General features: G+C 45.9%; 5 protein-coding genes, 1 long non-coding RNA gene and 1 other non-coding gene across 13 annotated transcripts; 5 read left to right on the forward strand and 2 right to left on the reverse strand.

Moving 5' to 3' along the window:
* Nucleotides 1-5359: 5359 nt before the first annotated feature.
* LOC104670435 (proton-coupled amino acid transporter 2) lies at nucleotides 5360-38984 on the forward strand. The gene is made up of 10 exons (XM_010373686.2): nucleotides 5360-5644; nucleotides 8679-8769; nucleotides 9348-9436; nucleotides 9962-10057; nucleotides 14791-14875; nucleotides 18483-18701; nucleotides 20741-20839; nucleotides 28648-28814; nucleotides 31885-32054; nucleotides 36864-38984. The coding sequence occupies exons 1-10, from the start codon at nucleotides 5490-5492 to the stop codon at nucleotides 37133-37135; spliced, it is 1443 nt and encodes a 480-aa protein (XP_010371988.1). The 5' UTR covers nucleotides 5360-5489; the 3' UTR covers nucleotides 37136-38984.
* A 10266-nt stretch (nucleotides 38985-49250) lies between these two features.
* Nucleotides 49251-75356, forward strand: SLC36A3 (solute carrier family 36 member 3). Of its 2 annotated transcripts, XM_010373684.2 has the most exons (11): nucleotides 49251-49520; nucleotides 53949-54039; nucleotides 56196-56284; nucleotides 58980-59075; nucleotides 62836-62958; nucleotides 63749-63833; nucleotides 64728-64946; nucleotides 67484-67582; nucleotides 67989-68155; nucleotides 71148-71317; nucleotides 75046-75356. In XM_010373684.2, the coding sequence occupies exons 1-11, from the start codon at nucleotides 49393-49395 to the stop codon at nucleotides 75312-75314; spliced, it is 1536 nt and encodes a 511-aa protein (XP_010371986.1). In that variant the 5' UTR covers nucleotides 49251-49392; the 3' UTR covers nucleotides 75315-75356. The 2 variants fall into 2 exon arrangements, with proteins under 2 accessions (XP_010371986.1, XP_010371987.1); XM_010373685.2 differs by lacking the exon at nucleotides 62836-62958.
* Nucleotides 75357-84887: 9531 nt separating this feature from the next.
* On the reverse strand, nucleotides 84888-101385 carry GM2A (GM2 ganglioside activator). The gene is made up of 4 exons (XM_010373683.2): nucleotides 101203-101385; nucleotides 94254-94406; nucleotides 86724-86906; nucleotides 84888-86341 (listed from the first exon to the last, which is right to left on the reverse strand). Exons 1-4 carry the CDS (start codon nucleotides 101281-101283, stop codon nucleotides 86186-86188), a joined length of 573 nt encoding a protein of 190 aa, XP_010371985.1. The 5' UTR covers nucleotides 101284-101385; the 3' UTR covers nucleotides 84888-86185.
* A 1290-nt stretch (nucleotides 101386-102675) lies between these two features.
* Nucleotides 102676-102790, forward strand: LOC115896702. Its single transcript, XR_004056604.1, has one exon. It is a non-coding gene; the product is annotated as a small nucleolar RNA SNORA76 (small nucleolar RNA).
* A 28201-nt stretch (nucleotides 102791-130991) lies between these two features.
* CCDC69 (coiled-coil domain containing 69) lies at nucleotides 130992-172776 on the forward strand. Of its 2 annotated transcripts, none has more exons than XM_010373680.2 (9): nucleotides 130992-131209; nucleotides 149367-149442; nucleotides 153535-153641; nucleotides 156450-156537; nucleotides 166632-166705; nucleotides 168010-168111; nucleotides 168589-168708; nucleotides 169698-169795; nucleotides 170525-172776. In XM_010373680.2, the coding sequence occupies exons 1-9, from the start codon at nucleotides 131162-131164 to the stop codon at nucleotides 170700-170702; spliced, it is 891 nt and encodes a 296-aa protein (XP_010371982.1). In that variant the 5' UTR covers nucleotides 130992-131161; the 3' UTR covers nucleotides 170703-172776. The 2 variants fall into 2 exon arrangements, with proteins under 2 accessions (XP_010371982.1, XP_030782720.1); XM_030926860.1 differs by having other exon boundaries at nucleotides 131013-131209; nucleotides 149370-149442.
* Nucleotides 131206-142937, reverse strand: LOC115896408. Of its 4 annotated transcripts, XR_004056278.1 has the most exons (5): nucleotides 142619-142937; nucleotides 141989-142119; nucleotides 134367-134629; nucleotides 132809-132944; nucleotides 131206-131654 (listed from the first exon to the last, which is right to left on the reverse strand). It is a non-coding gene; the product is annotated as an uncharacterized LOC115896408 (long non-coding RNA). The 4 variants fall into 4 exon arrangements; XR_004056279.1 differs by having other exon boundaries at nucleotides 131206-132944; nucleotides 134405-134629; XR_004056277.1 differs by having other exon boundaries at nucleotides 131206-132944.
* Nucleotides 172777-196988: 24212 nt separating the features above from the next.
* Nucleotides 196989-255235, forward strand: ANXA6 (annexin A6). Of its 2 annotated transcripts, XM_010373678.2 has the most exons (26): nucleotides 196989-197185; nucleotides 207239-207282; nucleotides 215350-215440; nucleotides 216148-216242; nucleotides 216808-216921; nucleotides 218346-218436; nucleotides 219344-219423; nucleotides 221187-221243; nucleotides 222474-222567; nucleotides 223102-223197; nucleotides 224384-224442; nucleotides 226148-226270; nucleotides 227438-227496; nucleotides 229169-229247; nucleotides 231264-231345; nucleotides 232601-232695; nucleotides 233342-233455; nucleotides 236181-236271; nucleotides 238018-238097; nucleotides 238674-238727; nucleotides 245670-245687; nucleotides 246478-246571; nucleotides 247754-247849; nucleotides 250973-251031; nucleotides 252662-252784; nucleotides 254828-255235. In XM_010373678.2, the coding sequence occupies exons 2-26, from the start codon at nucleotides 207265-207267 to the stop codon at nucleotides 254885-254887; spliced, it is 2022 nt and encodes a 673-aa protein (XP_010371980.1). In that variant the 5' UTR covers nucleotides 196989-197185; nucleotides 207239-207264; the 3' UTR covers nucleotides 254888-255235. The 2 variants fall into 2 exon arrangements, with proteins under 2 accessions (XP_010371980.1, XP_010371981.1); XM_010373679.2 differs by lacking the exon at nucleotides 245670-245687 and having other exon boundaries at nucleotides 254828-255232.
* The last annotated feature ends 3423 nt before the right edge of the window (nucleotides 255236-258658 follow it).

The raw sequence follows: 258658 nt of genomic DNA on the forward strand, positions 1-258658 counted from the left end.
GGGGGTCAGAGAGAAGACTATGAAAGATGAACATGATTCCCAAAGACATCCATATCTTAATCCCCAGAAACTGCAAATATTACCTTATATGGAACTTTGCAGATGTGATTGAGTTAGGGATCCTGAGACAGGAGCTTTATCCTGGATTATCCTTATGTTTAATCTCAAGTAGCCTTATAGGAGGAAAACAAAGGGAGATTTAACTATAGACAAGAGATAAGAAGACCATGGGATAGAAGCAGAGTCAGAGAGAGAAGACACTATGGGGATATCAGGGAAGGAGCCATGAGCCAAGGGAATGTACAGAATGCTCTAGAACCTAGGAAGAACAACAACAACAACAAAGAAAACAGATTCTCCTTCATAGCCTTTGAAGGAAGCATAACCCTGCTGGCATCTTTACTTTGGCTCATTGAAACTGATTTAGGGCTTCTGGTCTTCAGAACTATGAGAACAAACTTGTGTGTTGTTTTATGGCACTAAGTTTGTGGCAATTTGTTAGAGCAGCCATAGGAAACCAATACAGACAAAGGAAAGGACCTCTGAGGCTTACTCCACATCTGTCAAATGGAAGCAATAACACATTCATTCACTGAATATTTTTTGAGAGCCTACCATGAGCCAAGCCTAAGAACTGGGAAAGTGACCAAGTACTTCCCATTTTCATGGAGCTTAAATTCTAATGGGAGGAGATAAACAACAATGGGGATACACACACGTAATCAAGATAATTACAAATTGTGAGAAGCAACATGAAAAAAAAGCAGGGGTATGACTGAGAGTAACTAGTCAAGCAGAGGGGCCTCCTTTAGATAGGGTTGTCAAGGGAGGTTGTTGGAGCAGAAAAGTCTTGACCTAAGACCAGCGTAACCAAAAGCAGAGGATAAAAAGTGCAGGCACAGAGAGCAGCAAATGCAGTATCCAAGGAGGGAAAGGACAAAGTCTATTGCCGGAAAAAAGGTCCATGTGACCGGAGCATACTGTTTTAGGGAGAGACATGAACAAGGTGAGTTGAAAGACGGATAGCTGCTGGATCCTGCAGAACCTTGTGGGTTGTGGTGAAGAACATATCCTGATATGTTCTCAGGTCAATTTGGAGTGGGAGGAGGTTTCAGAAAGGGGAGTTGCATCATCATTTGCTATTGTGAGGAAATAGGTTTTAAACAGGGAAGTGGAGAGGCCAGGAAACTAGTTAGGAAGCCAGGTTTCCAAGCGAGGAATGATGCTGGATTGGATGAGAATGGAGGTGGTGAGGATGAAAGATTGCTGTGAATATTGTTTAACATAAAATGCTTAATAAATGGCAGCTCTCATTATGGTATGATGATGATGATGATGACTGTGATTATCATTATTAGCTTTTGCTGAAAAAAAAAAAACAGATAAATGAAACTCAGTTGGGTCATAAGAGCAGAGTTGACACCTGCAACAAGTGAGAGACCCCATTCCTGTTCACCAGAAGAAGCCACTTGCTGATGCCATTGACCGCTCCTCATCCCCAATTCACTCTCTGCAACAAGTTCAGAAACTTAGAAATGTGTCAGAGCCTATACCTACACACATGAATATGTGATTAGGCCACTGAGGGTTTCTGAGGAATAGCTTTTCTTTTTTTTTTTAAGACAGAGTTTCACTCTTTTTGCCCAGGCTGGAGTGCAGTGGCATGATCTCGGCTCACTGTAACAGAGCTTGGAAATCAAAAGACCTGGGCTGGGTTAAAGTCCCTATCTCACCACTGAATCCCTATTCACTCACTGTGTTCCTTCTCCTATCTGGGCCTCAGTTCCCCAATCGGTGAGACAGTATGAGTCAACAAAATGACCTTTCAAGTTCCCTCCAGCAATAAAATGATATAATAAAAATGGCTCTCCTGTCTCGGCACTGACTGTGACTCAGGCACTGTACTTGTTTATTTTCTCATGTAATCCTCACACCTACCTAAAGACACCCTCATTAGTATTTTACAGTTGAGAAACACCAAAGCACAGTGTGGTGGCCATCAGAAAGGGAGCAACATTGTTAGCATTAAAAACACTGTCCTTTAATCCCAGCACTTTGGGAGGCCGAGGCAGGCTCAGGAATTCAAGACCAGCCTACAAAACCCCATCACTATAAACACACAAAAATTAGGCATGGTGTCATGCACCTGTAGTCCCGGCTACTTGGGAGGCTGAGGTGGGAGGATCACTTGAGCATGGGAGGTGGAAGTTTCAGTGAGCCAAGATCACAACATTGCACTCCAGCCTGGGCAATGGAGTGAGACTCTGTTTCAAAAAAACCACACACACAAGAAAAACCCATTATCCTTTATCCTGATGTTATGTTCTTCCAGCTTTAGGTGGTTGAAATATTCTCTTTTTTAATGGTGATTTTTAAAGGTTTTTAATACAGAGAAATGAGAATTTGTCCATCTATATCAATCCCTAACATTTATTTAGAGATTTGATTCCTGCGTGAAGTTCCAGTCTTGAATGACATAAAGTATGCACAGGAACGGGTTTTCAACTATTTCAGAGTTCCTACTACACCCTAGTCATAGCAGAGGAACACAGAGATAACTCAACTGCAGCTTCAGAGGCACATGCCAAGAGGCCTGGAATCAAAGTTCTGCCTCTAGTACTAACTGGGTCACCTTAGGCAAATGAGGTAACCCCTCTGAGCCTCAGTTCCCTCATCTGTAAAATGGGAGTAATCATAGTGGCTACCTCATGTAACACACTGCATCTAGAGGTTGGCACATAGAATAGACTCAATACATGTGAGTCTCTATTATCATTATTATTTAGATGGGGGTAAGAGGAGTCACAGTCATCAGCCATGAGGAGGTACTATGAGGAGGTACGCAGTGGGGCGAGAATAGGGTGATGACTTTTCATCTGGGTAGGGGTTTCATTTTGTCTCTGAAGTCTCCAACTTCTAGTACTAGTGATCATTTCTACTAGATTATACGACCTCAGGCAAATCATTTCCCAGCTCTCTGCCTTGGTTCTCTAATCTATTAAAAAGGAAGCAATTATTCCCACTCCACAGAACAGTGGAGTCAAACTTTAGCCAGTATCAGAATCACCTGATGAACTTGGGAAAAATATCACGGCACAGATTCTATCCTACTTCAACAAATCTGAATCTCTGTTCTTTATTATCTCTTCAGATGCTTTGATGCACACCATGTTTCAAAACTGTCATAAGCCATGAAAGGAACAAGGCTCTGTGTTTACTCTAAAGGATCATAAGAGATTATTATCATTATTTACATCCCATTTGCTCCACCCTTTTTGAAGATGTCTAGTGGGCAGGCTGTCTTTTCACCAGTTGCCTGCCCCACCCAAGAAAAGCTGGCCTGCATCTCAGCATTACCGAACACCCCATCCAAGCCCTTGGGGTTCTCATGCCTTTGGAAGTCATCTACAATCTAGTATCCATCTTCCAAAGCTTCCAAACTCCAGCTTCTGGAGTTTGAAGGGGAATAATATCTTTCCAAGGGTTGCCACAGCTTCGTGATTAGAGCCATAGTGGAACCCAGGGGTTCAAATGCCTGGGCCACCCGTGTTAGAAGGGCTTATTTTGGACATCCCCACCCTGGGAGAAGACCTCCTGCCTGCTAACAGGTGGTGCAATGAGCTGGGATCTAGACCCCCACCTTTTTTTCCACTAATGATGCCTGGGAAGAGCTCTGGCCAAACGCTGATATTCCAGCCACCCCTTTCCAAGAGGCCTGAAGATAACTCAGAGTTATTCTCACCACCTGGAGAGGAAGGCTAGCTCTAAACATAGCAAGCTCCTCAACAATCTTATTTACTGACCTTGTTCGAGCAGGAACACAGAGCTGCACCTGCGACCTTAAATCTGAGATTACAAATTTAAATAGTGGAATCTCAGGCTGTAAACGAGCGGGTCACAGGATGCAGCCTGCTACTTTAAAGACCAGCCATACTGCCATGTAATGGTGCCAGACAAGGGAATAGCGCTTCTCAAATCACAGCAAGTGTTTCAGTTGATTCAGGACAAGAAACTTGCAGGGTGGGGCCAGTATTAAAACAAAGGAGATAGTGCTGTGGTCAAAGCTGCAGGCTTCAGACAAAAAACAAAAACAAAACAAACAACAACAACAACGAAAAAAAAATCTGGCTAGCGGGGAGTTCAGATTTACCAAATTCCAGCTGTGATCTCCAGCAAGTTATTCTTTACCTCTCTGAGCCTCAATTTCCACATCTGTAAGAACAAACTAACAAAGCTACCCAGAGAAGTAGCCAGGCTTTGTGGAGCTTGAAGCTTATCCCATGGAGAAGGGGAAAGTAGTGTTAAGGAAGACCTCTTTAAGAAAAAAGCAATACAAAATTGTGCTTTCAAAATTGCATATAGGACCTTGGAAAGAGCCCCATGTAAGGGAGGGGCCTGACAAATCTGTCTTGGATGCTACCAGTTAGCAGTGACATTAGCTAAGCAAAGCTCATGGCATGTAATAAGCCCTTAAGAAATGTTAGTTTTGGTTATGAGATGATGGAGGAGAGAGGGGTATGGCTTGAGTCAAAAGCTGTAATTTTGAGGGAGGAGGAAATTTTGGCCTGTTCATCTGCACTGAAGCAGAGATAATGACAGAGAGTGGGATACTAGAGAAACGCCCAAGACCGTCTTTAGCTGCAGAGTTCTATCCTGGATGTCATGTGTGACCTTAGACAAATCTCACCACCTCCTGGCGCCAGTGTCTTTCCCAGCGAAATGTGGCCGGGAGTCATACAATCTCAGCCTCTTCCTCGTTTCCAAAAGAACACCCTTTACTCACTCCATGGAGCCTCACAAAAGCTAAGAATTAATTAGAGGTAAGTGAGTGACTGTCCCTTTTTTGTTTTAATTTAAGAATGGGGTGCTCCCAGAAGGCATGTCTTACAGCAGATTGTGGAGCCAGTGAGATATGGAAACCTCTACCTTGAGATGAATAAAAGGAGAGGGATTTGTAGGTATTTTCTTGGAGGCAGAAATAGGTTACTGGTTGAAAACCTTGACAAATTGGGCTAGGTTCTAACTCTGTCACTTTCTAGCTGTCTGACCTCGGGCAGTTTCCTTTACTTCAAGAAACCTCAGTTTTCTCCTTATTTAATTGATAGGGTTAAATGAGAAAATGTAGATAAAACACTTAGAAGATTGCTTATTCCTTAGTAAAGGTCTTAATAGATATTCGTTATTAAAATTATCAGTATAATAGTTATCATTAGGATTATTATTAAGTAATACCAATAAGAATGGGTGATGCCTTTTCCAAATCCCTCCTTCCTCTCCTCCTCCTCCCAGGAGTCCTCTTCCACTGGCTTCTCCAGGCAGGAAGAGGTGCCCTCCAGGGAGGTAGGCGGGGCCTTGTTCCAGCTTGGCCGGAGCCAGGCCGGGCACACATCACTGTGCTGGGGTGTACATCTATACTAGACACCTTCCTGCTTCTCTCCTTCCAGAGCAGACCTCTTAGTCACCCTGAGCTCCTCATTTCTTAAGCAGTCATGTCTGTGACAAAAAGTACCGAGGGAGCCGTTGCTGTCAAACTGGACCTTATGTCGCCTCCTGAAAGTGCCAAGAAGTTGGAGAACAAGGACTCTACATTCTTGGATGAAAGTCCTTCAGAGTCACCAGGCTTGAAGAAGACCAAGGGCATAACGTGAGTGCTGTTTTCTGCCATCCCTATTTCCGCTTTCTAACCTGAAGCTTGCACTGGCAAAAACCCTGACGTGGGTGTGTATGACCCTCAACCCACTGTGCAGATGAAAGACCAAGGTTGCAAAAGGTGCAGTCATGGGCTGAGTCAAGCTGAGAGATTAAAGGCGCAGAAGTAAAGGCTGTCAGAAAAGCCCTTAGGGATATAGTGATCCAGCCCCCAACAGGTACACGTGGGAAAACTGAGGCTCAGTTACCCTGGACCATACACTGAGTCATTGTTAGGATAGGGGCTAGAATTCAGTGCTGGCCCTAAAGCCACATTTTTGTTCCTGGCCAGCGATGTTAATGTTGGGGATAGAGGTAGAATCCCTAACTTCTTGGAGGAGAAGGTAAGTCCTGAGCTTAAAACCACAGTGGCCTCACTGACCACTAAGTATTGCCTCCTCCCTGCCTCCTTCCTGCAGTAAGCCTGGCCTCTACTTCAACTGAGAAGCACAGATGACACTAAAAAACACACTTTGTGGAAGGTTCTAGTTTTTTCCACTTTCCAGGGGGTGGGGAGTGGGGGGTTTTCACTAGGCTTTCAAAACACAAAAAAAGAGGGAAGCCGAGTTACAGGGCTGCAGCTCGCTTCCCCACACCTGACCCCACCACCCAAGCAGACTTGCTAATTTACTTAGGAAAAAAAGGTGTGGGGTGTGGTAGTGAAGAGGTTCTGCTGCTTTAAGAAGAAAGTTTTTGTGCCACTAGCATAGTAGAAAGAGCACTGGACAGAGAATCAGAAGGCCTGAGTTCAAGTGGTGGCTCTGCTCCTTCTCTAAGTCCCAGTTTTCTGATATGCGAAACAGGTGGCAGTGTGAACTAAAGGAGGGTGCATGAAAACAAAATCGAAGGATGTGTTTTTTGGGGGTGCACTGCAGGGAGGGACTGTAAGGGGCAAGCAAAGCCCCTCCCCATAGCCATCCGGCAGGACAATTTAGGGATGGACACAATGACTGGCCTGCTGCCAGTGCTGTTGCCCCAGGGCTAGTCCTGGGAGTTGCTAAGTATTAGTGACCCTTAGAGTGAGCTGTCTATAAGTTGGGGCCAGCCACTGCTAAATAGAGGCATTTCTCAGTCAGAGGCCTTGAGGGAACCACCTATCTCTTGTGTCCTGAACTGATACAAGGTTTGGTGGCAATTTCAGCAACTTAAGGATCAAAGGAGTAAAGCAAGTGAGAGCTAAAGGGAGACTTGTGGCTTGGGGAGAAGCCAAATACGGGCTGGGTAAGCGTGGCAATGATGGGGTTGGCTCACCCAGGCTCGAATTCCCACTTAGCTACTTACTAGCTAGAGCAAATGCTAGAACTTCTCTGTGCCCAGTTTCTCCTCTGTCAATGATAGCTCTCTCCTCCTGGGAGATTTGAGAATAAATCCCCCAGACACAGTGTCTGTAAGCGCTGGCTGCTGTGAATAAGATGACAGTCCAAGGTGACCAAAGAAAGGAGTTAGAGTTGGAACCCACGTCTCCCAACTCCCAGTTTGGTGCTTTGCATGACTTACCGCGCTATATTTTCAAGTTGGTTGAGTGGCCCATAGTTAAATTCTGATTTCCTAAGTCCTTTAGTTAGAAATTTCCAAAGTAACCCGCTGACCCTTTCCTAGTTGCAAAACAAGCCCATTGCCGGCCTGGCGAGTAGGGTGTAGTGCTCAGTCAGCGATGTGGACACCCACAGGGAGAAAGGCATGCGGGGACTCTCCACCCCCTTTCTCCCTTGATTGTTCTCTTTAACCCTTGATTAATCTATGTACAGAGACTCAGGAAGCTAGAGGGTTTAGAGCTTCAATACGAAGCTTCCTGAGCCTCTGCCCATAGATTCTTTTAAAATAGCATCTTTTAAAAATAGCATCACTCCTGACATTTACAGAGGGTCAACAAAGTTGAACACGTTGCCCAAGATGACACAGCTAGTTAAGTCGTGGCCTGGAGGTTCAATCTCTGGTTTGTCAAATCCCAGAGACTGGGCTCCTTCCAAAGTACCTCTGTTGTTTTACAAAGAATAAGTCTCCTAACCAGAAGGCTCTCATGGGAAATTTCCAAAGTTTCTAAAGTTGCACGTGTAAGTCCCATGGTCACCTTGACTTAACCTGGTCCAGGTACAAAAACGTGTAGAAATAGGTTGTTTTGTAATTCCACTAATAGAGAGGGTACCTCCCTGAAACATTTTTTTCTCCTCATGGTTTAGACCTTGTCCTCTGGGCAAACCTTCACATCTGTCTTAAAGGAAGGGTCTGAGTTTTTGTTTGGGGGAGGGGAGGCGTGCATTCTCCAGCCCTGATACCCTGGGCTGAGAAAAGAAACCCCTCTGGAGCTCAATGATTATGTCCCGTCAGATCCCATCTGGGGACCCAGTCATTTGACCTGTTTATTCAGAAGTCATAATGATTTCTTCTTTCTGCCCTGCCCTTTTCACTTTTCTCTGAGTTCAAGCCTGTCTCTACTACTAGTTTTACGACATTGAGCTAGTTTCTGCCCCGCTCTGAGACTACATTTCCTCAGTTATGAAATGGGGTTTTTTCTTTACTTACGCTGTCTGAGTTTATCCCTGGGAGGCAGCTCAGCAGAAGTAGGAGTGAAGAACAGGGACTCTGAAGCAGGCCTACATTAAATCTTGGCTCCCCAATATATCGTGGATAAGTCATTAACAAATCCCTATGCCTCCGTTTCTTCACCTGCAAGATGATAATCGTATCTTTGTCAGAGCCTGGGCAAGAAGATTAAATGAGATAATACTCATTCAAAGCACCTAGCACAGTGTCTCATATAGCAAGTGTTGCAGCATATATTGAGTGTTAGCTGCTAAAACTAGGACAGTTCTGGGCAAACTGGGATGGTTGGTAACCTTACAGGAGACCCAGATGTGCCAGGCAAGGACACATGGACTGAGAGATGGCTAGGAGCCCGCCTATCAGATGCTGGCATGCTGCGAGGGAATGACTGCTGGATCTTCTCACCTCCACACACCCATACTTCACATCTCCTTCCTCTCCTTTAGAGTGATCCAGGCCTTGATTCACCTGGTGAAAGGCAACATGGGCACAGGGATCCTGGGACTATCCCTCGCTGTGAAGAACGCGGGCATCCTGGTAAGAGAGGCGCCACATGTGGGGGCTTTATGGTCAGTTGCAGAAGGGAAGTAAGAGGAGAGGCTCTAGCGGTTTAGCAACCTGTGGTGAGCAGTCTTTCTGGGAGGCAGCTTGGTGCGGGGTTAGGGTCTAGACATCTAGCCTGGGTTTGAGTTCTGGCTCTGCCACAGACTTTATACCCTTGGTAAGTCATTTGCCTGCTCTGCGGGCCTTAGTTTCCTCCCCTGCAGAATGCAAGGATTGGACTATGCCCAGTTTTCCAAGTATGCTCTATAGAGGACCAGGTCTCCTTGGGGATGTTTCAGGGGCCACAAAGTGCACACATGGTCAGGATTCTGTGTTCCCCTACTCCCATCAGTATACCCCATTGTAATTGCTTTATGTGCTTTATTGGAATATTACTTGAGGTCATATTTGAAAGAATAGCTGTTACTGCTACAAAAAGGGCTTTAAACCCAGTTTGCTAGAGAGTTATTTGAGTCCTGCATGATATCTGCGCTACCAATCCCAGCTTGCAGTATTCTTCATAAATGCACTCTCTTCTCTCCTCCCTCACCCCTTGCCTTCCCTTCCTCCAGATGGGCCCACTCAGTCTGCTGGTGATGGGCTTAATCGCCTGCCACTGTATGCACATCCTGGTCAGGTGTGCCCAGCGCTTCTGTAAGAGGTGAGGAAAACAGCCTCCTTGTGTCAATTCCTTCGGTACATGGTTCTCAGGGACAGCCCAGAAACATCCTATGCATGATAGAAGTTTACTTCTTAGTTTTCTCCAATAAGGCCAAGAAAGAGAGAAGAGCATTCAGGAGTAGGGAGCTCAGGTGAGGCTCTTCTGCATGGCTCCTTAGGAGATCTCAGTCAGGCCATTGTGCTTATCTGGTTGGCTCCTCTGGAAACTGGGCACAAACTGTGCAGAGAATGGTCATGAGGATCCAATGGGATCATGGATATGAAAACTACCATCCCCATGCAAGGTGTGCATTAGATTCTTGCTGTGTAGTCTCCACCTCATTTAACAGGTAAGGAAAACAAGCCACTGAGGAATTACTGCTGAGTGTCAAAGCCTGAGGTCTCTGCCCTGTGTTCTTTCTGCTCTTTAACTGTGTCCTTCCTTGTTCTGTGTCTCCTGACTTTTGACCATGTGATTTTAGGCTAAACTATCTCTTGGAAATTGTCTATGCACTCTCTTCTGCAGGCTTAACAAGCCCTTTATGGACTATGGAGACACGGTGATGCATGGACTAGAAGCCAGCCCCAGCGCCTGGCTCCAGAACCACGCTCACTGGGGAAGGTAACCTGTTCTTGCTGTGCCTGCGGTGGGGTAGGACACAGGAGGAGAAAATGCTGCTATCAGGGATGACTTCTTCCCTGGAAAAGTGGTTTGTTTGGCACTTCTGTGTTAGATGTTGTCCATGGAAAGGATTCATTGGCAACATCCCTGATCCACCCCCACTTATATATCTCCAGTGACAGGGTGATCATTCCTTTGCTATGCAGCTTTAATATTATTTACTCTTTTATTAAACCACATTTATCCAGTTACTCCTAAGGCCCTGGAAATGCCATGGGGAACAAGAAAACCAAGACTTCGCCCTCATCGAACCCATAGTCCAGTGAGAAAGGCAGATATTAAACAGCCTAGAATAGAGTTATTTAATAACCGCCTGGATATGTACGATGAAGGAAAGAAGGACTGGTTGCCACCAGGCAGGTTAAGAGAGGTGTGTTGGCTTGGGGGAGAGGAGGGCTTTCTAGGGTGGGACAGGTGAGATGAGTTCTGCAGGAAGGAGTCCTGAAGAATGAGGAATCACCTCAGGGAAGGCGGACAGGGGCCTGGAGGATGGGGCTGGAAGAAGGAAGAAAGGGTGTGAAGTCCCCTGAAGCAAGAAGGTATAGGTGACAGATTCAAGGTACAACAAGACCAGGTAGCTTGAGGGCAGAGAGTCAGGGAGGTGAAACTGAAGAAGGAGCCAGGCACCCAATCAAGTGGTACATTTTAGACCCTCTGAAACAGACTCTATTTGTTCTTTTCTTAAAAGCAACCACGAAGCCATTGGAGGGTTTTAATCAGGGGAGTCATCATATTTTTATTGTTTAAAGATCTGTCTGGCTTCTGTGAGGAGAATAGATTGTAAGGAAGTAAGAGCAGATTTAGGCAGATTCATGGGTGGCCATTGACAAGTGTCCAGCCAGGTCACAGTGGTGGCCTGGACCAAGCTGGTGGCAGTGGGATGAAGAAAAGTTGACTTGATCATGAACTGGATCCTGGGATTGGGAGACAAGGAAGAGTCGAGGTTGACTCACGTTTCTGATGACTTCTATTTTGGACAAGTTGAGTTTGGGGTGCCTGAGAAACATTCAAGTGGAGATGTCTAGTAGGAATGTATGGGTTTAAGCCTATCTTCATGCACCAATCCAGAATTGAAGTCATCAGCCATGAAGCCAGGGACAGAGAGGTCTCTTAAGGAGAGGTTATATAGTGAGAAGAAAAGAGAAGAAAAGACCAAGACTTTAAGAACCATTTGTTGGCCGGGCGCGGTGGCTCAAGCCTGTAATCCCAGCACTTTGGGAGGCCGAGACGGGCGGATCACGAGGTCAGGAGATCGAGACCATCCTGGCTAACACGGTGAAACCCCGTCTCTACTAAAAATACAAAAACTAGCCGGGCGAGGTGGCGGGCGCCTGTAGTCCCAGCTACTCGGGAGGCTGAGGCAGGAGAATGGCGTAAACCCGGGAGGCGGAGCTTGCAGTGAGCTGAGATCAGGCCACTGCACTCCAGCCTGGGCGACAGAGCGAGACTCCCCCTCAAAAAAAAAAAAAAAAAAAAAAAAAAAAAAAAAAAAAAGAACCATTTGTTGAGCTGAACAACGTCTTCCTCCCTGAAAAATCCCACCTTTTGGCTCTCAGGGGTGACAGAGAACAGGTCAACACCCTTTGTCCTTTGGTACTTGGGACTAAATCTACTCCTTTGTCCTTGTTTCAGACCTGTCCCCACCTGCTTGTCTCCTCTTGTTGAGCACCATCTAGACTGTCAAAGTCTCTTTTGAACTGTGCTTCCACAAACTGCTGCAGTACTTATGGTGTGCCCCTGCCTGTGGCAGGTAGTCTGTATGGTATCATGGGCCTGGCACCACCCTTTGCTCAAAGCCCATACTCACAAGAGTAATCCACAAATTCAGTCTGTGGGACAGACAAGGAAGACTACTGGATAATGACCAGAATTTTCTCAATTGTGTGACCCAGGAGGAGACTTGCCTGTCACAGACCCTCAAATCCTTCTACTTGTTGTTGGGCATATAAAGATTTCCCTGCTCCATTTAGGGATCTTCTTTCATGAATTACTGCCTCTCCTATAACTGGAATTCCTTTAGCATGGGCTCTTCCTCTCAGCATTTAATGTGTTCGTGTGTCTCCAGCAAACCACCATGGCACATGTATACCTATGTAACAAAAGTGCACGTTCTGCACATGTACCCCAGAATTTAAGATATCATAATAATAATAATAATAATAAACCAAGTAAATAAAACTTCCTGGACCTTACCATCGTAGCCACCATCCTATCTTACATTCAATATATGTTATTCAACAAATGTCTACTGTGTGTCAGTACCTACAATGTGTCATAAAGTGCTTCAGACAATGGGTCTACAGTAATGAGCAAATGGGCGCCATCAACACTGGACCACCCTCTGACTTTACTGCCTTACATCCCATCCACACCTCTTTCACAGGCCACCTGGCTTTGCTGTCCTTATAATTCTGCTGAAGGTCTTTCAAGCAATGTCCTAAAAGACCTTCTTGTTGCTTCTTCCTTGCCCTAGAGAACCTTTCAGCAGTAATGGGTATAATTGACCGTTCTCTTCTTTCAACATTCTCTCCCCACTTGGCTACTATTAAACCTCTTTCCCCCTAGTTTTCCTCCTACCTTTCTAGCCACCCCTTTGCATTTGTTGTAGGCTTTTTTGTTTCTATTAAATGTTGATGTTCTCCAAGGTTGAACACTGCCTTCTACTCTCCTCATTCTGCACACTTTCTAACACTGCTCTGCCTTTGCAAGGCTTTATCCACTACTGCAACTCAACAGTTCCAGACCCTAACATCTAGTTGTCCTGAATGTCTCCTATAGGAACCTCAAGCTCAAAGATTCAGATTCTGAATGTGTCATTTCTTTCCCCTTCTCCTAAAATTGTTCTTATCCTCCTCCTCCCCCTTCTTGTCTTCTTCTTCTTCTCCTTCTCTTTCTCTTTCTCCTTCTCCTTCTCCTCCTCTTCCTCCTCCTCCTCCTCCTCCTCGTCCTCCTCCTCCTCCTCCTCCTCCTCCTCCTCCTCCTCCTTCTTCTTCTTCTTCTTCTTCTTCTTCTTCTTCTTCTTCTTCTTCTTCTTCTTCTTCTTCTCTTCTTCTTCTTCCTCTTCTTCTTCTTCTTCTTCTTCCTCTTGTTCTTCCTCTTCCTCTTCTTTCTTAGTTCTTCTTCCTCCCCCTCCTCCTCTCCTCCTCCTCTCCTCCTCTCCTCCTCCCCTTCTCCCCTCCTCCTCCCCTCCTCTTCTTCTCCTCCTCCTCTCTTCGTCCTCTCTTCCTCCTCTCCTCCTCCCCTCCTCCTTCTCCTCTCCTTCTCTCCTCCTCCACTCCTCCTCCCCTTTTCCTCTCCTCCTCCTCTTCCTCTCCTCCTCCTCCTCTCCTCCCCTCCTCCTCCCCTCCTCCTCCTCTCTTTCTCCCCTCCTCCTCCCCTCCTCCTTCTCCTCTCCTTCTCTCCTCCTCCTCCCCTCCTCCTCCTCTCTTCCTCTCCTCCTCCTCTTCCTCTCCTCCTCTCCTCCTCCTCCCCTCCTCCTCCTCCCCTCCTCCTCTCTTCCTCTCCTCCTCCTGTCCTCTTCTCTTCCTCTCCTCCTCCTCCTCCTATCCTCCTCTCCTCCTCCTCTATTTATCCTCTCCTCATCCTTTCCTCTGCCTCCTCTCCTCCTTTCCACTTCCCCCTTATCCTCCTCCCCCTTCTCCTCCTCCTCCTCCTTCTTCTTCTTCTTCCTCTTCCTCTTCCTCCTCCTCTTCTTCCTCCTCTGTCTCCTCCTCTTCTTTCTCTCCTTCTCCTTCTTTTCTCTCCCTCTCTCTTCCTCCCCCCAACTCTCTTTCTTCCCTTTCCCAAGGGGCTGTCTCTTAGGTATTGGGTTTTCTAACAAGGCTAACAAGGCTTTCTGTCTGCCCATAATTTGATAAAATGCCCTTTTCACCATGGCCCTTAACGATATGTCATAAGAATTTTTGTCCACCTAACCCATTAGTCTATAAACCACAAGAGGAAGGGACTGTATGTTATTTGTCTATATATTCTCAGTGCCCAACATAGTTCTGGCACATGGCAGAACAAATTTCAAATGTGAATGGTAGCTAATAAAAACATTGTGCCTGCTGCCCTACATTAATTAGTATCAATGATGAGGAATGCCACCAAGCCAGGTATCGGGGGAGGCTCATGACCGGAAGAATTTTACCACTTGCTGAGCTGAGAGTGTGAGGGTGGTTAAAAATCATCTTTTAAAAAGAACTATTGTTGGCCAGGCATGGTGGCTCATGCTTGTAATCCCAGCACTTTGGGAGGCCAAGGCGGGCAGATCACCTGAGGTCGGGAGTTCGAGACCAGCCTGACCAACATGGAGAAACCCCGTCTCTATTAAAAATACAAAATTAGCCAGGCGTGGTGGCACATGCCTGTAATCCCAGCTACTAGGGAGGCTGAGGCAGGAGAATTGCTTGAACCTGGAAGGTGGAGGTTGCAGTGAGCTGAGATCCTGCCATTGCACTCCAACCTGGGCAACAAGAGCAAAACTCCATCTCAAAAAAAAAAAAAAAAAAAAAAAAAGAACTATTGTTACCTCACTTCTTTGTCCCATTGTTGATTGTGGTGGAAGGACCAAGTGTGCTGGTGCAGGGCCACCAACCCCTGGGGACAGAGGGCAGAATGGCAAGAAATGGAACTGACAAGTTGACTTATTTTATAACGAGTTTTCTTTTTCCCTCTCTTCTCCCTTCTAGGCATATCGTGAGCTTCTTCCTTATTGTCACCCAACTTGGCTTCTGCTGTGTGTACATTGTGTTTTTGGCTGATAATTTAAAACAGGTAGAGGCTTCTAGAGAAAACGGGAGGGGAAAAGATGGACAAGGACACACCACTGTTAGTTGTTTAACAAACTGCTTCTTTGGGTCCTCATCAAAACAACAAAGGAAGTTAAACTAGGTGTTGTCAGACTTGCCTCCCCTACTTCACATATCTGCAGATTTCTGTGTGGTTACTTTTGCCACAATACCCTTTGTCCTGTATCTTAGACCTGTCCTCAAAGTTGATCTTTACTGAACTGGAAAGACCCTTGGATTTTGTCAATCTTCCTGCCTTGAAGCTTAATTATACTTAATGCTTCTAAAATCGATATGGGTCTTCTTTTGATGATTCCTAATCTTCTTTGGGTCATGTTTCTTTCTTTCTTTCCTCTTCTTTTTTTTTTTTTTTTTTTTTTTGAGACAGGATATTGCTCTGTCACCCAGGCTGGAGTGCAGTGGTGAGATCACAGCTCACTACAGCCTCAAACTCCCAGGCTCAAGTGATTCTCCTGCCTCAGCCACCCAAGTAGATGGGACCACGAGTGTGTGCTACCATGTCTGGCTAATTTTTTTATTATTGTTTGTAGAGCCGAGGCCTTGCAATGTTGCCCAGGCTGGCCTCAAACCCCAGGGCTCAAGTGACCCTCCCACCATCTCCCAAAGTGCTGGGATTATAGGTGTGAGCCACCACATCCAGCCTTGGTACTTAATCTATGGCTTAATAGTTGTTTTCCCTAGGAATTGTTTCTGATCTAACCTACAAGTTATCTTACAGCAATTTGAGCAAAATAATATGGGTAATAGCAGAGGCCATCCTTAATCAGTAAGTTTAAAAAGAAAACTATTCTTTAGGGCTCTTTATCTGCTTATAGTAGTAATACCAGAAATTCAAAAATGTAAACTAGCTAGAAGAAAAATATAGTAAGCTTTCAGAGTTAGCTTCTATTGTGTCAGGTACAGTGCTGAGCATTTTACATGCTTTCCTTCATTTAATTATCTCCATGACCTTATTAGAGCAGGTACTGTGGTTATTCCCATTTTGCAGATGAGAAGACTGAGATTATAAACTCTATAATGTAAGGTCACAGAGCCAGAGTTAAAAACCCAGGCCTTCTGACACCAGTGCTCAAGTTCTTAAACCTATGCTGTGTTTCTTCTGCAAAGAAAACAAAATAAAATAAAATTACTCTTAATCCAATTATTCATGGTTATAATTTAATGTAACCTTAACTGGTCAGCATTTTGCAATATCCTTACATTTTGTCATGTAATTTTTAATAGTTTCATAATATTCCATCACACAGATTGATCATAACCTAATCAATCTTGTGTTGCTGGACATTTCCCTTATTTCCCTTTGTTTCTCTACTATAATCCGTTGGCTGGCACAAAGGTCTTTGTGCACTTCTTTATTTCCTTAATGTTTCTTAAAGTAAAATTACTGAGTCAAAGAGTTTGATTGTTTTGAAGGCTCTTAAAACATTGCCAGATTGCTCTTTAGAAAGCAATCTGACATGTACAGACCTATACTCACCATCTGCAATTATTATTATCTGCATTTATTTATCATCTGCATTTATTATCAAGGCAAACACTGTATCAAGGAGTTTACAGGCCAAGTTGAGTGTGTTCTAAAACCTAATAAGTTAAATATCAATATGATATTTTGGTGCCAGGCCAGGATGCCACTAACAACAACAACATGAGGTCAGGGTGCAAACTACATTGCAGAGATCACTGGAGCAGGGAAAGCCTCCTCCAGGGGGGTGGTGCATCTGAGCTGCGTATTGACAGGTTGGAGAAAAAAAGTGGTGGCAGCCAAGGTGGGAGAAGGAATCAGAGAAAATCAGGAGGCAGGAACTTATGGGATTGCCCAGGAGAAGCAATACAATTGGTTACAGGAGGAAGAGTAGGTCATGGGAGAGGAAGAAACTTTGAAGGTTTGATAGGGACCATTTATGGAGAGCCTTGAGTACCTAGCTAATGTTCCAGTTATTTTTCTGATTGTAGTGAGGAATCAGAAAAAATCAATACTTAAATGATTCATTTATGTATCCACAGTGTATTGTTAAGTACAAGGGACATTTCAAAAAAAAGAGTGAATGCTATGATTGAAGTCTTGTAAAATAAAAAGAATGGGTATAATATATGTAATTTGTGATATTGTGTAGAAAATATATAGATGAGTATCTTCCAAGATGTTAGCATCTTGGTACTGAGATTATCAATGCATTTACATTTTCCTCCTGCTAAACTCTAGTTCCTAATTGTTCTGCAGTGATTTGTATTGCTTATCCAATAAGACTGTATCAGTTAGGTCATGCTGACTTTAAATGGAGGGTGATAGCATCCACCTACCCCTGACTTTACATAGGGGTGTTTATATTGTGTGGGGGAGTGGGGGATGGTTTCTTGTTTATCACAATAATTGGGGATGCTCATGGCTTTCATTGGGTGGGGTCCAGGGCTACTAAATGTTCTGCAACGAGTGGTCCAATCCACACAAGAAAGAGTTTTTTATTTAAAATGCCAGTATTGTACCAATTAGGAATCAGTAAGTGTATGTGTTAATTAGGAAACAGTAAATGATGGAGCTTTTGGGTTATATGCAAAAAAAAAATAAATAAATAAATAAAAGATTCTGAGGGAATTTAAGCAGAAAATAAGTTCCATGGAAGGATATTACTTTCCACTAAATTAAAAAGCAGATCTGAGGGAAGAACAGGAGCCAGGGTAGCGAGGAGGATGTAGATGGTAGCACTAATGAGCAGCCTCCTCAGGAATCCACTATCGGAATTCATTTTACCCTTTTCTAGTCCGTCCTTAGGTCCCTATGCTTTAGGTTTACATTCAGACACCTGGAAGAAGGTCTGAATGCCCCAGCTTGAGCCAAAGACTAATCCCCTAGCTCTGCCACATGACTGTGATTTACAGTCACTGCATTCAGTGACAAGAGAAAACTCACCAAAATCAAATTGGTATGAGGAGAAATGGACACTAGTTGCTAAAAGCTAACAAATAGCCACTGTGAATCCAGTTATTTATTTGCTATTACACTTATTTTTTAACTATTTGTACAACCTCTTTTTTTGTTTTCTTGTTTTTGTTTTTTTTTGTTTTTTGTTTTTTGTTTTTTTTTTTTTTTTTTTGATACAGGGCCTTACTCTGTTGCCTAGGCTGAAGTGTGGTGGCGTGATCTTGGCTCACTGCAACCTCTGCCTCCCAGGTTCAAGCGATTCTTGTGCCTCAGCCTCCCAAGTAGCTGAGATTACAGGCGTGTGCCACCACACATGACTAATTTTTGAATTTTAGTAGAGATGGGGTTTTACCATATTGGCCAGGCTGGTCTCGAACTTCTGACCTCAAGTGATCCACCTGCCTCGGCCTCCCAAAGTACTGGGATTATAAGCGTGAGCCACTGTGACCAACCTGTTCAGCCTCTTCTGAGGTAGTATGGTGCAGAGGGTTCAGAATAAGTTCTAAATTCACCCTAACTCACTGTGAGATTTGGCACTGTGGGACACTCCCATTCGTTGTGAGGGAACTTGATTAGGGGCAAGGCACTGAGTCAACCATGAGGTTAGAAGAGTCATCATCTTCCCTTTTTGCTTCTCCCATTCCTTCCTCAGGTAGTGGAAGCTGTTAATAGCACAACCAACAACTGCCATTCCAATGAGACGGTGATTCTGACCCCCACCATGGACTCACGACTCTATATGCTCTCCTTCCTGCCCTTACTGGTGCTGCTGGTCTTCATCCGGAACCTCAGGATCTTGACCATCTTCTCCATGCTGGCCAACATCAGCATGCTGGTCAGCTTGGTCATCATCACCCAGTACATTACCCAGGTGAGTGCACACCACGCACCTACCCACTCCACTGGGCAGGGTTTTTGTATCTAGGATAGACTGAGCTTTAGACACCTGGAGGCAACCCTGTAGGTGGGTAAGAGTGTTCTGAGAGACATGCACCTCACTGTAGCATTTCTTCTACAAGGATGTCTCCATGCAATCCCATTCTTCTGTTTGTCTCCTTGTTCATGTTCTTTCTCCAAATACCTATTTTTATGTCAAATTCTGGCTTTTTTTAAAAAAATGTGCTTGCAAGGAAAATATCTTGGTTGGTGAACTGTAGACCATTCCTATAATGGTTGGCTGACAGCAAAAGGCAGGTGAAAACAGGTTCTTATACTACAGCTAAAAGTTATTGAGTTACCCATAGGGTACAATTTCAGGTAACCAATATTACCCCTAAGGAAGGCAAGAGAAAAAAAATCTAATATTTAGTCACAGAGGTATACATTGAGAGTCTCAGAAACCATAAGCTTTCAAAAAGTGTCCTGTTACTAATTTTGAAAAAAACCTATAAGCAAATCTATTATAATGTTAGTTATGATGTCTTTGATGTTGAATTATGGACATTGATTTTCTCTCAGTTTCCTAATTTGCTATCCTTTCTAGTTTTTCTTTTATTCATTTACTTATTTATTTTATTTATTTGAGACAGAGTCTCGATCTTTCACCCAGGCTGGAGTGCGGTGGTACAATCTCAGCTCATTGCAGCCTCTGCCTCCCAGGTTCAAGCGATTCTCCTGCCTCAGCCTCCCGAATAGCTGGGACTACAGTCACCAGCCACCACTCCCGGCTAATTTTTGTATTTTTAGTACAGATGGGGTTTCACGATGTTGGCCAGGCTGGTCTCGAACTCCTGACCTCAAGTGATCTCCCCGCCTTGGCCCCCCAAAGTGCTGGGATTACAGGCATGAGCCACCAAGCCCAGCCTAATTCTTCTTTTGTAATGGACAACACTACATAGAAAGTTAAGTCTCAGAAGCCCCTTGGCATATTTAATAAATTCCAGTTGTTCTTCCCTTTTAAGAAACCACAAGAGAAAAAAAGCTATATTGTCCATGAAATTCAGTAAAAATAAGTCAACCTTTTTAGAATAACTGCAGATCAGTCTTATATTCCTTAGAAGATACTGATGAATTCTATAAAATTGAATTTCCTAAAGAGATAGCTACCTTTAATACATTTTTGGACAATTCCAAAGGTTGCCCAGTTAGAAAAATGGCTCTGTCATCATTTTCACATTCTGGGTCACACAATACATAGAATATTTATTTTACACAGTCTTCTCCTCTTCAATTTACAGCTCAATAAAGAAGAAAATGGATCTTTCATATTTCATACTTTGGGCTCCTCAGATTATTGCTATGACTGCAGTCACAGGAATTTCCAGCACCCATGACCACTGTCCATTCAAAGGTGTTCGTGGGCGCGTTCAGTGCTAATCTTTGGTGTATAAGGTTTTCTTTTGGAGGATTTTTTTGTTTTGTTTTGTTTTTGAGATGGAGTTTCGCTCTTTCGCCCAGGCTAGAGTGCAATGGTGCAATCTCAGCTCACTGCAAGCTCTGCCTCCCGGGTTCATGTCATTCTCCTGCCTCAACCTGCCGAATAGCTGGGACTACAGGCACCCGCCACCACGTCCAGCTAATTTTTGTATTTTTAGTAGAGACGGGGTTTCACCATGTTGGCCAGGCTGGTCTTGAACTCCTGATCTAGTGATCTGCCTGCCTCAGCCTCCCAAAGTGCTGGGATTACAGGTGTGAGCCACCACACCCAGCCTTTTTAGAGGTTTTTGATAAACCAAACTTCCCTCTATGAGATACTATTCCTTCAGTACTTTGACAATACTGTCCTCTGGCTCTTTGGTATTGTGCAGTGTTGAAATCAACTTTGATCGTGGCCTACATCCGTTTGAAGTTCTCTGAACTTCTTGATATTCAATTTAAAAAAATCAGGTCTCATTTCAGATTACCCTTCTCTTAAAGGAACTCAAATGTGCTTTAAGAGTGACTATCTCATAGCATTTCTCTCTCCTTTAGGAAATCCCAGACCCCAGCCGGTTGCCACTGGTAGCAAGCTGGAAGACCTACCCTCTCTTCTTCGGAACAGCCATTTTTTCTTTTGAAAGCATTGGTGTGGTAAGGTTTGAATTGAGGTGGCCTTATCCCTAGTGCTTGTGAGTGACCTTCTGGAAAGGAGCTGGGAGCTCTGGATTTCTGTGTCCCACTGGCCATTGTTTTGGGCCTACTAGAAAATGCCCATGGGAGAAAGTAACCTCTGACCTCACTTGGGACAGCTGTCACCAGCAAGAGAAAAGTTGATTACAACAGAGAGGCAGTCAAGAGACAGTTTTATTTTTGTCCCCACATGCCTATTAAACACCTGTCCTCCTATCGATATGAGTTTCCTAATCTTTTAAAATCAAGACGAACCATGGTGTCCAATTTAAAGGATTTGATTAAACATAATGGAGTTTTAACCTGGAAAGTTCTGTGTATTTACAGTCTATAGTCTCTACTTCCACACTTGCGGAAGGTTAGTGTTGTTTATATATTTTTAAAAGTTACTTTTAGTGTACATACAGTAACATTCACTTTTTTGGTGTACATTCCTGTAAGTTTAGAGAAGCACGTAGAGGAATAAATGCACCAAAATCAGGATACAGAACAATTATCCTTCTGTTCTCTGCCTGTACTGTCTTCTCTTTTCCAAAGTGTCACATATATGAGATCATACAGTATGTATGAGATTGAGACTGGCTTCTTTCACTTAGCCTAATGCATTTTAAATTCATTCATGCTGTTGCACACATCAATAACACCTTGCTTTCTATTGCAGAGCATCCACTGTCTGGGCAGTACCACAGCTTATCAACGCACCTGTCAAAGAACATTTGGGTTGTTTCTAGTTTTTGACAATCATGAATGATACTGCTGTAAGCATTTGTGTACAAGTTTTTGACATTGAACATCTTTTCATTTGCTTGTTGGCAATTTGTACATCTTCTTTGGAGAAACGTCAAGTCCTTTGCTTATTTTTAATTAGGGTGTTTGTCTTTTTGTTGTTGAATTTTAAGAGTTCTTTGTTTATTCTAGATACTAAATCCTTATCAGAAAAATGATTTGCAAATATTTTTTCTTATTCTTGTCTTCTCCCTTCTTTTTTCCTTTAAAATTTTTTCCTCTTAAAAATGAGATGGGGCCGGGTGCAGTGGTTTACGTCTATAATCCCAGCACTTTGGGAGGCCAAGGCGGGCGGATCACTTGAGGTCAGGAGGTCTAGACCAGTCTGGCTAACATAGTGAAATCCCATCTCTACTGAAACTACAAAAATTAGCTGGGCATGGAAGCATGCACCTGTAATCCCAGCTACTCAGGAGGCTAAGGCAGGAGAATCGCTTGAACCCAGCAGGTGGAAGTTGCAGTGAGCTAGGATCGGGCCACTGCACTCCAGCCTGGGCAACAGAGCAAGACTCTGTCCCATAAAAGAGAGAGAGAGAGAGAGAGAGAGAGAGAGAGAGAGAGATGGGATCTTGCTATGTTGCCCAAGCTGGTTTTTAATCCCTGGGCTCAAGTGATCCACCTGCCTCAGCCTCCCAGGTAGTGGGGATTATAGTTGCATGACCATAGTCCATCACACCTGGCTTCTCACTTTCTTGATAGTGAACTGTGATGCACAAAAGTTTTTAATTTTTATAAAGTCCAATTCATCCTCTTTCTTTCTGGTGTTATGTCTAAGAATCTATTGCAAAATCTAGGTTCATGGCTAGATGTAGTGGCTCACACCTTTAATCCAGTACTTTAGGAGGCCAAGGCAGAAGGATCACTTGAGGGCAGGAGTTTGAGATCAGCCTGGGCAACATGGGTGTCTCTGTAAAAACAATTTAAGAATTAGCTGGGTGTAGTGGCACACACCTGTAGTCCCAGCTACTTAGGAAACTGAGTGGGAGAATCACTTGAGCCCAGGAGTTCAAGGCTGCCGTGAGCTATGATTGTACCACTGCACTCTAGCCAGGGTGACAGAGCAAGATCCTGTCTTTAAAAAAGGAAGAAAGAAAGAAAGAACGAAATCATAGGTCATGGAGATTTACCTCAGAGTTTTCTTCTAAGAGTTTTATGGTTTTAGCTCTTACATGTAGGTCTTTGATTCATTTTGAGTTAATTTTGGTATGTGGTATGAGGTAAGGGTCAAACTTCATGTTTTCACATGTGGTTATCCAGTTGTCCCAGCACAACTTGTTGAAAAGACTATTCTTTCCGTGTTGTATAGTTTTGACACCCTTGTCGAAAATCAATTGACTGTTGATATATAGGTTTATTTCTGTACTCTCAATTCTATTCCATTGGTCTATAAGATCATAAGTCTACCATTATGCCAGAACCACACAGTTTTGATTACTATAGTTCTATAGTATTCCACTTTAATTGGCCTATTGACTTTTTGACTATATCTTTTTCTATAGTACTTTTAGTAGTTTATCTAGGTACTATAATATATGTTTTCACAGTTTACTTTGAGATAATTAATATTTTATCACTGCTGGTAAACTGTCAACATTTTACAATCGTATAGGGCACTTCCCCCTTTATGTTGTATTGCCATATGTATCTAAACACACTGAAACACCAATAATGTTATCATTTTTGCTTTCAATAGTCATACATAGTCCTTGTAATAAACTTACTAGGAAAAAATAGGCTATTATATCTACTCAGATATTTACCGTTTCTATTGCTCTTTCTTTATTCTTGAAATCGCATTTCCTTCTGGCATCATTTGCCTTCAGCATGAAGAACCTTCATTAACATTTCTTTTAAAGCAGGTCTGCTAGTAACAAATTATCTTCATTTTCTTGATCTGAGATTGTCTTTATTTTGCCTTTATTCCTAGAGGATATTTTTTCACAATATGGAATTCTAGGTGGACAATTTTTTTCCATCATTTTGAAAATATGATTTCCTTTCTTTTTGCCCTCAGTGGTTTCTGATGAGAAATCTGCAATTGTTTGAATCGTTGTTCTCCTATGTGTTTTTCTCTGGTTGCTTTCATAATTTTTAAAAATCTTTTCTAATCAGCCGTTATACTGTATTATATTTAATATAGTTTCTTTGAGTTTGCCCTGTACAGGATTTCTTGAATCTGTAAAAGTTTGTCTTTTACCTAATTTACCTAATTTCAGCCATTATTTTTTTCAGATTTTTTTTTTTTCTTCACCAATCTCTTTTTCTTCTCCATCGGAGATCCCAATAACCTGAATGTTAGACTTTTTGATATATAATCATCCCTTAGTATATACAGGAGATTGGTTACAGGACCCCGCTCCCCCCTCCCCTAAACACACATACCCAGTGTATAACCAATCTGCACCTACTCAAGTCCTGCAGGTGGCCCTGCAGAACCTGAGTATATGAAAAGTCAGCACTCCCTACATACAGGTTTTGCAGTCCATGAATACTGTAGTTTTGATGTGCATTTGGTTGAAAATATCCACTTATTTGAGGACCTGCACAGTTCAAACCCATGTTGTTCAAGAGTCAGCTGTATATCCCACAGGTTTCTGAGGCTCTGTTCATTTTTTAAAAAAATCTTTCTGCTCTTTGTTGTTCAGATTCTGTCATTCCTGTTTATCCTCAAATTTACCGACTCTGTTTTCTGTTATCTACATTCTGCTCTCAGGCCCCTACAGTGAGGTATTTAAATTTTTCTTATTTTATTTTCCAGTTATAATATCTCCATTTGTTTCTTTTACATTGCTTCTACTTTGCTAAGAACTTGTATCTGTCCATTTATTTTAATAGCATTCTCCCTTACTTTTTGAAGTATGGTTATATTACCTGCTTTAAAGTCTTTGCCTAATATTCCCAACATTTGAGTCATCTTAAGGTTGGCATCTGTTGTCTTTTCTAAGTTGGTGAGATTTTTCTTGTTCTTTGTAGGTTGAATAATTTTAGACTGTATCCTATGCATTGTGAATATTATTTTAGGAGACTCAGGATCCTGTTAAAATCCTCCTCAGAATGTTGATTTTTGGTTTTAGCAAACCATCTACCTAGTTAGATTCAGATCATAAGTCCTTGCTCACCTTCTATGGGCCATGGTTCCAATATCCAATTAGTTTTCAAAGCCGGTAAAGTGATATTTGGCTCTACCCTGCTCATGTGCCACCTAGTGCCAATCGGCAGACAGGACTCTACACAGTAGTTCAGTTCTCAAAGCCTTTGCTTTGATGCCACCATCAGTTCCACACATGTACAGCTCAGGGCTGGGCCCAGGATATTATTCACAGATTTTAGGAGATTCCTTTTTCCAGTTTTCTCTCCTCTGTGTTTTCCTGGACACTCGCCAGCTCGCAGTGGCTTCTTTTTCCCATCCTCTGGCTAGAAAGCCAGGATTTTAGCCTCCTACACTGTCATGTACTTCCTGTGACCAGGTCTGCCTCTGGGGATGAGCAATGAGTGAAAAGAGAAAGAAAAAGCATAATAGTGATTCTTTCCAGAGTCAGTTTCATGAGCAGGCGAATCATGCAGCCACATAAGGTCTAGCCTTCAGAAGGATCTCGCACTTAGTTTAACGCTCTGCTGGAACCATCTTTCACCAAGGAACCCTGCATTTTCATTTTGTACTGGGGCCCATAAATTATGTAGCCAGTCCTGATTTCCCACACTCTTCAGACTCTTAAAGCCCATTTTCCTAGTACTACTGTGTAGAGAGGATTTTTATCTCAGATTTTTGGGTGCCTGTGTGACCACTACAGCCACTGATATACCAGAATGCTGCTTAGTGACTGGGACTTGCCTTGAGGTCTCGGCCTGGAGATAAAACAAAGAAACAGAAAAATAGAGATTCCCTCCATGCTTTTCATCCCACAGGGGACCCTATTCTAAGTCATCTGGCCAAAAAGAAGTTTCTCTTTGCGTTATTTTCTGTCTGTATGCACCACATAGTTCTAAGATTTGGGTGTCCCTTGAGGTTAAACTGGGACATATGGGAAGAAACAAAATCAGGAAACTCACCACCACGACAGTCGTTTTTTCTTTTTGATTTCCCTCCCCATTTTACCTGCTACTATTTACTCTTCAGAACCTGTGCACAATTGCTTTATGTATTTCGTCCAGGATTTTTAGTCGTAATTAGTGAAAGAGATATTGTGAAGTGTGCTTACTTCATCTAGATGGAACTGGAAGCACTTTGTTTTTAGAATTTGGAGTAGTCATGGACAGAAGCAGAGTGCAGTGGTTCAGCAAGTGACTTTGGAGGCAGAATGTGCTGGAATCTTGCTTTGGCCGGGGCTACTCTCTGAACTCTAACACTCCAACTATAAAATGATGACAATGTTTGTTCAGTAAGTATTTCTTGAATGCCTACTATGTGCTGGTGATTCTTAGTATTAGTTGAAATTATCTTAAGAAGAACTCTTCTAGCCCAGTCTCCAATTTTACAGAAGAGGGACAGCCCCAGAGAGAGAAAGGGACTTCAGTTAGGTCACCAGCTAGGAACTGTGCAGATGTGATTAAAGCCTAGTACATCTGACTCTCAGTCCAGGGACCCTCCCACTCGATGTCAACAGCCATTTATCTCTTTGATTGATTGACTGTGGAGAGAGAGAGAGAGACAGTGAGAGAGAGAGAGAAAGGAAGCCAGCTACCCAGTCTGAGCAGGCCTTGTGGAAAGATCATTTTTGGCCTTGAGAATATATGCAACAAAATTGTGTTGCAGGGTACAAGAGTTCAGGTTGGATTGTCTGCTCTCCATGCAATCATTGTATAATCGTCAAACATCCTCCTGAGCACCTGCTGCAACTAGACCTAATCCAGAAGAAAGTGGAAAGGCACAGGGATGACCCAGCCTGACACTGCCCTCAAGCATCTTCCAAATGCCTGGAATAGAGGGAGGGTTAGGGAGTTTCAGGGCTGGAAGTCTGCATGTACGACAGAAAAGAATTCAACCGTATAAGGGAAAAGATACTAAATTCCTTAGTAACAAATACACCCATTGCTATAGGAGTAGAAGCAGGTACTTGGACTTTGAATAACAGTGCTGGTCTACAACCTGAATCTGACACTTTCTGGTTCTGCAACTTGGGATAAGTTATCTCACTTTCAGAGCCTTGTTTTCCTCATCTGTAAAACAAGAATTATAGAGGTACCACCTTCATAGAGTTATGGTCTTCACAGTATTAAAAAATAACAACCGCCAATATTTACTAAGCCTTCGATGTGCCATTATGGTGCTTGTGTAATTCTCCACAAAATTTGCAAAATTTGGCCAGGTGTGATGTCTCTCGCCTGTAATCCCAGCACTTTGGGAGGCCAATGTGGGAGGATCGCTTGAGCCCAAGAGTTCAAGACCAGTGTGGGCAACATGGCAAAACCCCGTCTCTACAAAAAAATACAAAAATTAGCCGGGCATGGCAGCACGTGCCTGTAGTTCCAGCTACTCAGGAGGCTGAGATGAGAGGGATCTCTGGAGCTCGGGATGCAGAGGTTGCAGTGAACTGTGATTGTACTACTGCTCTCCAGCCTGGGCAACAGAGTGAGACTCTCCAAACAAGAAAAACAAAACAAAACAAAATTCATTTGAGCCCATTTTCACATAAGAAAACAGATTAGCTAAATAGTGCATGTAGAGAGTGCTTAGCACACAGCCTGAACAAGGAGTAGGAGAAGGTAGGGGTGGTCTCTTGGACAGTAAGAGTCTGAGGAGGAAATTATGGGATGAGAGACAGGAAGATTGGTTTCAAAGACAGAAGAGATCTTCAAATGCCCAACCGGCAAGAGGCAGACTGGCCTCAACTTGGATTCTCTTAGAACCAGGTATGCATTTAGGGGAAGCAGGATTCTGAGAACAGAAAAGTGAGAACCTGGGGTGTGGGGAAATGCATTGCTGGCAGAACCAGGAAGCACTGTCTGGTCCCAGCTGCCACCAGCGCCCTTTGTTCCTGGAGTCTCAGACTCCCCACTGTACAGTGATGGGGTTGGGTGGGGGGAGTCTGCACTGGAATTAGGAGTTTCCAACACAAACGCCTTTGGAAGGCAGGTATTATTCATTGGTGGCTGAGGGTGAGGGGAGGAGGGCCTGGTGAATGGAAAAAGAATGTTGTGCCTAAAGGCATTCATATTCAATTATCAAAGACTGTGCTGTCAAAACAAAATGCATCTGTTGGCCAGATCTAGCTGACCCAGTGTTGAGATCTTTGGTCTGGATAAAATCTCAGGGCCCTTCAGCTCTTAAGGGTCCGGGGCTCATCAGGTGACTCCAGGCCTTTCTTTTTATCTCCTTCCTCCTCCTTACCCTCATCTTCCTACCTTTTTTCCTCCTCTTTTATTTCCTTTTTTTCTTTAACTGTGGTCAAACACACCTAACATAAAATTTACTCATCTTAACCATTTTCGAGTATACATATATGTTAAGTAAATTCAGATTATTGCACAACCATCGCTGCCTTTCATCTGCAGAACTCTTCAGCTTGCAAAACTGAAACTCTGTACCCCTTAAACAATAACTCCCCATACCCTCCTCATGCCAGTCCTTCCCAACTAGCATTCTGCCTCTTTGGACCTACCTACTCCAGGTACCTCATATAAGTGGAATCAGGCAGTCCTTGTCTTTTTGTGACTGGCTTATTTCACTCAGCATAATGTCCTCAAGATCCATCCGTGGGGTAGCATGAGACAAAACTTCCTTCTTTTTAAGGGCTAAATAACATTCCATTGCATTGATACACCACATTTTGTGTATCCATTTTCTGTTGCTAGACCCTTGGGCTTGCTTCCACCTTTTGGCTATTGTGAATAATGCTACTATGAACATAAGTATACAAATATCTCTTTGAGGCCCTGCTTTCAGTTTTTTGGGGTAGACATCCAGAAGTAGGATGCCATTTTTCTTTATGTTCATATTTCTCTTTTTCCTTCTTTCTCCTTCTTACATTGTGATGTTTCTGTAGGTTCTGCCTCTGGAAAACAAGATGAAGAATGCCCGCCACTTCCCAGCCATCCTGTCTTTGGGAATGTCCATCGTCACTTCCCTGTACATCAGCATCGCGACCCTGGGCTACTTGCGGTTTGGAGATGACATCAAGGCCAGCATAAGCCTTAACCTGCCTAACTGCTGGTATCTTCATGGGCTGTCAGGTGGCGGGGACTCAGGGATGGGTGGAAACTTGTAGGTCACTTCCTCCTCTCTTCCACAGCTGGGAAACCGAGGTCTAGAGAGCCTCTCACAGAAGAAGCAGAGTTGTCATTAGAACCATGGTCTCCAGATTCTCTGTCCTGGGAGTTCCTCCTTCAACAACAGCCTTCCAAATTGAGTTAAGCGTTGACATCTTAGTTTGAAGGAGGACGTGACTTAAAAAGAGAGGACAAAGTGAGAGCCCTTGGTCTCCTAAGGAGAGAAGGGAGGGGCACTGGGAGATGGCAAGAGACGGAGAGAGGAGTCGGGGGTGGTCACACTTCCCATAGTCTTGTTTGCCACAGCCAATGGTTCACATTCCCCAAGTCAGAGTAACCAGATAAAAAAATGGAAAACAAAAACCAATTGGGCCAGCCTGGGCAACATGGTAAGACCCCACTTCTACAAAAAAATTACCATAACTTAGCTGAGCATGATATCTCATACATGTAGTCCCAGCTATTTGGGATGCTGAGGTAGGAAGATCACTTGAGCCCAGGAGTTTGAGGTTACAGAAGGCTGTCATCGCACCACTGCACTCCACTCCAGCCTGAGTGACACAGTGAGACCCTATCTCTTAAAAACAAACAGGCCAGGCATGGTGGCTCACACCTGTAATCCCAGCATTTTGGGAGGCAGGGTGGGTGGATCACCTGAGGTCAGGAGTTCAACACCTGAGGTCAGGAGTTCAAGACCAGCCTGGTCAACATGACAAAACCTCGTCTCTACTAAAAATACAAAAGTAGCCAGGCATGGTGGTGGGCACCTGTAATCCCATCTACTCAGGAGGCTGAGGCAGGAGAATCGCTTAAACCTGGGAGGCAGAGGCTGCAGTGAGCCGAGATGGTGCCATTGAATTCCAGCCTGGGCAACGAGAGCGAAACTCCATCTCAAAAAAATAAATAAATAAATAAATTAGCTAGGCATGGTGGCACACACCTACAGTCCCAGCTACTCAGGAGGCGGAGGCAGGAGAATCGCTTGAACCTGGGAGGTGGAGGTTGCAGTGAACCAAGATGGCACCACAGCACTCCAGCCTGGGTGGCAGAGACTCTGTCTCAGAAAAAAACAAGCAAAACGATTTGGGAAGACCACTGGAATCTGCAAAAGTTTTGTGTTCTAACATACCCAATTCATGCAATAGTTAGCCCCACAGACTTCAACAGTGCCATATTGAACAGACACATGAACCCACATCCCACTGTGCAAGATTTTCTCCCACACCAGGTAATGTCATTAATTAAAGGACATTTGGGTCTTCTCAAGCAGAGAGTCACAGTCACTTGGAGCCCTAATTTGCCTAAATGGGGCTCCTTTCCTAAGATGATATAGTCACTCATCAAGCATTTATTGCATGCCAATTATAAGCAGATGCCAAGCAACACTGATATGAGTAGACTATGACCTTGGAGCTTCACTGTCTTCATTGGCTCCTGATTCAGTGGTAATGGAGGGACAGATAATAGTGTATGGACACAAACTATAACATAGAAAAAGAAGCTCTCCAGAGTAGCAAACAGGCCTTGGGGATTTCCAAGGAAAGAAAGCACATCGGAAGGAGACAACAGGGAAACTCGTTGTCCAGCAGGTCAACTCTCTCCAAACATGGACCATTCTGGTACACCTGAGTCCAAGTTCCAGTTGCACCACCTACTAGCTTGTGGTAGTGGATGATTTACTTCACCTCTCTGAACCTCAGTTGCCTCATTTATAAAACAGAGTTGTCATGAGGATTAAGTTGGGCTGTGTCTAAAAGCATCTGGCTGTGGTACCTGCTCAGAAGAGGGGAATTTCAAAAACTTGGAGGGGTTTGAACAGATGGAAATGAAGTGAAGAGGGTGCCCAGGCAGCAGGACTAGTGTGAGCAAGAAATACAGGTAATGTGGAAGTTAGCCTTTTTAAGGAATGGGCTAAACACACACACACACTTATATATTTATTTATTTATTTATTTATTATTTATTATTATTTTTTATTTTTTTATTTTTGAGACAGAGTCTCACTCTGTCACCCAGGCTGGAGTGCAGTGCCGCAATCTCAGCTCACTGCAACCTCTACCTCCCAGGTTCAAGAGATTCTCCTGCCTCAGCCTCCCGAGTAGCTGGGATCACAGGTGTGCACCACCACACCTGGGTAATGTTTGTATTTTTGGTAGTGGCAGGGGTTTGACATGTTGGTCAGACTGGTCTCGAACTCCTGACCTCAGGTGATCCACCCCCCTCGGCCTCCCAAAGTGCTGGGATTAAAGGCGTGATCCACTGTGCCCAGTGTCACACACACATTTATTAAACATGGAAATGCATCTTCATTAGTGGACTGAAGGAAAATAGTCACATCTCAATAGATCAAAAAGAAAAAAGCTTAGATAGAACTCAGTATCCCCTGAAGCCTCACACACTCTCTGCCCCTAGCTTGAGGCCAGCAAGTAACCCTGTTTCTCCTTGTATTCCACCCTGACTGCCCCTAACTTCCACATAGCCCTAATTATAAACTGTCTCTTCCTCCAAGGATTTGGGATTCTGCAGTTCTCTCAACCAACTAGAGACAACTGTTATGTGCCAAGAGCTTTGGGGAATCCAGAGAATTCCTAAGGACTGACAAATCACAAAAGACTAGAGTCTTTTAGATCCAGGCTTTTGGTCTTAGCCACTTATCATCTGTGTCTCCCTGGGCAAAGTATCTGGCCTGAGCCTCTCTTTTCTAAAACGTAAGATTGAGCATCAGATGGTAGTGATTTGCGAAGATGCAATATATACTCAAGCTCAAGATGGTTTTTATTTCATTTAGAAATGACTCTTTCAATTGTTTCCACAGAATCAGGAAAGCTTCCCTCTATTTTCACTGCATGCTCTGCTGTGACTCCCTCCTGACTCTTAGAAAGTCCCTCTCAGTCACTTTCAGAAAGGAAAACAAAAGCCCAAGTCATTGTCCCCAGGTCAGAGGTTAATGTTCCGAGGAGGCCAGTGTCAGAACACAGTGGCCGTGGAGAGCAGCGCTGTGGTTTGTCTTGCAGGCTGTACCAGTCTGTCAAGCTTCTCTACATTGCCGGCATCCTGTGCACCTATGCCCTGCAGTTCTACGTCCCTGCAGAAATCATCATCCCCTTTGCCATCTCCCAGGTGTCAACACGCTGGGCACTTCCTCTGGATCTGTCCATTCGCCTCGCCATGGTCTGCCTGACTTGTGAGTAGAAAGGAGAGTGCAGTGTTCCTGCTGATCTTTTCTGAGGGCTATCAAGAATCAGCCAGAATAGGCCGGATGCACTGGCTCACACCTGTAATCCTGGCACTTTGGGAGGCCGAGGTGGGTGGATCACCTGAGGTCAGGAGTTCCAGACCAGCCTGGCCAAAATGGGGAAACCCTGTCTCTACTAAAAATACAACAATTAGCCACACGTGGTGGCATGTGCCTGTAATCCCAGCTACTCGGGAGACCAAGACAGGAGAATCACTTGAACATGGGGGGCAGAGGTTGCAGTGAGCCAAGATCGTGCCACTCCAGCCTGGGCGATGAGCAAGATTCATCTTAAAAAAAAAAAAAAAAAGAATTAGCCAGATGGTAGAGGGCAGTCATGACAATCAGCATTTGCTGAGCACTTACTATATTCCAGGGACCATTCTAAAGCTTTACAAGTGTTCACTCATCTAAGCCTCAAGGACAACCCCATTCTTACATGTACCTAATTAGACAGATTTGCTGGTGTTCAGCCAAAGGGATTGACACAGCTTATCAAACAATAATTGTAAGAACTTGCTGCGCACTCTGGCACATGCCTGTGATCCCAGCACTTTGAGAGGCCAAGGCAGGCAGATTGCTTGAGTTCAGGAGTTTTGAGACCAGCCTGGGCAACATGGAGAAACCCCATCTCTACAAAAAAAAAAAAAAGGAAAAAAAGGAAAAAAGAAGCCAGGCTTGGTGGCCCATGTCTATAGTCCCAGCTACTTGGGAGGCTGGGGTGGGAGGATTGCTTGAGCCCAGGAGGTCGAGACTGCAGTGAGCTGAGATTGAACTACTGCACTCCAGCCTGGACAACAGAGTCAGAGCCTGTCTCAAATAAACACATTAGTAAATAGATAAATCATAAGAACTGACAAGTATTGAACACTTACTGTGTGCCAGGCACTGTGTTCAGCTCTTTCTAGTCTAGATTTCATAATATTTTATTCAGTCCTCACAACAATTCTCATGAGGTAGAACTATGATAAACCCTACTTCATGAAAGAGAAAACTGAGGCAGTGAGTGATTAATAAGTGGCCAGAAAGTGTCAGAGGTAGGATTTGAATTCAAGTCATATAAGTCTAGAGCCAGTGCCCTTCACCTCCAGGGCAGACATTGAAAATGGGACTCTAATTTGGCAACAGGTGTTGTTTGAACCTCATGATGTTGTATAAATGTGGGCCAACATTTAAAATGTGGGCAATCTTCCATACAAATGCAGAGTTTAAAAATTTTTTGGTGGGGCTACTATAAAATGACTGGGCAAGCCTGGGATCACATTCCCCATCGGCAACAATCAGCTGGGGCTCCTTGGCCCCTGGACGGCCCTGTGCTTGCCTGTTGGCTGAAGTCATTCCCACTCCCCGGCTCACAGCAGCCCCCATGACCCGGAGCACCCCAATCTGCAAGTATTCCACCAGAGGCCAAAGGAGATGGCTAGAGATTCCTGTATAGAGTGGAGGTGGCCCAGCTGTCCCTAAGATGCCTTTTGATTGTAATTGCAAAAGTGTCTTCTTTTTTAAGGCCGAATTGTATTCCACTGTATGTACAAACCACATTTTCTGTATCCATTCATCTGCCCATGGACATTTAGGAAATTCTTTTTTTTTTTTTTTTTTTTTGCATGACAAAGTGTTACTTTTAGATGATTATCGGTACACCGAGTAATAACATGTAACAAGTTCGTGAATTCTACCATCTAGTAATTTTAATTAAGAGAAACTAAAAGCAGCCCAAACAGTTATACTAGTATTCATTATTCTAACCATTAGCAGGAATGGACTAATTTAAGGGTGGCTGCTGCTTCACACAGATTACAAATAACTATTTACTACTTTTTCATAGTTAGAATCCTGGTGTTCAGCCTAAGGGATTGACACAGCTCAAGAAAATGCTACAGGGAAAAAAATGATTAATCTCTTTCTTTCTTCAAATGACTTTTTTTTACTAGATAAAAGAAAGAAAAAGTCAACACTGATACATTGATATATTTGTTACTCGAGCTAAAAGGCATGGGAAAACAGATGACATATACCCATTAAATTTCTAGGAAATACGATGTAAAAAGAAAATCTATAGATAAGTTCTAAGTCTGTACAAAGAAGCTAGATTTTATATTCTCTGAGAAGTGAAGGGACCTGCTACATAATATACAGAAATCATGTAATGCCTTTTCATAAGAATATAACTTGAGTTTCATATTCTTCAAGGGCATCTAAAATGCCAATCCATGGTACAGGCACGTCTTTCTCCCACTCTTCTTCATTTATGCAGTAGTTTTCATGGATTTCTGTCCAGGTGTCACAGACAAAAGCCAAGAGGCTAGCCAAGCCTTCACCCCCGTTCTGCTGGAAGTAGTTCTGGAGGCTGGTCTTCTTCTGAGCCTCTTGTGCCACTTGAGTGCCACGGCCACTGTGAGATTCCAGGGCTGCAGCTTCCTTGGTCTTGAACTCTTTCTCCCTCTTCAGGCGGTGCTGTTCAGTTTCAGCCTCAGCTGCCCCCTTGGCCTGCTTCAGCCTCTATGTCTTTTGCTCAGACTTGGACACCTTCTCAGTGGCTGTGTCTTGGCCTGCAGCAGCTGCTGGATCCCCTGAGACTGACCGGCTGAGGTGGCTCTTGATTCTTGCTTTTCTAGGCCAGCCCACAGCATTTATTCGACACTGATTTTCTTCTTTTGAAGTGATTCATTCTCAGTTTGACCTTGAAGGCAGGAACCATCCAGTATCTTAGAGATTCCAGATAGATGAAGGAATTTGCCCCACAGTATAAAGATAACAATCCCTTAATCCTACACTACACTTTATACATTATCAATTAGCATGTATGAGTAAATAACTTGAAGTAATAGCAAAGATAACTCTTCTGAAAGCTTTACATGAAAAATCTCGTTGAAGACTTTTACGTCCTATGCAGAATGAATTACAATACCTAAAAGGATAGTAGCCTTCATCTCCATTTTGCAGCTGAGGAAACAAGCTGAGGAAGGGGTGGGACTTGGGCAAGGCCATACAAGAAAGAATCAGACTCCTGCCTTCCAGACCTGTTCTGTTCTACCACACTCCTCCTCCAAAGGAGGCCTGCGCATGGCTCCTGGGACTTCTTGATGACCAGGAACATTTTTCATCAAATATAATAAAAAATGTAAAAGCCCAGGTCTGTAAAACATCCTGCTAAAAAAACACAATTTCAAAATGTTTAGCTTTTCATGTTTCTTTGTTAGGTGTTTTCTGACATGTATGTAAAACCTGGAGAAGACACTTCTTTAAAGACACCTTGTGGATTTTCTTCCAACTGAAGATCTCTTTGTATATAAATGATTTCATATTCTAATTGTTTGCAAGTAAGAGGTTTTCATACTCATGTTAATTATTTATTAAAATGCTTGGCATTTTTTAAAGTTATTTATTTATTTAATTTATTTATATTATTTTTATTTATTAAAATGCTAGGCATTTAAAAAAAGACAAGACTTCTAAAAAAATTTGTACATTGATACAAATTTTCATAGTACAAACCTTGATAGTTTGTACATTGATATATTCCAAACAGCTTGAATGGTTCCCAGCACTGTTATTTAGTGTTATTTATTAAGTAAGAGCTTAAGTTTTATTGGATATGTAAGGATCCAAAATGCACCTTGGTAGCATAAAGATTATTTTAAGCTAAAAACATCTGAACAAAAAGAAGCTGCAGAAAGAAACTTTATCTAATCGTCTTTTGCTGACGTAAGCAGGACCTCCTGAAAAATACAGCTGCCATAAATCCCTTCTTTGGGAAGTTTAGAGCCAGAAAAGAAACTTAGCATTATCATTGGAATTACTAACTGTTTAACACATTTTATCTGAAATTGTCATATCTTCCATTTGTTCTTCCATAAAAGCCCTTCTTTCTCCCTCCTTTTCACCGTATTAAGGGGGTATCTTTGGCTGTTCTGGAAGCCAATTCATCTCAAGGCTCTGGAGCTTATAAACACACTTTGTCTTCTCTCTCGTTAATCTTACCTACTGTCAGTTACATTCACAGGCCCCCAACCACTGACTCTAAGTTGGTAGGGGAAAAGTTTTTGAATGAGTACATTTCCTCCCAACAATATGAATGAACAATATGAATGAATACAATTAGAGACACTCCAAATTTTGTTGTGGTTGTTGTTGTTGTTGTTTTGAGATGGGGTCTCACTATGTTACCCAAGCTGTCCTTGAACTTCCGGATCCTCTTGCCGCAGCCTCTCAAATAGCTGGGGCTATAGGAATGTGCCACTATGCCTGGCTGAATTTCTAATGTGTAACTTCTAGGGAATATGATTAGGGATATTGGAGGACTTTCAACTTTTCTTTCTGTAATTGAATTTCTGCGAAACAACTGGTTTATTTTTTAAGAAGAGGATTTTTTTTTTCTTTCCTTTTTTTAATGAGACAGGACCTCACTTTGTCACCCAGGTTGGAGTGCAGTGGTGCAATCTTGGCTCACTGCAACCTCTACCTCCCAGGTTCAAGCGATTCTCCTGCCTCAGCCTCCTGAGTAGCTAAGATTATAGGCTCCTACTACCACACCCGGCTAATTTTTATATTTTTAGTAGAGACAGGATTTCACTATGTGCGACAGACTGGTCTTAAACTCCCAACCTTCAATGATTGACCCATCTCGGCCTCCCAAAGTGCTGGGATTATAGGTGTGAGCCACTGTGCCCGGCCAAGAAGAGGACTTTAAGAACAAACTTTCAAAGCTTGGCTAAGCCTGGAATTCTCTATCTGTCCCCTATCCCCTCCCTGCAGGCCTCCTGGCCGTCCTCATCCCCCGCCTGGACCTGGTCATCTCCCTGGTGGGCTCCGTGAGCAGCAGCGCCCTGGCCCTCATCATCCCACCGCTCCTGGAGGTCACCACCTTCTACTCAGAGGGCATGAGCCCCCTCACCATCTTCAAGGACGCCCTGATCAGCATCCTGGGCTTCGTGGGCTTTGTGGTGGGGACCTACCAGGCCCTGGACGAGCTGCTCAAGTCAGGAGACTCTCCCCCGTTTTCCAACTCCACCACTTTTCTTCGGTGAGCCTGGCACTGTTCCTTGCCCACCAGCACCCGATTTTTAATGATATGGATCTCTGTTTTTTTGTTTTGTTTTGTTTTTTTGAGACGGAGTTTCACTCTTGTTGCCCAGGCTGGAGTGCAATGGCACAATCTCGGCTCACTGCAACTTCCACCTCCTGGGTTCAAGCAATTCTCCTGCCTCAGCCTCCCGAGTAGCTGGGATTACAGGCATGGGCCAGCACGCCTGGCTAATTTTGTATTTTTAGTAGAGATGGGGTTTCTCCATATTGGTCAGGCTGGTCTCGAACTCCCGACCTCAGGTGATCCACCTGCCTTGGCCTCCAAAAATGCTGGAATTACAGGCGTGAGCCTCCTCGCCCAGCCAGATCTCTTTTATGTGCATTATCTTTATGTCACTGCTTTGCCTTTTCTCTGGGCAAAGTCATGGTGAAACAAGAAAGCTACAAGCTCTAAACGGTATTTTTTTTTTTTAATTTTGTTTTATTACTTCTTCTTTTCATACCTCTGCCATTCCACCACATTGTGAGCTTTCCCTTGGAAGGCTCTGGACTCTATCCAAGCTTATGACAATTCGCACGGTGAATTTCATACCTAACCTGGAGCTATGCAAGAAGAAGCCACCAGAGGGCCCCAAGTGGCAGCAACTGGCCGAAGGAGGTGCAGCCAGCTGAGACTGTCCACGCTTTGGCAGACAACCAGTTTTCCCTTTTCTGGGTCTGTTCAAAACGCAAACACTAAGGGTGGGTACATAATCCACAAGTCAGAAAGTTGTGCACGGCTCCAGTGTTGAGATGGGTAGGGCCAAGATGACCAGTGTGAACTCTCAGATAGAAAGGAGCCATACGTATTAAATCAGGGGCAACAAACATTTCAAACCATTAGATAACATTTCCTCCCAACTCAAAGATCCCAACAATGAATAGGAGGCATGGAAGTAGATGTGCCAATGGGGAGGGATGAGGGGTGAACATGAAAATTATTTGAATAGACTTTACCTCTTAATTCTTGCAACATGCATTCTTGATTACCTACTGTGTGCCAAACAAGATTTTGTAGAATATTGCAAAAATGACCATAAATTCCTCTTGATAATGTGACTTTGCAGCTGCTCCTATGAAAAGATGAAGTCTATATCTGTATCCCTTAAATTTTTTTGTTTGTTTGTGGGTTTTGTTTTGTTTTTGTTTGTTTGTTTTTCTGAGATGGAGTCTCGCTGTTGCCCAGGCTGCAGTGCAGTGGCACAATCTCAGCTCATGGCAATCTCCACCTCCTGGATTCAAGCAATTCTTCTGCCTCAGCCTTCCGAGTAGCTGGGATTACAGGCACCTGCCACTACACCCGGCTAATTTTTGTAGTTTTCACAGAGGTGGGGTTTTACCATGTTGGCCAGGCTGATCTCAAACTCCTGACCTCAGGTGATCCGCCCGCCTCAGCCTCCCAAAGTGCTGAGATAACAAGTGTGAGCCACCACGCCCGGCCTCTCCCTTTTAAATTTGATCTTGGCCTTGTAACTTGCTTTGACCAATGGAACATTAATAAATGTGATGCAGTCAGAGGTTTGGTAATAACCTATGCATCAGGACTTACATTGCTTGCTGCTCTGTGGAATTGAGACCACCAAGTAAAGCATCCTGGGCTAGCCTACCGGAGGATCAGAGACCACGTGGAACATAAATGAATCGTCCCAGTTGAGCCCTGTCCGCAGATCAACCAGCCTGCCAACTTCCAGACACATGAGTAAAGCCATCCTAGACTATATCTAACCCCAGTCAGGCTGACACAGACCATAAGAATTGTACAGATAATCCACAGAACTGTGATAAATAATAAAGATGTTTGTAATTTTAATACATAAAGAGTGGGAAGTTTTATGCAGCAAAAGATACCTGATACATCATTCTCAAAAGGATACACTGATTAATGAGAAAAGAATCCCCGCTGTCAAGCAGCCAGTCTACTGTCCATTGGGGAAGAGTAACAGGTAATCAACTGAGTAAATACCATCATACATCCATCTAAGGGCAAAGGACACTACCTGCTCTGGAGCACCAAGGAAGACTTTCCACAGGTGGTACCATTTGAGTTGGGCTTTGAGTAGAACTTGAAAGACTGAGTCTGAACCTCCTTCCATTCTTTCCTGCTGCCTGGACATGACAGCACTTATGCTTGTGTCTGACCTTGGCCGGCAGCCAGGGCCAAGCCAACCTGAGACATCGCCTCGATCTTTCTGGTGGTGACTGCTCTCTCCCCTCCCCGCAGAATTACTAACATTGAGGAAATGCACCTAGATAACTAAATAGATGTTGAAGATCTATAGTCCCAAAAGGTGGGGAGAGGAGAGTTTCTCATGAAACTCTCTGTGGTTTATGGGAATGATCTATGCCTGTTTCAGCCTCGGTGTTAAGAGAACATTTGAAAAAGCCCTGTCCTGCTTATTTTCATCCTTCATCTTCCCTGTGCCCCCCAGTTCTCAAGTCCTGGTCTGCTCTTTCTGTATGTTACTTTCTATCTGCTGGACTTCCAGAAGATACTTCATGAACACAAGTCCACCCAGATGGAGGAAAGGCTGCTGGTCCACACCCAGATCCCATAGCCTACAGAGTCCCTGTTGGGCAATAGGACACTCATAGCCTGTGCAGGGGTCCACAGTCTACTTTGCCAGAGGATGGGTTGTCATTTCCACCCTGAGCTCTCTGTTTCATCAGCAAGCCAAAGGACTTCCACTGATCCATGGATCAGTGTTGGCAATGTGATCATCCTCTCTGGAAACATTTCTCTCCCACCCTGCTCCGCTATCAATCACCCCACCCATCCTTGAAGTTTAAGGTTATCTTCTCTGTTATTAAGAAAAGTTTACACTCATTCTCTAAAGATAAGCCCCTACTGTGTAAGATGATAGGGTTAATTTTATTACTTAGACCAATCTGGCTAAAGTTAAATCTTGGAAAGAAAAACTAAATTTAGCAACATTGATGTAACCAACAAAACCAAGCTAGGGAGACTCATTAGTAATTATTGGCAACACTAAAGACTACTACATGTTAGTTTTAAGTCTGAGTGGTGGTGATATTAAAAATTTTTTAAGTGGTTTGGAACTGATTATTTAATACACACATATGCACACACACACAACTTTCTTCCCCCCATTTAACTGACTTTATTTAACTTCTGGGGCTTGCTAATGAGTCAAGGAACACAGAAAATCCTTCCTCCTTTCCTTCATTGAGTGCTTACTAAGGATTTTACATGAGATTATCTCATTTAATCCTTACAATGACCCTGTGATGTTTACACTTTCATTGTCTCCATTTTCAGATAAGGAAACAGGCCCAGAGACATTAAATAACTTGTTAAAGATCAAACGCATAGTGAAGGATCGATCCAGGATGCAAACATTTGCGGATCAAAGCTCCTCACTGCATTGTAGGGCCCAAGAGAGGCTACTGAATGGTAGTTATCAAAATGTAAAATAGGGAGGAGGTAGAGCAAGATGGTAGAAAGCTCCACTGATCTGTCCTGTCCCCCAACCCCCACTCCAAGGACACCAAATTAACAATTATGTACAGAAAAAAAGCACCTTCCTAAGAACCAAAAAACGTGGGCACTCACAGTACCTGATTTTAACTTCGTATGGCTGAAAGAGACACTAAAGAGGTAAAAGAAAAAACAGTCTTGAATCACCCACGCCACCCCTCCCTCACCCCCAGCAGGGGCCCCTGGTGCCCAGAGTATCTCTGGGCTCTGGGGAAGGGAGAACCCAGTAATTGTGAGGCATTGACTAAGTGCTGCCTTCGTTATAGCAGAAAGGAAAACCAGATCAAACTCAGTTGCCACCTGACCACAGAGGGAGGATTTAAGCCAGCCCTAGCCAGAGGGGAATCACTGATCCCAGAGGTCAGAACTCTCATTCCCACAAGCCTTGCCACCATGGGCGAAAGTGCTCTGGGGCTTTAAATAAACTTGAGAGGCAGTCTAGGCCACAAGGACTACAACTCCTAGGAGACTCCTAGTACTGAATTGGACCCAGAGACAGTGGACTGGGGGAGCAGGAGACATACTGAGACACCAGGTGGGGTGGCTAAGGGAGTACTTGGCATCACCCCTCTCCTAACCCCAAGATGCACAGCTTGTGACTCCAGAAGAGATCCCTTCCTTTTGCTTGAGGTGAGGAGAGGGAATAGTGGGGAGGACTTTGTCTTACATCTTAGATACCAACCCAGCCACAGAAGAACAGGGCATGGTCAGAGTTATGATGCTGCCTTTCTAGGCCCTAGCTCCTGGGCATTTCTAGACATACCCTGGGCAAGAAGGGAAACCACTGCCTTGAAGGAAAGGACCCAGTCCTGGCAGCATTCATCACCTGCTCACTGAAGAACCCTTGGGCCCTGAATAAACACCAGTGATACCCAGATACTACATCAAGGGCCTTGGGTGAGACTCTGAGACCTGCTGACTTTAGTTACCAGCTCAGCCACAAGGGTAGAGCACCAAGTAGGCTCTTGGGGTCCCTGATTCCAGGACTTGGCTCTTGGATGGCATTTCTGAACCTGTCCTGGGCCAGAGGGTAGCCCACTGCCCTGAAGGGTGAGTCCCAAGCCAGGCAGCATGCACCACAAGCTGACTGAAGAGCCCTCAGGACTTAAGGGAACATCAGCAGTAATCTGGCATTATTCAGTGTGGGCCTAAGGTGGCAGTGGCCATAGGGTGGGGCTCCTCTGCCTTTGGAAAGGGGAAGGAAGAGTGAAAAGGACTATGTCTTGGGGTTCAAGTGCCAGCTCAGCTACAGTACAATAGAACACCAGGTAGACTTCTTAGGTTTTTTACTCTAGTCCCTGGCTCTCAGACAGATGGCACCTCTGGACCCGCACAGGGCCTGGGGGATCTCTCCACATTAAAGGGAAAAATACAGACCTGAATGGCTTTGCCACCTGCTGATTACAGAGCCCCAGGGCCTTGAGCGAACACAGGCAGTAGCCAGGGAGTGGTTACAGGAGGCCTCGAGCAAGACCCAGTGCTATGCTGGCTTCAGGTCTGACCCAGTGCAGTCACAGTGATGGTGGCCACAAGGGTACTTGTATCACTCCGCCCCCAGTTTCATGTGGCTCAGAACAGACAAAGAGAGAGACTCTGTTTGGGAGAAAGTAAGGGAAGAGAACAAGAGTCTCTATCTGGTAATCCAGAGAGAATTCTCCCAGATCAATTGTCTCCAAGACAATCAAGGTGGTACCTCTGTCAGTCTGCACCAACCACAGTATTGCTGGGCTTGGGTTGTGCCCTAAAGCAGATACAGCTTAGATCACAACACCCAAGCCCTTTCAAATATCTGGAAAGCCTTCCCAAGAAGGATGGGTACAAACAAGCCCAGACAGGCCGGGCGCGGTGGCTCAAGCCTGTAATCCCAGCACTTTGGGAGGCCGAGACGGGCGGATCACGAGGTCAGGAGATCGAGACCATCCTGGCTAACATGGTGAAACCCCATCTCTACTAAAAAATACAAAAAACTAGCTGGGCGAGGTGGCGGGCGCCTGTAGTCCCAGCTACTCGGGAGGCTGAGGCAGGAGAATGGCATAAACCCGGGAGGCGGAGCTTGCAGTGAGCTGAGATCCGGCCACTGCACTCCAGCCTGGGCGACAGAGCGAGACTCCGTCTCAAAAAAAAAAAAAAAACAAGCCCAGACAGTGAAGACTACAATAAATACCTAACTCTTCAATGCCCAGAAACTGAAGAGCATTTACTAGCATCAACACCATCTGTGAAAACATGACCTCACCAAATGAACTAAATAAGGCACCGGGGTCTAATCCTGGAGATACAGAGATATGTGATCTTTCAGTCAGAGAATTGAAAATAGTTGTTTTGAGGAAACTCATAGAAATTCAAGATAACATAGAAAAGGAATTCATCAGATCAATTTAACAAAGATATTGAAATCAAGAAAAAGAATCAGTCAGAAATTCTAGAGCTGAAAAATGCAATTGCCATACTGAAGAATGCATCAGAGTCTTTTAATAATAGAATTGATCAACCAGAAGAAAGAATTAGTGAGCTTAAAGACAGGCTGTTTGAAAATATACAGTCAGAGGAGACCAAAAAAAAAAAGGAATAAACATAATGAAGCACACCTACAGGATCTAGAAAACAGCCTCAAAAAGGCAAATCGAAGTTATTGACCTTAAAGAGGAAGTAGAGAAAGAGATGGTGTAGAAAGTTTATTCAAAAGGATAATAGAGAACTTCCTAAACCTAGAGAAAGTTATCAATATCCAAGTACAAGAAGTTTGTAGAACACCAAGCAGATTTAACCTAAACAAGACTACCTTAAGGCATTTAATAATCAAACTCCCAAAGATCTAGGATAAAGAATCCTAAAAGCAATGAGAGAGAGGAAAAAAAAAAAAAAAGCATGATGGAGCTCCAACATATCAGGCAGCAGACTTTTCAGTGGAAACCTTATAGGCAAGGAGAGAGTGGCATGACATATTTAAAGTGCTGAAGGAAAAAAAAACAAAAAACGTTTACCCTAGAATAGTATATCTGGTGAAAATATACTTCAAACATGAACGAGCAGTAAAGACTTTCCCAGACAAACAAAAGGTGAAGGATTTTATCAACACCAGCATTTCTTCCTACCAGAAATGCTAAAGGGAGTACTTCAATCAGAAAGAAAAGAACATTAATGAGCAACACATAATCACCAGAAGGTACAAAACTGACTGGTAATAGTAAATACACAGAAAAACACAGACAATTATAACGCTGTAACTGTGGTGTGTGACCTACTTTTATCATAAGTAGAAAGACTGAACAATGAACCAATCAAAAATAATAACAACAACTTTTCAAGACTTAGTACAATAAAATATAAATAGAAACAATAAAAAATTAAAAAGCAGGGGGATGAAGTTAAGGCATACAGTTTTTATTAGTTTTCTTTCTTTCTTTTTGTTTGTTTGTTTGTTTATACAGTGTTAATGTGTTATCAGGTTAAAATAATGGGTTATAAGATAGTATTTGCAAGCCTTATGGTAACCTCAAACCAAAAGCCATATAATGGATACAAACACACACAAAAGCAAGAAACTAAAGCATATCAAAAGATAAAAATCACTTTCACTAAAGGAAGACAAGAAAAAACAGAAGGAAGAGAAAACCACAACAACCAGAAAACAAGTAACAAAATGGCAAGAGTAAATCCTTACTTATCAATAATAACATTGAATGTAAATGGTCTAAACTCTTCAATCAAAAGACATAAACTGGCTGAATGAATTTTAAAAAGATCCATTGATCTGTTGCCTACAAGAAACCCACTTCACCTATAAAGGTATACATAGGCTGAAAATAAAGGCGTGAAAAAATATATTCCATGCCAACGGAAACCAAAAAAGAGCAGGAGTGGCTATACTTATATCAGACAAAATGGATTTTAAGACAAAAACTATAAGGAGAGACAAAGAAGGTCACTATATAATGATCAAAAGATCAATTCAGGATATAAGAGGATATAACAATTGTAATTATATATGCAGCAAACACTGGAGCACCCAGATAAATAAAGCCAATATTATTAGAGCTAAAGAGAGAGATAGACACCAATAGTTAGAGACTTCAATACCCAACTTTCTGCATTGGACAGATCTTCCAGAGAGAAAATTAACAAAGAAACATAGGACATAATCTGCACTATAGACCAAGTAGATCTAACAGATATTTATGGAATATTTCATCCAATGGCTCAAGAATACACATCATCTTTCTCAGCACATGGATCATTTTCAAGGATAGACCATATGTTAGGTCACAAAACAAGTCTTAAAACTTCCAAAAAACTGAAATAATACCAAGCATCTTCTCTGACCACAATGGAATAAAACTTGAAATCAGCAAGAAGAGGAAGTTTGGAAACTATACAAACACATGGAAATTAAACAGTATGCTCCTTAATGACTAGTGGGTTGGTGAAGAAATTAAGAAGAAAATTTGAAAATCCTTAAGACAAATGATAATGGAAACACAACATACCACAACCTATGGGATACAGCAAAAACCGTACTAAAAGGGAAGTTTATAGCTATAAGTGCCTACATCAAAAATAGGGAAACTTCAAATAAACAATCTAATGATGCATCCAGTCATGAATGGTGGCTCATGCCTGTAATTCTAGAACTTTGGGAGGCCAAAGTAGGCGGATCACTTGAGGTCAGGAGTTCAAAATCAGCCTGGCCAACATGGCGAAACCCTGTCTCTAGTAAAAGTACAAAAAGAAATTAGCCGAGTGTGGTGGTGGGTGCCTATAATCCCAGCTACTCGGGAGGCTGAGGCACGAGATCACTTGAACTCAGGAGGCAAAGTTGCAGTGAGCCAAGATCATGCCACTGCACTCCGGCTGGGGCAATGGAGCGAGGCTCCATTTCAAAAAACAAACAAACAAAATGTATATTAAAGAACTAGAAAAGCAAGAGCAAATCAAACCCAAAATTAGTAGAAGAAAAGAAATAATAAAGATCAGAGCAGAAATAAATGAAATTGAAATGAAGAAAACAATATAAAAGATGAATAATAAAATGTTGGTTTTTTTGAAAAGTTAAACAAAATTGACAAACCATTAGCCAGACTAAGAAAAAAAGAGAGAAGATCCAAGTAAATAAAATAAGAAATGAAAAAAGAGACATTACAACTGATACTGCAGAAATACAAAAGATCATTAATGACTAATATGCCACCATGCCCAGCTAATTTTTGTAATTTTTGTAGAGATGGGGTTTTGTGGCCAGGCGCAGTGACTCATACCTGTAATCCCAGCACTTTGGGAGGCCAAGGCAGGAGGATCATCTGAGGTCAGGAGTTAGAGACCAGCCTGGTCAACATGGTGAAACTCCATCTCTACTAAAAATACAAAACGTTAGCCGGGCTTGGTGGCATGTACCTCTAATCCCAGCTACTCAGGAGACTGAGGCAGGAGAATTGCTTGAACCCAGGAGGCCAAGGTTGCAGTGAGCCGAGGTCACGCCATTGCACTCCAGCCTGGGCGACAGCGCAAGACTCCGTCTGGAGAAAAAAATAAAAATAAAAAGAGATAAGGTTTTGCCATGTCATTTATTCATTGTTTTAATACTTACCTAAAGCATGCCTATTCTGTATAAGGTGCTGCAGATTTAACAATGAATAGGATGGAACGTGGTTCCATTTTCAAGGAGTCTGCACTTTAGTAGGAAGACAGACAGTAAACAAGTAAACAAGACAGTGATCAATTATAATAAATGCTATGCCTGTTTTAAAACAAGGCAAAGCAAAACTCACAACTACAAGACAGAGACTGTGGAAATCACCACCATCCAGAGCAAGCATACAAAAGGATGTTGGCCTGTAGTTTCCTTTTCTTTTCTTTTTTTTTTTTTTTTAACGTATCTTTGTCTTGTTTTGGTATCGGAGTAATACTGAACTTCTATAATATTCAATGAGTTTGGAAGTATTCCCTCTTCTTCTATTTTTTGAAATAGTTTGAGTAGGATTGATATTAGTTCTTCTTTAAATGTTTAGTAGAAGTCAGCAGTTAAGCCAGAGGGTCCAAGGCTTTCCTTTACCTGGAGACTTTTTATTATGGGTTTGATCTCATTACTTGTTATTGGTCTCTTCAGGTTTTGGATTTCTTCCTGGTTCTCTCTTGGTAGATTGTATATGTCTAGGAATTTGTCCATTTCTTGTAGATTTTCCAATTTATTGGCATATAGTTGCTTACTCGGGAGGCTGAGGTGGGAGGATGGCTTGAGCCTGGGAGGAGGAGGTTGCAGTGAGCTGTGATTGTGCCACTGCACTTCAGCCTGGGTGACAGTGAGACCCTGTCTCAAAAAATAAAAGTGAAATAAAATAATAAATGAATAAGTGCAACAGGGGAGGGGAAGTTATTTTCAACTTGAGAAAAAGTATTTGGACATCAGAGGAGAGAGGTATTTCATTTGATATTCAGAGGAAGAGAGAAGCTCCCAGTGCTGATTTTGCAGCAGCACTAAAAGGTTGTGTGGGGAGTACCTTGGCCCCCATGAGCTTCATAAGCAACCTGTGCAGTCATCCCAAACAAACACGCAATCAAAGTTCAGTGCTGGTGCGTGCTCTGCAAAAGCAGCTTCTGGACACGATTTTGTTAATGCCAGTCCCATTCTGTTACTCACGTCAAAAATATTGGAGTCTTCCTTGATTGCTCTCTCTTTTACACCCCACCTCAAGTTCATCAGCACATCCTCTTGGCTTTATCTTTAAAAGTATCCAGAATTCAGTCACTTCTCACCATCTCTTTCACTACCTCCCTGGTTTAAGCCATTACAGACTGACACCTGGGTCATTGCGACACTCTCCTGGATTATTGTAATAGCCTCCTGATTGATATCCCCTTGCACCCCTTCAATCTGCTCACAAAAAAAAAAAAAAAAGGCCAGAGACATTCTGTCAAAACGTTAAGTCATGTCACTTCTCTGCTCAGAACCCTCCATGATTTCTCATCTCTCTTAAAGTAAAATTCAAAGTTGTTACAATAGCCTGCAAATCCTACCCACCCACTTCATCCCGCTTTCATTACCTCTTTAGCTACATCTCTGGTGTGACTATGTAATTTATCATCCAAACCAGGTTATCTCTTTTTATTTTATTCTTTTTTTTTTTTTTTTTTTTTTTTGAGATGGAATTTTATTCTTGTCACCGAGGCTGGAGTGCAATGGTACTATCTCCACTCACTGCAACCTCCGCCTCCCGGGTTCAAGTGATTCTCCTGCCTCAGCCTCCCAAGTAGCTGGGACTATAGGTATATGCCACCAAGCTCGGCTAATTTTTGTATTTTTACTAGAGATAGGATTTCACCATGTTGGCCAGGTTGGTCTCTAACTCCCAACCTCAGGTGATCTGCCCACCTCAGCCTCCCAAAGTGCTAGGATTACAGGTGTGAGCCACTGTGCCTGGCCTATTTTATTTTATTTGTAGGGTCATTTCTCAGGCTGGCCTCAATCGATTTTCCCATTTCAGCCTCTTGAGTAGTTGGGTCTACAAGTGTGCACCACCCTGCTCAGCTGCAGGATACTTTTAATAATGAAGGGAGGCACCATTAGTAATTATGCCAGGGCAATAGGCACAAACCAGGAGAATCCCTGCGCCTCTGTGCACTCCTAGACAGCCGTAAGACCTCATTGCCATTCCTAAAACACCCCAGACACTCTCCTACCTCAGGACCTTTGCACTTCTTGCCCCTCTGCTTAGAGTTTCTTACCCAAGAGCTACATGAGTTGTGCTCCCTCACCTTGTTCAGCCCTGTGCTCAAATGTCACTTTCTAGGTGAGGCCCTCTCTGATCACCCAATCTAAAATTGCGGCCCTCCCGCTAGGTGACACTCTCCATTACCCTTGCCTGGACTTTCTCTATACCACTTTCTACTAACAGATACTTGATATATTTGTTTTGTTTATTGTCTGTCTCCCCCAGCCCCTCCAGATTATAAATTCCATGAGAAGAAAGATTGTAGTAAGTTTTCTACCCTAATATATTCCCAGCATGGAGAACAGTTTCTAACATATATTAGGTGCTCAATAAATATTTTCTGAACAAATGATTTTTTTAAACAAGACCTGCACTCCCTTCCAAATCACTGGCAGGCCATACATGCCTCCTGTATAGGAATTCTGAGCAGGTGGCATTTGAACTGGGCCTTACAAGCCACTCTTCACGCCACCCAGGGAACATGGTAGCTGGATTGTGCTCTGTTGGGCCTCACCTGCATCCCAGGATTCTGCAGCAGCTCATTGGCTGGGCAGCCTCCATTGTGAGGTAGCTCTGGTTTCTTCCTTGCCAAAGACAGACAAGCACTGAGCCTGGCCCCACGTCCAGGCACCAGGACCTCCAATCCAATGGTGCCTTCTTCCTCCCAGTCACACTTTTCACTTTGCCCTACAGCAGCAAGGGCTAAACTAGGAGAGGCCAAAAGCCCAGGCAAGTCCTGGTTGGACAAGCAATTGCGAGGGGAACTGAGGACCACCCTGACTGAGATGGGTCTTTCATAAGTCCCCCAAGAGCCAGGTGAGGCATCATCAACATTACCTCTCCTGCCACCACCGCCTCCCTGATTCATGCACGTCAGGCTTCAGCCAGCAGCACGCATCCTTGGGGTTAGGAGCCAGCATCTCAGGTCGGCAGCCATGGTTTCTCTGGAGACAGACCCATCAGAGGCTCATTCAGAGCCTTAACCCTGAGCCTCCGCCACCTACCCACCGTGTTGAAGATGTCATTGCTTGGAAGGGACTACAACAGTGAGCTGAACTCCTTGGACAATAGATCTCAGTCCCCCTTGGAGAGCAGCAATAGCATTACTTCAGAGAATGTCCATCCTGCTGGGGAAGCTGGACTATCGTAAGTGGCTGCACCGCCCTTCCAGGCCTGAGGTCAAACACTGCTGTTTTTGCAGCTCTGGACTTTGTCTTCCTTCGTCTGTCTCCTTAACACGCTTATTCCATTAACAAGAGATGCATGGATAAAAGATGAATCAGAATCTAAGGAGGTCAATCACTGTGGCTCTGGCTACTAGCCCTGTTTCCCAGTTTTTACGAAGAACCCAGCTAGAGCAGCCACGTTCAACATGAACAGCTAGTCTCCAGGAATAGTTTCCTATCTCAGGCTGCCTGCCTTCTCCTTCCTCTCTTTCTTCCACAGTCTCTGGCTTGGCTGCCTTCTTCTCCTCACACATCTGCCATTAATCTCTCTCCCTCTTCTCCCCAACCCCCCATGTCATTCATCCAGAAAACAAAAGGTGCTAACTCCAGGTCTCCACCTTTACTGCCCCAAACTCAGACACATGGAACTCTTCTCTCTGTTTTTTAAAATTTAATTTAATTTAATTTAATTTTAAGCTTCAGGATACATGTACAGGACGTGCAGGTTTGTTACATAGGTAAATGTGTGCCATGGTGGTTTGCTGCACCTATTAATCCATCACCTAGGTATTAAGCCCCACATGCATTAGCTATTTATCCTGATGCTCTCCCTTCCCCCGGCCCCCATCCCCCGCCAGCCCCAGTGTGTGTTGTTCCCCTCCCTGTGTCCATGTGTTCTCATTGTTCAGCTCGCACTTACAAGTGAGAACATGGCAGTGTTTGGTTTTCTGTTCCTTTGTTAGTTTGCGGAGTATACTGGCTTCCAGCTCCATCCGTGTCCCTGCAAAGGACATGATCTCGACAGAACTCTTCTTCTAGGACTTACTGTCAATCAGACTGCTATCTGGTAATCATCAGATCGGTAATAACTGTGGACACAAAGAGATTATCAATGTCAAGCCCCAGTGTTGATAAGGATATCAGGAAATGCCCTCTCTCATCTTTTTGGGAAGAATTAAATTGGTATCTTTCTAGATGGCAATGTTGCATGTCAAATCCTAAAATATCATTTGTATAAAACATACTAATATTTATTTGGCAAATGCTGTCTGAAAGTACACAACTCGTGCACACACAGAAAACTGAGAGCAGTGGTTGCCTCTGGGGAAGAGAATTTGGAGGCTGAGAGAAAAGAGATTTATATTCATTTCATAAGGATTTGGATTATTGTGTTTTACCTTTCGAATTTTGTACTGTATCACAATCTAGTTTTTTAAAGTAAAATGAAATATAAATAAATATACACTTTGATTAATAATACCCCTTCTAGGAAATTTTTCTAATGAAATAATAGCATAAGTGACTGGGTGCAGTGGCTCATGCCTGTAATCTCAAAACTTTGGGAAGCTGAGGCGGGCAGATCACGAGATCAGGAAATCGAGACCATCCTGGCTAACACGGTGAAACTCCATCTCTACTAAAAGTGTGCATAATTTTTATCAAAGTACTTGTTATAATGTAACCATCCAATGGGTTCACCTCCCCCACTGCCTAGACAGAGATGATTTATCAAGACAGGAATTGCAGTTGAGAAAGAGTAATTCATGCAGAGCCTGCTGTGCAGGAGACAGGAGTTTTATTATCACTCAAATCGGTCTCCCAGAGCATTCGGGGATTAGAGTTTTTAAAGATAATTTGGTGGGTAGGAGCTTGGAAAGTGGGGAGTGCTGATTAATCAGGTTGGAGATGGAATCATAGGGGCTCGAAGTGAGTTTCTCTTGTTTTCTGTTCTTGGGTAGAATGGCAGAACTGATTGAGCCAGATTACGGGTCTGGGTGGTTTCAGATGATCCATCAGAGTTCAAGGTCTGCAAAATAACTCACGAACTGATGTTAGGTTTTACAATAGTGATGTTATCCCCAGGAGCAATTTGGGGAGGTTCAGACTCTTGGAGCCAGAGGCTGTATGACCCCTAAACTGTACTTTCCAGTCTTATAGCTAATTTGTTAGTCCTGCAAAGGCAGAATGGCCCCCAGGCAAGAAGGGGGTCTTTTTGGGAAAGGGTTGTTATCAAGAATCAAATCATGAAGTGAATTCCTTCCCAAAGTTAGTTCAACCTACGTCCAGGAATAAACAAGGACTTCTTAAAGGTTAGAAGCAAGATGGAGTTGGTTAAGTCTGATCTCTTTCGCTGTCATAATTTCCTCAGCTATAATTTTGCAAAGACAGTTTCAATAATACTGAAAACTTGGAAACGTTAAGAGAAAAGTTAACACGTGGAACAAACATAGAGTAGAATATGATACAGTCATTACAAGTGATGGAGGAAATCTACTGGACATGAAAATATGTAGCACATTTATTCATACAGAAAATTAGTTGAGGATCCAGCATGTGTAGTGGTTCTCCTCATGTAAAATTCTGTGCATTTAGCGCAAATAAAGATGCCCAGAGGAATGCTAATTATAGTGTGCGGTCATTTTCAATTGGTGGGATTTTGGAATTGCCTTTTATAATAGCAATTGTGTAGTTTTCAAGAAAAAATATAAACCCAATTTTTTAAGTCCCAGGGGAGCTCACAACAGCTATTTATGCTTCAAGGTCCAGATGAGTAATGCTGTCAGCTAAGGCGCATTGGTTCCTCCAAAACCTTGTCTCACCTTTCCCACAAGATCTGATTCAAGTAGGGGCAAGACATTGGTGCTACCATAAGAAACAAGTGAGAGGCAAAGGGAAAAAGAGCATAGGGTGGAAAATTGGACCACATCTTTTGGAGAAATTACTACTAAAGAATTGACAAATTACAGTTATCAAGAAATAAAAATTATCTCTCGAAAGTAAAGGGACAATGGGTGCCCCCCCAATCCTTAGGTGAATAGACTGCCCTAACAGAAGTTAGGTCAATAGACTTCACTCAATAGATTGAAGTCACAGAAGTCCCCAACAGTCCACCTGTCCTCTCAATCCAACCCTCTCTCAGGTCAGCATTGAAGTGCAAAGACCTGGTACAGCTTCTTTCAAGCCCCTTGCCATGACTCCCTAATGGATAAGGCAAAGAGACATGAGCACTGTCTGTGCTGGACTCACTTGGGCAGTTGGTTTTGGCTGTCCTGGCCACCTGCAGACAATTTAAGTGTGGCACAAAGGCATCTCTGTCTTAGCCTGAGACTTCGTCTGTATCTCCCAATGGCATCTTCAAGGTACCCTTTTGTTCCGGATGGAGGGGGCACTTCTACTTGCTTAAGCCAGCCCATGCTTGCCTTTTTCCTATCATCTCAATTCTTCTTCTTCTTGAAGGAGGCCCTTTCTAACAAGTGAGCACCATGAAGGCCAAACCAAAGGTGGCAGTGATGATGAGGATGATGATCATGATGATGATGAGACAATGATATGATGATGATGCTCATATCTGTGAAGCACTTCAAGATTCCAGGATTCATCATGTTGTCACCTCTTTTGAGTCTTACAGCTTCCCTGGGACATAGGAAAGACCAGAATTGTTCTTCCTTTTTTGGCAGTGAAACAGGATCTAAGTAGCTAAGGGCTTCCCAAAGTAGTAACCAAACACAGTAGGTTAGCGGCAGAGCTAGACCTCAGAACTAAGTGCTCCTACCTCTGGGTTCAATGCTTGTGCATGTGCTTTTTATTTAAGTTCCTTTTTGATTCTGTTCTCATGATCCTGCTCCCACTCTTCCTACCCAATCCACATGAGGATTGGAGCTGCCTGGGCAGGAGCTGCCAGCACAGGTGTGAAGAATATTTAGAACCCTAGGCCCTAGCACCCTGCTGGGACCATCATAAGTACTCTATATGCACAGTAACAATTGTTATTAAATTATTAAATTGTGCATAATGTGAATATATTATATAGCAATTCATAGATATATATACACACACTATATATATATAGAGAGAGAGAGAGAGACAGAGAGAGAGTGCACAAGCAGTTCATATTCACAATGAATATTGGTTGAACAAATAGATGAAGGAATAAACTAAAATCAGTAAATATTCCATATATGGTAGATATTTGTTTCTAGTGAGTTAATAAATAACCTGATGCCTCACTGTAGATTGAAGCAACTATTACTAATTTTTTCCATTGTCTATCTAACTGATAGATACGTATTAGGTTGCGATAAATGTTATTTGAGAGAATAACTCATGAAAGAAATCACTGGATGAATTAATGAACCAACCAGTACTAGAGTGTTATCCAGAATAGTAGCAATTTTTATTTCCTTTAGAGCCTAGTGTGTATTAAATATTCGTTGAGTCACTTGAACTAGCACCATCCACAGATCAGATGTTCCAGGACAGTTGTCTTCAAGTCCACCTCTTGGTTTTGGAAGAGGTTTTGTCCCTCTTCCTATCAGGTGCTCTGGAGATGCCAGAAGGAGGCTGAGCTTCTGGCCATGCTTCCCTTCCACTAACAGTACCCTCTGTCTCCCTACTCTCCCCACCACAGGACGATGCAGACTTTGATCCACTTGTTGAAATGCAGCATTGGCACAGGGCTCCTGGGGCTTCCCCTGGCCATGAAGAATGCCGGCTTATTGGTAAGAGGCATCTGTGGGATGGGAACTAGGTTTGCTCATTTGCAGAAGGGGGTGATAGGTACTGAAGGCCTTCAAACTGTTATCAATGGGCAATTTGGGGGTATCCTCTGCAATAGAAAATGTGCCTGTTGGCATCAATCCCCTGGAGCCAACCTGGGTCCAACCTGAGCATCCCTGGAGGGGGCACACCATTACTCTTAAAGACTCACCATGCTCATCTGACTCTACTTTGCCACAATTCTCCCAACAGTCCTCCCCACTCCCTAGGATCACATGCAGCTCACTTCATCATTTACATTAACAGCCCAATCCCTGCAGGCATTTGAGTGTGTGACTCTTGTTCCAAACTACATGATGGCGCATGAGAAAGTATCTTGGACACAAGGATAGATGCCTCCAACAATCCCACCAATCCACTTTCCCCATGCCAGCCTACCTCTGTCTCTTTTCCTGTACTGTTCCTGTCCCCTCGTTTCTGTCTTTTTAAATTGCCTGCTCTCTAAAACTACTCTTTCCTACAATCATTAATGCCATCCTCACTTTGTGTTTTTCTACCATTTATATCTACCTTACCTGGGATTCTTAAAGCACGTATGAAGATAAGACATTTATTTATTTGTTTGTTTGTTGGTTTATTTAGACAGAGTCTTGCTCTGTCGCCCAGGCTGGAGTGCAATGGCGCAATCTTGGCTCACTGCAACCTCCGTCTCCCAGGTTCAAGTGATTCTTCTGCCTCAGCCTCCCGAGTAGCTGGGATTACAGGTGTGGGCCACCACGCCCAGCTAATTTTTATATTATTTGTAGAGACAGGTTTTCATCATGTTGGCCAGGCAGGTCTCAAACTCCTGACCTCAGGTGACCTATCCATCTCGGCCTCGCAAGGTGCTGGGATGACAGGTGAGAGCCACCTCGTCCAGCCGACATGTTTATTTTTAATAGGCCCACCTTCCTCATTTAACTGAAAGCTCTGTGGGCAAAAACTGTCTAATTTCCCTTTGCACCTCCCCACAGTAGCCTCTGTAGGGACTGGCACACAGCAAGTTTCCATTAACATCTATTGAATGGAATTGATACCAAATACATAATTTCCATTTCGTTGCAGTGAATCTTTTCTTATCTCCAGGCCTGGTAAGTGGCTCCCATGTCTAAAGAAGGCGAGACCCTTGCTTCCTCTGTCATGACTTCTGATCTTCAGTGGTTCCAACCCAGAGATGGGACTCTCCTCTTTGGAATCCTCTGGGTTCTAAAGCTTCTGCAAAAACACATGGTCTTCAGCCAAACTATCTTTGCCAGGGTGGTATTTGCTTTTTAAGACAATGCTTTCATTCTTTGATGTTTGCTTCCTCAGAGTCATTAGATGATTTCTTTACCTTTCATCTCCCACTAGAACCTCTGGCCATGATTCATCCGAGAAATATTTATTGAGTACCTACCTACCCTGTGCATTTGTAGCCCCTGGGAATATAGAAGCAAACAAGATATGAGAGTCTCTGCTGCATGAAGCCTGCATTCCAGTGGAGTCGAGTGGTGCTCTTGATCCCTCATTTGTGTCTTTGTGATAGGTCCCATCTATAAAGACACAAGTGTTCAGAACAAAGGTTGTGAGAGGGTCCCTCTTTATGCCCTTCTGATAACATCTGGAAGATATGATTAGTAATCAGCTCCACTTTTTAAAAGGAATTTGACAGATTAGACACACTACAGATAATAAATAATTATCTGCCCTGAAATGTCAATAGGGCACCTGCTGATAAACTCTGTCCTAGCGGAAGAGAACTGAGTCATAAGACACCTTGGTCCTCAATTATCTTGGAGGAAGGGAGGGCCAGGGTGTATCATATGAAATAAATTTACCACGAGGGACTCTAAACTGGTAGAACTCAAGGAAAATGAGAAAATGCATGGGCTATGTGGGAAGGTAATGAGCTCTCTGTCACTGGAAGTATCCTAGCAGAAGCTGGGCAGCCACTCTACAGGGATGCTAAGAAGAGCATTCAAACTCTAGCACCTGGGAGCATGAGGACAGTCAGGCTGGGTCTGTCACCCCAAAGACAGTTTTATTATGCAAGACACCCCAGCAGCCCAGACTGTGAGAGGGCCAGGGAATGGGAGTGATCATTTCTGGCTCACTTCCCCCTCTCTCCTCTCCCCTGCAGGTCGGTCCTGTCAGCCTTCTGGCCATCGGGGTCCTCACCGTGCACTGCATGGTCATCCTGTTGAACTGTGCTCAACACCTCAGTCAGAGGTCAGAGGCCTGCTTCTCTCCCATCCCAGCACTGGGGCCCCTCTGAGGGTGTGTTACACTTCTTTTGACCACTGACCCAATTAATTCGGCCACCGCTCCAGGTCACCTTGCTACCACTCTGGATTCTATGAAGGCAAGGAGAGCGTGACAAAGAGTCCCAATTACAGACTCTAGGCACAGATCCAATGCTGCTGCTAACAAGCTGGATGACTATCAAATTCCTGCATCCCTCTGAGCCCAAATCTCCTTACCTGAAAGCATTGAAAGTGATAAAAGATGCAAAAGCACTATATAAATTGCTCTATTTATTTGAGACGGGGACTTTCTTCTCTTCCTTTTAGCCTTCCCACCCCCACCCTTCTCCCACTCCAATACCCACACCTTGTCAGGATAATTTGTTTCACGCAATCTCCTTTCAGAACAAGTTAGTAAAAGTAAAAAGCATACTTACTAAAAAGAAGCATTCACAACGATTTCAGTCATTATCAAAGCATACATATAATAATCAATGTTTACGTATTTGAAACTTTAATGCAAAAACAATTTCAGACAGAAAAGACAAATGCAGTAAAAACAAAGAATGCAGGAGATCCACAGCGCTCAGCTACTCCCAAGGCATGCAAAACCAAATAGGTCCTCGTAATGTGAAGAAAGGCCTCAAAAGTCAAAGTAGGGACAGCAAATAAAACTCTCCATAAAGCCTAATTATCATAACCCACGGAGGTGTACCTGGAGTACATACCAGCCACACCTAACTCTCAGAGCCCTTTCCTGCTCACAAAACGCTTTTGAGAGCATTTACTCATTCTGCAGTTAAATGTACTGTGCAATTACACTGTGGTTACCATGCCAAGAGCCTTGCAAGCCTTGTTTACTCCTCACAGTAAGCCTCTATGGTAGGCACTATTTTTATTCCCATTTTACAGATGAGTAAACTGAGGTTTAAACGCCTTGCCCAGGGTCATATGGCTGGGAAGTGGCAGAGCCGGTATTCAAAGACCTACTCTGACTCCACTGTTAATCATTTTGCAAATCTTCTCTTCCCTCAAGCCTTCTGGGATCATTAGGTCACCAGATAAGCTTCTGACATCAGGCCATTTCTGAAAGCCTTTCTCTGATTTTTTTTTTCTCTGATGACTTGTCTTTTATTTTTTCTAATATAGAGGTTGCAGAGTGATGGCCTAAGAGTTGGCTATGGCCTTCAGTTTTGTTTTGGGGGATCTCCACAGTTTTATTCTTTAGTCAACCTTTAAACCCTGGAGATTTCGGCCAGGCACGGTGGCTCACACCTGTAATCCCAGCACTTTGGGAGGCCGAGGCAGGCAGACCACCTGAGGGTGGGAGTTTGAGACCAGCCTGACCAACATGGAGAAACCCCATCTCTACTAAAAATACAAAATTAGCCAGGCGTGGTGGCACATGCCTGTAATCCCAGCCACTTGGAAGGCTGAAGCAGTAGAATCACTTGAACCTGGGAGGCGGAGGTTTTGGTGAGCTGAGATTGCGCCATTGCACTCCAGCCTGGACAACAAGAGTGAAACTCCATTTCAAAAAAAAACCTGGAGATTTCACATTCACAAAACAAAAAAAAAAAACTCTGCCTTCTTAATCAGTTAGACAGCCGACTACCTCTGAGCCTTCATTTTTTAGATGTGCTTCTAGAGGCAAGTCCTGAGCAATCCCTTTTACAATGGGACATGTATTCTGGTTTGCCAGTCTCCACTGCTCCCTACTGTCTCATACTCAGCCCTGTCACCCACCAAATCACCAATACCTGTCTGATCCCATAGCTTTTGAATTTACAACCCTCAGATTCATATCCTTGCCAGTTCTATGCAAGGTGACCTCATTTGTATTGAAAATGCCTATCACAGTGAGCAGTAATAAAAATGCCATGTTCCAGCACATCTTCATATCCATCTCTCACTGTCTCCTCCCCCAAAATCCAGACTGCATGTGAAGAAAACTGAGGCCCAGAGATCTCAAGAGACTGGCTCTACATGTCTGGCTACCTGAGGGTCATGTTGGGATTTAAACTCTGGCTTCTGAAGAAGGCTGGAGCCCTTCCTCTCTTCCACCTGTTCCCCTCAGTCCTGCAGTTTATGTCGTGCTTCCAGGATCTGGGCAACCTGCTGTTTCCAATTGCTCCAGCCAAAGCTGTTTCTGCAGCAGGGCTTTCTCCACCCCTAAAAGGGTTGAGGAAGAGGGACATGGGAAGAGGAATAGGCTGCAACTTAGGCATCACATTCTACAAGGGTGCTGGGCAGGATCCCGAGTATCACCTTTGTGAGGGGTCTGGCCCAGGCCAGGATCTCAAATGTTCTGACACCCTCAGCAATGGGAAGGAGGGAATCACTGGCCTGGACACACCCACACCACCTCTTCCCTCCCTTCTCCTCTCCCCCTCCATATCCCCTTTCCTGCTTTGCAGACCCATGTCAGTGCACAGCTACCGTTTATTCAAGAAGACTAAATCCAATGACAGTCAGTTAAACATTTGTATTTAAAGGGATAACTGCAAAAAAAAAGAAAAAAAAGGTGAACTCCTGAAAGTTGTTAAAGTACATCACTGTGAAAAAATCGATAGAGCGCTTCATGCTCACACACAAATACAGAAAAATCACTCACTTTGGGAGAAAACTGTACCTTTAACAAAAATGTTTTAAATTATGCATTGTTTGTTCTTTCCCCCTAGACTGCAAAAGACTTTTGTGAACTATGAAGAGGCCACGATGTACAGCCTTGAAACCTGCCCAAACACCTGGCTGAGGACCCATGCAGTGTGGGGAAGGTAGGAGTCACAGATGTCCTAGTAGTAATAGCAATCATCATCATCACCACTTTTCTTTATTTCTACTTATACAGGTTTTAAATGAATATGCTGTTATTGTAAACAATCAAACAATATAGAGAATCACCCCGATAACCCCATTCCCCATCTCACTCTGTACCCATAAGGTAATCGTTGAAATCTAGTTAGTAAATATTCCTTTAGACTTTTTTTCTCTACATGAACATCATTATATGTGTGTGAATGGAAGTACATAATTTACTTTCTATTTTCTTATACATTACTTAGGATAATTTTTGAAAATTTGATTTTTCATCTAACAATATGTCCCTATTTTTTCACGTTGGAACACATAAATGGACCTTATTTTTTGGTGGGGGGGTTGGGGACAGAGTTTTGCTCTTGTTGCCCAGGCTGGAGTGCAGTAGTGCGACCTCGGCTCACGGCAACCTCCGTCTCCTGGGTTCAAGCAATTCTCCTTCCTCAGCCTCCTGCGTAGCTGGGATTACAGGCGCCTGCCACCACATCCGGCTAATTTTTGTATTTTTAGTAGAGACAGGGTTTTCACCATTTTGGCCATGCTGGTCTCAAACTCCTGACCTCAGATGATCCGCCTGTCTCAGCCTCCCAAAGTGCTGGGATTACAGGTGTGAACCACTGCACCCAGCCAACCTCATTATTTTTTAAGGCTCACAATGTTCCCTAGTGTGGACGTATAGCTGTTTCATTTGCTTATTCCCCTAAGGTGAACATTCAGGTTGTTCCCTGCCTTGATAAAAGTTAACAGTGTACAAAATGGTTTTCTATGTCTTAGCTACTCTGTTCATCTCAACAGCCTTGCGAGGTAGGCAGCGTGGGTTTTTATTGTCCTGTAAATATGAGACTTATAAAGATAAAATAACACATCCAAAGACATGGACACTGATATGGGTGGAGCAGAGATTTGACCAAGAACCTAACATTGGAACCTTCCCCAGCAAAGTCCCTCAGGAGGTAGTGAGTCATGTTGTGGCTGCTAAGATTCCTTTGCAGCTCCTCTCTTGAGATTCTCAGTAGGTCATTGATCTCCTGGATCAGGAGCCACTCTAATGATTAGATGACGTCATGATTAGGTGAGGTCATGAGAAAGAGTTGGAAACATTTTTAAAATATTTGAAGTAATAATTTCTCATCTTTAATTTACTAAGAGATACGTGAGAAGCTTGATTAAAAAGTGCCCATTCTTTGGCCGGGTGCAGTGGCTCACACCTCCAATCCCAGCACTTTGGGAGGCCGAGGCGGGCGGATCACCTGAAGTCAGGAATTTGAGACCAGCCTGACCAACATGGCGAAACCCCATCTCTACTAAAAATAGGAAAATTAGCCAGGCATGGTGGTGGGTGCCTGTAATCCTAGCTACTCAGGAGGCTGAGGGAGCAGAATCGCTTGAACTCAGGAGGCAGAGTTTGCAGTGAGCTGAGACCGCACCATTGCACTCCAGCCTGGGTAACAGAGCGAGACTACATCTCAAAACAAACAAACAAACAAAAAACTGCCCATTCCATGGAGGTAATGGTCATAAATGGATGCTCAAGCTGTTAGGGGAATGGTCACTGGGAAACTTTATAAAGGGAGAATGCACTGATGCCACCTGACCCCATGTACTCATCTTAGCATCTCATATTTATATACGTGACAGCTAGATGTGGTGTGTCTCATAATAGCACACAGTAGGGAGTACAGAGTAGTATCACCTCTGAGATATTTCAAAAATAAATTTGAAACCTCCATTTAATCAAAGTCATTAGATCTAATATCCATTTATAGGAAGCACAGGGGATAGAGGAACAAAATAAATAACATCATGAGGAAGTCACCAACCAAACAGAAAAAATAGGATATACTACAGGACAAATGATCTGGTATCTTCAGCAGCAAACAAAAAATTAAAAGTTGCGAGGAAAAAATAAGCAGGGCAAGGGGAATATAGCAATTTTAAAAACTTAAGAGACTTAACAAAATACAATGTGTAGACTTGTTTGGAAACTAACTGTAAGATAGATACTTTTGAGACAACTGGAGAAATCTGAATATGGACTGATTATTAGATGATATAAAGAAATTATTGGCTGAGCACAATGGCTCACGCCTGTAATCCCAACACTTTGAGAGGTCAAGGTGGGAGGATCTCTTGAGACTAGGAGTCAAGACAGCCCAGGAGGTTGAGGCTGCAGTGAGCCATGATTGTACCACTACACTCTAGCCTGGGAAACAGAGTGAGATTCTGTCTCAAGAAAAAAAAAAAAAAAAAGAAATTATTGTTAATTTTGTAAGAGATGATGATGGTATAATGATTATACTTTTTAAAGTTATTATCTATTAGAGCTGCATACTGAATTATTTACAGGTGAAATAATTTGGGGTCTCTGGTTTGCTACAAATACCCCGACGAATTAAGTAGGTGTGTGATGGGGCTGAAGAGATAGAGAACAAGTGGCAAAAAGTTCACTGTTGAAGCTGGGATGAGCACATGCGAATTCATTAAATTACTCTTGTTAAATTCTTGTTATATGCATTAAATTATTCATTGCTTCTGTATATGTTTGAAAATCTTCATAAGATAGACAGAAAAAGATATTATTCTGAAGTCACATGTGACACTGCCAAGATTCTGACACAATCGGCTGGTATGAGAACCAGGAGTCCGTATTTTTAACATATGCCTCAACCAATAAATTGGTTGATACTACAAACCAATTTTGAAAAGCCCTTATCTAAACATTATAATCTAAGTAAAGGAAAATATTTTTGTTCTTTTAAAAAAACGCATCTCCAAATTTGGAATACTTTAAGAACCCAAAAGAATAATGACGATAACAGAGTATAGGATATTAAATTTAGAAATAATTAATGTGAATCTGTTGTGATGCCAAAAAAAGAGAAAAGAATATATCTCTCTGAAAAAAACAGTTAATAAATGTAGAAGAAATGATAAATAGAATCAGAAAACCACCACCTTGCAACTACCAAAGACATAATTGATTCAAGCAAGGAACATCAGTGAATGATAAAACCATTGATTTGAGGAACAGGATAATCACACCATCTCAAAGTTTTACCCCACAGATTACAAAGGGGAAATGTACATTTCCAATGGAAGATCTGGCAGTCACCAACAAAGCAGAACAACAGGATACCATGTGCCTCCCAATATGATGAAATAGAGATACAAAACTATCACCTCTGTAGTATTCTTGCTAAAAGTGCTCACCTGAATTTAATCATGAGGAAGCAACCATACAAGCCCGCACTGTGGGGCATTCTATAAGACAACTGGCCTATACTCTCCAAACAAAGCCAATGTGATGAAAACACAAAAAGGTGAATGTCTATGGGACTGTTCTACGTGGAAAAAAAAAGGACTAGAGACATAGCCAAATGTAATATGCAAACCTTCATTAGATCCTGAATTAAAAAATAAAATAGCTACAAAAGATACTTTAGAGAGAATTGGGGTAATACTAAGTCATTTTTATATAAGAGACTTGAGCATCTGCAGATTTTGAATTTGTTGGGGCTGCTGGATACCAGTGAATGACTGTATGACTATATTTAAAATAGAAACTGCACATATGAAGACATTGAAGTTGATTTTCTGACTATTACAGTCTTAAGAGAGATACGTTGAAGTATTTAGGGTTTAAGTGTTAGAATACCTGCAATTGACATTTTTCTTTTTCTTTTCTTTTCTCTTTTTTTTTTTTTTTTTTTTTTTTTTGAGATGGAGTTTGGCTCTGTCGCCCAGGCTGGAGTGCAGTGGCAAGATCTCAGCTCACTGCAACCTCCACCTTCAGGGTTCAAGCAATTCTCCTGCCCAAGCCTCCCGAGTAGCTGAGATTTACAGGTGCCTGCCACCACACCCAGCTAATTTTTGTATTTTTGGTAGAGACGGGGTTTCACCATGTTGGTCAGGTTGGTCTCGAACTCCTGGCCTCAATGATCTACCTGCCTTGGCCTCCCAAAGTGACCTGCAATTGACTTTCAAATGATTCTGAAAAAAATTGCGTGTGTGTGTGTGTGTGTGTGCGCAGCGCGCGCGCGAGGTGGGGTGTGTGTATGTGTGTGTGTAGAGATGAATGTACATATATACATATATATATGTAATGCAATTTGGGGCTAAAAATTAACAACTGCTATAATTTAGTTAAAGGGTACATAGATGTTAATTATACTTTTTTTTTTTTTTTTGAGACGGAGTCTGGCTCTGTTGCCCAGGCTGGAGAGCAGTGGCCGGATCTCAGCCCACTGCAAGCTCTGCCTCCTGGGTTTATGCCATTCTCCTGCCTCAGCCTCCCGAGTAGGTGGGACTACAGGCACCCGCCACCTCACCCGGCTAGTTTTTTGTATTTTTTAGTAGAGACGGGGTTTCACCGGGTTAGCCAGGATGGTCTCGATCTCCTGACCTCGTGATCCGCCCGCATCGGCCTCCCGAAGTGCTGGGATTACAGGCTTGAGCCACCACGCCCGGCCAATTATACTATTCTTTCAACGTTTTGGCTTAAAAATTTTTCAAAATAAAAAAAGTAGGGAAAATTTAAAAAATAATAAAAATAATTGTTTCAAATAATAAACTATTAAGAAATAATTGTAGTGTTTGTTTCCTCCCTCTATCGGCCTCTTCCTTTCCTTCCCAGGTACACTGTCAGCTTCTTATTAATCATCACCCAGCTGGGCTTCTGCAGTGTTTATTTTATGTTTATGGCAGACAATTTACAACAGGTAAAGAGGCCTCTTCTGGGTGGAGTCGGAGAAAAGCAGACCTCCTGCTGCTGAGGCTACATTAGCAAACGTATTGTGTTAGGGTCATGGGAGGAGACAGCTTCATTTTTACTCCTAGATCAGACCACACTTGGGAGCTCTCTCAGTCCTGGGAATCACGTTTTGAAAGGATAGAAGAGCGAAAGAGAGAAACATGCAATCATGTCCAATCAGAAATCAATGATAATTGTTAGCCTGAAAAACACTGGTGACCATTTACTTTGAGTATCTCAAGGTTGTCATGTAGAAGATGTCTAAATATACAAGGCCAACAAGCTGCCACCTTCCCCTCATTGCATTCCTATCAGACATTACAAATCAACCACAGCCTTCTTTCTTGCCTTTGCGGATTAGAGGGAACATCCTTGTTTTTGTGCACCCAAACAGCCAGAAAGAACTGTGACAAGTATTGTAGATGGAATATTCAAGTAGATAGATACTGACCAATATTTAGAGCTTCCCAGCTTTTAGGGCTATCTAAATTTGAAGATGATATTCTTGTGTAATGAATTCCCTTTCTCTGGATATATGAAAGAAGCCCATTTTGTAGAGAAGAAAAGGTTTGGGTGGATAACAACCTCAAAGCCTTGAGATTTTATGATTCTAAGAGTTTCTGGTTGTCAAAATCATGCGCACAACAGTTAGGGTTGCCCAATTTGGCAAATAATAATATATGACACCCAGTTACAATGGAATTTCAGATAAGTAGTGATTTTTTTTACTATGAGCATGTCTTATGCAATATTTGGGACATATTTATACTAAGTTATGTTAATTACCTGAAATCGACTTGTAATTGGTGTCCCATGTTTTATGTAGCAACCACACTGCCTGTCATTGTGTGCTTTATGTCAGATGGTGGAAGAAGCCCACGTGACCTCTAACATCTGCCAGCCCAGGGAGACTCTGGCGCTGACCCCCATCTTGGACATTCGTGTCTACATGCTGACTATCCTGCCCTTCCTGATCCTGTTGGTGTTTATCCAGAACCTCAAAGTGCTGTCCGTCTTCTCGACATTGGCCAGCATCACCACCGTGGGCAGCATGGCTCTGATCTTTGAGTATATCATGCAGGTCTGTGCCACAGGGAAGAAGGGATCAGGGTCCAGGCTCTCTGAAACACCTGGGGAGGAGGGTTTGTTATCATGAAGCTGAGGAAGCTGATCCTCTGCTCTGAGCAGCCCCTGCCAACATGACATCTAGGAACACTTCTGTCCCACAAGTTGTAAAAGCTAATTATTATCATCATCATTGTCATCAACATCCTCATCATCATCATCGTCGTCACATTGGATAACAATGAGTCATGCAACAAATAATTACTGAATACCTTCTGCAATCCAGGCATTGTGCAAGGGGCCAGGGACTCAGTGGTAAGTAAAAGTAAATAGGGTGCCTGCTCTCATGGAGGCTGCATTTACTTGGAGAGATAAACATCAATCAAATAACCAAAAAAAATTGTAAAAGTGGTAGGTGGACAAAGGAAATACAGATGATAAAGGAATTTGATTTACTTGGTGCCAAATTATTTACATACATTAACTTATTGAACCTTCACAATACTATTTTGGAAGTAAAGCCGGCGCTCTGTATCCATGATTTCCACATTCATGGATCTGAACAATCACAAATGGAAACTATTGGGAGAAAAAAACACTAAAAATATACAACAATAAAACATCATACAAATTAAGAAACAATTAGGTCTAACAACTATTGGCCAGGCACAGTGGCTCACACCTGTAATCCCAGCATTTTAGGAGGCTGAGGTGGGAGGATCACTTGAGTCCAGGAGCTCAAGACCAACTGGACAACATGGCAAAATCCCTTCTCTACAAAAAATTAAAAAATGAGTGAGGCAAGATGGCTTGCACTTGTAGTCCTAGCTACTTGGGAAGCTGAGGTGGATGGATCACCTGAGCCCATGAGGTCAAGGCTACAGTAAGCTATGATCACACCACTGCATTTCAGCCTGGGTGACAGAGCAAGACCGTTTCAAAAAAAAAAAAAAAAAAAAAAAAAAAAAAAAAAAACATAGGTTATATGCAAATACTACACCATACACCATTTTATATCAGGGACTTGAGCAACTGCAGATTTTGGTATCCACGGGACGTCCTGGAACTAATGCCCCATGGAGACCAAGGAGCAACTATACTATCTTTAACCGCAGTTTACAGACAAGGAAGTTGATAAAGTAAATTTTTCATGAATTTCAGACTGCCTGCCATGTCCATGCTCCATTATCACAGACCATAAGATCCCACCATTATACTTTCATTTTCTTGAGTGAAAGTCTCTGGTGTTGTATTCACTTCCTATTGCTGCTGTGACAAATTACCACAAATCTAGTGGCTTGAAACAACACACATTTATTTTCCAGTGCGTGAGTCTCACTGGATTGAAATGAAGGTGCAGCAGAGCAGTATTCCTTTCTGGAGGATCCAGGGAAGAATCTGTTCTCTTGTCTTCTCCAGCTTTGTAGAGGCTGCCTGTGTGCCTTGGTTTGGGTCCCCTTCCATCTTCAAAGCTAGCAGCCTCAAGCCAAGTCTTTCTCATGCTGCCTTCCCTCTGGTCTTCCCCTTCTGACTCCCTCTTTCACTTTTAAGGATGCTTGTCCCACCCAAATAATCCAGGATCATCTCGTTTTAGGGTCAGTTGATTTGAAACCTTAATCCAATCTAAAAACTTAATTCTCCCTTGTTGTGTAACAAAACATACTCACAGGTTTTGGGGATTAGGATGTGTACATCTTTGGGGAACCATTATTCTACTCACCATAGAAATCTAACATGATTCCCTCTAGATTCATGAGAGCTGCTATACTAACTAGTGGGCTGCACAGCCCTGAAAGAAGTGTGAGAGAGACACGTTAGAGGACTGGGAAACAGGAGACCTCAATTCTTATCTGGGCTGTGCCACTAACTTGCAGAGTGGCCTTGGGCAATTCCCCTCTCCTCCATGTTCAGCTTTCTCCACATGTAGAGATGAGCGGGCTACCAGTAGTCAAAGGGTGGGACAACCCAAGTGTCCAAGTAAGTGACGAAAGGATGAACACAATTTGGTGTCTATACATACAGTGGAATATTATTCAGCCTTACAAAGTGAGGAGACACTGACACATACTACAATGTGGATGAACCTTGAGGACACTAAAGTTAAGTAAAATAAGCCAGGCACAGAAACAATAACTATTATAGGATTCCAGTTACATGAGGTACGTAGAATAGCCCAATTCATAGAGACAGAGAGTAGAGTAGGGGTTGCCAGGAGGCTGGGTAGTGGGGCATTATTATTTGATAGATAAAGAGTTTCAGTTTGGGGTGATGAAAATGTTCTGGAGATGTATGGGGTGACAGATACACAACAATGTGAATGTTCTTCATGTTACTGAACTGTGCATTTAAAATAGTTAAAACGGTAAATGTTCTGTGTATTTTAGCACAATATAAATAAATAATCATATTTAAAAGATTAGAAGGCTGACTGAGGTCTAGGTATCTTCTAATTTTCTCTGTTGAGGTCAGGTGTGACCCAACTTTCCACCAGGCAGATTCAGGATGACTCTGGCACCGTAACAACACCAATGTGCTTCTCCCACTTTCTTTCAGGGGATTCCATATCCCAGCAACCTACCCTTGATGGCAAACTGGAAGACCTTCTTGCTGTTCTTTGGTACAGCCATCTTCACATTTGAAGGCGTCGGTATGGTAAGATTGATGGGGTTCACATGAATGGTCCCTAGTGCTCTTTACAGTGGCCAACTGTAGTTCCAGAAGTCTAAATAAATAGTAGTTATGGAAAGGGCAGACTCTGATCTTCTCCCGGTGAAAGGAAAGTCTGTACCCACATACAGGGTCCCTACTGCTCTAACACACCATGCTAAGCCTTGAAGACTGAGAATTTACTACTCAACCAAGACTAAGTAGGACATTCCTGCCAATAGAAAGCGTGAGAGAAAACGAAAGGAGTGTGGCCATGTGGAGAGGCCCCTTTCTGATTCTGGGCCCACCTGGGGAAGGACATCTGTGCTTGCATGGAAACCGTCTCCTTCACAATGGGCCACATCTCTTTCTACTTTTTCTTTCCCAACTTTTTTTTTTTTTTTTCCTCCAGGTTCTGCCTCTCAAAAACCAGATGAAGCATCCACAGCAGTTTTCTTTTGTTCTGTACTTGGGTATGTCCATTGTCATCATCCTCTATATCTTCCTGGGGACACTGGGCTACATGAAGTTTGGGTCAGACACCCAGGCTAGCATCACCCTCAACTTGCCCAATTGCTGGTATGTACTGCCCACCTCAGGTGAGATAGGGAGAGACATGGGATCTGTTCTGGTTGTCATAGCAGAGAGCACAGCGAATTATGCCCTGAGCCATGAAGCTGGTAACGCATCGCTGGAAGTGACATATTTCTCTTCTGCTCACACTGCATCAGTCAAAGCAAGCCACATGGCCACACCTCACTCCAAAGGGGCAGGGAAGTGCAATTCTGCCATGTGCCTGGCAGTATTTGGTGGACAGCACATATAACTGCTGTGCCACCTGATGCAGTGACAGTGGGGATTAATTGGATGAATACACAGATAATGCTTAGAAAAGTGCTTAGCACATGGTAAGCATTCATGAGTGTTAGCTATTATCATTGTTATGCATCCCCACAGCCTTCATTTTTCCAAGGTGAGTAGGATTATGGTGCATTTATTTCCCACAAACCTGGAGCTGTAGAACGAGAAAAATGTAACCATCCCCACCCACCTTGCTGTGTTATGGTGATGACTAGATGAGACAATAAATGTGGAATTTCTTTGAAGTTGTGCCTTATTTTACACAAGCCATCATCCTAATATGCTGTTCTTGTTCTAGGCAATTTGGGCTGCCACTAGCTACCTTGGACAGGGCACTTTCCTTCCTGGGACCTCAGCTAGAAAATGTGGGCATTGAACTCCATCAGGACTTCACACCTGCTGGTGTGAACCTCACTAGTCATCAGGTTCTCCAGGAAAGCCTTAAACAAATATACCTTCCCAATAAGAAAAAGACCAACAACCCAATGAGAAATGGGCAAAGGGCAGAACAGGTATTTCACAGGCAAACAAACAAAAAAAAAAAAGGCCAGATGGCCAGATAAAGAGATGCTCAGAAAGATAACAGAAGGCCAGGTGCAGTGGCTCACACCTGTAACCCCAGCACTTTGGGAAGCTGAGGCGGGTGAATCACCTGAGGTCAGGAGTTCGAGACCAGCCTGGCCAACATGGTGAAACCCCATCTCTACTAAAAACATCAAAATTAGCTGGGCATGGTGGCATGAGCCTGTAATCCCAGCTACTCAGGAGGCTGAGGCAGAAGAATTGCTTGAGCCTGTGAGGCGGAGGTTACAGTGAGCTGAGATCGTGCCATTGCACTCCAGCCAGGGTGACAAAAGCGAGAATCCATCTAAAAAAAAAAAAAGGAAAGAAGGAAGGAAGGAAGGAAGGAGGAAAGAAAGAAGGAAGGAAAGAAAGAAGGAAGGAAGGAAGGAAGGAAGGAAGGAAGGAAGGAAGGAAGGGAGGGAGGGAGGGAGGGAGGGAGGGAGGGAGGGAGGGAGGAAGGGAGGGAGGAAGGAAAGAAAGAAAATAGAAATGCAAGTTAAAAAAATAAATACAAGGGCAAAGATGCATGCATCAACACAGTTTAGACAAGGACGTGGGAAAGCAGGTCTTTTAATACACTAGGACAGCAAATGGGCAATATGTCAACAGCTATCAAAATTTAAAATCACGTAGGCTTTTACCCAGCATTTTGACTTCTAAGCTTGTATATTATATATGCATTAATATATGTACAAGGATAGTCTGTGTAGCATAGTTTACTTGGGAAAAGTCTAAGCACAATCTAAATATCAATTAAATGGTGACTGATTTTTAAAATTATTGCATATCCATGCAATTGGCATACCAGCCAGCTATTAAATAGAAGAGCCAGATCTATGTGTACTGGCAGGGAACAATCTTCAAGACATACTAGATGAGACAGCCAGGAGTGGTGGCTCACACCTATAATCCTGGCACTTTGGGAGGCTGAGGAGGGTGGATCACCTGAGGTTGGGAGTTCGCAATCAGCCAGACCAACATGGAGAAACCCTGTCTCTACTAAAAATATAAAATTAGCTGGGCGTGGTGGTACGCACCTGTAATCCCAGCTTCTCAGGAGGCTGAGGCAGGAGGATTGCTTGAATCCAGGAGGCGGAGATTGTGGTGAGCTGAGATCACACCATTGCATTGCTTCTCGGCCTTTTGGCAAAGATCAAGTGAGATCGTTCCATTGCATTCCAGCCTGGGCAATAACAATGAAACTCTGTCTCAAAAAAAAAAAAGAAAAAGAAAAGAAATATTGGGTGAATAAAAGAAGAGTCTACATGTGTATATGCATATGTGTGTGCATGTCTGTGTGCATGGGTGTGCATGTATGTTCCTACATTCTGTATGAGTATGTGTAACCACCAATTATTTCTAGAAGGGCCACAAGAAAACTCTGAGTGGTTGCCTATGGAAAGGGAAACTAGAAGATAGGAATCAAGGGTGGGAGGAATGCTTTTCACTGTGTGACTCTTGTACCATGAATTTTACGCTATGCATATATTGTCTTTTTTGTTTGTTTGTTTGAAACAAACTCTGTCGCCCAGGCTGGAGCGAGTGCAGTGGTGCAATTTCAGCTCACTGCAACCTCTGCCTCCTGGGTTCAAGCAATTCTCCTGTCTCAGTCTCCTGAGTAGCTGGGACTACAGGTGCATGCCACCATGCCCAGCTAATTTTTGTATTTTTAGTAGAGAGGAGATTTCATCATATTGATCAGCCTGATCTTGAACTCCTGACCTCAGGTGATCCACCTGCCTCGGCCTCTCAAAGTGCTGGGATTACAGGCGTGAGCCCCCACGCCCAGCTATTGTCTTTTAAAAAATTAAAAAAGAAGAGGCATAGATTCCTGAGCTGCAAGCCCACTGACTCAGAATCTTCAGCAATATGCACTTTTAATAAGCTTCCCGGATGGCCCTGGTGTCCAATCTGGCCTGAGTCATCCAAAATTAGTCAGTTCTATAACTCAGTGACAAATACAGATTGAGTAACCCTTATCCAAAATGTTTGGGACCAGAAGTGTTTTGGATATTGAAGCATTTCAGATTTTGGATTTTTGGATTAGGGATACTCAACCCATACCACCTTCTGAGCAGTAAGTGAGTCCTCAATGGCCCTTCCGGGGAGCCGCATCACATTTCACATCCTATTCATGTGTCTGCAGGTTGTACCAGTCGGTCAAGCTGATGTACTCTATCGGCATCTTCTTCACCTATGCCCTCCAGTTCCACGTCCCAGCTGAGATCATCATCCCGTTTGCCATCTCCCAAGTGTCAGAGAGCTGGGCATTGTTTGTAGACCTGTCTGTCCGCTCAGCCTTGGTCTGTCTAACCTGTGAGTAGCATAAAAGGGCACTCTTTACCCAAAGCTATGACAGAGAGCCACACTGGCGCCCACCCCACCATCATTGGATCTACCACTTGCCTTCTTTGTGACCTAGGGCAAGATATTTCACCTCCCTGGACCTCAATTTTTCCACCTGAAAAAATAAATGGGCTTAACACAATTACCACACAGTAAATGTTACAGTCATCTCTACTGCCTGCACATAGAAAATAGATGCTGGCTGGTTTGCAGAAGAAGTATCATTCATTCAATCCCATATGTCAGGCACTGTACTGACATTATCTAATACTGATGATAGTGTAACAATATATTACCATTAGGGGGAACTATGGCCCAGATAAATTAAGTAACATGCCCAAGTCATTCACACTAAGTGACAAAGCTGGGATTTGAACACAGATTGTGCAGCACCAACGCATCTGTTTTTCATGGTACCATATTTCTTCTTATCATAAATTATGAACAAGTCCCATATCATAAAGTGAGGTTTAACTGAAGGGAAAAATCCCAATGGGACTGATTTTTCAGAGCCTTGGAGATTATTTGTTTATTTATTTGAGACAGAGTCTTGCTCTGTTGCCCAGGCTGGAGCGCAGTGGTGCTATCTCGGCTCACTGCAACCTCTGCCTCCAGGGTTCAAGCAATTCTCCTGCCTCAGCCTCCTGAGTAGCTGGGATTACAGGCACCTGCCAACATGCACGGCTAATTTTTGTATTTTTAGTAGAGATGGGGTTTCATCATGTTTGCCAGGCTGGTCTCGAAATCCTAACCTTGAGTGATCTGCCTACCTCAGCCTCCCAAAGTGCTAGGATTACAGATGTGAACCACCGCACCCGGCCAGAGATCATTTTTGGGGTGTACTCTTCTCTCCTCCCTCCCTTCCTTTCTTCATGTTCCTTTCCATTCATTCATTCACTCATTCACGAGCACTGTTGTAGCGTTTGGGAACCTCATGAAAAGGGCTGGGGAATTCTTTCTTTGGAACATGTCTGGACAGAGGATCACAAACGATGACCCATGAGGAATGAGCAAAACAACAAGGGATGTTTTGCCTGGAGAAGCAGAGGCTCAGGAAATTTCCATATTTCTCCTTAAACACCTGTGGGATTATTGTAAAAGTGAAGGAAGAAATTTAGTCTTCGAGGCTTCAGGAGTCTGAATTTAAAGTTGTTGAAGGAATCAAGTCTCAGTACGGGGTCAGGAGAAACTATGCAATGCTTGGAGCTGTCTAGTAGAACATACTATCAGATAACAAGCTTTAAATGACTGGCGTTTTATGCGCAGAAACAGCAAAAACCTACTTGGTTTGAGGTGTTAGAGTTCACAGTCTGTGCCAAGGCATCAAGAAGCTGTAAATAATATTGTTTGCAATCATTCCTACTGGGAAGGCTGTACGTTCACAAGAAAGTCTGAGGAACCTCTGAGTATCAGGGAATGCATGACTAGAGACAACTGACCTTATAATGACATGCCCTGCTTTTGATATATGCTGAATGTCCCATTCTTCCTCCATTATTCATCCATCAATTCTATTATCCTTTATTCATTCAACAATCATTTGTTGAGCACCTACTACATGCCTGGCATTGTGCTAGATACAAGGGATACAATGATGAATAATGAAGAAGATGTAGCTTCTGCCTTCACAGGACTTACAGTTGAGTGGCAAATATATGCAAGGAAATAATTACAGCGCATTGCAATGATTGTTAAGATGGGACATCATGATGCACCATATGATGGCTAAGATCGTAAGTAGAAGACACTCTCTACATGTAAGAGGGTCCTATAACTAAGCCTGGTTGGGTCAGGGAGTCCTCTCCAGTGGAGTGACACTTCAGTGAAGACCTAAATGATAAGTAGGAAATAGATGGAGGAGTGAAGAATGTACCACCGGAAGGCAACAGACTGTGCACAGACCTGAGGCAAGTATTACCTATGGCCACTTTGGAGAAGTGGAGAGTGCTGAGAGATGAGTTCAGAGCTTTGTCAGGGCCAAGTCCTAAGGGTCATTGTGCTGAGGAGTTTGGGCCATGGGGAACCATGGAAAGGCACTGAGCAGAGGATTGACATGACCAGAATGGAGTGTAAGACCTTCCTCCAGTCCACCTTGCATTATAGCTTTTCTTGCATATATCTTCTCTACCACCTGGTAGTGAGGTTTCCTGGAAGACTGATGCTGAGTTTTCTCTGTAAGCAGCTAATTAAACATCGGATGAAGGAAAGCTGTGGAAAGGGACTTTCCATCGGAAGGGTAATGCACTCCTAGCCGTGAAAGTCTATGAGTCTCTCTCATCCTCAGATTGGATGTGTCAGAGCAATTTCAGAAAGACGTGATTTTTTTAAAGATCCAGCAAGCTTGTATGGATGCTTTCCAGAACAGGCTTTCTCTATTTTGTTCACAGGAAAATCATATGATTGGAATATTTAATGTAATGGATATCCCAAGTACACTGATTTGATCTTTACTAATTATATATATACATTGAATTATCACACATACCCCAAAACTATGTACATATGTTATACATCAATGTAATAATTGTTTTAAAATCATAAATTTGCATAAAATTAAACCATATAAATTATATATTTACTCATTCAAACATTATTGAAATTGGACTCCCCTGGAAAATCTGTGATACTATATGTTCACCATGTGTATAAGAGATGGAAATTTAGGAGTGTGAAGAGAAGAGAAGGATGGGGGTTGGATAGGTTAATGCTGTCTTCACGTTTTATGGCCTGCTTCATTACTAAGATCCTATGAAGAACAGAAAAATAAGTGGTTGAGATTGGGCGTGGTGGCTGACGCCTGTAATCTCAGCACTTTGGGAGGCCGAGGTGGGCGGATCACGAGGTCAGGAGATGGAGACCATCCTGGCTATCACGGTGAAACCCTGTCTCTACTAAAAATACAAAAAAATTAACTGGGCGCCGTGGAGGGCGCTGGTAGTCCCAGCTACTCCAGAGGCTGAGGCAGGAGAATGGCGTAAACCCGGGAGGCGGAGCTTGCAGTGAGCTGAGATCCGGCCACTGCACTCCAGCCTGGGCGTCAGAGTGAGACTCCGTCTCAAAAAAAAAAAAAAAGAGAGAGAAAGAAAAATAAGTGGTTGATATTCGGACAGCAGCAGAAGCATCTCTCATTTTTTTTATCCATCCTTGCTTCTAGACAAAAGCTGTATTACATAGATACTACAAACGTTGGTTCTGAGCCTGGGCAAGAGTCAAGCACTTATTGAGCACCTACTGTGTACCAAGTTATTTCTTATACATGAGAGACAGCAAAGTAGAGTGAAAAGGACCTTAGATCGGGCATCCCAGTGGATTCTCATCTCAGCTCTGTGACCTTGAACAAGTCCTGTTCCTTCTAGAGCTCCAGATTTCCCCATCTCTACATTGAGGAGGTTATAACAGATAAGTGGTAGAGGAGCCCTTCCAATAAAGATTATAGGTAAAAAAAAAAAAAAAATCCAATAGATAAAATAGAAAAGGAGAGCATCTGTATTAGTAGTTAAGACAGGGGTGGGAGTTGCCTGATCTTCCAAAACCCGCAGTTTTGCCTGACCTTCCAAAACCTTCCAAACCTCCCTTCACCTCTCCAAAGTGGTCTCTTAGGTATCTGTGAAATTCTAGGACTCCAAAGCAATGGCTTGTTTCTGAGCTCCCTTTTTGCAGGCACATTCAGTGATTCTAAATTTCTCCTTTCATTGCAGGTGTCTCAGCCATCCTCATCCCCCGCCTCGACCTGGTCATCTCCTTGCTGGGCTCCGTGAGCAGCAGCGCCCTGGCCCTCATCATCCCAGCCCTCCTGGAGATCGTCATCTTTTACTCTAAGGACATGAGCTGTGTCACCCTTGCCAAGGACATCATGATTAGCATCCTGGGCCTTTTAGGGTGTATATTTGGGACATACCAAGCCCTCTATGAGTTGACCCAACCCATCAACCATTCCATGGCCAACTCCACAGGTGTCTATGCATAATTATCTGTTTTTATTCTAATAGTTCTCCCTTCCTCCCATCCCCAATTTGACTTCCATGTGGATGTTATATACCTTCATCAAATCCCAACATCTCTATATTAATTAGTGGCTTATTTATCTTTCCAAGAGAAATGCAGATGAGAAAAGTTAGCACTGATGTCTCTCAGGTTACACCTTTTTTGTTTTATATTTTTTGGATGGCCTTTTGTACCTCTGAACCAAAATTAGATTCAACTACTCATATTATCAGCCTCATTTTATGGAAAAGGGATGCCAGTTACCCCCAAGAGCCCTTGAAACAGAGACCAAGCATAAATACAAAAGTAATTGTTTTCTCCACACTGCGGTAGCTGCCCTTAAAGCATCAGATTTAGAAAAGTGTGACCAGGTGCGGTGGCTCACGCCTGTAATCCCAACACTTTGGGAGGCTGACGTGGGTGGATCACAAGGTCAGGAGATCGAGACCATCCTGGCCAACATGGTGAAACCCCGTCTCTACTAAAAATACAAAAATTGGTTGGGCGTGGTGGCAGGCGCCTGTAATCCCAACTACTCAGGAGGCTGTGGGAGGAGAATCGTTTGAACCAGGAAGTCAGAGGTTTCCATGAGCCGAGATCGCACCACTGTACTCCAGTCTGGTGACAGAGCGAGACTCTGTCTCAAAAAAAAAAAGAAAAGTGCATGTTGGGCGAGGGGAATTTTCTATTTAGATATTCTAAGTAGAAGAGTCACAGAGAGAACAAAAACAGAACTCAGCAGTAATTTTGTCCAACCACTGTCTCCACTATGGATTTCCTACTGGCCCTCAGGCAAGTTCCTCCCCATCTCTCAGTCTATGAAGTGAAGGGCTGGACTAATGGATTATTAAGGACTCTGTCAACTCTGATATTCTGAAAGTGAATAAAAGAAATTAACTTATCCACCAACCACAAAAACTGGCCATGCTTGTGTTGGTGAGCAGGTGGAGTAACTGAAATTCCACACCCTATTATGTGGATAGAAAGTACTACAATCAGTTTGATAAACATCTTGTAGTCTCTTTAAAATGTAAACATATACCTACCACATGATCCAACTATTCCACTCCAGAAAAAAGAAATATATATCCATAAAAAGACTGGTACAAAAATATTCATGGTAACTTTACTTGAAAAAGCAAAGAAGTTGGAAATACTCTAAATGTCTATAAACAGGAGAATGGATAAACAAATTGTGATGTATCCATACAATGGAATATTCCTCAGCAAGGAAGAGAAACAAACTGTTGAAATACACAATAAAATGTATGAATCTTTAAGTATGCTGAATGACAAAAGCCAGACCAAAAAAAAGAATACGAACTGGATGATTCTATTCATATAAAAGCCTGGAAAATGAAAACTAATCTGTAGCAACAGAGAGCAGCTCAGTGGTCGGTGGAAGATGAGATAGGTGAGAGGGAGGTATTACAAAGGGGCATGAGGAAATTTTTGGAAGGGACAGATAACATGTTCACTATCTCGATTGTGAAGATGGTTTCACAGGAGGGTACATGTGTCAAAACTTATCAGTTGGATACTTCAAATATGTGGCGTTTATTATACGTCAATTATACCTCAATAAAGCTGTTAAAAATAGAATATGAAACATGATTCCATTTTTTTAAATCAGTTACATGCATACAGTCAAATAATTTTGAATACTCAGCACATTGTCATAGGAATTTTCACCAAGTGGGTTGAATTATGAGTAAAATTTTACACTTTTTCTTTTATGTATTTATATATTTTTAAAAAATAGAGACAGGGTCTCACTATGCTGCCCAGGCTGATCTCAAGCCCCTGGGCTCAAGCGATCCACCTGCCTCAGCCTCCCAAAGTGCTGGGATTACAGGTGTGAGCCACCCTGCCCAGTCAAATTTTTATATTTTTCTTTTGCTTGCCTGTGTTGTTGCATTTTTAAAAAAAATAATGTATTGATTTCAGAACTAAAGAAAATTTATTTGAAGTGGGAAAGTATTAATGACGATTTGTTTCACTCTAGTAGAAATGCCACCTTCTAAAAGCTTTTTATTGTAAACTGTAACACCAATGAAAGCATAACTCTACAGCATAATGAATATCTGTAGAGTATCAATTTTCAACTTCACCTTCTATTAGATGATTGATATTATGACCTGCATAACAGGCATTTCAGCTGGAGTTAGCAGCATTCCCCCTTTGTAATATATTGTCCACTTACCAATGGTCAGATGCCAAACAACAACCTCTCAGAGGAGATATGAGGTAGCTGTGTTATCATAAAGGAGAGGTAGGGAAGAATATCCTACCACTAGATAGAAAGCTATCAGCCAATATAAAGTCTGTGCTCTTTTGGGATCGAGACAATGAACTGGGAGAAAGAAAGGCTTTGAGGAACATATGGAAACCTTACTATAGAATATGGAGCAATTAAATGGAGGTAAGGCAGTGGTTTATGACTTTTGGGGACTCGTGCAGCCCACCAACATTCCAATAAAAGCTGTGGCTCCTCCTTCTATAAAATTCACATATATGCATAAGTTTTGCATGCAGTTTCCAAAACAATCACAAACCTCATGAAGTGTATAGACCCTGGGTTGCAAAAGAACCTCTGGAAAAAAGAGGAATGCAAGGATTTCTGCTTCTCATACATGATATGATCTACAGATGATAGATAGCCAAGCCTGGAACAAAGGTCTGGATGCAGAATAGAGCAATATACAAAAATCAGATAAGGGAGGTAAGCTATCAGATAAGAGGTCACCATGTAACTGATATAGAAAACACTTTTTTTTTTTTTTTTTTTTTTGAGACGGAGTCTCGCTCTGTTGCCGGGGCTGGAGTGCAGTGGCCGGATCTCAGCTCACTGCAAGCTCCGCCTCCCGGGTTTACACCATTCTCCTGCCTCAGCCTCCCGAATAGCTGGGACTACAGGCGCCCGCCACCTCTCCCGGCTAGATTTTTGTATTTTTTAGTAGAGACGGGGTTTCACCGTGTTAGCCAGGATGGTCTCGATCTCCTGACCTCGTGATCCGCCCGTCTCGGCCTCCCAAAGTGCTGGGATTACAGGCTTGAGCCACCGCGCTCGGCCTAGAAAACACTTTCTGATGGCAGTCAGCACTGATAGGATCCAAATTGGTCATTCCAGTTCTGCAACATAGGCGGAATTCTCTGCTGCCACATGCTTCTTTGGCAAAAACTGGGACCTAAGAGTTGGAACAGAGAGATCTAGAAGGATACAAAGAATGTGGGAAGGTCCCCCATGACCTTCAGAATCAATTCCCACTGTACTTCTCTACTGGACAAAGGTGATTTATCTCAACATGACTGAGCTGGACAATGGTTGGGGCATAAAGGGGAACGATATGTAAAATCAATCAGTTTAAGAAGAAGCTGAATTCAGATCTTCAACAAGGCCATTGGAGGCCAGGCACAGCGGCTCACGCCTGTAATCCCAGCACTTTGGGAGGCTGAGGTGGGTGGATCACCTGAGGTCAGGAGTTTGAGACCAGCCTAGCCAACATGGTGAAACACCGTCTCTACTAAAAATACAAAAATTAGCCAGGCGTGGTGGGGGGCACCTATAATCCCAGCTACTTGGGAGGCTTAGGCAGGAGAATCGCTTGAACCCGGGAGGCAGAGGTTGAAGTGAGCCAAGATCATGCCATTGCACTCCAACCTAGTCAACAAGAGTGAGATTCTGTCTCAAAAAAAAACGAAAAACAAGGCCATTGGGAAAAAAAGAAATGGGAGAGTGGAGATTGCTAAGGAACACAAACTGAGATTGCTAAGCACATAAGCCCTGCATGTGCTGGGCTGGGGAAGTCAACCATGTGAAGGTGAAGCGTTAAGAGTTAAGAGTTGGCTACCAGGTGATATAAGTCAGTGCATAAGTGCAGTGGTTTATAAGCCACAGTGCCCTGGGAATGGAACTGACAGGCAGCTCTCTAAGGATCTACAAGTCTTGTTATCCGCCATGCCCACGCTGTGCCTGACTCAAACCCACAAAGGAGCTCCTTCAGCAATTCCCAGATCTGAGTTCAAAAGGGAAGAAAAAGGGGCTGGGGAGCAGAACATCTCCCTGGCATGCCAACCCGAATTGGAAGTGAAATTTATTTGGCAAGATAAACTCTCTCAAAGGAAAATTCTCAGGTGGACTTAAACTTAGTGTTTGGGTGAGGGAGAAGGGACAAAATGGAGGAAGGTGAACAAGATGGAGCAGTACCTGTTGTTTCCGGGTTCTTCATCACCAACTTACTGGCGCTCGGGAAAATGCAGCCCGCACCCGGGAAAATGCGCCAGGTGACGTCAATCCGAAGAGATGGAAACTTACCCGGCCACGCCTATGGAGACGCCCCTATCACGCCCTTATCCCGCCCACTGCCCGCCCCCTTCCAGTACCAATGCATAAAAGTCCGCCGCCGTCAGGAGCCGGCATGACTTCTTCGGCCAGGCATTCGCTGACCAGAGAATCTAACCTGACAGCGCCTGCGTGACTTCCCTGGCCCCATACCTGAGGACCGGAGAACCTAGCCCGAGAGTGTGTGCATATTTGCAATAAAAGGCTGCCGCTTTCTTATGTACTTTGGCCTCATGTTTAATTACTTAGCTCTCCTAAATTAAGTTACATTAAATTAAATTAAGACACTTAGGAAGTTGGTTTCCTGGTCAGGGAGACATAGGTGAACCAAAAGGCTTTTCCCCACCTCTCCGGCTTCTTGCCCCAGTTACACCCTTTCCTTCCAGCCACACCAGCCAGCCTTTGTCCAGTTCCCAAATCCCCTTTATATATATTTTTGTTAGTTCCACTAGTTCTGTCCCTGTACAGAACCCTGACTCATATAAGGTTCGTATCTTTTTTTTCTCAAAATGAAAACTTCAGCAATATATCTGTAAAACTTTTTATTTTGAAAAATGTTAGACTTTCAAAGGGTGGCAAAAATAATAGTTTCCATGTATCCTTCACCCAGCTCTTACTAATGTTAACATCTTACATAACCACAGTACAATTATCAAAACCAAATAACTGACATTGATGAAATCCTATTTCTGGTCCTTTTTCTAATCCAGCATCCAAATCGGGAATCTCACAATGCATTTAGTTATCATATTTCTTTATTCTCTTCCAGTTCATGACTGTTCCTCAGTCTTTCCTTTTCACGGCCTTGGCACTTTCAAAACGTACTGGTCAATTATTTTGTAGAGTGTCTCTCAGTTTGGGCTTGTCTGATCTTTTCTCATAATTGCACTGAGACTGCACATTTCTGACAATTCCTCAGAAGTGACATTGTGCCCTTCTCAGTTCACCATACTGGAAGGTATGTGGTATCAGTATGCCTTATTAGTGGTGATGTTAACTTGATCACTTGGTTAAGGTGGTTTCTGTCAGGTTTCTTCACTATAGTGACTGTTTTCCCTTTGTAATTAGTATCTTGTGAAGAGATCTTAAAATCATGCAAAATCCTGTTTCCCATCATACTTCTATTCACTAATTCGGCATTCATAGGTGTTTGTCTGCAACAACTACTCCTAGGGTGTTTGCCTAATGGTGTTTTTTTGTTTGTTTTTGAGATGGAGTCTCACTCTGTCGCCCAGGCTAGAGGTCAGCAGCACGGTCTCAGCTCACTGCAACCTCCACCTTCCGAGTTCAAGTGATTCTCCTTCCTCCGGAGTAGCTGGGATTACAGGCACGCACCATCACACCTGGCTAATTTTGTGTATTTTTAGTAGAGACAGGGGTTTCATCATGTTGGCCAGGCTGGTCTTGAACTCCTGACCCCAGATGATCCACATGGCTTGGCCTCCCAAAGTGCTGAGATTACAGGTGTGAGCCACCATACCCAATCATTACTTCTATTTCTATCGTTCCTTCTACATTTGTGATTCCATTGTGTATGGGATTCTATAGTGTATTTTGAGTCAGTGGACTATAACCCATTATTGTCATTATTTTATTGCTCAAATTGCCCAAGATTTGGCCACTGAGGGATGTTCAATTTGGTTCCTGAGTCCTTTCAATATGTCCCCCATGTTGTTGTTACCTACCATATATTTATTTTCCCAATTCTAATATACACCTAAAGGACTTCCTGAATTGCTAATTTTTGCTTCTGTGAAAAATTTGCTAACTAGACTCTGGTATTTGTGTACTGTTCCTTTTCTCTTTCAAGTATCCCATCAAAATTCTATAACTTCTTATTTTTCTTGCCCACCTCCTTCAACGTGGTTGTACTATGCATTTGAAATACAGTTGAGTTCATCTGTTACTGTTTGTATTTCATTTTGAACTCTCCTCATATCCTGGTTGACTTTAATTACTTTTGGGGGCATAAGAAACATTACTATGGCTCTAAGAGTCACAGTTAAACAAAACATACTCAGATACACTCGGCAGTGTTCCATCCCTATCTCATTTATACCATTATGATTTCTCCTTTCTTTCTACTCTACACCCACCTACCATCCATAGAGTAATGGCTCATTACTTTCTGGCCAATCTTTCCTTATTTACTTTGCATAAACAAGGAGATACATGTTCTTACATCTCCTTCTTTCTTACATAAAAAGTACCACATTCTACTTTTTGTACTTCGCTTTTTGCATTTAATATATCTTGAAAATAACTCAATACCGATTCATAAAGATCTTCATTTTTTTTTTTTTTTACAGCTCAGTAATATTTCATGTGAGTATGCCATGGTGCCATGGTTTACTCAGTCTTTCTCGTGTATATGAACATGACTTTGTTTCCAATATTTGCAGTCACAGTGCTGCAATGAGTAATCTTGTGCATCCGTATATTTGTACTGTTGGAGGTGCATCTTCAAGGGAAATTCCCACAGTGGAAATGGTTGTGTCAAAGGGTAAATGCTTCTGCCATTTGTTAAGTACTGACAAATTTCCCTCCAGAAAAGTCATACTAGTTTGCATTCCCACCAACAGTGACGACAGTGTGTTTCCCTATAGCCTTGCCTAACAGAATGTGTCGTTCTTTCTTTCACCAGTCTGAGAGATGATAAATGGTATCTCAGTATTATCTCAATTTACATTTCTCTAAGGAGTTAGCTCAAATATTTCATTTTAAAGAGCCATTTTATATCTTTACATGAGTGTGTATGTTCTTTTCCCAGTTTTTCTATCAAGTTTTTGGTCCTTTGTCCCTTAATTTTTAATTCCTTATATAGTAAGAATACTATTTGTCTATGATATAGGCTGGATAAATTTTTCTCCCAGTCATTTGATTTTATTGTGTTTTTACCAAGCATTTTTTTTCTCTTTATGTAGTCAAATGTGTCAATATTTTGTTGCCACTGGATATTTCCACCACGTTTCCTTCTGTATTTATATGGCTTCATTTTCTTTCATTTGGATCCTGGATCCACTTGGAGTTCATTCTTACATATGGTGTGAAGTATAGGTCTAACCTCAGCTTTCTCCAAGTGGCTTTCCAGTTGGCTCAGCACCATTTATTAAAAAGTCTGCTTTGACCTGTGATTGAAGATGCCACCTTTAACTTCTCATCCCCCACCCCTAAGAAACCTTAAGGAACATATGACTCAAGAGCAGAGCAGACATAAAAAGATTAACTGAGCTACTGAGATTCAGTCAAGAATGTGAACTAAAAAGCAACTGTTGAGAATAAGGCTGGAAGATCCAACAGAGGGAAACGGCTGTGGAGGTCATCGCCAGGCAAGGTGTCAGAGCCCCAGCATTGAGAATTGGTCAACTCGTGAGTGGGTAAAAATAATTCACCAACAACAGTATAGGTTTGAAAAAGCAAAGGTATTAGAAAGGAAGAATGCTGCAGAAGACTGCAGTGGGGCGCCCTGGCGAGAGGACTGAGCATACCACTGTGGATTTTTCCTTAGGGATATTTATGGACCTTAAAGCAGGACCTTAGGGTTGCACAGTCAGTTTCAGCATGGCATTCTAGAGATGTACAGAAATTTTAGTTACTTTTTTTTTTTTTTTTTTTTGAGACAGAGTCTCTGTCACCCAGGCTGGAATGCAGTGGCGCGATCTCAGCTCACTGCAAGCTCCACCTCCCGGGTTCACGCCATTCTCCTGCCTCAGCCTCCCGAGTAGCTGGGACTACAGGCACCCGCCACCATGCCCAGCTAATTTTTTTTTTTGTATTTTTAGTAGAGATGGGGTTTCACCGTGTTAGCCAGGATGGTCTCAATCTCCTGACCTCATGATCCACCTGCCTCGGCCTCCCAAAGTGTTGGGATTACAGGCATGAGCCATGGCACCCGGCCAGAAATTTTAGTTACTTGTAAGATTTTTTTGGGGAAAAGAAATCTGGAACCAGATGCCTGCTTTAGGTAATAGGAAAGTCTAATTACTTCTTATTTTCCCCAGATAAGGAGTTTTGCCTCTGCATGGCCTGTTTGATAGTCACCAGGTGGTCTTTGCTCCCTTTTAAATTCCTCAGATAAAAAGATTTTGTCTCCGGTGCCTGTTCAATGGTCACCAGGTGATTTTCACCCTCCGCAGTCATGATGTGATGGAAAGCAAAATAGCAAACAAGGGAACTGGATGGCGATGAAGCAGAGACAACAAGCAAGCTCCTGCGACATAAGCAGAAGGGTCCGTCCCTGGAATCGCCTCGGCTCACCTGTACCATTCCAACAAACCCTTCCAACCAAAAGAGCCCCACCCCAAAAACACCTTTGAAATGTGATCAGTGAAATCTGGAGCCAAAGCAAGGGAGAAACTGTCAGCAAGTTAACAAGATTTATTGCTATTCCAGGCTTCAGATGAGCCCAGAACTCAGGGCTGGTGTGTGGTTCAGAAGTTGTTATGGTGTAACAGGGTGGTAGAAAAATCCAGGCAGTTTGATGTCAAGGCCACCCCCTCTTCCTTGGACCCCTGCTCCAAAAGCAGCTGCTGGTGAAGCTAACTCTTTCCCATCTGCCTCATTCACCCGACAGGACTCCAAGACTGAGGCAGGCAGCCACAGCTCACGGGTGAGAGGCTGCCCATACTTCTAGCACTGGAAGAGCCTTCTCCTTGGGACCGGACTCTATGGCTTTGGTCCTGTGGAGGGAGAAATGGTGCCACAGGAGTTGTCTTAAGAGGACAAGGCATGCATGGTCTGAGATCAGAGGTTGCGAAGTGGCCACCCATGAGCCAGTCCGTTTGGGATACATCACACTGCACAGCTTTTTAAAAAAATCATTAGCTGCCAATCTTTTAAAATGGTAAGACTTCATAAAAATCTGAATTTTTGGCCGGGCACGGTGGCTCAAGCCTGTAATCCCAGCACTTTGGGAGGCCGAGGCGGGCGGATCACAAGGTCAGGAGATCGAGACCATCCTGGCTAACACGGTGAAACCCAGTCTCTACTAAAAAGTACAAAAAACTAGCCGGGCGAGGTGGCGGGCGCCTGTAGTCCCAGCTACTCGGGAGGCTGAGGCAGGAGAATGGCGTGAACCCGGGAGGCGGAGCTTGCAGTGAGCTGAGATCCGGCCACTGCACTCCAGCCTGGGCGACAGAGCGAGACTCCGTCTCAAAAAAAAAAAAAAAAAAAAAAATCTGAATTTTTGGCTTCTCTAGGAGTAAACATTGAAACTTTTTTTTTGAGACAAGAGTCTCACTCTGTCACCAGGCTGAAGTATTGCCAGTATCTGATAATACTGGGCCCACACCATTCTTGTGTGGCACTGACTGGTCATAGCTAGGTAGCAGTTGTCTTCACAGACTGGCTATGCACTCTCCAACTTACTCCAGTCCTTGTCACCCTTAATTATATTTCCAAGTGGAGACCAGGCCTCAGCGGCCTTGTATCAATGGGCACATGTGCTGTGACTTTCTGTATAAGAAATATTTACATTGTAATAGTATCTTTAATCAAAAAGGAAAAATCAGCTGGGCGTAGTGGCTCACAACTGTAATTCAGCACTTTCCAAGGCCAAGTGGGCAGATCATGAGGTCAAGAGATCGAGACCATCCTGACCAACACGGTGAAACCCCATCTGTACTAAAAATACAAAAATTAGCCAGGCGTGATGGTGGGCGCCTGTAGTCCAAGCTACTTGGGAGGCTGAGGCAGGAGAATCGCTTGAACCCAGGAGGCAGAGGTTGCAGTGAGCTGAGATTGCGCCACTGCACTCCAGCCTGGTGACAAAGTGAGACTCTGTCTCCAAAAAAAAAGGGAAAAGTCGAAATCAAGCCTGGAAGCAACTTGTTTCTCAAGGTTCTTGTCACTCATTTAAGTCTCTTGCTAAGCCCTGCGGGTACCTGAGTTTGTAAACAACGGAGCACCCCTAATATCTCCCCCAAGGGATTCCTCCCCCCGACACCCTACCTCTCCAGGATACACTGCACCCTAGTATTAATTGGGAAAATCTAGAAAGGAAATTAAAATTAGTCACAGAAGTTAAGGGAGGAATAGACTAAGAGCAAATACTTTCGCCCCTTCATTTAACAGGGGGTTGGAGGAGAACAAAAATGTTAATACTCTCACTTTGCTTTTAACTTAGTGACAAAAAAAAAAAAGAGTGAGAGAGAGAAAGTTATAAAGATTCTTCAGGTCCTAAAACACTCTGGTTCCCATTCCTTAAGTGCTTTGGAAATGAACGAGGCTCTTTAGAGAGAAAGAGCGAATGTTAACCGGGATGAGTAACGTGGTCAGCCCAGCAGATGCCCTGGGCTATCAAGAACTGCCCAACTCATCCTCCCTTAGGTCAGGGCTGCTTGCCCCAGCCTAAAATATAAGTGGCACAAAATGATTTTCAGTGAGGGTAGCAGACTCATTGTAGAAAGAGGATTAAAGCGGGGCAGAGAGGGGGAGTTTGGCCTTGGCAAACACAAAACAGAGGAAAAGGGACCTTCCTCACACTGCTCCATTCTGCTGTGGCAGATGCCACGTTATATGCCCTTTAGAGAGGCAGCAATCTTGATGCAGCCCAGACGCTTCCCACTGTTGCTTAGGACGCTCTCTATGCGGTAGTTCCCGGTGGTGAGCCAACTGGGCAGCTCCAGGTGAGGCAAAACAAATTCGCTCTTGGGCAGTGAGTAGGTTCCCTGTGGGAAAGCCAGTGGACAGCCAGTCAGTGGGAGCCTACTGATGGGGTCTTTCTCCTAGAGCCACTGCTAGGATTGTAGCCATGAACTACCACCCCTCTTCCCATTCTTGAAACCACCACACAAGATTAGAGACTGCCATAGTACTGTACAGCATGGATTATTATGGAAAAAGGGCCCTGAAGATCACATATAAGTACAAGTCTCCTATTTCATAGATGGATAACTGAGGCTCCTGAAAGATAAGTGATTCCTGATAGGTCACACTGGCTTACAAATCCAGAGACATCCAGATCTGCAGGAGGAGAATGCAAAGACCCTTCTCTCCAAACCCCATCTCTTTAGCCACAGTGGTAACGCTCTCTCCTCCCTAAGTACTTACTTCTTTGAAGGGACAGTGGCAAGGAAGCCCATAGGTATGCAGGGGCTCTGGGCAGGGCTCCCCAGTAGGAATTAACATGTCAAGCACATCACAGAAGTTTTCAAAGGTACAGCTGCCAATGTAGTCTGTGCATGGGATCTTGATCCAGAGGCTAGCCACTTCCTTCTCCAGAACTAATTCCAACTGGTAAAAAAAAAAAAAAAGGTTTGAAAAAGGTTACAAGTATAAATTCCAGGGCAAACATACCAACTCTTCTGTCTCTTCAAAAAAGCAGCAATATAGTTTAATCATAGAATTTTTAACTGGATGAGATCTTAGAGACAGTCTGTTCCAGGAGTGGCAACACTGTGGCCCATGTGTGAGTATAGTGTATTACTGTGCCCATGGCAGACATTAATAATCAAATGTGAATTTTCCCCCTACACTGAACTATACATAGACTTAGGATTCTTTTTTTCTTGTATCATGGCTCACTGCACTCACTGCAGCCTCAACCTCCTGAGCTCAGATGATCCTCCTGCCTCAGCCTCCCATGTAGTTGGGAAACACAGGCAGGCACATGCCACCACACACAGCTCATTCTGTATTTTTTGTAGAGATGGGGTCTCACTTTGTTGCCCAGGCTGGTCTGGAACTCCTGGTCTCAAGCAATCCTTCCACCTTGCCTCCCAAAGTGCTGGGATTACAGGCATGAGCCATCATGCCCAGTCCATAGTCTTAGAATTCTTTAGGTAGTCACTACCCATTGATTGACTCTAACACTTGCATTGAAATGCACTTGTCATCTAACTGCTAATTGGTTAACTGTGGCATTGTTTCCTGGGCTTTCCTTCTGAGCCCAGTCTTGGCCCCAGAATCCTTTTCTGCATAGGACTTCAGGTAGTTACTACCAACTGATGAGCTGGTTACCAAAATGAACCCAACTGGCTGTTCCTGGGTCACATTTTCTCTCTATAGCCACAGAAGACAGAATTAAGAACAACAGGAATGTATAGAAAGATCACCTTGGGGCTGGTATAAAATCATAGCTAGGTTACAACAGATGGAGCTACCTCAAGGAGTAGTGGGCTCCCTGACTCAGCTGGGAAAGCTACAAAAGACTCTTGTGCCTGGAGGCGAGCTGGGTGAGAAGCTCTAGAACACACCTCACACCTCCATGCTGTCGTGACTTTGCTCCCGTTTTGGAGGTTGAAGCTGACCAGGAGGAAGTGGCCAGAATTTCATGGCGGATGTCCCAGTTGTGCCGGGCACGTGCTGAACAGTCACCATGTATTAGTTGCCTCTAGTGCCAAATGAGTTGTCCTTCAGAACCATGTCCATCACCCACCAAAGGTATCAAGGTAAAATTCTAAGGAAAGAGTACTAGGAAATTAGCTTTCTCAAATATCTGATTCCTTATCGGCATTATGGCAGGAAATCACATTTTTAGGATCCCTTTCAGTTCTGACATTCTAGCATTCTAGGAATCCCAGCCTCTAGGCTCACTTTATTTGGGGCTCTGTTTCTAAGAGATAAATCCTGGATAGGCACTTATATCCTCAGAGGCTGCTGGGCTCAGGCTGGTTCCCAGGCCACAGACTCAAGTCTTCCAGATGCCCCAGATGTCAAGATACTAGCTGCCTTCCTGCCTTCCTCCAGGCCCAGAAAGAACAAAGAAGTCAGCACATCCTGTGTTCTGAGTGGACAAATTCAAATTGCTCCTCTCACTGGCCTCATCTGCTGCTAAGACATACCCATTATCTCCACCACTGGCCACACAGCACCCTCTGAGCCCTCCTCTCTCTCATCAAACCTGCTTCTACCCCGCTGCCTAGGAAAAGTCAGAGGGCCTAGGTTGGAATTCTAGTTCTGCCACTTCCTAGTTTTATTGTCCCCTTGGGTGAGTTGCTTAATCTCTCTCAGTGGCCATCCCCTTACCTTTTTTTTTTTTTTTTTTTTTGAGACAGAGTCTCACTCTGTCACCCAGGCTGGAGTATAGTAGTGCGATTTTGGCTCACTCCAAACTCTGCTTCCTGGGTTCAAGTGATTCTCCTGTCTTAGCTCCTGAGTAGCTGAGATTACAGGCATGAGCTACCACGCCTAGCTAATGTTTTTGTATTTTTAGTAGAGATGGGGTTTTAATATGTTGGTCCGGCTGGTCGCAAACTCCTGACTTCAAATGATCCACCCACCTCGGCCTCCCAAGGTGCTGGAATTACAGGCGTGAACCACTGTACTCAGCCTCACCTCATCTTCAAAAATGGGATATTTTAGAGTGCCCACCTCTCTCACAGGTCCCATTGAGAGGGAAATACCAGCACTTCGCACAGTGCCTGAAATCAAAAGCTTCCTCCTCCGTGACTTCTGTCCTGCCTTTTTCCTTAGCCAGTACTCTCTCCTTGTGTCGCCAATACCTTAATGAGAATGTTTGAACCAGTTATGCCCTGAGCGAGAGCACGCAGCAGAGGAGGCCAGTAGGGGGACAAGTCCTGCCAGAGCTCCTCCCACCAGGCTGGAACCTGTAGGGCTGCATCTACCAGAAGGGGTAGTGCCTCCCTCATCTCTACTTCTACCCCTAGCACAGGACCAGCACGACACAAGAAGTGTACTGAACTGAAGTCAACAGAGGGTTCTAAGGCAGCAGCCACGCCTACCATTCGGAAATTACAAATGATGGCTCATTTCTTATTCTCAATCTATTTGCTACAATGACTCAGAAAAGGAGGCGGGGCGGAGTAACGAGCCCAGGCATGTATATGACTTTGGGTGCTGGGGGAGCCAAGTTATCAGGCCTGAAAGGTTGGAATAAGACAAATACAGTGACAATTTGCAATTCTCAAGGATGGGAAAACCAGGGTCCCACAGGCTGGAACTTGAGGGAGGGCTGGGCAGTGGTTATGCCAGATCCCATGGAGCAAGTGAAAAGGGAAAAGGGAGCTCCTGAGCAGGCTCCAGTCTTACCCATGGCCATGGAATCTGGGATATCTAACTTTTAAACATTGCAGCTGGGGTCAAATCCACTCAGGTCGCAGATTTGACTTTTGATTAAAGAAATTTCACTACAGCAAGATCAGAGGAAGAGAGGATGGCAGTTGCTTTCTTGGGTTTGGGCAGTCACTCTCCTCTGGGCCTCAGTGTAACAAGGGGTCGAAGCCCCATGGACCCCAAGAGTGCTCCAGGCTCATCCAGAGCTTAGTTCTGGGCAGCTCTCATAAGCGGGTCTGCTGGGCAAGGGGAGAGTTCTGGAACTGAATCTGCAGCACTCCTCTCCCCTCCCCTGCAAATACACCAAGCACTAAGTCTACCTCCCTGCCAATAAAAGCTCAGGAACCAAACCCCAAGATAAACACACCAGCCTTGTCCATGCTAACAACTAGCTTTGTGACCTGGAGCAAGTTGCAACCTTTCCTGAGACCCTTTGTCCCTCATTGTCTCTTCTCCCTAGCAAGTGGTCAGAAGAGCTTTCATCTAATAGTTGATATGCACATGTCCTGAAGAAAGAACTGAACCAAATATATATATATATATATAGAAGAGAAATATTGGGGGCCGGGCATGGTGGTTCACTCCTGTAATCCCAGCACTTTGGGGGGCCAAGGTGGGCAGATCACCTGAGGTCAGGAGTTCGAGACCAGCCTGGCCAATGTGACGAAACCCCATCTCTACTAAAAATACAAAAATTAGCCAGGCGTGGTAGTGCACGCCTATAATCCCAGTTACTCTGGAGGCTGACGCAGGAGAGTCCCTTGAACCAGGAGGTGGAGGTTGCAATGAGCCAAGATTGCGCCACTGCACTCCAGTCTAGGCAACAGAGTGAAACTCCATCTCAATAAATAAATAAATAAATAAATAAATAAATAAATAAATAAATAAATAAATAAATTGGGGAAAGAGAAGGAGCAGAGGGGATCTGAGGCCAATTTTTTTTTTTTTTTTTTTTGAGATGGAGGCTCGCTCTGTCGCCCAGGCTGGAGTGCAGTGGCCGGATCTCAGCTCACTGCAAGCTCCGCCTCCCGGGTTTACGCCATTCTCCTGCCTCAGCCTCCGGAGTAGCTGGGACTACAGACGTCCGCCACCTCGCCCGGCTAGTTTTTTGTATTTTTTAGTAGAGACGGGGTTTCACCGTGTTAGCCAGGATGGTCTCGATCTCCTGACCTCGTGATCCGCCCGTCTCGGCCTCCCAAAGTGCTGGGATTACAGGCTTGAGCCACCGCGCCCGGCCCTGAGGCCAATTTTTACTACGCACAAGTGACAGTAAAGACAGAGGAGATTATGTAGGCCCAAATTTATGACAGGTAATGAAGCAATGGAAAAGAAGAGTAGGGAGTAAAACCCATCTTAATGGTTTGTGAAGAAGCCAGGAAAAGCAGGCTGAGGGCAGAAGAGGGGGTCTGCCAGCTGCTTGTTTCCAAGTCAGCTGCATAGCCCCATCCCTGGAAACGCCATTAGTGGTTGCATGGTGATGGCAGCAGAGGGAGCATGGCGGATGGCCTACCAGGAGAGCCCACACTCCAGATTCAGCAGAGGGAGCACACAAATAAATGTGTGTGACCCTGGCAGAGAAACAGTCCAGTGTCCATACATAGGGAATGATTCTATCCTTTGGCCCAGATCCAAGGGTACAGGGCTTGACCCCCTATCACTTGAGGAACAGTAATGGAAACACAATGACTCTGCTAGGAAAAGACTTGGTAGGAGGTGCAGGGGAGCTGAAAGCTGCCACATATCCAGGACTTGTGTCTGGGTCAAGAAGCTGCAGGATAAGACAGATACTAATTGAAATGTTCACAAGATCTAACATGTACTGAGCATGTCCTGGGTGCCAGGCCCTGTGCAAAGCACTCTCTACATTCTTTTCTAACTCAGGTATTGCTCAAGGAAAGCCCATAAGGTAGGAGCTGTGATTAAGACAGGTCTAAGGGTAATGATAGAAACACAGATTCCAAATCAGGAATCCTCTAAATAATTAAGACAAAACTGGTACCAGAATAGATCTGGATCAAGAACAGACTGAAGGGCATAGAGGAACATCATATAAAGGTAGCAATTTTAGCTAGAGAGGAAAGGACCATAAGAAATGGTGTTGTAATGGATATATGAAAAGTCTTCATTGTTTTCTAAGAAAATATAAAAACATACACCCCTAAAATAGTCAATGGAGGCCGGGCGCGGTGGCTCAAGCCTGTAATCCCAGCACTTTGGGAGGCCGAGACGGGCGGATCACGAGGTCAGGAGATCGAGACCATCCTGGTCTACACGGTGAAACCCCGTCTCTACTAAAAAATACAAAAAAACTAGCCGGGCGGCGTGGCGGCGCCTGTAGTCCCAGCTACCCGGGAGGCTGAGGCAGGAGAATGGCGTAAACCCGGGAGGCGGAGCTTGCAGTGAGCTGAGATCCGGCCACTGCACTCCAGCCTGGGCGACAGAGCGAGACTCCGTCTCAAAAAAAAAAAAAAAAAAAAAAAAAAAAAAAAAAAATAGTCAATGGATGGAAACAAACAGGTTATTCCCAAAGTAAATACAAAAGGCAAATAAACCTATGAATAGACATCTGCGCTCACTAGGAATGATGCAAGTTGGTTCAAACATTGGGAGGCACTTTGGCAATATGTATCAAAAGACCTAAAAAGTGTGTATCTAGATAATCAGAAAATTATAAAAAGATGTACTATAAGAATAATTTCTACAATGGTGGTTATTATAGCAAAACAAAAAGCAAACAAACAAATAAAAAACACTCTGGCCGGGTACAGTGGATCAAGCCTGTAATCCTAGCACTTTGGGAGGCCGAGGCACGCAGATTGCCTGAGATCAGGAGTTCAAGACCAGCCTAGCCAAAATGGTGAAACCCCATCTCTACTAAAAATACAAAAATTAGTGGGGTGAAATGGCAGGTGCCTGTAATCCTAGCACTTTGGGAGGCTGAGGCAGGAGAATCGCTTGAACCCGGGAAGCAGAGATTGCAGGGAGCTGAGATTGCACTACTACACTCCAGCCTAGCCGACAGAGTACGACCCTGTCTCAAAACAAACAAACAAACAAACAAAAACTATCCTGGAAACAAACTAAATGTTCAACAATAGACTTGTTATACAAATTATGAAAGATCCACATCAGAATATTTCTGCCATTAAAAATGATTGGGTAGACTGAGCAAAGTGGCTCAAGCCTATAATCCCAACATTTTGAGAGTCTGAGGCAGAATGATTGCTTGAGCCCAGGAGTTTGAGACCAGCCTGGGCAACACAGGGAGGCTCTGTCTCCATAAAAAATTAAAAAATTAGGTAAGCATGGTGACATGCGCCTGTGGTCCCAGCTACTCAGGAGGCTGAGGTGGGAGGATCCTTAAGCCCAAGGCTGCGGTAAGCCATGATCACACTACTGCACTCCAGCCTGAGCAACAGAGTGAGACACTGTTCTAAAATTATAATAAATTAAAATAATTAAATAATGATTGGGTTAAAAAAATTGATTAAGTAGAGTCACCTAATCCTTGGAAACAGATATGGAACATATAGTATGATGCAAAAAAAAAAAAAAAAAAAAGCAAGTATAATAGCATATCTCATATAATCCCATGAGTATAAGTGTATATGTATTTACAAACACATAAAAATTCGGACTGGATATATAAAGAGCAAACACTGACTATCTCTAGGATTTAGATTACTGGAGGACATTTACAATGAGCACTGCCTATTACCATACATATCCATTAAAAATAAATATGTATGTTATATATGTAATTGTGTGGGGGAAAGTTGCAAAGAATACCCTATAAGATGTTAAAAGTGCTTACCCCTTATCACTAGGTAGTGAGATTTCAAGTGATATTTATTTATTTATTTAGAGACAGAATTTCACTCTTGTCACCCAAGTTGGAGTGCAGTGGTATGATCTTGGCTTACTGCAACCTCTGCCTCTTGGGTTCAAGCAATTCTCCTACCTCACCTTCCTGAGTAGTTGGGATTACAGGCACATGCCACCACGCCCAGCTAATTTTTATATTTTTAGTAGAGATGGGGTTTCACCATGTTGGCCAGGCTGATCTCAAACTCCTGACCTCAAAAGATCTGCCCAACTCAGCCTCCCAAAGTGTTGGGATTACAGGCGTGAGCCACCACACCTGGCCTATTTTATTTTATTTTTTGATGACTTCTGTTTTCTAAAGTGACTATATATTACTGGCTAATTGGTATATCGATTTTATAATTAACAACAAAACCAAATTGGCCAACCAGAGCTGTCAGACAATAACGAGCCACTGGCTATCAGGCCCAGAGAAGGCCAGGACGCTCCTGCCAGGCGCAAGGTATCCATCACTCCTGCCCTCACCAGGAAATTGCTGGCGCTGACATCAGAGATTCCTTTCAATCCCATGATCCTGAGATTCCATGAACCTGTGAAAGAGTGTCTGAATCTACATGTCCTGTACTATTCTCTGGGAATCCAGGATTCTGAAATTCCTCACAGTTCCCCAAGCATACACGCCCCAGTGCCCCTGCTGGCCAGACCTGGCACCTCCCCTTCCCTACCCACCCCCAGGCTCACCTTCAGAGGAGAAGTCAGAGGAACACTGGTGCTGCCCACGACACTGAGGGTCACATTCCCAGGAATGATGATGGGGTCAGGCTCCAGAGTCAGGCTTCTGATCACCGCAGGGTCCTTTCCTTCATCACAGTTATCCCAGGAGAAGCTACCGAGCTGGGATGGCCGGGGACAATCAGGCAGCAAGGAAGGAGGAGAAGAAAAAGGTTGACAAAAGAAACTATCACAGATCACAGGAAAAACGAGCTCCTGGCAGCGTAACCTTGGGTGAGGCACCCCCGTCCCTAAGCCTCCTCTATGAGGTTCCATACCTATGAACCTGGGATAACACTTGTCCTACTCATTTCATAGGCAGGACTAAACTAAAAGACTCAAAAGACATAATCTCTCAAAAGCATACTGTAAATTATAAGGCAGGATATGACAGACCTGGTACTTCAAAACCGGAGACTGACCTAATCTTCCTTTGGTGGGCACCTTCTCTGACTTCCCTCCTCCCTGCTGCCCGCTCCTCTCCAGCCAGCCTTGGGATCCCAGCAGAGGGCAAGCTCCTGGAGGATTCAGCTCTGCAGCCCACACCCAGGACCTTGTTCATGTCACACCCCACGCCAAACCCAGAGCCAGGAACAACGGGAAACACAAAACACAATGGGAAATCTAACGGCATCTGAAATCCCACTGTCAAGGGGCAGGTGATTAACTCAGGAAGGAATAGGACACTCATGAAAAGATCCCCAGTGGATCACTTGCTGATGAATAATCCCCAGTGAATGGACTTCCCCAGTCCTAACCAGTGTCTTCTTCCCATCCCACTTCTCAGGTCATGTGCCCACTAGGGTCACCTACCACCCCTCTGCTGAGCTGCTCCTCCTGTTCCTCCTCCACATCCCCCAGGTCTCCTGATTCCACCATCACTACATCTGCATGTGACTGCATGTGACCACCACTCTGCACTCCAACAGGACCCTGTCTGATTATTTTTTGTTTTTTTGAGACGGAGTCTCACTCTGTCACCCAGGCTGGAGTGCGGTGGCGCGATCTCAGCTCACTGCAAGCTCCGCCTCCCGGGTTCACGCCATTCTCCTGCCTCAGCCTCCCAGTAGCTGGGACTACAGGCACCCACCACCATGCCCGACTAATTTTTTGTATTTTGTTTAGTAGAGACTGGGTTTCACCATGTTAGCCAGGCCTGTCTCGAACTCCTGGACCTCATGATCCACCCGTCTCAGCCTCCCAAAGTGCTGGGATTACAGGCGTGAGCCACCGCTCCCGGCCTGTCTGATGACCTTGAACACCTCCCACACCGTGAAGACTCTCTGCCCACCCACTCACACCTCTCCCAGCCCCCTGGAGGCCACCTATGAGAGACTGTTGGCATTCCCTCCACCCACACCCTGTCTCAGAGAGAAAACCTACCAGTCCCACACCCCCAAGCTGATGCCCACCTTCAATACTCCCATCACTGACTGGATCAAGATGGATCACTTAACCCCAGCTAGGATGACAGATTCTCTCTGCCCAGTTTTGGAATTAAGGCATAAAAGGCTGGGGATACGGGGTTTTTGTGCTGTCACTGGATCCTAAGTTTTGAGTTGAGGCCAGACCATCTAGATCTGTGATCCATGACCAAGCAGAAGTTAATGAAGGGATAAGAGCTAAGGGCTCTGTTAGTCTGTGGAAAAGAGAACAAATGAAGTCCCACTTCCCTATCTATAAAAGCAGTATGGAGTAGTAGTGAAGGGCACGGCTTTGGAGAGACATGGGTGAATGACAGCTTTAGCCAAACAGCCCTGGGTGGAAATCATATCTCTGCCACACTTACCATGTGATTTCATAGGCCAGTTTCACCTTTGAAGTCTAAATTTCCACATCTTTTAACTGGAGGCATTTCTACCTTCCTCTCCAGGATGTTGCAAGGGCTAGAGCATGTATGTAAAGCTCATAACCCAATGCCAGGCACAAGGCACGTGAGCCGGCTCACTAAATGGGAGCCATTAGCATCCTAGCCTCCGCTTCCTGCCGGCAGCTCAATGAGATGTCTTGTAGCTCTGTAATAAACTTCCCCTTTAGCTGAGCTTTTAGGAATAGGTTCCTACCCCTTGGAATGAAAGGTCATGTCATGGCTAAGAAAGGCAGGACAGGATAGTTGCCAATAAATGTTTCCTTCAACAATCATTTCACAAATATTTATGGAGCAATGATGATAGGCCCTGGGCTAAGTACTGTGGCAAGAGTGGTAAACAATCACACCTGGCTCCTGCCCTGCCTTGAGGAGCTTACCATCTAATGTAAATAATTATCACCCACTATGATTTGTGAGTGCCACAAAGGAAAAGAGCAGAAGGTAATGGTGACAGCAACAAAGGACTCACTTACATAGGGTGGTGGGGAAGTGATACTTAAGCTGGACGCTTGGGAGATGAGGAGTCAGACATGGAAGTGCAGGCCAGGCCGAGGGAACTCAGGCAAAGGCCCTGAGGCACAAAGAAGCTTGACTGCTCTAGGCACTGGGAGAAGGCCGTGGGCTAAATGTAGTGGACGAGGGACCCAGATGAGGTTGGAGGGGTGGCAGGGTCATTTAATGCAGGACCCCACAAGCCATAATCGGGAGGTTGCTTTTACCATAGGTGCAGTGGAACCCCACTGAAGGACAGTGCTACACTGTGATTTGTGGTTGTGAACAGACTGAAAGTGGTCAAGGGAAAGAATGCCTGGAATTAAGAGTCAGGCTGGAGGGCAATATGGGAGCAGGACTAGTTTTGTGGGTGGGGCTGCTTTCATAGATTCTAAGGCAGCCTGATCCACACAGAGGACTGATTCCGGGCTGGGGGTGGGGGTAGGGTATCCAGAGTCCAGAGTACCTATTGGAGAAGAATCCCTTCCCCTCTCCTAAGCTCTCCTTTCCCCAGGTCCTGGGGGAGACGTCGTAACAAGATGGCTTCCTAAGGGTAGTGCCCGGCTAGCTGTCTCTGTAGTGACAAATTCTGCTGCTGAGTCCAGGCTCATAGGGGAAGGGAGGTGTCATGGATTAGCAATGCCCACCAAGGCCAGGCTGGTCACCAGATATCTGTCACCCCAGCCTAGGCCAACAAGTGGGAAGGGGTGGCACAAGACGGAGGGGAAGGGCACAGCTCTGGAGGCAGAGATATGGGTACTACAGGTATGAGTTAAAACCCAGCTCAGCCAGTCTCACTAGCTGAGATCATTGGTAAGTTAACCCCTTAGAGGTTCAAAATCTCCTCATTTATTACGTGGGTATAATGATATCTTCTCACGGGACTACTGTGAGGGCAGATGTTTGTATACAGAAAACACAGGGCACAACTCCTCAAGACTGTCAGGCTCCTGAATAAAACAAGGAAAGACTAAGAAACTGTCATAGGCTAGAGGAGAGTGGGGACTACAATGATATGTGTCATGACAATGGCAGTGCAGTACCCTGGATTGGATCCTGACTCAGAAAGAGGGCATTAATGGGAAAACTGGTGAAATCCAAATAAAGTTTAGAATTCAATTAATAGTAATGTACTAATGTTAGTTTCTTAGTTTTGGAGATATGTACATGTAAGATGCTAACAGAGGAAACTGAGTCAGGATTATATAGAAATTCTATATTATCTCTGTAACTTTTCCTTCCTTCCTTCCTCCCTCCTTCCTTCCTTCCTTCCTTCCTTCCTTCCTTCCTTTCTTTCTTTCTTTCTTCCTTTCTTCCTTTCTTTCTTTCTTGAGACAGGGTCTCATTCTGTTACCCAGGCTGGAGTGCAGCAGCCACGATCTCAGCTCACTGCAACCTCTGCCTCCTAGGTTCAAGTGATTCTCTTGCATCAGCCTCCCAAGTAGCTGGGACTACAGGTGTACGCCACCATGCCTGGCTAATTTTTTGTATTTTTAGTAGAGACAGGGTTTCACCATGTTGGCCAGGTTGAGGGTGGTCTCCATCTCCTGGCCTCAAGTGATTTGCCTGCCTCGGTCTCCCACAGTGCTGGATTATAGAGGTGAACCACTACGCCCCGCTGCAACTTTTCCATAAACCTAAAATTATTCCAAATTTTTTTTTTTTTAGGAAAAAAGCACATAGCTCAGTACATAGCGCATAGTATGTGTACAACAAATGACAGCCACTATATAGCACTATAGTCTATTAAGCATCTACTGTATGACTAGCATGGGGCTAGATATCCTCCCCTGTTATCTAACACTCATCACAGCCTGTAGTCACAAGATCAGTTATGCTAGAAGAGGAACTGAAATTCAAGTTTCCTGATGTTCACTCACTGTCACCCCCCCTCCCCCAGTCTTTATCTAGTCCAGGGACTCAAGGTCAGGCCTCTGAATCACATGAGCCCTGAGATGTAGGTGCTGTGTGATTTTGAGTGACCTTTATAATGTCTCAGAGCCTCTTCAAAACTGCCAATCTAAGACCTAGTCTGAGATGGCATCCATACCCACAGCATAAATGAGAACAAGTTTGTAGGGTAAGCTAGCAGCCTCTAGCCAGACTCCACCTCATAGCGGCCAGCCCTGGAGCCAAGAGAAACATTCTCAGCCAATATTCAGGAACAAGGTATAAATTCTCCAGGCAAATGAAGTCAAAAGTTCCACATTCCTTCATTCAACAAGCAAAACAGACTTTCTGCCTCGGGGGCACAGTGAGGCCAAGCCCACAGATTTATATGGCTTTATTTGTTTCTGATTTTAGAACTTTTCCATCAATGAATGCATTTCCCTTCACTGACGAGATTCAGGTTGGCACCATCACACCCATCGTACAGATGAGGAGACCAAGACTCAGGTAATCCATGGATTGAGACAGGGGAAGGATCAGAAGCCAAGCCTCCCTGCTTTCAGTACTATACACTTTCCCCTACACAGCACTGTTCCTCACTCTCAAACACTTCCAAGATGGTAGGAGGGAGGAGATCGGGGTGGACCTATCCCTTTGCTACCAGAAATGTTTGATGTCTTGCCCACAGCTAGCAGCCAAGAGGCAATGGAATCAGGTTTTTGTTTTTGAGGTTTTTTTGTGAGATAGGGTCTCACTCTGTCACCCAGGCTGGAATGCAGTGGTGCAATCTCAGCTGCAGCCACGACCTCCCAGGCTCAGGCAATCCTCTTACCTTAGCCTCCCGAGTAGCTGGGACTACTGGTGCACACCACCATGCCTAGCTAATTTTTGTATTTTTTGCAGAGATGGGGCTTCGCCATGTTGCCCAGGCTGGTCTTGAACTCCTGAGCTCAAGCAATCTGCCCACCTCAGCCTCCCAAAGTGCTGGGATTACAGGTGTGCACCACTGCACCTGGTCTTGGGGTTTTTTTTTAATTTGACAAACCACAGTTGTATACATTTACGGGGTACAATGTGAAATGTATTCTCTTGGTTTTGAAATGCACACAGTTCCTGACTTACTATGGTTTGACATACCATTTTTCCACTTTACAATCGTGCCTAAGTGATAAATATTCAGTAGAAACTGTACTTTAAGTATCCATACTGTTTTTCGCTTTCAGTACAGTCTTCAATAAATCACATGAGACATTCAACACTTTATTATGAAACGGGCTTTGTGTTAGATGATGTTGCCCAACTTTAGGCTAATGTAAATGTTCCGAGCATGTTTAAGGTAGGCTAGGCTAAGCTATGATGCTCAGGTTAGTTGTATTAAATGCATTTTCAACTTAATGGTATTTTCAGCTTATGATGGGTTTATCAGAACGTAACCCCATGGAAAGTTAAGGAGCTTCTGCATATAATACATTACTAACTATAGTCACCCTGGTGTGCAATAAATCTCAAAGCCTACTCCTTAGCAGAACTCAGTGGCCCACACCTGTAGTCCCAGCTACTCAGGAGGCTGAGGTGGGAGGACTGTTTGAGCCCAGGAGTTCAAGGCTGCAGTGAGCTACAATCACCCCACTGCACTCCAGCCTGGGTGACAGAGTGAGACTCCATCTCTACTCTCAACTTCTGTAAGTTCAGCTTGGTTAGAATCCGCATATAAGTGACATAATAAAACAAAACTACCATATGAACCATTATCCCACTTCTGGGTACATATCCAAAGGAACTGAAATTTCTGGTTATATATCCAAAGGAATTGAAATTTCGAAGGGCTATCTGCACTCCCATATTCACTGCAGCATTACTCACAATAGCTAAGATATGGAAATAACCTAAGTGTCCATCAACAGACACTTGATGGATAAAGAAATTATCCATCAAATTGAATGCATAAAGAAAATGTGGCATATATGCACAACAGAATACTATTCAGCCTTTAAAAGGGGGAACGTCTTGTCATTTGCAACAACATAGACAGAATCTATGAAGCTAGTTGCAATAAGCCAGAACTAGGCTTTTTCAGGTCAAGGGATTACAGAACTTCCCTTTCCCAGGGATCTGCAGCACGGTGTGAATGAGAAGTGAAGGAGGAAGCTTGGAGGATAGGGGGACTGTTGTCTCAGTGGCTCACAACCAAGGGCAGCGGGGTCACAGGCCTGGTTATTTGTCACCAGATGGGCAAATCTGGATCCTCTGGCCTGGAGAAGCTCTCAAGTCCTCCAACGTATCAGGAAGAGCTCAGGGCATTCGAGCAGGGGAAGAGATGAGGCAACAGGCCTTATCATGGGGACATAAGGAGTAGGAGTCAGGAGTAAGGTGCAGGGTAACAGGACTGAATCTCTGGGGGCAATGCCTTAGTTTTAAGGCTCTCTGCATTTTCACTCCGGCGCTTGGAGAGAGGGCAGCAGAGTGCAGACGTGAGATGAATCTCTCCAAAAAGGGCCTGGAGCAGAACAAGTCTTTAGAGGCCACCCTCATTGTACAGACCAGAATCCCATAATGAGTTACTTTGGAAGGCTCTAGTGCAGAGAGCCAACTCTAGATAACGCAGTGGCCACCCCATATCTCAGCCAGACCTGCACACCCGTAGCTGGATCAGGAGGCTGCACTCACCTTTTTCAGGTAGGCTTGCGCAGGGGCCGCGAAAAGCAAGCCCAGGGCGATCAGGAAGGGAGCCTGCATCAGGAACTGCATTAAGAAGCGTAGGTCAGGGCGGAGTTAACTGCAAGGTCTGTGGCGGCAGAGGCGCCTTTAAATGCCTTCCTGTATTGGTTACGCAAAGCTGTGTATTGCTATGCAAAGCTGAGTCCAGTCACTGGCAGGTTCGCCCCGCCCCGCCCCGGCCAGAGATTTCCCGGCCGAGAGTTGGACCGATTCCTCCCGGCTCCGCCCCCTCGCTCTTTTCATTGGAGTCTATCTCTCCAGCGTAGGTGTTAAGGCCTTCCCTCTGCGGGACGTAGGCGGAGTTGGAGGAGAAAGGGGCGGAGCTGAGTGCGAAGGAATGAATGCGTCTAAAACTAAAGGGAGCTTAGCACGAGGTTGGGACCGGATCCCGAGGGCCGGGCGAAGCTGCGCGCACTGGAGGGACGGGGCCCTGGCGTGAGAAGGGGCCGAGCGGAGTCGGGGGCGGGGCGGAGCCGAGCTTCTGGGAAGAGCGGCGCCGGGCGAGGGAGATGGAGCGGACCTGTGGTTTGTGAACTCGTGCCGGGACCATCACCTCCTTCCCAAAGGAAGGACCTTTGGGAAACCGCGGATTCAGTGTTTTCATCCCCAAGTCTTTCTTGACAAAAATGTCAGGCTCTCTGCCATGTTACGCTTCCCCATTTCCGTGTCTTTTTTTTTTTTTTCTTGCTTTGACACGGAGTCTCGCTCTGTCGCCCGAGCTGGAGTACAGTAGTGCGATCTCGGCTCACTGCACCCTCCGCCTCCCGGGTTCAAACGATTCTTCCCCCTCAGCCTCCCGAGTAGCTGGGACTGCAGGCACGCGCCACCACGCCCAGCTAATTTTTGTATTTTTAGTAGAGACAGGGTTTCACCATGTTGTCCAGGATGGTCTTGATCTCTTGACTTCACGAATCCGTGTTTTTTTAAATAATTATAGCCGTTATACAAACTAACATTTAGTAACTGCTTGAAAGCATGCTAAGGACTCACGAGGGAATGCTTTTTTTCTTCTTCTTCCCCAATTTTAGCACTGAGGAAACTGATACACAGTGAGGTTAGCTCGCCAAGGTCACACAGCTAGGAAGGGATGGAGCAAGACTTCTTTTTAGACACCCCAACAGCCAAGATTTTGTCAGGTTAATACACGAGTTGGAGATTTGCTTTTAGAAAAAACAGGGTTACTGGTACCGCCAACTTACCACAAGATTGTAAACTCCACAAGGGGCGGGATCATGACTGAGGCACCCATTTATACCCAGTGCCTGATGCATAATAGACAATCTGTTGAGTACATGAATGCATGTGTAGAATTTAAAACTCACCTGATCATCTTTTTTAAAGTAAACTTTTTATTTTGGAATTAATTTTAGCTTTACAGAAAAGTTGCAAAAATAGTACAAAGTTCTCTTCGTTCCCTCTATTGTTGAGTATGACTCCTGTGGCCTGGCCCGGGGTTCAGGCTGCAGACCCAGAGCTTGTGCTTGTGCATAACTGGGACCCCCAGGCGTGGGGGTCCTTTCAACTGCCAGCGACAAGGAGGTGGCGAAAGAATAAAAAATTAATTAAAAAAAAAAAATCTGAGAGCATGACATTGGTACACTATTATTAACTAAGCTCCACACTTTACCTAATGATCCTCCCATTGTGATCAACTCTTCCCTTTCATCTAGCCCAACTGAGGTAGGAGAATAGAGTCTGGAAACAGGGAACCTAAGACCATTTCACGCTGACTTCCTAGAACTAAATTGAAAGGAAAACCCTAATTTTCCACAGCTAAGTAACAAGAGGACCAGAGGCTACTCTCTTTGCAAACACCCACCTTTTCTGTGCAGCGGATGGGAAATTGAAAGCACACTTCAATTGCTATGCTACATTTCAATTTCTGTGTTAAAATTGCATAGAAGTGCAACTTTGTAACTTCACTTCATCCTGATTGGTTGCTTTCCACAACCAATCAGATGTTTGCACAGGAGTGTGACCTTTGTAACTTCACTTTGTCCTCTGATAAACCAATCAGACTGATTGTGGGCCACCATGTCATTTACATGAGGTGAACACCAAGTGGCCAATGGGAAACCTCTAGGGCGTATTTGGACCCAAGAAGATTCTGTATCTGGGCCCTTGAGCAGCTGCTTGGCCTGCCCCCACACTGTGGAGTGTACTTTCATTTTTAATAAACCCTTGCTTTTGTTCTTTCATTGCTCCATTTTCTCCTTGCTTTTCTGTGTGTTTTCTCCAATTCTTTGTTCAAAAACCGCAAGAACCTAGACAACCTTCAGTCAAAACCCTCTACAGGTAACATATTTTGGCAAGCCAGCCAGGAGAGAAGGTAGGCCCAAAGCTTGGAATTTATTTTTCTCCTTTTCCCTTTTAATGCAGGGGAATCTTTCTCTCCCTCTCTCTTTTCCTTTCCAACTCGGAACCCTCAGTAGATAGCGTCTAAGCACAGAGGAAACTGCAAGTTTCTGGCCAGGACCACTGTCTGGTAAAACTGAAAGGCTTCCATGTCAAAGCACTTGACCACCACTGCCTGTTTAGGGTGAGGAGTCTTTTTCCTTGTTTTCATTTGTCTGAGTCCTATTCCTTTTCTTTCTTTCTTTCTTTTTCTGAGTTCTTTTCCTTTTTTGCTTTTTCAGTCTTTCACTAGTTGTTTCCTAGTAACTCCTTGGTAATTGAGGGGAACTGGCCAGGGCCACTCTCTAGTGTTCTCTGAAGGCCAACGAGTGAACAGGGATGGCTGCCCTGCCCAGAAGGGTGAAAGACTCTTTTCTGTCCTTTCTGATTATAGTCCCTGATCCCTACCTGTGTCTCGGTTGGCAGCAGCAGCTCATTCAGGGCAAACTCACACATGTTTCAGGTGACTTAAACTTTCTTGTGCTAAATTCTTCCCTTCCCTTCCCTTCCCCTACTCGACTGGCTAAGGACAGAAAATCCACCCAGCTATGCAAAAAGGTTATATGAGTCAGAGGGTCCAGGCGTGTCATAGGTGGTCTGTGTGGTGCATGGGGAGTGGGGGTAATTCATGAAAGGGAATCTATTGTTGCCTAAATTGAAAGAGTTAAAGAGTTGGTTTAAGTGGCATGGGAAAACCTTAAGGAAAGTTCATAGTAGGAATGCCCCAGGTAAAATTTGGGTCACCTGGTGAGCCCTCCACTTTTCAAAGTCCTCTTCTCTTTTCCAGACCACTATGGGCAATTCTCCACCTATTCCACCTGATTGCCCACTTGGCTACATCCTCCACCATTGGAATCAATTTGACCCTGACAATCTAAAGAGAAAACATGTAATTTTTTTCTGCAGTACTGTTTGGCTCCATTATGAGCTGCCCAGCCTGGAAAAAATGGGTAGTCAATGGTAGCCTTAATTATGACATCATCTTGCAATTAGACCTATTTTGCAAGAGGCAGGGCAAATGGCCAGAAATCTTGTATGTACAGACTTTCATGACCCTATACCAAAACCTAAGAATCTGTGAAACTCCCAGAACCCACCCTACAAAGGAAAGTTCTAAGGGAGAACTACACATTATAGATGGCCCTCTCTTACAAGGGCCACCTATCTCTCAGAGTGAACAGTGACTACTCCCATATAGCCCCTTGCAAGTGCTCCTGAGGCTAAAGCCCAGGAGCAACACCAGAGACCCTACTAAGTCCCCCTCACATTCAGAGGGGAACCCCGTATTCAACTCTCCTTCCAACCCTGCTACACCTTAGGGAAGTAGCAGGAGTTGAGGGGCCAGTCCTAGTGCAGGCCCCCTTCTCTATAACTAATGTACAACAATGTAAGGAAAGGCTAGGAAGTTGTTCTGAGAATCCTAGGAAATTTGCAGATGGGTTCCAGACTTTGACCTTAGCCTTTCATCTCTCTCGTGGAGAGAGGGTCAATTCATTCTAGCAAGCTGTTGACACTCCCTCAGAAAAGGAACACACCTTTGAGGCTGCCAGCAGGGAAGTGGATGAATTATCCTCCTGAAACTCTCAGGGCAATTACTGAGGCCCAGACACAGTTCCCACTACTGATCCTAATTGAGACTATAACGCCCCCATGGGAATGAACCACTGGGCTAAATTTCTTGAGGCTGTCCTTGGAAGAATGAGAAAGGGATTAACTAACGGAGTAAATTGTGATAAAGTAAGGGAGGTTACACAAGGCAAGGAGGAAAATCCAGCCATGTTTTACGGTAGGCTGGAGGAAGCCTTTAAATATATACTAATCTGGACCCTTCCTCTCCCAAAGGCAAAATATTAATGGCACAGCATTTCATTAGCCAGTCTGCCCCAGACATTAGATGTAAACTCCAAAAGCTACAGATGGGGCCACAAACTAATCAAAATCAGCTTCTTGATACTGCCTTTATGGTGTATAACAATCATGACCTGGAGGAAGGAAAAAGAGAACAGAGTAAAGAAAGATGCAAGCCAAAATTATGGCAGCCATCGTTGGTGATGCCCTGAATGCCCAAAGAGTGTCTAAGAGAAACCCGAAGGACTGTAAAGATAATGCCAGCAAAGGCAAGTTTTCCTGCAAATGCAAGAAAAGCAGGCATTGGGCAAAGGAATATACCAAATACCGCCCCCCCTCCCCGCCCAAGGCCCCTGCTGTCAGTGCAAAGGCACCAGTCATGAACCTTAGCACTGGAGAATTGACTGCCCTTGCTCCCACGGAGGGGCTGGGTTAGGCAAAACTCTAGCAGTGCGAAAGGAGGAATCAGATGAAGACTGAAGGGGCCCGGGATCTTCCTCACTGCCCCTGTCCAGGAACATCATAATTACCACTGGGGAGCCCCGAGTAACTCTGGATGTCATGGGCACCCAAATTCAGTTTCGTTTTGATGCAGGGGCAAATTACTCTGTCCTTACTGCTTATGCAGGGAAACTTTCCTCCTGGTCAGAATGGAAGGGAAGCCACAAACCAGATTTTTTACTCCTCCTTTGATTTGTCAATTTAAGAAACAAATCTTCCAACAGGAATGCCTAGTAGTATCAAGCTACCCAACCCCCTGCTGGGAAGAAAGATTATGGTTAAAATAAGGGCACGGCTACAATTTAAACATCATCCAGTGAAATTGCTAATAGCCAAAAATACAGACAATGTCCAAGACCACATTAATAAACAGGTTAACCTGCTGGCATTGTATACTAGAAAACCAGGGAAGGCGAAAACAGCAGTGCCAGTCAAAATACAGCTTGAAGACCCCAGCTATTTTCCCAATCAAAAATAATACCCAATTAAGCAGGAAGTGAGAAATGACCTAGCACCCATAGTTGAGGTATTACTTACCCATGGGCTCTTAAAACCCTGTAATTCTCCCTGCAATACCCCCATCTTACCTGTTCTTCAGGGGAATACTGGTTAGTAAGAACAGTTAATAAAGAAACAACGGGAACAAAAAGAAGGATCCTGGTGGTATATGGGGTCAAAAATATATCTCCCTCAGACAGCCCAGTAGAAAGTTATAAAAGCCCTGCATGACTCTTTCCATATTGGGAGGGATGCAACTCTGATTATGGTAAACAAGCTCTTTACTGGGTCTAACTTCAGTGGCTATGCAGGTCTGCGAAGCCTGCTTACTCTGTGCACTTAACAACCCAGGAAACAAAATGCCCCCTCTAATAGAACCAGTCCAGAGGAGAGGAAAGTTTCCAGGGGGAGACTGGCAATTAGACTTCACCTATATGCCAACTTGCAGAGGATACAAGTTTTTGTTAGTACTAGTAGATACCTTTACTGGTTGGGTTGAAGTTTATCTTACCAGAACACAGAAGGCTAATGAGATTATAAAGATTCTCTTAAAAGAAATAATCCCCTAGTTTGGGTTACCTCAGAGCCTCCAAAGTGATAATGTCCTGTCCTTTATCTCCAAATAACTTGAGCGGTTGCTAAGGTTCTTGGAATCAAATACCATTTATATTCAGCATGGAGGCCTCAATCCTCCAGGAAAGTAGAAACGGGTAACCAAACTCTAAAACAGGTGTTAGCTAAGCTATGTCAGGAAACATCAGAAACTCGGGTCAGCTTACTGTCCATCGCCCTCTTAAGGATCCGTAATACCTCTAGAGCAAAAATTAATATAAGCGAATATAATGAAATGTTATACAGAAGGCCATTCTTAACCAATAATTACTGATCCAGAAATGGCCAGTTTAGTAAAATACCTAGTCAACCTAGGACAATTTCAGCAGGCTTTACAAAAGTGTGGAATTCAAAGGCTCCCCATACTGGCAACTAACCAGCAACCCCAAATCAGGCCAGGAGATAAGGTACTTGTTAAAACACAGAAGGAGGGATCAACTGTTCAACAATTACAACCCAAATGGAAGGGACCATGTTCAGTAATACTGGCTATGCCTTCTGCCATCAAAGTACAAGGATTAGATAGTTGGGTACATCTTTCAAGGATCAAACCAGCAATACCAGAAGCTCCGGACCAGGAACCTGAAGTTTCCATCAGCCACTACACTTGTGAACTTGTAGAAGCCCTGAAGTACCTGTTTAGAAGACAGCCAAAAGATGAGTAAATGCCTACCAATTTTCCTTGGTGTCTTTGTTGCATAATTACTGTAGGCTGGATAATAGTAGTCATTTATTTTTGCAGTTTAATTGCCTTCTTCCAAATGGGTGGAATCATTTCCTTTGTAGTAATTAAGCTGAATGTTTTATTCATTTTTATAACAAACATTCCTGACAGCATAGGTATCCACACCCAAAGTTCCCATTAAGTCTTTTAACTGAATTCATTTTCTCTCGCATAGAGACTATCAAGCTTCAGATGATCATGTAACAAGGTTTCCAGCCAGTTTCAAGTGAAGACACCACCCCTGGCCATCAAGAAGCCACCCTGTCTCCACCAGACAGAGTAGGGAGAGAGTTCCGTGATCTCCAACAGATAGGTACTACGCCCAAGTCAGCATGAAGCAGTTACAGAAGAAAGTCCGTCAGTCCCTCTGCCTTCCATAAAGATTTGTGGGTATCACGTCTCTCAGGGATGAGATGAGGCAACAGAACAGGGTCTGGAGGCAGGGAACCTAAGATTGTTTCACACTGACTTCCTAGAACTAAATTGAAATGAAAACTCTAACTTTCCACACTTAAGTAACAAAAGGACCAGAGGCTACTCCCTTTGCAAACCCTCACCTTGTCTGTATAGCAGATGGGAAATCAAAAGTACCTCTGATTGGTTGCCCTTTTTTTTTTTTTTTTTTTTTTGAGATGGAGTCTTGCTCTGTTACCTAGGCTAGAGTGCAATGGCACGATCTCAGTTCACTGCAGCCTCTGCCTCCTGGTTTTAAGCAATTCTCCTGCCTCAGCCTCCCAAGTAGCTGGAATCACAGGTGCCTGCCACCACACCTGGCTAATTTTTAAAATATTTTCAGTAGAGAAATGACCAGGCTGGTCTCGAACTCTTGGCCTCTGGTGATCCGCCTGTCTCCAGCCTCCCAAGTGCTTGAGTCACTGTGCCCTGCCAACTGGTTGCTTTATGCAACCAATCAGATGTTTGCACAGGAGGGCGACCTTTGACGTTTCAGCCTCCTATTGGTTGCTTCAGCAACCAATCAGACTGATTGTGGGCCAACACTTCATTTACATGAAGGGAGCACCAAGTAGCCAATGGGAGACCTCTAGAGGGTGTCTGGACCCCAGAAGATTCTGTATTGGGGGCCCTTGAGCTGCTGCTAAGGCTGCTCCCATACTGTGGAGTGTACTTTCATTTTCAATAAATCCCCACTTTCATTCTTTTTTTTTTTTTTTTTTGAGATGGAGTCTCTCTCTGTTGCCCAGGCTGGAGTGCAGTGGAGCCATCTCCACTCACTGCAACCTCCACTTCCTGGGTTCAAGTGATTCTCTTGCCTCAGCTTCCCAAGTCGCTGAGATTACAGGCACTCACCACCACGCCCCACTAATTTTTTGTAAATTTTTTGTAGAGACGGGGTTTCGCCAAGTTGGCCAGGCTGATCTTGAGTCTTGAACTCATGACCTCAGGTGATCCACCCGCCTCAGCCTCCCAAAGTACTGGGATTTCAGACTTGAGCCACTGCACCCAGCTGCATTCTTTCATTGCTTCTTTCTTTCCTTGCTTTGCTGTGCGTTTTGTTCATTTCTTTGTTCAAAATGCCAAGAATCTGGACAAGTTGCAGTCAAGACCCTCTACCAGTAACACAACCTCTTCATGAGATCCATGAGGAAGAGGACTTGCCCAGTGGTACATAGAAGAAGTGAAACTAGACATCACTTCTCCTAAGGCTGAACCTACAGATTATATGAGAGATGGCCACGTGGCTCTGCTCCGGGTGGATATGGGTGACAGATGCTGCTGTGGCTCTGCTCCTTGGTGGATGTGGGTGAGAGATGCTCATGTAGCTCTGCTCCTTGGTACATGTGTAGATGAGAGAATCCCCCGTGGCTCTGGTCCTTGGTGGGCGTGTAGGTGATGGATGCCCCTGTGGCTCCGCTCCTTGGTACATGTGGGTGAGAGACACCCCTGTGGCTCTGCTTCTTGGTGGATGTGGGTAAGAGACACCCCTGTGGCTCTGCTTCTTGGTGGAGGTTTGGGTGGTTGCTCAGGGTAACCACAATGCCAGCATGGTGTGCCCTGCAGAGTCACTGGGAAATAGGAAGGGGCTGCACAGACCCTTCCAGCATCATTCCTTGTCTATCTTTCTAGCAGCCACCCACTTGCTTTCAACTCCTAAATACAGACACACTCCACCATCATACAAGAGGTCAACACCCTCAGGCAGTGGAAGGTTAACTCTCCCAGCCACCTCGGTGGCATATTCCTTTCAGATAAGAGTACCTGGTATCTCCACATAAAGGAATTTGGATGAAATTTTGGAAGGTCACAGACACAGTGACTGGAAACCAAGCCATAAACAAGATGGAAGAAGGGAAGGGACATGTTCCCAGTCAGGTAGACCCCAGGTGCACCCTGGTCCTGCCACCTCCTGCTGAGAGAACTTGGGCAGGGCCTTAACCTCTCCGACCTCAGTTTTCTCATTTGCAAAATGAAGATTCAAGATGATAATAATGAAACTACCTCTCAGTGACAAACTACTCACTCACTGACTCATTGATTTAACTACTGAACAAGATAAAGGCCCTGCCTCTACCCCCACAGGCACACCCCATCCCCCTACGATTAGAATCTTAGTAAAGGGCAATCAGCAAAGAAAGAAAGAAACAAGATGATAGCATCAAGTAATAATACTAGATAACAAAAAAATCAGATTAAAGTAGCACAAATTGGGGTGAGTTGCCTTTTGGGGTCTGATAAGAACTCTCCGAGAAGGTGGGCTTTGACTGTCCCTGGGAGAAATGAGAAACACTTGGGGAAAGAGCCAATGGAAAAATTAAACATGGTCAAGACCATCAGGCCATGCTTCCCAGCCAGGGCCTCACATTGCAGTCCTCTGGGAGCTTTTAAAAATTCCAACCCCCAGGCCACAGTCTAGACATCTAAATCTCTCCAGATGGGACCTAATCATTGATACTTAAAAAAAAAAAACAGGTGACTACAGTATGCAGCCAAGGTTGACATACAGTGATGTAAAGTATCTGACATACATATAATAAGTGCACACATACATAGAAGTGGCAAGTATTAAAAGCAAGGCCTCTGTTCTTGAAGAACTCACTGTTTGGGTGAGGGACAAAGGACAAGATGGAAGAAGGTGAACAAGAAAGCACAATCCATGTTGCTTCCGGGTTCTTCCTCACCAACTTTCCCGCGCGCGGGAAAATGCAGCCCGCGCGTGGGAAGATGCAGATCAACCGAGCATGCGCCAGGTGACGTCAATCCAAAGAGATCGAAACTTACCTGGCCACGACTATGGAGACGCCCCTATCACGCCCTTATCACGCCCTTATCCCGCCCACTGCCCTCCCCCTTCCAGTACCAATGCATAAAAGTCCGCTGCTGGCAGGAACCGGTGTGACTTCTTCGGCCCCGCATTTGTGGACGGAAGAACCTCACCCGAGAGCACCAGCGCAACTTCCCTGGCCCCATACCTGAGGACTGGGGAACCTCGCCCGAGAGTGTGCACATATTTGAAATAAAAGACTGCCACTTTCTTATGTACTTTGGCCTCATGTTTAATTATTTAGCTCTCCTAAATTAAATTAAATTAAACAAAACACTCACCTTCTAAGAGTGATTGATTAGAAAACTGGAAATTAGGCTGGGTGCAGTGGCTCATGCCTGTGATCCCAGCACTTTAGGAGGCAGAGGTGGGTGCTCGCTTACTTGAGCCCAGGAGTTTGAGACCAGCCTGGGCAACACGGTGAGACCCTGTCTCTACAAAAAATACAAAAAAGTATCTGCGCACATCTGTAGTTCAAGTTACTCAGGAGGCTGAGATGAGAGGATTGCCATAGCCCAGGAGGTGGACGTTGCAGTGAGCTGCGATTGTGCCACTGCACTTCAGCCTGGGCAACAGAGCAAGACCCTGTCTCAAAAAAAAAAACGTAAAATAAAAACTGGAAATTATTGCCAGCTTACTATTCACAGCAAGGATCTGGGCCTTGAAATAATATGGCCCAGTGTACAACCTACCAGCCATGCTTGTGTGTGGTGGGTATGGGTGTTGTTGGGGACCAGCCACATACCTAAAGGCTGGGGTGTGTGTGTGTGTGTGTGTGTGCTCTGAGTATTAAAAGTGCATAGGAGGCAGGAGAAAAGGGCCCCGAGGCAGTGAACCTAAAGACTTCCTAGAACTCAATCAAACTGAAACACTTTAGCTATGACAAGAAATATCCTCTTTATTTACATGGTAAATGACTTTGTAACTTTACTTCATCCTCTTCATTTACATAGGGTGTACACCAAGTAAATAACTTGGTAACTTCAGTTTAGCCTCTTCATTCTAGCCATACACCACATAACCAATGGAAACCTCTAGAAGGCATTTAAACCCCAGAAAATTCTGTAACCAGGCCCTTGAACCACTTGCTTGGGCCCCCTCCCACCCTGTGGAGTGTGCTTTCATTTTCAATAAATCTCTGCTTTTGTTGCTTCATTCTTTCCGTGCTTTGTTTGTGCATTTTGTCCAATTCTTTGTTCAAAACGCCAAAAACCTGGACACCCTTAATCAGTAACACTTACACCTCAACTATGTGTGTGGCAGTCATGTGAGTCAGATGTAGAGGTCACAGATAGGTGATGCCAGCCTCAAACATGATTTGTTGGTCTCCATGGTGTTTCTTAGAAAATATCACTTAATGGCCGGGCGCGGTGGCTCAAGCCTGTAATCCCAGCACTTTGGGAGGCCGAGACGGGTGGATCACGAGATCAGGAGATCAAGACCATCCTGGCTAACATGGTGAAACCCCGTCTCTACTAAAAATACAAAAAAAACTAGCCGGGCGACCTGGCAGGCGCCTGTAGTCCCAGCTACTCGGGAGGCTGAGGCAGGAGAATGACGTGAACCCGGGAGGCGGAGCTTGCAGTGAGCTGAGATCTGGCCACTGCACTCCAGCCTGGGTGACAGAGCGAGACTCCGTCTCAAAAAAAAAAAAAAAAAAAAAAAAGAAAATATCACTTAATTGCTAATGGCTAATGTACAATTTTAAAAGATTATTTCGGCTGGCATGGTGGTTCACGCCTGTAATCCCAGCACTTTGGGAGGCCGAGGCGGGTGAATCAGGAGGTCAGGAGTTCGAGACCAGCCTGGCTAATATGGTGAAATCCCATCTCTACTAAAACACAAAAATTAGTTGGGCATGGTGGCAGGAACCTGTAATCTTAGCTACTCGGGAGGCTGAAACAGGAGAATCGTTTGAATCAGGGAGGTGGAGGTTGTGGTGAGCCAAGATTGCACCATTGTATTCCAGTCTGGGAGACAGAGTGAGACTCCATCTCAAAAAACAAAAAAAAAAAAGTGATTTCTCATTAAACCGTAGATTTCCAGCTTTTTCTGAAAAATCAGACAATTTGGAAACACCAGCTTTTTTCCCCCAGGGCAACGGTTCATTGAAGCTGTGCTGCCACCACCCTCTAGGTGGGGCCAGGCCCTGCAGCCTCCACAGCCCCTATAGCATATGCAGCTCCCATTTTTGGTATCACCTGGTCTCTGTGAGGGTTCGACCCCACATGTAGTCAGGACACCTTGTTTTAAATCTTGCCTATTCTTGTTATTAAAAGATAATTTTCAAAAAGAAGATATCCTAACTGTCACACACATATAAAATGAACAGGTGTTAAAGATTGTATTTAACTCACTGAGGGAGGGAACCTGTAAGACATTATAACCAGTTCAAGGAAAATCCAAACAACATTCGTTTATAGATCAGGAATAGTGGAATAAATGTGCAAATTGGAGGGAAAATTGGCCTCTTCCATAGTGGGAGAAGGAAGTCCATTTAAACTCCAAGGGACAAAAATTTACATGTATATAGGCAAAGATAATTTTTCATTGTTATGAGCTAACTATAACTTCGGGGCAATAAAAGGCACAGTGCCCCGATACAATCAGAAACAGGTTGTATAGGTATGTGAAAGGAAAATAAATCTTGGGGCCCGCAAATCACTAAGCTCAAGGGAAAAGTCAAACTGGGAACTGCTTAGGGCCAACCTGCCTCCCATTCTATTCAAAGTCACCCTCCACTCACTGAGATAAATGCATATCTGACTGCCTCCTTTGGAAACTCAGAAGAATGCAACCATTTGTCTGTCACCTGCCTGTGACCTGGAAGTTCCCTCCCCACTTCAGATTGTCCCCACCTTTCTGGATGGAACTAATGTACTTCTTAAATACTTTGATTGATGTCTCATGTCTCCCTAAAATGTATAAAACCAAGCTATGCCCTGACCACCTTGGACAAATGTTGTCAGGACTTCCTGAGGCACTTGTCCACAACCTTGGCAAAATAAACTTTCTAAATTAACTGAGACCTCAGATTTTCAGGGTTCACAGGAATGTAGAAGTGTATGTTCTAGACAATGAATAATTTTTCATTGGTCAAAATTTCTCTCTAAATGGTGATGATGTTTCTGACTATAGGCAGTCTTTAATCTTATTGTGCCTCAGTTTCCCCATTTGTAAGAGGGTAAGTTCAAACTAGAAAATCCCATTCAACTTTGAAAGTCTCTGTACATATATGTGTATACAAATGAAAGGAACACTAGATGTTATTTTAGTGGAAAAGAAACTGAAACTTAGTGAGAGACAGAAATTACCTTGCCCAAGACCACACAGCAGAGCTAGGGTAAGTATTCAGGTTTCCAGTCTCCCAGCTCAGGGCCACACCTTTGGGCAAGATTGCAGAGCTGATAAGAGAACCATCCCCTTCTCACCTCACCAGTCTGAATCTGGAGAGCACTTAGAGGCTGGACAATGGGGAGCAGGGATGTCAAGCAGGCTGGGGAGGGCTATGGAAGGCAGGCTTGGGAGCAGCGTCCTCACCAGCCTCAGTCTGAGGCCCCAAGATGGGTGGCTTCTGTGTAGGCAGGCATCGCTTTGATTCCCAAAGATTTTCATCTCATTAGAGCTTTTTTCTAGAGCTGTGATGATCAATGCTGGCTACACATTGGAGTCATCAGGGTGCTTGAGACCCTCCCCAGGCCTAGGTTGCACACCAGGTTGGGACCTACGTACTAACATTTTTTTAAAGTCCCCCAGAGGATTCCAATATGCTGCTGATATTGAGAACCACTGTTCTAAAGGCCTCCCTAACAGTAACATGCATGCAAAATATTTGAGATCTCACTAAAATGCAGATTATGATTCAGCAAGTCTGGAGTGGAGTCTGAGAATTTGCATTTCTAACTAGCTCCCCATGATACCAAAGCAGCTGGTCTGAGCCCCAGGGTTTGAATAGTTAGGGTCTAGATTAGACTGGCTTTCTCCACCATTGGGTGGTAGGAGTAGGATACAGATGGAGCCAACTATTTCCTCCTAAGGAAGGTGCCTGGGGAACTTTCCCCACCCCTTCTCCTTACTGAAACAGGACAGGAAGGACAGAGCCTCAGTTCTTCCTAGATTCTCTTCCTTATGCCCTATCACTCAACACTGTATGTTGAAATAGGTTCATTCTGTGATGTCTGAGGACCAGTCCAAATTCAGTGCTCTTTTTTTTTATTGTTGGTTTGAGACAGAGTTTTGCTCTTTCGCCCAGGCTGGAGTGAAGTGGCGTGATCTCAGCTCACTGCAACCTCTGCCCTCACCCCCCCTCCCCACATTCAAGCAATTCTCCTGCCTCAGCCTCCCTGGTAGCTGGGATTACAGGTGCCCACCACCACGCCCAGCTAATTTTTGTATTTTTAGTAGAGAAGGGGATAACAAGCACGAGCCACAGTACCCCGCCCAAATTCAGTACTCTTTAATTCAGTGAAGTGTTTATCTCAGATGAGTTGCCCAAGAGAAGGTGTGTGAATCCAAGCAGGCTGACCAGAAATCTGTTCTCTAAACAGTTCTGCTCTACTATTCCTACCTCTCCTCCTACCCTCTTCCTTTTGTCCCTCCAAAGTGGCTGTCAAGAATTATTTGAGTTTAGCAGACCCTGGCTGTTTGTGCCAGCAGTTTTCCAATGAAGGATAATCCCACCGATGTCTTGGAAGGCCCAGGCAGTACCCAAAAGAGTCTTAATTGTCTAATGCCTCCCAAGGAGGGATGGGGTTGGGTTTGGGGTGAGGGTATGAGGACCTTGTCCCTTAGGGCTTGGAGCCTGGATTCCAGTACAGGGAATAGCAGTGCTCTGGCACCAAATTTCAGGCAGGGGGCACCATCATCATGGGTCCTTTACAGTTTCCAAAGCATTCCATTAGCTGGCTAATTCAGCAAACATTTGCCAGGCAGAGCAATACCAGTGTCCCGGGCTCTGGGATGCAAACAGAATCTGCCTGAACTCAGAATACTCACTGCAATCGCTCCCAGCGCCTCACACACCATTGACTGCAGGGCTGGAAGAAACGTTAAGAATGCCTCCAACCACCTGTAGCACACCCATGTCGCCAAGAGGGGGCGGCCGCTACCCAACTCAGGCTCATTGTTGCTCATGTATCAGGCTCACACGCTGGCCAAATGTGGCCAGATTTTTCAAGAGAAGCTGGAAATCCACTTCCATGTGAACTCTCCAGATATTTAATGGAGGCCAGATAATTCCGATATTTATGAAAACAAAAACAAACAAAAAACTCTACGTGGAGGTGGGTGTGGTCGCTTACACCTGTAATCTAGCACTTCGGGAGGCCGAGTCCGGTGGATCACTTGAGGTCAGGAGTCTGAGACCAGCCTGGCCAAATGGCGAAACCCCATCTCTACCAAAAAGCATAAAAAATTAGCTGGGGGTGGTGGCGGGCACCTGTAATCCCAGATACTCAGGAGGCTGAGGCAGGAGAATTGCTTGAACCTGGGAGGCGGGGGTTGCAGTGCGCCGAGATCGTGCCACTGCACTCCAGCCTGGGTGACAGAGAGAGAGACTCCGTCTAAAGCAAAAACAAAAACAAAAACAATCTGCATGGATCTGCCGAATCTACAAAACTCCTGTGGGCAAACTCTGGTGAAATGTGACCCCAGAGTGTGGGATCTTGGCTTCATTCAAAAATGCTAGAGCTTTAAGTCACTATTCTAATGCCTTCATTTTACATGTGGGGAGACTGAGGTCCAGAGAAGAAAAGAGATTTGCCCAGGTTTGTCAATGCAGAGCCAAGTGTGAAACCCACGCCCCCTGCCTTCTGGTCCAGATGTTCTTGCAGTCGGGGTTCCCGGGAGATGATTCTATAGCTCGGGCGAGGGCTTGCCTCGGGGCCAAGGGGGAGCCGGTCGGGCCAAGGGAGAGCCCCGATGGGGCTGGGGAGGTCGCCAGAGCCCAAGGGCAGGAGGGGGAGCGGAAGTTTATTTTTAGCTGCTGGGAGTGTGTCTCTGCGCCTTATTTAGACATCAGGCGACAGGGTGAGCTGGAGGCAGCAGGGCCCCTGGGAGGAGACTGCACCCTCCCGCTCCCTGGCTCTTCTTACAAAGGCTCTTCCCAGTCCGCCCCCTTATCATCCTCTCTGGGGGCTCTGGGGCTACTGTAAATAGCAGCCCTTACTGGCTCGGCCTCTGCCCTCCTGTGCTCCTGCTTACTTGCTTTCTCCTCCATTCCCGCCCCAGCAACCACCCGACCCGTTCCCCCAAAGTCTGTCGGATGATTAGAATCTAGTGCAGTAGGGCATTTTCTCTTCACCCTTCTGGGGTCACAGATCTCTTTGAGAAGCTGAAGTAATTTACCATTGGGCTTTAGAGCTCCGGTGTGGAGTCTGGTAGACCTAGGTTCAAATCCCAGAGTAGGACCCTAAGCAAGAGACTTGCCCTCCCCAAACCTGAGCTTCCTCATTAATACAGTGGAAGTGGTAGCCCGTCTGGTCTCCCTTCCGGGTTCTGATGATTAAATGTGATAAGTATATGAAGCCCTTAGCATATCATAGTAATTTCTCAATAAATAATGGTGATGGCAATTCAAGATATAGACCTTTACCCCCCCGCAAAAAAAACGAAATTACTCATACATGCACAATTGTGAATGTCAACTTCATACTCAGTCCAACTAATTCACTCATTCACCCATTTGTTCAACAAATCTTTGCAGGGCTTACTGGAAGCCAGGAATTGAGCAAAGAGTGGGGTGGGGAATATGAATGGGTGTGAATTATCCAGAGTCACAGTGCAAGTCAATAGCAAACCAAGCATCAGAATGGAAGTCTCTATTTTTTAAAAAACAGCTTTATTGAGATATAATCAAAACACAAAAACACTGCACATAGTTAATATGAACAATTTGATGAGTTTGGACATATGCATACACCCATGAAATCGTCACCACAATGAAGGTAATAGACATATCCATCACTTCCAAAAGTTTCCTGTGCCCCTTTGTTTTTTTGTTTGTTTTCATTTTTTTTTTTTTTTATGGCAAGAACACTTAACATGAGATCTACCATCTTAAATTCTTAAGTGTGTAATAAAGTATTATTAACCACAGGCACTCTCTTGTACAGCAGATGTCTAGCACTTATTCATCTTGCATAACAGAAACTTTATACCCACTGAGCAACAACTCCCCGGTACCCTCCCCAATCAGCTCCTGACAACCACCACCACCATCCAATTCTCTGCTTCTATGAGTTTGATGATTTTAGATATTTCTTATAAACGGCATCATGACTAGCTCATTTCACTTAGCATAATGTCCTCCAGGTTCATCCGTGTTGTCACAAAAGGCAGGATTTCCTTCTTTTTAAGGCTGAATACTCTTTCTTTTTATTTGAATCTTTTCTTTTCTCTCTCTCTTTCTTTTTTTTTTTTTTTTTTTTTTTTGAGACAGAGTCTCGCTCTGTCTCCCAGGCTCAAGTGCAGTGGTGTAATCTCAGCTCACTGCAGCCTCCACCTCCCAGTTTCCAGCAATTCTCCTGCCTCAGCCTCCTGGGTAGCTGGGATTACAGGCCCATGCCACCACACCCGGTTAATTTTTGCATTTTTAGTAGAGACGAGGTTTCACCATGTTGACCAGGCTGGTCTCAAACTGTTGACCTCAGGTAATCCACCTGCCTCGGCCTCCCAAAATGCTGGAATTACAGGTGTGAGCCACTGCACCTGGCTTGAGGGTGTTATATGTGTACACCATATTCTCTTTACTCATTCTTCTGTTGACGGGCATTGTTTCTATATTTTGGCTTTAGTGAATAATGCTGTAATTAACACAGGAGAGTAGACCTCTTTTCATGGGATAACTGGATCATACGGTAATTCTGTTTTTTATTTTTTCAGAAATCTCCATACTGTTTTCCACAGTGGCTGTACCATTTACATTCTCACCAACACTGCACAAGAGTGAAAGTCTCTTGAATCCCTACCTAATCTTGACTCCTTTAAAGAATAACTTTTGGTCAGACACAGTGGCTCATGCCTGTAATCCTAGCACTTTGGGAGGCTGAGGCGGGAGGATCATGAGGTCAGGACATTGAGACCATCCTGGCCAACATGGTGAAACCTGTTTCTACTAAAAATACAAAAATTAGCCTGGTGTGGTGGTGCCCACCTGTAGTTCCAGCTACTCGGGAGGCTGAGGCAGGAGAATCGCTTGAACCCAGGGGGCAGAGGCTACAGTAAGCCGAGATCACACCACTGCACTCCAGCCTGGCGACAGAGCAAGACTCCATCTCAAAAAAAAAAAAAAAAAGAAAAAGAAAAAGAAAGAAAAGAATAACTTTTGCTTCTGAAAAGGGACTACAAAGAAGATCTCTTCCAGTCTCAATCAAATCTGAGTCTATTCCCTCCAGACCCCTCCTCCAGCAGACCTTTGTATGCTTTCTCCAACACACTTGACCAATGTTAGCTTCTGCTTGAATACCTCCCTCAGTGGGGCACTCACTCCCTGTCAAGCCAGACTCCTGAATCTTTGACCAGTTGGAAGGCCTTCCCTCCCTTCCTTCCCTCCTTCCTTCTTCCTTCTTTCCTTCCTTCCTTCCTTCCTTCCTTCCTTCCTTCCTTCCTTCCTTCCTTCCTTCCTTCCTTCCTTCTTTCTTTTTCAGACAGAGTCTTGCTCTGTCGCGCAGACTAGATTACAGTGGCATGATCTCAGCTCACTGCAACCTCTGCCACCCAGGTTCAAGCAATTCTCCTGCCTCAACCTCCTGAGTAGCCGGGATTACAGGCGCCTGCCACCGCACCCAGCTAATTTTTGTAGTTTTAGTAGAGACGGGGTTTCACCATCTTGGCTAGGCTGGTCCTGAACTCCTGATGTCGTGATCCACCTCCCTCGGCCTCCCAAAGTGCTGGGATTACAGGTGTGAGCCACCACGCCCCGCCTGGTCTTCCTTTCTTTTGAGGAGCTGGACTCTACATTCCTGGAAAGCTACCACTGGTAGCTTTCCAAGACAGCTTGGAAGACTGTTCATCTTCTCCAAGTGCTCCTGACCCAAAAGCGACTTGAGGAAGAAAGAGGAGGCGTGGGGTGAACTGGAGGCTGCATCCAGCCTTGTCCAGCTTCCAAGCCCTGCCTGAACTTGGGCTCCCCCAGAAATCCAGGTTCCCAAGGTTCCCTCCCTCTCTCTGCAGCTGCTTCTTTAAGAAGCACCGTGGGGGCTGGTCCTTGCTACTGTCCTTGGATCCTGTCCAGGGCTCTGATTTAAAAGGTATCACAACGTTTTTAAAAAACAAACATGTGTTGTAACCCAAGGCCCTGGTAACCACAACACTGCCGGCCGGCCGCTAGCTGCTGCCTCCCCGGCTAAGAGTAAAGGAAACTGCTCTCCGCCTACCCAAAGGCGCCCCACACTGCTGCGCACCGTAGTTACCTTATTATATCAGTCCGGGAGCTCTGTGAGAACAGGGCCCAAGCTGGACCTCAAGGCTGCAATCATTTTGCACCAAAGTGCCTTTGGGATCCTCACCCACACTCTCATGAACCATTCCAGTAGATGCTCGACTGCTCCAGGACAGCGTTTCCTCTCCGATTTTCCACGTGAGCCCCAGAGTGACCTTGGATACCACCAATCTGACCACACCACTCCCACTCCTACAGGATAAAGGAAAAATGTCTTGGCCAGGCCTTCAAGGCCTCTGCCTATCTGTATCTTCCTCACTCCCTGCATTCCCCCAGCATTCCAGCTGCACTGAGCCTCTGAGGCCCCCCCTGAGAGTGCCATACTGGGCATAAAATGTTCTTCCCACTTTGTGGACAAGCAGAACCCCTGCTTAATCTACACAGCTCAGCTCAGATATCACATCCTTGGAGAAGCCTGCCCCAACCTTCACTCTCCCAGGCAGAGTTAATCACTGCTTTTGCTTCCATGGTATTTTTCCATAACCCTTGTTGCATTGTTTGTCTACCTGGAATACAGGCGATGTAACCTCCTGCAAATATTTTGTTTAGCTTACATGGTGATTTGTGTGCTTGTGTTTGTGTAAAAGAGAAAGATTTTACATTAAAAAGGAGTGGGGGTTGCTGGACACAGTGGCTCACACGTGTAATTCCAGCACTTTAGAAGGCTGAGACAGGAGGATCGTTTGAGCCCAGGAGTTCGAGACCAGCCTGGCCAACATGACGAAACCATATCTCTACAAAAAATACAAAAATTATCTGGGCGTGGTAGCATGCACCTGTAGTTCCAGCTACTCAGGAAGCTGAGATGAGAGGATCGCTTGAGCCTAGCAGGTTGAGATTGCAGTGAGCCATTATTGTGCCACTGCACTCCAGCTTGGGCAACAAAGCGAGACCTTGCCAAAAATAAAAATAATGGGCATGGTGGTATGTACCTAGAGTCCCAGCTACTTGGGAGGCTGAGGCAGAAGATCACTTGAGCCCTGGAGTTTGAGGCTGCAGTACACCAAGATCTTGCCTGTGAATAACCACTGCACTCTAGCCTGGGCAACACATCAAAACCCTATCTCTTAAAAAGAAAGAAAAGATTTTCAGTTTCACTTAGAAAATTAGAAGGTCAGGCCAATCAGGGCCTCCATTTCCTTCTAACACCAATCTACTGCAGTGCAGCCACCTGTGCTCCTTTTGGATGGGTATATGGCCCCCAGTTTGCACCCGTCCCCAACTTATACTAGCCTTTTTCTAATTTAGGTACCTACCTAGCCCTATAGACATTTGGGTTTTAACCTGCAGACCTAGGTATATCTCCCATATGTTCTGGGCCACTCCTGTTTACAAATATTATTCTATCTCCTTATCCCTCTACATGTCCCAGAAATTCCAATATTTTGGCAAACAGTAATGCATGAATAGAATCAGATCAATAAAAATATACATAAGTCACAAAATTTCTTTGCTAACTCATGTGGTCCAGTTTTCAGTCTGGAAAGCCCAGTTGCTGACCTCACCATCCTCCAACTGTCATTCCCATTGTTTTATGTGGGTAAGACCCTCCCACTAGGGTAGGACAAGGAAGATGCATCAGGACCCAGGACCAGTAAATGCCAGGTTTTCCAGAAGGAGGGGTCAAGGCATAGTTGTCTGTTGGAAAAGGGTTGCTTAAGTTATGATTAAATAGCAAGTTATATAGGTTGAAAAATATTCACTTTTCAAATCAAAGAATGAAGTGGGCTGCTGGAAATGAGGATCCACTGAACAAGCCTATACAGTTAATGTGTTTGCAATTGGATACAATTGAGAGCATGACATCAGTGGGAATATGCAGAAGGTGCAGACAGTCCCCTAATGAGATGTATATCAGGGGAGGCAAGGTAGAGGGGTAGGGAGTTTACTGACTGTGTGCAGCCAGATAAGTGAATACCCAACTCTGCTATGAGCCTGGAAAGACCCAAGCTAATGTTGGAGTCCTGCTCACTCAATTACATGTAAATCAACACGCTGCTCATCAGAAGACTGTATCCAAAAGGGAGCCTCAGAATCTCCAAAGCAAGGAAGGATTCTCCTATGGTCTCTAGATGTGGGGTGGCTCAGGGCCTGGCTCATGGAACAGTCCACCATGTTTCATATGAAGGATGCAGGTAGGGGTGGTCTAGACACTAGACACCCAGTGCTGCCAAGGATGTCTCAAACCTAGAAAATAGTGCTTACCCCTCAACTCACTGAGCCCTGGACCCTACTTTGTCCCTCATCTCTGTGTGCATTTTCTTTAAGTCTACCAGACATCTATCAGACATGAGGAGGACATGAAGGTCTAAAGCAGTGGTTCTCAAACATAAGCCCACATCACAATTATGGGGAGAAGATGTTAAAACACAGATTGCTGAGGCCCACACTCAGGGTGTCTGATGCTTTTGTAATAATTTCCCAAGAGATGCTGATGCTGTTAAACCCTGGTCCACATTTTGAGAGTCACTGATGTAATGAAATCTTCACTCCTGTTCATTCCTAGTGGCCTCCAGACCCTACAGCTCACTTAAGGAGGGCATGTGCAGTTTCCCCTAGAGAATATTCCCAAGCAGCTGGACATGGTGGCTCACACCTGTAATCCCAGCACTTTGGGAGGCCAAGACGAGAACATCACTTGAGCTCAGGAATTTGAGATAATCCTGGACAATATGGCAAAACCCTGTCTCTACAAAAATATACAAAAATTAGCCAAGCATGGTGGCACATGCCCATAGTCCCAGCTACTCAGGAGGCTGAGGTGGGAGGATCACCTGAGCCCCAGAGGTCCAGGCTGTAGTGAGCCATGATTGCACTACTGAACTCCAGCCTGGGCAACAGGGCGAGACTTTGTCTCAAAAAAAAAAGAGAGAGAGAGTATTTCTAGGTGATGTTCTGTGCTCCTCCTACTCTTACCATCCAAGCTCCTTAAGGATCTTTATCTGAACCTCACTGAACAGAGAAAACACTGGGCGTCCATGATTTACATGAATTGACTCTTGGTAAAGAAAGTGGTAAAGTGAATCTTTTGATGCCTCTCCCAAGGCAGCCCAAATCCCAAACCACAGCTCTCCTGGGAAAATAGGCAGGGATGGCTTCTTGCTAAGTAGTGTTACTCAGATTCAATTCTCCTTTCCAAGGACTTACCCTTTTATTTAATTCAACACAATCCAATCCAATCAATGTAGTAATTCAGTTCCCTGGCAAGGAGACCCACACAAGCTTTGGGGCAGTAAAGCTCAACCTTGAGTGTGAAGATTCCTCTGACTCAGTCCTCTCAGTCCTGATTCAGTGGATGGGGAAAAGAGAGAGAATTCCGAGAAACTGCATTTTAACCAATCCCTGATGCTTCTGAAGCAAATGAGCCTACCCATACCTTGAGAAATACTCCAATAGAACTCTAAGGACTCAACAATTTTAGGTGTTCTCATTCTTCAAGTATATTCCAAGAGGAGCCTGTCAAAACCAACCTTTCTTTTTAGGCTGGGGTGCAGAGGTACAATCTTAGTCCCTGCAACCTCCGCCTCCTGTGTTCAAAAGATTCTCATGCCTCAGCCTCCCGAGTAGCTGGGATTACAGGTGCATGCCACCATGCCTGGCTAATTTTTGTATTTTTGGTAGAGACAGGGTTTTGCCATGTTGGCCAGGCTGGTCTTGAACTCCTGACCTCTAGTGATCCACTTGCCTCAGCCTCCCAAAGGGCTGGGATTACAAGCATGAGCCACCGTGCCTGGCCAAAACCAACCTTTCTATCCAGAATCCAGAAAACCCAGGAAACCTTAATCAACACAGCCTCATTTCCCATCTCCAGAACTGAAGCTGGAGCTTTACAGAGTGTCCCTAAGAGTAAATTATTCTCATTAAATTTAATATAACCAATCTTAATTAGTGACATATGTATTGGCTAGAAATTGCACTCTGCTGCAAGTAATAAAATCTCAACAGCACTGGCTAAAACAAATTTCAAAAAATTTTTGTAAGTTGATATATAATGGTTGTACATATCCGGGGTATACATGTGATACATGTGCTATTTCATACATGTACACAATGTGCAATGATCAAATCAGGGTAATTGGGATATTCATCCCCTCAAACATCTATCTTTTCTTTGTGTTGGGAACATTACAATTCTCTTCCAGCTATTGTGAAAAATATAATTAATTATTATTAACTATAATTTCCCTACTGGCTTAAACTAATTTGTTGTTCATTATGTGAAAACGTTTGGAAGTAGTTGATCAAGGCTGGTATTGGGACACCATAAGTTAATCAGAGATCAAGACTCCTTCCTTATTTTGGCACTGGGTAATAAGATGGCTGCCAGGATTCAGCCATCCGGTCTGTATTCCAGGCAGGAAAAGGGGGAGCACAAAATAGGGGAGTCCTGCTTCCAGCTGAGTCATCCTCTCATTAAAAGTTTTCCTGGAAGCCTCAACCCATAATTTCCCCTTCTATGTCCCTGGCCACCCCTAGGTGCAAGGAAAGCTGCGTAAGTAGCCTGTTAGCCCAGTACTTTGCCGGCCCAAAGAATGATCAGGATTCTGTAATTACAGAAGAGAGAAGAATGGAAGTTGAGTAAGGCAACTAGCAGTCTCTCAGTGGGATGGGATGGGGTGAGGAGGGAGGAGACAGAGCTGTATAGCCCTTCATCCATTAGGGAGGAAACCCAGAGCACACAAACAACTACAACTCAGAGGAAAACTGCCACGTGTGCTCATAGAGCCACAGAACAAGTGCTGCCAGGCTCTTGGAAGGAGAGAGCATTGGAACCGCTCCTCGATGTATGGATAGAACTATAACCCACAGAGGTGGATTGTGAAGAAAGTCACTCTGGGCAGAGGACATGTACTTGGGGAATATTTGGGCCCAATTAGAAGAACCTACACAGAAAAAGCTTTAGGGCTAGAAAGACCTTTAATAATTGTGCATATTTTGGGCATACATGTGATATATCATACATGTACACAATGTGTAATGATCAAATCAGGGTAATTGGGACCACCGAGCTGACCACTCAGTGACCACTGAGCCGAGAGGTTCTTCACCTGGGATCCAAGCACAGCCCCACTGCATGGGCTACGTGGGGTCCCTGAACTGCCTGAAATTCTATGCAAATTTTTTTACATATGGTATATTATATTTTTCTCATGAAAGATGCTGAGAATAATCCTCGTATTATTTCCAATATGCCCCCCGCCAAGAGCCCACACCACCAACTTTTGTTCTTTTACACACAACATGAATCCCTCCTTGCCTAACTCACCAGCCTCCGTGCCCTAATCTGACTTGACTCATGCTGTTCTTCCCTCTTATAATCACTCCTCCTTGCTTCTCCCCTCCCCCAAGATATGAAAAGATGGGTAGTGATTTCCTCATCACTGAAAGTATAAACATAGGCTGCATAAGCGCCTAGAAAGGAAATTATAACAAGAGATTTATATTAGTCAGTGTTCTTAATTGCAAGCAGTAGAAGCCAAGCATCAAATTCCAATCCAACCTGATATTCTAGAATTCCTTTTGGTATGAATATCCTTTGGCTGTAGTATTCCCCCATGAAGTCCTCCTTGACTATCCCCATCCACCTTGGTATCTTGTCTCCCTTTAATACCAATACCTCCTGCACACAACTTGGTATTAGCTTTATAAAACCTATTTCGTATTGTTTCCCATTTTTTCTTATGTATAGATCAAATGTCAAACGAAAGCACCCCAGATTATAACTCATTCAAGAACAAGAACTGAGTCTTCTCTTTCACCTTGACTATGCCTTGGCCATAGGGTGACCAACCATCCCAACATGCCTGGGACTGAAGAGTCTCTGGAGACATGGGACTTCCGGGGCTAAGAGTGGGAAAATCCTAGGCAAATCAGGATGAGTCACCCAACTTGCCCAAGAAGTAGTAGCTGCTTGTTAATTGCTAACTATGGTAGACATTATGCTATTTGCCAATATTTCTGATTCTCCTCTCCTTCTGCACACACATTGCACTTTCCTGTCCTCTTAAAGTTGGGCATGATTGTGTGACTTGCTTTGGCCAATGAAATATGAGTGGACCTAATGTGTGTCCCCTCCAAGTGGAAGCAGTTAAGGCCCTATACACTATTCTCTGTACACTCCCTTTTCTTTGCGCAGCATATCCTAAAGCCATCATGTTGAGAAGGCTGTGTTGTATGATGATGTGGAACTTCTCTGTGACGCAGAGCCCTCTGCCTGCCCATTCTGGGCATGTAGTGTGAGCAAAAACTTAGCTTCTCTTGTGTTAAGTCACTGAGATTTTTATGCTTTTTATTATCTCAGCAAAACCTAACCTGACTGGTATGCCAACCACCAAAAATCTCATTGGCAACTTTGTCAAACTCATGCTACTCAAGTTTCTCAGGCATGAACTTCAAACACATAACCAAAAATCCAGCAGTGGGAAAATGTGAAATCTGAACCTGCTCTCCCAGGAGGCTTAAAGAGGCTGGAGGCAAGACGTCTTGAGAGCAGAGGCTCCAGGGAAAGGACTTGCCTCCTAGTTCCCACCCACCACTCCAAGCTCTTCATTTTATTTTCTTCTACTTTATTTATTTTTAGAGACAGTGTCTTGCTCTGTCACCCAGGCTGGAGTGCAGTGGCATGATCATAGCTCACTGTAATGACAAACTCCTGGGCTCAAACAATCCTTCTGCCTCTGCCTCCTGAGTAGCTGGAACAACAGGCTCGTGCTACCATGCCCAGCTAATTTTTAAAAAATTTCTTTTTTACAAGGTCTCATTATGTTGTCCAGGCTGGTCTCAAACTCCTTGCCTCAAGTGTTCTGCCTGCCGAGGCCTCCCAAAATGCTGGGATTACAAGCGTGAGCCACCACGCCTGGCCCCAAGTTATTAATTTCAATTGTAAGCATTAAAATTTGGGGTCAATTTTGGAGAGTTCGACTCTTCAACATATAGACGAGAAACTCTCAGAAAGGAGAAATGACTGGTTCAGGATCACTTTATGGGTTTGGATCTCATGCTCACAGTTCAGCCATCTTTGCCCTTTATGTTGCTTTTCTACCTAATTAATCACAGTCATTGTCCATTTCTTTAGGATTTCACGGAACTGCCCATGGCTTGATGATGAAAAACTAATGATAGTTTCATGCATGTGTTTAAAAACATATTAAAAGTGAAGTTTTTCATATTAAAATAGTATTTTTTATTATAACAGTAACAAGTGCATACTTTTTTTTTTTTTTTTTTTTGAGATGCTCTGTTGCCCAGGCTGGAATGCAGTGGCGCTATCTTGGCACTGCAAGCTCCGCTTCCCAGGTTCATGCCATTTTCCTGCCTCAGCCTCCCGAGTAGCTGGGACTGCAAGCACCCACCACCACGCCCAGGCAAATTTTCTGTATTTTTAGTAGGAAAGGGGTTTCACCATGTTAACCAGGATGGTCTCAATCTCCTGACCTCGTGATCCACCTGCCTTGACCTCCCAAAGTGCTGGGATTACAGGCGTCTTGAGCCACTGCGCTCGGCCCTCATTTTTTAATACAAGAAAATGAAGCCAGGCTCAATGGTTCATGCATGTAATCCCAGAACTTTGGGAGGCTAAGGTGGGAGAATTGCTTGAGGCTAGGAGTTCGAGAACAGCCTGGGCAATATAGTGATACCCTCTATAAATTTTGTTTGTTTGTTTGTTTGTTTGAGACGGAATCTCACTCTATTGCCCAGGCTGGAGTACAGTGGCACGATCTCAGCTCACTGCAACCTCTGCCTCCCAGGTTCAAGGGATTCTCTTGCCTCAGCCTCCCAAGTAGCTGGGATCCCAGGCATGTACCACCAGGCTTGGCTAATTTTTGTATTTTTAGTAGAGACAGCGTTTCACTATGTTGGCCAGGCTAGTCTTGAACTTCTGACCTCAGGTGATCCACCTGCCTCGGCCTCCCAAGGTGCTGGGATTACAGGCATGAGCCACTGAGCCTGGCCTACAAAAACGTTTTTGTTTTGTTTTGTTTTGTTTTTTTGAGAGGGAGTCTCGTTCTGTTGCCCAAGCTAGAGTGCAATGACATAATCTAGGCTCACTACAACCTCCGCCTCCCAGGTTCAAGCAATTATCCTGTCTCAGCCTCCCAAGTAGCTGAAACTACAGGTGCATGCCACCACACCCGACTAATTTTTGTATTTTTAGTAGAGACAGGGTTTCACCATATTGGTCAAGCTGGTCTCGAACTCCTGACCTCAGGTGATCCATCCACCTCGGCCTCCCAAGGTGCTGGAATTACAGGCAAGAGCCACTGTGTCTGGCCTACACATTTTTTTTTTTTTTTTTTTTTTTTTAATTAGCTGGGCTTGGTAGCATGCCCTTGTGGTCCCAGCTACTTGGGAGGCTGAGGTGGGAGGATCACTTAAGCCTGAAAGATTGAGGCTGCAGTGAGCCATGATCACTCCACTGTGCTCCAGCCTGGGTGATATTGCAAGATTCTATCTCAAAAAACAAACAAACAAACAAAAAACAGTTTTAAAATTTCAAAATCTCACCAATACAGTGCTAGTCACTCAATACTTTTTTTTTAATGAAAATGAATTTGTTACGTTTTGTAACACAAAAAAATTCATCTTCGGTATTTTTGCTGGTTATGTGGCGTCCTATTTTTATGGATATAGCATAAGGTATTTAACCAAGCTTCTTTTCTTGGCTGTTTAGGTTGTTTTGTGTTCCTTGTTTTTAATCACGAGCACTGCTCCAATAAACATTGTTAATTTAAGTATAATTTAAGCATACTCTGTTTCTTCAGGACCTGTGGAGCACGTCTTATGGCAGGGGTTCTCAAATGTTGCCCAGGCCAGACATGCCTGGAGTGCTCATGAAGCTGTAGATTCCTAAGCCCCATCCCCAGAGTTTAGGCCAGGGGTGGGGCCTGAGAATTTGCATTTCCAACAAAGGCGGCTGGTAGTGCTGACACTGCTGATTTGGGAATCACACTTTGTGAGCCACCATTCTCTATTATACCTGCTTTTGAGAACCTAATTTCACATTTCCTTAGTTTCCTTTCTTACACACTTTTGCAATTGGTTTTGTACTCTATGGAGGGAGAAATTTTTTTGAGGTCTCATATTCTTTCCCCATTCATGAGTCTAAGCACTTTTCACAGCACACCTTTCCAAGAGTTTTGGCCCCGAATCTAGTATTCCAATATACACGCAAATAGGCATACACGCTGATTTTCAAAATTAGTTATCTTTTTCCTGCATTGCCATTCCAGAAACCTCAGCTAATAACAAAGGGAAGATAAACAAAAGCTCCTTTTCCTAGACACTGACATTTTATGTCCCATAGTCCTACCATACCTGGCCTGCCTCAAGAGGTTATTGTGATGAATAACATCCATCCAAGATGCATAGTCAAATATTACAGATGCTTGTGAGGTGGAAAAAACTATCAGCCCCGAAGTAAGGAGGTATTAAAATTAAACTTAGTATTATTGGCCGGGCATGGGATCCTAGGACTTTGGGAGGCCAAAGCGGGCAGATTACCTGAGGTCAGGAGTTTGAGATCAGCCTGGTCAAAATGGTGAGACCCTGTCTCTACTAAAAATACAAAAATTAGTTGGGTGTTGTGGTGCTTGTCTGTAATTCCAGCTACTTGGGAGGCTGAGGCAGGAGAATCACTTGAACCTGGGAGGCAGAGGTTGCAGTGAGCCAAGATTGTGTCACCGCACTCTAGCCTGGGCAACAGAGCGAGACTCTGTCTCAAAAATAAATAAATTAATTAATTAAATAAACTTAGTATTATTATTTATTTGTAGGCCATTGAGTCAAAGCTTAGGTTCTGGAGTTAGAACTGTATTCTGTGCAGTGGCTCAAGCCTGTAATCCTGACGCTTTGGGAGGCCAGGGTGGGAGGATTGCTTGAGGGCATTCGTTCGAAATCAGACTGGAAAAAAGAAAAGAAATTAGTTGGGTATGGTGGTGTGCCTCTGCAGTCCCAGCTACTCAGGAGGCTTAGCTGGGAGGCTCGCTTGAGCCCAGGAGTTTGAGGCTGCGGTGAGCTATGATAGCGCCAAAAAAAAAAAAAAAAAAAAAAAAAAGGAACTGGATTATATCTGGGCTGTGGTAACTTACTAGCCATGTGACCTTAGGCAAATCATTTTGCATCTCTGAACACCATTTTCCTCACCTGTAAAATGGAGGAAGTAATACCTTTGTTGCACGGATATGGCAAGAAATATAAATAAAATGTATAAAACAACCCTCAATAAATGATAGCTGTTAGTTTATCAAATAATTGTTTTAATTATTTTTTCCCATGGCCCTTGCTTAGCTGAGGGTTTGGAAAAGCATCTGTTGCTCCTCAAGGTTTTTGTTTCTGCCCTGACCAGAGCTTCCTATTATTTAGAAAGATTCTGGTCACCTGCCTCTGGCGGCCGCGCCGCTGGCCCTGCAGGCTACGCGGAGGCCCCGCTCTTCGGGTATTTACGGCGCGCGGCAGCCCCAGCTCAGGCTCAATACAGCGCTTCCAGGTTCAGTTTCAGGGTCTCGCCGGCAGCCGCAGCCGGCGGGCGCGGAGCGGGCAGCGGGGCCCGGACCGCAGGCTCCTCTGGGGGCCCCGGAGTTGGGAAGCGGCGTCCGGGAGCCCCCGGAGGAGGATGGGCTGCAGACATAGCAGGCTGAGCAGCTGCAAACCCCCGAAAAAGGTAAAGGGCGCCGGCGGAGAAGTTTGCTTTCCGAGGAGAGGGGAGTGCGGAATCGCTCTGCCTAGGGGACTCGGCGCCCCAGGTTCTCTCTGGTCTGCCCAGGGTACCGGACTGAGAACCTGGAGAGGCCGGCTCAGAGACGAGGGAGGCTCTGCTGGGAGGCGCCCTTTACCCCGACCGGAGCCGCACCAAGCAGCCGAGTTTACAAACACGGCACCCGGGCCAGGCAACTGCAGCTGATTCCCGCTGCCTCGGGTGGGGAGATGTCGTGTGTCTGTGGCAGGTGCCCTCTGCTTTCGGTCTGGGGCTGTTCGCTGTGTGGCCATGGACAAGTGACTTGACCTCTCTGGGCCCTCGGCTTCCTCCCCGCGGCGTTAGAGGCTGATAATCTCAGGGCTGCTCGAAGAGTGTGCCACAGACTCGCAGTATCGGCATCACTCGGGACCTGTTAGAAATGCAGAATCTCAGGCTCTGGCCCAGTCTTGCCAAGAGAGAAGCTGCGTTTTAACAATATGCCCAGGTGATGACGCTTTAAAGTTTGAGGCGCTAGTCTTAGGGCTCTTGCAGGCCCCAGAGCTGGTGAGTGTGGGCTGCCCTTGGGGTAACTGGGAGGGGCCAAAGAGGGAGGAGATCTACTGCCTTCTGTGGCCCTCTCCTCCCTTCCTGTCCTTCCCCCAAGGGGCCTTGGAGCTGGGTTAGGGCCCAGGGGACAATTCTCAGGTTTCTTGTAGTGAGACCAGCTGCCCCTTGGGGTCTGCCGAGCCCAGAAGGTCGGAACCTGGAGCTAGAAGGATAGTCTTCTCGGGGGACACTGTGAAGCAGAGGGGAAGGAGGACCCTCAAATTCTGGCCCCCTTTCCTACCACTGCCTGCCCCCTAGCCAGGTGGGATTAGATGATCCCATAAACATTATTATCATTCCCCCTTGAGACCCAGAGAGGTCCCAAACTGTGACAATATTTAATAGTTTTGTAATGAACTTTAGTCCTCCCTCTGCTCCTGCTTTGCTTGTGCCCTGAGTACAGGTTTTTCTGCCTAACAGTACTGTCCTAGCCTGGAGGATTCTACTCCCTGCTCTGTCTGATACCTCCTGGCTTTCCTTGCTCTCCCTTTATTACCAGATCAAAAATCCTCACCAACCCCTGACCTAGAAACCCTCATGTCTTTCCTCACTCCAACAGGGAAACTGAGGCTTGGCTCTATCAGTAGAAGGAAGGGGCTGGCTGACGGATAACAAGGTGGAGAGACCTGAGCCTCGGCTGAGACTTGTAACTGAGCAAGTGGTAGGCAGACATTAGTCCTGGGTGTAAGTCCTAGTGGTGCCACAAACATACTGGGTGACCCCAAGCAAGCCCTTGTGGCTCCCTGGGTCTCAGTTTCTCCCTATATGGGAAGTGATGAGCAGGATGATCCCTAAGCATCTGAGAGTCTGTGTTCTCTACACCTGTGTCAACCTTGTAGCTTGCAAAGTGGACCAAGGGTGAATTCCGTCTACCCAGAGGTAGAGGAAGCAGGGAAGAGCTTGACCCTTCCACAGGCTGGAAGAGGAGGTCACAGTAAGCACAGCTTCTTTGGCTCTTGCTTCTTCTGAGAGACTTACCAGCTGTTCCTGCCTGTCCCTGGCACAGCCAAAGCTCTGAAGGGCAAGTAAAGCTGGCACAGCCTGTCTGAGTTTGAAAGGCCCTTTAGGTACCACCTGGGCTGATGCATCCGCTATACAGATAGGAGGTTAAGGCCTAGAAAAGGGAAGGGGCATGACTGAGGTCACAGAGCAACGCAGAGCAGAACGCAGGTATCTAGTCCCCTGGCCCCGTGTTCTTTGTCTCCACCTCATCCTGCTGTGCTTCCAGTGGCTTCTTGATGACTTTAGCATAAAATCTTTTACTTTTGTTGCCTCAGAACAGCCTGGCATGCCTTCTTGGCCCCAGCCATGCCAGGCCCCTGCCCCTATATGGCAAGATTTATGGGCTGGTTTTGTTTAAAGTTGCCACCCCTGTAGGCTGTGCTCCTGCCCAGTTTCTCACCCAGGTGCCAACCCCTTGGAAGGCATAAGCTCCCAAGTTCATCCCCAACAGGCTATCAGCCCCCTGGGAGAGAGGGGGACTCCAGGGATGGGATGGACAAAAATGAGCTCAGGCTACAGAGGGGTTAGTTTCTGATAATCATGACTCACCCTGCATGTTTGCAGAATGCTTTCACATCCTGCCCAGTCTCACAGAAGCCCTGAAAGCTAGGCTGAGCTGCAGAATCTTTCCCACTTTACCGAGGAAACTGAGGCTCAGTGAGGAATGATGGGTCCAAAGTCACACAGCCAGTTGGTGGCAAAGCTGTGCAGATGAGCCTGGCTTTCTGCACTCTCCATCTGGTGCTCATTGCCTTATGCAGACCGCGGAACAGGTGCTAAGTAGATGTTTGAGTGAATGAGGGACAAATAAGAGCCATGCTAGGGGTTGGCCCAGGGAGCAGCAGGAGCATCACATTCAGCCTTGAGAGATGCAGGAAGGGTTTTTGAAGGGAGGGTGGTTTGGAAAGTATGGCAGGAATTACCCATTCATGGCCAAGGCCTAAGCAAAGGCTGAGCCACTGAAAGCACGGCGTGAGGGGGTTCTTTGTGGAGAATAGAGGTGGCAGACAGCAAGGAATGAGGCTGGTGCTTTTAGCAAGGATTACCCTGGCTAGGGACTGGAGCTTGACTGTGACACCTTCTCATGTCCCTCCAGGTTCAAGGATCTAGGGGTCTGCTGAGTTCTATGGTTTATGGTGCCTATTGGGCTTGGCTGACGAGATGTTCTAGACCACCCTGAGAGGCCTGGCCTGGGACTAGGTCACTGCCTTATTGGGACAAGTTGAAATGCTGGGAATGAATAAATGGGGTTCCCGGCAGACTGGGAGTGGGTACTGAGGAACCATCTGGATCATGTGGTCCTGCCTAAACCCTTCTTCTTGGCAAAGACCATGGCTAATGTGGTCACATGCCCCAGGAGGACTCAGGAGAAGGCCAGGCAGAATGGGTAGGGGTCAAGGAAACAAGCGTTCTGGGGGCTTGCTGGTCATGGTGGTAAGGAGAGGCCTTCCTATCCCCAAGAGGTTACCAGCCTCCCTTGGGCAATAGGGTAGAACGGGGCGGGGTGGGGGCAGGGGAGCGGTTCAGGAGGCACCTCGCGGCTGACTCCCTTTGTGTGACTCTGCAGAGTACCAGGAATGATGTTTGAACTCTCCAGTCCCAAAGGCTGTGGCTATGGCTCCATAGTTCCAAGCAGGGCCTCTGAGAAGGGGCTCAGCACCACTGCCAAAGCTGGGCCTCAGGTGACAGGTACTCGGTGGGTCAGTCATTCAGCAGCCCTTCATGAGCACGTCCATGTAGCAAGCCAGGTGACAGGCGTGAATGATATGGAAGAGGCTGGTGCAGGCATGGGTAATTCTGAAATCAACCAGTAGACACCAAGGGCATGGCCTTTAACACGGAGTTCACCTATTCGTTTACTAACTTGGCAAACATGTGTGGGTCGACCACACTGGGCTGTGGGTTGGATGCTGGTTCAGTCCTGACTACATGCATGGAAGATCCATTAAGTGAATTAAGAGTGGCCTGGCTTCTCCATGCCTCAGTTTCCTCATCTGCAAGACAGGTGTGGTATTAGCTCCTATGTCATAGGGTTGTTCTAAAGATTAGATGAAAGACTATATGTGACAGAGTCCCTAATACCCTGACTGGCAGGAAGGATGCCTTTGAAAGAGATAAGGAGGCCTAGGCTTAATGTTATGTTTTAAGGACATCACTGCCTAGACTGTACCCAAGGAAAGTACCTTGGGACGTGGGAGGTAAAGGATATTAGTGTCCTTGGAAGGCTGATGTGGGCAGGGTGGGAGGATGCAGCCTAGCGTCTGGCCTCTGCCTTCAAATCTCTGAAGTCTTATCAAGGGGCATGGAAAGCAGCTTTGTTCGCTGTTGTTCCAGAAGGCAGCACTGTGGCCAGTGGGGGAGGCTAAAGCCAGCAGATTTCTACTCATGAGGAAGAAGTGGCCAAAAAAAGGCCTCAAAGGGTAGTGAGTTCCCGTCACTGGAGGGTTCAAGCAGGGGTCAGGTGGCATTTTGGCAAGGATATTAGAGGGGATGCAAGCTTACGACTAGCAAATATTTACGATTCCATTAAAAAATGGAATTGTTCTGATTATTAGGTTTTGAGTCAAAATTTCAAAATTTGGGAAAGTATAAGAAATTTAAAAATCTGTTAATCTCACCATTAAGAGATAGCCACTGGGTACATTTCAGTGTCATTCTTTGTACTATTTTTTCTATGTATATTATAGATGTGAGTATGACTATCTGTATAAAGCTAAGAATATGTTTTATATGGTTATATTCTAGTTACTTAATATTCTTCCGGGGGCATTTTCCCATGTTAAGTAGTCCATGGAAACATGGACTTTTTAATGGCTACCTAATGTCCTGTGGCTGTTCCGTGGTTTGTTTAACCAGTTTGGACACGTGGTCTGCTCTCCTACCCTGGTAATCGATGAACATCCCTTGTGTTTTCCTCCTGCCTGGGGCCAGTGTGGCTTTGGACACAGAGGGGGTCAAGGAAGGCCCCTTAGAGAGACGGCATCTTGGTTGAGTTTTGAAGATTGGCGGGGATTAGGCAGTTGTGGGGCAGGTAGGTTATACAGGAGGGCATCCTAGGCAGAAGGAATTTGGGAGCAGCCCTTGACCTCCGGTCAGGAAGAGTGGGCAAATCTGATCTTCTAGCTCGGGTGGTAAGGGTGGGACAGTCGAGGAATGTGCAGGAAAGCTGCCTCTGCAGTGCTCAGTGCCCTGCCCCAATCATCATGGAGACATTGGCATGTACATGGCCCCCAAGCCGGTGATTTTGCCCAACCTAGAAACTAATGCCCACCAATCTTCCTAGCTAAAGCCAGTACAGGCTTCCATGCACGAGGCACCCTGGAAGACCTGTGAGATTAAATACCAGATTTTTGTGTTTGGCAACCTAAAACACATTAGAATAATTCCCAGTACCCTCTGCGTTTTGAGATACGACCTTTGGTGATATATTTTCTGCACATGTACATGTTTTCAATTCTTTTCCTCTATTGAATTCACGGGTGGCTAATATAGGTCCCCTGAGAGCCTGACGAGTTCCTAGACACCTAAGGACTCCCATTTTTGCTTCAGTTGGCTGTTAGGCTTGGGACCTATGCTTCACGTCAGCACTGTGTTTCTTTTTGTCATAAAAAGGGCATAAAAGATGAAATTTTAAATTAATTGCACAGAAGCAGGCTGCTCTATAAATCAAGACAGGGAAACTCTGGGTAGGAGGGGCTGCCCCCTGACATCTCAGGGTGCATAGATCAGCCAGTGAACAAGAGTCTGAGACCTGCCTAGAAAAGCAGCTCTAAGAGGTCTCAGTATGAAATTCATGAATGTTCATATTCAAAAAATAAACTTGAAGAGTGTAAGGACCCTCCCAGTGAAAGGAAGAGCCTCTCAGATGACCCTAGTTCTGGCTCTGCCACCTCAGGGTGTGCTTGGGCTTCCATCTGCACGGCTGGCACTCTGTCCCCTGCATCCTCCACCCTCAGCACTGTGAGCTGTCCCCAGTGACCAGGGGAGAGGGCCTGCCTGGGAGCCCCACTGCAGCAGGACTGGCAGCGGGGAGGGAGCTCCTGCTGCCCCACCTTGGCAGAGAGAAGGAGCAAGAGAAGATCCATCCATCTTTAGCAGATCTAAACCCATCCATTACCTGAAGACAAGCCATCCTATTTGTCTTGCCAGGTGAATCTTAATCCCTAAAAATAGTTTATCTTGTGTCACCTTATTTTCAAATCTGAACCTTCCAGAACATCTAGGCCAAACACTGTACTATACCTAAAACAGCCATCCACGTCCATGCATCCCCCTCAAGACAAGTGACATGCAGTCTGACCTACTTCCAGATTTCCTCCTCTCTCTGCAATGGAGTTTTTTTTCACTGAGTGTACAATGACCTTTGTGGCCTTCCTCACCATTTTCTACTGCTCCATGTGACCCTGCCCCTGTCCCTTCCTAGTGGCCTGGACATCAGAAAAGCTGTTACCTTTACTGGATTCAGCAGTGTCCCCTCCTACATTTATGTTCACCCAGAACCTGTAAATGTGACATTATTTGAAATAAGGTCTTTGCAGAGGCAATCAAGTTAAAATGAAATCACACTGGATGGGCCCTAATCCAGTGACTAGTGTCCCAACACGAAGAGGGAAATTTGGACACAGACACACAGGGAGAAGAGCAGGGAGTGGAGTGACGCATCTTCCAAGCCAGAGAACTGAGGATTGCCAGCACCCACCAGGAAACAGATCCTCCCTCAGAGCCTCCAGAAGAGCCAGCTCGGCTGACACCTTGAATTTTGACTTCTAACTTCCAGAACTGTGAGAGAATACATTTCTGTTGTTTTCAGCCACCAAGTGTGTGGTAATTTGTTACAGCAGCTTTAAGAAACTTTCATATCACAAGGTTAACTGCTCCTTACCCACCCTCTCACCCCCATCCCCATCTTGCCAGCAATCAAAAACGACAAGAACCCAGTGCCTCCCCTTTGGAAGGCAGCTTGGCAGCAGAAGAGGCAGCACTGTAAATAAGGAGGTGCTTGGACAGGGCCCATTGCTTTTGGACACCAGCAGCTGCTTCTGTAGAGGAAAGAGCACTGGACTGGGAGTCAAGAATGGGGCCTGCTTCTTTATATTTTTTATGGATATATAATATTTTACATACTTACCAGATACAAATGATATTTTGTTAGGTGTATAGATTGTGTAAGGATTAAGTCAAGGTGTTTGGAGTTTCGTCACCTCGAGTATTTATCATTTCTATGTTTTGGGAACGTTTCAAGTCCTCTCTTCTAGCTATTTTGAAGTATACAGTTCACGGTTGCTATGGAACATTAGAATGTAGTCCTTCCTTCTGGCTGTATGTTTGTACCCTTTGACCAGCCTTTCTTCATTCCCCGTACCCCATACACACGTCCTTCCCAACCTCTGGTATTCATCATTCTAAGAATGGGTCCACTTCTGCCTCTTTTGCTAACTGTTCTCTTCCCCAGCCTTGATTTCTCTGGCTGTACCATGACTCTGTTGGAGGCTTTCAGGTTCCAAGAGAGGTATCATTTTCTTGTTGTTGTTCATTGCTTTGTATAAAAGTAATTCTTGAATGTATTATTGCTTTAAAAATCCTAAGAATTGGCCAGGCGTGGTGGCTCACGCCTATAATCCCTGCACTTGGGGAGGCTGAGGCAGGCAGATCACCTGAGGTCAGGAGTTTGAGACCAGCCTGGCCAACATGGTGAAACCCCATCTCTACTAAAAATACAAAAATTAACCGGGCATGTGGCACATGCCTGTAATCTCAGCTACCCAGGAGGCTGAGGCAGGAAAATCGCTGGAACCTGGGAGGCAGAGGCTGCAGTGAGCCAAGATTGCACCACTGCACTCCAGCCTGGGCAACAGAGTAAGACTCCGACTCAAAAAAAAAAAAATTCCTAAGAAGTTAGGTAAGATGGAAGCTACCCTTCCTTGACCACAATAATTTTACTCCATTCTCTGGAGATGACAACCGTTATCAGTTTGTGCTTTTCCAGGTACTTTTTCCTGTGCATTTTTTAATCATTAGTAATAGTTGGCCAGGCACAGTGGCTCATGCCTATAATCCCAGAACTTTGGGAGGCTGAGGCGGGCAGATCACCTGAGATCAGGAGTTCAAGACCAGCCTGGTCAACATGGTAATACCCTGTCTCTACTGAAAATATAAAAATTAGCTGGGCATGGTGGCACATGCCTACAGTCCCAGTTACTGGGGAGGCTGAGGCAGGAGAATTGCTTGAACCTGGGAGGTGGAGGTTGCAGTGAGCGAAGAATACGCCACTGCACTCCAGCCTGGGTGACAGAAAAGAAATAGTTTAATTTGGATATTGGTATTCTACCAAATGCCTTTCCGTGTTTGTACGTAAAGGTCTACTTCACTCTCTTAAACATATGAATGAAATGACATAGTATTATGTCCCTGAGTGTATCCAGCCAGTCCCTAGTTTACAGCGTTTCCCTACTGCAAACGGTCCTGCCCTGAGCATCCTGTGCATCCTCTTCGTCCTCACTAATGGGTACTTATTTCTGCTGACAGTGCCACTGTAGAATTGGGAGCATGCTGCATGCAACTTGGGAGGTGGCTGAGCTCTGTCATTCTCTGCTTTCAGGCAATCCTGCCCTCTCTTTTACAACCACCCTTACACTGGCTGCTGAAGAACAGGTGATGGTGTGGAGGGCTGAGGGCTCCAGGTTCTCACCCAGGCCTCCTGAGCAAGGGCCCCTCCTTTCCTGCTCTCCAGAGAAGCCCCCTCCATGACCAGAGCTAACAGCTGAGTGTGTCAAACTGCCCCTGCCCTGCCCAGAGCAAACAAGCAGAACAGGATCAACAGAAGATGAGATAGCAAGATGACCTCACTGTGCCTCTTCTTCCCCATCCACAGCATGTCAAAACCAGAAGGGCTCTTACATATCCCATTGCACAATTCCATGCCATGCAGGGGAGGGAACAGAAGCACAGAAAAGGAAGGGTGCCCACCTGAGGTCACACAGCAAGCAGATGGCAAGCTAGGACCTTGGCTCTGGACTCCCAATTTGCCATTGGACTGTGAGACAGGTATCTGGGCGCTCAGTCTCAGATGGCAAGCTAGGACCTTGGCTCTGGACTCTCAATTTGCCATTGGACTGTGAGACAGGTATCTGGGCACTCAGCCTCAGATGGCAAGCTAGGACCTTGGCTCTGGACTCCCAATTTGCCATTGGACTGAGAGACAGGTATCTGGGCCCTTAGCCTGTCTCTTCCCCCACCCCCATCCAGCTACTGACACCATTTTCTGTCCAGCTCCTTCAGGGTCCTGCCTGCCAGGCTGACCCAAATGCTAGAAATAATGTCTAGTGCTTTTGCCAGCTCCAGGCCCTCTGAGGCAACCAGAACTAGCAGACACCCTGGGAAGCTGATATGGGACAAGAAAATGGGAGCTCTAGGGAGGAAGAAAATAAATAAGGTGTATTAGAAAGGCTTTCTCTAGGCCTCAGTGTCACCGTCTGCGAAGTGAGGCCTTGCACTCAAGGCCTTTCTGATGCTTGTCTGCTGTGGTCTGGCTCAGCAGGTGCAGGGGTGTTTAAGAAGGAAGTGGTCCTTTCCTCCCCTGAGACACCGCATCAGTGGGTCAGATAGCAGCAGTGGAGACCACATCCGCCCCTGACTTGTGTGCTCTGGGGGTCCTGCAGGTGTTCAGAGCGTAGACTGTGTCCTCGGTGCAGCTGAGTGGTGCAGCCTGGCACTTCTAACCTTAAGTTGGTTGTACAGTCACATTGGACTGTCCTCCAGCCAGTGAGGAAATGTTGACCACACACTGTATGATATGAAGGGGATGAATTAAATCTTTAATGTCCCTGGCAGTGTTTGATTTTCAATGAAATCAACTTCAGGCATTACTTTGGCAGAATATCTCTGCCCATCTTAGAGATGGGGAGGCTGAGGCCTGTATTTATGGTGTTCTTCCTTCTGAGCTTCTGTAATTCGCATGTGAACACTAACGTTTCTCAACAGCCCTGAACATTTAGGCCCCGCCCTTCCTCCCTGAAGGCCCTGGAGTGGGGCCCCTTGGGCCTCCACCCCCACCTCCTTCCTGCCTCTACCCTTGGCCAATGGGCTCTGACTGTGGTTACTTAGATCCCAAAACTAGTGGTACTGGGCCAGACACCGGAAAGGCAGCTCTGATATTGAGGAGGGTGTGACCGGAGCCCCTTGAGACTCAAAATCACCTCTCCCCTTCAGGCTTAGCTACTCAAATAAAGCTGGCCCTGGCATCAGGGGGATGGAAAGGACTCCAGCCTCAGCTGTGAGTCTGGATTCTCCCCAGGGCTCTGCTTCTCTGCTTTGCAGCTCCTGACAAGGCATCTGCCCACCCTCCTCTGGGCCTCAGCTTTTCCATCTGGTAAAAGGAGGTGGGGATTGGAGTCAGCTGTCCCCTGGGGCCCTTCCAATCCTGCTCTGAGTCCCCGTAAGCCTTCCTCAGCCAGGATAGATGTGATAGAACTACATACCAGAGGAAGCCAGGCCTGTGATGTATGGGACAAGGAGAAGCTGGGTGAACGGGTCTTCTTTAATTACTAAATTCTCTAAGTTAAGCAGGAACAATGAGGATACAAAGCACTTAATCTGAAATACACAAGCCTTGAAGGCTGACAAACAGAATGGAGTGATGGTTCCCAAAGAGGGCTAACTCAAGTGTCTGTAGGACAGGCCGAACCTCCCTTGGGGCTACGCTTGTCTTCCATCCTACTAGGATTCCCAAGGTAGGGAGTAGCTGGGCGGCTTCTATCCAAGTTGCTTCTGCCTAATTCACTCTTGCCTAGTGAGGCTCAGAATTTGAAGGAAGTTTAGGAGTCTATTCCAAAGGCTTGAGTATGTGACTACAGCCATTCACCCCAAAATACTGCTCCCTGAATAGCATTCAACAGAGCTCCCTGAGGTGCCATTAATGCCGGTGGTCTTTACATACCACCTGTAGTAGATAAATTTTTTATGCTTACCAGAGGCCTTCACTTGCCGAACATCAGTGATGCTTTTTAGAATTACAGACTGTTAGAGTTCAGGGTTCTCAAAGATCACTTAGTCCAATCTCCAGCATGAAGTGGGACTCTCCAACCTCTTCTTGCATGCTTCTAGTGATGGAGTGCTCACTTCCACCACCATGCCCCATCCTCCAATAAGGCAGCCTACCTGTTTGTGATGGTTCTGAAATTTTTCTTCATACTGAACTGAAACTTCTGGAACCTCCTCGTGTTTAGCCACAATCCTGTCCTCCAAGGCTGTAGATGACACACCAGCAGCTTCTACCCATGACAGTCCTGCTGAGATTTGAAGACAGTAGTCAGGTCTTCCTGCCTGTTCTCAAGGTTGACCAACCCTTGTTCTGTTAACAGCCCCTCCGATAATTTGGTTTTGAGTCATCTCTTACATCCTGTCAGTTTCTTTGGGACATCTTCCAATGTATCAGTTTACCCTCTAAAAGGAGAGCATACTCCAGAGCATCTCACCAGCCCCAGTCTGAGCTCGTGTGGCTCTCCACGGCCCTGGACCCGTCTTCTCATTCTACCCTGACTGTGTCTGCTTTTGACAGCTGTGTCCTACTATCTCAGGTTTGCTTCATTTTGAACCTACTGCAGGGCTCTGGTCTGCTTGACAGCAAGGATCTGGGCCCCAGAGTTGTGAGTGTCACCTGGGCATAGGGGCTTTATTTCCAGTCTTCTTAGGAGTAGGGCTGCCCTGGAGCTCAGGAGGACTGAAGAGAGCATCTCTTCCAGCCCTGACCCTTCACAGACAGGGAAACTGAGAAGGAACATGACTTACCTAAACTCACACAGTAAAGTTGGAATTGAGTCTCCTGGCCTTAACCCCAGGCCTGGGTTCTCCCTGCATCCTGTACTGCCGGCAGCCTCCTCTGCAGCTTTCTTGCTCCCAAGTTTCCGTTGACTCAGGAAGCTGTCATCCCTCTTGCAGAGTATAGTCCGGATACCCCACCCCAGCCCTATGTTCCCCACCCCTCTTTTGGAAGGGAAAATTCTTATGTCCCCCTCCCAACTCCCCCAACAGCCACCACCCACACACACACTCTGCAGGTGCCCTCTGCTCCATGACCTCTGAGGAGGAAGTGGTCAGGGCCACAACCTGGGGATTTTCCACTCAGTAATTGCTTGTTGAGACCTACCCAGCTCAGGGTCACGTATCCTCAGGCTTCTGTGGGCACTAGGATCACCTGGCTAGACTGCTAAAGATGGAGATTCTGGCCAGGTGCAGTGGCTCATGCCTGTAATCTCAGCACTTTGGAAGGCTGAAGTGGGTGGATCACTTGAAGTCGGGAGTTTGAGACCTGCCTGGCCAACATGGTGAAACCCCGTCTCTACTAAAAATACAAAAATTAGCCTGATGTGGTGGCATGCGCCTGTAATCCCAGCTACTCTGGAGGCTGAGGCAAAAGAATTGCTTGAGCCTGGGAGGCAGAGGTTGCAACTGAGCTAAGATCGTGCCACTGCACTCCAGCCTGGGCAACAGAGCCAGACTCCATCTCAAACAAACAAACAAACAAAAAGATGTAAATTCCCAGCACACATACTGTAGGTCTAGAATGCAGCCTGGACATTCGTGTTAAGCAGGCTTTCCAGGTGGCTCTAGTACAGGAGGTCCATAGACCACATTCCTAAGAAATACTGTTCTGGGCATCATAACATACTGGGGCAAGTCCAATGTAGATTTCAAAATCCTGACCTCAAGGAGCCCCTTGGGCTAACAGGAGAGATAGATAGCCAACCAGATGTGGATACTGTCAGGGGTGCCTGGAACATGGAGGAGACAGGAACTAACTCCGCCCTGGGGCAGGCCAGGAGAGAAGCAGAGAAATGGTGAGTGCACTGAGCCTGGGGGCCTGAGGTAGACCTGACCATGTGTCACAGTGGGATGGTCTTGAGCAGTGCAGGATGTCTCGAACACACAGATGTCTGTGTTGGGGGCAGGCATGTAATAGGTAGCACTAGGTTATTTTGGTTTGGTTTTGACCTAGCAAATTTGCCAACGTTTTCTTAAAAAGTGATAATATTCCACATTGGCAAGGTTGCAGTGAAACTGGTCTTTCTTCTTCTTCTTCTTCTTCTTGAGACAGAGTCTTGCTCTGTTGCCCAGGCTGGAGTGCAGTGGTTCAATCTCAGTTCACTATAATCTCTGCCTCCCAGGTTCAAACAATTCTCGTGCCTCAGCCTCTCAAGTAGCTGGGATTACAGGCATGTGCCACCACACCTGGCTAATTTTTGTATTTTTAGTAGAGATGGGGTTTTGTCACACTGGCCAGGCTGGTCTCGAACTCCTGGCTTCAAGTGATCCTCCTGCCTCGGCCTCCTGAAGTGCTGGGATTACAGGTGTGAGCTACCACACCCAGCTGAAACTGGTCTTGTGTGCCATTTGAAGGTGAGTAAATTGGTCGAAACTTCCAATATTAGACATGTAATATTAGATGTGTATAAAATTTTATAAATCAATGTTTATTTTTTAATTTTAATTTTAATTTTAATTTTTTATTTTTTTAGACAGGGTCTCACTCTGTCGCCCAGACTGGAGTACAGTAGTGCAATCTTGGCTCACTGCAACCTCCGCCTCCTGGGTTCAGGTGATTCTCCTGCCTCAGCTTCCCAAGTAGCTGGGATTACCTGTGCATGCCATTACCGCCTGGTTAATTTTTGTATTTTTAGTAGAGACGGAGTTTCAGCAGGTTGGCCAGGCTAGTCTCGAACTCCTGATCTCAAATGATCCACCCACCTCTGCCTCGCAAAGTGCTAGGATTATAGGCGTGAGTCACCGCACCTGGCCTAAATTAATATGTTTATTAAAGCATAATCTGCAAATTAAAAAGTGGAAACAATTTAAACACTCAACAGTGAATGACTAAATTCATCCATAGGGATGTTCTGCTCATCATTACAATTAACACATTTGCAGAATAGTTAATGCTGTGTAGTAAATGCTCATAATGTATTTGAAAAAGTAAGATATGAGGCAGTATATGTAATATCATTGAATATGTGTATGTAGATGAACAATATATGCCACCAGGTTATGGGGTTCTCTCTGGGTCGTGAGATTTTCTTTCTGTATATTCATGTATTTTCTGTATTTTCTACAACAAATGCCTACTACTGGTGTAACTGGAAGAAGATGTTTGTAAATATTTAAGTATTAAGAAATTGGGGCTGGGTGCCATGGCTCATGCCTGTAATCCCAGTACTTTGGAAGGCTGAGGCAGACAAATCACTTGAGCCTTGGAGTTCGAGACCATCCTGAGTAGCATGGCAAAATTCCATCTCTGCCAAAAATACAAAAATTAGCCAGGTGGGATAGCACATGCCCGTAGTCCCAGCTACTTGGGAGGCTGAGGCAGGAGAATTGCTTGAGCTTGGGAGGCGGGGGTTGCAGTGAGCCCTGATGACACCACTACACTGCAGCCTGGGCAACAGAGCAAGACTCCATCTCAAAAAAAAAAAAAAAAGCCAGAAAAAAAAAAAGAAATTGGCGTGGGGGTAGACTGGGGACAGATGGTGATAGCCTTGACTGCCATTCTGAAGGAGTTATCTTGTTTTGTCAAGAGCTGGGGACTCAAGTACAAGGCCACGTGCTGCCTGTGGTCTGAAAGCTGTTTGTGGAGAAGAGTTCTCCACCATTCTCTGGTGGTGGTTATCTGAAAGAAGGCAGCATTTCATGAGCTTATGACCTTATTTCAGATGACAAAACCTGAGACCCAGGGGCAGCCCAAGAGGTCTGCCAAAGCAGATCACGTGGGATCTTTGTTCTTGCCATGTTTCTGAAACATGGGTATCGTCTCATGCAATATTTGAGTTCTTAATATGTACCAGACACTGCAATTGCGTTATTTCATCTCATCCTAAAAGAGCCTCATGAGAAATCCGAGGCATAGAGAGGTCATACAGTCACACGGTGTTGGATTTAGTATTTGAACCCAGACCTATGTGATTCTAGAATTCTAGAGTTCTTAACCACTTTGCTCTGCAGTCTCTAATATTCTGACGCCTGGTTCTAATGCTGATTTGAACATTAAGGCACAGTGTGACAGTGTCTTAAACCTCCTTGAGCCTCAGTTTCCTCGCCTGTAGTGACCTTTGCCTCACAGTGCTGTTGAGAGGAGCTGAGATGAGAGCTTAGAGTTTGAACACCATGGGATCCTCATCCCCACCTCACAGAGGAGGAAGCAGAAGACAGAGTGTGAAGGGATTTGCCCAAGTTTGTAACAGAGCTGGAACTAGAATCTAGGCCTTCTGGCTCCCATAAAAACATTGTCTGAGTTCAGCTAATCAGTGGTGGCAACAAGGAAGAGACAACCATTTGTGTTTATCTCCCTCCTTCCCCCAGCCCAGGGTGGGGAGGCTGGCTGCTGTCACTTCCCCAGATTCTGGCGTTGACAGCTTCTCTGAGTCGTGCCTGGACCAGGCTTCCTCCTCTCCCCTGGAAAGGGAAGATTGAGTCTTCACCAGGGTGGTGGGGGAGCTAAATTGTCAGGTCTGCCCAGTCACTCACAGATTTGGGGCACGAGGACCTGGGGGAGGCCCCATGCCTCACTCAGTCCTCCACGGGCTTACACATGCCAGGCTCTGTGCCCAGCACCATGGGGGAGAAGCAGACTATTCTAGAAGACTTCCCTTGATACATCTTCCCACCCCAGTGAGAAGCATGCTTTGTAGAAGTATTTCAGTGGTTCTTCAGTTTAGGACATTTTAAATAATTTTTGTTGAACATTTTCTTAGCCTCTTCATAGTTTGACTTGTGTTTTTGTTTGTTTGTTTTTTGAGACAGAGTCTCACTCTGTTGCCCAGGCTGGAGTGTGAGATCTCGGCTCACTGCAACCTCCACCTCCTGGGTTCAAGCAATTCTCATGCCTCAGACTCCCAAGTAGTTCGGATTACAAGTGTGCGCCACCACACCTGCCTGATTTTTGTGTTTTTATTAGAGAGGAGTTTTTGCCATGTTTGTCAGGTTGATCTCGAACTACTGACTGCAAATGATCTGCCCACCTCGGCCTCCCAGAGTGCCAAGATTACAGTCATGAGCCACTGCGCCCAGGCATGAGCCACAGCGCCCAGGCATGAGCCACAGCGCCCAGGCTTGACTTGTTTTTCAAAAGTGTTTCTTAAAATTGAGTCTAGAACATCTTCCTTCCTTCCTTTTTTCCTTCCTTTCTGTCCTTTCCCTTCCTTTGTCCCTCTTTCTTCCTTTCTCTTCTTTGTGAGAGCATCTTGAAAAGCATACAAAAGGGCTTACATTTTTTTTACCCAAATCCTGGTCCAGTGATCACCACCAGACTTCAACCAACTTTTTACCTCTCCAGCATGAAATGAGAAAATGATGGTGTGAGCGAGTGTGTAATGTTCAGTAAGCATGTCAGTTCTCCTTTCCTGGAAGACTGTTCTTAAGCTTTTCCTTACTATATTTTGGAAGATTAAAATGTCCTTTATTTTATAAAATGATGGTAATAATTACAAATAGTTAGGCCTGGTGCAGTGGCTCACACCTGTAATCCCAGCACTTTGGGAGGCCGAGGCAGGCGGATCACGAGGTCAGGAGATCGAGACCATCCTGGCAAACATGGTGAAACCCCATCTCTACTAAAAATACAAAAAGTCAGCTGGGCATGGTGGCAGGTGCCTGTAGTCCCAGCTACTCAGGAGGCTGAGACCGGAGAATGGTGTAAACCCAGGGAGGTGGAGCTTGCAGTGAGCTGAGATCAAGCCACAGCACTCCAGCCTGGGCGACAGAGTGAGACTCCGTCTAAAAATAATAATAATCTACAAATAGGTTTTTTCAGCATCCTTGTTTATGAGCCCATATCAACTCTCCCATTAAAAAATATTACTCATTTGGCCAGGCACAGTGGCTTATGCCTGTAATTCCAGCACTTTGGGATGCTTAGGTGGGGAGACCAGTTGAGGCCAGGATTTCAAGACCAGCCTGGCCAACATGGCGAAACCCCGTCTCTACTAAAAATACAAAACTTAGCCAGGTGTGGTGGCACATGCCTGTAGTCTCAGTCACTCTGGAGGCTGAGGATCACTTGAACCCAGGAGGCGGAGGTTCCAGTGAGCCGGAATCATGCAATTGCACTCCAACCTGGGCAACAGAGCAAAACTCTGTCTCAAAAACAAAACAAAAAAAGGTCGGGCGCGGTGGTTCACACCTGTAATCCCAGCACTTTGGGAGGCTGAGGTGGGCAGATCAAAAGGTCAGGAGATCAAAACCATCCTGGCTAACACAGTAAAACCCCATCTCTACTAAAAATACAAGAAATTAGCCGGGCATGGTGGCACACACCTATAGTCCCAGCTACTCAGGAGGCTGAGGCAGGAGAATCACTTGAACCCAGGAGATGGAGGTTGCAGTGAGCCGAGACTTCACATCTGCACTCCAGCCTGGGCAACAGAGCAAGACTCAGTCTCAAAATTAATTAATTAATTAATTAATTAAATTTTTAAAAAATTACTCATTTATGAAATCTGGGAGCCACTGACACTGCTTTGTGATGCAGAAAGCCCTTTTGTATTAGTTATTCCTCTTAGAGGTTTGGGACTTTTCAGCCCCACCCGACAACCTCTTGGGAGGGGAGAGGGGCTAGAATGTCAAGTTGATCACCAATGGCCAATAGTTTAATCAATCATGCCTACGTAATGAAGCCTCCATGAAAAACCCAAGAGGATTGGGTTCGGAGAGCTTCCGCGTAGCTGAACACGTGGAGGTTCCTGGATGGTGGCCCCCAAGGAGGGCATGGAAGCTCCCGCCCTTTCTCCCATACCTTGTCCTATGCATCTCATCATCTGCATCCTTTGTACTATCCTTTATAATAAACCAGTCATTGTAAGTGTTTTCCCAAGTTCTGTGTGCCACTCCAGCAAATTAATCAAACCCAAAGAGGAGGTCAAGGAAACCTCAACTTGAAGCCCATCTGTCAAAAGTTCTGGAGACCCAGACTTGGGACACTATTTCCAGGTAGGTAGGGTTGGAACTGATGTCCGCCGCAGAACTGATTGTTTAACGGTGGGGAGAGCCCCTCCCACACACATGGAAGTCTTCTTCCATGTGGATGCTTATTCTGGTGTGAGAGCAGAAGAAAAATGGTTTGAGTTTTCTCCAAACAAAACTCATCTCTGAATTGTGGGTCGGGAGGTTTTTAGGGCACCTCAAGTACATAGCTGGAGTGAGGATAATAGCAGGTCTGGCCAGATCCTGGGAGAAGAAAGAGGTGGTCTGGAAGGCCCCCAGGGATGGCAACAGGAGCCAGACTGCAAGGATCTAGGGACAGGTCAAGCAGTGTCAAACTCCCCCTTGGGTTTCCCTGAAAGGGATGAGAAGTCCTGTTCTAGGGCCCCTCCCCTGGTAGAAGGTCTGCTGCCTGGGGCTGCAAGGCAGCCCTAATGCGCAGGGCATGGGGCAGGGTCTAGTGTAACTGAAGGTCCTGCCTTGCCTTTGGAAGAATCCCACTGTAGCAGCCCATCCTCGCTTTGACCTCCCACCCTCTACCCACACCTCACTGTTATCTCATTTCTTCCAGAAGCGCCAAGAACCAGAACCAGAACAGCCACCCAGACCAGAGCCCCAGGAATTAGGTCCCCTCAATGGGGACACAGGTGAGTAGCCAGCCCTACAAAGGCCCCAGCTGCCATCTATGAGGTTTCCTACCTTATAATCAACACAGATGATATAGCTACTGAAATATCTCATGAGATCTTAGATAGGTTGCCTTAATAGGAGTATTGTGTCTAAAATCAGGGAGGTAATAGTCCTAACCTGTGCTTCCCTATTCTGGGCTGTTGATACCACACCTAGAGTGCTATATATGTTTCTAGAAAGTACATTTTTAGAGGGATCCAGAAAAATATTGGAGGGAGTACAATGGAGCAAGATCAGACTGGTGAAGAATCTGGAAAACATGTCCTATAAGGAACAGTTAAAGGAACAGAGAATGTTCATCTGGAAAGAAGATGTGGCCATAGGGAGGGAGGGATGGGAGCAAGGGTTGAAAAACTGTTGGGTACTATGCTTAGTACCTGGGTGACAGGATCATTTGTATCCCAAAACTCAGCATCACCCAATATACCCAGGTAATAAATCTGCATGTGTACCCCTAAATCTAAACCAAAGTTGAAAAAGAAAATATATATATATGAAATAAATTAAAATCAATTTTAATTTGTAATGGATTGTCTGGGAACCTTCTAACTTAAATACGTAATTTTCTTTTTCAAATGAGTAGAGCTAAATACAATGAAATAATATTTATTTTATTTTGTTTTCTTTTCTTTGAAATTTGCATGGTATGAAAATAAAAATTACTACATCCAGAAAAACATATATGTTGCCATAAAACAACAGTTTTCTCCACGTGTCTGAAGTGCCCTAATGGAGAAGAAAGATGAGCCTTGTTTAGTGTGATACAGAGGTCGGTATTAAGGCTTCAGGGTAGCAGCAACATGCAGGCAGAATTCAGCTCATTCTCAAAGAATGTTTTGTGTGGTTGTTGATTTAAAACCGTCAGAGCTACCTGGTAATAGGAGGAGTTCCCTATCTCTGAAGGTGTTTAGTTACAGCCTAGAGGCTGTTGGGAATATCGTAGGTGAAGTTCAAGTACCGCATAAGTAATTGGACCACAAAATCCAATCTGATTGTATATAAGAATTATCCAGGCCAGGAGCAGTGGCTCTTGCCTAAAATCCCAGCACTTTGAGAGGCCAAGGTGGATGGAATGCTTGAGCCCAAGAGTTCAAGACCAGCCTGGGTAACATGGTGAAACCCCGTGTCTACCAAAAATACACACACAAAAAATTAGCCGGGCATGGTGGCGTGCCTGTAGTCCCAGCTACTTGGGAAACTGAGGTGGGAGGATCACCTGAGCCAGGGAGGTTGAGACTGCAGTGAGCTGTGATTGTACCACTGCACTCCAACCTGGGCAACAGAGCAAGAACCTGTCTCAAAAAAAGAAAAATTACCTGGAGAACTTCAAAGATGCAGATTCTAGGGACCTACCACAGACCAAATAAATAAAAATCTCAGTGGGGCTGAAGAAGCTGCATTTTAGTAATATATATATATATATATATATATATATATATATATAGAATACATATATTCATTTTTTATCTTTATTTTTACTTTTTTGAGACAGAGTTTCGCTCTTGTTACTAGGCTAGAGTGCAGTGGCAGGATCTCAACTCACTGCAACCTCCAACTCCCAGGTTCAAGCGATTCTCCTTCCTCAGCCTCCCAAGTAGCTGGGATTACAGGCACCTGCCACTGCGCCCAGCTAAATTTTTTGTATTTTTGGTAGAGACAGGGCTTCACCATGGCCAGGCTGGTCTCGAACTCCTGACCTCAAGTGATTCACTCACCTCGGCCTCCCAAAGTGCTGGGATTATAGGTGTGAGCCACCGTGCCAGGCAAAGAAAGAAAGAAAGATTAGATAGATAGATAGATAGATAGATAGATAGATAGATAGATAGATAGATAGATAGATAGATTTCTAATAAGCTTCTCTTCAGTTGGGGTCAATCTGGTACTAATCTTGTGGACCAAAATTTGAGCCAAATGAATTGTGAGAACTCAGGGCTCTCTGATCTTAACTGTTGCCATCACCTGACCTCTGTCTATCTGCTCATGGCCTCTGGGACTGAGTGGCACCAGCTCACTCCTCCTGTCCTGACAGGACTGACCAGCATTGGAGTCATCCTCATCCTCACATTTCTTCCATATCTGTTGCCAGACCTTGCTTATGGAATTTTCTGATAATAATGCTAACATTAATAATAATGCCAATAACACTAGTATTAGGTTCTAATGCTTGTCATGAGCACTGATAAACATTTAGAGAACATTTCCTGAATAATAGGGAACATTTATTGAGTACTTCCAAAGTGCCTGGGCAACCACCATGTTGCCCAGGCTGGTCTCAAACTCCTAGGCTCAAGCAATCCAGGCTCGTTGGCTTCCCAAAGTGCTAGGATTACAGGCATGAGCCACTGCAACTGGCCTGCACCAAGTTTTTTTGTTTTTTGAGATGGAGTCTCTGTGGCCCAGGCTGGAGTGCAGTGGTGCCATCTTGGCTCACTGCAACCTCTGCCTCCCGGGTTCAAGCGATTCTCCTGCCTCGGCCTCCCGAGTAGCTGGGATTTTTTTGTATTTTTAGTAGAGACAGGGTTTCACCATGCTGTCCAGGCTGGTCTTGAACTCCTGGGCTCAAGTGATCCACTCACCTCGGCCTTCCAAAGTGCTGGGATTACAGGTGTGAGCCACCGTGCCTGGCCTACATTTCCTTTTGTGCACAAGCAAGCAGGATAAGGTGGTAGTTAGAAGTATTTGCCGTGGAAACAGATTGTGTAGGTTCATATCCTTGCTTCCTTAATTTTGAACTGGGTGACCTTGAACAAGTTGCATGACTCCTCTGAGCCTCAGCTTCCTCGTCTGTAGGTTGGGGGTAATAACATTACTCACGACTATTGGGTAGCTGTGAGGAGCAGGTGAGTCAGTCATCCCTCTGAGGTACTTGGAACAGTGCTGGACATGTTGCAGGCATGGTAAGTTCTCAGTCCTCCTACCCTGCTTTTGTTATTTTTATTGCCATTGTTTCCTGATTTAATCATCTCAGCCTCACTCATGTGGTAGGTGCCATAATTATCCTGATCCCATGTATTAGGTAACTGAGGCACAGAGAGGATGACCACCAATTTAGGTCATACCTAGCATCTGATAGACTTGGTGGTGTGGCATTGGCGGAGCCTGTTTTGGAGTTTCCTTAAGCAGAGGCTAGACTTCCTGGTTGTGTTTGCTTCCTGCTCTCAAGTAGCACCCTCTACTACCAGCTGAGGAGATGATAAAGGTGAGGGGCCACACGCTCAGATGCTCATGGGCCCCAGCAGGTAAAGCAAATGACATGTGGCCCTTTGTATACATTTTTAATAATAGCAGGAGGTAAAGACTGTAGCTAGCTGCAGAGCCACATCTTGGCCAGCCAAAGAGGAGGCAGCTGCTTCTGACTCCAGCCCATGGTTGACATGAAGGCATACATTGCCAGTTCTTCTTTGGATTCTTCAAGAAAAATTGGAAATCAGAATTATTAAGTAAAAACTCCCCAGTTGTTAAGCATCAACAACTAATTTTTAAATTATTATTATTATTGTTTTAGAGACAGGGTCTTGCTCTCTTGCCCAGACTGGAGTGCAGTGGTACAGTCATAGCTTACTGCAGCCTCGAACTCCTGTGCTCAAGCCATCCTCCTGCTTTGGTCTCCCTAGCAGCGGGGACTGCAGGTGCATGACATCATGCCCAGCCTTTTTTTTTTTTTTTTTTAAAGAGACAGGGTCTCACTATATTGCCCAGTCTAGTCTCCAACTCTTGGTCTCAAGTGATCCTCCCACCTCAGCCTCCCAAAGTGCTGGGACTACAGGTGTGAGCCATCATATCTGGCCAGCAACTGATTTTTTTAAAAATGGGATAGAACATGGAGACCGGGGACAAAATGAGACCATTGGCTTATTTCTTGAAAGAGGATCTCCAAATCCAAAGAGACTTGAGGTGCTGTTTCTGGAGACTGGTCCCACCTGAGATCATTCTTGAGGCAGAGACCAGAGTTCTCATTCCTTAGCCCCATTTCCCACACTCTCTCTGCCAGCTCTGACTGTACTTCCACTCTGTGAGATTTTTTTTTTTTTTTGCTTTTTCATCTCTAGCTATAACTGTCCAGCTCTGTGCATCAGAGGAGGCTGAGCGGCACCAGAAGGATATAACCAGAATTCTCCAGCAACATGAGGAGGAAAAGAAGAAATGGGCACAACAGGTAAGTCCAGGTGCCCCCATCCCCTGTCTTTCTCCTGCTCAGCTAACCTTGGTGAATCCCAGAGTGAGTGCCTACCTTAGGTTTTTGTTGCTGTTCTAAGAGTCCCTTACTCATTTTGCCAAGAATGGAGTCCTTTATCTGTTGAACACATATTTTTATCAGGGCACTATGTGCTGGGCACATTGGTTAAAACAAGCAGAGCTGGCAGCTGCTTTCATGAAGCCAAGAGTTTATTTGGGAAGAGTAAAAGCTGTTGATGGTGCTAGATTAATTGCCTTTCTGGGCCCACCTCATGGTTGGGTGGGACCACGGAACTCTTTCTGGCTGATGTGTTGTACAAAGAAGAACCAGTGTCACTTCTAGGGCAAGTATTTAGTTGCCAGTTCAAGACCCTCAAGGTCTTTCTGTCTAGCTAAGTGACAGGACTGTTGGAATGGCTGCTCCATCAGCCTCATCTCTGGATGATTATCCCTGGATAATCCCTGGGCAGCAGAGCTCCCTGCCACACAAAATGGGTAGGTAGTGAGGGCAAAATAAACCTTTTGTCTTAAGCCACTGGGACTTTGCCATTGTTTGTTATGGCTGCATGATTTAGCCTATGGTGACTGAGACAGGACATCAGACGCTAAACACAATTACACAGAACTACTTATTGCAATTATAAGTGCTATGAAAAGTTTACAGTGCCATGAAAGGACACAATAGAATCCTTAACCAAGGCTGTGGGATCAGAGAAGGCTTCTCTAAAAGGATGATACTGAGGCTTTAAAATTACCCAGAAATGAAAATTGAGGGACATTCTACAGAATTTCCCGCCTATATTAGTCAAATGTCAAGGCCATGAGACATGAGGTAAGGCGGGGGAACAATTCTAGATTGAAGGACACTAAGCCATGGGATGACTAAATGTAACCTGCAGTCCAGGATTTCCTTTTCCTCATTCTAACTTAGTCACTCATCCTTCGCCTCTCTTTGCCTCCATTTCTTCCTTTACCGGAGGGAGTGGGTAGAGCAGCAGGAGAGATTTGGTGGTGTACACAAGTTTTCTCTAAATTTTCTTTAGTTTAAATTATAAATATGAAATATATTCAGGTAAATATTCAAAATCCTGACATTTAAAGTCACTTCTTCAAAATAGATCTGGGCCAGGCATGCCTATAATCCCAGCACTTTGGGAGGCCGAGGCAGGCAGATCACCTGAGGTCAGGAGTTCGAGACCAGCCTGGGCAACATGGCGAGACCACCGTCTCCACAAAAATACAAACATTAGCCAGGCGTGGTGGCGCATGCCTGTAATCCCAGCTACTTGGGAGCCTGAGGCAGGAGAATCACTTGAACCCGGGAGGCAGAGGTTGCAGTGAGCTGAGATCACACCACTGCACCCTAGCCTGGGTGGCAGAGCAAGAATCCATTTCAAAAAAAAAAAAAAAAAAAAAAAAGGCTCTGTAGTTATAAACTAACCACTCTATTAAATTGCATAGTTATTTATTACTAAAGATTTTCTGCTAGATTTTATCCACTCAGTCGACTTGCTGGGGGAGATTACTGTGTGCAGGGAGGGTGCGGCCTCGGCACTGCCAGGGGTACAGGGAGAAATCGGGTCCAGACCCTGCCCTCAGGTGTTCGCTGGGTGGAAGACTGCAGGGAGTGCCCCCACACACATTAAAATGGTCTTAGCTTAGACGCATTTTTCAGAAACACACCTTTTAAGAAAGGTAGGTTAACTGTATGCATCTGCCAGTCTTTAGTATTTTGGTAGAGTTACCATGGTGATGTCATTTGGCCCTGACCATTACCTGTTGAATCCTTAACCTTGAGACTTGTAAGGGCCCTAGGAATTGTCAAGTTGAGTCCCTTCATTATACAGGGGAGGGAGCTCATTACACAGGAACTCAGTGGTATGCCGGGGCTAGAACCCCTTTAAGTCATGCCTTGCCTCTGGACATGCCCCATCAGCTGGACCTTCCAGGTGGCAAAGGGACTGGAAAACGTCTCAAGTGCAGGACAGTGAGAATGGCTGGCAGGGTTCAGCCTGGAGAAGAGAAATGTTGGGAACACGGGCCACTGTGCTCAGATCTCTGAGGGGCTGCCTGGGTTGAGGGAACAGCCTGGCTCTGTGTGACCCCAGAGGGAAAATCTGGGACCTGATGGTAGAAGTTGGAGGTCACTTGCAACAGTAAGCCTTATGTGAGCAGAGAAACACCATAGGAGGCTTCCTGCCTTGAGTAAGCATCAGGATTAGAATACTCCTAAATCCGGCTGGGCGCAGTGGCTCACACCTGTAATCCCAGCACTTTGGGAGGCCGAGGCGGGTGGATCAGGAGGTCAGGAGATTGAGACCATCGTGGTTAACACGGTGAAACCCCGTCTCTACTAAAAATATAAAAAATTAGCTGGGCGTGATAGCGGGTGCCTGTAGTCCCAGCTACTCGGGAGGCTGAAGCGGGAGAATGGCGTGAACCCGGGAGGCAGAGCTTGCAGTGAGCCGAGATCATGCCACTGCACTCCAGTCTGGGCAACAGAGTGAGACTCCGTCTCAAAAAAAAAAAAAGAAAAAAAAAACTCCTAAATCCTTTTTCATGTACATCATTCTATGGGAACCCCCTGCTAAACCCTAAAGAAGGCAAATTCTGCCATGCCTGCTGTGTCTTGGAAGTCTCGTGTCCTCTCTGGGCATGGCATCCCCGTCCCTCAGAGGAAGGGTTAGGACTCCGGTCACCAAGTTCCACACAGGCCCAGGTGAGTAGATAAGAGATGCTGTGCTGATCCTGCTCAACTTCAGTCCTGCCCGGGACTCTCTGCCCCCAGGTGGAGAAGGAAAGGGAGCTAGAACTTCGAGACAGACTGGATGAGCAGCAAAGGGTCCTGGAAGGAAAGAATGAAGAGTCCCTGCAAGGTAAGGGTAGAGATGTTTCACTGGCCAAGGTGTGGGAGGCGCTTCCTTCTGGCCCCACCTGACGAGTTCACCTGGGCACTCCCACTGGTCCCTCCCTCTCTGTCTGGTCCACAAGCAATTGACTCAAATCAACAGGATCCTTGGCCCTAGAGGGATGATAGACTTTTCCTTTGGGGCGTGGCTTTAAGAGGCTGGCATCAAGCTTTCTTTTTCCTTATTTGAGAAATGTTTTTTCTTTCCACTTAAAAAGCAATGCATATTTATTAAGGGAAATTTAGAAAACTCAGACAAATAGAAGAATTTTTAAATACACATATTTCATCCTCACAGTGATGGTAGCTCTTATTTATTGTTAGATTGATTATTTTGAAAAATAACTTTCTTTCCTCTTATATCACCAAATGTGATCATCATAGAAAATTTGGAAACTATAGATTAGACAAAAAGATCTTAGAGCACAGTGGTTAAGATCTCATTCTTGGCTGGACATGGTGGCTCACACCTGTGTTCCCAGCACTTTCAGAGTCCAAGGTGGATAGATTGCTTGAGCCCAGGAGTTCAAGGCCAACCTGGGCAACATAGCTACATAGCAACATGCTGTCACTATGAAAAATAAATAGATGATTGATTGATTGATTGATTGATAGGTAGGTAGGTAGGTAGGTAGGTAGATAGATAGATAGATAGATAGATAGATAGATAGATAGATAGATCTTATTTTCTAGAGCTCCAGTCCCTGGGTCTAACCTTCAGCTCCACTGCTTACCAGCTCTGTAACCTTGAAGAAGTTACTTTACCTCCCCAATAGGTTCTTTGTAAGAATTAAACAATTTAATGATAGATAGACAGAGATAGAATTTAGAACAGTGCGAGATACTTAGCAATAACTTTTAGCACTGATTTTATTATTGAGAAAATTTAAATCATAATTCCACCCAGAGTTAACCACTGTTACCCCTTTGATATAGATTCTTTCCATTTCTTTTTCTGTGTATATACATAGAATATACATCTATACACACACACTTTGGCGAGGGGAGGTAAATTATTTTTTTCACTTTGTGTTGCATTAGCGTCCTCTCATTAAGCTCTTCTATACTAAGAGTTTTAGTAACTACATAGCATTCCAGTGTGTACCCCTTGTTCATTTAACTGAGTCCCTTTGTTAGGCATTTAGGTAATTTCAAGATTTTTGTCATTGTTTATAACAGCAATGATACTTACATAATGAACCCCATTTTGTAAAATCAGAGTTCCAATGGTGGCACATCCTTGTCAACACTTGTTATTTTCTGCAACACTTGTTGCTATCCTAGTGCAAGTAAAGTGGTATGGCATTGTGGTTGTGATGTGCGTTTCCCTAATGCCTAATTCTGTTGAACATCTTTTCATGTGCTTCTTGGTGACTTGTGTATCTTCTTTGGAGAAGGTCATGTATGTTACTGATGTTATTGAAATTGACCTTGAAAATGCTCTACTGATTTTTCCTTTCATCATCAGTATTCGCATGACCTTTCCTCAGAATTATTTATCTACTTAAAACATGGCTATGGCTGGGTGTGGTGGCTCATGCCTGTAGTGTCAGCACTTTGGGAGACTGAGGCGGGCGGATCACAAGGTCATGAGTTTGAGATCAGCCTGGCCAACATGATGAAACCCTGTCTCTACTAAAAAAAAAAAAAAAAAAAAAATTAGCCTGCTGTGGTGGTGTGCACCTGCAATCCCAGCTACTCTGGATACTGAGGACACTGAGGCAGAATTGCTTGAACCTGGGAGGCAGAGGTTGCAGTGAGCCAAGATCTCACCACTGTACTCCAGCCTGGGAGACAGAGCAAGACTCCATCTAAAAAACAAAACAAAACAAAACCAAAAAAAAAGGTTGTGATTATTTTATACATAAAAGTTTATATCCTATTCTTTTCATTTAACATTGTATCAAATATGTTTCCAAGCAATTATGCTACTACAATTTTTATAAAGGCAAGACCATAAAGTACATGGCTTTCCTTATTTCTTGTGAGTCTAGACCTCTAGATCTCAAAACAGCTTTTGCATAATGTTGCCCATATTTCACATTGTGTGCTTTGATTTACCCAAATGGAATAACTAGAACAGAGGTCTGAATGATTTTAAGAATCTTGAAACATATTGCAACATTAGCACACATTATTGCAAACATTGCAAAATGGAATTAAAGTCCTTGCCTGGAAATTGAAGCGTTGTTTGTGTGTGTGTGTGTGTGTGTGTGTGTGTGTGTGTGTGTGTTTGTTTTTGTTGTTGTTTTTGTTTTTATTTTGAGATGGAGTCTCGCTCTGTCGCCCAGGCTGGAGTGCAGTGGCGTGATCTCGGTTCACAGCAATCTCCGCCTCCCAGGTTCAAGTGATTCTTCTGCCTCAGCCTCCCGAGTAGCTGGGATTACAGGCGCCCGCAACCACGCCTGGCTAATTTTTGTATTTTTAGTTAAGACAGGGTTTCACCATGTTGGCCAGGCTGGTCCCGAACTCCTGACCTCATAATCCGCCTGCCTCGGCCTCCTAAGGTGCTAGGATTACAGGGTGAGCCACCTCGCCCAGCCAAAGAATTGCGTTTTAATAATACCATACCCTGTTGAACTGGGGCTATCACCCTTGAATCTCGGTGCAGTTTCTCTCTCTCTAAAATCTACCTTCCGTACCTCACAAGACTTTGTGGGAAAACAACTTTATTCTCCAAGCATTGCTTTGATATTATTTTTAGTGTTATAAGAAGAATTTCCTACTGTAAAACCCAGGGGAGAAGAGACTGCCTGTCTTGAATTCTTCCCATCAGTCATAATTCTTCTATAGTTATTTTTAAATTGTTTGGCACATATTACGTGCTACATAAGTCTATAATGAATGAATGAAAACATAGCATGGTGGAAATATATGAGATTTTTATACGTATGGGGAGAGGTACACAGGTAAGAGACTAGTGGTAGTCTTCCACATTCGAGGACCCTTTGTTGTCTTTTTTTAATTATCACATAGTAAAATTGACTGTTTTTGAGGGGGTGTGCATTTTTATAAGTTCTAATGCATGTATCGATTCCTTTTTTTTTTTTGAGACAGAGGCTCGCTCTGTCGCCCAGGCTGGAGTGCAGTAGTGCGATCTCGGCTTGCTGCAACCTCCGCTTCCTGGGTTCAAGCAATTCTTTGCCTCAGCCTCCCAAGTAGCTGGGATTACAGGCACGTGCCACTATGCCCAGCTAATTTTTGTATTTTTAGTAGAGACAGTGTTTCACCATCTTGGCCAGGCTGGTCTTCAACTCCTGACCTCGTGATCCACCCGCCTCGGCCTCCCAAAGTGCTAGGATTACAGGCGTGAGCCATTGCGCCCAGCCACATGTGTAGATTCTTGTAACCATCGCCACAATCAGGATACAAAACAGTTTTATCACCACCAGAAAGCTGTCTCAAACTACCTTTGCATTCACATCCTCCTCCCACCCGAACCCCTGGTAATTATTGATCTGTTCTCCATCTCTGTAGCGTTGTCTTTTCTAGGCTATTACATAAATGAAATAATCCGATATGATTTTTTTATATTGGCTTCCTTCACTCATCACAATGCCTTTGACTTTCATTCCAATTGTTGCATATCTCAGTAATTCATACTTTTTCGTTGTGGAGTTATATTCCATTGTTTACTCATTCACTGTTGCAGGACATTTGAGGCAATTATGAATATAGCTGTTCTAACATTCTTGTGCAGGCTTTGTGTGGACATAGGTTTTCATTTATCTTGGGTGAATACGCAGGAGTGGGATAGGTCATATGATAAATGTATGTTTAGCTTTATGAGAAACAGCCAAACTGTCTTCCAGAGTGACCACTATTTTGTATTACCATCTGTGATATATGAGTTATACTGTTCCTACTGCATGCCAATACTTGTTGTCACTGGTTTTTTATTTTAGCTGTTCTAATAAATGTGCAGTAATCTTCATGATAGGTTTAATTTACATTTCAGTAATGACTCATGTGTTTATTTGCTGTCTACATATCCTTTTTGATCAAATGTGTGTCCAGGTGTTTTTCCCATTTAAATTAACTTGCTTGTCTTTACTGTAGAATTTTGAGAGATCTTTATATATTTTGGACAAGAGTTCTTTGTATTTGCAAATACTTTCTCCTAGCCAGTGGGGTTATTTTTTCACTCTCTTAATAATGTCTTTCACAAAGTCAAGCTTTTAATTTTGATAAAGTCCAATTTATTTTTTTTATTTGATTATACTCCTTATGTCATGTCTATGAACTCTTTGCTAAACCCCAAGTAACAAAGATTTTCTTCAATGTTTTCTTCCAAAGACTTATGGTTTTATATTTAGATCTAAGATCCATATAATCATGTGGTCTTTCTTTCTTTCTCTCTCTCTTTCTTCTTTCTTCCTCTTTCTTTCCCTCTCCTCTCCTGTCTTCTTTTTTTTTTTTTTTTTCTTTTCTTTTCTTTCCAACAGGATGTCACTCTGATGCCCAGGCTAGAGTGCAGTGGTGCTATCTTGGTTCACTGCAGCCTTGACCTCCAGGGCTCAGGTGATCCTCCCACCACAGCCTCCCAAGTAGTTGGGACTATAGTGCACATCACCATGCCTAGCTAATTTTTTTTTTTTTTTTTTTTTTGATAGAAGTGGATTTTTGCCATGTTGCCCAGCCTGGTCTCTAACTCCTGGGCGCAAATGAACCACTGGCCTTACCCTCCCAAAGTGCTGGGATTGCAGGTGTGAGCCACCACACCTGGCCTGGTTTTTCTTTAGATGATTAATATAGTGGATCACATTGGTTTGAGTTTTCAAATATAGTTATCCCTAGGTATCCATGGAGAATTGATTCTAGGACCCACTTTGGATACCAAAATCTGCAAATGCTCCAGCCCCTTATATAAAATGGTGTATTATTTGCATATAACCTGTGTACATCCTTCCATACATTTTAAAGCATCTCTAGATTCCTTATAATACCTAATACAATGTAAAAGTAAGGTGAATAGTTGTTAGACTGTATTTTTATTTGTATTATCTTTTATTGTTATTTGGCATTTTTTACTTTTATTTTTTCAAATTTTTTTTATCTACACTTGGTTGAATCTGAGGATGAGAAACCTGCAAATACAGAAGGCTGCCTGCATTGAACTAGCCTTGCATTCCTGGCATAAGCTCCACTTGGTTGTGTTATATTACTCTTTTTATGTATTGATGAATTTGATTTGCTAATGTTTTACTGAGGATGTTTGTGTCTATGTTCATGAGGAATGTTGGCCTGTAGTTTTCTTACACTATCTGGTTTTAGTATCACGATAAAGCTTGCGCCATGTAGTAATGCCCTCTCATCTTCTCTTTCTGGGAGAGATTATATGGAATGGGTGTTCTATGATTTTTAAATGTTTAATAGAATTTCTCAATGAAATAATCTGTGCTTGGACATTTCTTTCAAAGTGTTTAACCACAAATTCAATTTCTTTTTAATAGTTATAGGAATTTCAGGTTATGTACTTCACCTTGGGTGAGTTTTGGTCATTTTTTTTTTTTTTTAAGAATTGGTACATTCATCTAAGCTGTTGAATCTAGGTGCATAGGATTGTTCAGCATATTTCTTTAATATCATTTCATATATCTGCTGTGTCTGTAGTGATATTTCATTCCTGATATTGGTCATAAGTGTGTTCTCTTTTTTCTTTGTCAGTCTTGCTTGAGGTTATCCATTTTATTAATTATTTCAAGAACGAGCTTTTGGTTTCATTGATTTCCCTGCCCCACCCCCCTTATTTTATCATTTTCCATCTCACTGGTTTCTGTCATTTTTATTTCCTTCCTTCTGTGTGCTTGCTTTATGTTTGGTTAGCTCTTCTTTTTTTCTTTCTTTCTTTTCATTCTTTTTTTTTTTTTTTCCTGAGACAGGGTTTTGCTCTGTCTCCCAGGCTGGAGTAGAGTGTCATGATCATTGCTCAGTGCAGCCTCAAACTCCTGGACTCAAGCAGTCTTCCCGCCTCAGCCTCCTGAGTGGTGGAGAATATAGATACCCCACCACACCTAGCCAGCTAATTTTTAAATTTTTAACAGAGGCGGGTCTCTCTGTGTTAACCAGGCTGGTCTCAAATTCCCAGCCTTAGCAGTCCTCCTGACTCAGCCTCTCAAAGTGATGGGATTACAGGTGTGAGTCACTGGGCCGGATCCCTTTTCCTGATTTCTTCAGCTTAGAATATTGATTTGAGACCTTTCTCCTTTTCTAATATAAACAGTTAAAACTATAAATTTTTGCCTAAACTCTGCTTTACCTGAATCCCACAAATCGATGTTTTTATTTTCATTTTGTTGAGTTCAAAATATTTTCAATCTTATTTTCCTTGAGACTTCCTCTCTGGCATTGAATATGTGAATTGTATTCCCAAGTGTTGGGAGATTTTCTGGTTCTCTTTCTATTATTTGATTTCCAGTTTGATTGCATTATAGTCAAAGAACATAGTTTGTATTTTGCTGCTTTTATAGTTTGTTAAGGTTTGTTTTATGACTCAGGGTATGGTCTATCTTGTTTCATGTATACTTGAAAGGAATGTGTTTTCTGCTATTGTTGGGTTGAGTATTTTAGAAATAAATCAATTAGATAAAGTTTGGTTGATGGTAGTATTGACTTCTGTATTCTTGCTAATTTTCTCACTGTTTTATGTGGAATGCTGAGGAGTGTTGAAGTCTCCAATTATAATGCATATTTGTCTATTTCTTCTTTCAGTTCTTTATCTGAAAATAATATAGCTACTATGACTTTCTTTTGATTAGTATTTCTTTTTCCACCCTTGAACTTATTACCTACCTATAACATATATTTAAACTGAGTTTCTTGTAAATAGTACATAGTTGGTGGGTGGTTTTTTTTTTTTTTTTTTTTTTTTTCTGACTTTAATTTTAGATTCAGGGCACACATGCAGGTTTGTTACATGGGTATAGTACGTGATACTGAGGTTTGGGGTGTGAATGATACCATGAGGTGGGTTTTTAAAAACCCATTCTGACATCCTCTGTCTTTTATTTGGTATGTTTAAGCCATTTAATTTACTGTTGTTATTGATAATGCTGATGTTCATAATGTTGGGTTGAGGTCTACCATTTTAGGATGTGTTTTCTGTTTGTTCTCACTGATCTTTATCTGTTTTCCCTTTCCTGCTTTCTTTCAGAGTATTTCAACATTTTTTAGTATTCCATTTTAACTTATTTATTGTCTTACTGTATCTCTGTATTGTTTTTTTAGTGGTTGCTCTAAGAATTACGATATACTTAACAATCTACTTCGAGTTGTTTTTTTTTTTTTTTTTTTTTTTTTTTGAGACAGAGTCTCGCTCAGTCACCCAGGCTGGAGTGCAGTGGCATGAGCTGGGCTCACTGCAAACTCCACCTCCTCGGTTCAAGCGATTCTCCTGCCTCAGCCGCCCAAGTAACTAGGATTGCAGGCACCCACCACCAGGCCCAGCTAATTTTTGTATTTTTAGTAGAGACCAGGTTTCACCATGTTAGCCAGTCTGGTCTAGAACTCCTGACCTCAGATGATCCACCCATCTTGGCCTCCCAGAGTGCTGGGATTACAGGTGTAGGCCACCACGCCCGGCCTAGAATTGGGCTTACTTTGGAGTTCAGTGATCTTTAATCTGTAGGTTTATGTTTTGGAAAATTTGTGGAATATTCATTCTTTCTTCAATTTTTTTTTTTTGGACTGCACCCTTTTTCCTCCGATTCTTTGACTGTGATGATAGAAATGTTAGATATTTGGGCATTATCTTACAGGTCTCTGAAGCTCTGTTCATTTTTTTTTTTTTTCTAATCTTTTTTTCCTCTCTGCTGTCCAGATCGGATAATTTCTATTGATCTATTGTGAAGTTCACTGGCTCTTTCTTATCTCATCTCCATTCTGCCATTGATTCCACCTAGCGAGTTTTTATTTCACTTATTGTACTTTTTAGTTCTAAAATTTCCTTTTGGTTCTTTCTTAATAACTCTATTGGCCGGGCGCGGTGGCTCAAGCCTGTAATCCCAGCACTTTGGGAGGCCGAGACGGGCGGATCACGAGGTCAGGAGATCGAGACCATCCTGGCTAACACGGTGAAACCCCGTCTCTACTAAAAAATACAAAAAACTAGCCGGGCAAGGTGGCGGGCGCCTGTAGTCCCAGCTACCCGGGAGGCTGAGGCAGGAGAATGGCATGAACCCGGGAGGCGGAGCTTGCAGTGAGCTGAGATCTGGCCACAGCACTCCAGCCTGGGTGACAGAGCGAGACTCCGTCTCAAAAAAAAAAAAAAAAACTCTATTTATTTCCTAAGACTTTCTATTTTTCTATAATTGCTAAAAGTATGTTCACTCTTACTTTCCTTTTCTCTTTTTCCTTCTTGCCATCAGTGGCAGAACACCCATACTTCTTGGAGTCTTTTTCTACTGGTTACCATAAAAATTCTGTTAATAATTCCTACATCTATAGGATCTCAGTGTAGGCATCTGTTTAATATCTTTTCTCAAGGGAGTTTTTTTTTCTGCTTCTTTTTAGGCTGAGTAATTTTGTATTGTATGCTGAGAAATTTGGGGTTGTATCCTAGACATTTTAAATCTTTAAATACATGAGATTCTGGGTTTGTTTAAATCTGTCGGGTCAGTAGTATTTCAAATTCTGGTCTTCTTGCTCAGTCTGTTGCTACCATTTACTTTTCAGTCTGCAAATAACTGCAGAATTCATTCTGTCCAGGTTTTGTAGCTAATTCAGTAGGAAAACCAGGATGAAGTGTGCTTCCTTCATCTTACCTGAAACCAGAACCTGTCTTGATAGGCAAATTAACAAATTAGGCCAATATTTTTTAAAAGTTAAGGCTATAATTTTTATATAACTATTCTTATCAATTTTTTACTACTCTACCACCATTATACTACTGAACATTATTTTTTTCTTTCTTTTTTTTTTTGGAGACAGAGTCTCTGTTGCCCAGGCTGGAGTGCAGTGGTATGATCTCAGCGTACTGCAACTTTTGCCTCCCAAGTTTAAGCCATTCTCCTGCCTCAGCCTCCTGAGTAGCTGGAACTACAGATTTGTGCCACCACACCCGGCTAATTTTTGTGTTTTCAGTAGAGACAGAGTTTTGCCATGTTGGCCAGGCTGGTCTCAAACTCCTGACCTCAAGTAATCCTTCCACCTCAGTCTCCCAAAGTGCTGGGATAACAGGCATGAGCCACCGCGCCCGGCCTTGAACATTATTTTTTTCATCACTGCCGTATACCTGGCTCTTTGGCTGTATTAAACTTTCCTGTCTCCTCTGTTCTGTTTCCCATTCTGCCCGTTGATTGTCATCTGCCTATTGTCTTTTTTCAGCTGAGACAAGGTTGGAATTTTCCAAAAGGAACTTTATGAAGGAGGTGGGATGATACATACAACTGTATTGATTTGGGGAATGACGATAATTTCAGCTGTGTACAGCACTGCCCTGTCTGTAACGCCCTTGCACGTCCTTCTCATGTTATCCTCAAATGACCCCTTTGAGACAGTCCAACCCAGTTTATTGATCCCATTTCACAGCTGAGGTAACAGGACTTTTAGATGTCTGATGTGATCTTCTCAAGGTCTCTCAGTTTTGGAAAGGCAGAGCCAGGACCAAGTGGATTTCCTAGCCACAAATCTAATGTACCTACCGCAGTTTTGTGCTTTAGTTTGACAACTAAGGATTTAATGATTTTGTGATTTGGCTAGTCCAGTTTACAAAGCATTGTCCTCTGCATTTTCCATGGCCTGAGGTGGTCTTAGATGAACATGCTTGCTGCAAGATCTTTGGATCTTAGCCTTAGTGAGATGTGGATGGCACCCGCAATCTGGTGGGCTTCCTCCCAAGCTATAGTTTATTTCATTTTCCATGAGGTTTTATTGAATACCTAGTACATTTCTGGCACAGCCCCCAAGCAAGCCTAGGAGATAGAAGGATGAATAAGACCATTCCCAGACTCCTGGCCTCTATGGGCCCCAGGTAATCATCTGGACCTTTCTGACCATCAAGGGGCCTGCCAGAAGGCTTTGGGGAGAGGTGTCTGAGTTTATGGAGTTCTCCTTTCCCTACAGTCCTCCGGGCCTCATATGAACAGGAGAAAGAAGCACTTACCCACTCTTTCCAGGAGGCCAGTGCTGCCCAGCAGGTGAGAGGGGCTGGGTCATGTCAATCTCGGGTGAGGGTAGGGAAGAACCAGTGGGAAAGCAGCATGGAGCCCCAAGGCAGCCAAAACTGATTACGTGTGCCTAGGAGTGAGGGGCTGAGGTGATTGTCTTCTATGTATCCAGGCCCCTACATGTGGTAACCAGGCTTTTAGCTCAAGAAGGCTGGGTTTGAAATTGAGTTGGGCCTATTTTTCCAGGGACTATTAGGAAGATCTTGGAGAGGCATGGGCCAGGTGCCACAGTGTGATAGATTCATGGGTGGATGCACATAGACCTGTGGAAGGATGCAGGGAAGCATCTGACTCAATGTGGCTGTACAGAAAGATTTCCTAGAGGGAGTGAGATCTAAGCTGGAGTCTGAAGGATGGGTTGCAATTCTTTGGTAAAGAAGGATAGGAACGGTGCCCCAGGCAGAAAAAAAGCAATGTGTTCAAAGACATGGAGAAAAAAGGGAAAATTTGGGATACCTGAGGAACTGAAAGATGTCCAGGATGCATGGGGCATGAGTTTCAGTGGGAGAGGGGACTAAGGCTAAGGAAGTGAGCAAGGGTCAGAGTGGGAGCTGGCGAGCCATCTTAAGGAGTTGTGCTCTATCCTAACGGTAATGATCACAGTTGGTTCAAGTAGAGGAAGTTCTTGGCAGTGAAACAGTTTGGAGATAAGAATGTACCCTGAAGCTGGGGGAGTATTGTGATGTTTGGCTGCAGTAGAGGATGTATAGAAGGAGCAGTGAGGGGTGAGCTTGAAAAAATTCATTGAGCCTCATTTGAATGGGTTTTGAATGCCAGGCTAACAATGATCTTTTATACCAGGACATTGTCCCCTACAGTATGGGGAGCCATTAAAGGCATTAAAGCAAGAGGTGGGGTTGGTGTGTTCCTTTTGTCTCCTTTCCTTCTCCCTCTCCCTCCCCCTCCCTTTCCAAGTCCCCCATCCCCTTCCCCTCCCCTCTCCCTCCCTCTCCTTCTCCTCTTCCCACCTTCTCCCCTTCCCTCTCCCTCTCCCCCTCCCCTCCCTTCCACTCTTCTTTTCTTTCCTCTTTTCTTTTCTCTTCTTTCCTCTTTTCTTTTCTCTTCTTCTTTCTCTTTCCAGCATGCAATTCTCACTGTAAGGGCTGGTAGATCTCAAGCAGTGGTCGAAGTATGTTGATCTTGCATTGTCTTGTAGGGTAGACCAAAGACAGATAGAAGAACCCAAAACTGTTCTCCCTCTGGGATGTGGCGAAGTTCACCTGTAGCCTTTATGAGGCAGGCTTTGATTGTCTCCATCCCACTCCCTGCTCCAGGAGACCATAGACAGACTGACCTCACAGCTGGAGGCTTTCCAGGCCAAAATGAAGAGGGTGGAGGAATCCATTATGAGCCGAAACTATAAGAAGCATATCCAGGTAAGTGGCAGCACCCTGGGGGCTTTTCCTCCTTGAATCTCCCGGGAGGTCAGGGCCGGGCAACAGGAAACACCAGCCCCTCTTCAAGGACAAGACTCAGACCTGACACTCTTACCTACACAAGGGCCTGGAAATAAAAGAGTTCCCATTTCACTGATGGGAAAATTAAGGCCCAAAGAGCAGCATCTGGAATAGTAAAGTGCTCACGTTCTGCATTCAGAGAGAACTAGGTGCACATAGCAAACCTTCCACTTAGCACAAGTGACTCAACCTATCCAAACCACAGTCTCCTCATCTGTGGTGCTAGTACATGTCTCAAAAGGTGTTATTCGGATACAGAGATAAAGCATATTAAGCACTTAACATAGGCTGAGAGAGGAAGGTGGGTAACTTGTGAAAGTCCAACTGAGTTTCTGGCGGAATGGGGAGGAGGGAGGTAGCCTCCTGGCCTAATGAGGTCACTCTCTCCCTGTCTAGGATTATGGGAGCCCCAGCCAGTTCTGGGAGCAGGAGCTGGAGAGCTTACACTTTGTCATTGAGATGAAGAATGAGCGTATTCATGAGCTGGACAAGCGGCTGATCCTCATGGAAACAGTGGTCTGTGGCTGGGAGTGGCTGGGGGATGCAGCCTCAGGCTCCCGCTTTCTGGGTGTTTCCTTTGTAAAGCGCGCAGAGGGGAGGTGGTTTAAGGAGGTCCCAGCCTGGTTCACTCCAGCTTTGACCTGCCACCTGTGCTGACCACTGAGCATGGTCTGTGGCCAGGCTGGGTCAAGCAGTGGCTCCTTATCATCTGAGTCCTGTGCCTTTTGAGGCTACTGATGTTGCTGTAGCTTGGGTGACACTAGGGCAGGTAGCATTGAGAACACAGGAGGACAGAAGCCTCAGAAACCCTAGGGTGGAATCTAAGCCGAGATTATGTTGCTCTGGAAGAAGTCTCCCTGGCCTCCTGTGTGCCGTACAACTTATAATTTAAAAAATAAAACTAAGGAATTAACAAAAAGCTGCTGACTTTTAATTTTGCCACAGGAGAATTAAAAAAAAAAAAAAAAAATCTTACAGGCACTACCATCTCATATCACCATCAGTTCTTTTCTCAGGAAGGAAACAGGGTGGGAGTGAGATGGGGAGCCAGGGTGTGTGCCCAGTGAGCCCTGGGGGCTTGAGTCACATGACATGGAATCACCCACAGAGCTTTATTTTAATCAGATCATCTCAAACATTCCCTGTAGATTTTGTTCACCCATTTTTGTGGAAACACATAACAGACAAACTTAATTTTATTTATATAGATCATATCCTTCTGACTTTTGGAGAACAAAAAATATTCTTTCTTCCATGAACTCATGGTGATACGAGATGGTAGGGCCTGTAATTTTTTTTAACATTCTCCTGTGGCAAAAAGTCAGCAGCCCTTTGTTAATTTTTTAGTTTTATTTTTTTCTAAGTTACCTTATTGCTCCATGAAATGTAACATATAGTCTAGAATGAATCAGTGCTTTCAGTGACCACAGATAAGAGGGAGGTGACAGCACACATCGTGCAGTGTGAGTTTGGCAGCTTTCTGAGCTCATTCTGATGTGTTACAGAAAGAGAAAAATCTGATATTGGAGGAAAAAATCACGACCCTGCAACAGGAGAATGAGGACCTCCACGTCCGAAGCCGCAACCAGGCGGTCCTGTCAAGGTAGCTGTCTTCCTGCCTCCTTTCCTCCCATCCCTACCCTTTGTGCCAAAATTTCCAGTTGGGAGAGTCTTAGACGGACCTGAGGAATGGACTGACAGGTGGGCCTGGGGCCTATTTAGGGAATGTGGCTCCTCTTTCCCTGGGAGTCAGGAAACCCAAGGGGGCAGCTCTGCCCAGAAACCAAAGTCCCAATGCCTTGGTGAGTATCTGTTTGTCTCGGTCCTGGCTGAGTGTACTCCATGGGAAAGCCCAATATAGGGAAGAGGAAACAGGAAACTGATCGTGCACCAGGCCTAAGTGGAATGAATCAGTTCTTAGAACTTAGTAAATAAGAGCTAGTATCATGTGTCAGACATAATTTATTGAATACTGTACATATTTTCTCATCTAATCCTCATAATTACTCTAAAAGCTGGGTCCTATTCTTCTTCTTCTTCCCGTTTTACAAATGAGGAGCCTGAAATTTAAGAATGAATAACTTGTTCAAGATTATATAGCTAAGTGGTGGAGCAGAGATTTGGAGCAGCTCAGAACTACCTGCCTGTCTGTGAGGCCCACGCTCCTTGGTCAAGAGATTGAATTGCCTCTTGTATACAGGCCAACAAGGAGGGCGGTGGAGACCCTGCAGCAGGCTGCTGGTCCATCTAAGGAAGGCTCCCTGGGGGAATGGGTCGGTCTCTGTGGTACCTGCTCCCAGTAGGCAACCCTGGGCTCTATGTACATCCACAGGCAGCTCTCAGAAGACCTGCTTCTCACGCGTGAGGCCCTGGAGAAGGAGATGCAGCTGCGGCGACAGCTCCAGCAGGAGAAGGAGGAGCTATTGTACCGGGTCCTCGGTGCCAATGCCTCGCCCGCCTTCCCCCTGGCCCCTGTCACTCCCACTGAGGTCTCCTTCCTCGCCACATAGGGTGCAAGGCCTGGGCCTACCACGAAGCCTGAAGTCACAGCTCCTTCCAAGGTTTTTCTGGAGAAGACAGCAGGAGCCTCTCAGTTCTTTTCCAGGAAGGAACGAGGGTGGGAGCGAGATGGGGAGCCAGGGTGTGTGCCCAGTGAGCCCTGGGTTCTTGGGTTACATGGAATCACCCACAGGGCTTTGGAGGCCCCGAGAAGCATCTTCCCTTGAGTTGGCCTAGGGAATAAGCAAGAGGAGACATTTCCTCCCTCCCCCGGCACTCTGTCCCAATCCGAGAAGTTCCGAGGCTTTCCCAGGGGCAGTCTGTGTCATGTTGGCCATCTAACATAAAGGAGACAGCCCCGGGTCCCAGCTTGTCAGCTCTGCTGCCAACTCGCTGACTTGTCAACTTCCTCTAGGTGTTCCCACTCCACCCTGGCCTGCTCACAGCCTCAGTTTATCCCCTGCACTAAAATGGTGGGGGGACTACTCAAATGACTCTTCTGTCACTGCAGTGTCCCATTCTAGGATTGTCTGAAGGCCAGAGGAGGGGTTGGGGAGGAGTGTGGACAAACACGGCAAATCAGAGTGGGAAAGGTGAGTGGCAGGGTGGGGGTCTCTGAAGGCCCTTGGGGCTGACAGGGCCAGGCAGCCTCCCCAGCTGAGGCTCCGTTCCTGGGCCAGAGTTGGGTCTACTAAGGGGCAGTAGCCAGAGCTCCTCTTCCTTTACCAGGCAAGGCACATCCCTTCAGTGCTCCTGGCCCTTGGTGCCACCTGGGCACAGCGGCCAGCTTGGTGGTTCTGAGTCCATTCATCTGTCAGAGCTGGAACCTCATCCCTGCACAGATGAGGAAACCAAGGCATGGAGCAGTTCCCAGAGTCAAATCTAGATCTCATCTGTCATCCAGGTCTTATCCTTTGCTCTGTTTTTCTCTTCAGGCTCTGGAAGATCAGATCTGTAACTTAATCTTCCTGACTTAATCTTCCTCTCCCTGGCCCTCACCCACTTAGTTTCTTTTTCACTCCTGCTCTCTGCCTTAACTCTTCCTCCCACTGCCCCTGATCCCAGGCCCAGGCTTTTACAACCTGGCACTCAGCTTCCCCATCAGTGACAAGGGGTAGCTAGAGTAACCTCAGCAGGCCGACCAGTCCTGATAGTCTGTGGATTTCAGATCCTTCTCAGGAAGCTTCAGGTCTACTGGAGACTAATTATAACTCCTGTTCTGCATAGAGCATTTGCATCAAAGACTTTCCATGCCCCTCCCCCCCCGCCGGTCCTCATAAGATCCTTGAAGCAGGTTCCTATTTCTCATTGGCAACAGGGCAAACAGATCACAGGAGTCAAAGGGCCTTGCTCAAGGTCCCCAGCTTCAGCCCCAGGCCCTAAGCCAGCATCAGAACAGTCAATCTGCATCTTTCATCAGTCATTCTGTAGTGACATTATCCCAGACTGCCTTCTGTATTCCCCTGTGTACAGTCTCCTTCTGTTTCTAGGTTTAGAAGTTCAGAGGTGACTGTGTTTCTCCATTTCCCCAGCCAAATGGGGGAAGAGGTGAGGCTAGGGGAGCGCTGTGCCAATTTTCCAGCCTTGGTCAGACAGGTCACCCGGGAGCCTCGAGGAAAGCTCTGGAGGGAATCACGTGTACTTTTTCATGAAGCTTTTTGCAAAGTACATCTAAGATACACTAGTTTATTGGACTAATGTCCAGGAGTAGACACGATTGGTGGCCAAGTTATCTGGGGACACCTAAACAGGTCAGCGACCTGCATGACTTCTCGGAACCTTTAATATGCCAATGTGTGTGACAAACTTACAAGAAGGGAGCTGAGTATCCAGCCTCTCCCAAACCTCTTTGAGCATAGCTTCTGTCCCTCCCACACCTCTCACCTCACAGGCACATCAGGCTGCAGAATGCGCTTTAGAAAGCATTGTTGTAATTGAGAGGGGTGGGGCTGGAGAAGGAGCAAGTTGTGGGGAGCCAGGCTTCCCTCATGCAGCCTGTAGTGGATGTGGGAAGGAGATCAACTTCTCCTCACTCTGGGACAGACAATGTATGGAAACTAAAAAGAACATGCAGCACCTTATTTACAAGGCTTCTGTGTTTTTCTGGGAGGGGGGGAGGGGGGTCTTCGCTGAGGACTTCTGCCAGTGGCAGGGATCTCTGAAGAATAAATCCTGGGGCCTGGGTAGCCTACTCATGGTTCTGGGCACCCTCCTCAAGTACCAAAGCCCCACTGGCCCTCGCTTTGCCCTAACTGTGGATGTGGGGCCTGGGGCTAGGGTGAAGCCTGGATTAAAGGATGACCTTCAAAATAGACCAAGGCTTGGAGTGAGGCTGAGGTTGAAGTAAGCAGTGAAAACAGAGTGATGGGGTGGGGGAGTGTGAGGAATGAATGAGAAGCCACCTTCTGCACTGCGGGGCCGCTCTTTGGCATCAGAAACACTGAGGTTCCCACAGGTACCTACCCCTGATTCTGCCTATTGCTCCACATCCAGATGCCTGTGGCCAGGGAGGGAGCTAGGAAGGGGTAGAGGAGACACCAGGACCTCGAGTCATGTGGATATGGGTGGTGGCCAAACCAGTGCCCTGAAGGTTGGTGGCCCAGCAGGTTTAGACGTCAGCATCCCTGGCCCAGGCCTCCTCCACATACAGGGTACCCTCTGCCTCCTGCTGTACCTGGCCCTCCCGGTGTACCACGTGAGCCCGTTCATTGATGTAGAGCGGTCAGCCTGATGGTAGGGGATAAAAATGGACTGCACATTAGCTGTCCCAGGTGCATCTCTGACTCACGCACCAGGGTCAGGTAAGAGGCACTATCCCTTTGGGGAAAGGAGAAGTGACTTGCCCAAGGTCACACTTGGGCTTGGTGTCAGAACACCTTAAAGGCCAGGTTCTTTGTGAAAAATGTTAAGCTTCTCAAGTCTGCAGAGAGAAGCTGGGGTTCCCTCCCCTACTCAAAGAGTGTCCAGAGGTAACTCAGTCCAGGGAAGCACTTCCCAATGTGGGTTTTGTGGCCCTCTGCTTCTGTAGGGATGCTACCTCCTCAAAGGGGAGGAAGGGGAAGAATTCTGTTAACAAAGGTGTTTGAGAAACATTAAGAAAAGCAAAGTGAAATTGGGTAGACTCCAACCACTGAGTCTGTTACATGTGCACATGTATTTTGAATCTCCAAGACAGATAATCGTTATAAAAGGAAGTGGGGTAGGGTGGGAGGGAACTTTCTGGTATTCCACCCTTCTAAAGAACGTGTTGGGGAAATCCTGGTGGAGCCAAGCCAGTGTCTCCCGACCATCTGTGTGCTCCTTTCCCCTTCTTGGGTCTCAGTTTCCTCTTCTGACAAGTGGGAGAATGATCCCTTACCCTTTCCAACTCCTAAGGCCTCTGTGGAGTTCACCTTTATCACATCTTTGCAGCCACTGCAGGGAATGGAGAGATGAACTTGAGAAGTAGCTGTGTGCTAGCTCAGGCTACACAAATGACTGGAGCGAGGTGGAGCCAGAGCATTTTAAGTTCAGGGGGAACAGGGCACCCTCACTGGGTTCCACTGGCCTCCTTTTCAGGACTGCTGAAAGTGGTGATCCTATCAAGTCACAGCTTGCAGAGCACCTTGTTTCTCTATCCTATACTTTTCTTAAATGGCCTCCAGCTGGGTGATAGCCCCTCACGGGTCTTTCTGACCACTCTTTCCCTGGGACCCATACAAGATCAGCTCACTGCTCAGACGTCATTGATGGCTCCCGGGAGTCTCAAGAGTGATGCTTGAGTTCCTGGGCCCACATGCTCCCTGCATTCTCCACAGGTGGCAGTGGTGGGACAGATGAGTCTCTGGGTCTCATGTGGGTGTGACATGTTTGCCCTTATTCTTTCTCCTAGTATCACAGGTCTGGATCCTCCCCCTCCATCTCCCTAAGGCTCCTATCAAATTCCAGCTCTTCCAGGAAGTCCTTTTACAAATTCCTCAGGTCCTAGATGTTGGTAACATACCTTTTAGCACAGCTGTTCTCTAGATGTTTGAATTTCATGGGAGTAAGTTCTTTGAGAAGAAAGAACCACTACCTCTCCAAAACCACTTGGGAAGGTCTGATCTCACAGCAGATGCCAAGGAAACAGTTGCTAACGTTCATCTCCTGTTACACATACACACCCAGCCACAGAACCTGAGCATTTGCTCCAGCCCCATATTGGTGTGACTGAGGCCAGTCTGGTCTCAGCTTGAATGTCACCTTGGAGATGACTCCCTAACCACCATATCTTAGGTAGACCCTATCACATTGCCCTGTTTTATGCTCATTGTAGCATTTGGCATTGTCTACATGGTCACTTTTGTCCATATTTCACTTCCTCCTTCCTGCTTAGATGATAAGCTTGCAGATAGCAGAAGCCATCTCTTTTAGACTCATCCTCGTAACCTTGGTACCTAATCCAGTGTCTGGCATGTGGCAAGTGCTCGTTTTTGGTTAAATTAAGAAAGGAACAAATTAAGCATTCTTACACAGTAAACTGAGAAGTTACTATTTGACAGATGAGGAAACTGGGGCCCAGAGAAGGGAAGTGATTTGCCCCAGGTCACTCAGAGAAGCAGCATCAGAGTTGGGACCAGAATCCAGGTTCATCAGGTTCCCAGTCAAGCAGTAGCTCCATCCCACCATGATTGCTCTTGGTCCTAACTAATCCTTCACTCACACCTCACTGCCCCAATACTCTGCCACCATGTACACACATACACACAGCCTCCATGACCCGCTGCTTACCTTCTGCCCTGGATATCACCAGCTAAAGTTCACAGCAATCTCTGGCTCGCTTAGAACCATGCAGGTCACGCTGAAGTTTTCTCCTAATTATACTGATGTTGCTGAAGTTTGGATGGTGGGTTTGAGGGAGGAGGATGAGTCTGCCACGGTTAAGAGGGTAGACAAGTTAGAGACAAACATGTTGACTTGATTGTTAAAATTGTTGAACTGATGGTAGATAGAGGGATGGAGAGATGGATGAATAGAATGAATGGGCAGAATGGCTAAATGGGTAGAGGGTGAATGATGGAGGTGGTCGAATTGATGGAGGGTGTGTAGATGTATGAATGGGTAAAATGAATTAAGGGAGTATGGGCAGGTGATGGAATGATTGACTGACGGAGGATTCATGCATGGAACAGTTAGACTTGATTGTGAATAGGTCAATGGATAGAAAGGCTGAGCTGATACCAGCTGGTTCCATGGCTGACCAGCTGGCTGGACAAAATGACTGACTACATGGAGCATTATTGAAAGTTGATGTTGTTTAGAGCTCCATGATCCACAGAGCCGACACCAGAGGTTCCTGAAGAAGGTATATCTCTCCATATCCTCCCCTTGCCTGCCCACCCAGAGCCCCAGACCCATGTGCAATTGATACAGACCAGCATGTACTTGGTAGAGATTTGTCTCATGCCGCCTAGGCTGGCCAACCAGAAGAGGGAGCCAGCCAAGGAAGCCTGGGCCTGGTGGATAGTGAAGCCCTTCTTCACATCAAAGGAGATGCCTGTCCCCCACTGGGACCTCCTCGGTGGGGAACTCCCTGTATAGTGTCATCTGGGCCAGGGGATTTTTAACTTGGAAGGGAAGCAGGGCTGGATGATGAGTGCGCAGCTGTACCACCTCATAGTAGTTATCTGTAGGGACAAAGAGCTCCTCAGGGTCTGGGAATGTGGGGGAAAGATGTGTTGCTTCCCAGTGGCTCTACCACCACCCAGGAACATGAGGTCTTTCTTGGGGACCTGAAACCTCACTTTCTCTTCCCATCCCCATTCTCTGTGCTCTTTTCTGTCTCATAAGGAAGGGGTCCTGGACTGAGGATGCTGAAGACAAGCCTCCTAGTTCTAGCTCTGTCATTAGTTTGCTGTGTGTATTAAAGAAATCTTTCCCTCTCTGCACATGCAATCATACACAATTCAAGGATTCAGACTGCTTGATCTTTAAGGGCCCTGCAATGTAAAAAAATGCAAAATGATAATAGGACGGCCAGGCACAGTGGCTCACGCCTGTAATCCTAGCACTTTCGGAGGCCGAAGCAGGCAGATCACAGGGTCAGGAGTTCAAGACTAGCCTGGACAAATAGTGAAACCCTGTTCCTACTAAAATTACAAAAATTTGCCAGGCATGGTGGCATGCGCCTGTAGTCCCAGCTACTTGGGAGGCTGAAGCAGGAGAATTGCTTGAACCCAGGAGGCAGAAGTTGTGGTGAACTGAGATCATGCCACTGCACTACAGTCTGGGCAACAGAGTGAGACTCCGTCTAAAAAAAAAAAAAAAAAAAAACGATTACAGGAAATACTGAACTTCTTGAAGTCAAGGTTTGATCCCCAATCCTACCACTTGCTAGCTGTAGGACCTTAGTTCTCAAATGTCAGCTGGGAGCAATAATCCCATCCCAGCCTACTTTGTAGAACTGATAAGAAGCAAATGAGATATTGGCTATGAGCATGAGGCCCATGGGACAAAGACATTCATTAAACTCTATCAAGGGACTTTTTATTTTATTTTTTTGAGAAAGAGTCTTGCTCTGTCACCCAGGCTGGAGTGCAGTGGTGTCATCTCAGCTCACTGCAACCTCTGCCTCCCAGGTTCAAGTGATTCTTGTGCTTCAGCCACCCGAGCAGCTGGGATTACAGGCGAACGCCACCACACCTAGCTACTTTTGTATTTTTAGTAGAGATGGGGCTTCACCATGTTGGACAGCCTGGTCTCGAACTCTTGACCTCAGGTGGTCCACCCACCTTGGCCTCCCAGAGTGCTGGGATTACAGGCATAAGCCACCACACCCGGCCTTCAAGTTACTTTTTAACAACACAATCTCAGGTCAGATTCTTGGGTACACTATGATACAATGAGCAGGACTGGTCTGGGGACCAGCTTTTTAGAGTGGTGCTATCCAGTGGAACTTTTTGTGTTGATGAAAATGTTCTGTATTTATGTTGCCCAATATGTAACCACTCAGCATATGTGGCTCCTGGGCACTTGACATACAGTTAGTGCAGCTGGTGAACTGAACGATTAATTTTCTTTAATTCTAATTAACTTAAATAGCCACATCTGTTTAGTGGCTGCTGTATTGTGTGAAGCTGGAATCACCTGAGGTACTTTTTAAATGACCAATTCCTGACCCCCAGACCAAGTGAATTAGAACTTGCCTTGGGGGAAAGGGGATTGGTGTCTGTGCTTTTAAAGTTCTACAGATGACCCTAATGTGCAGCCAGAGTTGAGAAGCACTGACCACGGGTTCCCACAGCTGTCTGATGCTTTCCATGCACCTCCACCCACAAAGGAGGCAGAGTTCCAGGAGATCCCATCTTAAGAGGCTGGAGTGAGAGAAGATAGGCGAATATTTGGAACCCAGTTTTCTACCCCAGCCTCTGCCTGGTTTGCTTCTGGATTGGCAGAGGGAAATGCTGGTGGGGTCAACTTTGCTTTCATTTTTGGCCCCCCTGTTATGGTGTCCTTGGCTGAAGACTGGAATCACCTGTAGGGTTTTTTGACATGACAGGTGCCCAGACTCCACACAGTCTTAATGGGAGTGAGGTCCAGGAATCTGTGTTTTCAACAGGCTCCCAGGTGATGCTTGGTCGTAGGGGATCATGAACCTCTAGATAGGGCCAGGCACAGTGGCTCATGCCTATAATCCTAGCACTTTGGGAGGCTAAGGCAGGAAGATAGCTTGAGCCCAGGAGTTCAAGACCAACCTGGGCAACATAGTGAAACCCCATCTCTGCAAACAATACAAAAATTAACTAGGTATAGTGGTATATACCTGTAGTCCCAGTTACTTGGGAGGCTGAGGTGGGAGAATTACCTGTTCTCAGGAGGCCAAGCCTGCAGTGAGCTGTGATCATGCCCCTGCACTCCAGCCTGGGCAGCAGAGTAAGACCCAGTCTCAAAAAAAACCAAAAGCAACAGCATCTAGATTGGATAATTATTACCGTTTTGGTTGCATCAAATGTCTCTTACTCAAAGTAAGAGACATTGCTGACTGTGAAAAGTGCTGTGTTTTCTCTGTTGGACAAAGCTGGACTCTATGACTATCAGTTCTCCATGGAACTAGCCATAGAATCTTAGACTGTCCACGAAGGATCTTGGAGGACTACTACACTCCCCTCATTTTACAGGTGAGTCTAAAGAGAAAGCCTGAAGAAGGTTATGTTTGGAGGACTTTCCTGGATGCAGGTTCTTGGAGACCCTGACTCCAGGGCACCTATGAAGAAGATGAAGGTCTTTCCCTGGTGGGCCTGGCACTCGGCACATGCGCCATCCTGGCAGTGCGGAGTCCAACAGCTGTATTCCCCAGTGTCCAAGCCAGTGGAGTTCACCAGCAGCAGCTGGCTGCACTGGCTGAAGTGCTTGATTCTGAAGAGAGATGGTAGGGGCGGGCCGGGCAGGCGATGGGGATGGCCCGAGACTCCTAGTGGGCAGCATTTGGTCTACTGATAGTCCTCCCTCCCATCACTGACTCTCGTCACCCACCCCCTCAATCTTTCCCCCTTTCTCAATGGATCTGTTAGGATTTGCATTGGCCCCACCCCTAGTTTCTGATTGGCTCACCTAACCTGCCGGCCTCCTGCACAACTTTTAATTGGTCCACCTACTCCTTCCCTTTGACTTTGCACTTCCCAAATGGAATGCCACAAGCGCCTTTGTGCTCCTCGGCACCTTCCTTATGTCTCTTAGTGCAAGCCAGCAAATGCTTTCCATGCACCTCCACCCACAAAGGAGGCAGAGTTCCAGGAGATCCCATCTTAAGAGGCTGGAATGAGAGAAGATAGGCGAATATTTGGAACCCAGTTTTCTACCCCAGCCTCTGCCTGGTTTGCTTCTGGATTGGCAGAGGGAAATGCTGGTGGGGTCAACTTTGCTTTCATTTTTGGCCCCCCTGTTATGGTGTCCTTGGCAGAAGAGTGGTATCCAACCTGCCATCCACCACAGATACGTCAGACAGACAGGCAACCTCTTGCCTTTCCATTGGCACCTCTCTGCCTAGAGGCACTATTTGTGGCCCACCCCCTACCCCAATTTAAGTAGCCCAGGATTGTGGGAAGGTTGCTTGTCTCCTACTCTGTTCAAACGCTATGCATCTGATGGGGCTCGCGGGCCCATCTTACTGTTTCTTTTAGGTGCCTATGGTTGTACATAACAGGATGCCCAGTATGGGTCCTGAGCCATCTTAATCCCTGTAAACTGTTGTCACTGTGCTTGTGAACTGCTGCCCAGCATCCTCTGACACACTCCTGGACCCATTAAAATTTTGCCAGAGTTCTTCCACCCCATACCTCAGGCGTCCCTAGCCCTCCTCCTCCAGATACACAGGCACCCTCCAGCAGACCACCTTCCCGCTGCAGTGCAGTTCCAGGGGCTCGCAGGCCCGCAGGCTCACAGAGTCCCCCACCTTTGGGAATCGGCCCTTCCCTAACACCTGGGTCAGGATGGAGGGGCGTTGCGGGCTTGGGGTTGCAGAGGCCATAGCCTCCATGGGGGTCTTCATCTGCATGGACTTCTGGCTCCTGTTTGCTTTGTGTTTTCTCTGGCGGGTGGCTCCTGAAAGCTTCACCTCACTGGGGCCAGTTGCTTTGGAGCCCCTCATTTTCTGAGCCTTTGGAGTTCTGCCATGCTCCGGGATTTCACCTGCAGAGAAGACAGGGTGGGTCTGGGATCACCAGCCTTCACTTACCTCAGTGGAACCTCAGAGTTCTGTCATCTTTTACATTTATTACTACCACAAATAATTCTTACTCAGAGAAAAAATTATACAGTCGACCTGGCGCGGTGGCTCATGCCTATATCCCAGCACTTTGGGAGGCCAAGGCGGGTGGATCATGAGGTGAGGAGTTTGAGACCAGCCTGGCCAACATGGTGAAACACCGTTTCTACTAAAAATACAAAAATTAACCGGGTGTGTTGGCTCGTGCCTGTAATCCCAGCTACTCGGGAGGCTGAGGCAGAAGAATCACTTGAACCCAGGAGGCGGAGGTTGCAGTGAGCTGAGATCATGCCACTGCATGATCTAGCCTGAGTGACAGAGAAAGACTCCATCTCAGAAAAAATAATAAATAAATAAATAATAAATTATACAGCCAAACCAAGACAAAGGATTAAATTTCCTTGGAAGCTTACCATCTAGAGATAACCACTGTTAATATTTTGAAGCATATTTTTCCAAGGCTTTCAAATGCAAATATTTTAAATATTTGCCCCACCCCTAGTTTCTGATTGGCTCACCTAACCTGCTGGCCTCATGCACAACTTTTAATTGGTCCACCTACTCCTTTGACTTTGCACTTCCTGAGTGGAATGCCACAAGCACCTTTTGACCTAAACAAAAAATATAAGACATATTGTTAATCTGCATTTTCACTTAGGAATATGTTATGATTGTCATTCTATGTCAGGAAATACACATGCACCAAATTTTTATTTTATTTTATTTTATTTTATTTTTTGAGACAGAGTCTCACTCTGTTGCCTAGGCTGGAGTGCAGTGGCACTATCTCGGCTCACTGCAACCTCTGCCTCATGGGTTCAAGTGAGTTCATGCCTCAGCCTCCTAAGTAGATGGAATTACAGGCTCATGCCACCACACCCTGCTACTTTTTGTATTTTTTATAGAGATGGGATTTCACTAGGCTGGTCTCGAACTCCTGACCTTAAGTGATCCACCCACCTCAGCCTTTGAAAGTGTTGGGATTACAGGTGTAAGCCACCACACCCTGCCTACACCAACTTTTTTTTTTTTTTTTTTTTTTTAGACAGAGTTTCACTCTGTCACCCAGGCTGGAGTGCACTGGTACGATCTTGGCTCACTGCAACCCCCGCCCTTCAGGTTCAAACAATTCTTATGCCTCAACCTCCCAAGTAACTGGGACTACGGGTGTGCACCACCGCGCCCAGCTAATTTTTGTGTTTTTAGTAGAAACGGGGTTTTGCCATGTTGGTCAGGCTGGTCTCAAACTCCTGACCTCAGGTGATTCGCCCACCTCAGCCTCCCAAAGTGCTGGGATTACAGGCATGAGCCACCACACCTGGCTCTGCACCAACATTTTAAATGACCTGCATGGTATTTTATGGTAGGGATGTATCATGTTTTATTTCTTCATTGTTGAGTATTTAGGTTATTTCATATTCTTAACCGAAATAAACAATTCTGGAATAAACATCTTGTGTATGCATCTTTGAACAGATCAATTCCTTAGAATGAATTCCTTAGAAGGAGAACTACTGGTGGGTCCTGGAACAGATTTTACACATCGTTTTTTCCAAGCTTCTACCAAGATTTCAAAACCTTCTAGTACATGCTACAAAAGAGGTCATTCAACGTGAGGTTAAATATGTCTAATGATATGGAACTCAGCACTTAACAATATCAAGAGCTATCACTGGCAAAGCCTACGGTATTTCTGGGACAGTACTAGCCCCTTAAAATACATTTTCTTATTCCACTCTCTTAATGACTGCAAATAAGGTATTATTCTGATTTTACAGGTAAGGCAACCTGAGGCTTGTAGAGACTAACTTTTCCAGAGTCTCTTGTACTGTGCCAAGAAGGAGGCCCAGAACTCAAACCCAGGCCAGCCTAACTCCAGAGTCCATGGCAGTCCCATCTGTGGCCTTAGTGCAGAATGGGTCCAACTGCTAGGAAGCCCTTTTAGATATTGACTTAGTGATCTCATTTTTCTTCCTTGTGGAAGAGGAAGAAAAATTGTCCTTAACTTTTACCCACTGATCTCATTTTTCTTCCTCATGGAGGAGGAAGCAATACTGTTCCATATGCCTCTCTGCCACCCCAGCCCCAAATCATCTCTGCATACAGAGAAGGTTGCACAATTTGTGCCAAGTCCTGAGGCTCTTTCTTGTCCTTCCTAATAGTTCACAGAGGCATCCTTTTCTCTCCATCATTACTGCTAACACCATCTGTGCAAGCCCTGGTCAGATCGCATCTGGACTATTACATTAGCCCCCTGTCTGTCACCTGGCCTCTAATCTGCCTTACACACAATATCACATACATCTTTTTTTTTTTTTTTTTTTTTTTGAGATGGAGTTTCACTCTTGTCGCCCAGGCTAGAGTGCAATGGTACGATCTCAGCTCACTGCAACCTCCCCATCCCTGGTTCAAGCGTTTCTCCTGCCTCAGCCTCCTGAGTACCTGGGGTTACAGGCACCCGCCATCTTGCCTGGCTAATTCTTGTAGTTTAGTAGAGACAGGGTTTCACCACATTGGCCAGGCTGGTCTCAAACTCCTGACCTCAGACGATCTTGGCCTCCCGAAGTGTGTTGGGATTACAGGTGTGAGCTACTGCGCCTGGCCTTTTTTTTTAAATAGAGACAGGGCCTTGCTTTTTTGTCTAGGCTGGTCTCAACCTCCTGGCCTCAAATGATCCTCCCGCCTTGGCCTCCCAAAGCACTAGGGTTACAGGCATGAGCCACCATGCCCAGCCCTCATCTTTGAAATAAAGAGATGAGACTAAACCTGAGGTTTTCAAGTTTAAAAATAAACCAGTCAATAGGTTGATTATAGATAGACGCACAATTCCTTGAAATATTGAAAGGTCAATGTTAAGAAAGAAACAATAGGGTTATTCCGATTGGAGAGGGTGGGAGCTGGCGAGCTACCCATCAGCTTCTCTGTCACCACCCACCCTTACTCTAAGGCAGGCAGTAGGGCAGCCGAATTCCTCAGAACATAGTTTTAAATCCTCGCACTACATGAGCTCTCAGGGCTCCTTCTCACTGCTCACGACCTATCTGTCTGAGATCACCTCACTCCCAGCACCCCCATTCTCCAGTTCCTTCTCCTTCCAACAAACCCACCAACCCCAACCATCAGCCCTTTGCTAAACTGCTTTCTTACCATGAAGGTGCCTGCCCCTTTCCTTCCATAGAGGCTCCCTGAGGAGCATCTGACAGCCAGGCAATATCTGGAAGAGGAAATCTGGGATGACAACATCTCTCTAACTCCTGTTCTGAGCACAGCCACGCTTTTGCAGAGATTGGTGTGGCCCCAACCTCTTCCTAGAATGTCTGGAAACTGAGAGACAGAGGTGATAGCTCTCTGGGGCCTCAACCTCTCCTGGGGATCTATCTGCTATCAAGTTCTGGGCTATAAATTCTTCAGGCCCTGCCCCGATAAAGCCCTAAAACTGTTGATTTTTGTGAACAAAATTATAGATGCTTAGATTCAAAGAAGCTAGGAGTAAACACTTAGGATCGTAAGATTATATAATCTCAGTATGATGAACTCAGGGTGTTTTTTGTTTCACTTGTTTGCTTGTTTTGTTTTGTTTTGTTTTTTTAGCGACAGGGTCTCTCTCTGTCACCCAAGCTGGAGTGCAGTAGCGCAACCATAGCTCACTGCAGCCTCGAACCTCTGGGCTCAAGTGATCTTCCTGCCTCAACCTCCTGAGTAGCTAGGACCACAGGTGCACAGCACTATGCCTGGCTAGACTCAGGGTATTTAAAATTAAAATAATATTGCTATTATTTATTGAGTGTTTATGTACTAGGCTGTAGGCTAAGCATTTCTATACACCATTTAACTTTAAAACCACCCTATAATTTTGAGGTTATTGTTATTCCCATTATATTCCTAAGTAAACTGAGTCTTAAGACTCGGTCTCATTAACCCTTGCCAGTTAGTGGAGGAGCCAGAATTAGTTCCATCAGATTCCAGAGTTCCATGCTCTCCAAACCATGACATGAGTCCCAGATTGCTAGACTAAAAATGATCTTTCAGATCAGAGGGGACAATTAGGTCTGGAAAAGACCTGGAAGAGCACCCAGTCCAACCTTGTCATTGCACAGATGAAGAAGTTGAGCTCAGAGAGGTGATTTGGCCAAAGCAGCACAGTGAGCAAAGGAGCTGACCTGGGAACTCAGCTTCCAGTGCTCATTGCCCTTCCTTCTGCTCCTGCAGGGAAACGTGATCACACCACTGCACTCCAGCCTGGAGTGCTCCTGGGAAATGAAGAGATGGGGGTCTCGGGACACTGCAGCGGAGTAAAAAGATTTGCTGAGATGGAAGATGTCCACACCTGAAATGACACAGATGAGCAGGCAAGAGGCCAAGAAGCAAAGAACTCTGGGATCCTTGGCAGAGCAACCAGGAGCCAAGACACAGATGTTGGTAGCAGGGAATGCAGGAGAGAGACTATTGGGGCGTGGGCAGGGAAGTGGCCAGGGACCCTTGCGCATGGGAGGGGAGGAGACCTGATTTCAAAAGCAAATCAAAGTCCTGAGTCCTGGTTTCTCCAGGACTCCAGACAAAATTCCTTTCTCTGGATTCCCCCTGCCAAGGCAAATGGAGCTATTCAGAGTCCTGCTTAGGAAAAAACAGTCCTGCAGCCAGGAGAAGAGGGTCCCCAAGGGCAGACAGACAGGGCTGGGCAGCAGCTGGAGGGGCCACTGAAGGTCACAGGAAGGTCATGGGGGTGCTGTAGGACAGGAAGATGAGAGGACAAAATAGATGAGTGGGGCTAGGAAGGTGGTGAGGTAAACTGACCTTGAAGCTGCGGGCCAAATCTGGCTGGTTGTCTGCTTTTGCATAGCCTGTGAGCTCAGAATGGTTTTAACATTTTTAAATGGTTGAAAAAAAAATTTAGTAACAAGTGAAAATTGTATGAAATTCAGATTTCAATGTGTATAAATAAAGTTTTATTGGAACACAGCCACACTCATTCCTGCACATCCTGTCTATGGCTGCTTTTGCACTACAACAGCAGAATGGAAGAGTTGGGACAGAGACTGTGTGGCCCACCAAGTCTAATTTATTGTCTACATTTTTACAGAAAATGTTGACACTTGTGCTGAAGTATGGTATTTCTAGAAAACAATTTCATTTAAATAACATAGAAATAAAATTCACTCTAAAAAAAAAAATAAAATACAGATAAAGCTTAAGTTCCAATTGACCAACCCATCGGCCCCCTCCCAACGCACATGGCCATCTCCACCTTTCCTCAGAGGTTGGCACCTTGGTGTGTTTCCTTTCAGACCTTTTTTCTGCATTTATATACGGATGCGTGTATCTACAGAAAAATACAACATTTTCATGAGTTCTTTTTTCTGTAAATGGTTTTACACTGTATATGTTTTCTTTTAAGTTTGCATTTTTTTACTCAACAATGTGCTTTAGTGCCCTATATAGACCTACCTTTGTTCTCCCCCATCCCCTGCCTTTTTTTTTTTTGGAACAGGGTACCACCATGCTACCCAGGCTGGAGTGCAGTGGTGCAATCACAGCTCACTGCAGCCTCAATCTCCTGAGCTCAAGCAATCCTCCCACTTCAGCCTCCTGACTATTGGGACCATAAGTGCACACCACCAGGCCTGGCCTTTTTTTTTTTTTTTTTTTTTTATTTTGTAGCAACTGAGTCTCACTATGTTGCCCAGGCTGTTGCCCAGGCTGGTTTCAAACTCCTGGTCTCAACTTTCATTATTTTTTAAATGCTGCGTTGTACTCTGAGGCTAGGCTTTACCACAGTTTATCCATTCCTTTGCAAAAGGAAATTGAGATTGTTTCAGTTTTTTGCTACTGGAAACAACACTGCAAAATGCAAGAACTAGCATTTCAAGGCTCAAATAGCTACATTTTCCTTGAAGAAAATGTTTATTAAATGAAAGAATGCTATTCAACCCAAATATGTCACCTGATGTATTTTCCCTCATGTGTGTTTGTGTCCTAAGTAACCACCAGAGGGCAAACCCCTCCAAATGTAGCTGTAAGATTCTTGCCCTCCTGCAGAACGTTGTCTATGTCCTAACTATTGCTTGTAGCCAGCGGAAAACCTCCCAGGTTCTGGTCGAAACAGTATTCCCTCTATAAAATCAATGACCATTCTTGGAACAAGGGAGGTAGGGTAGAAAGCAGCAGATAATGGGGCGCTGGAGAGCTTGGGTTCTCGTTATCGCTTTGCCCCTTGCTGTGTGACCTTGCACAGCCTCTTCTCATTAGGCCCCAGTTTCCTGGCCTGTTCAAGGAGAGTGTCGGGCACCTAGAGTTCCGGCCTTCCAGGGCTTTACCATTCTCTTTTCAGTGACCAAGTCCACTGAAAAGGAGGGGAAGGGCTTTGAGAGGTGATTGCTTAGCTTCCAGCCTCACAGGATTACGAATCTCAAGGACAGTGCTGGGAGCGTGGCAGGCCACCACCTTGAACCCAAGTTCTAGCTGATGGTTTCCCAGGGCAGAGATTCCACAAGAAGAGTATCCACGTGTCTCAGATAATGCTCATGTAGAACCCGCCCAAGGCCCCGTTGTGCCCTTGAGCCCAAGGTCCTGGATCTAGACTGTGAACTGTTGTATGCTCTCAAAGCACCCTGTTCCTTTCCGTCCCACAGCACTTACCATGGTTTGTAATTTTACGAGAATTTGTGAGATTGAGTCATGAATGTCTGCCTCTGGGCTTCTAGGCTCTGAGCTCTCCAGAAGCTGGGACTGGGTCTGCTTTGCTCATGCTTTGTCCCCAGTACCTTAGCACAGCGCCTGGCACTTTGTGGGCACTAGACAAATATATACTGTGAATGAATAGCTGCTGCAGGCTGGTTTCAATAGCAGAGATGTGGCTCAGCCTTCTCTTGTAATCCAAGGCATCCCAAAGAGGCCAATAACGGAGGGGTGGGAAACCAAGCGGGCAGGGCACACATGATCCAGGCAACATTATGAAACTGGAAAGGTCACTCCCTTCCCAGGGTCAACCTTGAGGTGGGGCAGGTGGTGTGGAGTGTTTGAAATAGAAGACCTTGGGAATAAACACTCATGGAATCTTTGAATTGAAGAATTCATTCATTCATTTATTTTTATTTTTTTATTTTTATTTTATTTTTTTTGAGACGGAGTCTCGCTCTGTCACCCAGGCTGGAGTGCTGTGGCCGGATCTCAGCTCACTGCAAGCTCCGCCTCCCGGGTTCACGCCATTCTCCTGTCTCAGCCTCCCAGGTAGCTGGGACTACAGGCGCCGCCACGTCGCCCGGCTAGTTTTTTGTAGTTTTTAGTAGAGACGGGGTTTCACCGTGTTAGCCAGGATGGTCTCGATCTCCTGACCTCGTGATCCGCCCGTCTCGGCCTCCCAAAGTGCTGGGATTACAGGCTTGAGCCACCGCGCCTGGCTCATTCATTTATTTTCATTCAGCTGATAGTTATTATCTACTTTACCAAGCAATGGAAACATAAAGAAGACAGGCATTAACCAAAATCACATAAATAAAAATATAATTACCAATTAAGATCTGTACAATCATGGAAAAAAACAGAATTTTAGGAGAGACGATGGGAAAGGATGCGTAAAGGACCACTGAGAGGCTGAGCGCAGTGGCTCATGCCTGTAATCCTAACACTTTGGGAGGATGAGGCAGGCGGGTCGCTTGAGCTCAGGAGTTCAAGACCAGCCTGGGCAACATGGCAAAGCCCCATCTCTACCAATAAATAAATAAACAAAAATTAAATAAATAAAAAAGGACAGTGGAGGGCTGGGCACAGTGGCTCATACCTATAATCGCAGCACTTTGAGAGGCCGAGGCGGGCAGATTATTTGAGCCCCTGAGGTCAAGACCATCCTGGGCAACATGGCAAAACTTCATCTCTACAAAAAATACAAAAATTAGTTGGGTGTGGTGGCACATGCCTATAGTCCCAGCTCCTCAGGAGGCTGAGGTAGAAGGATCGTTTGAGCCCAGGAGATGGAGGTTGATCATGCCACTGCTCTCCAGATTGGGCAACAGAATGAGACTCTATCTCATAAAAAATGAAACAGAATAAAATAAAAATAAAAGACATAGGAGGATGAATTAGGAAGGAATTTCTGAGAAGGGCTGTTTAAGGCGAAATGTGCAGTAAGAGCTAGTGAGGCAAGCACTTCCAGGCTTGGAAGAACTTTCATTCTATGCAGAGGGAATAACTTGTGCAAATGGAACCTTTCGGTAGAATTTTGAGTGAGTTATAGAACCCTGGAATTCCAGAAAGAGGATCTCAGAGTCATAGAATCTTGAAACAGGCTCTTCAACCAGGAAATGGACCCTTAGATGGTTAGAGACTCAGAATCATCATGTCTGAACATAAAAAGAATCTTAAGACATAATTCATTCTCATTCCCCTCTCTGTACATATAGAAACAAAACTCAACAGCAAGGTAATAGAACACAGTTAGAACTAGCTCTCACCTCTTATGATGAATAGGCCAGGACTTCATCCATTAAATTCATAGTAATAGTAACACTTACATTTATTCTCATTATTATGTGCTAGTTGCTGCTACATGATTTGTTGTCATATCAGTGCATTCCATAACAATCTTACAAGGTGGATACTTTTATAGTACTCATTATTATAACTGAGCTAACAGAAACTCGGACAAAAAAAATAAATGGTTCACAGTCACTGAGCTAGGACGTCGTGGAATCAGAAGCCCAGGGCTTTTTCGTTCATTTTCTTTTAAATGTAAAGGCTGTACTGTAAAGCATTGTACTACCCTGCTTTTTCTAACTACAGCTGTTTTCAGGCCTATCCTTCTCCCAGGGGCTCCTGCCATCCTACAACTTGGCCTCCCGTTGCTGAGACCTCATAGTAGAAAATAATCTGTTTCATGCCAAGTGGTAGGAATCTCCTTATTTTCTCTTATAAAAACAAACAATCCTTAACCCTTATGGAGGAATTCCAGACACCGAGAGAGGTCTTAAGGGGACTTTTTGTGGAGGAAGTGGGTGTTCCAGGTCGTCATTGGAGCAGTATCCCCTGGGGCCCCTTCCTCTAGTGAGCTTAAAGTGAGACCCATCTCTGGGAACATACACCCTCTTCTGAAGCCAGGCCGAGCTGGAACTTGCCAGCAGGTGGCAATATTTGACCACTTCCAGCTTCCTCAGTGGGCAACTGGGAGATCTTGAACTTTCTTCTCCTATAATCAGAGAAACTATAGCCCTGACAAGGGAAGTGAGAAAATCTGGAATCTCAGTCCATTGTTCCAGCCCAAATCACAGCATCATGCCATCTCCCTTACAGACACCTGTAGATGGGCCACTCTACAGACGAAGGGGCCTGGGAAGTGCCAAAAAGATGATGTCATCTTTACGTGTTTCCAATCCACATATGCTTCCTTCCAGGGTTTGTTTCCACCTGGAAGCAAGGCTGCGTGACCCCGGCTTTCTTGCAATTCCACAGCTCCTGGATGTGTAGGCTGTTTCCCTTTTGCACTTCAAAAATATAGTGTTGCTGCCAGTGGGGGAAGGTAAACTAGTACAACCACTATGGAAAACAGTATGGAGATTCCTTAAAGAACTGAAAATAGAACTACCATTTGATCCAGCAATCCCACTACGGGTATCTACTTAGAGGAAAACAAGTCATTATATGTAAAAGACACTTGCACATACATTTATAGTAGCACAATTTACGATTGCAAAAATATGGAACCAGCCTAAATGTTCATCGACCAATGAGTAAATAAAGAAAATATGGGCTGGGAACAGTGGCTCACGCCTGTAATCCCAGCACTTTGGGAGGCCGAGGTGGGTGGAACACCTGAGGTCAGGAGTTCGAGAACAGACTGGCCAACAAGGTGAAACCCCGCCTCTACTAAAAAAAAAATACAAAAATTAGCTGGGAGTGGTGGCAGGTGCCTGTAATTCCAGCTACTCAGGAGGCTGAGGCAGGAGAATCGCTTGAACCTGGGAGGCAGAGGTTGCTGTGAGCCAAGATTGCACCACTGCACTCCAGCCTGGGTGACAGAGCAAGACTCCATCTCAAAAAACAATCAAAAAAAGAACATGTAGTATATATACACCATGGAATACTACTCAGCCATAAAAAAGGAACAAAATAATGGCATTCATAACAACCTGCATTGGAGTTGGAGGCAATTATTCTAAGTGAAGCAACTCAGGAATGGAAAACCAAATATCATGTGTTCTCACTTATAAGTGGGAGATAAGCTATAAGGACACAAATACATAAGAATGATATATATAATGGACTTTGGGGACTCTGGGGTGATGGGGGAGATGTAAAAGACTACACATGGCCGGGCGCAGTGGCTCAAGCCTGTAATCTCAGCACTTTGGGAGGCCGAGATGGGCGGATCACGAGGTCAGGAAATCGAGACCATCCTGGTAACACAGTGAAACGCCGTCTCTACTAAAAAAATACAAAAAACTAGCCGGGCGAGGTGGCAGGCGCCTGTAGTCCCAGCTACTTGGGAGGCTGAGGCAGGAGAATGGCGTAAACCCGGCAGGCGGAGCTTGCAGTGAGCTGAGATCTGGCCACTGCACTCCAGCCTGGGCGACAGAGCGAGACTCCGTCTCAACCACAACAAAGAAAAGACTACACATTAGGTACAGTGTACACTGCTTGGGTGACAGGTGCACTAAAGTCTCAGAAATTACCACTAAAGAACTTATCCATGTAACAAAAAACTACCTGTTCCCCAAAAACTATTGAAATAAAAAACCATTTTAAAAATACAGTGTTGGATAGTGAAACCTCATCTCTACAAAAATAATGAAAAAAACTAGCTGAGTGTGGTGGTGCGCACCTGTAGTTCCAGCTACTCCGTAGGCTGAAGCAGCAGGATAGCTTGAGCCCAGCATGTTGAGGCTGAAGTGAGCCGAGATCATGCTACTGCTCCAGTCTGGGGGACACAACAAGACCCTGTTTCAGAAAAAAAAAAAAAGTTAGGCATGGTGGCTCACATTATACCAATGCTGGTGTAATCCCAGTATTTTGGGAGGCTGAGACAGGAGGACGGCTTGAGCACAGGAGACCAGCCTAGGCAAGACAGTGACACACCATCTCTACAAAAAATATAAAAATTAGCCTGGCATGGTGGCACACACCTGTAGTCTCAGCTACTTGGGAGGCTGAGGTGAGGGGATCACCTGAGCCTGGGGAGGTAGGTCAAGGCTGCAGTTGAGCCATGATCACACCACTGCAGTCCAGCCTGAGTGACAGAGTGAGACCCCGTCTCCAAAAACAACAATAAAACAGTGTTGGGCCTACAGCTTCCTCTGTATTTTAGGTTATTCTCTTAGGATTGATTCTGGTAAGTGATGATTAGCTCAAAGAGAATGAGCATTATATTAGTATTTAGTCCTAATTGCTGCTGCAGCTCAGGAATTAAGGCCCTGGGCTCTGCAGTCAAGGGAATCTGGCTTTCAATCCTGCCTCAGTCACGTGGGCTGAATTTGGGCAAAGTCCAAAAATTTCAGTTACTTTTATTGCAAATTAAGAATAGCCCTAACTTTGCACACTACAGCCCATTCTGTCTCCAAACATTGCTGCAGGAATTCTCCCTTCTCTCTCCTCCATCGATTTTTTTTTAAATTTCTATCGGATAATTCCCACTAGCATAGTAATATGCTGTTATGTCTTCAGTCTTTAAAAAAATCAAACAAAAGCCCTTCTCTTGACACCAATTCCCTTGCCAGACACTGCCTCATTCCCTTGCTGGCCTTCGCAGCAAAACTCCTGGAATAAGTAGTTTACACTTATTATCTTACACCAGTTCCTATCAGGCCTTTTCCCCCAACATTCTGTAATTCACAGCAAGAGATATGTTGGCTTTCACATTGCTAAACCCAATGATAGATTTGTGGACCTTGTCCTACTTTACCTAAAAGCAGCATTTGACACAATTGATCACTCCTTTATTTTTCACTTTGCTACCACATTCTCCTGGGGTAGTTTCCTTCCATCTTACTATAGTCACCTTCCCAGTCACCTTTGCTGAATTCTTTTCTTCTCCCCAACTCTTTTTTTTAACACTTATTTTATTTTATTTTTTTTGAGAGTCTCACTCTGTCCCTCAGGCTGGAGTGCAATGGTGCCATCTCGGCTCACTGCAATCTTCACCTCCTGGGAGTGATTCTCCTGCCTCAGCCTCCCAAATAGCTGGGATTACAGCATGCACCACCACACCCAGCTAATTTTTTGTATTTTTAGTAGAGATGGGGTTTAGCTATGTTGGTCAGGCTGGTCTTGAACTCCTGGCCTCAAGTGATCCACCCACCTCAGCCTCCCAAAGCGCTGGAATTTCAGGCATGAGTCACCAGGCCCAGCCTCTCCCCAACTGGTAACATAAGAGTGTCTCAGACTTGGTCTTTGGTGTCATAGGTGATCAGCAACCATTTGGGGCTGGTGGTACAGGCAGGTACCAAGGCAGTTGTAGGTAAAGAAAGGCAGATTTATTAGAAAAAGTATGAAAATACGTTGCTGCCAGGCATGGTGGCTTACGCCTATAATCCCACCACTTTGGGAGGCCGAGGCGGATCACGAGGTCAGGAGTTTGAGACCAGCCTGACCAACATGGTGAAACCCCATCTCTACTAAAAATACAAAAATTAGCTAGGTATGGTGGCACGCACCTGTAATCTCATCTACTCAGGAGGCTAAGGCAGAAGAATCGCTTGAATCCGGGAGGCGGAGGTTGTGGTGAGCTGAGATGGCGCCACTGCACTACAGCCTGGGTAACAGAGTGAGACTTCATCTTAAAATAAATAAAGAAAGAAAGAAAAGAAAATACGTTGCAAGTGTGCAATGGGCAAGTTAGCAAAACAGAAGCTAACCGCAAGAAAACAAAGTCTGGCTAACGATTTTATAGGATGGTGCTTGTGTTGTGTGCTGGAGGGCTTTGTGCAGTACCGATAACATCAAGGGTGCAGGGAACTTGCGTGCATTTTTCTATCAGCCGAGGGTCTGGTGATAGCTGGGCGCAGATAAGATTGTGAGTTATTCGCACAGGACGGCTATGCATCCTGGTCCACGAAGAAAGGCAGACTTACAGTGTATCTGCTTTCTCTTTTTGCTTTCCCTTGGTCCCACCAGCCTGATTGCTTTTCCCAAATTAGGACTCCATATTTAGTTCTCTTCTCCCTTAAGGATCTTATCTCTTGAACTCCAGACTTGACTAGCCAGCTGCCTACTTGACATCTCCTGTCAGGTGTCTAATAGAAATGTTCAACAAACTGGTCAAAAACCGAACTCCTGATCTTTTCCCCACTCCTAACTCCCAAAATTGCTTTCCCTGCAGCCTTGCTCATTTCAGTTGATGTCAACTCCATCCTTCCAGTGGCTCAGGCCAGGATCCCTGAAGCCATTCTTGACTCTTTCTCCCCTCCCAACTGATCCTTCAGAAATCATGTTCAACCTTCAAATACATCCCATCTCCAACCACTTCCCCCACCTGCATTTATACCAGGCTGGCTGAGCCACCCATCATCTCTTGCCTGGATTACTGCAAAATCTCCTAACAGATCCCTTCTTCTACTCTTCCCCCTAACAGTATTCGGTATTCTCAACACAGGAGACTTCAGTGACGCTTTAAAAAATACGTCTTGGCCAGCGCAGGTGGCTCACACCTGTAATCCCAGCACTTTGGGAGACCAAGGTGGGTGGATCACCTGAGGTCAGGAGTTCAAGACCAACTTGGCCAATATGGTGAAACTCTGTCTCTACTAAAAAAAAAAATACAAAAATTAACCGGGCATGGTGGCTGGTGCCTGTAATCCCAGCTATTTGGGAGGCTGAGACAGAAAGAATTGCTTGAACCCATGAGGCGAAGGTTGCAGTGAGCCGACGTGGCACCATTGCACTCCAGCCTGGGCAACAGAACGAGACTCTGTCTCAAACAAACAAAAAAACACCAAAGTCTTATCCAGAATATATAAAGAACTCATATAACTTAACAACAAAAAAGACAAACAATCCCATTTAAAAATGAGCAAAAGGCATGAATAGATATTTTTCCAAAGAAGATGTATAAATAGCGACCAATAAGCACACAAAAAAGATGATGCACATCATTAGTCAGAAGGGAAATGAAAATCAAAAACACAATTATAGGTGCCATTTCATAATGACTAGAGCACAAGTTTTTTGTATTTTAGTTTTTTTGAGACACAGTCTCACTCTGTCACCCAGGCTGGAGTGTAGTGGTGTGATCATCGCTCACTGCAACCTCTATCTCCCAGCTTCAAGGGATCCTCCCACCTCAGCCTCTCCAGTAGCTGGGATTGCAGGCATGCGCCACTACACCTGGCTAATTTTTTGTAGAGATGAGGTTTCGCTATTTTGTCCAAGCTGGTCTCAAACTCCTGGGCTCAAGCAATTCACCCACCTCGGCCCTCCCAAAGTACTGGCATTACAGGCATGAGCCACGGTGCCTGGCTGGATACAAATTTTTAAAAAATAAAATACAAGTGTTGGCAAGGACATGGAGAAATTAAAAGCCTCATACATGACACAGCTGATGGGAATATAAAATGTTGCAGCCACTCTGAAAAAAATGTTTGGCAGTTCCTCAAAAAGTTAAATGTAGAATTACTCTATGACCCGGCAATTTCATTCCTAGGTAAATACACAAAGACAACTGAAAACAGGTACTCAAATAAGTATTTGTATACAAATGTTCATTAGCAGCACTATTCACAATCAGCAAAAGGGGGAAACAATGCACTATCCATCAACGGATGGATAAACAAACTACTGTGTACTTATACAATGGAAAAATATTCAGCCATTAAAAGGAATGGAGTGCTGGGCCGGGCGCCTGTAATCCCAACACTTTGGGAGGCAAAGGCGGGTGGATCACCTGAGGTCAGGAGTTGAGACCAGCCTAACTAACATGGTGAAACCCCATCTTTATTAAATACAAAAATAAACTAGCTACGCGTGGTGGCGCATGCCTGTAATCGCAGCTACTCCGGAGGCTGAGGCAGGAGAATTCCTTGAATCCGATAGGCGCAGGCTGTAGTGAGCCGAGATCACGCCATTGCACCCCAGCCTTGGCAACGAGAGCGAAACTCCAACTGAAAAAAAAAAAAGTAAAGGAGTGCTGATACATGCTACAGCCTGGATGAACTTCAAAAACATGCCACATGAGGCCAGACGCGCCTGTAATCCAGCACTTTGGGAGGCTGAGGCAGGTGGATCACCTGAGGTCGGGAGTTCAAGACTAGCCTGACCAATATGGAGAAATCCTGTCTCTACTAAAAATATAAAATTAGCCGGGTGCGGTGGCGCATGCCTGTAATCCCACCTACTCGGGAGGCTGAGGCAGGAGAATCGCTTGAACCCAGGAGGCAGAGGTTGTGGTGAGCCAAGATCATGCCACTGCACTCCAGTCTGGGCCACAAGAGTGAAATTCTGTCTCAAAACAACAACAAAAACAAACAAAAAACAAAACAAATTAAAAAAGGCCACATGAAAGAAGTCAGACAAGAAAGGTTGCATATCACGTGATTCCATTTATATGAAATATCCAGAACAGGCACATCCATAGCAGAAAGCAAACTGGTGGCTGCCAGAGACTAGGGGTAAGGGGAAGTCACGAGTGGCTGCTTAATGGGTATAGGGTCTTCTTTTTCCGTGATGAGAATGTTTTGGAACTAGATAGAGGTGGTGGATGCACAACATCGTGTCTGTACAAAATGCCACTGAATTGCTGACTTTAAAATGGTTAATTTTATGTTATGTGGATTTCACCTACCCAAAAATAACGGGTAGGTGGATTTCATCTGCCCAAAAATAATGTCCTTCCTTTGCTAACCTGCAATGGCTCCCCAGTTGACTCAAAGTAAGAGTGCCTTCAAGGGCCCCGGAGGTCCCACCTGATTGGGTCCCTCTCATCTCTCCTCTCCCTCCCACTCACTCCATTCCAGCCACACTGGCCCCCCTGCTGATCCTCGGAGGCGCCAGGTCGCTCCCTGCTAGGAGCATTTGCTCCAGCAGTTTCCTCTGCCTGGAACACTCTTTACACAGGTATCTGTCCAATTCTTCTAACTTCCTCATCTCCTTACCAATACCCTGGGGACAATAATTCTGTTTCCTCTGTATTGTTTATCAATTTTTCCTGTTCTAGTGCTGGATTACAACTGCTGGTCTCCCTGCCTACCTTACCCTGCTTCCCAGAGCACGAAAGAGCGTGCCTCCGCAACTCACTATTTGTGTGACCTTGGTCCAGGAACTGGACTGGGCTCTCCTCCTGAAAGCGGGTAAATAATGTCATCGACCTGATGAAGCTGTTGAGGCATGGAATCTGATCTGGCAGATAAAGTGCCCCTGGTAAACCTCAATTTTCTGTTTCCCAACAAAGCTTTGGCGAGTTGTAAGGATTTGCGGGAAAGTGTCCAGAACCGGGAGTCAGGAGCCCTGACTTCTTAGCCCTGAAGGGCCGCGTGACCTTGGCCAAAGCCCCTACTCCTTCTCGGTCTCCGGTCCGGGGGCTGGGAACTGAGAAGGTTCTCCCGGCGAGCCCCTCTGGCTAGTGACATTCTAAGATTCCAAAAGCAAAGGAGCTGGAGGGGTGGAGTGGAGGAGGGAGGCGGGCGCTCTGGATTGGCCTCTGCGCGCCACGTGTCCGGCTCGGAGCCCACGGCTGTCCTCCCGGCCCGCCCCGCGCTGCGGCTGCTGCTGGGCTAACGGGCTCCCATCCAGCGAGTGCTGCGTCCTCGAGTCCCTGCGCCCGTGCGTCCGTCCGCGACCCGAGGCCTCCGCTGCGCGGTGAGTGGGCTGAGGCTGTAGAGGGGAGTCGCTCTGGGAACCCCTTCCCGGGGGCTGCAAGGACACAAGCAATAAGCGCCCAGTCATCGGCTGATCCGTGCCCAGCGCCTGGAGCGGGGACGGGAGGGCGCTGTAACCTGAGAGTGTCGCGGACTGGGTGTGTCTGGGGGGCGCAGCGGAGCAAATCTGGGGCCGGGGCGGAGAGGCTTGGGCGGAGGGCGCCCTGGCTGGGGGAGGGGAGGGGAAGGGAGGGAGTCCTGGCGCTGCAGAGGGTCTGGTTGAGGGTGGGGGCGCTGGGGCTAAGCCGGGGGCTGGTCCTGGCGGCCTTAACTTGGGGGGGACTCAAGAGACTTTGAATGTCCGGGGTTGGGTCAGCTGGACGCCAGTCAAAGGACCTGCAGAGAAGGGTGTGGCTGAGGCCCAAGGCTGAGAGCTGGAGCGTTGGACCCTCCAGCTGCTTGTAAAATGGCTTGTGTGTGGTGTTGGGGGAGGGCTGTCTGCGTGCAGACACCCTCAAGGCCTCATGGACCCCATCCCCTTTGGGCCACTGCTCGTCTATGAATGCAAACTCCCAACGGGGCTCCGAGGATTCCTATGGTGAGGCAGGGGCACTACCCTTCTTTCTGCTTCCCCTAAGAGATCTAGGCCTTCCCAGAGTTTGGGGGCTTCAGATGATTCCCCATATACCAGCATGGGAGCGAAATACCCTGAATCAGAATCCCAGCCCCTCTTGCAGTGTGACCTTGGGCGGTGGCTTTCCCTCTCTGAGCCTGGATTTCCTTCTCCAAGTCCATAGTTGAGAAACCCAGTCTCTTTCAAAGGAAACAATGGCTTTGCAAATTGATTTGTTTGTCAGCTGTATGGAATGATTGCAGGTTTGGGAGTCTTGATTATAGGTTTGGGAAGCCTGGCACAACCCTTGTAGGCCCTACAAGGGGAAGGGGCAGGAGGTCCTTTGGGACAATTAATCTGGCCATGGCTTCCTGCCTCCTCCTCCTTTTCCCTAGATTCTAGTGGGTCTTCTCTGACAATTCCAAATTTGGACATATGGCTCCCGGGTTTGTGAAAGGACTCTGGTTTCCCCCCAAGACTCCGCTCTTTTCCCTCCATTATTCCTTCCCCTTGCCCAAAACGTGCTTGGAATTGCTCCCACTGACAGGATATCCTGACCTGCTTAACCCTTCATAGTGAAGCGAACAACCGCCCCAGTTTCAGCCCCTGTGGACCCTGACCTTCTAGCAGCAGGCCCTGAGCCATGCAGAGGGCACTGGCCTGGGGTCAGAGGAAAGCTGGGTTACAGTCCATGTGTGCTGGGGCTTCTTGAGCAAGCCCTTTCTCTAAGCCTTTGTGCCCCATCTGGAGCAAAGTCTGCTGAACTGCCTGCCACTTCCAGTGCAGACATTCTAGGGTTCAACTGTTCTAAGATTTAGGATTCTGGGAGTTGGGTGGAGCTGGGGAGGGCAGGAGGCAGAGGCTTTCATCCCCCTCTGCAGCTGTGACAATCATTCATCCATCCTTCTTTGCCTTATCTACCCTTTGTTCCTAAGGCGGCTGAGATACAGAAAATATTTGCAGTTTCTGGATAAGGGCCACAGCTGTTGCTGGGGCAAAATGTAGACGTGAGTGTGCAGAGGAGGGGCAGGGAAGCCCAAGGCCTGGCCTCTTGAGACTGACTCCTGGGATGAGGCGGGGAAGACTGCAGTGCTGGGTAGCTGCCAGTGACTGGCACATCTGCATTGCAGCACCCAGAGGGAGCCCTGGGCCGCCAGGATCCAGCCTCAGACCCAGCCCCTGCCCTGCCACTAACCAGCTAGGCACCCTGGGCACACCTACTACCCCTCTGGGGCTTAGCCCTTTCCTCTCAACAGGGATAGGACATATACGCGGGACACCCCCACTGGTATTATTAAAATGGGTTGGGTCTGAATGGTTCTTTCTCTACCATTCTAGGATTTTCTGGGGAGGCCCAGTGGAGTCACCAGCCTCACCCCACCCAGCCCCTCCGACATACTTCCTGGGTGGCGACAAAGCACAGGATGTGGTCTCTACCATGATTCCTGAGCTTGCATGTACCCCTTCTCCTGCCAGTAGAGGAGAGGAAGTCGGAGGGGTGTCTTTATGCCTATAAACTTGCCTTGGAATCCAGCCTCATTCCCTTTCCTCCTGGAGTTGAGAAGCCCCCACAGAGACTGGCTATGGAGGAGTGACTGTCCATAGGTTCCTTGGACGTCCCGCCTATCTGCAAAATGAGAATGAGATTGATACCTTCATGAGGCTGTAAGATGGCAGATATGAAAGTGCTGTGTTATCTCAAAAGTGTGTGGTACTTGAGAAGGCAGGTGACCTGATTGAGTTCCTCTTCTGAAAAACCCATGTCCTGGAGGTCCTTAAATAATAGCAATAAAATGGTAACCACTGGGGAACATCACACACTGGGGTCTGTCGTGGGTTGGGGGGAGCGGGGAGGGATAGCTTTAGGAGATATACCTAATGTAAATGATAAGTTAATGGGTACAGCACACCAACATGGCGCATGTATACATATGTAACAATCCTGCACGTTGTGCACATGTACCCTAGACCTTAAAGTATAATAAAAAAAAGAAAAATATATAAACAGAGATGAATGGGATATAAAGGTGCAATTTTCTTGAACTGTATTAAATACCTGATAATTAACAACAACAAAAAAATGGTAACCACTATTATCTCTCAAACCCTTAAACTTGCCAGGCCCCGGCTGAAGCCTTGATATGTTAGATGCTGTTATTAATGCCCATTTTGCAGACGTGGAAACTCCAGCCCTTAAAAGTTTAAGGAAGAAATAATAATGACAAATGCTTATAAAATATAGTGCTTCCTGTGTGCCAGGTCCTCTTCTAAGCTCTAGACTTGTCTTAATTTTTTTTATCCTCATCATAACTCCTATGAGGGAGGTGCTATTTTTATCCCATCACTTTTTTTTTTTTTAAGTATGAAACAGGCACAGAGAGGCTCAATACTTGCACAACACTACACAGCTACTAAATATCGCCCTCAGGCTTCAGTCTCAGGCAGTCTGGCTCCAGCCTCTACACTGTGAGACACTACTTTGCTGCCTGTCACTTCTGCCTCTCACAAAAGTGACCTGAGCTGGAGTTCAAATCTAGGCTAGACTAGTTCCAATCCTGAAGCAGACAGATGATCTCCTAAGGCCTTGTCCAGCCCTAGGATCAATGGTTCTGGGTCAGGAGAGGAAAAGACATTGCTCTCTAAGAAAGCCGAGTACATCAAGCTGGGGGATGTTCCCACGCACAGAGCCGGGGGATGGCATTTACCCCAGCTTCATCAGAATCAAGGCTCCTGGAGGGTTATGGAGCACGTCTTGGGTGTCTTCCTGCAGACTGGAGGAGAAGCCAGCAAGAAGGGGGAAAGAGGGAAGGATCTAGATTTTATAGGCCAGGGGCCTTCTAAGTGGAATGGATATACCCCAGGAGTCACTGAAGATGATCTTTTGGGGGTACAGGAAGACACTATTGGCCTCCTTATTAAATGTACTTTCAATGTCATATTTTAAAAGTATATTTCTGTTTATCATGGTAAATACTCAATTTTTCCTTGGTTATGGGTTGGGTATAGGATCTATATGTATATACTGCAAACTGCTGTGTAACATCACCACGTCACCAGCTTTGTGGGGCCAGGAGCTTTGTCTGTCTCATTTTCTGTTCAACCCCCAACTCCTACCAGTGGGCCTAGTCTGCAGGAGGTGCTCAAATAAATATTTATGGAAAAACATGCCCCTGCTTAATGATTGATTTTCTTCTGATGTTGGGTAAGTGACTTAACCTCTCTAGTTTATCTCCTGGCCAAAGGAAGAGGAGTAAAGCACAGTTTGAAAACCAATAGTAGATGGTTCCATTTGCTGAGGTCACTAAAGAAAGCATGAAAGTCATTTAGTGCATTTTACCCCCAACCATCCCTGGGAGCCACGCCCTGTGGGAGGGGGTGCAGGAAAGAGGCATATGCAGTAATCTTCTAAAAAGGGTAAAATTATGACTCATACATTTACAAAAATGATCATGTGCTGTTCTACTTATTAATCAATGACCGCACCAGGCAGATGTTATAACCAGCTCAAAAGACACCTTGTATTGAAAGCAATGTGCAATTAGAGACAAAACTGGTTTTTCTACCTGAGGGGGTGGGAAATCAATTGGACCTTTACCAGAGAGGGCAAGGAGTATATATTAGAATTACTTTGTGTTACCATCAATTATCTGCAATTTACTGATCTGTAAAATAGCTCAAAGACAATGAAAGTCTAGAGTCAGACAATCCTGGAGGGTTTTCCTTTGAAGTACAGATTTTTTCCCATGATACGTTGGAGGCTAGCAGCCCTTATCTATTGGAGAAATGATAAATCCACAGTGGTTGACCAAAGCCCGTCAAATCAAAGTGGTTTCAGAGCACCCGAGGGAGGAATACCTTCCGGCTTGTTAGAAAAGGTAGCGTTTGAATCCAGCAGATAACAGTGGTTCTCAGGCTCCTTGGTTGCCATGAAAATCACCTAGGAAAGTTTTTAGAAATTACCAAAGCCCAGGCCTCACCCCAGCAGTTGAGTCAGAATCTCTAAGGTCTGACCTTAAATCTTTGGTAATTTTGAAAATTTCCCCAGGTTCTATTAGTGAAGCTAGAATTGAGAAGCATTGGTATAGATTCTGGAAAGCTGGATTAAAAATGTTGGTGGAAGGCGTTCCTGGTTTAGCAGGGGAGAGAGGGCGAAGAGGAAGGTGGTGATGGCAAAGAAGTCAGGAAGGAGAACCAAGGGCCTTGACTGCTGAGCTTAGAAGCCCAATATTAAGGGGCACCATTGGAGACTTGTGAGCAGAGGAGTACTGTGGCTCAGGCTGTAGCCCCTCAGGCACTCCCCTGAGGCAGAGGTCTGGGTAGGTTTTTTGTTTGTTTGTTTGTTTGTTTGCATGATTTTCCATACTATTTCTTTTTTCTTAAATCACCCTCCCACCACACCTGGGTTCACCCCCTTATGCTCAACATCTCCTTTCCCTCAAAAGTGCACTCTGTTCCTCCACAGCCCAAGCTACCTTTCAAGGACAGAAATGCTTTTTCTTAGCCTGGTGTTACTATTCTTCCTGGCATGCCCCGTCCCGATTCCATTGAATCCAAATTTTGACTGTGCACCTCTATCAGCCTGTACCCCTAATATTTTCTTTAACTTTATACATGTATAACAAATAAAAATGGAACATAAAAGGGCAAGATTAAAACATTTGGAAAGGTGATATTCTTGTCCTGCACCCCAGTGGATTGTCATACCCATTACCCCACTTTGGAGACTACCGCTGTAATAATGATGATTGTGACAATAGAAGTCACCGTTTATTAAACACTTAATCTGTACCTGGCCATGCTAAGTGTTTCACCTGCCTTATTTCACTGAATCTTCACAAAAACCTTAACAAGAGTGTCATTTCAGAGATGAAGAAACTGAGGCAGAGAAATTCCATAACTTGCCCAAGTTACTGAGCTTGGAATTTACACGGTCAGGATTTGAACCTGGGCATTGACCACAAAGCCTGCATTGATTCTAATGCCACATTGCCTCCATTGTAAATGTTTGGGCTTATCATAATAAAAGCCACCATTTCTTGAGCCTTTACTGTGTGCTAGGCACTGTGCTAAGTGTTTTCCACCTGTTATTTCATTTATTTCTCAGTATCTGTAGGTATTTCTGTCTGCATTTTGCAGGCATGGAAATTGAGATTCAGTTTAAGTAACTTACTGAAATAAAAAACTGCTTTGCAACATCTGTGCCTCAAAGCCCATGCCTTCACATGACTTGGACAAAACCCTTCCCCTATCCACATCTCTGTGGTTGAGCCGTTCCTTCTAGAGTCAGCCTGGAGCTCTCAAAGGGGAAGGAACATGATTGATTGCAGGCAAAAGGATGAGGCAAGGGGTGGCCAGAGCAGCACAAAGCCACCCAGGCCATTCATTCTGCTCCTGTGTGGGTATCAGGAATGATCAGTCATGATAAGTCGTCACAATGAATCTCATCTAGATCTGAGAGAATCAGGGTTCCTGGGAGGAAAGAGGCACAGATCTGGAATGACCCTGTTTACTAGTCTTGAACAGCTCTTTCAACCAAGATGATGAACGTTGCATATTGGCGGGTGGAGATGGGGAGCAATCCTGTGTCCTGGGAGATACTCTGTGTCCTAGGACAATCCTGTGTCCTGGGAGATAATCCTGTGTCCTAGAACTCTGCTGTGAAAATCCTGGGTTGAAATCTCTAAAAGCCTCTAACGATAGATTCTACCAAAGAGGGGGTGATGTATTGTTCCCACTTTAGAGATAAGAAATTAAGGCTCAGAGAGGGATCTGGCTTGCCTGGAGTTACATGGGGGCAGACTGGGAACCAAAACCGGGGTCTTGTTCTTTGGACTCTTCCTGGTGTCCCATTGCAGCCAAGACCCACAGTTGTGTGGGGGCTTGTTATGATCAAGGGCTGCTCGGCAGAGATGTTGGCTGCTTCCTGGGCCCTGGCAAGTCACTTTCCCTTTCTGAGATGCCTTTACCCCATCTAGAGCATGAGGGACTTGGAGTCGTGGATTATTAAGGGCCTTTCTGGGATTCTGAAATGCTGGATGTAAAATACTCAGCCAATTTGAGCAGTAGGGTCTGGGTTGCTCTGGAAGGGATCAGAAGCCATCTTAAAGCCGGGGTAAATGGTGTGTTTATGATTAGCTCAGGAGCTTCCCAGAGCCCTCAGAGGAGGGGCTGTGGAATCAGCAGGGGGACTGGCCCTCAGAACTGCAGTCTGAACATCTAGTTCTGGAAGGAGCTTGCTTTTTACATATGAACCGTGCACTCACGCAAGGCACATAGAAACTGCTCTCAGAGCTGAGAATATCTTCCCAAAAAGTAGGAAGCACCTCCTTGGAGCCATCTCTCTTTGGAAAGGGGTGTTCCTCCAGATGGGCCTGGGCTGCAGCCAGCAGCTGAAATTTCCAGCAACAAGCCCAGAGGAAAGTGCTTCAAGGCTGGAGGTGCAGGTGACAGGCCTCAGCCCTACCTCTGCCTGTGTCAACCAACTTCCTGGGTCTCATTCAGTCCCTGGTTCTCTGCTAGCGTTGGGCTTCCTTCACTGTCTCCCCCTACCATCCCCCAGGTCAGAGGAAACCCAGAGCTGGCCTCCAGCCTTATCCTGGGGTAGATGTGGGCCCCCCCTCCCACCAACACACACCGGAAAGGGGGTACAGTTTCCATTTCCTGGTGAGAGCTGCACAGTTGTACCAACGGGCCCCTGGTTGCCAGGGAAACCGCAAGGCTTCCTCGAGCTGAGCTGAGCTGAGCTGCATTTATTTGCAGGCAGATCCGTCCTCTGCCTTTCACTTCCAACCCCATCTGATGACTGTCCTCTACTGACTGCAGCTTGGGGGACTCATAATCAGCCAGTGGGGACACAGAGGCAACACAACAGAGCCCCTGTCCTCAACTTCCCACCAGCACAGTGAATATCACCATTTACTAAGAGTGGGTCTCGCGCCTGGGCCTCTTATGTGCTGCCTTTGACATAACGTAGGTCTTATCCTCCAACAACCCTACAAAGCAGGAAAGAGAAAGCTTCAGTTTTGTGCTTGAGATCGCCTTGAACTCAAAAATGAACAATAAGCCCATGGTCACATGGCTAAGGTTTTCCCTTAGTCTTGGGGGAACAGGGAATATGTGGAGAACTGGAAGGCATTGAGCTGAAATGTGTCCATGATTTCTAGTCTCCTAGTTCTGTTCCTTTTAGGTCTTACTGGGTAAATCTGATTGACTTTGTTATGTTTACCTTTTTTTTCTTTTTCTTTTTTTGAGTCAGAGTCTCATTCTGTCGCCTAGCCTGGAGTGCAGTGGTGCCATCTCTGCTCACTGCAACCTCTGCCTCCCCAGCTCAAGCGACTGACTTGCCTCAGCCTCCTAACTAGCTTGACTACAGGCACACACCTTCACACCTGGCTAATTTTTGTATATTTTAATACAAACGGGGTTTCGCATGTTGGCCAGGCTGGTCTCGAACTTCTGGTCCCAGGTGGTCCTCCCTGCTTGGCCTCCCAAAGTGCTGGGATTACAGGCACGAGCCACTGCTCGTGGACTCTGTTATGTTTACTTTTAAAAAGCAATGCATAGACATTGTTAAAAGACATCAGGCCGGGCTTGGTGGCTCACACCTATAATCCCAGCACTTTGGGAGGCTGAGGTGGGCAGATCACAAGGTCAGGAGTTCGAGACCAGCCTGGCCAACATGGTGAAACCCGTCTCTACTAAAAATACAAAAATTAGCCAGGCATGGTGCCATGCGCCTGTAATCCCAGCTACTCAGGAGGCTGAGGCAAGAGAACTGCTTGAACCTGGGAGGTGGAGGTTACAGGGAGCTGAGATTGCGCCACCGCACTCCAGCCTGGGTGATAGAGCGAGACTCCATCTCAGAAAAAAAGAGATCAAATTGCCCAGAACTGCTTAAAGTGGAAAGTAGTGGTCCTTTGTTTCTCTTCTCCTTGTCTTAAGAAGATTGTTAAACTTTCCTCTGTTGCCCTCCTGAGTGCTCATTAGTCAGCTCCCCACCCCCTTCTTTTCTTCCCAAATCAGTTACATCTCTTTTTGCATTTACTTTTACATATCATATCTTTGTTCCTTCACTGTAGACCCTGTCTCCTGATACCTCCACCCCCATTCCTTATCCATTTTCCATGAGATATGTGTCCTATTTTCCTGTGTGTTCCAGTCTTTTTTTTTTTTTTTTTTTTGAGACAAGGTCTTGCCCTGTTGCCCAGGCTGGAGTGCAGTGGTGCAATCTTGGCTCACTGCAGCCTCCACCTCCTGAGTTCAAGCAATTCTCCCGCCTCAGTCTCCCAAGTAGCTGGGACTATAGGAATGTGCCACCATGTCCAGCTATTTAAAAAAAAATTTTTTTTAAAATAGAGATCAGGTCTCAGTATGTTAACCTAGTCTGGTCTCGAACTCCTGGGCTCAAATTATTCTCCCACCTCAGCTTCCCAAAGTGCCAGGATTACAGGCATGAGCTACCATGACCAGCCTGAAAAATCCAGTCTTTATGGTGGCCGCAGGCACTGGTCCCAGACCCTACATCCTACCACACCATTCCCTGCTACCACATCAGCCACACTGAGCTCCTGGTGGTTCCTCACTTGCACTGCCCCCTGGTGTGCCCCCAGTTGCATTCGTGAGATCCTCTGACCCCCTCCACCTGGGACTACACCCCTTGTCACTCTCCTCACCAACTCTTGTCTTTTCTCTGTAGTTCTTATCTCAGCCTGATGAGTGCATTTGTTATTCATTCCCATTACAGCATAAGCTCCAGAGAAACCGAGTTTAAAAAATCTCTCATAATTTCTGTATGCACAGTGCCCAGAGCAATGCCTGACTCGGAGTAGGTGCTAAATGAGTGCATATTGACTTGTTCAGGAATGACAGTCCTTCAGATACTGCAGCAGGTGGTTGAAAGCCCTTTGAGTCCTGTCTGCAGGCGGTCAAGCTCTGGGTTCTGAAGCCATCCTTGTTGACTTGAAAAGAGGGCATGCATGGTGCAGATAATATAGACTCTGGGATCTAGAAATTGTTGAATTCAGTTCTAAGCTGTGTGATCTTGGCTCATTTATTGTGATGCTCCAGCCTCAGTTTCCTCTCTATAAAAAAGGAGAATCTGATGTGTGGAAGGATTTCTGTGAGTATTAACTGAGACGGTGGTGAGACAGGTACCCTGCCTAGTCTGGAGGAGTCAAGGGATCAGTGGTGGGTCAGTGCCATGTCCGCCCTCCCTCGGGGTTCCATGTCCCTTTCCCATACTGCTGTGAATGTCTGGACACCATCTAGTCTGTCCATTGTCTTCTGAAAAAAATGCGATTGGCCCTGAGCTGGGTCATTGGGTCTGATTTAACCTGAAGAGCTGGGGGCAGCTGGAAAACAGCAGAGGGAGGAAATGTAAGGGAAAGAAAGGGGCTGATTAGATATGGGGGGAGTCTCATACGCTCTCTTTCTTTTCCACAGTGGATTCTGCTGCAGAACCGGAGACCATGGCCAAACCAGCACAGGTGAGGGGCCTCTCTTTCCTGAAGGTGGTACTCTGCTTTCTCTGGGCCTGGGATCCTCCTGGAGTCACTAGGCCTGCTGCAGAGACCCCTGGTACCTTCAGCCTGAAAGAAGGAGGAAAGGTTCTTAGGCTTTGCTTGTTCCTGTTACAAGTCACGGCTCTTCAGATGCAGGTCACCATAATGTAATATCACCCACAATATCCTAAGCAGAAAAGGATGTATATTGGCTTACCTGACAGAGAGGCCCAGGACTTCAGGTCTGGTTGAATCCAGGGGTTCAAATGATAGTGTCAAGATTCTGCCTATGTGAGCTGGGCTTCTTCTCGTGGCTTCATTCTTGGGTAGGTTCTTCCTTGCATTGACATGGTAGTCATCAGCAGCTCCAGGCTTCCACTCTGCTGTCTTGGCAGCCCAGGGAGTAAACAACGTAACTCACGCCCAGTGATTCCAGGGGAAGGCCCAGGCCTGGTTCTCATTGGCTGGGCCTGGGTAACCTGTTCTTTCTTGGAGCAAGGAAGTGGAGTTGGTCCCACCTGAACTGTTTGGCCTGAGGAAGGGAAATAGAAACTTGACAGGCAAAAAGGCAATAGAGGGGTTTCTCTCCTCTGGATATGCAAATGTTCTCTGTCACACCCATTTGGGATTGAATTTCCTTGGCTTGGGAGACTCTAACCTCAGTCTTTCATGTCTGACCACTCTGCCGGGCAATAGAATTGGAGGCACATGAGAACTTTTACTCCCATGTGGCTGAGACTGGGTTCTGGCCGTGGTTAGAGGTAGGACTCTGACCTCGACTCTACTCTGCTGAGGCTGGGCACGGTGTCTCTCACCTATAATCCCAGCACTTTGGGAAGCTGAAGTGGGCAGATCACTTGAGCTTAGGATTTCGACACCAGCCTGGACAATATAGCGGAACCCCATCTCTAGAAAAAATACAAAGGTGGCATGTACTTGTAGTCCTAGCTGCTTAGGAGGCTAAGGTGGAAAAATCACCTGAGCCCAGGAGATTGAGGCTGTGATGAGCTGAGATCATGCCACTGCACTCCAGCCTGGGTTATAGAGCAAGTCTCAAAAAACAAAAAACCCCACTCCACTTTGGGGTTTGCCTGAGGGTGCTGTCTGTTGGCTGGCCTTGGAGAAAGTGATGCAGTCAGTGTGATGATGGGATTGGCAGGGAGAAAAAGCTCAGGGATCTTGAAGAAAATCATGGGACTTGGCCCCGTTGTCCCTTACTCCAACCAACCCAGAACTGCTAGCCACAGAATGCACAGACAGAAGCTGTCTGTGAGGTCTCTGGGCCTCATGTTCCCCTTACGGAATGGTTGAACTCAGTAGTAACAAAACTCCATCCATCCTTGACATCATGAGTGCCCCCAGTGAACCTGGGCTTATAGGATATTCGCAGTTTCTGAAGAGCACAGGATGTTATAGGATCAGTACCTTCAGAGAAGTCCTAGCTGTGGCCTTCATCTCAGCCACTGAGGAGTGCACTGTGTGTACAAATGGCCTGTCTGCCTAGAAGGAAAGACTGTTACTGATGATGGGCAAAAATTCAAGGTGGAACTTTCACTGTTCCCCATTTCCTATGTGGAGTCATACTAGAGCTACTTCCTGAAAGCCATTTGAATTGCAGGATTCTAGATGATCGAAGTGGACAGGACAGGCCCTGGGAGATCAGAGAGGCCAGGACCTAGGGTACAGATCTTTGGACCTTGGTCCGGTGCTCTTGGGGCATGCATTCTGCCTGGCTGATCTGTGGTTTCTTATTGCCATGGACCGGGGGCCAGCAGACCTCCTGCAAGCAAGTCCCAGGGTGGCAGGGCCTTAGGGAACCCTCCTCCATTGGGGTGAGTTGGCACCCTCCATGCACAGTGTTCTGGTGGGGCAGTAAAGGAGCTCTGGGGCACATAGGAGGCCACCCCACCTAGGTTGAGGAGAGAGGGGAAGTTGCCTAGGGAGAGCTACTCAGGGGAAGAACAAGGGGGCTGAGAGTGGTCTAGGTAGGGACAACTGGGACAGGCTAGAGGGAGAGTAAATGCAGCGTGCTCAGGGGAGTAAAAGTAATTTGGTGTGCATGGGGTGCAGTGGTTTGGGGGAGAGGAGGGTTGCAGAAGACAATAACAGAGAAATGTGAGAAAAGCTTCCCTGCCGTTGAGCTGAAGTTGTTGCTTGCAGTTTTTAGCTGGGTTTTTAATTATTAGCTTGAATCTGGTGTCCTCCAAAACCCCAACACATGCACACGTGCATGCACACAGCAAACTGCTCCCTCTTCTCTGGCCTAGTCACACCCCCCAATTCCTTCCACTGTGGTTATTGTGCTGTTCTCCCTATCTCTCTTTTCGGAAGAGGAGAACTTGAGGCCCAAAGACATGAAAAAATAGGGTGGTGTCATGGAAGACCCAGGAGGCATGGCGCTGTGGCCTCCATTTCACAGAGACGTTCTGGGTTTGAATGCAATAATGAACATAAAAACACCTTGAGGACAGGTCAGGATAGGCAGGTGCTTGTGCCTGGGACTTCTGGGAGCTGTGGAGGTGAGGCCTGGGTCAGGACCGGCCAAGGCAGCTCTCAGCTGGAGTCCTGGCCATGTACCTGTCTCTCTGGGGACATCGCCTCTGCTCCCAAGAGGCCACCAAGACTCCTGCTCCAGCAGCAGCCTGGGTGGGGCCCAGCCCCGCAGAGCCCCAGGGCCCAGCTGCTCACCATCTGGCACTAGGACCTGCTGAATATTTCAGGGTGGAAAGTCCCTTCTCTGCTGTCCCCTGCCTTGATCGTGGGTTCCTGCAGCCAGGAACCTGTCTGCCGGAGGTGCGACAGGCAGTTGGGGTGGGGTGGGTGAGAAGCCTGTGCAGCTGCGCAGGTGGCGCTTAGAGATGCGGAATTCACGAAGCTAGTGTGAGAATGACATGGTGGGAAGCCTGGGCCTGGATGATTTGAGGGGCTGTCTCTGTGTCTCCAGATGTGACCAGTGCTAAGCCCCCTACCTTTGCTTCTAGTGGCTATGATCCTGGGGGGTCCCAGGACAACTAATCTAGTAGGTCCTCACTTGGAAGATCTTACTAGTCCTGTGCAAAGAACTGTGCAGGAGCCCAAGCTTGCTGCTCAAGAAGCTTGTCTCTAAGTGAGCGTTTTGATCAAGGCTTGTATAGGTCATTAGGCACCCTTCCCTCAGCATGGCACTTCAGCTCCTTCCCCAGACACTGCTGTGACCACCCACATTGTATGAGGGGGAGAACAGTGGAGGGGGAGGAGCGGCAATAGGAAAGGGGGTCTGCGTGCTGCCTCATCCCCCGCCCTTCCTCCTGGGGACACGCTTCCCTCTTCTCCGCATCCCTTCCCAGCAGCTTATAATCCCATGACCTTAGCGACTCTGGGCGTCTGGCTGTGAGCTCTGAAGAATCTGGACTCACACTCTCTCTTGGTGCTTGTCACCACCAGCACACCTCCACCCCAGCAGACAGGTTAAAATAGTTTCTAGATGCTACATATCAACCAGACAGGTATTGATTTGAACCATTTGAAATCTGCTGCTATTTGACTGTTTTTAATCTACCTACAAGGCAAGTTACATGGCTCAACCTAGTAAAGAATGCCAAATACTAGGGACAGGGTTTTGAGTGGCCAGAACAAAGCTGGCCACTCAAAACCCTGTCCCTAGTATTTGGCATTCTTTACTAGGTTGAGCCATGTAACTTGCCAGCTTTGTTTAATACATAAGGAAAACGGCCGGGCGCGGTGGATCACGAGGTCAGGAGATTGAGACCATCCTGGCTAACACGGTGAAACTCCGTCTCTACTAAAAACTACAAAAAACTAGCCGGGCGAGGTGGTGGCGCCTGTAGTCCCAGCTACCCGGGAGGCTGAGGCAGGAGAATGGCTTGAACCCGGGAGGCGGAGCTTGCAGTGAGCTGAGATCCAGCCACAGCACTCCAACCTGGGTGACAGAGCGAGACTCCGTCTCAAAAAAAAAAAAAAAAAAAAAAATAAGGAAAACAATGCCAGGGTGCCAGAGCCTTGCCTTACCTAGATCCTGGCTTAGGTGTTGTGCACAGGCTAGCCCAGCAGGGCTAGAGCTGCCCTTGCCAGCATTACAAGAGTCTGAATTGTTTACCCCATCATCTTCTCCAGCCTCATCTCTTTGCCTTCCCCGCTTCTAGTGGATGATCTTAGTGACACCCAGTGTCTGCTCTGAGCACTGGAGACTCTGGGCTGGCCTTCCCAAGTGCCTCTTGCTTCCCTCCAGGCCTTTGCCATGTGTCTCCTCTGTGTGATGCCTTCTTCCTCTTCACCTTTCCCCTCCCTCCTCTACTCCTCGGGGCTAGCCTGTTGCTCATCCCTCAGGACTCAGCTTAGACATCACCTCCAGAAAACCTTCTCTGATCTGGTTGCAATATATTCACAGTCATTCATCCATCCATTCATGAAACAAATATTCAGTGAGTGCTTGATTGCTCCAGGCCCTGTACTTGGTGCTAGAAATGCATCAGTGAGCAAGAGAGACACAGTCCCTGTCCTCCTAGAGCTTCTAAGGGAAATATCTCCTAGCTCCCGTGCTGCCCTTAGCCTCGTAGCCACCACACCGCCTTGTAGTTGAAGTTGTCATGTATCTCTCTACCAGATTCTGAGCTCTTACTGGTCCTTGGTCCTAAGCATCTACTTAGTAGACTCTCAGTAAATGTCACTTGCTTGCTTGATTGATTGATTGAATGAATGGTAGGGTAGCCCGTAGCTGCCCTGGAAGTGTGAGTATCTGAGTGTGAGAAGCACTTAGGATGCTGTGGATTGGACAACATTGCTGCCTTTTTATATCCTTGAATATAGGGTCAAAATGGCAGAGAGGCAACAGCACAGGGCAATAACTCAAATGTTTCAGTATTCAAGGAGAGGGGCAGGCTGGTGTGGTTGACCAGGAGGAAGCACTGGGCTGTGTGGTGGTTGCCCCTTCTTATCTCCAGCTCTGGTTGATATGTGGGATCCATCTCCCACCCAGATGGAATCTGAGGGGAAGGGAGAGATTGGTCTGTTAGAAAGAGCCTTGGATTCCCTTCCTAGCTGGGCCTCTGACTTGCTGTGTGGTCTTGACATGTCACCTGCCCTCTCTGTTCTGGGTCTTCTGGGACACAGGTGGTAATATTGAGACCAACTTTCCTCATTTAGTTCTCAGCTTGTGGTTCTCAAAGTCCTTTCCCTCTCTTTTTCCAAGTGAGCCGTGGGAGGGACATCCTACTACTGAGGTGGGTTAGAGGCTGGTGCTACTGTGGATTAGGACAGGTTGGTCCAGACAGGTGGAAGGAAAAACAGCCATGAATCATGGCAACAGGCCAGTCTGCAGAGGGCCCGGACAGACCCTGGAGGACCTGCCCCTGGTGGCATCTTTCAAAGCTTAATATTTCCACACTGGTCCCAGGAGGCCCTGGCATTGGAGACAGCATTGCTAGGGATCCAGTGCCAGGGAGGTCTCCCTTCACTGTCTTCCCCTTCAGCGTCCTCCATCTCAGAGCTTGGGCCATCATGGATGTCTCCATCCATTCATTCAGCCCAGTCACAGTTCCTTCCAGTCCTCTGTGCCAAGCCTGTGCTAGAGCTGGGGCTCCACGGTTCTTCTTAGGCAGAATGATTTGTCTTATTCTCAACAGTCTCTGTTCTCCATGGACTCAATAACTGAGTGGGAAGCTGAACTAAAAGGTCTTTAAGGATCCTTGCAAAGAAATAATTTTGAGCCTCTGAGCCTTCTTGTTTCTCTCTCTTTCATTTTTTTTTTTTTTTTTTGAGACAGAGTCAGTCTCATTCTGTCGCCCAGGCTGGAGTGCAGTGATGCGATCTTAGCTCACTACAACCTCTGCCTCCCAGGTTCAAGTGATTCTCCTGCCCCAGCCTCCCGAGTAGCTGGGATTACAGGTGCCTGCCACCATGACTGGCTCATTTTTGTATTTTTAGCTGAGACAGGGTTTCATTACGTTGGCCAGGCTGGTCTCTAACTCCCGACCTCAAGTGGTCTCCCGCCTAGCCTCCCAAAGTGCTGGGATTACAGGCGTGAGCCACTGCGCCCAGCCACCTCTTGTTTCCCCATCCATCTGAGAAGCTAATCTTGTCTGCTGTACTTTTTTGATGTTGCTGGGCTGGAGGTGTCCAGAAAGAAAGAGAAAAGAATTTAGAAGTGAAATTCCTGGAGGACCCCAGTTGTTCCGTGTTCTTGTTCATTTATTTGTGTGGCAAATACTTGAGTGCCCGCTTTGGTCAGTCTCTGTGCAGTGGGCAGAATGGATCTGGTATCTGCTCTCAGGTTGCTGGATCAAACTGCCTGCTGGGGTGGAGAAGGCAGCAGGAATGTCTCAGGCTCTGGTTGTGAGGTCTGAAGTAAGGCCAAGGGGAGCGCTGGCAGTAAAGCCTCCATCCTGCCCTCACCGAGCTCCTTGCAAGGCACCCTGCCCTGGGCGCCCTGCTCTGGGTATGTGTTACTCTTTATGTCTCTACCCAGGGGTGTGATCAGGTTGCAGGGGATTCCCAGGTGGCAGGAAGACAGCTGTGTTCCTTTCTGGTCAGAACTTTAAATAGTAACTCCACGCCCACGCATGCATACCTCAGAGGAGCCAGCCTCTGCAGACAGACCAGAGAGCATCCAGAGGCCTGGCCAGGGTCCTGCAGTGCAGACACTGGGAGGCACGGAGACGGGGAGACTGGGAGGTGGGGAGGCAGGGAGGCAGTCCAGTCCAGGTCCAGGTCCAGGTCCAGGTCCAGGGCTCGTTCTGCTCCACCTCTGCCTCCCTGAAGGCAAGGTCTGTGTGGACCACCCTCAATTCCCTCTTTTTTGGATTCTTTCCTGATTTCCCGCAGCTGGATCAGCCTCTGCTGTTTTCCCACATTACCTTTTTTTTGTCTTAGTGTATTTACTACAAGCTTTATAGTAATTGATGTGCTTGTCTGTCTCTGCCACTGGGCCAGGAGCTCGTGAAAGACAGGAATTGGGTCCCCTTTTTCCCTAGTTCCTCAGCCATTAGGGTAGGGCCTAGCACAGATGAAGTGCCTTGTCACTGTGCTGTGTGCTCAGTGACAGGCTCTGGCATCCTCCACTCTGCCAGCTCTCGGCTGCTCTCCCAGACCCTCCACTTCTCAGTGGCATGTAACTGACCCACATCTGACTTCTCTGTGAACCAGTCCCATTGTGCATTCAGGTTCAGGTTCGATATCTAAGATCCCCTGGCTCTCTGCCGCTTCCCTCCTTCCCCTCAAAGACCAAGCCAGCTTGTCCTCAGATGCCAGTTCACAGCGCAGTTTACTGGGCCCAGGGGGGCAGCACCTCATCTTGGCATTGAACTGAGAGTGTCTCTGGACCCCCTGTGCCCAGGACCCCACCCTCAGTAGCTGACACCTGCAAGTTTCCTGGAGCTGGAGAGCGGGGGGAAAAGGTCTGGGTTCTGTGTGACCTCTCACAAGTGGCTCTTCTTTGGGCTTGGCTTCCGTAATAGAAATAAAATTAAGAGCGTCTACAAATGGCTACACTAATCACATTCACAGAGGTGAAAGTGTAAACATAAAATGCTGTACAAATATGAGGGGCTGGGTGCGTGTACTGGCTCATGCCTGTAATCCCAGCACTTTGGGAGGCCAAGGTGGGAGGAATGTTGGAGGCCAGGCATTCAAAACTAGCCAGGGCAATAGAGTGAGACCCCATCTCTTTATCTCTTTAAAAAAAAATTATATATGTGTGTGTGTGTGTGTGTGTGTGTGTGTATGACTCTTGCTATTTTTGCAGGCATCATTTTCATCTCCTACACTCAGCCAGGTTTTTTTACCCTCTCCTGGATGCTTTGGAAGGTGGTACAGGGCTGCAGGCCTTGGCCAAGCCCCTCTCCCTTGGGGAAATGGCGCTGTCCTTTGGGCAGGTTGCAGCAGGTGGTATGGGAGAGTCATCCACACCGCTACCCAGGGTGTATGTGGCCAGCAGTCGATTTTGCAGGGAAAGGAGCTCAGCCTGGACCAGGGTAGGCATCTGACCCGAGGTTGGGGGACTGGGTACTTGGTCTCAGTCCGGGGTTGGCAGCTCACCCTCTACTTTTCTCTCCACAGGGTGCCAAATACCGGGGCTCCATCCATGACTTCCCAGGCTTTGACCCCAACCAGGATGCTGAGGCTCTGTACACTGCCATGAAGGGCTTTGGTGGGTGCCAGGCTTCACGGGAGCTTGCGGGGTATCCCCCAAATGTAGACACAGGCCAGAGCCCTTCTGGTGGTGGTGGTGGGATCTGTGAAATGGTGGCGTGCACTTATTCATTGTTTTTGGTCTCCTCTTTTTATTAATTTTCATGATGTCATAATAAAATGTTTCAGAAAAAAAGGTATAAAGAGTAATAGAAATTTCACCCATAGATTTACCACCAAACTAAAGAACTAGTGCTTCATTAGTGTAGCTGAAATTTCCATGGTAAATACCCCTCCTGGTAATGCCGCCTGCTGCCTTTGCCCAGAGATAGCCACAGTCTGAAGGTGGTGCTTATATTCTTCTTTGTCTTGTGGTGAAAAGAACCCTGTACTGGGTGTTAGGACACCTGGGTTTTCTAAGCCAGGTTCATTGCGAGACCTTGGACAAGTTATTTCCCCTCTCTGGGCCTTAATTCCCTGATTTGTGCAGTGAGGAGCTGGATCAGGGTCTTCTGAGCACAGACAGTGTGTGTGCTGTGTCCGCTTTCAGTCGTGACTTAGTAAGTCCCCACTGACCCTCTCCCCTGACACCAGCACCTGATGAGTGGAAGGCTCATGCTGAGGCCTGCAGGGAGCTACTAGGCCTGTGTCCAGGGAAGGAAGCGGCCCTGGTGGGCTTCCTGGAGGCAGGGTGGGTAGGATGATGATTGCTGTCCCCTATTCCAGGCAGTGACAAGGAGGCCATACTGGACATAATCACCTCCCGGAGCAACAGGCAGAGGCAGGAGATCTGTCAGAGCTACAAGTCCCTCTACGGCAAGGTAACCACGGCAACCGGAGGGCCCATGGGATGCGGGGGTGGTGGAAGAATGATTTCATTCACCTGTGTGCTCATTCAGGTTATTTCCTGGATATGGCACTGCAGGTCAGCCTGTGGGCTGACACCTTACCCTGCTCTTTTTCTTCTCATCAGCTGGAGTCTTTCAGCCTTTCATACACCCACAGCACCTGCTGTATGCGGGGCTCATGCTAGGGGTTAGGGCTGCAGTAGTGAATAAGATGGTTGAGGTGTCAACTCTGTGGACTGCCAGATAGTGAGAGAGATACACGGTAAACGAGGAAGCAGACAGCGGTGGGGAAGTGGCACAGGGCTGTGGACTTGGCCCTGCACTGCCGTTTGCTAGCAGCATGACTTGGAGTAAGACCCCTGTTGTCTCTGAGCCTGTCTCTTAGGGTTGGTAACAGTACATACCTCCAAGGGTGACGATTTAATGAGATTACTTAGCCCAGCACCTGCCAGAGTAGGTGCTCATTAAGTGTAATTCTTACCATTGTAACTACTCTTCCTCTTTCCTCTTCTCTCTCCTCTTTCTCCCCACCCACCAGGACCTCATTGCTGATTTAAAGTATGAATTGACGGGCAAGTTTGAACGGCTGATTGTGGGCCTGATGAGACCACCTGCCTATTGTGATGCCAAAGAAATTAAAGATGCCATCTCGGTAAGAAGTGGGGGGTGTATGTGTTTGCTGGGGTGGGGATGTGGTTAATGGCAAGATTCTGGGCTCTTCCAAAAGCAACTGGTGAGCCCCATAGCCACCCAGCAGACGTGAGATGTGTCCTGCTTCACAGACACATCTCAGTTTATCCCAGAGGAGCATCCCGGTCTTCACACAGACAGATGCAGACCGATGTCAGTGTGATGCACACCCCATGAAAGGGGCTCTTGGCGCAGACCCCCTTACGAGGAGCTTGTAGTTCAAGGATACAGGTTATAGGGACATGAAGACAAATTGTGTCTAACACTCCTGAGGCCAAGGGCACACTAAAGGTAATCAACACGACCCTGGGCCAAGGGTTGTTTGAGAGGGCATCTTAAAGGATAATAGGATCAAGGTAAGCCCCAAATCCCAGAGAGGATTTGGTGGATAGGAGTGTCAAGGTCATTGCAGGGGGTAAAAATGGCAGGAGAAGTTGTGGTCCTGTGTTTAGGGTATGAGGAGTAGCTCAGCCTGGTTGAGGTAGAGGTAGAGAATTGCCCCCTAGAAAGAAGAGAGACAAAGCCCTTTAGGTATATCTAGCACTTTACAGTCTATAAAGTGCTATGATCTTTGTCTTCTATGAGCTATTAAGCATGAGTTCATTTTATAAACTGATGAACTTAGCAATGTGAGATTATTATCTTCTCCTTCTCCCTGTGAGTTTGGCAGAGCAACTACTATATCATCTACATTTTACAGATGAGAAAACTGAGGCCCAAAAAGATACTTTCTGAAGAGAATTCACAAAGCTGGAAGAGGCAGAACTAGAACCTATGTGTTTTAGTCCGTTCTCATAGTCCATTCTTATTCATAAGTCCATTCTTATTGCTATAAAGAAACACCTGAGATTAGGATAATTTATAAAGAAAAGAGGTTGAATTGGCTCATGGTTCTGCAGGCTGAACAGGAAGCTTTGTGGCTTCTGCTTCTGGGGAAACCTCAAGAAGCTTCCAATCTTGGTAGAAGGCAAAGAGGGAGCAGGCATCTCACACGGTGGGAGCAGGAGCAAGTGGGGAGGTGGGGAAGTGCTACATACTTTTCAACAACTAGATCTCACAAGAACTTAAGATCGTGAGAACAGTACCACAGGGATGGTGCTAACTATTCATGAGAAAGCGCCCCCATAGTCCAATCACCTCCCACCAGGCCCCACTTGCAACATTCAGGTCTACAATTCCACATGAGATTTGGTGGGGATACACATCCAAATCATATAACCATGTCTTAGGAGTCTCAGGGCAGCAGTTCCCAATCGGTGCCTAAGAGCTTGAGAGGAGCCTCCTGAGTGCTGGGGTGTCATAGCCCTGGCTATGACCTGATCTCAGCCTGTGTCCAGTGGCCTCCCATCCCTGCCCTTAACTCATGTGCTCCTTTTCTTCTCCCAGGGCATTGGCACTGATGAAAAGTGCCTCATTGAGATCTTGGCTTCCCGGACCAATGAGCAGATGCACCAGCTGGTGGCAGCATACAAAGATGGTGAGATGGGCAGGAGGGGCCACTTAGGATCTTCAGATACAAAATGAGGATGATTGCAAGGGTGGGGACACTAAGATTCTAGCCATCTACCTTCTCTCCTCCTTTCTTCTGATCCATTTGTCCACCCATTCATCTATCCAATAAGTACTTATTTCATGCTGGGTGATGTGCTAGGTTCTCAGGATATGGTAGTGGATAAAACCAAAGGGGTCCCTCTCTCTTAGACCAATGAGATAATGAGATAATGAAGGAGACAGACAATAAACAGGTAAACAGATAAACACAATGATGATGTATTTTAGCTAAGTGTTATGAAGGAAACAAGGTAACAAGAATCAAACTTTTACCAGTGAGGTCTTGGGAGGAAATGAGGAACCAATTATATACAGAATAGAGAGAAGATCTTTCCAACAAAGGGCATGCCAAGTGCCAAGGCCCTGAGATAGAAATGAGCCTGGTAGCTGGTACGAGGCTAGACGGGTAGAGGACAGGGCAGGATCACACAGGGCCTGCAGGTCAAGAGACAGATGGTGTTTTATTCTGAATCTAATGAGAAGTTGAGGAGTATAATGATCAGTTATGGGTTTTAAGACAGCCACCCTTGTTGCCATGAATTGTAAAGGAATTGAGAACAGGGGAGGAGAGAACCATCAGAAAACTATAGCCACTGTCCAGGTGGGCCATCCTGGTACAGGTGGGGTAGAGAGAGTGGACAGATTCCATTTCATCACATCATGGTCAGTACGAAGAGCTGTGAAAATACACCCTGGGTCTTGCCATGATGGTCGCGTAGACTGGGTTTGGGAATTTTAAAAAATATCTGATCATTTTGGGGGCATCAGGGGCCTTTATCCTGGATCCCTGAGGTCTCTGGGGATGAGACTAGAGCTTGCGTTCCTTTCTGCAGCCTACGAGCGGGACCTGGAGGCTGACATCATCGGCGACACCTCTGGCCACTTCCAGAAGATGCTTGTGGTCCTGCTCCAGGTTGGTTCACAGCCTGTTTTTTTCCTCTGGAGTTTGGGATGGCTTCTGTCTGGCTCACCTGGGTGTAGATCTGAATGTCCAGGGGTCTGGTCAGCTTCCCCTGGTTTGCGCAGGCAGGTGTATTTGGCTAACACGCTTTCTCTCTGGCACACAGTCCTCTCGTGCCCAGGAGTGTCTTCTGCTGTGACTTTTTTCCTCTCTCCACACTCACTCCTCCCGCTCCTCTCTGGGCCTCCTTCCTGCCATGGCTTCTGCAGCTGCACATGCAGCATTTCTGGACCCCAGCATTCCTGGGGCTGCTGTGTGGAGTCTCCCACGTCTGAGCCTTATTGTCTCCTCACAGCCCACCCAAAGTATATCACAAAGAGACTATTAGGAGGCTACAAATAGGTGTCTGTGGCGGAATTCAACCTGCCAAGTTGGATTTTTTCCCCCATACAATGTGTTTTAAGAAGCAAAGCGAAACAAGTTTGAGTTAGTTGCTACCATTTGGAAACTGTGAGATTTTGCTCAAAAACCAGATTTCTGTATTATTTTGATGTATTGAAAGTTATGGTAGCCGCAGACCTGCATTCTGCATGACTACAGTGGGCTGGAGATCATATACCTCCTGCTCACTTCACCATGAGTGTTATCTCCCTGGCCCTCTAGGTATCTCTGTGACCACAGGCACAGTGGGAACAGGCATTGAGATGTCTCAAGCTCAGCTCCAAGGACCAGATGGTTATGAAACTTTGTATATAAATTAAGCCACCACTATGTTTCCTCTCTCCCCCATTTCCCATTTTATACCAGCTTCTCCCAACTCTGTTCCTCTCATTGCCATAACAATCCTATATTAACCAGCTGGGAAATGATCAGGAGAAACCTCAGGAGTGAGATAGTGTGACCTGTGCCCCATTTTCAAAGTTGCTGCTTCTGGAAAGGAGCGTCGTATCCCTGTATCTTGGAGTCAAGCGTTTTGTATCCTCAAGGTCTAACAGTAAGCAGCAGCATGGCACACGTTGTAAGCTTGCCAGCCCTGTCTTCTGCTCAGTCCCAAAGAGAACCCAGGGGATTTGAGATCCTGGAAGGCACAATCCAGGGGGAAGAAGGGATGGCCATAGACCTCTCCAGGCCACCTGCAGACCTCTGCCCATGTAAGAAGGAGTTGAGTACTGCTCTCCCCTGTTTCCTTTGTGCATCCTCCCCTATTGGTAAGCCTCCTTATCAGGTGGGGCAAAGGGCTTGGGCAGAACAACAGAAGCACCGTTAGGATTTGGTGACTTTGTAGCTTGTGAGCTCAGATCTTGGGCCCAAATCCTTACTGGTGAATTCTTTAAGTTAGGCATAAGAGCTCCTAATAGAATGCAAATGTTCAGATCCTTTGCCCCTGTGGAATCATTGCTGGAGGAGTGTCATGGGCCATGCCAGGATCTGTGGCAGGGACCCTCGAGAACCTGGGGCCCTGTCCTCAGAGATGTCCTCAGGACAAGGCTCTGCCTACCTCTGGGCTGGAGACACCTGGAAGAACCTTGGTGGTTCTTGGGACTCTCCTGTGTGGACCCAGCCCTAATGATGAAGGGAAAGGCCAGAGGGAGGGACCCTTTCATTGCCTCACAAAATAGATACTGTGGTCTTCATGCAATAGCAGTCACTGCTTCTGGACACATCTGGGCCACCAGGTTTTCCTGCTTTCCCTGTCTCCACCACTGGCATCCAGGCCTCCCTCCTGGCTTGGCTTTGCAGTGTTTGAAACACATATTCTTTGTCTCTCGGCCCAGGGAACCAGGGAGGAGGATGACGTAGTGAGCGAGGACCTGGTACAACAGGACGTCCAGGTAAATAAGCACCATTGAAACTCCCTGAGGCACAGCAGAAGAGCCTCGGGAGGGGAGAGGTTGGGGCCCTGGGAAGGGCTGGAGGTGAAGTCATTTGCATCAAATACCAGAAATAACCCAGCCACAGCTATCATGTATACTGGTGCTTTGTTGAAGAAAAGATATAAGTTATCTTTCAAAGGTACATCCCATATGTAATATTGGTGAGATGTACTTTGGAGCTTTCTTTATTCATTCAGTTATTTAATATTATTGAAGTTAAATACCTAGTATGTGCTAGGCACTCTGCCAAGCGTTGGCAAATCACTAATGAACAAAATCAAGTGGTACCGGGAGAGACAGGCATACATTAATCACACAAACACCTTCTCTATCAATATATTGTATATTGCAGGCAGTTTTGAGTACCCAGTACATGCCAGCAGCACTACAGGGGCAGATACAGAGAATGCTATGACATAGTCCCTGTTGTTAAGGAGCTCATACAATAGTGTGGAGATAGACATGTGAAGAAGTCATTATCATATACAGTAGATCAACGTGATAATGAAGCAGAAAGCTGTGGGAGCCTAGGAGAGGGAGGAAAGGAGGGAAAAGAACTCTACCTGGGAGCATCGGGAAGTACTTTGAGAAAAAATGGAATACTTAATCTGGGCCTTGAAGGTTGAGTAGGAGTTTCTCCAGAAAGAAAGGAAGAAAGGCATATAGGTATAGTCATATACCACGTAATGACATTTTGGTTAATGATGGACCACATATATGATGCTAGTCCCAATAGATTATGGACCACATATATGATGCTAGTCCTATAAGATTATAACCCCATATTTTTACTGTGCCTTTTCTATGATTATATGTGTCTAGGTACACAAATTCTTGCCATTGTGTTGCAGTTGCCTATGGTATTCGGTAAGGTAACATGCCAAACAGGTGTGCTGACTAGGAGCAATAGGCTATACCATGAAGTCTGGGTGTGTAGTAGACTATGCCATCTAGGTGTGTGTACATGCTCTACGATCCTCACACAATGGCGAAGTCAGCCTAACAATGGCAGTTCTCAGAATGTATCCCTATCATTAAAAGATGCATGACTGTTTTATACGCAGAGGTCCTCAGGCTACCAATTACTGGTGTGTTCAGGCATCAGGCAGCAGTTCTGAGTGGCCTGGTCAGCGTGTCCTGTCTCCTGAGGTTTCCTCTTTCAGTCAAGTGCCACCTCTTCCCCTTTAGGACCTATACGAGGCAGGGGAACTGAAATGGGGAACAGATGAAGCCCAGTTCATTTACATCTTGGGAAATCGCAGCAAGCAGCATCTTCGGTTGGGTAAGCTCCAGAGAAGACCTAAAGCTGCTCCCTTGGGTTTATGCCAAGAATTCCTTTCTTCATCTCTCTTCTTTACCACTAATGGAACATGACAGCTACTTCAGTCCCAATTCAAACTCTAGTCCTGAGTTTATTAGGTTGTTGCGAAAGTAATTGTGGTTTTTACCATTACTTTAAAAAAAAAAAAAAAAAAAAGGCAAAAACCGCAATTACTTTTGCACCAACCTAATATTAGACAGTGGTTTGTACAGTGCCTCAGCAAAGTCATTAACAGGATGCTTGGCCTTCCATCTCCAGTGCCAGTGCTGTCTCCATGTTAGGGGATGAGGTGCAGTCCCTCACCAGCTATGAAGCTCATCTGCACAACGCTGGTGATGTGCGTGATCTCCCAGTCGCCTCCATCAGAGCACCAGCCCTAGCTTCATGGTGGACAGTCAGGTCCTGGCCACTGCGCACCCCTGCTCTTGAAGTCCTCATTTCTTCTCGGGGTTACAGAGGCACTCTCAAACCTCCCTGTCTCTCTGTCTGACGCAGTGTTCGATGAGTATCTAAAGACCACAGGGAAGCCGATCGAAGCCAGCATCCGAGGGGAGCTGTCTGGGGACTTTGAGAAGCTAATGCTGGCCGTAGGTATGTCCTGACATTGGATTCCTGCGGGTTTTAGGGGATTCTGGAACACTGGCCTAGGAACAAGGAGCTGAGAATGGAAAGGGGAATTACTTGGTATAGAATTGGGAAGGAGAAAACCAGGTGGGCCGTGAATTCTAAAAGTTTCTCCAGGGCAGCATGGCTGAGGCTGGGGAAGGGAAAGGGGCTTGAGCCTCAGGTACTGACTTCCTCCAGCTCCCTTCTCCACCATGGCAGGTGACAAAGAGCTCTGAACTTGGGCTGAGGATAATGATGATCATAATAGTTGACTTTTGCGGAGCATCTGCTGCGTGCCAGGCACTGTGCTGAGCGTGTAATCTTTATAAAAGACCCAGGAGTGGCCACTGCCATGATCTCTATTTCACAGATGAGGAAACTGAGTCTCACCAAGGCTGATCATTTGCTGAGGGGTAGTTTTGTAATGAGTTGGGGGTACTGAGAATGTGAGGATGTGAGGAGCTGGCTAGTCAGTGGTGGAGCCAAGATTCAAACCAGGGCTTCTCCCAAATTGACTTGGAGCAAGTCACTTCTGCTTACTGGGCCTCAGTTTCCTCATCTATTAAGTGGGGTGGGGGGTGGGCAGGAAGGATGGACTGCCTTAATTGCCTCCCCAGAAGCCCTTGCAATTCCAGCATTCCAGCAGTTAGCATGTCTGAGTCAGGAATATGTTGTGTGTTTGTATTTCTTGGGGGAAACCTGCAGCTCCTTTATTGTCCCTCCCAGAGCCATCCCCTGCCCTCCCTGTTTGAAGTAGTCAGCCAGTGGGACTCACAGTGATTCAGTGGGATTCACAATGATTCAGCTGCCAGTACCTTTCTGGTGTAGCAGGTCTAAACAAATGCCTTTTCCTCCTTCGCCCCAGGCCCTTCCCCCACCCCAGCTCAATTCCCTGTGAAAACCAAAAGGACTAGAAAGATAAAGGGGGTCTGTCTTTGTGATGGACTTCAACAGGATTATTTCAACAAGATTATTTCCTGTTTATTCCCTGGGTTTGCGGTAAAAGTGGGTTGGTCTGGGGTGCTCTGGGGCTGTGAGCTATCAGGAACCACGGTTCTTCCTGTATTGAGCTAGGTGGTCCTCAAGGAACAGAAACAAAGAGGGAGTCAGGCCATCCCATCCCCCTTCAGTGGAAGCCAGAATAACTCTACCTCTTCCTCCCTCTTCACAGTGAAGTGTATCCGGAGCACCCCGGAATATTTTGCCGAAAGGCTCTTCAAGGCTATGAAGGTGCGTGGCGGGACTGATGTGAATGAGGTTTGGGGAAAGGACTATTGGCACTCTTTGACAAGTCCTTGGGATCCAGTGGCCAAAGAGAGCCCTTCAGGGATGGCCACAGGGCTTACCCTGGTGAAGGTGCTCCATCCCAGGTGAGCTCTAGGGCCAGGAATGCTGCTGGTCACATGTCCTTCCATCTGCACACCTGGCTGATGTCATGAGTCAACAGATGGACTTAGGGTGGCAGCCTGCACCTGATCCCTCCAGCCAAATGGGTTGGCAGCTCAGACTTTGAAAAAGTATTAACCAGAATGTTTATATACAGCGTATGTAGGCAAGACCACTTTGGCCTTGCCTGCTAAGATTCATCATGCTCACCCTGTGACAGTTCCACTCTGGGTGTATTTCTGAGAAAGCTTCCCAGGCTTTTACACATATGACGCACAGAGAAACTAGTATTTTTGTGATGCACTGGAGGAAATGAATGCAGTCATTTGCTGCCAGAGGCCAGAGGCCTGAGGCCTGAGACCTGAGACCCAGGAGCTTGCGCCTTCCTGGCCCTGGTTGGCCATTCCAAAAGTGCAAAGTAGATTGTCGGCCATTCTCTGCCCACCAGTGTGCCATAATGAGGTGGGGCAGCTCAGCCCTAGAGAGATGTTTGCCTATATGCATGAATTCATAAGAATGCCCATCACAAGGCTGTGTGCATGCAGTGGCTCACACCTGTAATCTCAGCACTCTGGGAGGCCAAAGTGGGAGGATCACTTGAGGCCCAAAGTTCAAGACCAGTCTGGGCAACATTGTAAGACCTTTGTCTCTACAAAAATAAAAAACAGAACTAGCCAGGGGCTGTGGCACATACCTGTAGTCCTAACTACTCAAGAGGCTGAGGCAGGAGGATTTCTGGAGCACAGGGCCCGTAGGTTTGAGGCTTCAGTGGATGCAGTGTGCTATGTGATCGCACCACTGTACTCTAGCCTGGAAAACAGAGTGAGACCCTGTCTCTTCAAAAAAAAAAAGGAATACTTATAACAGTATTGCCTGTATTAGGAAAAAGCTAGAAACAACCCAGTGAGTGACCATCAAGAATAGCATGGCAAAAAAATAAATGCACAGCGGTATATTTGCAAAGTTCCAAAATGTATAAATCTAAGTGTATTGCTTAGAGTTACAAAGCTATGGTAAAATTATAAGGAAAATCAAGTGTGAAAATTATACATGAAGAGAGAAGAAGAGGTTTATAACAGTGAGAGGGCTGGGCGCGGTGGCTCACGTGTGTAATTGTAGCATTTTGGGAGGCCAAGGCAGCCCTCGAGGCCAGGAGTTCAAGAGCAGCCTGGCCAAGGGCAAGACCCCATCTCTACTAAAAGTACAAAAATTACCTGGGCGTAGTGGCGGGTACCTGTACTCCCAGCTGCTCGGGAAGCTGAGGCAGGAGAATTGCTTGAGCCCGGAAGGCAGAGGCTGTAGTGAGCTGAGATCACACCACTGCACTCCAGCCTGGGCAACAGAGTGAGACCCTATCTCAGAAAAAAAAAAAAAAAGCAAAGCAATAAGAGGAGCATAGATAGAGCTTCAATGGGAATGGCAATGTCTGCTTCTTTTGCTCTAATTTTTAACTTTTTATTATGAAAATAGGATTTTCAACTAAGCTGGGAGCTATCGGCACTCTAGCCTCCTCTCAAGTCCATGTTCCCCAAACCCATTTGTCTTGCAGGGCCTGGGGACTCGGGACAACACGCTCATCCGCATCATGGTCTCCCGCAGTGAGCTGGACATGCTCGACATTCGGGAGATCTTCCGGACCAAGTATGAGAAGTCCCTCTACAGCATGATCAAGGTCAGCAGAGCTCATGGGGGCAGAGAAGGGAGCATAGAGCTTTTCGCCAAGACAGAGGGCTTAGGGACTGACTATTCCCAGGGAAAGGAAATGTCCCAGGAAGTGGGAGTCTCTTGGACATTTCAGGAGCCCCTGTCTTGTGGCTCATTCAAGGAATTTAAGGATATTCAACAGAAAAGCAACTGTTAGGGGTGTTTGTAAGTGGTAAGGCTACAGACGGAGGCAGGAGCTGGGTCATGAAGGACACACAAGCTGAATTAAGGGAGAGGACTCTGCCCCAAGGGCAGTGAGAGTTCACAGTCTCCCGGAGGAAGGCTGGGAAACACCGAAGAACACAAATGAGGGTTAATGGGGAACCTTTGGCCTGGGCCGGGTGATTGGTGATGACCCTGGGACATCCGGCCCCTGAGGCTTTATCAGGAGACATATGTAAAGTTAGGGAAGTTTTCCCTTTTTTTTTGGATGACTGAAATAAAGCTTTATGGGGTGACAGAGAAAGAGATCCAAGTTGTGTTCTCCAAAGTATGTTTCCAAAGGGTAATTTTTTTAGGTGTTATGTGCAAAATGTTCTATGGGAAAATAAGTTTGTAACAAACCAGAATAAGCAAAGATAAATAAGCCAGTTTCTTTACCTCAGAGCTTCTCACAGCCTTTCATATTTTGAAGTCCATTATGAAGCCCCAAGAGGGATATGGAATATGCATCTATATGGATATGTGCATCTGTGTAATATATATATTTGTTTAATTTTTTGCATTTCCCATCGTTTTTGCTCATGGAACCCCATTCCCATGCATATTTCACGTGGAAGAGCTGGGCTGGGGACTGTCTGGTGGCACTGCTGTGCTGGGGCACTGGCTTGAAAGGGCAGCTAGCATCTCCTCTCAACTCCGAACATTGGTTGTGAAGTCATATTGGTAACTTGAAATTGTCCATTGCTGGAAGTATTTACGCCACAGAAATTGGCAAATGCTATAAATTAGGGCTTCCCCCAACCTCCTGCTGAGAACCAGTTATTCAATATTAACCAGCACAGGAGGGCCAGGGCTGCTATGAATAAGTGTTCATTCAGCCTTCCCTTCTTTTAGGCTGTGCAGAACCTTCACCTCCTTGCCTGAGAGGAGCCCAGGGCTGGATGAGAGGTAACCTTTCTTTCTTTCTCTCCAGAATGACACCTCTGGCGAGTACAAGAAGTCTCTGCTGAAGCTGTGTGGGGGAGATGATGAGTAAGTGGCTTCTTGGCCCCTGGCTGGAGGGCATGGCCTTGGGGTGGCAGGCAGGGACTCTCCTGGCTCGCATCCTGATGGGTGAATTGGATGAGCTGGGGATTCCCCTGAGCCAGGAGTGTCGCAAAAGTGAAAGGCGGCCTTTGCTGGTACCTTTTGTGCTTGTGGATCTGTGTGTCTGAGCATGTGGTGGTCTGAACGTGAGCGTGGTCTCCTGTATATGGAGATGTCTGCTCTTGTGAACCTGGAAAGTCAGTCTGGGGTTGTGGACCAGGAACCAGATTATGAGCATCCAAGCCCTGCTATTTCATAGCGGTTTTTCGGTTTCATCACCTGTTAAATGGGGAAAGGAAACATTCCTGCTCTGCATATTCATTTATGCAGCATATATGTGTTAAGTGTCTTCTGGGTGCAGACCCTGTGAGGAAGCCCCTGATGAAGGCCATAGCCCAGAAGGAGATATAGACCAGTTTCCAGAAGGGAGCAGTCCTGTGCTGGGGAGAACTGGCTGTGCCATGTAGAAAGCGTATATAAAAGCACACAGAGATGCCCTAGCCCAGACCAAGGGGAGACTCTTTGGAGATACATGGTGAGACCCAAGGAAGAAGGGGAAGAGCCAGGTGAAGTGAGGGTCTGGGGACAGTGTTTGGGTGGAGGAAATCACCTACAGAAAAGCCTAGGAGTGAGAAGGAGCAGCCTGATTCATTCATATGTCCCAGGTCATGCATTTATGGAGTACTAGGGAGAGAAATAAGGCAGAGAAGTGGGAGGACCTGGGGGCCTCTTCCCAGAGTATTAAATTGGGGCATTACTTGACCAAATTTGTGTGCTGGAAAGGGAACAGGAGGCACTCTGATTTCCTTTCTCTGGGACTTACAAAGATCCAATTACGGAAGGGATGCAAGAATTTCCTGTGAACCTTTGGTAAGGACCATAGAGATTGATGCAGTTCAGCAGATATTACTGAGTTGATACATCCAGGCACTTTGCAGGAGGAGATGTAGGGCTTGCATGGCCATAGCCTGCTCATTGGCCTGTTTGAGAGGGGAGAGTTGGATAGAAGACACTCAAATTCTAAGGAAGAAAGGGGAGGCTGAAAGATTGGAAAAATCCTATCCTGCTTGGACCTTGCAGCTAGGAAGGCTGCCCTTAAAAGCCAGCATTGGTTGGACACAGTGGCTCACACCTGTAATCCCAATACTTTGAGAGGCTGAGGCGGGAGGATCACCTGAGGTCAGGAGTTCAAGACCAGCCTGGCCAACATGGTGAAACCCTGTCTTTACTAAAACTACAAGAATTAGCCAGGTGTGTGGCCTGTAATCCCAGCTACTCAGGAGGCTGAGGCAGGAGAATCGCTTGAACCCCGGGGGCAGAGGTCTCAGTGAGCTGAGATCGCGCCACTGCACTCCAGCCTGGGTGACAAGAGCGAAACTCCATCTCAAAAAAAGAGGCAGCATTGCAGGGGGTGTCGAGAGATGGAAGGTTCTCAGAAATGGAGGGAGGACCCTGGTGAATGGAGGAGGCATAGGCTGGAGAGAAAGAAAGCTTAACGTGTGTGTGGTGTGTGCACGTGTGTGTATGTGTTGGGGTGTGTGTGTGTGTGTGTTGTTGTGTGGAGTGTTGCCCGTGATGACATTCCTTCCTGTCCTCTCCCTAAACCCCTCCATTCCAGTGCTGCTGGCCAGTTCTTCCCGGAGGCAGCGCAGGTGGCCTATCAGATGTGGGAACTTAGTGCAGTGGCCCGAGTAGAGGTCAGACCTTCCCCTCCTCCTGCTTGACCTCTTGACCACAGCTTTTCTGCTTGCGCCTTCCTGCTGCTCTGGTTGGCACCCAGCTGCCCCCTGGCGGCCAACCCGACACGTTGATTCTCACATCTGAAGCTTCCTTTTCTCCCTTGGAGTGATGAATCGGTGGAGGGGCACACCTGGTTTCTGCATTAGCTTCTGACACGCTGGAAAGGGTTCTGGCCCACTTACTAACAGGGCTTGCTGAAATGGAGACCTGGCTGGTTCCATGGAGGGGCCTGTCCCACCCGGGGTCCAAAGAGTTGGCCTCAGAGACACGAAAGTTGAGAACAGATGGGCGTCCCTGGGTGCACTGGAGGATTTCAGGTTGTCCTCTGGAGCATCCTCAGACTGGGGGTCCACAAAGGACAGGAATGAAAGGTTTCACTAAAGTACTTTAGGCAACCATTCCAGAGACTGCAACACTTGGCCCACACAAAAATGTGTAGGACCTTGGAGCTCTCTGTTACTCACTCACTATGCGACCTTTGGAAGATGCCCCCTCCCTCTGGGCCTCTATGTCTCCATCTTTAAAGTGAGGGGTTAACATGGCAATCTCGGTGATCTCTTAGGGCTCTTGAGCTCTGATGTTCTAGGACAGCGTTCCCCAAATGATAAGTCAAGAGATCTTTGCAGATGATCATAGGTGATGTGAGAAGTGAATTTAGTTTGGCAGGGTTGAATAACACAGAACTCCACATAGTGAATGAGAAAGGCACTCCTTTTCAATTTCATCAGCATTTCTGATTATGTCAAAGAGGAAGTCTTGGTTTGGTGCCACCATCCCTGCAACACTTGCTGATTTTCCTGTTTCACAAAGAGAAAGCTGAGAGAGCTTGCTTTAAGTTTCAGAGCTTCTGGCAAGCAGAGGAATCATGTTCAATTTCATGGCATTTCACCTCTTTTGTTTTTATTACATTGATTTTTGTGGTAAATTGTCAGTTTATGATACATGGTATCAACTTCCTAATTCATGTAGTAATATAAAAGTAATTTCATCCTTTTTTTTTTTTTTTTTTTTTTTTTTGAGATAGAGTCTCACTCTGTTACCCAGGCTGGAGTACAGGGCCACGATCATGGCTCACTGCAGCCTCCCCAGGCTCAGATGATCGTTCCACCTTAGCCTCCCAAGTAGCTGGGACTTCAGGTGGACACCACCACACCTGGCTAATTTTTGTAGAGACAGGGTTTCACCGTGTTGCCCAGGCTGGTCTTGAACTCATGGGCTCAAGCGATTCTCCTGCCTTGGCCTCCCAAAGTGCTGAGATTACAGGCATGGGCCATTGTGCCAAGCCTCATTAATTCACTTAACAATTATTTTTTAAGTGTGCCTATTATATGTCAGACACTGTTGTAGGCACCTGGGATATATAACAGGATAAAACGGATACAATTCCTTGCCCTTTGGGAGTAATTTTAAATGCACTTCAAACATGGATGTATTTAAGTGAGTCAGAAAAGAAGTTGAATTACATAAAACCATTAAGAGATGGCATAGTGTGTGTGCTGATTTGGAAAAGTGAAAGTCCTTCAGGAGTGACTGAAATTTGGGAAACTCTCTTCTGGTATTTCAGAACATTTCTGCTGCCTTTTCAGGGGGAATGACTCTTTAAGAGGCAGAGGGGGTCTCGGGGGCAGAGTAGGATTCAGAAGAATTGGGGAGGCTCCGGTGGAATAAGTAGCCAAGGGGCACTAGAACCGAGGCAGTTCCTGTGGCAGGCAGGAGCCTAGCCAATTTCCCTTGACCAGGACTTGCCCTGCTCCCAGCCCTGAGTCCCTCTCTCCCTCTCTCTATCTTTCTGTCTCTCTCTCTCAGCTCTTGTGCAGGGTCTGTCTGCTGTGGCTTCACCTCTGCCTCTTTCCCCACCCACACAGCTTGGTTTGGGCTCATGGGGAGAGCTTCCCACCCTCGCATGCTGTCTCTCAGCCTGGCCCCTAGGGGGGCCTTCAGACACCTGCTGAGTCTCTTTCTGCTTCTCACAGCTGAAGGGAACTGTGCGCCCAGCCAATGACTTCAACCCTGATGCAGATGCCAAAGCGCTGCGGAAAGCCATGAAGGGACTCGGTACAGGGGATGGGAAGGGAGCAGGGTTGGTCTCGGGTCAGCAGGTGTGGTGGGTTCAGCCATGGGCTGGCAGAGGACAGAGTGAGGTTTCCAATTAGAGTCTGCAGGATGAGGAAGACTTGATCTCAAGTTTCCACCCTCCTGGCTTCTGGAGTATAAGGAGGAGGGGCAGGAGAGGGTTCATAAGGAACTTGACAGAAGCCCTTCCCAGGGACCAAGGTGTCCCCCAGCCTCCTGGGAGCAGTATTCTGGCACTGAAGAAAGTACCAGATCATAGAATTGGTGTGGGCTCTGCTGCCGACTCACTGTATGACTCTGAGTGAGCCTCTCAGCCACTCGGTCTGAATTTCCCCACGTGTAAAATAGGACTGTGGACCCTGGAACCCAAGAACCCCAGTTCTATGATGGGAGTGTGCCCTGCTGGGCAGGTCTTTCAGACCTACATTTGGCACCAATGGGAGGAGTACTGCACCCACAGGTTCAGATCAGCTGGGCCTGTGCTCAGAAAGTCCAGCCTGGGACTGGCCATCTAGGGTTTGGCTTTCTTTGCCTTTTCTGCCCTCTCTGACAGCAACTCCCAGGAGGCTTTAGGTTAAGTCCATCACCTCCTGGGCTTCCTTTCCATGTGTCTCATGGGAATGATGATATCTGCCAAGCTCACCTGGGACTATAGGATGATAGAGGTAAAAATGCCGTGAAGGACCCCCGTGCTGGGTCTGCGGCTGATGGCATTAATCTGAGAAGCAGGAAGTGGTATCCTAATGCCTTCCAGAGTCAACCTGCCGTGGTTAGAGGGACTCAGGGTCCAGCTCCCAGAGAGTTGAAGAGAAAGGACATAGAGTCGCTAACAGGACTTGGACTGTCAGGGTTGGAAGGATCCCTTGGTAACTACTCCAGCCTCTTCATGTTACAGATGTGGAAACCAAGTCCCATGAAGGGAAGGGGACTTGCCCAGGGTGGGTAGCCATTGCCAGAGTCAGAACTAGAACTCAGAGGCCCTGACTCCCAACCCAGTACTCTCTACCTCCCAGCTGTCCTTGTTCCTCAGCGTGTCAACAGGAAAGGGAGGGAGGAGCCCAGCAGAAATCAGTGGCCTGAGCCATAGGCAAGCAGACTGCAGGGACTCAGAAGCACATGGCCGCCTAGCCAGGCTTCTACCCTGACAAAGACTGACGAGGGACCATCAGCAGGCAGTGTATAGGGAAAGCCGAGAGCCACAGGCCTTCTTCTGAGGCATGTGGCTTTGGTGACTCAGGGACTGACGAAGATACAATCATCGATATCATCACGCACCGCAGCAATGCCCAGCGGCAGCAGATCCGGCAGACCTTCAAGTCTCACTTTGGCCGGGTAAGGACCTCCTCCTTGGCTCTGGGTGCGACATGCATGCACCTTGCCTGACTGAGCTCAGCCTGTCCCCATCAGTTCTGCACAGTTGGGCACCAGGGTCTTCATGGCAGTGGGACCCTGTGTGGTCGTGTGATCTCAGAGTGTGTCCAGCACTGGGTTTGGGCAGACGTATCTTTCCATTCCCCCAGTTCCTTGTGATGTGTGAGATGCTCAGTGGCCTCAGAGGCACAGCATGGGGCCAAGATCAGGGCTATGAGTTGTTTTCAATGTGCTTTGGGCGTCTTGCAGTTCCTCTGCACAGAGAGAGCTGGCTTCAAGGCCCCAACTGAGTGTCAGTGATTATTGCACATTGGTGGCATCTGGCTTAGGTGGGGTGTGTTTTCCCCTGGATGGAAACAGTGTCCTTCAGCACTGCTCCCTTCCAGTTCCTGTCTCCTGTGTCAAGGAGAGTGGGTCTTCCTCCTGGTTGTTTTTTCCCTACCCTCTTTGGCTTCATCTAAATAATAAGTGCAACATCAGCAAAGACAGACACAAGCTTCCACGATCCCTCATGTGGAACCCCTGTTTTCTCTCTTCATCTCCCCCATCCTGGGTCATGTGTGGGCAAGTGTTCATGTTGGCATGACTGGGGCTCTGCCCTTTGCAGGACTTAATGACTGACCTGAAGTCTGAGATCTCTGGAGACCTGGCAAGGCTGATTCTGGGGCTCATGATGCCACCGGCCCATTACGATGCCAAGCAGTTGAAGAAGGCCATGGAGGTACAGTTGGCACCAGAGGGTCTAGTGTCTGCTGGTGCCGGTGGGGATACAGGTGGTCCTCAGAAGCCCAGGTGGATTAGCCATAACTTCTTGGTAGAACTCCTCCCACACTCAGTTCAAACTGGCATAAACACAGAAGGAGATGTTGGCTCCCATAACTGAAAACTACAGGACTAGATCTGAGTCCAGAGACTCACATGATGTTCTGTGGACCCTTGGCTCACCCCTGTCTCAGATCTGCTGTCCTCTCTTATGGCTTCACTCTCAGGCAGCCTTTCTCCCCATGGTGGCAGGGTGGCTTATGTCCATCCTGCCAGCTAGCAGCTCCAGCAGAAAGAGTTCCTTCTTCCTAGGAGTTCCAACAACAGTCTTGGCATTTACTCCAAGTTGATTCAGCTTGAGTCACACGCCCACTGGTGTCAGAAGAGTCTCGTGGAGCCGCTGGAGGAAGTGGGGTGGGTCTCGAAGCAAAGCAGCAGCAGTTGGAGTCTGTACTCCAGCCCAGCCCTGCCACTCATTCATTGTGTGACTGGGCCATTCCTTACATTTCCCAATCCTCTGTGCCTTCATCTGGGAAATGGAAATGGTCACCTCTGCCCTTCAAACTAGGACAGGTCAATCAAGGTCACAGGTATGAAGGGCATTGTTAACTCTGAAGACCTGACCCTACACTAAACAAGAAAGCCTTATGTTCTGGCCCAGAAGTTGCTAGAACTGCTTTGCTTCCCAAGGTACCAACTGTACTAGTGGATACTGTTTATAAGGAGCATATGGTATCCTAGGCTAGGTACATTAGTTCAATTAGTTGCCTCCTCAAGCCACAAGGCAAGACTCTTATTTTGTCCCCATTTTACAGATGAGGAAACTGAGACTTGGAGGTTAGGTTGCTTGGTCAAGGTCATAGAGCTATGACGTAGCAAAGCTGAGGTTCAGACCAGTCTGTCTGACTCTAGAGCCTGTCTTGACAACCACATAAAACCAGTAGTGCTTTTGGCCCCTTGAGCATTAAGAGGAAGGCAGCAATGGGGAGCTAGAGGACTTCATAAAAACGTTGCCTAGGCTAAGCAGATTAAGATGATTGTTTTTTAAAATACCTAAGCTAAAAAGCAAATGAACTAAAGACATGGGGTTCAGAAATAGAAGAGATCAACGAGCTAACCCAACTCAATCCTTTCCATTTTCAAAGTTTCCAAGTGGGAAACAGAGGCTCAGAGAGTCAGTGAGTTAGGGGGAGACCAGGGCTAGACCCTAGTCTCGGCACTTTCTTGATTGCCTCACCACACACCTGCTTCTAACAAAGAAATGATTGAAGATCTCAATCAGGATGAGTCTCCTAGGATCTGAGAAGGCAGGACCATTAGTAACCTCTTTGAGGACAGAGAACATGTCTTGCCTCTTGCCTTTTTTTTTTTTTTTTTTTTTTTTGAGATGGAGTCTCGCTCTTTTACCCAGGCTGGAGTGCAATGGTGTGATCTCGGCTCACTGCAACCTCTGCCTCCCAGGTTCAAGCGATTCTCCTGCTTCAGCCTCCTGAGTAGTTGTGATTACAGGTGCCTGCCACCATGCCCAGCTAATTTTTTTGTCTTTCTAGTAGAGAAGGGGTTTCACCATGTTTGCCAGGATGGTCTTGAACTCCTGACCTCAGGTGATCTGCCTGCCTCGGCTTCCCAAAGTGCTGGGATTACAGGCATTAGCCACCATGCCTGGACTTTTTTTTTTCCTTTTTGGTAGCTGTAGCCCCAGCACCTTGCACAGTGGCTAACACATAATAGGTGCCTTAACAAGTATTTGAATGAGTGAATTAGTCATTGACTCAATCAATCAATCTTGCCTGCCTTCTCTCCCTGATAGTTTTCCCCACTTCCCTGTATGCAGATATTTGCATAACAGGTCCCCAGCCTGCGGTAGTCCAGGGCGTGTAATGTCTCCATTCACAAATCACTCCTCAAATCCAAGAATAAACATGTAAGCCAGCCATGGTGGCTCATGCCTGTATTCTTAAAACTTTGGGCTTGAGTCCAGGAGTTCCAGACCAGGCTGGGCAATATGGTGAAGCCCTATCTCTACAAAAAAATATAAAAATTAGCCAAGCATGGTGGCATGCTTCTGTGGCCCCAGCTACTTGGGAGGCTGAAGTAGGAGGATCCCTGAGTCTGGGAGGTTGAGGCTGCAGTAATCATGCCACTGCACTCCAGCCTGGGCAACAGAGCAAGACTCTGTCTCAAAAGAAAAAATAATGTAGAATTTTATCTTAAGCACAAAACTTTTTTTCTTCTAACAAAATAATACATGTCCACTGTGAAGACCTGAAGAAATATAGAGTAAAAAAGAAGAAAATAGCAATCGTCTGTGATCCTTCACTCAAGCAGAGACCACACCACTAGTTAACACCGTGAGGCATGTGCGTGTCCTTTTGTTCTCTTCAGATACTTACATGTGGATATTTCCATTCAGACGTTCATGTGTGTATGTGGTGTTATACACACATGCCTATATACCTTTTCTTTTTGGGGGGCTGGAAGGCAAAGCAGTTCCCATGGGAGGTTCTGGGAATCTTGACAGGCTGGCACAGTCAGCCTTGGTTGTGCCACGGTCTCGGGCCTGGGGGCCATGTCTGGAGGTGAGGAGAAAATCCAGGAAGGCTTGGCCTGAGCTTTAGCCATCCGGGCCCCATGCACAGGTGGTCGGAACTATGGCTGAGATCATCTTTGTCTTGACATTCCAGGGAGCTGGCACAGATGAAAAAGCTCTTATTGAAATCCTGGCCACTCGGACCAATGCTGAAATTCGGGCCATCAATGAGGCCTATAAGGAGGGTGAGTTTGGGAGGCCTGGGCCCAGATGCTGGGAGGAGAAGACCCAGGCCCCCCAGCTTCCAACCCCAGCTCTGCCCAGGACTCTGGCCTATCTCCTTTCCCTGAGTCCTTGAGGATTTGATAAGCCCCTTGGGTGTGCCCATTCCTGTGTCTAGGGAAAGACAGGTGCCCTGGAAGGACAAAGGCCTGGAGGTATAAGAAGGCTTGGCTGGAAGTGGGAGGAGAGAACATTCCAGAGAGGGAGGGCAACTTTAGGGGTGTGTAGTCCATGCAGTTCTACATGGCCCCACAGCCAGAAGGGCCCCACACTTGGTTGTATGCTATGCTCTCACTGTCCAGAAATTCTTTTTTTTTTTTTTTTTTTGAGATGGAGTCTCGCTCTGTCGCCCAGGCTGGAGTGCAGTGGCCTGATCTCAGCTCACTGCAACCTCTGCCTCCCGGGTTTACACCATTCTCCTGCCTCAGCCTCCCGAGTAACTGGGATTACAGGCGCCCGCCACCTCGCCTGGCTAGTTTTTTGTATTTTTTTAGTAGAGACGGGGTTTCACCGTGTTCGCCAGGATGGTCTCGATCTCCTGACCTCGTGATCCACCCGTCTCGGCCTCCCAAAGTGCTGGGATTACAGGCTTGAGCCACTGTGCCCGGCCCAAAAATTCTTAATTTTTAAGCAAGTGGCCCCATATTTTCATTCTGAAGAATCTTGAGTACCAGTCAAAAATGTTTAAATTGGCTAGGTGCAGTGGCTTACACCTGTAATCCCAGCACTTTGGGAGTCTGAGGCAGGTGGATAGCTTGAGCCCAGGAGTTCGAGACCAGCCTGGGCAACAAGGCAAAACCCCATCTCTACAAAAAATATAAAAATTGGCTGGGCGCAGTGGCTCACTCTGTTAATCCCAGCACTTTGGGAGGCCAGGGTGGGTGTATCACTTGAGGTCAGGAGTTCGAGACCAACTTGGCTAACATGGTGAGACCCAATCTCTACTAAAAATGCAAAAATTAGCCAGGCGTGGTGGCATGTGCCTGTAGCCCCAGCTACTCAGGAGACTGAGGCAGGAGGATCACTTGAACCTGGGAAGCAGAGGTTGCAGTGAGCCAAGATCATGCCACTGCACTCCAACATGGGTGACAGAACGAGACTCCGCCTCAAAAAAAAAAAAAAGTTAGCTAAGTGTGGCGGCATGTGCCTATAGTCCCAGCTATTCAGGAGACTGAGGTGGGAGGATCACCTGAGCCCAAGGAGGTCGAGGCTGTAGTGAGCCTTGATCATACCAACCGCACTCCAGCCTGGGTGACAGAGTGAGACCCTGTCTCAAAAAAAAAAAAACCATTTAAAAAAGAGTTTAAATTTTTTATCTTATAAGCAGCTTTAAAATGGTAGAATTTTTGAGTACATGAGTGACATAGTCAGAGCTCTGCTTTTGGGTTTAGCAACTGCCATGCAGGAGGGAAGATAGAAGAGAGAATGACAACAGGAAGGTGACTTAAGAGGCTGTTAAATATTAAAGGCGAGATGCAATGGGACCTCAAGTGGCACAGCGCCAAGGGGATGGAGGGGAGGTGATGGGTTGATGAGAATGCCCATTGTCTTACAAAATCAGCAGGAGGATGACTGGATGCCCCCCTGAGCCAGTTACAAACCCTTTCATTCCCACCTCCCCCTGGCTCAAGCCTGAATTTCCTGGACCTCCCTCCCCACAATGAAATCCTTCTTGGCCAGCAGCTACCCACACCCTTTCTCTGTCTCAGACTATCACAAGTCCCTGGAGGATGCTCTGAGCTCAGACACATCTGGCCACTTCAGGAGAATCCTCATTTCTCTGGCCACGGTGAGTGAATTCATGGGCCTCAGGTCTGCTTGCCCATCTGGAGGCCTGGGAGGAAGGGAAGGTTCACTGAGTGTAGGGTACAGGGGAGTTAGAAGTGCACTCCTGATGGAGAGGGTTTGTCTCCCCACTTGCCTCCTTAGAGTCCCACCAGCCATCACTGGTGTTCACTTGTCAGAGCTGGTGTGGTGCCACCTTCTCCAGACAGTCCTTCCTGGTGGCCCTTGGCCTGGCTTTTTGGGCCCCCAGCTCACACAACAAAGCCATGTGGGTGACCCTCTCCTGTGTTGTTACCTGGGAGCTTCTGTCACCATCTCTTGAATTCCCATAACAAAAATGGCAGGCCCTGGTTGACGGTTACTGAGAGCTTTCTGTGTGTCAGGCATTGGTGCTGAGTGCCTTGCACACGTTCTCAGTTAGTGACCCCAACAGCCTACTTATGGAGGCAGGATTTTCATCCCTGTGTAACTGATGAGGAAGAGCATTCAGAAAGGTGAAAATGAGCAGGGTGTGTGGTGGTGCAGAGATGGAGATGGGTCGATGCTTGGGGACTGACCTTTCTTGCTGCTCCTGCTGCAGGGAAATCGTGAGGAGGGAGGAGAAAACCTGGACCAGGCACGGGAAGATGCCCAGGTAAGACCCCCAGCCCACCCCAGTCACCTCTGCTGGGTGTCCCTGAGAAGTAGGTCCAGCTTATGCGTGTCTACACCAGGCCTTGTCTGCGAGTGAAGGCTCCTGGCAGGGGCATGGTTGGTTTGATTGGCTGATGCTTAGACTGCAGAAATGAGGTTTAGGAGTGTGGTGCTGGTATTACTGACATTTCCTAGGGGAATAGCAGGACCTTCAGAGCGGGCAGGGACCTGCAGATCACCCAGGTCAAAGCCCTGATGTTACAGTGGGAAAATGGAGGTCCAGAAAGGGCAAATGACTTCTGAAAGTCACACAACAAGTCAGTGGCCCCAGTAGAATTGACCCCTAGAGAGCTGGTCTGGGAACTTGCTGAGAAAGGGGCTAAAGGTCTTGGTTTATTATCTGTAAAATGGGACTGAGATTGGAGGGAGTGTCCTGGGACAAGCCTAGAAAGTAAGTTCCTCAAGGGCTGGACTCTTCATTTTGTTCACTAATATATTCAAAGTAACACATGATCAGTACTCAATAAATATTTGTTGAATGAATAGCAGGGAAAAGGGTTCTCTAGGAGTCTCTTGGCTGCTCTGCTTCTGCCCTGCTCCTTAGCCTAGTGAGCTTGAGGTTTGGAAATGGCTTCTTACGGAGGTTGGACAACCCCAAATTCATTTTCCCTGAGGGTTCCTGTGGCTGGGCAGTCCCTACTGAGGCCAGTGCATTGTCTCCCACTGACCTGCACCTTGATCCCAGCACCCAGTAGCTTGACCCAGGTCCATGTCTCCATCTCTTCTGCCTGCCTCATCCTCCCGCCCCCAAAAGCTGTGTCCAGAGATGTGGGGGAACAGACACCACAGACTGTGAATCCAGCCCCCATATTTTATAGTTGGTGAGTTAAAAAGGGCACCGATGGATTGAGAGGGGACCAACTTTTGTGTTCCCAGGTCCCATAACAGAAGTGTGGTATATATTACAACAGCATCTGAACTGGAACCTGACAGTTACAGAACTGTAATTATAATTATTAGAATGCATACTATGATGCCAAGATTATTCTATACGTTTTTATGTTCCCCCTTTTTACTAACCTATTCAAGGATACAGTTTCTAAGTGGTGGTGGTTTGATCTGAACTCAGGCTTGCCTGACTCCAGAGTCTATGCTTAATTCCATTTACGGTAATATCCTCCAAGACCCAGTACGGTTAAGGTCCCCTGCAGCTTCCACATCAAGTAGCTGTTGTTGTCCAGTTGTCCAACCCTTACTTTGGAATATAGTTGTCAAAAGCTGCATGGTTACACTTAAATGTATGGTATTTCAGCTACATTGTGGGCACATGGATGGGGGCTAGGTTGAGAACCCAGCCAGACACTAGGGTGACTTGCTGAGGCCACATTTCATTCACTCATTCAACGGATGTTTATTATTACTGTGAACAGCCTTGTGTGCTGCTGAGAGTTTTTTTTTTAAATCTCAGCTCTCACCCCAAATCTATCCTCCAACCCTAAATTGATCTTCCCAGGAATGTTTCTGCCTGTGCCTGGTTTGCCAATGAGGCTGTGCTTCCAATCGCCGCTAGCAGGGGGCAGTGGTGGGCCTTGCTGATAGCTGCTTCGCAAAAGGAGAGAAGTGGAGAGAGAGAACCCGGGTGGAAATAGCTAAGGGACCCTTGAGCCAGATCCCTGCCCAACTCGGCTACTTCTCCAGATTTAGGATGCTAGACCCCAGCTCATTTTCTTATAACTAGCAGTACATTCTTTTATAGAAACTAGAAAATAAAGAGAAGCCAAAAAAGACTCCATAACCTAATAGTAATAACCATTGTCAGTATTGTAGTATACATTATTCTAGTTGTTTCTCTATGTGTATGTAAAAGTGGATTCTTTATTTCTGATAGTTAAAAATTAATACCATGTGAATATTGTTGCACTTTTTAATCAACAATATCATTTAATGGCTGTATACTGTTCGTATCTGAATCTATCATGTTATTTAACCAGGTTTCTTCCTAGTAGCAAACTCTTTTATCACATTCATGAATTATTCCTTAGAATGAATTTCCAGAGATGAAATGGAAATGTGGGAGCAAAATGTATATAAAAATTAAGGGCATTTGATAGGGCCAGTCAAGCTCCCCCTTAGATATTGCACATGAGTACTTGGCAGTTTGAATTTGCCTGTTTTACACTGCCTCCCTGGCGGCCTCTCACTCTGGATGTCTAGAACACCCTCAAGCTCTTAGAAGTCTGGGTTTGTTATTAACCAGTTGAACATATGTCCAGTTTCCACCTGTGGCCCCACAGTAATTGTTAATAGCTTCCCCTTTCACTCTGTCGTCCAATTTGAGCAATAAATTATAAATAACTAATTATTATAGACCCACCATGAAATGAAGGATTGTGGTAGTTTTTAGATAATCAATACTCAGACCTTTTTTTTTTTTTTTTTTTTGATGGAGTCTCACTCTGTCACCCAGGCTGGAGTGCAGTGGTACAATCTCGGCTCACTCCTACCTCTGCCTCCTGGGTTCAAGCAATTATCCAGGCTCAGCCTCCCAAGTAGCTGGGATTACAGGTGCCCACCACCATGCCCAGCTAATTTTTTTGTATTTTTAGTAGAGACAGGGTTTCACCATATTGGCCAGGCTGGTCTCGAACTCCTGACTTCAAGTGATCCACCTGCCTCAGCCTCCCAAAGTGCTAGGATTACAGGTGTGAGCCACCGTGCTCAGACCAGACTTTTAAAAATATAACAGCTTTCTTGAAATAGAATTAATCTACCATATTATTGACCAGCTTTATTGAAATAGAATTCACCTACCATACTATTAACCAGCTTTATTGAAATAGAATTCATCTACCATACTATTGACTAGCTTTATTGAAATAGAATTCGTCTGCCATACTATTCACCAGCTTTATTGAAATAGAATTCATCTACCATACTATTGACCAGCTTTATTGAAATAGAATTCGTCTGCCATACTATTGACCAGCTTTATTGAAATAGAATTCATCTACCGTACTATTGAACCATTTAAAATATTGAAATAGAATTCATCTACCATACTATTGACCCATTTAAAGTGTGCAACTCAGTGGTTTTTAGTATCTTCACAGACTTAATGTAACCATCACCACAATCAATTTTAGAACATTTCATCACCCCCAAAAGAAACTCCATACACATTATCTGTCACTCCTTATGTCCTCCTAACCCCCCAGCCCTAAGCAACTGCTAATCTACTTTCTGTGTCTCCAGATGTGCCTCTTCCGAACATCTCATGTAAATACAGCGATATAATACGTGGCCTTTTGGATGGGCTTCTTCACCTAAGAAAACACTAATTTAAACATTGTGTTAAACACTTAACAGTGTTTTCAAGGGTCACCCGTGTTGTAGCATGTTGGGACTCCCTTTTCATTGCCAAATAGTATTCCATTATCCATTCATCAGCTGTTGGACATTTGGGTTATTTCCACCTTTTGGCTATCATGACTAATGCTGCTCTAAACATTTGTGTACAAGTTTGTGTAGAGTTTTTGTGTGCACATATGTTTTCATTTCTCTTAGATAGAATTGCTGGGTCATATGAGAACTCTAAGTTTAACCATTTGAGGAACTGTCCAGATTAATTTTTGCATGAAGTAGCTAGGCTAATAAGAACAAGCTTTTGTGGTGAATATTAATTTAGTGCCCCACCACTTTTTTTTTTTTTACATTACAGATATTATTATCTTAAAGATGCTTTGAAAAACCTAATATGTCTAGGGTTCTCTGACCTGCGTAAGTGAGAAGGATTGGGACTTTTGAGTCTTTTCTGTTAAATCTTTAAAACATGTCCCTCTCCCTTTCTTCTTAAAAATGATACAGTTTTATTTAGCGTAAGTTTTTACAAATTTTTGATAAAATACATATAAACTTTATCATATTAATAATTTTATTTATTTGTTTTTGGAGATGGAGTTTTCCTCTTGTTGCCTAGGCTGGAGTGCAATGTCGCAATTTGGCTCACTACAACCTCCACCTCCCGGGTTCAAGTGATTCTCCTGCCTTACCCTCCTGAGTAGCTGGGATTACAGGCACCCACGACCACACCCGGCTAATTTTTTTGTAGTTTTAGTAGAGACAGGGTTTTACCATGTTGGCCAGACTGGTCTCAAACTCCTGACCTCAGGTGATCCACCTGCCTCAGCCTCCCAAAGTGCTGGGATTACAGGCATGAGTCATCATGCCTAGCCAATCATTTTAAAGTATACAGTTCAGTGGCATTAAGTACATTCACATGGTGGGCAGCCATCACCACCAGCCATCTCGAAAACTGTTTTCATCGTGCAAAACCAAAACTCTGGACCCATTCAACAGTCACTTCCCATTCTCCCTTCCCCCAGCCCCTGGTAACCACCATTCTTTCTATGTCTGTGAATTTGACCACTCTAGGGACTTCATGTAAGTGGAATTATACAGTATTTATGCTTTTATGACTGGTTTCCTTTACCTAGTATGATGTCCTCGGGGTTCAACTAGGTTTTTGTTTTGTGATGTTTGAGACATAACGGGGTGACAGGTTCTCACACTGTCACACAGGTTGGAGTGCAGTGGTGCAATCTTGGCTCACTGCAACCTCCGACTTCTAGGCTCAAGCAATCCTCCCACCTCAGCGCCCCAAATAGCTGGGATTACAGGCATGAGCCACCATGCTCAGCTAAGTTTTTGGTAGAGCAGGGTTTCTCCATGTTGTCCAGGCTGGTCTCAAACTCATAGGCTCAAGTGATCCTCCCACCTGGGCCTCCCAAAGTCCTGGGATAACAGGTGTGAGCTACTGTGCCTGGTGTAGGTTGTTTTTAATACAGAAAAATATTTAAAAAACCAGAAACAGCCTATAATCCTAGTAGCCTTGATAAGTCTTATTTAAGATTTAAATTTCAAATGAAATATTTTTGCATATTTAAAAAATAAAACTTCAGGAAGAATAAAAAGAAATGCAAAAGCTTTCCTGCATAGTACCTCTCCTCAAAGGTGTCTTGACAGTTTCTTAAGTACTTCCCAGGAAGTATGAGAAAGTGAGTGTTTATTTATTTATTTATTTTTGAATCTAGATGAAAGAAATACTATTTTACACAAAAATATGCTATACTTCTTTACTTAATTTAAATGGAAACTCTTGTTATCAGCATTGTAGATTAATCTCATCCTTTGTAAGAATTGCATGGATTGTTTCCATTGATTGGATAATCCATAGCCTGTTTAACAAGTCAATCTCAGGATGGTTTACAGTTTTTCTCTGTTATGAAAAATGCTGACCGGGCGTGGTGGCTCAAGCCTGTAATCCCAGCACTTTGGGAGGCAGAGGCGGGTGGACCACCTAAGGTCAGGAGTTGGAGACCAGCCTGGTCAGCATTGTGAAACCCCATCTCTACTAAAAATACAAAAAAAAATTAACTGGGCTTGGTGGCACATGCCTGTAATCCCAGCTACAGGCTGAGGCAGGAGAATCGCTTGAACCTGGGAGGTGGAGGTTACAGTGAGCTGAGATCGTGCCACTGCACTCCAGTCTGGGCAACAGAGTGAGACAAAAGAAAGAGAGAGAGAGAGGAAGAGGGAAAGAATGGAAGGAAGGAGAAGGAAGGAAAGAAAGATGCTGCCATGGGAAGGAAGGGAGGGAGGGAGAAAGAAAGGAAGGAAGGGGAGAGAAGAGAAGAGAAAGATGCTGCCATGGGCCAGGTGCGGTGTCTCATGCCTATGATCTCCACTTTGGGAGACCAACGCAGGAGGATCACTTGAGGCTAGACTGGACAACAAAGTGAGACCCCTTCTCTACAAAAAATAAAAAAATTAGCTGGGTGTGGTGGCACACACCTGTAGTCCCAGCTACTCATGAGGCTGAGGCAGGAGAATCACTTGAGCCTAGGAGGTTAAGGTTGCAGTGAGCTGTGATTGTGCCACTATACTCCAGCCTGGGCAATAGAGCGAGACCCTGTCTCCAAAAAGAAGAAAGAATGCTGCAGTGAATAGTCTTGTATTCTATCGTGGAAGACTTTTGCCAGTATATCTGTAGGGCAAATTCCTAGCAATATAATTGCTTGATCAAATGTCATAGGCCTTTTAATCTTTAATGGACATTGCCAATTATGCAATGAAAACAAGAGGAAGGTTTCCAGAGCATAGGCTGTTGTGAATTATAAAGAGTTCAGTCTATCCAATAGAATAAAGTCAGCAGAGTTTCTGGGGGAAAGGCGAAAGCAATACTCAGCCTAGGTACACGAGCCTGGGTATTTTGTTCCCAGGCTCTCAAAGTCACAGCTATTTGCCTAACAAAATTGTGTCCTAACCACAGAATTCTGTGCTCTGCATAGTGCAGTGATTAAAAGTAACCCTTGTAAAATGACTTTCCCATCACTGTTTGCTGTGTGCCCCCAGACAGGTCAGCTCCCCTCAAGGCCTCAGCTGTCTGGTCTTTCCTGTCTTTAACACGAAAGCTAAAATTACATGTCTCTTGCCTTGGAACTCTGAATATGCTAAAGGGTGCGGAGAACTTTGCACTGCTCACATTTACATCTCAGTGGTTCTGTAAGGAAGTGGCAGCAATTATTTCTTTCCACTTTCAGACAAAGAAACCGAGGCCTGGAATCTGCTCTAGGTTTTGGGGTGTGAAGAGCAGAGTGTTCCCCGTTTCTGTGTCTTTCTCTTATCCGTCAGGTGAACACGTTTTTAGTTATTGCCAGGCCTTTCCCCATTCTGAGCTCCAGCCCAAAAGGTCATAGGAAGGTATTTTTCTGTTGTCCCTGCCCCACTTCCCATCGCATCCCGGGTTCTCTCCAGTATCTTGGGACATATCCCACTTCCAGCCAGGCCCCTCACTCTGCACCCCAGGGCCCCAGCACCAGCCTCCCTGGCCTCCTCTGACTCTTGCCTCCCTTCTCTCCCTCCTCTCTCCCCTCCCTGCTCTCAGGTGGCTGCTGAGATCTTGGTGAGTGTCCTGTTCTTCATTTGGGTTTTAACGGCCTCTGAGTAAAGTCCACCTTTACTGGGCGGAGCGGGGCAGTATCAAGCAGTGATTTGGGAGCTTGCTATGCGGCTTCTCTCTCTCCCCTTCAGGGCGCCTTAAGGACCCTGCTTGGTAAAAGATAGGCCAGGCAAGTGTTTCCCAAACTTCAGCTAATCATCTCCGGCATGATTTGTACTATGTAACCACCAGCTGTTAATACTGATCTTTAAATCGACTCACTTTTAAACCCAAAATGAGTTAAGGGGAATTTAGTATCAGTATAAATAGAACTAGTAGCTGGCTAGAAGACAACGTGGAAACACTAATATGCAGTGTGATCGGGTATGTTTGCCCTTGACGCCGCTTGGGGAAACACTGGCCAGGCCATCTTCCCTGCATATGACCCCATACACACTTCCCAGAGGGCCTTGCAGAAAGGTTGAGGGATGGAAGGGGAACTCCCAGTTGCTATGCCCAGGGCCTGTGCGGGTCCTCCCAGGAGCCCCGGTCCCATGGCCCCGAGGCTAGGATGGAAGTTCCCAGTGCTAAGCCCATCTGTGTCAGATCACAGGGTCCTTGTGAACTGGAGAGGGGAATGTAGAAGCCATTGTGCTTGAGGAAGGAAGAGGGGACCAGTCTCAGCCCCCTTGGATGGCTGTGTGAGCCCAGCTTCTGACTGCCCTCAGCCCAGGCAAAGACATGAAAGTGAATAATAACCAAGGCTTTCTCATGTCTCCCCTCCCAAATCCTTGCTCCAACCCGGGCTCTGCAGGAAATAGCAGACACACCCAGCGGAGACAAAACTTCCTTGGAGACACGTTTCATGACGATCCTGTGTACCCGGAGCTATCCGCACCTCCGGAGAGGTGAGGCCTGACCTCCTCCCTTCCCAGCTCAGCAGGAAGATCCCAGAAGCTGATGAGAGCCTCTCATCTCTCTGTGACAAGAGGAGCCAGTTGCCCACCCACCCCCTCCTTAACCCAGCAGTAGTGTATCACGGGTGACGGTGACTCTGGAGCCCTGGATTCTAGTCCTGGCTCTACTGCTTATACCTCACCTTCCTTATCCTCCTTAAGGAAGCAGGTGTGATGGCAGGGATTAGGGATAGCAACTGGATTTCACCTCAAAGGCCAACTCTGACAGATTGGTAGCGGCTGCCTAGAATGCTGGGTTGAGAAGGATTCTGGGACCCCGCGTCATGATTCACTGGCGATGCCTGCCAGGAGCAAGGCAGTGAGAGGTGGTAGCAGCACAAGACCCACATAGACATCTTTGAACCACAGACTACCACATGCACAGGGCACACCTGTATGCAGTGACCCTGGTGCTCAGTGATCATGAAGTGTCCTGCACTGAGACATTTACATTTTAACATGCATTTGTCTGGCACTTCGCAGTATTTAAGGTGCTTTAGCATAGTGGCTAAAAGAATGGACTTGGGCACTGGACCGCCTTGATTTGAATACCCACTTAATAGCCATGTGACCTTAGGCAAGTTACCGAATCTCTGCGCCTGAGCTCCCTTACGTAGGAATCAGGGTTTTAGTTCTACCTTACGTGACTGTTGTAAAGATACAAAAAACACAACACACATAAAGCACTGGCGCAATGCCTGACTCAGTGAGTGTTTCCTGAGTGTTATCGATGTGTCTTTATCCCAACCGGACATGGGAGGAAGAGGAGGCCCAGAAAGGAGAGGATTCACCCAAGGTCCCTCAGTGAGCTGGGGCAGAACCATGACTAGGACCCATGCTCCTTTTACTACCCCAGCCTGGGTTGCCAGAACTTGGCCGAGGTTCTGAGGCCATTGGCCAGGCACGGGGACTGACTTGGGACAGATTTGGCTCTGAGCCCACAGCAGCCTTGATGTCAGAGCTTCTCTATCAGGATGATCTTGCCCAGTGCATTTAGGCCTGGGCTGTGGCCATATCTGCTGCCCTTCCACTTTCTCAGGCACAGCCTGTGGGAGGCACTGGGTGGGGTGAGGAGGGGCCTCCCCCTCCTGCACTGAAGCTCACCCCCACCTCTGGGGCTTCTCTTGTGGCCAGTCTTCCAGGAGTTCATCAAGATGACCAACTATGACGTGGAGCACACCATCAAGAAGGAAATGTCTGGGGATGTCAGGGACGCATTCGTGGCCATTGGTAACTGGCAGGGACTAAGGGAAGGGCTGGGGGCACTGGGGACTTGCCCAGATTCTCTGGAAGAATAGAACCTTGGCAGCCTCCGAAGCTAGTACTGGAAAGTAAACACTGCCACAGTTCACCTCCAGGGACGCTGCCAAATGTGTGATTGTGCAGGAGTGTCATGAGGTCTGTTCCAGGCTGCAGGAGAGGGTGAGAAAATAGCTGTCGCTGGGGAAGGACCAGGAAGACTGGGGCAGGCGGGGGAGGGGGCACGCTGTCCTGCACAACTAGGGTGTGTACACACACCATACACACACTTGACACACACACTTAACATGTACAAGACACATATTGAGCATACACACATTCTCACGTGACTTATACATAAAACACGTTACATATGCATGTGACAGGTGCATACCACACATACACACATTACATACACACATACTTCACACACAGAACACGTTATACATGCACATACATGCTACGCCCCCACAAGACACTACACCTGCACACACACACCGCTCACACACTATGCACACATGACCCATGCACACCACATACACACACCACATATGCACACACATACAAGACACATACACGTTAGATGCAGACGACACACACACACACACCCTCGTCTCCTCTCAGTACCTGGCTTTTTGGTTACACTTATATAATTTGAGCTCTTGACTTTGAAAAGGTTTTTTCCTTTTGGATCTTAATTTCACCGTGTATAAATATGGATGAGTGGATATGGGTTGGGGCTGAAGTTATTCTCGTTAGTATTCATCATTAGTGGTATCTTGTTTCATTTACTGTAAAACGCATTGCATCAATGCACTTTTTAAAAATCTTACCAAGAGGTGTCGGGAAGATTTTCACATAATTGCTATCAATTATAAAACACATCTTGATTTCAGAGACACTAAAATGTGGGGGAAAGGTGTGTTAGATTGGGTGAAGTAGAGATGGTGGTAGGGGGGTTGTTTAGCATGTGATGGGCCTTTACCACCCAGGACCAATATCTAGGAGGTGGGATAGCCCAGTGGGTAAAAGCATGGACTCCAGGTTGAATCTCTGCTCTGCCACTTCCTCACTGTGTATCCTTGGGCAGGTCACGAAACTTCTGTGTCTCAATTTCCTCCTTTGTAAAGTGGAGATAACAATAGTGCCCAGCCCATAGGGTGGATTTTGTAAGGCTGAAATTAGCTAATTATACGTAAAGCACTTGGAACGGTGCCTGTTGGCATGTAATACTCACTGGGCAAGGGTTCGTTTTTATTGTTGTTTCACACCAAGTCCTGTGCAAAGTTAGCTGCACACAGGTTTAGTTGCATTCTCACCAGGTGCTCTTACCAGCTTATTTTACAAAGAGGACACTGCATTCAGAGAGGTTTATAGTAGTAGAACCAGGACTCAAACCACAGGCTGCCTACGTCCTAAGCTCATGTTCTGTAGCCTTTGGAGACACTTTGAGTTTCCTACCCTCCTCGTGTATTTCCCTCTTTCCTTTCTCCTCCCACCTTGAACAGGTCTACACATGCAAACACACACCACAACACCATTTCACACCTCTCCATCTAGTGGCAGGCATCGGGGGCCCCTGTGACAGATGGACAGGCTCATTTCTTAGGAAGGCTTGTGGAGTTGGTTACAAAGGAGAGAAGTTTCTGTCCAGCACGCTGCTTAGCCAGACTGATAAAGCCCTAGGTCTGAAGTCAGGGGAGGCTTCCTGGAGGTGATGTCATGACTGGGGACGTGGACATCAAGTACAGCCTTGCAGGATGGGACTTGATTTAGAGAGAGAGTGTAGTGAAGGGCAGATAGGAAATGCATCTATCCAGGAAGGACAGAGGGACACAGGAATTTGCAGTTCTGGGGATGGAGGAGCAAGGGCCATGAAGTTGCAAAGGAGGCCAGGAGCTTTGACGTTCAAGCCAAGGAGCTTGGGATTTGTTTGGGAGGTAGTAGGGAGATATGTAAGGAGCTGGAGATGGGAGATGTGTGATGTGATCTTTCCCACGGGATTCCTGAGCCTGTTGCAGAGGAGTCTCTTGCTTAACTCTGCCACTGGACTACACAACTCCAGCCTCTTGCCATCTCTTCTCGTTATATCCAGAGTCATTCCAGCTATAGTACTGGTGTCTGGTTTCTCCTTTTTAAGCTGTCTGAGACACCCGTGCATGGGCTCTGGAGCCTTGCAGTCAAGCAGCTGTGAAGGGCTAGAGAACCCTAGGCCTTGAGAAAGGGCAGGGTTGGTGAAACCAGGCAGGCATTATCTGGGGTCAGGGTAGGGAGCAGCGGCTGCCAATACTGCAAGATTGTTCAGGCCCTGGGGCAACACTCAGCCCCAGGGATTTACATGGTCCCTTAAATTTTACCAACGGACAGCCATTCTTTGGAGCAGTATTTCTCTAAATCAGTAACTCTCAAGCATTAGGCTGCACCAGAGCAGGTTGGCCAGCCATCCTGATTCGCACAAGGCTTTCAGTGCTGTTAGGTTGGTGCAAAAGTCATTACAGTTTTGCCATTGAAAGTGATGGCAAAAATTGGAATTACTTTGGCACCAACCTAACAAAACCTGGAATGTTCCAGGCAAACTACCACAAGCTGGTCACTCACCTCCAGAGTTTCATATTCAGCATATCTGGGGTGATGCGCGAGAATCTGCCTTTCTTCCAAGTTTTCAAGCGATGCTAAGGTTGTTGGTCTGGAAACCACACTTTGAGAACCACTGCTCAAAATCTTTGTAAAATCTGAGTCTTCAGGGTGGAGCCTAAACCCTGAGTTTTAAACAAGCTTCTTAGGTGATTCCGACGCATTTAGAAGTTTTGAGGCCCTATGCTTTGAGTTCATGAGGAATTAATTACCTTTGAATCCTCTCCTAACCTTGGTCAGCTGTAAGCACCTTAGAAGGAAGAGAGTTGCAACCAAGTGAGAGCCAGGCCTAGGGATGAGCCAGAGGAGGAAGCATGGGGAAGGGGAGCGAAGGTGTTGCCTGAGCATGACCCTGGGGTTGACGATGATCTACAGACCCATGAAAGGGTAGACAAGGTGGGGTGATGGGGGAGGCCAGTCCAGAATCTGGGTTCACAACCTCTGACCACATTCCCCGCATCTCTCTGCTCTTCCTAACAGTTCAAAGTGTCAAGAACAAGCCTCTCTTCTTTGCCGACAAACTTTACAAATCCATGAAGGTAAGAAAACGTGCTAGCGTTCCTTTCCCTTCAAGCACTTATGTACACACACACACACAAACAGATGTGCACTGTCCCCCAGATCAGGATTCCTGGCAGCTGTTTCTTCCCATTTGACATTTATCAGCATCTGCCCTTGTCTGGCTGTAGGATGGTATTTCCCCATTGGGGGTGATTTCCCCCGCCTTCCCCTCCAGAGGATATTTGGCAATATCCAGACACATTTTCAGTCATCACAACTTGGAGGGTGTTGCTACCGGCATCTGGTGGGGAGAGAACAGGGATACTGGTGGGGAGAGAACAGGGATGCTGGTGGGGAGAGAACAGGGATGCTGGTGGGGAGAGAACAGGGACGCTGTTAAACAGCCTCAGCACACAGGATAAGCTTGCGCAACAAAGAATGATCCAGCCCCAAATGCCAAGGTTGAGAAGTGTGCTCTGGGGGCGCAGGGCTGGGTAGGACACAGTCTCTGCCCTCTCAGAGCTCACAGCCTATCAGGTGACACAGGGTCTCCTATGACAAATAGTTGTCAGAGGTCACAAGCGCTCCCCTCTGAGTCTAGGCCTGCCCTTCTGGGAGAGCCCAAGCCACACTGACCACTCTCTCTGCCACTGGAGTCTCAACTGCTGACAGCCTGGGCAGGCAGGAGGGTAGGAAGGGGCCTGACACTCTCAGCTTGCTGTCTCCAAATGTGACAGCCGCTCATTGAGCACTCACTGTATGTCAAGCCTGTGCTAAGGGCTTCATCTCTGCCCACAGTTGACCCTCATGGCAGCCCTGTGAAGTTGTGGTAGCATCCTCATTTGATAGAGGAGGAAACTCAGGCCTAGGTAGGGTAAAACGTAGCCCACATTTACGCAGCTCCTAAGAGGCAGAGCCGGGACTCGAACCTAGCTCTGACTCCTAGGCTGGTGCTTGTAGCTCCCTGGGGGCAGAGGCAGCTCTGGCTGCCTACACATTCCGTGCCTTGTGCCTACTCCTTGGGCTTGGTGGTAATTTCATAGGGCTGGTATAACAAATTCCACAAACTGGGTGACAACAGAAATTTATTCTCTCATAGTTCTGGAGGCCAAAAGCCCAAAATCAAGGTGTCACCTGGGTTGGGTCCTCCTGGAGGCTCTGGGGAAGAAACTTTCCCCTGCCTCTCCTAGCTTCTGGTGGTTGTCAGAAGTCCTTGGTGTTTCCTGGCTGTGAATGCATCACTCCAGTCTCTGCCTCTGTCCTCACCTCATCTCTTTGCTGTTTGTATGTCTGTGCTCTCCCTCCTCTTCTTATAAAGATATTGGTTATTGGTTTAGGCTTCAGTCTAATTCAGTATGCCTTCATCTTAATTCATTACATGTGCAAAGACCTTATTTCCAGATTACATCATATTCTGAGGTTCCAGGTGGACACAAATTTTGGAGGGGACACTATTCAACCCATGCACATTTTTTTTGCATGTCAGTCTGGCCAGTCCTGGGCACGGGGGGATTTTGGTCAGGACTATTTGCAGAAGACAGAGGGAGAACATCCACCCTGTTGTTGGAAGGAACAAGGGAGACAGGCAGATGGGATACCACTGTTTCTTGCCTGACTGGGCTCTGTCTCTTCTTCTGCCTGTGTCTCCCTCCTGCCTGGCTCCACCAGGGTGCTGGCACAGATGAGAAGACTCTCACCAGGATCATGGTCTCCCGCAGTGAGATTGACCTGCTCAACATCCGGCGGGAATTCATTGAGAAATATGACAAGTCTCTCCACCAAGCCATTGAGGTAAGCGGAGGGGCTAGAGGTTAGTGGGAAGGGGGTGAGTGTCAGATCCCTAATGTAAGATTAGGAGTCTTCATTCCCATGGACTTTTTCCTAGTGGGTTACTGCTTAGAACAGCCAGGATATTGAAATGAAAGGGGGTCTATATTGCATTGTTTATACCAAAATCAATTCCAGAAGAATCAAAGATTTATAATTAAAGATTTCCAAATAAAACAAGAGCCCATTTTTTGCTTTTTTTAAAGCAATGTTATGGAAGTGTAACTTACATATCATGGGTAGGCGTGGTGGCTCACACCTGTAGTCACAGCACGTTGGGAGGCCAAGGCGAGTGGATCACTTGAGGTCAAGAGTTGGAGACCAGCCTGGCCAACATAGTGAAACCCTGTCTCTACTAAAAATACAAAAATTAGCCGGGTGTGTTGGCTAATGCCCGTAATCCCAGCTACTTGGGAGGCTGAGGCAGGAGAATCGCTTGAACCCAGGAGGTAGAGGTTGCAGTGAGCTGAGATCATGCCACTGCACTCCAGCCTGGGCAACAGAGCAAGACTCCGTCTCAAAAACAGACAGACAAAAAACTTACAAATCATAAAATTCACCTATTTTAAGGATACAATTCAACAGTTTTTAGGAAATTTACTGAGTTATACAACCATCCCCATAATGCAGCCAGTTTCCAAACACTTCTATCATCCCACTAAGCTCTCTCATACCTGTTTATCTAGTTCCATCCCCAGCCATAGGCAAACACCAAGCTACTCTGTGTCTCTGTAGATTTGCCTTTTCTGAATATTTCATATAAATGGAATCACCTAATATGTGACCTTTTGTGTCTGACTTTTGTTTTTTTGTTTTGTTTTTTTGTTTGTTTGTTTGTTTTGAGATGGAGTCTTGCTCTGTCGCCCAGGCTGGAGTGCAGCGGTGCCATCTCATCTCACTGCAACCTCCGCCTCCTGGGTTCAAGCGATTCTCCTGCCTCAGCCTCCTGAGTAGCTGGGACTGCAGGCATATGTCACTACGCCCAGCTAATTTTTGTATTTTTAGTAGAGACAGTTTCACTGTGTTGGCCAGGCTGGTTGCTAGCTCCTGACCTCAAGTGATCCACCTGCCTCGGCCTCCCAAAGTGCTGGGATTACAGGTGTGATCCACCACACCTGGCTGTGTCTGACTTTTTTGACATACGGAGCTTATATTTTTGTTCTTTGAGATCAGCCAAGATCTTAAAGTTTGATGCTTGGTTCTACTTGGCTAATAAGACTATGGGCATCTCACAGGCAGTCTCTTACAGACTTAGTAGGAATGTCAGCAAATTGTTAGCACATTTTGATACTATATTATGTTTTAAAATCATACATCAAAAAATACCAGAACAAACAAAATCCCCAAAACCATGTCTCATAACAATGATAGGAGTCCCTCAGAAAGGAGATCCATACCATATGGGTCAGGAAGTTTGGCCTGCCCAGTCTGAATGTATGCCAGACCATTGTGATGTGTGGTGAGCGTGATGGTGTTTGCACCCATTCCCAGCAATGGCCTGGCAGTTAGTGCTCAATAGTGTTTGTTCAAATAAGGAATCACCTAACACGATATGCCAAGGTGGAGGGTATCAGCAGAGTGCCAGAGGAACCAAGGGAGGCACTCTGCCTCCCGAGGCAAGAGGTCAGGGTGCTTCTCAGAGGAGAGGGCCCCGCTGGCAGACGGTATTGGGGGTGCACAGGGGCGTGCTAGACAGGGGAGTGGCAGGTGGAGAGAGGACTGAGATGCTCCTGGGGGAAAGGAATAGGTGAAGCCACAGAGCTCTGCACTGGTCAGATCCCAAAGGCCCTTGAAGCCAGGCCGAGAGCTTGCACATCTTCCTGGGGATAAACAAAAGGGATGTGGTCACATTTATGTGTCAGGGAGATCCCTCTGGCCTACATGTGGCGGTTATGCTGGCCATGGAGAGAAGCCGAGGGAGATGTCCAGACAGATGGGCAGCTGGGAGGAGGGGGCATTGAGGCTGGAAGGACTGTTTTCACTCACTCTGCTCTCTGCCTCTGCCAGGGCGACACCTCCGGAGACTTCCTGAAGGCCTTGCTGGCTCTCTGCGGTGGCGAGGACTAGGGCCACAGCTTTGGTGGGCACCTCTGCCAAGAAATGGTCATCAGCACCAGCTGCCACGGCCAAGCCTGATTGTTCCAGCTCCAGAGACTAAGGAAGGGGCAGGGGTGGGGGGAGGGGTTGGGGTTGGGCTCTTATCTTCAGTGGAGCTTAGGAGAGGCTCCCACTCCCACAGGCCATCAAGGGCCCAGCACGACTGAGCGGCTGAAAAACTGTAGCCATAGATCCTGTCCACCTCCACTCCCCTCTGACTCCTCAACCTTTCCCAGCTTCCTCCCCTTGCTACAGCATCTGCCCTGGTTTGGGCTATGTCAGATCCGAAAACATCCTGAACCTCTGTCTGTAAAATGAGTTGTGTCCGTACTTTGATGCGGTTGGTGGCAGGGGCCAGTTGAATGTGCTGAGCGGGGTGGTGGGAAGGGTAGTAAATGTGCTGGGGCAAACTGACAAATCTTCCCATCCATTTCACCACCCATCCCCATCCAGGCTGCGCTAGGGTACTGGACCAGGCATTGGGATGCCTGGGTTCAAATCTGCATCTGCCATGCACTTGCTTTCTGACCTTAGGCCAGCCCTTTTCCCTCCCTGAGTCTCTATTTTCTTATCTACAATGAGAGAGTTGGACAAAAAAATCTTGGCTTCCCTTCTAACATTAACATCCTAAAATATGCCTCCAATTCATTCCCTTGACACTTTTTGTTTCTAAGGAAGAAATAAAAAGAGATGCACAAACACATAAACACATTTCCAGCGAGGGCCTCTGTCTTCTGCCTAGAGCCTCATTAGGGCTTGAGGTTATAAAGTCTGTCCAGAAGACAGGATTTTCCTCATTAGAGCTTGAGGTTGTAAAGTCTGTCCAGGAGCGAGTTATGTCTTTCAATTCTTGCAAGGTGTTTCCCAGGAAGCGCACAGGAGAATCTGAGTTTGCAGCAAGCCTGGGAAGGCTGGCCCAGCTGTGCTCTGGGCCTTAGGTCCCCCCTCATCCCCTCTCGCTGCCTGGACATTTCTGTATGCTCTTCATCCATTTCAACCAAGCCCAAACTTCCTCTTTTGAACTCTGCAAGGGCACCCGATGCAATCTTGATCTGGAGAGATGCATGGAAAGTTTCCTTCATGCAGGTCATTGATAAGCAAGTAGGCGCAACTGCAGTTCCTCTGCCTTCCTTTCCCCAGCCCTACTTCTGGTCTGTGGCTTCAGTCTCAGATTGTCTAGTGACCATGGCATGGGGCTGGCTGCTGTCCAAAGGGCGCAATTCCCTACCCTGGCTGACCAGACTAGTTTATTGAAGGTTAGTGTGTGTTTCTTTTCTTTTCTTTCTTTTCTTTTCTTTTTTTTTTTTTTTTTGAGACAGAGTTGCGCTCTTGTTGCCCAGGCTGGAGTGCAATGGCGCGAATTTGGCTCACGCCTCCCGGGTTCAAGCGATTCTCCTGCCTTAGCCCCCCGAGTAGCTGGGATTACAGACATGTGCTACCATGCCTGGCTAATTTTGTATTTTTAATAGAGATGGAGTTTCTCCATGTTGGTCAGGCTGGTCTCAAACTCCCGACCTCAGGTGATCTGCCTGCCTCAGCCTCCCAAAGTGCTGGGATTACAGGCGTGAGCCACTGTGCCCGGCGCGTGTGTTTGTTTTCATAGCTGTGAAGACAGCAACAGGCAGGTGAGAGAATCTGGTCTTGTCCCTCCCTCACTTGTGACCTCAGACCAGCCATTGCCCTCACTGGGCCGCAGTTACTCCATCTTTATAGTTGGGGGTTGGATCCAACAATTTTGAAGAGCTCTTTCTTAATCTCTGACATAATGAGTCTGAAACAAAGAAAACTTACCTTACTGTGTCTTTACTTCCTTTCTTCTGGGCTATGAACTCCAGTGCCTTGAGGGCCAGCTAAGAGCTTTTTGGGATACTTGTCTAACTTAATTGAACTGTTACTGAAAGATCAATTAACAAAATGGTTCAGAGTTTTGGATTAAGACCTTTGGAACCAACTGATGGTGAGCACAGCAGCGTCAGTTTTCTTCTCTGTAAAACAGGGTTCCTCATTCCAATTCCACCTATCCTGTAGCCTCGTGGGAGTAAAAAGAGGTACCACTTGGAGGTGCTCGGCAGGGTGCCTGCCTGGCTCGGAGTCAGTCTCACTACCTGCCCTGAACCAGGCTCAGTTGTAGGGGCTGAAAGGTGGAGCCCATGGTGCTTTATGGCTTTGGTTTCATGAAGTCAGTCAGCTGCAGATCACAAAGACATTTGAACCCAGAAAGAAAAGTGCCTTAAAATATATACTAAGGGAAATGGGCTTGGGGCAGAAAGGAAAGAAGAGTGGAATCAGGGAATAGAAGTGAGGAGAGCCCATGGGGCTAAGGGGAACACAGAAGAGGAGGCCTAGAAACCAGGAATGAGGAGAGCTAAAATCGGGCACTCGCTGTGTATCAGATGCCGCCCTAATACCTCAACATGCATTTTCCACATAATTTTCAGTTAAGGTAGTTGTGTTCTGGGACTGGTTGGTAGCAGGAAGGAAACCCTAAGAGTTTGTGAGGTGAGGTAGACAAGATGAGAAATGACAGTGTGTCTCCAATTAAGGAGGACTTTAAATGTCAGGATTTTCTCTGATAATCTAGGGGAAGCCTTTGGAGTTCTTGAGTGGGGAAGGTGTGCATCTAGCTATGCTCTGAGAACAAATGTAGGAAGGCAGGGTGCCAGTTGGGAGCCTTTTGCAACAGTCCTACTAAGAGCCAGGTGCCTGCTGAACAAATCACATTTTTTTCTTGGAGAGTTATAGCAGAGGAGGAGAGAAGCCACTGCTCTGAATCAGAGCACCCCATTCATGCATGCATGCAGTTTACACTTAATGAATGGCTCCTATGTTCCATGTCACGTGCTAGGTGCAAAAGATACGAACCAATGTGTTCTGGTGCTTAAGGAGCTTCTGCTGAGTGTCCCTCCTGCTCAGCTCTCTCCAAAATGACACTGGAGATTGCCTCTGTGGCCAAAGTTTAATCGGGAGAAGTGATGGGGGCTAATTTAAAACTAAAAGGAAAGAGAAAGCAGAAGCCCAAACCACTGCTGTCTCGAAGTGGGAGAAAGGGAGGATGGCTGTGATGTTCTAAGGGTGGAAGGGGCCCTCAGAAATTCTCACCTCCCTCTCTAACTTGCAGATGAAACAACTGTCACTTCCATAGAGAGGAAGCAACTGGCCCAGGGTACATAGCAAGATAGCAGCAGACAGAACTGGAACTGCCATCCCGGCCAGGGCCGGTGCTTTTAGAAGCACCCTGTGTTTTCTCCTTTTGTCGTCACCCGTGGAGGTGGGCTTCAATACTCCCTAGCTCCTCACTGCTCCCCATCTTGCCTTAAGCCTTGCATTTTCCCTTTAGGGCAAACTGTTCCCAAGCTCTGGACTGGGATAGGCTGATCTTGGTCTTTGGGGCCACTAGGAAACATCCGAAGGAAGTTGCCCATTGGGAGGGGGGTGCCCTTTTAACCTGAGCAGCGAGCAGTTATTTGGGAATTGCCGCTCAACCTCCTGCCCGTGGCGGTGGTGTGGAACCACTGGCTGTTTAAAATTTCCCTATGGCCAGGTGCAGTGGCTCATGCCTGTAACCGCAGCACTTTGGAAGGCCAAAGTGGGCAGATCATTTGAACCCAGTTCAAGACCAGCCTGTGTGTAACAAAACCCCGTCTCTACAAAAAAAGAATAGGAAAAAAAGAAAATGCTTGAATTAGAGGTGCTTGCCTGCAGTCTTGAGAGGCTGAGGTGGGAGGATCGCGTGAGCCCAGG

The sequence above is a fragment of the Rhinopithecus roxellana genome, chromosome 3 (genome assembly GCF_007565055.1).
Source record: "Rhinopithecus roxellana isolate Shanxi Qingling chromosome 3, ASM756505v1, whole genome shotgun sequence".
Taxonomy (NCBI): domain Eukaryota; kingdom Metazoa; phylum Chordata; class Mammalia; order Primates; family Cercopithecidae; genus Rhinopithecus; species Rhinopithecus roxellana.

Coding starts and splice junctions, on each gene's coding strand:
- LOC104670435 (XM_010373686.2), top strand. CDS start 5,490: ATGTCTGTGACAAAAAGTACCGAGGGAGCCGTTGCTGTCAAACTGGAC. Junction 5,645..8,678: donor AAGAAGACCAAGGGCATAAC/GTGAGTGCTGTT, acceptor CCTCTCCTTTAG/AGTGATCCAGGCCTTGATTC. Junction 18,702..20,740: donor TCACCCAGTACATTACCCAG/GTGAGTGCACAC, acceptor TCTCTCCTTTAG/GAAATCCCAGACCCCAGCCG.
- SLC36A3 (XM_010373684.2), top strand. CDS start 49,393: ATGTCATTGCTTGGAAGGGACTACAACAGTGAGCTGAACTCCTTGGAC. Junction 59,076..62,835: donor ACCCATGCAGTGTGGGGAAG/GTAGGAGTCACA, acceptor TTTTTTTTTGAG/ATGGAGTTTGGCTCTGTCGC. Junction 63,834..64,727: donor TGGCAGACAATTTACAACAG/GTAAAGAGGCCT, acceptor GCTTTATGTCAG/ATGGTGGAAGAAGCCCACGT.
- GM2A (XM_010373683.2), bottom strand. CDS start 101,283: ATGCAGTTCCTGATGCAGGCTCCCTTCCTGATCGCCCTGGGCTTGCTT. Junction 94,407..101,202: donor CGCAAGCCTACCTGAAAAAG/GTGAGTGCAGCC, acceptor CGGCCATCCCAG/CTCGGTAGCTTCTCCTGGGA. Junction 86,907..94,253: donor CTCTGACTTCTCCTCTGAAG/GTGAGCCTGGGG, acceptor TTTTTTTACCAG/TTGGAATTAGTTCTGGAGAA.
- CCDC69 (XM_010373680.2), top strand. CDS start 131,162: ATGGGCTGCAGACATAGCAGGCTGAGCAGCTGCAAACCCCCGAAAAAG. Junction 131,210..149,366: donor GCTGCAAACCCCCGAAAAAG/GTAAAGGGCGCC, acceptor CATTTCTTCCAG/AAGCGCCAAGAACCAGAACC. Junction 169,796..170,524: donor AACCAGGCGGTCCTGTCAAG/GTAGCTGTCTTC, acceptor GTACATCCACAG/GCAGCTCTCAGAAGACCTGC.
- ANXA6 (XM_010373678.2), top strand. Junction 224,443..226,147: donor GGCTCTTCAAGGCTATGAAG/GTGCGTGGCGGG, acceptor TTTGTCTTGCAG/GGCCTGGGGACTCGGGACAA. Junction 231,346..232,600: donor GAAAGCCATGAAGGGACTCG/GTACAGGGGATG, acceptor TTGGTGACTCAG/GGACTGACGAAGATACAATC.